The sequence below is a fragment of the Felis catus genome, chromosome D1, assembly GCF_018350175.1.
Source record: "Felis catus isolate Fca126 chromosome D1, F.catus_Fca126_mat1.0, whole genome shotgun sequence".
Taxonomy (NCBI): Eukaryota; Metazoa; Chordata; class Mammalia; order Carnivora; family Felidae; genus Felis; species Felis catus.
The window spans coordinates 114,738,143-114,999,206 of record NC_058377.1 but is presented as its reverse complement, the minus strand read 5'-3'; the positions used below and the strand labels follow the sequence as shown (position 1 = coordinate 114,999,206).

At 61.9% G+C, this 261,064-nt stretch overlaps 21 protein-coding genes, 3 long non-coding RNA genes and 1 other non-coding gene across 65 annotated transcripts; 13 read left to right on the top strand and 12 right to left on the bottom strand.

Annotated features, from left to right (window-relative positions):
• Window positions 1–1,177: 1,177 nt before the first annotated feature.
• On the bottom strand, window positions 1,178–3,618 carry LOC111556765 (translation initiation factor IF-2-like). The gene is made up of 2 exons (XM_045039772.1): window positions 2,679–3,618; window positions 1,178–2,206 (listed from the first exon to the last, which is right to left on the bottom strand). The coding sequence occupies exons 1-2, from the start codon at window positions 3,420–3,422 to the stop codon at window positions 1,955–1,957; spliced, it is 996 nt and encodes a 331-aa protein (XP_044895707.1). The 5' UTR covers window positions 3,423–3,618; the 3' UTR covers window positions 1,178–1,954.
• Window positions 3,619–7,820: 4,202 nt separating this feature from the next.
• On the top strand, window positions 7,821–38,148 carry PHRF1 (PHD and ring finger domains 1). Of its 10 annotated transcripts, none has more exons than XM_045039759.1 (19): window positions 7,834–7,975; window positions 8,367–8,484; window positions 12,698–12,813; window positions 13,203–13,319; window positions 17,239–17,462; window positions 20,244–20,327; window positions 21,837–21,955; window positions 25,291–25,388; window positions 25,580–25,755; window positions 26,623–26,752; window positions 30,187–30,314; window positions 31,353–31,534; window positions 31,891–32,007; window positions 32,481–32,635; window positions 33,294–35,858; window positions 36,127–36,284; window positions 36,430–36,690; window positions 36,781–36,909; window positions 37,422–38,148. In XM_045039759.1, the coding sequence occupies exons 3-19, from the start codon at window positions 12,720–12,722 to the stop codon at window positions 37,563–37,565; spliced, it is 4,881 nt and encodes a 1,626-aa protein (XP_044895694.1). In that variant the 5' UTR covers window positions 7,834–7,975; window positions 8,367–8,484; window positions 12,698–12,719; the 3' UTR covers window positions 37,566–38,148. The 10 variants fall into 10 exon arrangements, with proteins under 10 accessions (XP_044895693.1, XP_023096023.2, XP_044895694.1 ...); XM_045039757.1 differs by having other exon boundaries at window positions 31,888–32,007; XM_045039760.1 differs by having other exon boundaries at window positions 13,200–13,319; window positions 25,586–25,755; window positions 31,888–32,007.
• A 169-nt stretch (window positions 38,149–38,317) lies between these two features.
• On the bottom strand, window positions 38,318–41,455 carry IRF7 (interferon regulatory factor 7). Of its 2 annotated transcripts, none has more exons than XM_011287173.3 (10): window positions 41,363–41,455; window positions 40,799–41,115; window positions 40,553–40,715; window positions 40,251–40,470; window positions 39,960–40,018; window positions 39,662–39,869; window positions 39,388–39,483; window positions 38,801–39,310; window positions 38,592–38,710; window positions 38,318–38,518 (listed from the first exon to the last, which is right to left on the bottom strand). In XM_011287173.3, exons 2-10 carry the CDS (start codon window positions 40,816–40,818, stop codon window positions 38,363–38,365), a joined length of 1,551 nt encoding a protein of 516 aa, XP_011285475.2. In that variant the 5' UTR covers window positions 40,819–41,115; window positions 41,363–41,455; the 3' UTR covers window positions 38,318–38,362. The 2 variants fall into 2 exon arrangements, with proteins under 2 accessions (XP_011285475.2, XP_011285476.2); XM_011287174.3 differs by having other exon boundaries at window positions 39,960–40,015.
• Window positions 41,456–42,549: 1,094 nt separating this feature from the next.
• CDHR5 (cadherin related family member 5) lies at window positions 42,550–49,169 on the bottom strand. The gene is made up of 15 exons (XM_019812879.3): window positions 49,043–49,169; window positions 48,786–48,961; window positions 48,339–48,389; window positions 46,923–47,015; window positions 46,696–46,797; window positions 46,474–46,584; window positions 46,214–46,384; window positions 45,541–45,631; window positions 45,270–45,367; window positions 44,968–45,168; window positions 44,774–44,887; window positions 44,609–44,696; window positions 44,163–44,474; window positions 43,421–43,626; window positions 42,550–43,083 (listed from the first exon to the last, which is right to left on the bottom strand). Exons 1-15 carry the CDS (start codon window positions 49,095–49,097, stop codon window positions 42,646–42,648), a joined length of 2,307 nt encoding a protein of 768 aa, XP_019668438.2. The 5' UTR covers window positions 49,098–49,169; the 3' UTR covers window positions 42,550–42,645.
• A 1,374-nt stretch (window positions 49,170–50,543) lies between these two features.
• On the bottom strand, window positions 50,544–64,879 carry SCT (secretin). 3 transcript variants are annotated; one of them, XM_045039753.1, is made up of 5 exons: window positions 64,776–64,879; window positions 54,495–54,669; window positions 51,342–51,443; window positions 51,065–51,157; window positions 50,544–50,784 (listed from the first exon to the last, which is right to left on the bottom strand). In XM_045039753.1, coding segments are annotated over exons 2-5 (321 nt in total). In that variant the 5' UTR covers window positions 54,497–54,669; window positions 64,776–64,879; the 3' UTR covers window positions 50,544–50,660. The 3 variants fall into 3 exon arrangements, with proteins under 3 accessions (XP_044895688.1, XP_044895689.1, XP_044895687.1); XM_045039754.1 differs by lacking the exon at window positions 64,776–64,879 and adding an exon at window positions 64,049–64,538; XM_045039752.1 differs by lacking the exons at window positions 54,495–54,669; window positions 64,776–64,879 and adding an exon at window positions 51,531–51,718.
• Window positions 54,666–56,328, top strand: LOC123380687. The gene is made up of 5 exons (XR_006586760.1): window positions 54,666–54,888; window positions 55,243–55,339; window positions 55,649–55,811; window positions 55,951–56,029; window positions 56,285–56,328. It is a non-coding gene; the product is annotated as an uncharacterized LOC123380687 (long non-coding RNA).
• A 54-nt stretch (window positions 64,880–64,933) lies between the features above and the next one.
• Window positions 64,934–68,989, top strand: DRD4 (dopamine receptor D4). The gene is made up of 4 exons (XM_023240262.2): window positions 64,934–65,265; window positions 67,851–67,963; window positions 68,039–68,517; window positions 68,646–68,989. The coding sequence occupies exons 1-4, from the start codon at window positions 64,996–64,998 to the stop codon at window positions 68,960–68,962; spliced, it is 1,179 nt and encodes a 392-aa protein (XP_023096030.1). The 5' UTR covers window positions 64,934–64,995; the 3' UTR covers window positions 68,963–68,989.
• Window positions 68,990–72,484: 3,495 nt separating this feature from the next.
• On the bottom strand, window positions 72,485–97,016 carry DEAF1 (DEAF1 transcription factor). 4 transcript variants are annotated; one of them, XM_023240263.2, is made up of 12 exons: window positions 96,373–97,016; window positions 94,057–94,154; window positions 91,869–91,998; window positions 91,455–91,601; window positions 90,786–90,925; window positions 90,207–90,272; window positions 87,298–87,424; window positions 86,185–86,313; window positions 85,599–85,727; window positions 83,861–84,108; window positions 76,683–76,772; window positions 72,485–72,906 (listed from the first exon to the last, which is right to left on the bottom strand). In XM_023240263.2, exons 1-12 carry the CDS (start codon window positions 96,659–96,661, stop codon window positions 72,802–72,804), a joined length of 1,698 nt encoding a protein of 565 aa, XP_023096031.1. In that variant the 5' UTR covers window positions 96,662–97,016; the 3' UTR covers window positions 72,485–72,801. The 4 variants fall into 4 exon arrangements, with proteins under 4 accessions (XP_023096031.1, XP_044895685.1, XP_044895684.1 ...); XM_045039750.1 differs by lacking the exon at window positions 96,373–97,016 and adding an exon at window positions 95,499–95,519; XM_045039749.1 differs by lacking the exon at window positions 76,683–76,772.
• A 231-nt stretch (window positions 97,017–97,247) lies between these two features.
• On the top strand, window positions 97,248–104,007 carry TMEM80 (transmembrane protein 80). Its single transcript, XM_023239765.2, has 6 exons — window positions 97,248–97,463; window positions 100,135–100,154; window positions 100,924–101,017; window positions 101,302–101,394; window positions 102,874–103,190; window positions 103,857–104,007. Exons 1-5 carry the CDS (start codon window positions 97,445–97,447, stop codon window positions 103,077–103,079), a joined length of 432 nt encoding a protein of 143 aa, XP_023095533.2. The 5' UTR covers window positions 97,248–97,444; the 3' UTR covers window positions 103,080–103,190; window positions 103,857–104,007.
• A 1,873-nt stretch (window positions 104,008–105,880) lies between these two features.
• On the top strand, window positions 105,881–128,514 carry EPS8L2 (EPS8 like 2). 6 transcript variants are annotated; one of them, XM_023240267.2, is made up of 22 exons: window positions 105,881–106,035; window positions 108,549–108,655; window positions 108,740–108,795; window positions 109,561–109,625; window positions 116,487–116,648; window positions 117,232–117,381; window positions 117,449–117,528; window positions 117,609–117,751; window positions 117,828–117,898; window positions 118,065–118,191; window positions 118,416–118,504; window positions 119,771–119,845; window positions 120,051–120,199; window positions 120,319–120,451; window positions 120,609–120,721; window positions 121,950–122,055; window positions 122,719–122,832; window positions 123,212–123,284; window positions 123,441–123,621; window positions 123,722–123,854; window positions 124,001–124,107; window positions 126,821–128,514. In XM_023240267.2, exons 2-21 carry the CDS (start codon window positions 108,612–108,614, stop codon window positions 124,082–124,084), a joined length of 2,148 nt encoding a protein of 715 aa, XP_023096035.1. In that variant the 5' UTR covers window positions 105,881–106,035; window positions 108,549–108,611; the 3' UTR covers window positions 124,085–124,107; window positions 126,821–128,514. The 6 variants fall into 6 exon arrangements, with proteins under 6 accessions (XP_023096035.1, XP_023096033.1, XP_023096034.1 ...); XM_023240265.2 differs by lacking the exon at window positions 126,821–128,514 and having other exon boundaries at window positions 124,001–124,961; XM_023240266.2 differs by lacking the exon at window positions 126,821–128,514 and having other exon boundaries at window positions 106,026–106,163; window positions 124,001–124,961.
• Window positions 115,163–116,352, bottom strand: LOC109492258. Its single transcript, XR_002146112.2, has 2 exons — window positions 115,863–116,352; window positions 115,163–115,748 (listed from the first exon to the last, which is right to left on the bottom strand). It is a non-coding gene; the product is annotated as an uncharacterized LOC109492258 (long non-coding RNA).
• Window positions 128,515–129,466: 952 nt separating the features above from the next.
• On the top strand, window positions 129,467–132,078 carry LOC111556770. The gene is made up of 2 exons (XR_002736501.2): window positions 129,467–129,823; window positions 131,170–132,078. It is a non-coding gene; the product is annotated as an uncharacterized LOC111556770 (long non-coding RNA).
• Window positions 132,079–133,854: 1,776 nt separating this feature from the next.
• On the top strand, window positions 133,855–142,509 carry TALDO1 (transaldolase 1). The gene is made up of 8 exons (XM_023240271.2): window positions 133,855–134,011; window positions 136,962–137,085; window positions 138,449–138,556; window positions 138,771–138,902; window positions 141,354–141,529; window positions 141,627–141,824; window positions 141,978–142,123; window positions 142,304–142,509. Exons 1-8 carry the CDS (start codon window positions 133,915–133,917, stop codon window positions 142,334–142,336), a joined length of 1,014 nt encoding a protein of 337 aa, XP_023096039.1. The 5' UTR covers window positions 133,855–133,914; the 3' UTR covers window positions 142,337–142,509.
• Window positions 142,510–144,237: 1,728 nt separating this feature from the next.
• On the bottom strand, window positions 144,238–150,667 carry GATD1 (glutamine amidotransferase class 1 domain containing 1). Of its 2 annotated transcripts, XM_023240272.2 has the most exons (8): window positions 150,517–150,666; window positions 148,755–148,831; window positions 148,143–148,248; window positions 147,875–147,982; window positions 147,105–147,199; window positions 146,169–146,262; window positions 145,915–146,026; window positions 144,238–145,815 (listed from the first exon to the last, which is right to left on the bottom strand). In XM_023240272.2, exons 1-8 carry the CDS (start codon window positions 150,578–150,580, stop codon window positions 145,809–145,811), a joined length of 663 nt encoding a protein of 220 aa, XP_023096040.1. In that variant the 5' UTR covers window positions 150,581–150,666; the 3' UTR covers window positions 144,238–145,808. The 2 variants fall into 2 exon arrangements, with proteins under 2 accessions (XP_023096040.1, XP_023096041.1); XM_023240273.2 differs by lacking the exon at window positions 144,238–145,815 and having other exon boundaries at window positions 145,911–146,026; window positions 150,517–150,667.
• Window positions 150,668–159,543: 8,876 nt separating this feature from the next.
• Window positions 159,544–162,089, bottom strand: CEND1 (cell cycle exit and neuronal differentiation 1). Of its 4 annotated transcripts, none has more exons than XM_003993809.5 (2): window positions 161,953–162,089; window positions 159,544–160,576 (listed from the first exon to the last, which is right to left on the bottom strand). In XM_003993809.5, exon 2 carries the CDS (start codon window positions 160,476–160,478, stop codon window positions 160,029–160,031), a length of 450 nt encoding a protein of 149 aa, XP_003993858.1. In that variant the 5' UTR covers window positions 160,479–160,576; window positions 161,953–162,089; the 3' UTR covers window positions 159,544–160,028. The 4 variants fall into 4 exon arrangements, with proteins under 4 accessions (XP_003993858.1, XP_019668428.1, XP_019668429.1 ...); XM_019812869.2 differs by having other exon boundaries at window positions 161,976–162,073; XM_019812870.3 differs by lacking the exon at window positions 161,953–162,089 and adding an exon at window positions 161,617–161,709.
• Window positions 162,090–162,380: 291 nt separating this feature from the next.
• On the bottom strand, window positions 162,381–170,025 carry SLC25A22 (solute carrier family 25 member 22). 2 transcript variants are annotated; one of them, XM_045039747.1, is made up of 11 exons: window positions 169,913–170,025; window positions 167,800–167,970; window positions 166,618–166,781; window positions 166,391–166,516; window positions 166,144–166,199; window positions 165,426–165,516; window positions 164,817–164,935; window positions 164,534–164,708; window positions 164,276–164,430; window positions 164,091–164,166; window positions 162,381–164,020 (listed from the first exon to the last, which is right to left on the bottom strand). In XM_045039747.1, the coding sequence occupies exons 3-11, from the start codon at window positions 166,635–166,637 to the stop codon at window positions 163,867–163,869; spliced, it is 972 nt and encodes a 323-aa protein (XP_044895682.1). In that variant the 5' UTR covers window positions 166,638–166,781; window positions 167,800–167,970; window positions 169,913–170,025; the 3' UTR covers window positions 162,381–163,866. The 2 variants fall into 2 exon arrangements, with proteins under 2 accessions (XP_044895682.1, XP_044895683.1); XM_045039748.1 differs by lacking the exon at window positions 166,618–166,781.
• A 490-nt stretch (window positions 170,026–170,515) lies between these two features.
• Window positions 170,516–178,147, bottom strand: PIDD1 (p53-induced death domain protein 1). Of its 3 annotated transcripts, none has more exons than XM_023240275.2 (16): window positions 176,121–178,147; window positions 175,041–175,429; window positions 174,351–174,764; window positions 173,823–174,032; window positions 173,678–173,732; window positions 173,305–173,506; window positions 173,094–173,219; window positions 172,810–172,989; window positions 172,585–172,732; window positions 172,304–172,439; window positions 172,072–172,222; window positions 171,858–171,981; window positions 171,656–171,774; window positions 171,464–171,577; window positions 171,137–171,342; window positions 170,516–170,882 (listed from the first exon to the last, which is right to left on the bottom strand). In XM_023240275.2, exons 2-16 carry the CDS (start codon window positions 175,351–175,353, stop codon window positions 170,639–170,641), a joined length of 2,742 nt encoding a protein of 913 aa, XP_023096043.2. In that variant the 5' UTR covers window positions 175,354–175,429; window positions 176,121–178,147; the 3' UTR covers window positions 170,516–170,638. The 3 variants fall into 3 exon arrangements, with proteins under 3 accessions (XP_023096043.2, XP_023096042.2, XP_023096044.2); XM_023240274.2 differs by having other exon boundaries at window positions 175,041–175,392; XM_023240276.2 differs by having other exon boundaries at window positions 171,876–171,981; window positions 175,041–175,392.
• Window positions 178,148–178,304: 157 nt separating this feature from the next.
• On the top strand, window positions 178,305–180,618 carry RPLP2 (ribosomal protein lateral stalk subunit P2). Of its 2 annotated transcripts, none has more exons than XM_019812865.2 (5): window positions 178,305–178,458; window positions 178,601–178,724; window positions 179,290–179,338; window positions 180,323–180,421; window positions 180,508–180,618. In XM_019812865.2, the coding sequence occupies exons 2-5, from the start codon at window positions 178,602–178,604 to the stop codon at window positions 180,579–180,581; spliced, it is 345 nt and encodes a 114-aa protein (XP_019668424.1). In that variant the 5' UTR covers window positions 178,305–178,458; window position 178,601; the 3' UTR covers window positions 180,582–180,618. The 2 variants fall into 2 exon arrangements, with proteins under 2 accessions (XP_019668424.1, XP_003993856.1); XM_003993807.5 differs by having other exon boundaries at window positions 178,310–178,458; window positions 180,505–180,618.
• Window positions 179,371–179,504, top strand: LOC111556850. Its single transcript, XR_002736565.1, has one exon. It is a non-coding gene; the product is annotated as a small nucleolar RNA SNORA52 (small nucleolar RNA).
• A 3,395-nt stretch (window positions 180,619–184,013) lies between the features above and the next one.
• On the top strand, window positions 184,014–189,302 carry PNPLA2 (patatin like phospholipase domain containing 2). Its single transcript, XM_023240283.2, has 9 exons — window positions 184,014–184,331; window positions 186,051–186,283; window positions 186,372–186,437; window positions 186,780–186,989; window positions 187,247–187,307; window positions 187,418–187,594; window positions 187,708–187,840; window positions 188,058–188,180; window positions 188,274–189,302. Exons 1-9 carry the CDS (start codon window positions 184,145–184,147, stop codon window positions 188,542–188,544), a joined length of 1,461 nt encoding a protein of 486 aa, XP_023096051.1. The 5' UTR covers window positions 184,014–184,144; the 3' UTR covers window positions 188,545–189,302.
• Window positions 189,303–189,835: 533 nt separating this feature from the next.
• On the top strand, window positions 189,836–196,211 carry CRACR2B (calcium release activated channel regulator 2B). Of its 4 annotated transcripts, none has more exons than XM_023240281.2 (10): window positions 189,836–189,968; window positions 192,025–192,216; window positions 192,294–192,405; window positions 192,887–193,061; window positions 193,364–193,510; window positions 193,621–193,711; window positions 193,863–193,955; window positions 194,187–194,353; window positions 194,588–194,659; window positions 194,895–195,335. In XM_023240281.2, the coding sequence occupies exons 2-10, from the start codon at window positions 192,031–192,033 to the stop codon at window positions 195,073–195,075; spliced, it is 1,224 nt and encodes a 407-aa protein (XP_023096049.2). In that variant the 5' UTR covers window positions 189,836–189,968; window positions 192,025–192,030; the 3' UTR covers window positions 195,076–195,335. The 4 variants fall into 4 exon arrangements, with proteins under 4 accessions (XP_023096049.2, XP_023096050.2, XP_023096048.2 ...); XM_023240282.2 differs by lacking the exon at window positions 189,836–189,968 and adding an exon at window positions 190,609–190,743; XM_023240280.2 differs by lacking the exons at window positions 189,836–189,968; window positions 194,895–195,335 and adding exons at window positions 190,751–191,199; window positions 195,994–196,211.
• Window positions 196,212–196,460: 249 nt separating this feature from the next.
• CD151 (CD151 molecule) lies at window positions 196,461–201,218 on the top strand. 3 transcript variants are annotated; one of them, XM_045039744.1, is made up of 9 exons: window positions 196,461–196,537; window positions 197,507–197,571; window positions 198,441–198,522; window positions 198,632–198,823; window positions 199,161–199,235; window positions 199,688–199,792; window positions 199,900–200,058; window positions 200,175–200,261; window positions 200,351–201,218. In XM_045039744.1, exons 3-9 carry the CDS (start codon window positions 198,442–198,444, stop codon window positions 200,408–200,410), a joined length of 759 nt encoding a protein of 252 aa, XP_044895679.1. In that variant the 5' UTR covers window positions 196,461–196,537; window positions 197,507–197,571; window position 198,441; the 3' UTR covers window positions 200,411–201,218. The 3 variants fall into 3 exon arrangements, with proteins under 3 accessions (XP_044895679.1, XP_044895678.1, XP_011285478.1); XM_045039743.1 differs by lacking the exon at window positions 196,461–196,537 and adding an exon at window positions 196,898–197,152 and having other exon boundaries at window positions 197,357–197,571; XM_011287176.4 differs by lacking the exon at window positions 196,461–196,537 and having other exon boundaries at window positions 197,185–197,571.
• Window positions 201,219–202,441: 1,223 nt separating this feature from the next.
• POLR2L (RNA polymerase II, I and III subunit L) lies at window positions 202,442–204,062 on the bottom strand. The gene is made up of 2 exons (XM_023240286.2): window positions 203,884–204,062; window positions 202,442–202,720 (listed from the first exon to the last, which is right to left on the bottom strand). The coding sequence occupies exons 1-2, from the start codon at window positions 203,976–203,978 to the stop codon at window positions 202,612–202,614; spliced, it is 204 nt and encodes a 67-aa protein (XP_023096054.1). The 5' UTR covers window positions 203,979–204,062; the 3' UTR covers window positions 202,442–202,611.
• Window positions 204,063–204,176: 114 nt separating this feature from the next.
• On the top strand, window positions 204,177–225,972 carry TSPAN4 (tetraspanin 4). Of its 6 annotated transcripts, none has more exons than XM_023240284.2 (9): window positions 204,186–204,343; window positions 209,356–209,455; window positions 213,119–213,198; window positions 222,416–222,607; window positions 223,798–223,872; window positions 224,789–224,890; window positions 224,985–225,116; window positions 225,214–225,297; window positions 225,831–225,972. In XM_023240284.2, the coding sequence occupies exons 3-9, from the start codon at window positions 213,136–213,138 to the stop codon at window positions 225,897–225,899; spliced, it is 717 nt and encodes a 238-aa protein (XP_023096052.1). In that variant the 5' UTR covers window positions 204,186–204,343; window positions 209,356–209,455; window positions 213,119–213,135; the 3' UTR covers window positions 225,900–225,972. The 6 variants fall into 6 exon arrangements, with proteins under 6 accessions (XP_044895681.1, XP_023096052.1, XP_023096053.1 ...); XM_023240285.2 differs by lacking the exon at window positions 204,186–204,343 and adding an exon at window positions 204,949–205,127; XM_011287178.4 differs by lacking the exon at window positions 204,186–204,343 and adding an exon at window positions 205,676–205,810.
• A 2,683-nt stretch (window positions 225,973–228,655) lies between these two features.
• CHID1 (chitinase domain containing 1) lies at window positions 228,656–254,172 on the bottom strand. 3 transcript variants are annotated; one of them, XM_045039742.1, is made up of 14 exons: window positions 254,019–254,106; window positions 251,335–251,484; window positions 247,832–247,985; window positions 247,153–247,302; window positions 246,761–246,893; window positions 246,000–246,044; window positions 245,428–245,534; window positions 244,984–245,045; window positions 242,127–242,219; window positions 237,839–237,940; window positions 237,126–237,281; window positions 229,309–229,389; window positions 229,023–229,065; window positions 228,656–228,838 (listed from the first exon to the last, which is right to left on the bottom strand). In XM_045039742.1, the coding sequence occupies exons 3-14, from the start codon at window positions 247,940–247,942 to the stop codon at window positions 228,740–228,742; spliced, it is 1,182 nt and encodes a 393-aa protein (XP_044895677.1). In that variant the 5' UTR covers window positions 247,943–247,985; window positions 251,335–251,484; window positions 254,019–254,106; the 3' UTR covers window positions 228,656–228,739. The 3 variants fall into 3 exon arrangements, with proteins under 3 accessions (XP_044895677.1, XP_023096046.1, XP_011285484.1); XM_023240278.2 differs by lacking the exon at window positions 251,335–251,484 and having other exon boundaries at window positions 254,019–254,172; XM_011287182.4 differs by lacking the exons at window positions 251,335–251,484; window positions 254,019–254,106 and having other exon boundaries at window positions 246,712–246,893; window positions 247,832–247,973.
• Between the last annotated feature and the right edge of the window lie 6,892 nt (window positions 254,173–261,064).

Sequence of the window (261,064 nt, the reverse complement as noted above, 5' to 3'; positions counted from 1 at the left end):
TTCCCGAGGGCCCCCCTGCTTCCCAGCTGGATGTGAAGCCTCAGCTGTGTGCCTGCGGCCTCCAAATTAGGGCAGAGTGACGTCCAGGCCGCAGTCCTGGTCCTGGTCCTGCAGTCACACCTCTGAGCACAGTGGCTGAGACTGGAGCTCTTTGTGGTGGTCAGAACCCAGGTGCTCAGTGCAGCCACAGGCATGGGGAACAGGAGAGGGGGGCATCCTAGATGATGGGGGTCTTTGTGCTGAGTTTGGGGGTTGGCAACTGTGGGACAGACTCAGCCTTCTGGAGTGGCCCCTGAGCTGGGCCTGGTGTTCCCCACTTCCTTTGGGGCCGACCACGGGGGACATGAAGTCCTGAGTACCAGGAGCAAGGAAGCCACCAAGAGGCAATGCCACCTTGAGAGCACAGCTTGGGGTAGGGGGTGGGGGGGGGCAACTAGGACTGGGCACTTCCTGCCCAAGGTGGAACAGGATAGGGAGTGAATGGCCAGGCCAGGCAGCAGCAGGGGGCTCCTCACTCTAAAGCCCCCAGCCCTAACCCAGCTCCCACCTGAGCTCACTGCCCACCTCACAGCAGCCCATTCCAGACAGGGCTAAGCGAACAGGCACGTGGGATATAGTCTGGAATGCAAATGCTGACTGTGCTGTGTCCTGGGTGAGAGGGCTGGGGCCACGGGCAATCAGCACCAGGCTCCAGGGGTCTGCTCTCCCTGCCCGCAGCCCTACCTGTGTGCAGAAGGGCTAGGTGTGCCCCAGGGGGCCTGTCCTGAGCCCCAACACAGGGTCATCTCCCAAGCTGAGTGCACTGGCCAGCAGAGGGCAAAGCCAGGTGCCATCTGGAGACGAGGCCACGCCCTCCCAGGGTTATCTGCTCTCCCACCAACCAAAGGACATAGGCCTGGTGCTCACAGAGCTCACCCCACCCCACCCCTCCGCCAGGCTCCTGCGTCTGTTTTCAGGGAACATCTGTTCAGAAGCCGTTTCCAGGGACCTGTCCCTGGTCTGCTGCTGGTTGAGGAAGCTGATGAGCCCTCTTTTGAACCTTGGAGGGGTCCTCAGGTAGCACCTGTGCTCTAGGGTGGGGAAAGGGACAGGACCTTCTTCCTCTAGGTGTTCCAGGAGGACAAAATCCCACGTCCCCAAGAAGTTGCCAGAAGTGCTTCAAATCACTAAGCAAACCTTGGAGTTGCTGAAGTTTACTTTTGAGCTTTAAACTGTACTTTGAAAACAATGATGTGAGTTCTGTTGAGGTAAGAAGAGGCCCAGCTCCCACACACACAAACACACACATCAGTCCATGGCAGGGCAGGTCCAGGCCAGGCCAGCTCCCCAGGCAAGCCTGGTGTGAGTACACAGGCAGCCGTCATCATGAGTCTCTGGAGGGCCAGGCTGTGTTGGGGGCTGGCACTGGAGCCCCTCCTGACCTCAGGGTTCTTGCTCCCCCCCCCCCCCCCCCGTGCAAAAGTGGCCTTTTGGGTTGGCTGAGAACACCGGGGCTCACTGAAGGGTCACCCACAGCAAGTCATTGCCCTGTGGCAGCCAATCAGCTCCACCGGTTCTCAACCCCAAGGCTATGCACGCCTCCCTGTCACCTGCAGAACGCGGCCCTACTAGACCTGCTGGGTGTGACACTCGGTACGCCACGGTGACCTTTAGGACAGGGTCCCTCCAAAAGTGAGCCCAACTCCATGCCAGTCCTCAACTAATCCCGCCTCTCCCTCAGGCTGTTCTGGCAATCACAGACCCAGTTCCAGCTGTCAACCCCCACTGTCCGGGAGAGGACACCAGGCCTGCGGGAAGTGTCCTGGCACCTGCACACCAGCAGACTGCTCTGGGCATGCCCCACAACCAGCAGGTTTTCACAGCGGACTGAGAACCCACGGCAGAGAAAGCAGGCCTGGAAGATGGGCTGGGGGCTCTGCCAGGTACCCCCACCTCCGGGAGAGCATGTTGCTGGTCACCACAAGCAGGTCCTCCGCATCCCAACTCTTTTAGCGGCCTTGTTTAAGAGGCAGAAATGCACAGAAAAGCCAAATTTGGCACCATCTTCCTTAAGAAAGTTCCCAGAGATGGCCCTCAAGAGGCCAGTAGTGGGGGCTCCGGTCCTGAGTGCCAAAGGTCTGACCACAACACCCGTTGCCTGCCCAAGGCTGCCCTCAGCTTGGCAACGTTCAGAAGACCGTCCCGGTAACTCTGCACATCCTGGCACCTGAAACACACAAGGAAAAGAAAGTTCCCTCCTAGGGCGCATCTGGCCCACCTGAGCCCCCTCATAGGGAGGGCAGGGAAGTCCCAAGATGTTTCCCCTTTCCCCCCACCCCCCTGCTGAGCGCAGATACGCAGACCTGGTCCACAGGGGCGCCCTGGCCTCTGCTCGCCTCGGTGCTCACCCTCCCACCTGGTGTGGCTGTCCCCTGCCCGACGGAGCAGGGTCACAGAGGGGCCGGGGCGGTCGCGCTGCCCAGGGACAGATCAGCCGCTGTCACACGCACAGTGGGTCCGGAGCAGCGCAGTGTGCGGTGGGCAGTGGCTGCCCTGCGCCTGGAGGGACCGCCGGGTGGACGGAGGGGGCCGTCCCCCACCCCCGACCCCCCTTCTCCTCCAACTTGTGCGTCCTCGTCCCACCGCACCAGCCCGGCCCGAGCCCGCCGCCCGCCAGTCTGGGACCCCTCGCGCGTCACCTGCAACCCCGACGCAGGACCGTCGCCAGCTCTCTGCCCGAATTCGGCGGCCGCCGCTGGGCCCCGACTCCCCCTCCCGCCCCGCGCGGGGCGCCCGGCCCGCGCCCCGCGCCGGCCCGTATGCAAATATGAGGGTCTCGCAGCCAATGGCCCGCCGGGCAGGTCCCGCCCTACTGCGCCGCAGCCAGTGGGCGCGAGGTGTGGGCGGGACGCCACGCCCACCGCCGCGCGGCCCCTCGCGGGCGCGGCCGGCGCGTTCCTTTCCGCACGTCGGCCTCGGGGCGGGGCCGCCACCTGCCGGGCGGGGCCTGCGGGCGCCGCGCTGCTGCCGTGCGGGGCGGCTCCCCCGCCGGCCGGGGCGGGTGGTACGGCCCGAGGCGCTCCCCCGCCCTCGCGGTGGGCCGGCTGCTCCCGGGAACGCGCGGGGCCCCGGCGCACGTAGCCCGGCCGCGCCCTCGGGACGCACGTGCGGCCCGCGCTGCCCAAGGCCACTGCGGAGCGCTCTGGCTGGCGGGTGGGGGGCTCCGGGTCCCTCCGGCGGGACCCGTCGCCTTGGAAGGCTCGGAGTCTGAGTCCGGAGGGGACACAGAGCGGTGCGCAGGGCCATCGGTGGCCGTGCCCGTCCTGTTTGGGCTTTGAGAAAGTATAAATCATGAGAATGGACTGTTTAAGATCTGAAGTTACTGACTCCTGGGTGGTGCCCCAAGGTGGCCCTGGTCCCCTTCCCTTCATACTCAGCTCCATGCCTCCATGGCCAGGGGATCCCTGCGGCGGAATCACGGGCCATCTGGATCCCTGATGGGGTAGAGAGATGCTTGCTCCCTTTTTGTTCCTGACACAGCAGTCCTCCAAAGTAAGCCAGAGGGGGCCACTTTCCCTCACCTCACTCCAATCAGTCCATGTCTCCCGCACCTGCCTCACACCCAGGCCCTCCCTCCCTGGAGGACTCTACTCACCTGGCTCCAGGCAGCTTCGGAGGAACTCTTTTCTCTTCGGTGCCATTCTGGTCCTTCACCCAGGGGCCGTGCCCCCTCAGCCTCAGCATCGTGGTCCCCTAGTGGCTCTCCTGTGGCCCTCCTGCCCTCTAACTCACCACCTGTTCTTAGTTCCTTTTTCCACATCCCACATGTGCCTGGGCTGGAGCCCATCACCTGTCACAAAACCTGGACGCCCGAACTGCACACTTCCCATCATCAGATCACTTCATTTCTTCCTTCAAAACCACTGCCAGGGGTGCCTGGGTGGCTCAGTTGGTTGAGCATCTGACTCAGGTCATGATCTTACGATTTGTGGGATCAAGCCCCACATTGGGCTCTGTGCTGACAGCGCAGAGCCTGCTTGGGATTCTCCCTCTCTCTCTGCCCCTACTCCACTCGTTCTCTCTCTCAAAATAAATAAATAAATAAATAAATAAATAAATAAATAAATAAATAAGCCTTAAAAAAAAATTGCCTGATTGGCTAAGTGCTGAGGTGCCAGGAAGGCATCTGCCCTGCCTGGGACATCAGGAGCCTAAAGCCTGGGGATAGAAATTCAAGTACATGCTGTGGGTGTGGGTGGGGAAAGAATACAGAGGAGCAAGGAGCTGGCTCAGCTCTATCGGGGGTCAGAAGTGGAAGGGTAGCAAAGTCTGGATCATGTAGTCTTGAAGGAACCCCTAGGAATCTGCAGGATCATTGAGGAGGCCCACACCTTCAGGACAGGGCAGAGGTTTGAAGGAAAGAAGTCTGGGACTCAGGGACAAGGAAAAGCCAGAAGTCAGGGTGACTCTGAGTTCCTGTCTTGCCTTTATTGGTACGACCCCTAGCTGTGCCCTCCAGTCCTACTGCTTCCAAATGCAACTCTTATCACCCTGTGTAGTGGTTGAATAGTGTCCCCACAAGATGTCTGTATCCTAATGCCTAGACACTGTGAATGTTCCTTACCGAGAAAAAGGGTCTGTGCAGCTGTAATTGAGCTAAAGCTCTTGCGATAAAAATCATTCTGGGGCGCCTGGGTGGCTCAGTCTGTTAAACGTCCGACTTCAGCTCAGGTCATGATCTCACGGTTTGTGAGTTCGAGCCCTGTGTCGGGCTCTGTGCTGACAGCTCAGAGCCTGGAGCCTGCTTCCGATTCTGTGTCTCACTCTCTCTCTGCGCCCCCCCCCCCCACTTGCTCACGCTCTGTCTTAAAAAAAAATTTTTTTTTAATTAAAAAAAATGACGATGATGATTGTTTAATAAATTCCTTAAAAAAAAAAACATCCTGGTTTACCTGGGTGGGCCCTAAATCCAATGCCAAATGGACTTATGAGATAGATGAGAGGAGAGATACAGATACACAGGAAGGAAAGCCATGTAAAGACAGAGGCAGAGTTGGGGTGATGTAGCCTGGCCACGCCCTCGGGACGCACGTGCGGGCCTGTACTGCCCAAGGCCACTGCGGAGCACTCTGGCTGGTGGCTGGGGGCTCCGGGTCCCTCTGGCGGGACCCGTCGCCTTGGAAGGCTCGGAGTCTGAGTCCAGAAGGGACACAGAGCGGTGCGCAGGGCCATCGGTGGCCGTGCCCGTCCTGTTTGGGCTTTGGGTACAAGCCAAGCCCGGAGCACCAAAACCCGGAAAAGGCAGAAAGGATTCCCCCTACAGATTTCCAAGGGAGTGCAGCTGCCTCAGAATTTGGACTCGTGATTTCCAGGACTGTGAGATAATAAACTGCTGGTTAAGCTACCCAGTCTGTGGTCACTGCTTAGGGTAGGACCAGGACACTAACACACCCACCTTCCCAAGTCTCCTCTGGTGCTGTGTTTGTGTGTAGGCCTGATGGCAGGGGAGAGGGCTGGCCTGGGCTGGACACAGCCAAGGTGGCTCCCAGCCCAGCTCCACCCTTCTGGCACAAGGCAGAAGTGTACATTTCATGTATGTTCCTGCTTGTGCTTTGGAGGGGAAGGCAGGGTGCAAGCAAGGGCTTCAGAGTGCAAATCTAGAGGGGCATGTGGGCAGGGTGCACACATGTGTCCTTGCTTGGAACTAGCATGTGAGAGGTGGCAGGTGGGTGGCTAGTCATTGTGCACTGTGGTGACAGTACTGATGGGGGTACAGTAGGTGTACCTACTGTGGGGGGGCATCAGTAGGTGGGAGATATAGGTACGTATGTGCCTATGCTCTCAAGAGGTACCACCTATATTCAGTTTGGGCCCAGACCAATGGCTCTGGGCACTTTTCTGAGAGCACGTGTCACATGTGAGCACAGGTTGACATGACTGGGTAGGCTGTGCTCTGCCCAGGGATGCCTGCTGAGTAAGCCTTTTTCCCATTGTGGGTGCATATGTTTATTATGACAAATGTTCAGCAGCCCCTGGGGAACATCTGCACATAAAGGTAGGAAGGACTGCCGCCTCTCCAAAAGGGCTCCAAGTTGGCTATAAGCTGCTGCTTCAACTCTTTCTAGGAGGGTCAGCAGGGTGCCCCTACCATTTGGTAACCTCTGCTGGGTAGCGTCCTCACATCCAATGGTTTTTAGCAGGCAGGCATGTGTATGTAGAAGGGCCAGCACATGCCAAGCTCCAAGCTGAGAAGGAGGGGGCGGGGAAGGTGCCTGATGCAGGGTAGTTGCGATGCTGGACCCCACCTGAAGTGCTATCCCAATACTCATCCATCCAGCTCTCAACCTCCCTGTTTTACAGCCAAGGACACTGAGGCACAGAGAGGTTGAGAAGCTCTCCGAAGGTTACGTGACTGATACGCTGGGAGCCCAAGTGCTCAGGTTCAGGCACCTGGCCTGGGGGACGCCCCAGAGGCACTATACTGTAGCAGCCACCTCTCCAGACCCCGACCCGATGGCCAACAGAGAGGAATCACTCCAGAGTCCCCCACCATCCATTCTTCCTTTCTGCAAAGTCATTTACAGGGTTTGTAAACTAGCCCTTGCTTCTCCAGTTGTAAACATAGAAACAACCCTCCCTTGACTGGCTCCCTCTTGGCCACCCCTGCTCTTCCTTCCTTTTGCAGTGGAACCACTTGCAAGAGTTGCCGCTGCTGCTCTGGTGACCGGTCCCATTCTCTTTAGACTCCCTGCGGCCCTCCCCCCCCCCTCCAACGCTGCTGTCCTCAGGGTCACAGGGCCCCCACCTCACTCACCCAGGCCCCTGCTTGATGGACCTTCCTTTTCCTTCCCTAACTTCCAGAAGCTCCCTGCTCCTGGGTTTACTTTGCACATCCCCCAACACACCGCCTTTCTTCAGAACCTACCAGGAACTTCTTGCTTCCCGCACCTGCGCTGCCCCCACCCGAGCCCGAGCCATGGTGGTCCCTGAACTGCGGTCACCGAAGTGGCCTCCTGACCGGTTCCCTTGGGTCTGCCATCGCCGCCCCACGGAGCCCGTAAGCCAGCACACGTCATCCTGGCCTAAATGCTCCTTCTGGGCCCCTAGCGCCTCTGGCCACTCCCCGCACTGGGCCCAGCCATCCCAGCCTCCTTCCCGAGGTCTGGCGGCTTCTCGGTGCTCTCCCCACAGCGGCCCAGCTCGGCCCCTTTGAGGTCCAACCTCACCACTTAACACTGGCTAGTCCTCCCAGGCTCCTGAGCCCCAGATCCTACCCTGCTTTATCTTTCCTCCTAGCACGAGTCAGCTTCTCCCACACCACACGGTGTAGTGATTTACAGTGCTCGTGGTTTCCTGTGTCCGGGCCGGACGCGACGCGGGGCTGCGGTCTCCTCCGGCTGTGGCCAGCACCCGGAGGAGCCCGCGCACGTAGGACTCCGTCAGTGTTCGGTCGGGACAGCAGGCGCGCGGGGCTGGGGGCGTGGCTAGCAGCGGGGGGGGGGGGCCCGGGCCGCCGCGTGGGGGCGGGGCCACAGGCGTGGGGCGGGGCTAGATCTCAGGGGCGGGGTCTCAGGTGTGCCGGACCGCCGCTTCCATTCGCCCTGGGCCGCGGGCGGGGGCTTGGGCCGTACCAGCTCCCGGCGGGGGAGGGCGGCCAGGAACAGCCTACCGTCGGAGGCCTAGAAACCACAAGTTCCTCCAGACACTGGTCTTCCTTGGCGGTGGTCCAGCATTGAACAGTGTTTCCAAAGTCTCGGGGCCCTCGGCTGCGGCGAGCGGCGCCATCCGCCACCTCAGGCTCTTCTTCCCCTCCCTTGTCCCAGTGGTTCCCGCCAACGGGCGGGGCGGGGCGGGAGGGCCCCGGAAGCCGGCACCGTGCACTTCCGGGTCGGGGAGCGCGCGGCGGTGGCGGCGGCGGCGGCGGCCTAGTCGAGGGTGTCGCTCGGGCGGCGGCCGTGAGCGCCCGGGCGCAGCCGGAGGGGCACGAGGTTCTCGGGTACGTGCGGGGCCCGCGGCGGTCCCGGGGTCCCTGCCGCGCCCCGGCCGCGTGGGCCGTCCTCGAACGCCGCGCGCTTTGTCTGAGGCCTGCCCCGCGGTGCGAGGCCTGCGCCGCGCTGGCCCCGGGCGGGCGGCGGGGAGCTCGGCGCGGGCGGGCGGGCGCGGGGCAGGGAGGCCTCGCGCCGAGCCTGGGCGGCTCCTCGGCCTGCGGGCGGGTTTCCGGGTGGCCCGCCTCAGGTCCCCAGTCGCGGGGAGCGCACCCCGCCCCGTCCGGCGCCCCCCCCCCGCCCCCCCCTCCCGGCGCCCCCCCCGCCCCCCCCTCCCCGCCAACTCTGCGTTATCGCTTTCCCCTCTGAGCGAGGTGTGACCCTTTGCCAACTCGTTTCCAGCTCCCGGTCGTCACTGCTTTCGTCGGCAGCCCGAGTGGTTCGCGGGATGATTTCCTGTTAACTTACGTAGTCTTCACAACAAACCCCGGGAGTAGGGGTCGTCCTTCCTGCTCTACAAGTGAGCCGAGCCGAGCCCCGGAGAGGCTAAGTAACTTGCTAACGGGGCGCACAGGTGCTGAGCGCGCAGCCAGAGCGCCGAGTTAACGCAGCCCGGGACTCTGGGGCGGCGCTCTCTTTAGCGGCGCTCATGTTACCCTGTTGTCAGTTCAGGAGACTGCATGCCGTTCTGGCGTCTGCCTGGCGCGCCGCCTTCTAGCCAGTGGTCATACGGGTAGAACGTGAGGCTGAGGTGAGGTTTGACTTGGCACTTAGCACACCCTCCCTGTCCCAGGACCACCGGCAGGCTTCGTGTTTATGGGAGAATGTGGAGTCCGAATAACAGTAGCTGGCGTCTTCCGGTGCATTCTCTGCACCCGGCCAAGTGGCAAGGCTCTGACGGGGCAGGCTTGGCTTTAGTCCTCTCTGCAGCCCCCCAGCACGGACCCTCCGTGGCCGTCTCAGCCCTGCGAAGACCTCAATGGGCTCTAGCTTTTTCACTTCCGTTGCAGTTTGCAGTACCAAGGTCTCCTGTCCTCTGTGGCAGACGGTGAATGGAGAATGACAGCCCTGGCCCGGTGTGCAGTGTTGGACCTGGCAGCCTTGCCCAGGGCCTGGCGACGGGCACTCTTGCTTCCGATCTTGGCATAGGTGCCAGTTACCATCGAAGCTCTTGCTTCCTTAGTGACGGTTGGAACTGTAGGTGCTTTGGGTTCCTGCATTTGAAGAGAGAAATATTTTCTCTGGCTTAATTATTCCCCCTGGATGCCCCGAGTCTAGAGTTTGAGCAGGAGAACGCCAGAGCACCACCAGCACTGCCGAGGGCGGCCAGCAGCCGGGAGGGGGCCGTGGGCCTTCCTGCCAGACAGCTTCCCAGCCTGTTATCTGGAACACAGGGGCAGAGGTAGGGACGGTGCATCTGGGCTGGTATGTCTGGGCTGGGGCTGCTGGTGGGCCATTAGGTCCTAAGCTGGGGTCCCCATTAACGAAGGGTTCTGATTGCAGTTCTGACAGGGAAAGGGCTGTAGGGATCTCTAGTTGTGGTCTCTACCTTGGTATTTGCACAGGTGTTTGCTCTGGAACGTAATTTCAGGGGCCACCTGGGTTTTTTTTTTCCCAGTGTCCTAAGTGTCGCGTGACGGAACAGGAAGGGACGATGTTCAGCCTCCTAATCGACCCTCTCCTGCCCTGGTAGAGCTTTCCCTCCCCAGCAGTGGTGGGAGTACAAGGCCATGGGACTGAACCCCACAGGGGCAGGGACTCAGGGATTCGACCCCATTCCTGGGCTGGCATTTCTGGCAAGTCCCCGGGTACCAAACCCCATTATGGCCTTGTTGACCTCTTCAGGCAGCCCTCGGAGGCAGGCCTCGCCACTGCCCGTTCTAGGTGGACCTGGGTCGTAGTGCACCAGAGAAGCTAGGGGTTGTTTTTCCTTTTGAGCTGGTGCTTGTGTGACACGTCATCAGGGTAAGGATTTGCACCCGGAAAACTGCCCTCAGCTGTGCTGTGTTGTGTCTTCGGTGGCCTCGGGTTACATTTTCTGGTGTCTAAGGGTTCACTGGAAGGTCTACGTGTGATGGTACAGTCGACCCTTGAACGACACAGGGATTGGGGTACCCGTCCCCATGCAGTCCAAGTGCCACATACAACTTTTGACTCTGAAAACTTTATTGTCAATAGTCTGCTGTTGACTGGAAGCCTTACCGATGACAGAAACCACTGGGTGACACGTGTTTTGTGTATGTCACAGGTCATGTTCTTATAAAGTAAGTTAGAGAAAAAAATGCTGCCAAGGAAATCCTGAGGAAGGAGAGCACATTTGTAGTATGGTACTTATCCAAAACTGTCACGTGTAAATGGCCCGGTGTCCTTCAAACCCGTGTGGTTTGAGGGTGAGCTGTATTCACCCCCTTGTGGGGCAAGAAAGTGTGCTGCACACAGCAGGGGCGGGGTAGGTACTGGAGCAGCTGTCCCAGGATGACTTTGTGGAATCCACGTGTGGGAACGCTCACGACAGTGGCCAGAGCGTTCTAGGCCCTCTTCCCTGAGCCCTGAAGCCATTGTGCCCACAGAAGTGTCATTCTCCTGGAAGGTCTGTGGCATGTCGTGCCCCCATAGTCTGTGTGCCTCTAGCAGGAGTCACAGCCAGGACTTGTAGGACAGGCTGGGTCCCTGCTGTGTTGCTGAGTCACCAAGCACCGAGGGTGCAGACCAGACCCTTTGTTGAGTGGGACTGTGGCCATTTCTTTCTGTTTTTTTTCTTTTAATTTTTTTCTTAACGTTTATATATTTTTGAGAGACAGAGACAGCGACAGAGCACAAGCAGAGGAGGGGCAGAGAGAGAGGGAGACACAGAATCCGAAGCAGGCTCCAGGCTTCGAGCTGTCAGCACACAGCCGGACGCGGGGCTCAAACTCACAAACCCTGAGATCATGACCTGAGCCGAAGTCGGACACTCAACCGACTGAGTATGGCTCATTTTCTTAACCTTAGAGCACTAAGTACGAGAAAGGTGGTAGCTTTAGGGGGGTAATAACTCCACAAAACCATCTCTTAATGCATTATTTTCAGGTGGAAGCAATATAAGGCAGTTGACAGTTTCATCACGTTAACATGCCCTCACTGTTTTAGGAAACGTCATCCTAGAATCTGGGGCTTTGTTTAAAAAATTTTTTTTGAGTTTATTTATTTTTGAGAGAGAGCGAGCATGAACAGAAGAGGAGCAGAGGGAGAGGGAGACACAGAATCCTAAGCAGGCTCCAGGCTGTCAGCACAGAGCCCGACACAGGTCTTGAACTCACAAACCACGAGATCATGACCTGAGCCAAAGTCGAATGCTTAACCGACTGAGCCACCCAGGCGCCCCTAGGATCTGGGGCTTTGTTAGGGAAGCTAGGTAGGCACTCTGGAATCTGAACCTGACCTTAGCCCCACCAGGAGATTGTTCTCTGGGAGCATCTGTACAAAGGTGGTGGTGATAGCCCCTCTCCTGGGTGCCATGGTGCGTGTGAAGCTCTTGGCGGGTGGCCCATGGCCCGTGGGAGAGAAACCTGCACGTGGGATCCGCGAACGAGAACCTTGCCTGGCGCTCGGGCATGCTGGCCTAACCCAGCTTCCTGCTTTGCCCCTCTGCCTTCTGGTCTTTTGGGCGACCCCTTTCCTCTGACCGTGGAGAGTGGACTTGGCCCAAAGCACACTGTGCACGGAGAGGGTTTTCTTCATTACGTCTTAGTTAAGTGTGTCCTCCAAGAGTCATCTGGGAGACGAGGTGAGTGTGTTGTTGAGAAAGGAGCCCTTATTTGGGCTCCAAAGTTGGAGGCCTGGTGAAGGAGGTGGATTGTGTCTTCTGCGTTTGCAAGGTCGTTTGTCTCCGTCTTCTGTGTCATCTTTGCAGCGGTCTTGCAGAGTAGGCAGGACAGGTGTCCCCACTTGGAGATCAAGAGCCCGAGAGCAAGTGGCCATGGTGGCTGAGTGGTGGAGCCCGACCTCCGCACTCCGTGCTGCTCTTGGGCGGTTGCGTCTCGCCAGTGCCCTGTGGATGCTCTCGGGGTGAGGTCAGAGCAGCCCCGGCTGACCCGCAGCCTCCCAGCGGTGGTCTGGTGAGCCGAGGTTGGGCTGGCCAGCTGTGGCTGAGAGTGACATGGCAGGGGATGCAGGGAGGGGGTTTTGTTAGTCACCTAGGCCCTTCTGGCACCTCCCACCCCCCTGCATCAAAAACCCCGCTTTGCCTCAGCTTGTGATAAGCCATTTCATTCGTGCCCGGTGTCAGGATTCTTCAGGAGTGTTAAGGTGTCGTGGGTGCCTGACTGAAGAAAAATGTTGCCAGACTGAGCTAAATTAGGTCCATTATAAATTGAGATTTGACTTTGAACATCACTCTGTAGATGGGAATCGTTATCTTTTTTTATACGTATGCACAGCTTTGTGGTTAGAATTGCTTTGTTTCTTTGTTTTTGTTTTTAATTTGAGAGAGAACCTTAAGCAGAACCTTCATGCCGGGCGTCCCACCACCCTGGGATCATGACCCGAGCGGAAATCGAAATCAAGGGTGGGACGCCCAGGCCACTGAGCACCCCCACGCGCCCCTAGAGTTGTTGTGTTTGTTCTATATCTCACGGCTTGGCCTCGTGTCTTACAGATGAACACGTCACACTGGAGTGACTGTTGGGTTTGCAGATGGGGGGAGTGTTGCATCCTGGGACAGTTAGGAATTACCTGACTTTGGTTAATTTCAGAGCCAAACGCCAATGTCTAGCGATGGATGACGACAGCCTGGATGAGCTTGTGGACCGAAGCCCAGGGCCAGATGGACGCTCGCGACTCAACCCTGCTGTCCTGGCCAGCAGCGCTGGTGAGCAGGTCCCCCACTTCTCCCCCGGAGGTGGGCCAACGGGTGTTGGAGCTGGCGTTGGTGGCTCTGGGAAAAGCTGGAGTTCCCTCTGGAGGGTTGTTTACTGGTGTTAATTTCAACTCTCAGTCTTTGTTAAAAAGTTACTCTTTGCTTTTAAGTTGGTTAGTGATACATTTTATTTGTGTCGGGATAGATGCTAGTGGGGAAGAATGTGCTTTCCCTGCATCTGTCCCCTTCCAGCCCACCTTCCCCAGCCCCACCTGGGCAGCTATGCTTTGGCTGGTGCCTGGAGCACCTCCGTGCAGCTCTGAGCCAGCCCTGGCCTTTTGCTGCCTTGATTGTGTGACACTTCCCCTGGGCTTGTGTCTTCGTCTCTTTCGCCTTAGAAGACAGCGGTGACGGCAGCAGTGGCAGCTCTGAGGATGACACGGCCAGTGAGCGCAGCTACAGCACCGACGGAGAGGACGACGGAGAGGACGAGGAGGGCGGTCTGGAGGACCAGTCCGGTGAGAGCGCTAGCGTCTGAATGGCTTCCTGGTATTTCCTCTTGCAGGGGCAGGGACAACAGTTCACCCAGCGTTGTTAGTGGAGCCCGCTGAGGGCCGTAGAAATTACGAAGAGGCTCCTCGGCCGCTCGTCGGGCCTGGCAGTCCCCTAAGGCGAGCCCTCGCTTTGGTTGTCATCCTCTGCGTCAAGAGTTCAGTTTGACGACACAGCCTCGCAGGCCTCTTCCCTGGTGACGGCAGGAGACTCAAATGTCTAAGAGGGTGGAGCATCACGAAGTGGGGTCTTTCCAGGACGAGCACACGGGGGGGCGGTGCACTTCGTGGCCCCAGCTCCCACACCCGCAGGTACAGGGCAGGGTTAGCCTAGCTGAGGTTCGCTGGCCCGGGGCCACCTGGCCAGGACTCTCAACAGGTCAGTGGCGTCATCTGTGGTTTGTTCTCGTTCTGACCAGAGCCCGAGAGCGCTGGCAAACGCAGGAGATGACTTCATTGAGGAATTCACAGCGCGGGTTTCCTGGTTGGCATTTGTGCCCTTCAGCTGCTGCGCAGGGAACGTTGCTTGAAGCGACTCTGGTTAGGCTGACAGCGCCTCCTTCGCTGTCCCTCCTAGCTGCCCTGGCTGTGCATGGCCTGCAAGGGCCCCAGGCCGGACTACCCTGTCCAAGACCAGCTGTGATCACCTTCCTCTGAGAGAGGGCACGTGTGGCCCTCTGCTGACAGGGTGCTGGACTTTGGAAGTTTGGCTCATGGCTGCTTTCCTTCTGGCATAGTCATGAAGTCAGGAGAGGCATGGTCTTAAAGCAAATACCATGATCTGTGTATTTGACTCTGGCTCCCGTGGTTATCAGTGTTAGAATGTTCCAGAAAGGGAACCTTTCATGTTTGCGACAGTGCTCATGAGGGACCAGGACTGAAGTGGCATGAGCCAGTGTGAGTTTGCAACTTTGTGTGTGTTGGTGACCTATTCTTCCAGGATTAGATTTTTTTTTTTAATTTTTATTTATTTTTGAGACAGAGAGAGACAGAGCATGAACGGGGGAGGGTCAGAGAGAGAGGGAGACACAGAATCTGAAGCAGGCTCCAGGCTCTGAGCTGTCAGCACAGAGCCTGACGTGGGGCTCGAACTCACAAACCATGAGATCATGACCTGAGCCAAAGTCGGACGCTTAACCGACTGAGCCACCCAGGCGCCCCCCAGAGTTAGATTTTTTTAATAAGTTTTATTTTTTTCCGGAGAGAGCAGAGCGCTAGTGGGGGAGGGGCAGAGAGAGGGCGGAGCCCAGACGCAGGACTCAAACACACAAACTGGGAGCGAGATCATGACCTGAGCTGAAATCAAGAGTGGTACACTCAATCGACTGGGCCACCCAGGCGCCCCCAGAGTTAGGTGTTGAATCCTGTACACAGGGATATGAGATCCTGCCCGAGTTTGCAGGTCACGACTACTGCTCTTCTGCATGTTCCCCAAGATTGAGTCGGGGCGTCGGTCTCAGGCACAGACAGTCGGCGCTGGCAGGGCTGAAGCCAGAAGACATCCTCCCTCGAGCAAAGGTCTGAGGGCCTGTTGGATGCCAGAGAATCTGGGCAGGGCCCGAGGGAGCGCAGGAGCCAGCTCGGCTGGGGTCCCTGCTGCTCCTGAGCTCACCACTTAGCAGCAGATACAGTGGCACAAAGAAGTAGTTATAATAAGGGTAATACGTGTCAAGAGTGGGTGTGCAGGGGTGTCGCGGGAAGGGCGCTCTATGGCCCTGGAGAAGCAAGAGACTTCCAGAGAGGCCCCGTCTAAGCTGTGATCTGAAGGACAGGAGAGAAGGAGATGCGGGACCGGAGCCTGCAGGTGGCGAGGAGCCCCAGGAAGGGAGGCCGCGGGGCCCTGGGCGTGGCTGGCGGGCCTGGAAGCGTGATCGTGTGCCCTTCGGTCTTTGAAGCGAAAGAGGTGCCGTGTGGGAAGTGTGGTCAGACCTTGAGAAGGGAGTTTCCTACAAGGGCACTTCCTGCACCCCTTTAGGCCTGGCCCTTCCCAGGGGTGCTTTTTCTACTTGTTGCTTTTCTTGCTCTAGTGTTTGTTCCTGAAAACCGCTTGACTGCTGTCTGCTGAGTTTCCAATTTAAGTATTATCTGCTTAAGTCTTACCATAAAACCTGAGGACTTAGGGCTCTGATCTGCGTGTGGCCTGCCCCCGCTCCCCAGGCTGCGCGCTCACGAGCGCCACAGGGAGCGCTGCAGGGAGCCGTCGTGGACGAGGGAGTGTGAGTCACGGTGGCCGGCTCCGGGCACGGCCCTGGGCCACTCCAGTCTCCTCCAGCGGGGACCATGCCCTTCTCCGGGACCCTGTGTTCCTCAGCACTCGGGTTTTCAGGCCCACTGCCCACTGCCAAGCCAGGCTGGCACCCTCATCTGCACTGTCCTCGGTTTGCCCCCCCCGACTGGTCAGGAGCACCTCCAGCAGCCCCTGAGAAGGGGTGGGCAGAGGTAGATGAGTCGGGGCCTCACGCATCTGCACGAGTGTCCACCCTCATCAGTGCTGGTCACTGTCCCTCAGAGACTTCGGAGGCATTGCTCTGTGAGCCGAGGTGCTGCACAAGGCCCAGGTGGCCCTCAGGTGGACAGTTCTTTGCCTTTCGGAATTCAGTAGGAAGAGCCTGGTCACCTGGCTTTGACCTGCTTCTGCTTCCTTGGCCCTTTCCAGCAAAGCAGGAAAGCAGAGCAAAGTCCCGTGTTCACGCAGCTTTCTGCCTGGCCTTTTCCAAAATTTTGTACGTGCCAATTTCATTAGTTTCTTTTCTTTTTTTTCCTTGCCGTGTAACGAATCGTCACCAACCTGGCAGCTCAGGACAGGGCGCTCACTGTCTCCGTGTTTGCGGGGCCAGCTGTCCAGGTGTGGGTTGCTGGTCCTTCGCGCAGGTCTCACCAGCTGACATCAAGGGGTCACAGGGCCACGATTCCTGTCTGAGGTTCAGGGTCCTCCACTGGGGTCACTGCTTGTTGGCAGGATCCAGATCCTTGCGGGGGTAGGGCTGAGGTCCTGACTGCTGGCCGGCTGCCGGCCGGAGACTGTCCTCACCGTCCGCACGGCACGTCATGTCAGCCGCGGGAGCACATCCCCCTGACTTCTTTCTCTGCAACCATCTGGGGAGCATGGCTGTTAGAGGAGTCACCTGAATAGTTTGAGCCCCCAGGGATTGTTCCCTCCGCCATGCAGAGGGAATTGAGTCACTTGGTCTGTCCACACTTCAGTGGATTGGATGGGGAGGAGTGCTGGGGCTCGTGAGGACCCTGCCTGCCACACCTCTGGTGCAAGTGAATTCGGGTCTCTATTTTAGTGGAATTTGGGAGGGAGAGAAAACTAAACACATGTGTCAACTGCTGTGCTGAACTCAAAGTGTCTCCTTTTCTCCTGGTCAAGTCCCAGCCTTAGAACTTCTCAGAAACTGATCAGAACTGTTGTGGCCAAATTGCCTAGTTAGGGATCTATGTTCCCTACATCCCCAAAGAAAGAAAAACGAGAGCTGTAAGAGAGGTGTCGCCCGGAGACAGATGGCTTGTTAACATCATGTTTTGAGAAGGGTTTTGGGGTCACGTGGCGCCGTCTGGAGGCTGCTGTGCCGAGCAGGGCCACGCAGGGAACCCAGTTGTCAGAAGGGGGTGGCCCCTGGGACCTGCCCTGATCGTGAGGTTCTGATTCTGCCTCCAGGTGGGGGCTAGAGGAGCTGGTATGGCCACTCAGCCAGTGTCACATCCCCTTAGCTTGGACACAGCTTCAGGGTGAGGTGCTCGGGGATGGTTACACTGGGCAGGGCTGCAGGAAAGGGATCTGTCCCTTGAGTGTGGGGTTTGGAAACACACTTTCCTGAGTGCAGTCGTGGGCTGCGTGCTTCCAGTGTCCCGGCTCACAAAGTTGTGCTCCTTCTTTCTCAAGGTTCTGAAGATTCTGAAGAAGAAGGAAGAGAAGGAGGAGGCTTGGAAACGTTAGTGGCCGTGGCGGATACTCAGGGGACGTTGGAAGCCAATGGCGCATTTAATTCTGATGACGATTCCGAGAGCTGCCCGATTTGTCTCAATGCTTTCCGGGACCAGGCCCTGGGGACACCGGAGAACTGTGCCCATTATTTCTGCCTGGACTGTATTGTGGAATGGTCGAAGGTGAGCGAGGCTCTGAGGTTCTTCCTTCAGGATGGCCTCTCTCCGTTGACTTTTTGTTTTCATTAAGTTTATTTATGGGAGAGGAGCAGAGAGGGGGGGAGAGTGAGAGCCCCAGGCAGGCTCTGTGCTGTTAGCACAGCCCACGAACTATGAGATCGTGGTCTGAGCCGACATCGAGAGTCAGGCTCAACCGACCGAACCACCCGGGCACCCCCCTCTGTCCACTTGCAAGTGACCCTGTCAGTTGCTAGCCTTTTGCTGGCGCTTCTCTCTCCCCTACAGTAGAAATTGGGGCCACAGGGTTGGGTCCTAGACCGGTCTTTGCTTTGTTGGTGTGCCGTTGGGGTTGCTGATAAAGCTCACTGTGGGTCATTGGATGAGGAGGATTATTTATGGGTTGGTATCCCTGGGGGACCTGTCTGCAGAAATCCTGAATGACCTGGGCGCAGTGTGTGGCCAGCAGAGTCAGCCTAGTATGCTGTAGTCTCACAAGGTGGGGTCATCTCAAAGAGGCAGAGAAAGCACGCGATTCAGTTTGGCAGTGAGTCATAACCGGCAGTGAAGGGAGCCATCCTTGAAACAGTTGAAGGGAATTTACCAGAAAGACACGGTGTATTTCGTGATGAATTTTAGAAGCAGGAGCCCCCTTGTATTAAACTTTCTACCGTGAGACATTTCAAAGAAGTAGAACGGTACAGGAGGAGCGGTGTGGGCCCCCCACCCCCATCTTCAGGAACCGTTAAGTCTGCTTTCCGTGTTTTGTCTCATCCTCTCCCCCCTCCCCTGTAAGTTCACCAACATGGACGGAGTGTGAGGGTGGCAGAGCTCCATGCCACCACCTCAGCGAGATTAACAGCAGCACCGGAGCCTCTAGCCCCAGCCCTGCTCCCCGTTTTCCCAGAGAGCTCAGAGCGTCTCCAGCGGGAGTTTGTGTGACCCGTCCGCATGGCCACGCGGCTGCTGGCTCCCTGTGGTGTCTGTCGATGGAGGGCTTCCCCGTCCTGATGCCACTAGTTCCTGCTCTGTGGCGCTGGATCCATAGCACACGTCAGATCAAGGTTTAGGTTTTTGTGGCGGGCAGAGCCTTGGAAATGGAGGAACACCACCAGGTGGTGGTTGTCTCCTAGTCGGTGTTGTACTGGAATAGTGTGAGGAGAAAACAAAGGTGTAAGTGTCACGTAGGAGAAATTATCGTTTGCAAGTAGTAAGTTATCGATACAGATATCTTACCGAGGAGCTGCTGTAACGTGGAGTTCGGCAAGATTGCCAGACACAAGATTAATACAGATTAAAAGTTACAGTATACGTAGAAGTAAGTCCTGAAAAGACACGTGAGACCTTTAGAGAGGTTTTCTAAAACCTTTGAGACTGACTGAAGAAAGCACTTTCTGGAAGGGAAATCCCACCTCAGAGAGATGGCAGTCATGTACAAGTTCATTGCCACCCTAACCAGAGCATCAGGGCCTAGCAGGGCCGTGAGATTCATAGAGGAGAGAAAGCAAATGCCAAGAATTGGCAGTCCTTTTGAAAAAGGGCAGTCGCGTGCCGGCTGTTAGGATCTGTACAACTCCGGTGAGTATACCAGGTTGGTCCGGGAATGGAGACCAGGCCCCGGGAGCGTGGCGGGGACTCGTAGGGACAACCACACACGGCAAACAGGTAGCGTCTCACACTGCGGGGAGCGGGGCTCTCCAGGCATGTGGGAGAGATGGAGAGGAAGGGGGCCCGCTCGTGCCCCCCCCCCAGGATTGGAAGTTAGCAAGTGGTGCTCTGAAGCCTTCGTGGGAAAATGCGGGAACTGTCGGGACAGGGAAGGAGGCTTAGCGCAGTGTAGACCAGAGACCCGGGAGGATGGGAGCCTCTGGACCTCCCAGAGTGGAGGTGGTGTAACGTGTCCAGCCACGTGGCTCATGCACCGTTGCCCTGTGAGCTGGCGAGAGGATGGGAGTCCGTCTGCGCAGACCCTGCTCGGGTGGGTGGGCGGCTTGTCTTTACCCGCCGCGTGGGACACGGCACGGGAACCGGCGACCACCGGCGACCGTTCGGACGCACCTGCTGGTGAAGAGTGGGCGTGTGCTGCTGGAGTCCCGGTCCTGAGGGCAGGCATCTGGAGCCCCAGGGGACGGAGCAGGGGTGGGTGGGAGGGGCTGGAGGGCTTGGGTGCTGACCACACAGATGTCAATTTGTCAGGTTTCGAGTGCATGTTGTTGGGTATGATCTGCACGATAGAGGTATTTTAAAACAAACTTCTACGTGTCCAAACCGTATTAGCAAAGAAGAAACATTTGTCACATTTGATGGGCAGCCGGCCACACTATGTGAAGAAATACCAGCATTTACTAAGAAACAGATGTTGAGCAACCTCGTGCACGCGGAGAACCGCGGCCCAGGGGGTAGGGGACGCAGAAATGGCCAGCATCCTGGCTGGCCTGGCTGGAGGCCAGCCCAGGAAGGCCCCCATCCCGCTTTGTGCCTAGCATTTAGCACGTGCGTGCCACGCGTGCGCGTGTGTGCGCATACGTGCGTGCATGTTACGTGTGCGCTCACAGCTAGCCTGCCTTCCCTCCTCCCCAGGAGGAGAGCAGCCCTGCACGGTGGAGGTTTGTCTTTTGGCTTCGCTGCTGTGCTCCCAGCCACTCGGCACGGGGCACGTGGACCGTAGAAAGTAGATTTTCAGTGTAAGACGAAGTTCTCGCTTCTAAGGGAATGTTTTATTTTGAATGTGGTATTAATCGTGAAAACGATCCTATAGGATCCCGATGCAATTTTTATTTCTTACAGAATGCCAATTCCTGTCCAGTCGATCGAACTATATTTAAATGTATCTGTATTCGAGCTCGGTTTGGCGGTAAAATCTTGAAGAAGGTAAGTGCAGATGCTGTGCTAGAGGGCCCCTCCCCACACCTTATCATGTTGGTCCCTGTCTAATGGGAGAACGTGCGCTCACAAGCTGATTTGCTTTCCTGAAGTGAGTAAATACTGGTTAAGTGCTTTTGAGAAACCCGCAGAAGTGTCTAGAGCGCGAGCAGCGGCCAGAGGGGTGTGCTGTCTTGTCGACGGGCCCGCGTGCTGTGGGCGGTGCAGCTGGCGTGTCCCTCGCACTTCCTCTCCCCCGCTCCCACAAGCCTTCTCTACAGCTCACAGCTTCTCTTCGGCCACGACAGCCACGGGGGAGGCCAGACCTGGGAGAGGACGCCTGCTGTCTCGGGACCACGCATCTGCTGGTGCTGGGCCGGGGCGGGGCCGTGTGCCAGGGGGCTGGGGACAGGAAGTGGTTCTCCTTTGTTCTTTGGCTCGTCTGCTCGTGAGAGGCTTGAAGGGCCTGTTAACGTCTTCTGTTGCTGAGGAGAAACGTTACAGAGACTCGAGGACCCGCCTTCGACGTGTGTCGTGCAGCTAGCCATAGACCTGCCGTTTTATTTACGTGGCGCACAAAGCCATAGATGCGCGGGGACTTGGCTCTTCGTGTGCAGATTTCTCGTGGGCACAGTGCTGGGCTGGAGGTGGCGGCTCTGCTTCTGCTCGTTCGGGCCCCCGTCACCTGTCCCAGACACTGTCCTCCTTCCCTGGAACCGGGGCCTCCGTTTCCGTGTAGCCGGTCCTCACCTACCTGGAGCATCTGCCACCCAAGTGCATGTCCCCAAGCCCTTCCTGTGTGTGTGGGGACCTGGGGGGTGGGGAGTCCGGGGGGCACACCGGCTAGTGCAGTTGGGGAAGATCGGAGAGTGACTCCAAGTCCAGTGCAGACGATGCCGGAGGCTGGGGAGGCCCCCGAGTCCCATCCTGGCCCCGAAGTAAAGGGCAAGTGAGCGGTGGGGTGTGTGACCTGGGGGTGCTGACGCGGACGGACGGAGAGAAGCGCGGAGGCCGTGTTGTTCCGGGGCGCGGGGAGACGGGCAGGGGAAGGAAGCGTCAGAACACCCTGTGCGTCTCAGGCCCTGGATCACGGAGTCTTGGTGGTCGCGCCTCCTCGCCTGCCCGTAGTGGGCTGTTCTCCATGCGCAGCTGTGACCACCGCTGCCACGGCGCAGCAGCGCACTTGACCGCCACAGCCACGGTTCTCGAGAGAATGAAGGCCTCCGGCTTTTATTCTCTTCCCTCTTCATGTCTCCAGCGCCGCTGCCCTGGGTGTCCCCACCTGCTTGGTCTGCGGGACCTTTCCATGGGTCGTCCTTTGTTTTCCGTTGGGTTCGCTGTTTCTCTTGGCTAACTGCCTGCACGTGGTTGCCGTGTGCACTTTGCCCCAGAGCCTCCGGGCCCACGGAGCCTGCGTGCGTGTCGCGAGGCGGCTCAGTGTGCTCTGCACCGGCCCGGCAGCCGCGCCTCGGATTTGGGCTCCGCTTGTCGCTGACCAGCGGGGCTTCTCTGTTTCAGATTCCTGTGGAAAACGCCAGAGCCGGCCGGGATGAGGAGGAAGACCCCACCTTTTGTGAAGTGTGTGGCAGGAGCGACCGGGAGGACCGGCTGCTTCTCTGCGACGGCTGTGACGCAGGGTGAGCACGGCGGCTTCCGAGGCAGACGAGGCCTTCGTGCCCCGGTCCCTGCCGAGCCCAGCCTCTGAGACTGGAGTGTTAATGTGTTAGAGGGAAGTCCTGCAGGGCTGCTTCTGTGCTTCGTACCCACAGATCTTCTCTGTGATGCTCAGGGGGACCACGCCCCCCGGTATTCAGAACGCTGAATCCCAGGCCGCTGGTGGGTAACCAGCAGGTCTCCCAGGCTCTTTTATTCCCGCTATATTTATATCCTCTACCCGTTCCCCCAAGATATTCTAAGGAGACTCACAAAGATGCACGTGACGCATCGAGACTGCGAAAAGGTGAGGGGCATGTGAGAGATTGGGGCTGGCGGCCCAGGGAAGGGCTTGTGCAGGAGCCCTGTTTTCTGTGAGGGCAGGTGACCCTGTGTCCAGCAGGCCCTGGCTCCTGGGAGCCTTTCTTGGGCCTCCTTCCAGCACAGGAGGCATTGCTGGGTGTCTAAGGGATTTTTCTGCCACCAGGCTGTGGTGAGAGGGCTACAGAAACTTCTCCTTTGGGGCACGAGTGGCAGAGAATCCCGTGAGGCTGGCAGGTTTGGAACTTTCTCTTGGGTAACAGGTAGCTCCTTTGAGGCCTGGACTGAGAAGCAGCAGGAGGTAGGAAGTGTCAAGCCCTGGTGGGCCCAGAGCTGGCTCTGGAGGCGCAGAGTTTATTCCCTTTGACCGCTGACCGGAGCCCACCTTCCGGGTGCCTTCCTCCCCCAGACAGATGCCATGTGCTGTGCGTTTTGTCTTCCTGAGGCACCTCCCAGGGGCCTCCCTCTCCAGTCCCACCTGCTAGGCTCAGATACGCGCGGTCTGGTCTCCCTTCTTGCGAGGCTCTGCCTGTGCGCGTGCTGGGTCAGTGCTCCAGCGTGGGGTCTCTGGGAGTCGCCTGGTCTGACGGCCCCCGCTCACTGGTGGCTGTGAGTCTGGCAGACAGGAGAGTGCTGCCTTGGGTGACAGAGCCAGCGCCCTGCTCTTGCTGTCCCTGTGCTAATTTACTGATGGGACTGAGTGCAAGCAGGAAGCTGAAGAAATGTGGTTTCGTAGGGACCTGGGGCCAAGAGGGTAGCTTAGCCCTCAGAACTCTGCTCACACCTAAAACAGATCCTTTCCCGGTGTGTTCGTGGCCATTCTGGGCATGTGAAGGAAGGGCCTAGGACAGCTGGATGCTGCAGGAGAGGCCATTCGAGGTGGGAAGAAGGCCTGCCCGTGGCCCTTGTCGCTAGCCCTGCCTCTGCAGCCCACGGCCCCCCGGCCGAGTGCTAAACTTGGGTGTCTTCTGCTGGCCTTGCGGACAGCACTCTACAAAAAGATGCTGATGGAGCTAAACGTTACGGCTCTTTAAGTGTAGGTCTTACGTGTCCAAACGTTCTCAGGCTGTTAATATTTGCAGTCTGCTCAATTTGTTTTTTTAATGTTTTTTTTTTTTTTATTTTTGAGAGAGAGAGAGAGAGAGAGTGGGAGAGGGACAGAGAGGGAGAGACAGAATCCGAAGCAGGCTCCAGGCTCTGAGCTGTCAGCACAGAGCCTGATGTGGAGCTCGAACCCATGAGCCGAGAGATCTTGACCTGAGCCCAAGTCAGATGCTTCGGTGACTGAGCCCCACAGGCACCCCTGCAGTCTGCTCAGTTTTCGTTAACGGTTGTTTTTTAACTTAAAAATCAAGTCTGAAATTACTATTCTTCTGAAAATAGAGTCGTAAGGTTTTCTGTAGATAACAGGAACATGCCACATCCTTTCGTTGTTACAGGAAGTAAGACAGAGAGGACCTCTGATTTTTTAAACTTCTCTGTTTAACATAGAGGGGCAGTCACTAGGGAGACAGTTGACATCACCGCATCACGTAGCCACAGCTGTCCTTGCTGGGTAGGCGGTCCATTCTCGGGGGCTGTGACTGCTGGGCAGAGCAGCATGCCTGGCACGGGAGCTATGCCCCCATCCTCGTGGGCATCTTGTGGCCCTCACTGGGTGTGAGTCTACCCCGTGGGGTGACTGTGCTGGACGTAGGCTGGCCGGGTTGGGCACCCGTCACACGCACCAGTGGCCTCTGCTTGAGGCCCTGGAGCTTGTGTGAGGAGAACGTAGGGTGGCCCGTGTTGGATCCTTGGAATGCTTTGTGAGATTTTGTTCCCGAGACCACATAGGGGAGGATCTTCTGAGGCTGGAATCCACTTGGGGTTTTGGGGTGCTCCCTAGGACTTGACGCTGGGCTGAGTTACACTCTAGGAGGAGCCCCCTCACCCCCATCCCTGCGGTTCTCATGTGAGGTCCTGGCGAGGGGTTCATGGAGTGAGGGCTTCCACCTGGAATTCTGTGTCCCTGGCTGCTCGTGTGCCAGCACCGTGAGCAGTACGTGGTCTGTAAGCGGAGTTGAGTCTGCCCTCGTGTCTTTGGGGCAGGGTGTCCGCGTGGGGTTTTGCCTGGCTCGGGGCTGTGTGGGGTCTTGGGATGAAGTTTGGAGCAGGCTGGCGCAGGTGGCCCATGCCAGCGGTGACTCCTCCCAAACTGCTTTCCATGAAGACTGGATTGAAGCACCTGGAAAACCACGGTTAGGCTACATTTCCATTTGCTTTCAGCAGACAGAACCTTTCTTTTTCCCTGAGCTTCTCAGACTGGAGTATGAAGTGTAAGGTGTCAACGTTTGAAACTCTCGGGGCTGCTGAGTGACAGCCGGGTTGGGGGAGGGCAAGCTGATGTCTGCTAACCGGAGATGAGCCTCCAGCCACAGGCAGGCGCCAGATCCCTGCCACGGTCAGTGGCAGAGCCCCCACAGGACGCAGTGGCCCGGGTCAGGTGGCCACTTTCTTAGCTCGGTCCGTCCACGTAGCGTGCCTCCCCTGCAGGGTTCAGGGGCTGTCAGGGCCCCTTTTGGTGAGCAGAGATCCCCGGCATGCCCCCGGGAAGGACTGCGGGAGTATCACCAGCCTGCTGTCTCCCTTCTGAGCACACCTCTGGGTGGGCTCCAGGTGCCTCAGGGTCAGGCTCTGGGGAGGCGACCCAGGCTGCCAGCAGCACCTTCTTGCTGTGTGCTTGTGGTGTCCCCTCTGCTGGGGAGAGGGAGCTCGGGGTCCCTCTCTTTCCTAAGGACCTGGGTCCACGGTGCCCACCCTCATGACCTCATTTAATTCCCCCCTTCCCCAGAGGCCCCATCTCCAAATATGGTCACACTGAGTGTTTGCTTTCAGGGGACACAGTCCAGTCTATAGCAGGGTGCACGGCGGCCTTGGGCACATTTGGATGACTGTTGTGTGGCTCACTCAGTTACGGCAGGGAGACTGACGCTTGTCTGCCACCCTTGTGTTCCGGTAGGTACCACATGGAATGTTTGGACCCTCCTCTCCAGGAGGTACCAGTGGACGAGTGGTTCTGTCCCGAATGTGCTGCCCCTGGAGCTGCTCCCACCGCTGGTAATGTTTCCTTCTCAGGCAGGGCGTGCTGAGGGGGGCGGGGGGGCTTCTCGTCTTGTGGGAGAACTTGCAGGGCTCTCCGGCAGGGCAGCCCAGGCTCCAGGGGGATGCCCCCCGCCTCCCACTCAGTCCCCCTGCCAGGATGGGGGCGTGGCAGCCCCACATCAGTCCAGGGTTTTCTTTCTTCCCAGATGCAGGTCCCGTGAGTGAGGAGGAGGTCTCCCTGATCTTGGCTGACGTGGTGCCCACCACCAGCCGGCTTCGGCCTCACGTGGGGAGGACCCGTGCCATTGCCAGGACACGACAGAGCGAGAGAGTCCGAGAGACCGTGAACCGGAATCGGATCTCCACCGCCAGAAGAATCCAGGTGGGTGCGCACGACGCTGTGGCTGCGAGGCTGCTCCTGGTTCAGCCCCTCTGGGTGCTGCCCGCCCCCGTCTTGGTGCACCTTGGCTGCCCAAATGCTCTGGGTGGTGGGCACAGCAGAGGGGTGCGGACGGCAGGGTGGGGCCTGCGAGGGCAGCAGCGTGCACCTGCAGGCGTGTCCTGGCTGCCGTGCGGGGAACCGAGCCCGGCAGGCCCAAGGGAGCAGGAGCAGAGAGCTGGTCTCTTCCAGTCCACAGTCCTGCAGGGAGGGCCCCATGCCGACCCTTCCAGCCTCCCTCCGGGTGTGCGCCCCGTCTGTAGCAGCACCAACCAGGGGCAGCAGTGCCTGTCACAGGTCGGCGTGCTCACCCAAGGGGGCATCAGCCGATGGGGAGGGGCGGAGGACTTTGTGGGGGCTGGTGCCCCACGCCATCACCCGCTCCTGTGTCCACCTGGTGCCCTGCATCTGGCTGCTCTTTCCTCTCTGTCCCTCGATCTCTTCTCTCCGGTCCCCAGACTGTGCCGGCTGGCTCTGCACCGGCACGGTGTGCTGACTCGTTGGCACTGGCTGTGCCGTTGGCTCCTTGCAGCCTGCCTGGCCCTCACTCTTTATTCTCACCCTGAACTTGCTTCTCAGGAGCACACCCCCCCCCCCCCCCCCCCGCCCCGCCCCGGCCCGGCCCCGTAGTGCCCACAGGAAGCTCTTGGTGGCCGTCTGGCTTTTGCGGTTAGCCTGGCGGGGGCGTGTGTAGGGTTGACCCTCGAGGGCTCCCCGGCAGGGCTGCCCAGAGTCCTCACGGGACACAGCGGGCGGTATGAACAGCCTGAGGGCAGTCGCCTTGCTGACGGCACCCTCCTTCTCGTGTAGCATGTCCCGCGGTACCTCATGTCTTCTCTGCTGGATGAGACCATTGAGGCTGTCGCTGCCGGTCTGAGCACTGCCGTGTACCAGCGCCCCGTGGAGCCCCGAGCCCCCGCAAAACGCAGGAGGAGAGCAGGTAAGCCCGGGTGTGCTGGCTCGGCGAGGGCCGCACGCTCGCCCCACAGGGCCTTCCCCTGGAGTCCCTCCTGCCGCCGTCACCTGGGTTTTCAAGTAGCAGAAGTGGCACACGGACGTCTTGTGGGCCAGCTGGGTCTGGTCCGCGTCATCCTTGCGAACGCCCACTGTGGGCGGTGAGGTCCCTGCGGCCGTGCTCTCTGCGTGCGTGTCGGGGCTGCTTGGCCTTCGTGTCGTTGGTTAGGAAGCTTCTGGAGAATTTGGCAGAATTGCCTTTTCTTTTCCCTAAATGCCACAGTAGATCAGGAAGACCCCGGTCCTGGACTTTGCTGTGTGGGAGCAATTACAATGATTAATTCATTGCTTTCTTGCCACGTGTCTCCAAGCTGTGCGTTCTTCAGTCAGCACTGTGCTCCCAGGGGCCCCTTTCCTTCTCTCCATCACGTGTGACCAGTGCGGCCTCACGGACACCTGTCTTATTCACGGCTTATGATCCGAGGTCTTTAAAGTCCACTTCATCGAGATAAGAATGTGGTGTGTCCGCTCCGTGTGGTTCCAGGTTTGATAGACGTAACGTCCAGCTGGCTTGGCCCTGCCCGTCCCAGCCCCTCCAGCCAGGTCCCAGCCCCGCCAGCCGGGTCCCGTCCTAGGCGGGTCCCGTCCCAGCCGGTTCCCGTCCCAGCCCCGCCAGCCAGGTCCCGTCCCAGGCAGGTCCCGTCCCAGCCCCGCCAGGCAGCCCTGCTGTCCTCCTCAGCACTGGGTGTCAGTTTGGTGTGTTTTCAGACTTCACGTAACGAGACCTTTGTGAGGTGCTGAATGTGCTCCAGCTTAGCGTGTGTGGTTGTGGGTGCCAGTGGCTGGCTGGCTTCTGCTTGTTGAGGGAGCCCCCCCCCCAAGTCTGCCCCCCCATACACGGAAAGGCCGCACTTTGTCCCGTTTGCTGTCCAGGGTCGACTTTGTGTTGTGATCACGGCCGTGGAGGACAAAGGCGCGAAGTCCTGCCCGTTCGAGTACCCGTCTCCTGTGGGCAGGGTTTCATTTCGGGTCAGCGCAGGACCCGGCTGCCGGCTCATTGGGTAGATGTGCGTCCCAGGTCGCGTAGCACTTTGTACCCTGTCGGCAGTCTGTGAACCAGAGTGCTGCGCGTCCTCGCCCACGCAGGGACCGGGCGGCGTGTGTCCTCGCCATGCCAGTGAGCTTTCTTGTGACTCGGTGTGTGTTGGACGTGCCCTGTGTCCCCCACCGTCAGGGCGGAGACCCGGTGCTGTCCCAGCTTCCTGCTTGGGGCTGTGCTGGAGTGGCCACCTGTGTCTGCGTGCCTCGTGTGGCCTCTCCCCTTTTTCGGGGATGCTCTCTCCTGTCCGCCGGAGCAGGACTCACAATAGCAAACTGAGCTCCATGCGAGTTCTCTGCCAGGGGTCGGTCATCGCTCCCGGCTATTGGAGCTGGGGAATCCACACCACGGTCATACCGTCCCTGAGGTGTTCCTCGTGTCTCCCGTCTGTGTCTCCTTGTGTTAGAAACTCGACTCCTCAGGGCCAGCACCGCGCTTGCTCGCTGATTCTCCATTAGACAGTGGCCTCAGGGTCCCGGCTGGGTCGTGCCAGCGCCGAGCAGGCAGGACTGACTGCAGGGGTTCTCCTCCGTCCCTCGCATGCACACCACCGAGCCCCTGGCGTGCACTCTACCTGTGTGCGGGCAGCTGCGTAGATCTGTGCTGCGCTGGTCCTTTTTGCCGTTTGGGTTTTCTTTTGTTGGCTTTGCTAGTGAGTTTTTTAATGCTTTTTATAGACTTCTGCCAAAGTGGTGGAAACATTGGGACGAACGAGTGGAGTCCCCACGGAGCCAGCCTGGCCTGGCCTCCCTCTCCCTCACTCACCTGCTCCCTCCCAGGAGCCCTGGAAGCACGGCCTTTGTGTCTTGTCTTTTCCTTCCTTCCTTCCTTCTTTTCTTTTCTTTCTCCTTTCGTTTTTAAAAAAAAATTTTTTTTAATGTTTATTTGCTTTTGAGACAGCGCGAGCAGGGTAGGGACAGAGAGGAGGTCACAGAATCCAAAGCAGATTCCAGTCTCTGAGTTGTCAGCACAGAGCCTGACGTGGGGCTTGAACTCACGAACCGTGAGATCATGACCTGAGCCGAAGTTGGACGCTTAATTGACCGAGCCACCCAGGTGCCCCATGTCTTTTTTTTAAGTTAAGCACAGTATCACTGTTGCACCTGAGGAGGAGAACAGTAATTCCTTAACCCCATTAATCTGTTAGTATTGAAGGTTCTAATTGTATCGTAAGTGAGGTAGAATTTTTAAAAATAGTATATTTGAATCCAGAGCCAAACAAGATCCACGTTGCACCAGCAGCTGTGCCTGGTAAGTGTCCCTGTGTCGTCTTGTTAGTGGGGTTGCCCGTACGCGCTGCTCCCCGGCGGGCAGAGACCGCGGGCCGCTGGTGGAGCTGTGCGTCCTTAGCTCTTTGCTTTTGTGTTTGCCAGCTGCCCGGGGAGGGGGCGGGGGGGTGGGCAGCAGTGACTGCTGGGCTCCCTGGCTGCGGTCTCTGCGCTCCGCGCTCTGCTCAGACCCGCGCTCGCACCGAGGAAGGTGCAGAGAGCCTTTGCTCCTGGCACTGGCTGCCTCCCACTCCTGCGGTTTTTGTGGGCAAAGCACTTAAGGCGTTGGCTTGTTTCCTTTATTGACCAGTTCTCAGAACCACCGCATGACTAGTAGCCTCCTCAGCAGCGATCACGATCGCTTAGGATTTTTAGCCCCATCGTGAACTTAGGGAGCTAGATACATTTGATGCGTATTAAAACGTACGTACGCCATGAGGGCCGATCCCTCTGTCTCCTTAGAATCCCCTCCTTCCAGGCTGAGGTCCCTGCGGTTTTCCAGGGGGTGTTGGAGTGTCCTAGAATTAGGGTCCCCCAAGCCCGTGGTGGCACCCCTGAGGAGACGGACTCACCTGAAGCCTGGGTGTTCGTGCACTTTAATCTCTAGGATGTGTTACTGGAAATACGTGGCGGTTTTTAAGTCTGTTGGAAGGAGTCCTCTGGGCAGATCAAGCAGACACAGATCTTTCGTTGCATTTTACTAACTTGGTTGTCAGGGGGTTTTTTGTTTTTTGTTTTCCCCCCATTTAATTTTGTTTCATAATGATGTAAAATATTTACTGGTGACAAAAGTCAGATTTACAGATCAGAGCAAACTCCAGAGTCACACTCTGTCCTTGCTGTGCGCTGCGTTCCCTCTCTTGCTCCTTTGTGAGGAAGCACTGTTTTTTCATGATTTCTCCATTTACAAACCTGAAGCCACTACGTATAGTTGTCTGCGTGCCGGGTCCTGGCAGTGCACGCACGTCCGTGGAGGGGGACACGTGGGGTGGGGTGGGGTGGGGGCCTGAGGGCACACAGTTAAAGCACAGACTCTCAACGTCCTCTTTGTAGGAAGACGGAAGAAGGTGTCGGGAAGAAGGAAGACCCAGTCCAGGTCGTCTGTGAAGAGCAGGGGCTCCGGGACGAGGTCTAAGAAACGCCAGGGTCGTGCTAAGAAGAGAAAAGGGAAGAGGTCGAAGGTAGCCCCTCGGGTAGCGGGGTGGGACTCGGACGAGGCCTCCTTTCTGTGTTTACTTAGAGTCGCTGATAAACATGACCCTTTTCTGCAGCAGAGAGTACAGGTGGGGCTGGGACAAGAGTTTTGCCAGGACCCTTTGGAGCTGGGCATCCTGAGGGAGGGGTCGTGTGCAGCTCCGGGCACCCCAGAGGTGGGCCCTGCGGGGTGCGGAGGGGCAGACAGGCCAGAGGGTGGGGAGCGGACGCCGTCCCAGGCTGTTCCTTACCCTCGTTCGCGTGTCTGCCGCGGGCCTTCTGAGTGTGTGCGCGCCTCCCCCGGTGAGCGCCCGCCTGTGCTGTGCGTCCTGCTCCGTGGTGTCTGTCCTCACCCCAGCTCCCGGGCTGGACGGTTAAAGCACACCAGTACATAAAACATAAAAAGCTCAGTTGCAGCCAAGCGTTTGCCGCGTCCGTGTGTGAATTCCTGCTCAAGGTCGTCGCCTTTGCCCGGTTAACACACACGCACGTGGTATACGCTCACATAGACGTTTCTGTTAGTTTTCGGCGGGGCATTCGAGCACCTGCTGTGGTGCTTCGTCCAGACGGAACTCCTGGAGGGACGGGAAGCCGAAGCTGCGGCCGCACGTGGGTGCTGGCACGCCTGCTTCCCGCCGCGCAGACGTCAGCCCTCTGGCTCACTGCCCTTCACGCCCCGAACAGAGCCGACCGCGTGTGTCAGCGTCTCCCTGCCAGGGTGCCCCAGGGGCTGCTGCCCGCACGTGCTTGGGGTGGGAGCACCCCCCCCCCCCCCCCCCCAGCCCTCGTCCTCGGGTGGATGGACATCACCGGACGGTGGTTTTGCGTTGCGGGGGTCGGGGCTGTTGGGATGTAGTCCTCAACTCTGGGGCAAAACCTCTGAAACGCTATTGTTCCCCCAGCGGAAGCCGTCAGCTGTGGTTTAGCGCTTACTCAGTCTGGTGTGTGTTGTGCAGACTAGTCCTTGCACTGGTGTTTCTAGAGCCTCACTCACCCTTCCTGGTTTTTTTGTGACTTCGGTTCAGAATGAAGCCACAGCTCGGTCCCGCATTGCACGGACGCTGGGCCTCCGGGGTCCCGTCCGCGGGGCCTGCACCCCGTCAGTGCACAAGCCTGCGGACCCCTCTCTGGGGCTGATGCGTGCAGACATCGGGGTGGCCACTCTGTCGCTCTTCGGAGACCCCTATGAGCTGGACCCCTTTGACAGGTAACCGCAGGGAGGGGCTTCCCCCTCTTTTCGTGGACAGTGGGCCCCAGATCCCACGTTTGTAAAGAGAGGGTAACGGTTCCTGAGTCTCCCACCCTCGTCGGACCCCCCCAGGTGGTGCCCAGAAGGGACACCGTAGGTCCTCAGCCACTAACAGGGAGAAAGGTGTTCTGCGTGTCGGTCCCTGCTGCCCTGGGCCCGCCCAGAGGTGCATGCAGCTGCTGACACGAAGCTGCTACGTGGGTCCCGTGTTCGGGTTTGGGGCACAGGTGCCGCCATGTGTGTGGTTGACAAGGGGTCTCCTGGGCCTTCCGTGGGGGTCACCGCTCCTGTGGCCCGTGTGCTCTCTCCAGCAGCGAGGAGCAGTCTGCGGACCCTGCTTCCCCTTTGAGCGCCAAGAGGAGGGTTCTGTCCCAGTCGGCACTGCGCTCTCACCGGCCCGTGGCCAGGCCCGTGTCCGTGGGGCTCTCCAGGTGTGTGCCAACAGGGACAGTGGTCGGGGGGGGGGGCTGGCGCACCTCCTCTCCCAGGGCCCCTCCCTTGACCGTTTGTCGAGGACGTGCCACCGTAAAGGGCACGAGGAGCAGGAGGAAGGCTGCAGGTGCTTGAGGCTGCTTCTGCCCGCCCACCTCTGTCACGGGACTGCTATCCAGGGCGGCCACCCCTGGCTGGGTGCTTTCCTTCTATTTCACTCCTGATTTAAAAAAAAAAAACAAAAAACGAAACAAAAAAAACAACGAAACCAGTAAATAGCCTGCCTGTTGGTAGCAGTTGGGGCCAGAAGCACCAGAGGATTTCACCTCCAGGCAGCCTGCTTGCTTGTCTTTTGTCAGAGCTGCTGGGGGCAGGGGTGTCTCATGCCCTCCCCACACCGAGGTCTGGCAGGGCTGGGACCTGGGGGGCGGCAGGGGGGCACGGGGAGGCAGCAACGGGTCTGTACCTGCAGGAGGAGTGTTCCTGCTGCGGCGCCCGAGCCAGAGGTGGACGAGGCCCCCGTCCCAGACCTAGTGGGGAGCATCCTGTCGGGCCAGAGCCTCCTGATGATGAACGGTGCAGACATCACCATCCACCGGGACGGCTCCCTCAGTGCCAAGAAGGCAGGTGAGGAGGCCTCTGCATGACACCCAGTGGAGCCTGCGGGGGCGCCCTCTCTGCCTCGATGCTCGGGGCGGTTGAGAGGGGCATGTGAGCCACGGGTCCTGACGAGACCGTTGAACTAAAATAGGTTTCTGTTCAGAACGTACCTAAAAGCAGTTTTCTGCGTGAGGTCATGCTTCCGTTAAGTCAGCATCGCTTTCTGAACAGGGTTTGCAGGCTGAGTTTAGATGATGGTGGGGTCTCCGGGCAGCCCACAGACCCTGCGTGGCTGGCATGTGGCTGGCATGTGTTCTCTCAGAGCCCACGGAACCAGCTGCTGTGGAGCCCTCCCCTGCACATCCGGGCCCTAGAGGGTGTTCGGGGTTGGGGGTGCCCAGCCATGGGGGGCAGGGCAGTGCAGAGCCGGGTGGCCCCTCCTGGGCCTCCCTGTGTAACAGGCACAGGCGCTTCCAGCGGCCAGTGAGCACTGCTCGTGGGTGTGGCCGGGGGCCTCTCACCCCGTGCCCCCAGGAGCACAGGACTCTAGCCCAAGGAGTGAGTAGGGATAGGAATTTAAAAGCCCAGCTTCTAAGAGAAAGTCATCTCGATCTGGACCAACAAAATGACCGCTTTTTAAAGGAGGCAGTGGAAACTGATGGCCACTCACTCTCGTGTCTTTCAGCACCCGTTTCCTTTCCGAGAAGCTCAGGCGCTCCACCCCGAGGGGGCAGAGGCCCCGGGGCCTGCCTGCTGCCCGGAGCGCCACGCTCAGGCAGCGGGCTCCAGAGTGCGGGGCTGCGCTGCCACGGCGGTCCCACCCCCTCCTGCGTCCCCGCTCTCACCCCAGCGGCAGCCGTGAGACTGGACTCCTCCGTGACCCCTCCGTCAGGTCAGGCTCAGAACCTGTCAAACGTAAGCAGACCTGGCTTAAAGCACAGTGACGCCCCTGGATGTGATGGCGACAGCAGGCACGCTCGGCCCCTTAGTTCTATGTCCTCTAAGACCTCGGGCAGCTGCTCTCACTTGCCGCGTGCCAGTGCGCTGCAGGGACAGGCCGTGAAGCCAGCTCCCAGGAGGCCCAGCATCTCAGAGCTACCCAGGATACCGAAGGTCAGAAGGGAGGACGGTGGCGGCCGGCGGGCGGATGCGGCCCCTGCCAGCGAGCAGCGCGTTGAGATCCCCAGCTCCTGCATCAGCCGGCTCACGGGCAGGGAGGGCCCCGGGCAGCCCAGCCACGGCGCCCGTGCAGAGGGCGAGCCCAGCAGCAGGGGCCCACAAGAGCCTGGCACACACTCAGGGGGTGGATCCCAGTCCCCCGCCACGCTGGGACCCTCAAAGGGGAAGGGTGTCAGCTCGACCTTCGAGAGCTTCAGGATCAATATTCCCGGGAACACGGCACATTCCGGCAGACTCTCTAACCCCGGCTTTTGTAACACGTTCCGGCCTGTCGACAATAAGGTGCAGAGGAAAGAGAACCCCGCTCCCCTCTTCTCCATCAGGAAGGCCAAGCAGCTCAAGAGCGAGATCTACGACCCCTTCGACCCCACAGGCTCGGACTCTGGTTCCGCCGGCAGCAGCCCCGAGCGCCTGGGCTCTGGCCTCCTGCCCTCTGAGATCACGCGCACCATCTCCATCAACAGCCCAAAGGCGCCGGCGTTGCAGACCGTGCGCTGCGTCACCTCCTACACGGTGGAAAAGGTCTTTGGGACGGAGCCTGAGTCCCCTCGCGGGTCCTCCGCCAGCGCGCTCGAGCTCCGGGGCGAGGGGGCTGCCGAGGGTTCCTCCGACCTGGAGCGCGAGGGCCAGGGCGTGGCCTCCAGGGCGCAGAGGCCATCCCCCCCAGAGCCGTGGGAGGACAGGGACCAGCTGCCCTGCAGTACCTTCTTTGGCTCCGAGGAGCGGACGGTGACCTGCGTGACCGATGTAGAGCCGGGGGCACCACCCAGCCCGGGCGCCCCGCAGACAACTACCCACAGGGTTGTGGAGCTGAGGCCCCCATCCTGCTCCCGCTCCACATCCAGCTCCCGTGGCAGGAAGAAGGCCAAGAGGAAGCGGGCTGAGGCCAGGGAGCACAGGAGGACCCGCTCCGGCTCCCGCTCTGGGGAGAGGAGCTCACGGTCGGTGTCTCCACCGGTGGCTGAAGGGCACCTAAAGAGGCAGCAGCCCAAGGCCCGGGGCCGCAGGTCCTCCAGTGACCACTCCAGCAGCCACGAGCGAGCCAAGCGGAAGAAGGTGAAGGATGAGGGCAGGAGGAGGAGGAGGGACTCTTGGGGACGCGGCCGGCGGCGGTCACGGTCCCGGTCCCGCTCAGGCAGCCCCGGCAGCTCCTCCCATGAACGCAGGGAGAGCAGGAGGAGGAAGCGGAGGCGGTCGGGGTCCAGGTCTCGGGGGAGGGAGTGCTCCCCCCCCAGCAGCCTGGAGAGGGCCCGGAGGCACCGGCACACAAGGGAGCGGAGCCCCCGGGAGAGGAGCCCTCGGGAGCGCCCCCGCGTCAGGTGGAGCTCCCGGGAGCGGAGGAAGCGCAAGTCCGGGTCTCCACGGTCGCCGAGCACGGAGCACAGGTCCCGGGAGCATCAGCGGCCTCGTTCCCATGAGAAGCGGCCGAGGCCTCGCTCTCCTGAGAGGAAGTTGGTGCCCCCTCCCCAGGAGGAGCAGAAGCCCGACAGGGAGCAGCCGGCCAAGCCACTGGTCTCCGTGGGAGCAGACGCCTCTCCAGCAGGGGCCGAGGCCCACAAGGAGGCCCCGGATGTGCCCGCGGAGTGTCCACCCGAGGACCTTGATTACGGGGACTCTGTCGAGGCCGGGCACGTCTTTGAGGAGTTTTCAAGTGACGCTTTCTTCCTGCAGCTTGATGACATGAGCTCTCCGCCCTCCCCAGAGAGCACAGATTCCTCCCCAGAGCGAGACTTCCCACCCAATCCTGTGGTGCCCCCAGCCAGCCAGCAGCAGGACCCTGCCCTGGTGGCTGTCATCAGACGCGAGGTGGCACTGATCCACGATGATGAGGCTGCGCAGCCCCTGCCCCAGGCACAGGGCCCCCAAGAGAAACCCTTGCTCCAGCAGGATGCTGCTGGGGCTGCCACGGCGCCCGGCACCCTGGGAAGCCAGGCTGGGGTTGGGGTGCCTGCGGGGAAGGAGGAAGGCGCCTCTCAGACCCCCTTGCTGCGGGCGAAAGCCCTGGTGAAGAGAGTCACCTGGAACCTGCAGGAAGCAGAGACTGGTGTCCCTGCCGAGGAGCGAGGCCTGCGTGAGTAGGGTGGCAGGGTGGCCAGGGCAGCGTGTGAGGATGGGGGTGGCCCGGAGCGGCCACCAGTATGTGGGGGCGGTCTTCTCTCCCTGGGTGGTACGTGGACCTCTTTGGTCACTTCAGTAGCGTAGGCCATGGGGCAGGGAGATGGCTGCAGCCTGGCCCGTGGTCCTTGCTGCTGGGATGCTTTTCTGGAATTTCCCAGCCAGGAAGCAGCCTGTGGCCCAGGGGTAACCACAGAGCACCCACCTCCCGTGTTGGTCCTCAGGAACGCCGCTCCACAGGCCTCAGAAGCCCCGAGAGGGGGCCTGGGAAACAGAAGACGTGGGGCCCTCGGTGGTGTTCCAGCAGGCATCCTTCTCTGAGCCGCCTGCCCCTGGCTATGCACATGCAGAGTCTGGCTTCCCGGACGCCGAGCCCTCTCAGGTAGGTGCCTGGGCCGGAGGGACGCGGTCGTGTGCCGGGGCCACACAGGCTGTGCCGGGCTGAGGCTGAGGGACTTCCCCCTCTGCCGGGGATCTTCCTGCCGGGAGCCTGAGATCTGTGCTGAGTGATCTGCATTTTTGCCCAGGTTTATACCCCCAACCTGCCCACCGCCCCAGCTCTCCCTTTGAGTCTCCCGCCCTACGTGCCAGCCAGCCAGCCCACGGTCCAGTTCATCCTGCAGGGGAGCCTCCCGCTGGCGAGCGGTGGGGTTGCACAGAGCCCAGCCCCGGCGCCCACTGCCCCGACCACGGCTTCAGAGCCAGCCGGCCACGCCACTGTCGCTGGCAACTCTGAGGAGAGAGCAGCTGCTCCCAGGCCTGCCGCGGAGAAGGCCAAAACCGAGGAGGTGAGTGTCCGTCCTCCTTCCTCAGGGGCGGGCTCCTCTCCTTAAAGGGTGCCCCCGGGGCCGGGTGGTCACAGGTGTCCTTGTTCTCAGTACATGAAGAAGCTGCACACGCAGGAGCGGGCGGTGGAGGAGGTGAAGCTGGCCATCAAGCCCTTCTATCAGAAGAGGGAGGTGACAAAGGACGAGTATAAGGACATTCTCCGCAAGGCAGTGCAGAAGGTGGGTGTGGGCGCTGCACCCTGGTCAGGTGTCCCCGGGGGCGGGTCTGTGCTGTCTCCCGCTGATGCGGGCTCCGGAAGGTGCTCCAGCCCGGGGTTGTGCAGCCAGGCCTGGGGCAATATTGGTGTGACCTGGCCACCAGGGGCCGGTTGTGTCCCATCACCCTAGCTCATAGGTGCTCAGGAAGAGTAGACAGTGTGTGTGAGGGGACGGAACAGCATCCTTGTCACTCGTTAAATAGGCTGAGTGGCAGAGGGTAGTTAGCACACCGAGCTTGCAGCCGGGAGGAAGACAGGACCCCGGGAGGTGGGCAGTTCTCAGGCCCAGGGTGTCAGGTTCAGATCTGGAGCCCACTGGCTGCACCACTCGGGCTTGGAGACGGACCCTCAGCAGTCGTGGGAGGCAGGTGGGCAGGTTGTGCCCTGTCCCTTGTGATGTGGACTCTGAGGGCCCATGACCACTATGGGGACATCTGAGTAAACTGTGCCTCCCCACCACCCCCTGCCCCCCAGATATGCCACAGCAAGAGCGGGGAGATCAACCCCGTGAAGGTGGCCAACCTGGTCAAGGCCTACGTGGACAAGTACAGGCACATGCGCAGACACAGGAGGGCTGAGGCCGGCGAGGAGGCACCCCCCCAGGGCACCGAGAGCTGAGCCGGGCACAGAGCAAGGGGGCACCAGTCCCCATCCCCGAGCCACTCTGTTGGGAGAGGCAGGAGCAGACAACTCTGGAGACAGCCATCACTCCTGTGTTCAGGGTTCCTGTGACCACACGTGGTCTGTGCCCCTGTCTTGCTCACGGTTCAAAACTGGACTTTTTTATATGTATATTATAGATACACACTGTTTCCATGGTGTTCTAATTTATCAAAAATGGATTATCTTTAGAAACTTCTTGATTGACTCAGTATTTGAAAGGTGAAGCCTTTGGGATCAGGAGGGGCCAGGGGAATGCAGGGGGGCTCCCCGACCCAGCTCACAGATGGCCTCATTTTATTTTCTATCCTATTAAGGGAAGGCCCTTCCCACGTTTTCTGTTTGATGTTCTGTAAATGACGCGGTTTGCTCCCTCCCATGGGGCAGAGCACAGCGTTGGTGGATCTGGAAGGCAGGAGAGCCCTGCACACGGCATAGAGTCGGCCATTCACGCGTCCCCCTCCCCAGCACACCTGGCAGGAGCAAACACCTGCTGTCCCCAGAGCATTTTGTATTCTGAGTAGAGTTTGTTGGCTCTGAAGCGTGTGGCCTGTTTCTTCATTACGAAGACAGAAAAGGACGGGTGTGTGGGCGGGTGAGGGGTGGTCACCTCCCTTCCGGGGCATGCGCGGGGAGCCTCGAAGTCTGGGGGGCCCCTTCTTGAGTTCCGGCCCCACCCCTCAGCCCGCCCCTGCTCAGGACACCAGCGCTGGTTTCGTGGTTTGCTTTTATTGGACTGCAGAGGGCTCTGGCGCTTAGGCGGGCTGTTCCACCTCCATGAGGAAGTGCTCCAGGGCCTCGTAGAGGCTGTTGCAGCTGGACAGGCAGAGGCCGAGGCTGCTGCTGTCCAGGGAGGACACGCCTTCTCGCTGCACGTACTCCAGGTGCGCCCGGCACAGCCACGGCTCCAGCTGCAGGGAGGATGTCGTCAGGCCAGACGGGCTGGGCTGCCTGCGGCCCTGCCCACGGGACCCCGTGCCTCACCTTCACCAGGACCAGGCTCTTCTCCTTGGGCCTCCCAGCCGACAGGTCCTGCCCAAAGCCCAGGTAGATGGTGTAGTGCGGGGAGCGCCGACGCCGGCAAGCCCGGAACTCTACCAGCTCTGTAGGGCAGGGCTGTGGTGAGCAGGACGAGGGCAGGAGAGGGGCCGGGGAGGGCAGCGGCCCCCGCCCCTGCCGGGTGCATCACTGACCTCGGAAGAAGGCGCTGAAGTCGAAGATGGGGGTGTCCTGGTTCCTTTGCAGCAGGCACGGGGGCGTGGAGGGGCTGGCGGAGCCCAGGGGCCCGCCCACCTCCCAGTAGACCTTGCATTTGCCCAGGCGCCGCGCCCACAGCCTGGGCCCCCGGAGCTCCAGCTGCAGGCCGGGGGCCACGTGCTGCAAGAGCTTCTCTGTGTAGTGAAGCTGCTTCTGGTCCGGGAGCTCCGCCGGGCTCGGGAAGGCCACGTGCTGGGGCTCTGCGGCCTCGGCGGCTGGGCTGGGGGACCCATACAGAAACACGAAGCTCGGACGCCTCACCGTCTCCTGCAGCACTGTGCGGCCCTTGTACATGATGGTCACCTCCAGGGCCCCCGGGCTGGGCTCTGCCTGTGACCCGATCTGTGAGCGGCCGGGCCCGGCCACGACCTCACCTGCCGTCCGGATGCCAGGCGCCGCCTCCCGTGGGGGCTGCCAGGGCTCCAGGGCTGGGGCCGGGCCTGCGTCTGGGGAGGAAGGCGGAAGCTGGCACCGGGTCCCCCAGCCCCTCCCTCTTTCACGCCCTGCGCCCGACTCCTCTCACCTGTCACCTGGGCCTGCTGCAGGGCCTGCAGCCTGGGGCTGGGGGCTGTCTCCACTGCCCTAGGCAGGTATGGCACCATGTTGGGGAGCGCTGGGCCTGAGGAGGGTGACCGAGGAAGCAGCTGTACTGGCCCAGCTGTGGCTGGCACTGTCTCTACTGGTTACCCGCCCCTCCCCTTCCCCTTTCTCTACAATGACTCTGCGGTCCTGCCTGCTCCTCCCCCTGGCACGGGGCCCTGCAAGGTAGAGCACTCCCACCCAACCCAGCGTCTCACCAGGGACCTCCGGGGGGATAGGGTCCAACCCCCATGCAGCTTCCAGCAGATGGTCCTCCAGGCAGCTCTGCTCCAGAGCCTGGAGCAAGAGGTCCCCAGCATTGCCAGCAGGGCCCAAAGGGGAGCTGGGGGCACAGGGCTCAGAGCTCAGCCTGGGCCCCTCCCTCTCAGCAGCAGCTCCCGCCGGGCACGGCCTAGGGAGCCCACCCTGCAGGAGAAGGGCCAGCGTAAGCATCTCCTGGCTCCATCGAGGAGTGGAGACCCCCACCTGGGAGCCGGGAGGCCAGAGCAACCTTACCATCAAGGGTCGGGCGTCTTCCGGGGCCTTCTCGTCCCCCTGGTTAGTGCCTGGGCCTTCTGAGGGAGAACTGGGATGAGACTCGGAAATTGGGACACTGGGTGTGGATGCCCCCGACCCCGTCCCCTGCTAGTGCCAGCAGGCCACATAAGCTTTCCCCGCCCTCCCCAACCGGGCTCCAGCCTCTTCCAGGCCAGTTTCAGAAACCACAGATCTGCCCAGTGCAAAGTCCCAACGGGTCCTGGCACCGTGGCTCCGCCCTGGACGACCTGCCTCCCGCGGGCTCCTCACCTCTCCACCCCGGTGCGGAGCTGAGCGCGGAGCTGAGCGCGTACACCTTATGCGGGTCGGTGGGGTCCCCCGAGTTGTCTTGCAGCATCACAAAGCGCTGGGTGCTGTGCAGCGCACAGCGGAAGTTGGTTTTCCAGCTGGCGCGGAGCGGGCCTTCGGAAGCCAGCTGGTCACTTCCGCTGTTGCTGGGCGGCCACCTGCCGCGGGCCACGGCCCAGGCCTGGGGTCAGGGGGAAGAAGGTGTGAGCTTGGGGGCGCGGGCCGGGGCCTGGGCCGGCCCTCCCTTCTGGCTGGAGGCCCACCTTGAAGATGCGCGCGTCGGCCTCGCCCAGGTCCTTCCGCGCGAAGTGCTTCCAAGGCACGCGGAAGCGCGTGCGGGCCGCGTCCAGCCACCGCAGGCCTTCGTAGCGGCCGCTGCCGACCTCCCCCAGAAGCCAGTCCGCGAACCGCGGGCGCGGGGGCCCCCTGCGGGCGGAGGACCGGCGGGGTCAGGGCGCGGCGGGCCGGGTGGCGTGGCCGCGCACCCTGGCGGTGGGACAGGCGCTCACCTTTCGGGAGCCGCGGCCATGACTCCCTCCGAAGCCCTGGGCGGAGGGGGCGGGGGGCGGTGCTGGGAGGGCTGGGCACGGGTGACAGGGGCTCCCCGCGTGTCACCGAAGATGTCGCAGGCGTGGCCCCGTTGTCAAGGTGTTGGGACCACAGACGCGGGGGGAGGGCTGATGGCCACGACGTCGCCAAGGAGTGGGATTCTTGCCGGCGGCGGCCGTGCTGTGATCACAAATGTGCGGGATCCGAGCGGCCGCACGCATGAAGTCACAGGTGTGGAGCCAGAGCCCAGACGCGGCGCCAGGGCTCTGGCGGGACCCTGCGGAGACACGACGGGACGGCCGCTCGCGGGGGGCGGGGAGGGGGGCGCGCCCGGGACGCCAGGAAAGCGAAACCTCCGGCGGCGGGAAAGCGAAACCGCGGGCGGCGGGAAAGCGAAACCTAAACCTTCGTGGGGCGGGAGGGGGGAGGCCTCCGCCGGCAGCGCCCCTACCTCTCAGTCCCGACCCGACTCCCCCGGCCGGACCCTCCCCGTCGCCGCGCCGCGCCGCTCGCCCCACACGTACCTGGGCGCCGGGTCACCGGGGCGGGCGGTTCGTCTTCCCGGGAGGCCGGGAACCAGCGCTTTTATGGAGGCGAGGCGGGGGCGGGCCGGGGGCGGGTCCGGCGGGGGGCGGGGGGGAGGGGGCTGCAGGTGCAGCCGAGGAAGTCACGTGCTCCGGACGACGGTGCCCCAGGCCCCTCGCGCCAGCTCCTGGGTGCGGGCGGGCGTCGCGGAGGGGCGGCGGGAGGGGCCGGCCCTGCGGGGTCCAGTCACTCCTCTCCCTCAAGGCGCCTCCCGCACATGCCGCCGGCCGGGGGCCCCTGGCGACTAGCGGAGGGGCTGGGGGGAGGCGCTGGGGAACCTCGCACGAAACCCGGCGCTTCTTTTCTCAAGGAAAAGTGGGCAAAGGGAGACAGCGTGGGGCATGTGGCAGCTGTACGGCTTGGAGTCTTGATGGGAACTGTTCAGACAAGAGCACTCGAGTGCCCTTGAGAAGACATTTGCAAAGAGATTCGTGATGACTTTTCATTAGGAAAAACACTGACGATCCAGAGAGACAGTGTGTGGTGGCCTTCAGAGAGGAAGTCCTGCCGGCGGTCCTCCCCTGGGGAGGCCAGTAGAGGGGGCTCTGTCCCTTACTCCGTGGTTCTGGTTCCCCTCGGCCTCTGATTGTAGCCGACCGGCCCCACCTGCCATGCTGGCCCACGGCCTGGGCCTGCTGCCCACTCCCAGCTCCTGTCACCCCAGGCAAGCCTCTGCTCAGAGCCACAGGTCACAGCCCAGACGCCAGGGCCAAGTGCCTCAGAGCACGGTGCTTGCTTTCTGCACCGAACCTCACCGAAACACTGGCTGTGACCCCCTGGAAGGTCCCCAGGGACCTTGCTCTCCAAACTGAGTTCCTGAGGGCGGCTCCTCAGTTTCCCCAAGGCCAAGAATCTGCATGTCGTGTCGGGAGGGGGGATCCACAGCGCAGGGTGCCCCCCCTCCAGCGCGGTTAGACCAGGAGAGGAACTGGGCCACCAGCTGGCACCGGCCTGGGAAGCCCCTTGGCTGGCAGGCACAGCAGGTGGTTTACGGGAAGCGGCCTCGCCCGGCAGGCAGGGGCCGGGGACGTACCAGCATATGGGCCGCGCTGTCACCTCCCACCGGCGGCAGCTCCAGGGGGACCCTGCGCGCCCCGGCCGCCCATCGACTTTGGCGCAGCCGAGCTTGGAAATCGTCGCTTTATTGTGCATGGTGCAGTGGGGGTGGGCGAGCAGCCCAGCCGACCTCAGGGTGGGCCAGCGAGGGACGCAGGGAGCCCAGCTACACGTAGGTGGAGCTGGCGTCGTCGCGGGAACCCCCGCCCGGGCCCTCGGCCTCGGCCTCGGCCTCGTCACTGCTGTCCTCGCTGCCAGAGTCGGCAGCGCCGGCCGCGTCCGAGGCGGGCGTGTTGAGGACCACCACGTCGGCCTCGGCCCCGATGTCCTCGCCAAACCACACGGCCTTGTAGCCGCCCTCGGGCCGCCGCTCCTTGGTCAGGATGGACCTCACAGCCGCGGGGCCGCCCCCATCCCGGGCCACCTCGGGGGACTCGGAGGCAGGGTCCAGGGACTGGAGGCTGGGGGGCTCCAGGGGCGCAGGCTCCGGGGCCACAGCCGGGGTGGGGGCAGGTGAGGGGCTGGGAGCCGGTGCCCAGTTGGACTCTTGGGGAGCATGGAAGGCCTGGTTGTCAAAGCCCAAGAGCTGGGGGTGCTGGTGCTCCTGGGGAGGGGAGGGGCAGCCAGGACATCAACCAGGACCCCAGGCCTGGGCTGGGCCCCACCCCTGGTGCCCTCCCCAGAGACAAGGATCCAGGCTCTCGTCCTTCCTTTCTCTGCCTCTTTCGGCCTCCTCCCCGTTCCGTGGGCTACGGTGTCTGCACCCCGTGTCTCCTCGCCTCCCTCTCCTGCCCCTTTTCCGTCTTCCTCTGTCCCCCTCTCCATCTTTCTGTGGCTCGGTCCTCACCTGCACAGCCCTGTCTCCTTGTCTTTCTCTGTCCCTGTCTCTCTCTTCCCCTGTCCCTGTCCTGCCTGCTCCCCCCCGGGCCCCGGGGCCTCACCTGAGCTTTACCAGAGCAGCACTTGAACCGGTGGCCGTAATGCTTATGGACGAGGATCAGGAGGGCGATCAGAGTCAGAACCAGCAGCGCGCCCAGCACCCCGCCCAGGGCCGCCATCTCCATGGTGGAGAAGCGCTGGTCCTCAGTGTGGCCGACACCTGGCTTGCTGTCCCCTGCCGTGCTGCCTCCTCCAGGCTCTGGCGTCCCTGCGGCACCGACAGCCACTTACCGTTGGCGCCTCTGGCTCTTCCCAGCCTGCACCAGGCTCTGGACGCCTCGAGCGCGAGCCGGGCTTGGCGTCCTCCCAGAGCTGCGGTTCTGGGGAGTGGGTGCTACTGACACCCCAACTAAGGGGCTGTGTGTTCCCAGGGGCCCTGGGGGGGGGCAGGCTGCTGAAGGGAGGCAAGGGAGCTGGGGATCCGTGCCCCCTGGCTCCAAGGGGAAGGCAGGGGCCTAGCACCCTAGGAAGGCGGTTGAAGGCAGTGCTGGGGCCTGGAATTGTGGGGCTCCTCGATCCCAAATCTGGCTTCTGCCCCACCCTCCACACACCTTCCCAGTTTACCTTGTTGGGGCCCCCGAACCCGTCTCTGCCCGGACCAGAGCGGACTCCCTTGCGGCCTACGGTCGGCGTGGTCCTGCCAGGCCAACCTGGGGTGGAGCCTCCCTGCTGTTATTCCCAGGACCACTCACGGTATGAGTCAGGGGGCATCCGGGTGACTCTAGGGCAACCGGGAGGTGCTACCTGAGGGCTGGGGGGCCCCGCTGGGCCCAGGGGACATCGGCTGAGAGGTTCCTGGCTTCAGCGTCTGTGTTGAGCCCCCGCTGGGTGAGGCTGGTGGGAGGGAGGTGCCGGTTCCCACACTGGGGGGCCTCCCAGGCGTAGATGAGGCAGGTGGCCTCAGAGTTGTGCCCGAGGGAGGGTGCGGGCCGGTGCTCCACCCAGAACGGGTCGTGGAGGACCCCTGAGAGGGCCCCGGGGGCCTGGAGGCTTCCGCAGTGGTGGCTCTGCTCGATGTTCCTCCAGCCTCTGGGGATGTGGGGGGCTCTGGGGGACCTGGGGGCCAGGGGCAGGATGCGGGCTTGCCTCTGCCCCCAGCGTGCCTGCCTCAGGGAAGGCACCGCCCTGGCTGTGGCAGAAAGCCCCCCCTCCCGCCGCTGAGCCGTCCCCCGGGTCCCCCGGAGGCTCACCTGTGGGGGTGGGCGCCTCCCCTTCTAGGACCTGAATTTCCGCCACTGTGGTTGCTCCACTTGCGGTCACTGTGTTCGTGGCCTCGACCTGGGGCAGAGAGGGGGCTTGTCCCTCGAAGGCCCCGCCTTAATCCCTGCCCCTCGGAGAAGTCCCCCTGCCCTCACCTCTGCATAGAAGACCCCCTCGTCTGCCAGCAGGGCAGCGGTCACCACGGTCTCGCCGTCCATCCGGAAGTTGGTGTTATTGGTGATACGATAGGTGGTGGCGGAGTCCAAGTCCTGGACACTGTCCCAGTGAGTCCTGGGCCCGGACTGCCCCCACTGCCCCCCAGCCCGCCCACAGAGGGGCCGCTGCCTACCGGGAACTCAGGGTCCCAGGCCCAGATCCTCAGAGGCTGGGAGGGGGAGGCCGCGTCCCTGACCGGGACGCCCGCGCCAGAGCCGAGCGCCACGGTGCCGCGGTACCGGCTCTCGGGGAACTGGAGCAGGCTCCCGTTGGCATTCCGGGCCTCGATCGTGACCCGGGTCACCGAGTAGCGGGCGTGGTCGGCCTGCTCGCCCTAGGGGTGGGGGAGGCCGCGGTGACCAGCAGGTTCTGGAGGGGCGGGCGCCGCAGCCCGGAGCTCGGGAGGGGCGCTTGGAGGCCTGGCCGGGGGCCCACCTTGACCAGCAGAGTGAAGGTCTTTGGGCTGCGGACGACCCCGGTCATGGTGAGGTTGCCCGAGTCAGCGTCTATGGCAAACGTGCCGTCGTCTCGTTCTGTGAGGGTGGTGGCAGCGTCTGGCCTCTCGGTCCCTCTGGAGGCCTGAGGCCTAGAGTCCCAGCTGGCTCTGCCCACCCGGCAGGTGCCCCTGGGGCTTCCTCCGCCCATGGTGGGGATGGGGTCCCGGACGTCGCGTGGGGACAGAAGCAGGGCTGTGGCGCACACTCACCACTCACGATGCTATAGAGGATGCGCTGGTTGATGCCCCAGTCCCCGTCCACGGCATAGATGGGCCCAGGACGCAGGGTGAGGGGGCCTTGCTGTGGGAACGGGGACAGGAGGAGGCACCATGGGGCTGGTGTGACGGCCCTAGCTCGCCCCCTCCCGCTCCCCTCAAGGGGGCAGCTGGCCGTCTCTCACGACTGCTGACCACATCCTCTGGGACCCGGCCAGTTCTGATCGGATTGATCCGAACAGCTCGAGTTTGGAGAGGCAGCACAGGCGCGGGACAGGAAGAGGTCACACAGGGTCTGGGCTCAGGGATCCTCCGTACGGCGGGAGGCCCTGGAGCCCGCGTCCAGGCCCCGCTGCCCTCCGCTGCCTCAAGGTGACTCTCGGGGCCCAGAGGGGACAGTCAACCGGTCAGAGAGGCGGCTGCCCCCTGGAGCACCGCCGTGGCCCCTCCAAGCCACCACCCTCTGGGTCTCCAGGGGCTGTCTGGCTCCACCCCAGGACAGCTGAGCCTGCGCCCTCCCTCCAAGGTCAGAGAGGCTGTTCACGTCTCCCCATCCCGGGTTGGGTGCGACTGGCTTTCGAAGGGATGTCCACATAAAAACGACAACCAAACTTGGCACCCAGGCCACTCCCCCGGTGCCCATTCTGCCCCTCCCTGCCCCCAGTACCAGCGTGTGCCCTGTGGGGACAGCCCCGTGGTACTCGGCTTGGATGCAGACGTAAGTGTCTGAATAGGCACAGGGCAGGAACCAGGGGGGCCGAAGGTCAGCAGGCTGCACCTCCAGGATCACGGTGGCCGTGGCCGTGTGGCTGGGTGCCACGTTCTGCTCCTCTGTGTCCTGCAACAGCCGAACCCGGCCGGGTCAGGCCCGGGAGCCCCGGGCTGGGGGCGGCTCAGGTGGGGGCTTGAGTGCCCAGGCCTGCTTACCCACACCAGCAGCTGAAAGGTCATGTTCTGACACCGGTAGAAGTCCAGGGACCGGTCCAGCCGCAGGGCGGGGAGGTTGGTGCCCACCAAGGAGAAGAAGTTACTGGCGCCCTGGGGAGGTGGGAGGGGGATGGGGCTCAGCCTGAGACCCTGGGAGGACCCGGGGCGGGGCGGGGGCCGAAGGGAGGGTCGGGGGCTGGTGCGGAGGCGGGGGACACTGACCGGGGTCACCTCCTGGAGGGTATAGAACAAGATGTCACTCTTGTCGGGATCGTGGGCCTCCAGCTTGGTCTCAGGGACGACGATGGTGTTCACTTTAGTGTCCTGGGGGCACGGAGGGGGAGTGGTCCAGCTGTACCCCTGCCCCCCCATGGACTGATCTCTGAGGCCAAGCCACGGCCACTAGCTCTCTGCTGTCCGGCCCCTCGCCCCTGGCTCCCCTCACTCACCTCAGAGACATTCTCAACCTTGGTCACAAAGGGGAACACGGGTGCGTTGTCATTGATGTCCAACACCAACACAAACACCCTCAGCAGGGTCACCTAGGGGGACAGGGTGGCGGTCAGCTTCCTCCCCGCAGGTCCCCACCCCAGCGGAGGGCCGCTCCGATGGCCTGGGGTACAGTTCACAGGGACTGCGGACGGACAGCAGGAAGCGACTACTGAGCACAGGAGGTGGTGAGTACCCTGGAGAAAAGTAACCGGGCACGGGTGGGCGGGGCAGGAGGGTGGCCAGCGAAATCCCGACTGAGAGCGATGGTGAAGCAGTCGAGTTGCCTCGAGAATAATTCTCAAAGGAAAAGGAAAACAGAAAGGAGAACACACAGGTTGAAAGCGGCCTAAGAGGGAGCGCGCGACTCTTCATCTCGGGGCCGTGAGTTCGAGCCCCACGTTGGGCATAGAGACTACTTAAATAAATAAACTTTAACAAGAAAGAAAGAGGGAGGGAGGGAAGAAGGGAGGAAAGAGGCTTGAGACACAGAGCGGCCAGTCTCATTAGGTGGCCACCCTGGGGTCTTGACTCAACAGACTGGGAAAGACCTCCACTGCGGGGAGAGGCGGACATCGGGGGTCTTGTGATGCCGAGAAGTTTCTTTTTCCAGGTGACAACAATGTGACGGTCGTGTCTAAGAAGGGTCCTTGTCTTTCAGAGACTCGTCCCGAGATACTTGTGGGCGGTGTGCCATGATGTCTGTGGGGGACACCCACAGGCCTCGAGGACAGGGAGAGTGGACAGTGGTTCCTGTGAGCTGACAGGTGCATGGGGCTGGGGTTGCAGCTTGGAATAGACTGGTCAAGAGATGGTGAGAGAGGCAGGCAGGTGCACATCCGGGGAGAGGGCACAGGGCCAGCTGGAGCGGGGTCGGGGTCCATGCACCCAGCCTTGCCCACCGCACAACGCACTTGGCCTTGGCTCTAAGTGAGAAAGCAGCCGGGGGCGTCCAGGGCAGGGATGGGCCGCTTGCTTGATCACATCGTCCTGCCACGATGAGACTGGACTGGGGTGGCCAAGGCCGAGAGGGGAGCGAGCAGACCAGTTGTCAGTTTCTAGAAAGGAGATGCTGGTGGCCAAGGGTCTGGTCAGCTTAGAGTCCAGCTTGAGGCAGAGCGACCAGATTTGCTGCTAGACGTGAGGGGGCAGTGGGGGGCGAAGGAACCAGAAGGGTGACGCTCCTCCCGTGTTGGGGGGGGGGTCTGGAGCCCAGGGCAGCGTCTGGGCTGGAGGAAGTGTGGGCGCCAAGCCGGGAGGGACTCTTGAAAACACGCCACAGGGTGAGGTCACCAGGGAGTGGCCCTGGACCAGGCAGAGTGCTCTGATGTCACAGGGTCAGGGTGGCAGCACAGGCTGGGATGGGGGGGACTCACCACGGTGTCACCTCTTCTGCACTCCAGCTGTGCCTGCAGCGTCGTGTGCTTCTGGGGGGGTGGGGGACAGACAGGCGTCAGAGATCACCTGCCCCACCGATCGCAGCGCGCTGGCCCCGCTTCACAAGCGAGGAGACAGGCTGAGAGGGTCAGGCGCTCACCCGGGGGCCCCGGCATCAGTGCTAAGCCCAGAGGTCACTCGGCGCCCCCAAGGGCCCCACGCCCCCTGGGGTCTGTGCTCCACGAAGCCTTGAGGCCCAAGAGGGCTGGGTCATTGCCGGGCGGGCACAGAACCGTCAGGACCCCTGGACAGACTGAAACCCAAAGACCCTGGAAAAGCCGTTCTCCGGGGGGGGGGGGGAGTGTGGGTGCCCGCACAGGTCCTGTGGAGGGAGAGCCCCCCAGCTGCCCCAACGGGGGTGCCCCGCCTAGGCCCGCCATCCACACCTCGTAGTCGGGAGTCACATTGAGGAACAGCTGAGTCCCCTGGATCCGAAACGCCAAGGGGGTGGATGAGGGTCCGAGGGTCACCTGCTGGCCTTCAGGGGCATAGATGTCAGCCAGGGGCTCGCTCTGATTCGCGTTCTCCGGGACTTCGAAGTAGGTGTTGCTCACAGAGCAGACTGGAGAGTGGGAGAGGAGGGGTCAGTGCCCTCCCGCCACCCGCCTGCTGCCCAGCTCCACCGCCACCGCCCCGCAGGTACCCTGGGCCTGGGCCGTGGCCACGAGCAGCGGCAGCAGCAGGGCCCAAGCCCCCATCTCGGCGGCCGTCCGCCAGCGGGACCCTCTGAGCCGCTGGTGCTGGTGCCTTCTCAGGCTGGGCGACCTTCGCCCCTGCCGGGCACCGCCCCACGTTATGATCCTTTACAAGCCACCGGCCTCCACCAAGGGGGCTCTCGCCGGCCGCCTGGCCAGGCCCTGCCCGTGGCCAGGAGGGGAGACCTGGTGGTTGCCCAGCTGGGCCACATGTGGGGGCCCACGGGGGCTCAACTCACAGACGCCAAAGCGGGAGGCGGAAGTCGCTCAGAGAGCTGATCAGGGCACCGTGGGCCTGGCTGGGGGAGGGGGGTGGGGGGGGTGGCTGGGGGTATGCCTGGGGGGGGCAGAAGCTGGGGCAGGGCGTTAGAGCCTGGAGGAGCGGGGACTGGGGCGGGGCCTCAGCCCTGGCTCCTGTGTCTGCTGTGCCCACCCCCCAGGCCTGCTGCCCCTCTGCTGGACGCTTCTGCCCGAATCATCTGGGAGCCAGCTTCAGGGCCCAGGTGCTCCCGGCAGGACCACCCTCTTCCCACACCAACCACCTAGGTCCGGAAAGAAAAGGTTGTTTGTGTCCGGGGTTACCCCTGCCTGTCTTGGAAACAAGCCATTCTCCTCCAAGGGGGGCTGGGCAGGGCCACCATGATGGGGATGGCATCAGGCAGCTGCAGGCTCCTGGGGGGGCAACCCAGCTCCCCATGGGCTCTGGAGCTTGACAAAGAGGGGGTCCTGGCAAGGCTCCCGGGCCCAGGCACCCGACTGCCCTACCCCCAAGGGCCCCCCCAAGCTCTCAGCAGCTGGGGAGAGGCCACTGGATGGGGACAGGAGAGGGGCTGCCGTGACCGTGGCGGTCGTGGGCCTTCGGGTCTCTAGGCCTTTGCTCTGCTGCTGCTGCTGCTGCACTGGGGGCTCCTGGCGCCTCTGCCTGCGCTGGGAGGGCCTCCATGGCTTCCAGCGACCCCAGCACCACTTGGAGTGTCATCACCGTCCCCATTCCACAGACTCAGAGTGGTCAAGCCACTTGTCTGAGGCCACAGAGCTCGGACCAGGAGCCAAGACATACGCTTGGGTCTCTCTCTGTCTCTCTGGAGTGGACTCCTGAGCCCCTAGGTGACAGTCCTGTCGCTCTCCGTGCCCCCTCAGACTGCCTCCACCACCTGCCCGGCACACTGACTGCAGGGCCCTGGGGCCGGGGCTGGAAGACATCCTGTGCCCCCCACCCACCCAGGGCCCCTGAGTGCGGAGTAGATGACAGGGGTGCAGACTGTCTCTGGGGAGCTCGGCCAACGGGACAGGAGAGATAAGGAAGGTGAGGCGCCCTGCTGGCTTCCCAGGTTTAAAGGGCAGCTGGGTGTGGCTGCAGCCCCAGAACCTGTGGACAGGGTCCTTCCGCCCTGCAGGGCTGCCTTGATCGCACAGAGATGGCGCACTGAGTGAGCTCATGGGGCCGGTGTCTGAATTCCTCCTTTATTGGTGACAGGTGCAACCCCTCCTCCTCCCGCTCCACCCCTCCCTGGCCTGGACTCCACGGTGCTCCCCTTGCAGACAGTGGGGGAGGCTCCTTCTTCCTCAGGGCCTCATCCTTGACATCTCAGCAGGAGGCATGGCCGGCTGTGAAAATGCGGCCCCAGACCCGGGTCCAGGAGGCAGCTGGGGAGACCAGGCCTCATCCAGGGGGTCCCTCAGGGGCATCCTGTGGAGACAGCCAGGTTAGGGGCTGGACGCTGCCACCCATCTGGCCAAACTGTGCCTCCTCTGGTCACCAGCTCTTTTTCCTTCCCAGGCCCCCCCACCCTCGCCCCTGCCTGTCCAGTTCCTGCCATGGATCTAGGGTGCCACAGGGGACCAGGGGGAGGGGCTGGGGCAGAAGCTTGTGGGTGGGTGGGGGGGGACGGGCTGGTGGTGGCGGCTGGGGCCAGGACGGGGCTGGGGTGGGGAGGTGGGGGGGGCTGGTGGGGGCTGGTGGCGCTCACCAGGCCTGCAGGGCAGGCGAGTGGGGCCACTGCAGGCAGAAGCGGCCCTCAGACGACTTGGTCCAGCTCGTGCTGTTCTCTGTGTCCAGCTCGCTGCCCCCCACGCCAAGTCGGAATTAGTCCTGGAGCTGGGGGGCGCCGCCCCCGCGCCCCTCCCTCGGCCCCGGCCCCTCACCTGCGCCCCCCCACCCCGCGGCCCCCCCTCCCCGCGGCCCCGGCCCCTCACCTGCCCCCCCCCACCCCGCGGCCCCCCCTCCCCGCGGCCCCGGCCCCTCACCTGCGCTTCCCCACCAGGCCCTGCAGCAGTCGCTGCAGACGCGCGCTCTCCCGCAGGCGGCTGAGCTCGCTGGTGAAGGTCCCATCCGAGTGGCGCGGTGCCCTGGGGAGGGACGGCGGGGCCGCGGGCCAGGTCAGGGCCGGCGGGGGCGGGGCGGGGGCCGAGGGGCGGGCGCGGGCGCGGGCTCACCTGGGGGGCGCGGGGCGCGCGGCGGAGCCCGGCAGCAGCAGCGGCGGCAGCAGCAGCAGCAGCAGCAGCGGGGGCCGCATGGCCGTGGTGGGCGCGCAGGGGGTGCTGAGCGCTGCCGCCGCCGCCCGGGCCCCGGCCGCCCCTTTATATTGTCCGTGAGGGGCGGGCCGGGGGCGCTCGGCACCGCCCCGGCTCCGCGCAGCCCGGCCGCGCCCCCATCGATCGCGCGGGAAGGTCAGGGCCGCCCCCCCAGCTGTCGCCCCGGCTGGCCCGCCCGCCCTCAGCGCCGCGTCGGCGCCCCTCGGCCGGCTGGGGATGGGGGGGGGGCGGGCCTGCACGAGGAACGGCAGGAGCAAAGCCTCAGAGCCTCGCCCCGACGCGCTTCCGAGGCGCGGCGGGGGGCCGGGCACCACCCTCGGGGCGCAGAGGGGCGCGGGGTGGGGGGCGGCACGAGGGCGGAGGCCGGGACCAGGGGGCGTCCACCCGAAGCGCGGACTCCGCTGGAGAGGCCCAGGCCGGCTGCAGGCCGAGCCGGGGTCGAGCCCCCCGGGGCGCCCAGCATTTGAACTTTCCGAGGACGGACAGGAGGTGGAGGTGCGGAGAGGGGACAGAAGAAAGACGGCAGCTGGGTGACTCCCGCTCCCTCGTTTCGGGTTTAGGTCAGGTTCGGCTTCTAGAACCAGGACTGCTGACATCCGTGAACATAAATTAGGAGTCCAGTAAACGGACTTATAGTAAACTAGGAGTTCTTGTGTTAGACTTTACATTATTTTTTTTTCTTAAGATTTTATTTTTAAGTAATCTCCACACCAAGGTGGGGCTCGAACTCACAACCCTGAGATCAAGAGTGGTGCGCCACCAAGGGAGCCCGCCCAGCTTCACATTCATTTAAAAATAGTTAGTAGAGGGGCGCCTGGGGGGCTCAGTCCATTAAGCGACCGACTTAGGCTCAGGTCATGATCTCAAGGTCCATGAGTTCCAGCCCCACGTCTGGCTCCGTGCTGACAGCTCAGAGCCTGGAACCTGCTTCGGATTCTGTGTTTCCCTCTCTCTCGGCCCCTCCCCTGCTCACACTCTCTCTCTCTCTCTCTCTCTCTCTCAAAAATAAACATTAAAAATTTTAAGAAAAATAATTAGTAGACTTTTTAAAAGAGCAGTTCGAGGGTCACAGAAAAACTGAGCAGGAAGTATGGAGTAGACCCAGGCCCAGCCCCCCTGCCCCTAACATCCTGCGGGACAACTGATGAGCGTCCCGGTCCAAACATTAGCTCTGATGGCCTGTCACATAATTTACTTTAGCGCTCATCCCAGTGTGTAAACGAGGGTTTTCGCAGATGCACGATGAGTGCATCCAACTCTGGCCTGTCCTGGCTTCAGTGCCCCTAATTCCTTGTGCCCCAGCTGCTCGTCCTTCAGTCCCCAGTCCCTGAACTTTGCACCGACCGCACTGTCCTATTCCCTGGTGTGGACGCACCACAGCTAACCCACCCACCTACCAAAGGACACCTTGGTCACTCCCAAGGGTTGGCAGTTATGAACAAAACTGTGATAACCGTGTGCAGGCTTTTGTGTGGACATCAATTTCCAGCTCTTTGGGATAAATACAAAGCGCGTGATTGTTGGATGGGACAGTCACTTTTGTAAGAAACTGCCAGACTTACCCAACGCACCGATCCGCGCTCCTCCCGGCCCCGAACGAGACGCACATCCTTGGTGCGGCGTTTGGGTTTTGGGCCATTGTAACAGGCGTGTAGTGATAGGCTGCTTTCTTTACACGTGTTTTGAAGCAGCTGCTGTGGCTTATTCCTGCACGCAGTCGGCAGATTAAAACGCCCTATGCTTTCACACCGTTCACAGGTCGGTCACGTCCACGGGAACACGCCCACTCCCGACACTGGTGTCAGACTTCTCAGCACCTCAAACACTCAAGCCCCCGGGGAATAGCTTCCCAAGAAAAATATTCCCGTTTATCAAAAGGACACTAAAATTGAAGTTTACAAAATCTACAGCAAAATTAACGTGCAGTAAAAAAATGAATTTTGGCACAAGTCTTGGCTCGTGTAACCACCACCACAGTCGGGACACAACACCTGCACTCCGTCACCCCAGAGGCTTCCCTCCCGCTGCACCTCTGGGGTCACAGCCTCGGCCCTGAGCGCCTCTGGTCACAGCTTCATGAAATCACAAGCAGTCACTGGCTCAGAGGGACAGACGGAGGGTGCGGCCAGGGAGAGGCCTCCTGTCACAGGATATTTGTTTCTACCGCCTTCTCTGCTGCCCAGGGTTTCTCCAGGGACGGCCCCTCCCTGTGCCCTCCCACACATGCTGTGCGGCGGTTTGTCCCTCGTGGGGGGAGACTCGCCTCCCGAGACACCCCTGCCTATGCCACCGCGCCGGGAATCAGGAAGGAGGACGCCTAAGAAACGTGGCGCTGCCTCAAGCTTCGCTTCCCATTCTGTGCTCTACTTTGAAACAAACAACATGGGGTACAGGCCACGACTGCAAAATGCCACCTTTATAAAAGATTTTAAAAAGTTCTTTTTAATTTTTATTTTACATTGATTTATTTTTTGAGAGACATAGAGAGACAGAGTACAAGTTGGGAGGGGCAGAGAGACAAGGAGACACAGAATCTGAAGCAGGATCCAGGCTCCGAGCCGGCAGCACAGAGCCCGACGCGGGGCTCGAACCCACGAACCGTGAGATCATGACCTGAGCCAAAGTCGGACGCTCAACCGACTGAGCCACCCAGGCACCCCAGTATTTTTAAAAATTTTAAGCCATCTCCATCCCCAACGTGGGGGCTCAAGCTCACAACCCCAAGATCAAGTGTTGCACCAGCCAGGTGCCCTGCAAAGTGCCACTCCCAACCCACAGGTTTCAGGGAGCACCCCCCCAGCCCGGGTCCCCAGCATTTCACTCTCAGCTGAGTCCTTGTTACAAACGCACAAAGATATCGCTTACATGAACAGCCATTCAAAGCCCCGGATCGGACATCACTCTGTGCAGAGATCCTCATAATGGTCAAGTTCAGGGTCCAGGATTCGCAGGGAGAGGAAGCTTCATTTTCCCGGGGTTAGTGTAGGAAGTGGTGCGTTCCGAGCTGGAAACGTAGCTCAGTGTGACGCCGTTTCATGCCCTGAATAAGCAAAGAGCAGAAAGCAAGCTCGACTCCTTTTTGGGGGGTTTTGTTTCGACCAAGATTTAAATGTCAATTTCAAGTTAATTGTATCTACTGTTGGTTCTCATTAGGGGCGTTGTAGGAAAGCACTGAAGAGAATCCTCTCTCAAACCTACACTCCTCTACTCTTCCCTGCCTTCGCTCGGCCACACAACTGCACCATGGAACCTGATTCAGGTGCTGGCTTCATACTTTCAGGCTATCAGCCTGGCGCTCACAGCGATATCACGTAACCTTATTTTAGTCTTAATGAACATACCCTCTTAAGGACTGGGGGAAAAACAACTTGCTTTTATTATTACAGAGAATTAAAACCACACAAAAGTAGACAGAATAGTATAATGAACTCTTATGCACCATTGCTCAGCGTCGATCATTTATGACCAATCTTACCTACCCCTACTTTCTCTGTTGTTCTCAAATGAATTTTGGAGCCGAATTTGTATCATTCTCAGAAACCGCATCGTTCATCTGTAAGGATTTCAGTATATATCTCAAAAAGATAAGGACTGCGGTCTGCTCTCCCCACAGATCACCCAGGAAACCTGCTGGTCAGACAGAGCTGAGTTATCGAGCGCCTGGCAAGGACGGACATTAGCTGACAGTCTTAGTAATGATTCTAAAGGAGGTATGAAAGGGAAGTGGTTATGGGGATTCGGGATAAGGGCTCAATTGCTTTAAAACGGGTCTTTCAAAGCAGGGATCTGGTGGGGACCACAAAAGGGTCGTGAATGGTTTAGGGTGGGTGAACACAGGGAGGCAACAGTCCTAATATTAATGAGGTGGAACTTAGAGTATTTTGTTACATTTTCATCTCCTGTGCAAGATAAGACACTTCCCATATATCACCTCCCAAAGCTTCGTTATTTCAAGTCCCAAACGAGACCTGGAATTTATGTTGTGTGTGACGTGAGGTAGTAATTTCACTTTTGTCTAGATGGCTGTCCAGTTGCCCAGCGTCAGTTATTACAAAGGCCATCCTTTCTCCACTGCCCTTCGATGCGTTTTATTTGTAAGTCGCCCGTCTGCGTACGCTCAGGTCTACTTCTGGGCTCTCTGCCACGTGCCAGCGGCCGAATCTCACTCCTGCGGCGTCTCAGGTGCGATGCCTTAATTATTCACCGTCTGAATCACAGTAACCGTTTAAGTCTTACTGTCTAATACATCAAATGCTGTCCCTGTTTTGCTTCAAGGACGTCTGAGCTATTGTGACCGTTTGTATTTCCATTTAAACTTCAGGGCAACTTGTCAGGTTCTACAAGAAGATACTGCCAGGGGGTTGATCGGAACTGCATCACACTTAGATCAACTTTAGGAGGTAATCAAACTGTGGTTTTGGGTCACATCTCCTCAATTACTAATAATGTTGAGCATCATTTCATGTGCTCCTTGGCCATTTATGTACCTTCCTTGGAGAAATGTCCGTTAAGTCCTTTGCTGATTTTAAAATTGGGCTGTGATTTTGCTACTGAGTTCTAAGAGTTCTTTATATATTCTGGATACTAGGCTCATCAGCTATGTGATTTGTGGATATTTTCTCCCATTCTGAGTTTCCTTTTCACTCTCTTGACAGTGTCCTTTGATGCACAAAAGATGTTAAGTTTAGGGGCGCCTGGGTGGCTCAGTCGGTTGGGCATCCGACTTTGGCTCAGGTCATGATCTCACAGTTCATGAGTTCGAGCCCCGTGTCGGGCTCTGTGCTGACAGCTCAGAGCCTGGAGCCTGCTTCGGATTCTGTGTCTCCCTGTCTCTCTGCCTCATTTCCACTCATGCTCTCTGTCTTAAAAATAAATAAAACATTAAAAAAAAAGATGTTAAGTTTATGAAATCCAATGGTCTACTTGTTTTCTTTGTGCTTTTGGTGTTAGGATTAAGAAACCATTGCCAAATTCAAAGTCATGAAGATTTGCCCCTATATTTGCTTCTAACAGTTCTATAGTTTTAGATCATATATTTAAATCTTTGATCCATTTTGAGTTATTTTGTGTGTGTGGTGTAAGGTAGGGGTTCAACTCCACTGTTTTGCATGTGGGCGGCCAGTTGTCCCAACACCATGTGGAAGAAACTCTTCTTCCCCCAGTGAACAATCTTACACCCTTGTTGGAAACAAATTGATTATAAATGTGGGGGTCTACATCTCAATTCTCAACCCTATTCCATTGATCTATAAGAAATCAAAACCGTACTGGTTTGATTCTTGTAGCTTTGTAGTAAGTTTTGAAATCAGGAGCAGTTGAGTCCTACAACTTTGCTTTTCTTTCTCAAGATTGTCTTGGTTATTTGTGGTTCCTTACATACAATTGCATATGAATTTAGGAGTGACTTTTCCATTTCTGTAAAAAGGGGGCCCTTGGGGTTTTGATAGGGAGCATACCAAATCTGTATGTTGGTTTGGAGAGAAAAGCCATCTTAACGACATGGAGTCTACCAAGCCACGCGCATTGGATTTACTCATTCTTGTCTTTAATCTCCACCCCCCCCCCCCCACACACACACACACCGGCAATGTTTTGTAGCTTTCGGTGAACACAGCTTTCACCTTCGTGGTTAAATTTCTTTCTAAGTATTTTCTTCTTTGCGATGCTGTTGCAAGTGAATTATTTTCTTCATTTCATTTTTGGATTGTTTGTTGCTAGTGTATAGAAATATAACTGGTTTTTATATGTCGACATCATATCCCACAACTTTGCTGGATTTGTTAGTCGTAACAGGCTGAGGCTGAGGGTGAGGGTGAGGGTTTTGTTTTGTTAGATTTTCTATACATTAGATCATGTCATCGGCACAGAGAAATCGTTTACTTTTTCCTTTCCAATCTTGGATACCTTTTCTTTCTTTTTCTCGCCTAATTGTTCTGGTAGAACTTCCAGAACATGATACAGAGAAGCAGCAGAAGTGGGTGTCCTTGTCTTATTCTTGATCCTAGGGAAAACGCTTTCCGTCTCTCACTACTGAGTCCGATGTTCGTTGTGGGTTTTTCAAAGATGTCCTTTATCATTTCGGGAGGTTTCTTTCTATTCGTAGTTTATGGAGTCTTTTTGTCATAAAAGGGTATTTGGGTTTCATCAAATGCTTTTTCTACATCAGTTGAGATTACTAAATGGATTTCCACCCTCCGTTCTATTAATGTGATATATTACATTGAGTTTTGTCTGTTGAATCACCCTTGCGTTCCTGGAGCAAATCCCCACTTGGTCATAGTGCACAATCCTTTAAAAAATGCTGTTAGATTTGGTTTGCTCATATTTTGTGGAAGAGTTTTGTATACACATATTTATAAGGGTTGTTTATCTGGAGTTTTCTTTCTTGTGATGTCATTGCTGAGCCCTGAGAGTTCTTTATATATGTTGTATAGAAACCGCTTGCTGAAAATAGGATTTGCTGATATTTTCTTACATTCTATGAGTGGAAATTTCAAATTTTAATGAAGTCCAGCTTATTTTTGCTTTAATTTGTAGACCATGCTTTTGGTGTCATGTCTACAAACTCTTTGCGAGGGGTGTCTGGCTGGTTCAGTCAGAAGAGCATGTGATTCTTGATCTTGGGGTTGTGAGTTTGAGCCCCATGTTAGGTGTAGAAATTACTTAAATGAATAAATAAAAACTTGAAAAAAATTCTTTGCCAATTCCCTGGTCACAAATATGTCCCCCATATTTCCAAAATTTTTATAGCCTTACATTTTACATTTACATCTATGATTCATTCTGAGTTAGTTTTTACGTAGTGTTAGCATTAGATCAAGGGGCTGGGGGGGGGGGGTGCATGTGAACATCCGATTGTCTCAGTGCCCCTTACTGAAAAGACTGTCCTTTCATTTGTGCACAAGACATATCTCCCAATTTATTTAGGTTTTCTTTTATTTATTTTACCAATATTTAGTAGTTTTCAGCATATGGATCCTGTACATGTTTTTAGATTTAAACATATTTCATGTATTTTTATAGCTGTTGTAAACAGTAATGTGTTTTTACTTTTTAATTTTGGCTTCCAATTGTTTACTGCTGGTAGACCAAGATATAACTGATCCTTGCGTGTTGACTTTGCATCCTGCTATCCGGTTAAACTGACTTATGAGTTCCAAGAGCTTTTGTAGATTCCCTGGGGGTTTGCTTAGACAGTTGTGTCATCGGTACACAGGGACATCCTTTCCAATCTGGATGTCTTTTATTTACATTTTTATTGCCTGACTGCACTAGCTAGAGTGGCAGCACCATATTGAACAAAAGGTGAGAGTTGGGCGCCTGGTTGGCTCAGTTAAGTGTCAGAACCTTGATTTCAGCTCAGGTCACGATCTCATCATCATGAGATCGAGCCCCGTGTGGGGTTCTGTGCTGACAGCACAGAGCCTGCCTGGGATTCTCTCCCTCTCTCTCTGCCCCTCTCCTCGCATCAAAATAAATGAGTAAACCTTTTTAAAAAGGTGGGAGTGGACATTCTTGCTTCTGAGTTTAGCTGGAAGGCACTCGGCCTTGCACCACAAAGTGTCATGCTGGCGATACGGTTTGAAGGTGCCTTTGTTGGGTTGAGGGAGTTCCTTCCATTTCCAGATCACTAAGCACTTTTATCGTGAATGCAGGTTGAATTTTGTCAAATGTCTTTTCTGCATCAGTCAATACGATCATGTGGTTTTTCTTCTTTGGATTGCTAACTGGTATTTTACATTAATTTGAGTCTGTCCTTTTCAAATTAAGCAGCTAATGCTATGAATTTTCCTCTGAGCATTGTTTTGGCTCTATCCTATAAACTTTGATATGATGTATCTTCACTTTCCTTAGTTCCGAATATTTTATAATTTCTCATTTGACCCACGGATTACTTAGAATTGTGTTAATTCCAAAATTTTGGGGGATTTCCCTGTTATCTTTCTGTTGATTTCTAGTTTAATTCCTTTGTGGTCAGAGAACATACTTTTTATGATTCTCATTCTTTAAAAAATGTCTTAAGCTTCTTTTTTCGATGCAGAATGTGGTCTACCTTGGTGAAGTTCCATGTGTACTTGAAGAGAATACGTATTTCTCTGCCGTTGGATGGACTGTTCCACGATGTCAAATATGTCTGCTTGGTTGGTGGTTGTCCAGATTCTTCCATAGCTTTGCTGATATTCTGTCTGCTTGTTCTATTAATTAGGAAGAGATTCTTAAACTTTTGAACAACTCTTGCGAGCTGAATAAACATTATCGTGAATGTCTTCAGCGTCCCATAAAACTCTGTGGCGAATGATTACAAAACTGGCCCCGAGACCTGCTCAAGTGTCACCACCAGGGTGACGGCTCCAGCTTCTGTCCTATCCTAGAGGGTCATAGACCTACTCCTCAGTCCCGGGAGGATGGAGTGGCCTCTCAGGACCCATCCAGCCTTAGAGGTGGCACATCACAGCTTCACTGGCCAGAGGCTCTGGACAGAATTAGGACCTCCTCCTCTCAGGCTGCGCTGCCCAGCCCCGTACATTTTATTGAGCCTCACCAAAGTTGGTCTGCAAACCTGGGGTCACAGACTTTTTGTGAAGTTCGTTATTTATGGCTAATTTTTTTTTAAAGGAGGCTTCACACCCAGTGCAGAGCCCAACGTGAGGCCTGAACTTATGACCCTGAGATCAAGACCTGAGTGGAGGTTAAAAGTCAATGCTTAACCACCTGGGTCGCCCAGGCGCCCCTATGGCTAGTCTTTGTGGGTGTATGGTTCTGTGAGTTTTGAAAGATGTATTTGGACACCTGGCTGGTTCAGTCCAAGGAGCATGCAACTCTTGATCTCGGGGTCATGGGTTCAAGGCCCATATTAGGTGTAGAGATTACTAGAGAAAAAAAAAACTAAGCTTTAGGGGTACCTGGATGGCTCAATCAGTTAAGCGTCTGACTCTTGATCTCAGCTCAGGTCTTGATCTCAGGGTCATGAGTTTGGGCCCCATGTTGGGCTCCACGCTGGGCATGAGCCTGCTTTAAAAAAAGAAGAAGAGGGGCGCCTGGGTGGCGCAGTCGGTTAAGCGTCCGACTTCAGCCAGGTCACGATCTCGCTGTCCGTGAGTTCCAGCCCCGCGTCAGGCTCTGGGCTGATGGCTCAGAACCTGGAGCCTGTTTCGGATTCTGTGTCTCCCTCTCTCTCTGCCCCTCCCCCGTTCATGCTCTGTCTCTCTCTGTCCCAAAAATAAATAAACGTTGAAAAAAAATTTTTTTTTAAAAATAAAAAAAGAAGAAGAAGAAGAAAAAGGCTTTAAAAATAAATAAATAAATAAATAAATAAGTATTAGCTTTGTAGGCACCACCTAGTCCCATCACCTCCCAAACTCTCATTCTTTGTGAGCCCTAGGCGCCACTTTTCTTCTTCTTTTTTTAATGTTTTTGGGAGAGAGAGAGACACACAGCATGAGCAGGGGAGGGGCAGAGAGAGGGAGACACAGAATCCGAAGCAGGCTCCAGGCTCCGAGCTGTCAGCACAGAGCCCGACGCGGGGCTCGAACTCATGAACCACAAGATCGTGACCTGAGCTCAGATGCTCAACTGACCGAGCCCCCCAGGCATGGTGGTCACTCCTCTAAATGCATACGCCCCTTACAAGAAGTCTTCAAAGAACACGCGCTGGAGCCGAAGGGAGAAATCGAAAATCCCACCAACTGTCCATGGAGGCTCTAACACCTCTCTCAGTAATTAACAGAACAGACCGGAAAGGAGCCAGGACACAGAAATCCGAAGAGCAGCGTCCTGATCCGACTGACGCACACGTCCACCTCATCACAGCAGAACACACTTCCTTCCAAGCAGAACATCTGCGGTGACAGATCATGTTCTGGGCCATAAACTAGACCGTAGCAAGTGTAAAGGAGCCGAGGTCCTCCGCAGCACCTTTTTCTCACTGGGATGGAACAAACAAAAGGCAAACGACAGGAAGTCGACAAGGAAATCTACCAACATTTGGAAACAAAACATCCCAGTTCTACGTGACCGTGGTCACAGAAGAGAATTTTGAGCTGAACGTGATTGGGGGTGCCTGGGGGGCTCCGTCGGTGAAGTGTCCGACTTGGGCTCAGGTCATGATCTCGCGGTTCATGAGTTCGAGCCCCGTGTCGGGCTCTGTGCTGACAGCTCCGAGCCTGGAGCCCGCTTCTGGTTCTGTGTCTCCCTCTCTCTCTGCCCCTCCCCTGCTCATGCTCTCTCTCTCTCTCTCTCTCAAAAATAAATAAAAACAGGGGCGCCTGGGTGGCGCAGTCGGTTAAGCGTCCGACTTCAGCCAGGTCACGATCTCGCGGTCTGTGAGTTCCAGCCCCGCGTCGGGCTCTGGGCTGATGGCTCAGAGCCTGGAGCCTGTTTCCGATTCTGTGTCTCCCTCTCTCTCTGCCCCTCCCCCGTTCATGCTCTGTCTCTCTCTGTCCCAAAAATAAATAAAAACGTTGAAAAAAAAATAAATAAAAACATTTAAATTAAAAAAAAACAAGATAATTATCTATGCAGAAATTCTGAAGAAAACTAAAGAAAAAAACCCTTGCATTAATAGGGTTTCGCACAAGGGAAACACAAAACTTGTATTTCTACGCGTTAGCAATGAACAGCTGGAAATGACAGTTTTAAGCAGAACCACTTACCAAATACGCCAGAAGCCATGAAATACTTAGTTGTGAATCTTACAAAATATGTGCTGAAAACAAGATACTGATGAAAGACTTCCAAGAATATCCAAATAAGTGGAGAGATACACCTACGTTCATAGACCAAAGACTTAACCTCATGAAGATGTCCATTTGCCCTAAATCATCGTATGGATTCTGCACGATCCCGATCACATTCCCAGCAGGATTATTTTTGTAGATACAGACAAGCTGACTTTAAAATCCATACATACAGACAGAACCGGAGAAGCCAAAACACTGTTGTGAAGGAACAAAGTTCAAGGGCTCACAGAGCCCGATTTCGTGACTTGCCGTAAAGCCAAAGTGGCTGAGGCTGTGTGTTGGCGCTGGAAGGAAAGACAGACAAAGAAAAGGCGCTCAAGTGATTTTTTGACAAAAGGTCAAAAGCAAGCCAGTGGTGAAAGGATGGTCTTTTCAACAACGGGAGCGGGTTGTTGTTGAACAACCACAGGCGAGAAAAAAAGAACCTCAGCTTGTGCCTTCCACAGAAGAATCACCTCAAATGCGCAGTTGGGAGAAGGAAGCGTCAGGCTGCAGTCCGGGAGAGTATTTTCACATCATACGTCTGGCTTTTTTTCCCCCTGCCATTCTAGTGTGCGACGGCACGTCCTTGTGATTTTTATTGTCATATCCACGGTGGCCAATGACACCGAGCACTTTCTCACAAGCTTACTGACCGTGAGAGTTCTCTGTTTGTAACGTGCCTCCTCCAGACCTTTCCCCTCGTTAAAACTGGACTGTCTTTTCTCGTTGACTTGACGGGGCTCTTCGTATATTCTGGATCTGCACCCTGTATCAGAGACCCACACTGTACGCGCCCTTTCCCGGTCCAGACTGCCTTTTCACCCGTAATGCTGGCAGACATCTGGGGACCAGGAGGAAACGCCAGGCAGATCAGACGCTAAAGACCCGCTACTTGGCATCCAACCCAAGATCACAAAGCCACCCCCGTCTTGGGACTTGTGTCCTGTGAGAGAATGACCTTCCTACTGCTCCAGTCACTAGGACGGTGAGTTCTCTTGCTTGAAGCTTCAGAGAGGAAGAAAGCCTTCCTCCCTCTACTAATGTGCATGAAAGGGATCGAGCTCAGCAAGGTGGCCACTCTGTTCCCTGCTGTCTTTGAAATCAGGATCCCGGATTCCTGGCAACAACTCTGTGCTCCAGACCCATCCTGAGTGTCCCAGCCTCCCGGGGCAGGGGGCAGCCAGAAAGGGAAACTGAGGGGTCCCATGTGCATCACATGATCCCACAGAGGGATGCAGGCAGAGCACCCACTTCACGGCCCCTTTAGTGACACTAAAGGTAGGTGTCACTCTGATTTTAGTAAGTCCATAATGGAAATTCTGGCTGAGGGGCGCCCGGGGTGGGGGGCTCCTCGGTTGAGTGCCCGGCTTCGGCTCAGGTAGTGATCTCGCAGCTCGTGGGTTCGAGCCCCACATTGGGCTCTGTGCTGCCAGCTCGGAGCCCGGAGCCCGCTTCGGATTCTGCGTCTCCCTCTCTCTCTGCCCCTCCCCCACTCACACTCTGTCTCTTGTCTCCTTCAAAAATAAATAAACATCAAAAAAATTTTTTAAAGAAAATTCTGGCTGAAATACATTTTCCATCTACGTTCTTTCCGTGCACATTTGTGGCCCGATAGAGGACAGTCCAGGCCGACTGTCATGTACAGCTGTCTCTGGCTGACTCTGAGTGTCCCACGCATCTGCTCTGTGATAGTCTTACCTTCGTGGACCTGGGGACACTGTCCCAGGATCCTCCCATGCTCTCACAGTCCTGGGGTGGCAGGTGGGGTGATGGACCCGGGACGGCCTCAGTGCTCCAGGGAGGAGGGCCCAGGATCTAGTGATTGTGGGCTTGGTGGGTGCAGGTGAGAGGGTTCTCATTTGGGGCTTTTTCTTCTCTGTGAAGGAGGTGACTCCTTGGAGAGTGCCTTCCTCCTGTTACGTCATTTAATGCTGAGCAGTAAGCACCAGGCAGTGGCCGTGGTGGGGAGTAACTGGGCGTGGTTTCGGTCAGGGACGAGAGGATGGGGTGCAGGGCCCTAGACCGGCGTCTGCAATCATTTCGGGGGGATGTCCTGGGGCACGTGAGGTTGGGTCGGATGAACGAGGGAAGCCTCATCAGGGGGCCCACGGGGCCGCCGGCGAGGAGTTCGGGTCTCCCGGTGCCGGATGAGCAGCGGCCCCGCCTCCGCCCGGAGGCGCCTCCCGGAGTCCCCCCCTAGCCCTCCCCCCGCCCCGGGGAGCACACAGCCCTCCGGCGCATGCGGGACGCGGGGTGTCTGGGGCCCGGCGGGACGGCGCTGGCGTCGGGTGCCCGCACTCCCCCAGGGGTGGTCCGGCCGACCTTCCACCCCCGGCGTCTCCGGGCGCAGACCCGCGCGGACCTCCCCCGACCCTGCGCCGCGCGGCGGGACGCTGGGCCCGCGCGTGCCAGTCTTAACGCCTACCTCGTGGGCGCCTGCATTTGTCCGCCCGCCCGCCTCCCGGGGCGCACAAGTCCGAGACGGGGCGCACCTCCGAGCGCCCGGGGGCCGGCCGCGCGGGGCGGATCGGGGCGGGACTCCGGCCGGGCTCGGGGCGGGCCCGGGGGGCGGGGCTCCGGGGTTCGCGACCCGGGCTCTGTCCGCGGTGCTGAGCGCCCGCCCGGGCGCATGGGGCAGGTGCGCCATGGGGAACCGCAGCGCCGCGGACGCGGATGGGCTGCTGCAGGGGCGCGGGCCGGGAGCGGGCGGCGGCGCGGGGACCCCCGGGGCGGCGGCGGCGCTGGCGGGGGGCGTGCTGCTCATCGGCGCGGTGCTCGCGGGGAACGCGCTCGTGTGCGTGAGCGTGGCGGCCGAGCGCGCCCTGCAGACGCCCACCAACTACTTCATCGTGAGCCTGGCAGCCGCCGACCTGCTGCTCGCCCTGCTAGTGCTGCCGCTCTTCGTCTACTCCGAGGTGAGCCCGCGGTCCCGCCGCACGCGCGCGCTCCTCCCCTGCGCCTTCGTCCCCTGTCCCCGTCCGCACAGGGGACCCGAGCGACCCGGCCGCTCGGCTTCTCGGGAACCTCGAGAACCTGTGCAGGCCCCAGGACCACTGGAGCCTCGGTCCCCTGACACTCGTCCCCCCCCCCCCGCCCCCGCCATCTCGGTGTCCGTTAGCCCGCTCGGCTGGGCGACTGTCCGCCCTCCCTCCGCTGTACCTGTACCTCGTCCCCCTGTTTTGGCGTCTGCTCCCCAAGAGATGTCTTTGTCCTTCAAGCCAGGGAGGGACCTCAGAAACAGGTGACTTTGGCAGTCCAGCCACCCACCACCCCCTCAGCTGGGTTCCATTCCCCAGGGGAGCCAGATGGAAAGGCAGATTCATGCTCAGTCCCCCTGGCTCTCCCTGGGGCGCAGAGACACATACACATCACTGCACAAACCACAGCCGTGTGTGACCAGGCACACGCACACAAGAGCACCCAAGGGAAGGAGACCCTCGCTCACAAACATGCTCTGCCCATAGCGGGCGGGGGGTGGGGGTGGGGGTGGGGGGAGGGGGCACTCAGCTGCTAGGAGCTGAGGGGGAGTGAGCGGGGCTGCAGGAGGGGAGGCCCTGACCCCTGACAGTGGAAGCAAGGGCAGGGGCTTCTGTGAGCTCCAGAGCCCCCGTCAAGAACCAGGGCCCAGAAGCTCCATCCCCAGACCAGGTCTGGCCCTTGGGTGGGTCCCGCTAGGTGCCAGCCCTGTCTGCTTTGCCGTTTGGGCAGAGAAAAGCTGCTTAGGGCTGGGCTGGGAACTCGGCGTCAGGGGCCGTGGGGGGAAGGGAGGCTCCAATTTTCTAAGGGCGGACATGGTGAGTCCCGGCCAGGCTGGGGCAGAGCTGGACAAGGACACCCATGACCTGCCCCTCCCCCAGAGCCACAGACAGACGTCACTGACTGAGGGCTCCTAAGCTCCTAATCGTCCCAAATCAGCGGGAGGGGATTTAGAGGGGGGGGGGTGGCTGTAGAGGGGGGTTGGCAGTAGAGTGGGGGGGGGCTGTAGGGGGGGTGGCTGTCTGCTCCTTTGCCTTTGGTGGGGGCACTGGGCACAGTGAGGAGCCTTTATATCTTTTAAAAAAAAATTTAATGTCTATTTTTGAGAGCGACAGAGACAGACAGAGTGTGAGCAGGGGAGGGGCAGAGAGAGAGAGGAAGACACACAATCTGAAGCAGGATTCAGGCTCTGAGCTCTCAGCACAGAGCCTGACGTGGGGCTCGAACTCAGGAGCTGTGAGATCAAGACCTGAGCCCCGACCCCCCAGGCGCACCGCAGAGACTTTATATCTTTTAGGTGATTTATCCTCAGGGCAATTCCGTGGATGCTGTCTTCACCCCTCCTCTACAGATGTGAGGTGATAATCTCGAGTCCCAGAGCAGTGACAGTTTAACCAGACAGGTGGACTCTTAGCCATCCTGTGGGGAGGAAATGGGGGCAGGGGCTTCACGCTCCAGGGCAGCAGAATCCCTGGGACCACCCCTACCCTGGGATCCTCTCGCCAGAGATCCGGCTTTCAAGCATTGACCTCACCTACAGAGTCTCCCCCAGGCCTTTCTCAGTTTTAACCGGTGGGGGTGGGGGTGGGGGTGGGGGGGAGGGTTGGGGGGTGAGGAGAGGTGTGAGGGGGATTGGAGAGGGGGGAGGGGGTGGGGTGGGGGAGGGGGTTGTGGGGGGGGAGGGTTGGAGCGGTGTGGGAGGGGGAGGGAGTGTGTGGGGGTGGGGAGGGTGGTGGGGGGAGGATTGGAGGGGTAGGGAGGGAGTGTGAGGGGAGTGGGGAGGGATGGGGGAGGGTTAGAGGGGTGCGGGTGGGGGAGGGGGTTATGTGTGGGGAGGGTTGGAGGGGTAGGGAGGGAGTGTGAGGGGTGTGGGGAGGGGTGGGAGGAGGGTCAGAGGGATGGGGTGGGGGAGGGAGTGTGGGGGGTGGGGAGGGATGGGGGAGGGTTAGAGGGGTGCGGGTGGGGGAGGGGGTTGTGTGTGGGGAGGGTTGGAGGGGTAGGGAGGGAGTGTGAGGGATGTGGGGAGGGGTGGGAGGAGGGTTGGAGGGATGGGGTGGGGGAGGGAGTGTGGGGGGTGGGGAGGGGGTGGGGGAGGATTGGAGGAGTAGGTAGGGAGTATGAGGGGAGTGGGGAGGGGTGGGGGGAGTGGTGGGGGATGGATGGGGGAGGGGTGGGGAGGGTTGCAGTGGTGTGGGAGGGGGAGGGAGTGTGTCGGGGGTGGGGAGGGGTGGGGGGGAGGATTGGAGGGGTACAGACGGGGTGTGAGGGGTGTGACGACGGGTGGGGGGAGGGTGGGGATGGGAGTTGGGGGGACCCTGGGACCCTCGCCCAGCTCAATGTGAAGACTGCTCGGCCTGTGGACCTCTGGCCTCTTCCCGCTCCCCGCTGATATTCAGTACCCGCTCCCCCTAAAAGGAGGGGGGTCGGAAAGCGCCGGCGCCGGGTTCCTGGCCCCGGGGCCACTGCGGGAAGACAGTCAGCGGGTCTTGTGTCTGTTGCCCCCTCCCCCCCTCCCCGGGCGCAGGTCCAGGGTGGCGTGTGGCTGTTCAGTCCCGGCCTCTGCGACGCGCTCATGGCGATGGACGTCATGCTCTGCACCGCCTCCATCTTCAACCTGTGCGCCATCAGCGTGGACAGGTGAGTCCCCGCCGCCCGGCCGCGCGCGCGCGCCCCCTGCCCCGTGCCGCCCGCCCTCACCGCGCCCCCCTGCAGGTTCGTGGCGGTGGCCGTGCCGCTGAGCTACAACCGCCAGGGCGCCGGGGGGCGTCAGCTGCTGCTCATCGGCGCCACGTGGCTGCTGTCGGCGGCGGTGGCGGCGCCCGTGCTGTGCGGCCTCAACGACCCGCGCGGCCGCGACCCCGCCGTGTGCCGCCTGGAGAACCGCGACTACGTGGTCTACTCGTCCGTGTGCTCCTTCTTCCTGCCCTGCCCGCTCATGCTGCTGCTCTACTGGGCCACGTTCCGGGGCCTGCGGCGCTGGGAGGCGGCTCGCCAGGCCAAGCTGCACTGCCGGGCGCCTCGTCGGCCCAGCGGCCCCGGCCCACCGCCCCCCGAGGTCGGCGAGCCCCCCGACGCCGTCGCGCCCCCCGACGCCGTCCCAGCCGAGCCGCCGCGGCAGGCACCCAGGAGGAGGCGCGCCAAGATCACCGGCCGGGAGCGCAAGGCCATGAGGGTCCTGCCGGTGGTGGTCGGTGGGTACCTGCCCTGGGGTCGGTGGGCGGAGCGGAAGGTGGCAGTGCCCCCGGTGGGAGGAGGCGCCCAGGGCGGGCTGGGCGCCGCGGGGACCCGGGTTCACCGCGCCCTCCGGCCCCGCCCCCAGGGGCCTTCCTGGTGTGCTGGACTCCCTTCTTTGTGGTGCACATCACCCGGGGACTGTGTCCTACCTGCGCCGTGCCCCCGCGGTTGGTCAGCGCGGTCACCTGGCTGGGCTACGTCAACAGCGCCCTCAACCCCGTCATCTACACCGTCTTCAACGCCGAGTTCCGCACCGTCTTCCGCAAGGCCCTGCGCCTCTGCTGCTGGGCGGATCCCTCCGCGTGCGCCCACTGCGTCCTCTGCGAGGACCTGGGCCCGGGAGGACCCGGCCATGCCTCCGGGGGCAGGACCCCAGTAAGGGAGGGGGTTTTGTACGACTAAGATTAAACAAATTCCTTCCTAAACGCCTGCTGGGGAGGCTGTGGGCTGGGGGAGTGGGCTGGGGGGTGTGGGGAGGAGCGGGAGGAGGGGCCTCTGCCCCACCTGGAGCCCAGACCCCCCCCCCCACCCCGCCAGGCCAGTGAACCCCTCCTTCCTTCTGAGGAAGCCCAGAGAACAGACCCCACCAAACTGGCTCCTGGCTCAGGGTCAGGTGGGAGGGATGCCAGTTCTGCCCCTAGGCTGGGCAGGGAGGCTCCAGAAAGGCCCATTCAGCCTCGCCCATGGAGAAGCTTCCAGAACCAGACCAGCTCTTGCCTAAGAAGGTTTGGGCTCTGCTTGTGGGGCTGTCCACGGGCTCACCCATGGTGACTCACACCCTCCTCCGAACGGTTCCCTCCCTGACACACCGTGGCACCAGCTGCACCCCCACCCCCAGCTGTTGCCCCTCTTTCAGTGGAGAGTGTAAGACAGCTGTCCTGCAGGGAGGGGGCAGTTTCCTGAGACTTCCCCAGTGGGAAGGCAGCCACCGTAGGCCATCAGCAGCCGGGCCCCCTGCTTCTGCAAGGACCAGCCAAGCGTCCACTCCACTGTCCTTACAGACTCAGCAGAGCCGGGCCCAGGTCAGAGCACGGCTCCCGGCCAGCTCCCGGCTTTGGTGATGTCCCAGGCCCCAAGGAGATGGGGCCGGGGGGCCGGGTGGGTGGGCCCACCAAGGCAGCCTCCTCGATCCTCTGCCTTGAGGCTGCCCGTGGGGTGGCGAGGCCCAGAACAGGGGAGCCAGGAGGAGGTGCCCGGCCCGAAGCAGGGCAGAGCCACCAAGCTGCCCCGTGTGCTGTGGCTGACTGGCCCCCCTGCTCACAGTAAGGCTCCTGTTCCTAGGGAGGAGGGGGCAGCTCTGAGCCCCTCCGACCAGGGACAGCTCAACCTGGACTTCATCTGGGCCCTCCCGGTCCTGGGGCCCCAGGGTTACTATTCCCGTGTCGGGGACGCTGTCTGTGGTTCGAGGCGCGAAGTTTTCTTGCGAACCTGAGAAATGACGGGCTGTGAGGCTGGGTGATACCTCAGCATGTTAAACTCTTCTGTGGACAGAGGGGGGCCGCCCCTTCCCTCCTGCTCAGGGTCTCAGTGGGAGTGGGGAGAGGGGCACCCAGTGGACCCTGGCTCTGGCGGCTGCTTGAGTTTCTGGCACCTTCTTGCCCATGAAGCGTGAGGGCAGCTGCAGCAGACACCCTGAGTCTCCCCACAGGGAGCAGCCCCGATATTCAGACAGGAGCCCCGGATGGCTGTCCCAGGCACAGACACCTGCTCCGAGCTGGGTCTACGGTCCCTCCCGGGGGTTTCAGACTTGGAAGTAAAGGGCAGGGACAGGGCCACTGGGGCCCTCAGGCTGAGGGCAGGGTCAGATTCGGGGCCCCACGTGCCCCCGATGCTCCCTTCACGTGTGCCCGTGGAGCCGCGCCATCGGGACGCGGCCAGCAGCTCCCCTGCCAGCCAGCTGTGGGCCCCTCCCCACCGGTCTGTGGGCTGACCGACCTCGTGAGCTGCACCCGCCCTCGCCCTCGGCGACAGAGCTGAGAATGGGCTGGGAGCTGCTGGGGACCCCACCCCCTCCCCGCTGGCCCTCTGGACAGAATCTGCAGCTCCCAACAGAGGGGGACAAGGTGGGCGAGGGGGACGGGGTGGAGCAAAAGGTACATGGGAGCCACAGAGGGCCCGGCGGACCGGGAGGCCCCCGGAGGCGCCTCGGCCATCAGGCTCACTCAGCCGCGCCCGATGATGCCAAGGGTCACCCCAGCCTGCGGCGCCCTGAACGGCCCAGCCTGTGCTGACCGCCGGCTGACAGAGGCCGGCCCCTCGCCTGTCCCTGGAGGCTGGAGATGCCCTCAGAAGCCCTGACGTGGAACTCTGTGGACCAGCCTCGAAGCCTGGGCCCCCGAGGGCAATTTCCAGAAGCCTTCCCCCAGCCAGGGCTAAGAACACTTCACAGGCCTAGAAACGATACCCTTTGAAGGCGCTGCCCCCACAACGTGCATTCCGGAGGGTCCTGTTTTAAGGAGTTGGCCGCCAGAGGGAGGCAGTGGCTCTGGGGCCCGCACGTGAAGTCTTTCCGGGCAGGCGGGTGGCCGACGTCTTCAAGTTGGGGGGGGGGTGCTCCCAGATCCCTTCTGCTGAGGCTGACGTGCCCCCCGGTCCCCTTTCCTGCCACCTCTACGCTGAGCAAACCCAGGGAAGCAGGGGGGTGGCCAGGGCTGAGATGTGCCCCTCCCCCCACATTGTCTGCAGCACTGCACCTCTGAAGATTGTGCCCAGTGGGGGGCGGGCAGTCTGGGGGGCATCGAGGTCAAATCTCGGCGCTCACCACGGCCTCAGCTTGGGGCACGTGCCCAGATTCCTCAGCCTTTATCTCCCTGAGAGGTGCTGGCAAAGGCAGGAAGGTGAAATTCGGTGACTCCAGTACGTGCTAAACTCAGTAAAAGAAAATCCAAGCTTAGTCTGCAGAGGTCATGAGGGCAGAGGCAGCAGCTTCTGGGGAGCAGGGCCCACGACGGGCTCCCTGAGAGCAGCCGACTGGGGTCTGTGGCGAGGCCAGGCCAGGCCCACGGACCCCAGGGCGCCTCTGGGAGCCAGGCTCGGCTCGGGAGATAGAGCAGCATCGCCGGGACCCCCATGCTCACACCCCTTCCTATCAGGACTTTGGCCACCCCCTCAGCTCGTTCTGGAGCCAGCGTCCCCAGAGCCAAGTCTCTAGGGTGCTACAGACTTGGGAGAACTTTCTGGAAGTAGGAGCCCAGGAAGGGTCAGGGCCGGGGGAATTCTCCCCCTCCCACAGGGGTGTGAACATGCACAGTTCGCAGAACCGGCAGGTGAGCGGGAGAATCCAGGGAGGCGTGCCACCGTGCCAGCGCCCAGGGGCCGTGCCGGCTGCACACACAGGGCGTGTCTCCGGCTGGGGTGGGCCTTCACCTCCCCCCCACCCGCGGAACAATGGAGCTCCCGAGCCTCACGAGTGCAGAGAAAACAGGGCGACGGCAGGCCAAGGGCTCGGAGGCCACGAGGGCACTTCTGGAAACCCGCAGAAGCTTCCAGAACATGGGCAACTTCCTCAGGCACCACCCTTGGTCAGCAGAGGAGGCAGGTCTCGTTTCCAGAGCCAGCCAAGTACTCCAGGCGTCGATCCCTCTCTGGCCCCCTGTGCCCTCTGCCCCTCAGTGCAGGTGGAAAGACGCAGGGCTGGCCTGGCCTCTGGGTGGTCGGGGTTCTCGGGGTATAACCTCATGCTAGAGAGAAGGAAGGCCGTGTGGCGGCGGCCATCAGGCAGCGAGTCTGGGCCGTATCACCTCAGAGACGGGGCCTGCGGCTCCCAGCAGGCGGGTAGCCAACGGCCGCCGGGGACAGTGCCACCACCCACTCGCTGGTCCACACACTTGGGAGTTGTGGCCTCCGGGCTGCGCGTCAGGAAACACAAAGCTGAGGCCCCCCCCACCTCCGGGGCATCTGGGAAGTTGGAGCTGGAGTCACCCGTCCGGTGGGGCAGAGACGTCCGCTTTATTGACAGACACGTTATGTACACGCGTGTTACGGCACACGACACACCCGTGGGGAAGACCAGGGGATAAAAAGAGCACCGAGAGAAGGCGCCAAGGGCCCGGGGCCGGCGTCCAGCCGCTGCCCCGACCTCCCTCAGGGCTTCTGGGCAGCAGGGGCTCATTTCCAAGGGCGCAGGTCACTTAGAGTCTGTTAACAACTTGACCAGCAAGCGTTTTCACCTCCTCAGCATCCTCCGGAGTCCCCGACCTGCGGCAGCCCGGCGGCACCGTGGAGAGGGGACCCAGGGACCCTTACACGGTGACTTTCTCCATCACGCTGTCAGTGACGTGGACTTCGTCCGCCTGGACGGTGACAGCCGCCGACTGGCCACACACGTGCTGGTGGTCCTTCCAGTCCTGAAAGGAAGGGCACGCCCCACGTGACCTGAGTGTGACCTGGGGAGCAGGGCCCGAAGCCCACCCCCACGTGGGAGGCGCCGGCTCAGATGGCAAACAACCGGGGTGAGCCCCGAGGACACCGACACCGTGAGGCCCACCTGCACTCTGATCCCTCTGTCGCCTGAGATACAGAGAAAAGAAAGTCATACCTGCAAAGAAATATTTGTACCCGGTGCCGTCGCCCACGGTGTTATTTATACCGGCAAAAACGAAAAAACAAAGCTGGGGCCGGCCTCATGTCCACAGAAGGGTTCAGTGGCTGTGGCCCACGAGAAGACGGGGGACAGGGCAGGTGTGCTGAGCAAGATACCACCTCCTCGTGAGGGGGAGCCCACCAAGTCCCCGGTCAGGGCAGATGCTGTCGGGCTGTTGGCAGGGGGAGAGGGGGCTGAGCTCAGGCAAGGCTGGAGCCCGTCTGCAGGCAGTGAGAAGCCACCTCTCAGCCCAGACTGGGGCTCTGGACGAGGATCCGGGGGCTGGACAAATGAGGGCCGTGTTAGTCGAAACAGACGTAACCCTCGACTGGAGGTGAGCCTAGGGCTTGGTCAAGAAATGACGTGATGGGGTGGGGGGTGCCTGGGTGGCTCACGCGGTTAAGCGTCTGACTTCGGCTCAGGTCACGATCTCACATTTCGCGAGTTCGAGCCCCGTGTCGGGCTCTATGCTGACGGCTCGGAGCCTGGACCCTGCTTCGGATTCTGTGTGTCTCTCTTTCTCTGCCCCTCTCCCGCTCGTGCCCCACCCCCTCAGAAATAAAGAAACATTAAAAAAAGAAAGAAAGAAAAGAAACGACGCGATAGGAACAAACACAAACACGCTGGGCAAAAGCAAGTACGAGTGGGGTGCTGCCCAGGACGGCAGGGTTCCGGCTGGTCGTCTCCGTGCTGTCCTACGTTTCCTAGGTTTTCTACAACAAGCCTGCCCTGTTCTCGCAGTAAAATAATTATATCCCAAGAACAGAAGCCTCCCCGGGAATCACCCACAAACTGTGGGAACGCACAAAATGTGTACAACTGCACGGGCCGGCCCGGGCCATGGCATCACACCGCACGTGACTGTGAGCTCGAAAGGCGGCGTGGTGCAAACACGACAGTGTTTTAGGGGAAAACAGGAGGCCGGCACAAGTTCTGAGACACAACACCCACAGTGTGATCTCCATGAAAAACTTTTTTGATACACTGGACTTCACCAACATTAGAAACTTTTGCCCTGCAAACCTGCTACTAGGAAATTAAACAGACAAGTCACAGGCTGGAAATCCTGGCAAATCACGTATCTGATGGAGGCCCGTGTCCAGAGCGTGCACAGAACCCTCTATACTCTTACTGAAATGACCCAATTCAAACGGGGGCAAAAGGTCTGAACAGACGTTTCCCCAAAAGAGACACACGACTACCCGCTAAGTGAATGCGAAGGTGCCCAAATGACTGGTCGTTACAGGAATGCCAGTTAGCACCTGGTGGACAGCTGGTGGACAGCTGCGGCTGCTGGACCACGCCACGTGCTGGCGGGGGAGGGGTAGCCCCCGCAGCCACTTGGAAAAGCGGTCTGGAACTTTCTCGGCAAAGCCAAACACAAACTGCCTGCACGACCCCGCGAGCCCACGCCGAGGTCCCAGCCCGGGCAGGGGAGGACACGCCCACCTAGGAAGGGGCGCGAACTCACAAACTCGGAGAGAGCGGCACTCCTGGTGATGGCCAGAGGGAACAGGAGAAAAGGGGCAAAGCCCGGGCTCATGCCTTGGAGCGGAAGCCGCGAAAATGCGCCAGCGCGAGGAGCCAGGTGCCCGAGACCACACATCACAGCACTCGCCACGTGACGTGCCCAGAGGAGGCAAACACACGAGGACAGGAAGTAGACTCGTGCTTCTCAGAGGCTGGGGAGGGGCCCACGGGGTCCTTCAGGGGTGGTGGACCGTTCCACGACCGAACTGGGATGTTGGCGCTACAAGTACTAACGATCACCAGGTCGTACCCTGAAAACGGGCCCATGTCGTGGAGTCCGTGCACACACGGCAGACGAGATGCGGAACGGAGACCACATCTGCGAGTTAAAACCTACCAGGTCATGGCCCTTGTCACCCCGCAGTGCTGACCTCCCGCCCACGTGTTCGCAGGAGGGATCGAGGGAGCCGTTCCGGACGGGGGACTGCTGGCCGTCACATCAGCTTTTCCCGGTCACCACGAGGAGCCCAGGCCTCTGTCTTCACACCCCCCACCCGCTGTTCATTTTGGGTCCAACATGAGAACTACGGATTTTGAGATTCATTTTGTATCAATTTACAGAAATAAAACCAAAGCATGTCTTTATCAATAAGACACATCAAAGGAGAACAAAGTTAACACAATCCAGGGAAAAAGGGAGTCTTCGTCCACAAAATTATACCTAAAGTTTAGCCTGCCTGCTTCACAAGCACACAGCCCCAGGCTGCAGTTCAGACAAAATCTCATCTGAAGCGATTCCATCGGGAAGCAAACCCACGAACCGTCCGTGTGATCGTTCCGGTTCAAGGAAGATGCAGAAAGCGAGGCCCAAGGTTGGCCACATGGCAGCACCAGCCTGGGGCCCGCCACCGGCCGTGGCCACCCCACGTGCCCGCTCCTGCCCGCTCCTCCTCCGCAGCCCCGGGCACAGGCTGCTGCCCCGAGGATCTAACAAGCCCGATGCCCCCTCCTCGGTGCTGACACCTACAGGGGAAGTGCAGACTTCCGGTCCCCAAAACTCTACCAATTGCGGGTGGAGGGACCGACGGGCTCCGGGCTACCAGCACGCGTGGGAGGCAGGTCCTGCCCACAGACACACCTACAGGCCACCTAGCACTTGACTGCAAGATGCTCTCGCGCACTCTCCCGGGGCCGCGGGATGTGCGCACATGCCCTTCCCCCCATGGCACTGTGGGGAGCGCTCAGGCATCTGCAGACCCGCTGGAACTCGATGTGCACTCGGCCCTGACCATTGTCCCCACCCACCTCCGTCTGCCATCTGCTATTCCTGCTCCAGAAATGCTGGCGACAGAGGCTCCAGAAAGCCACCTGGCGGGGACAGTGGTGTCGGCAGGCACACAGCTACCTCTTAAGGCAGCACGGGGGCCACGCTAAGAGCTCCATTAGCCACTATTTATCCATGAAATACACTGCCCTTCTTAACTCTGCTAAGTTTCAAATCAACACCAAGAAGAGACAGTGACAGCCTTGCTGAGTGTGGGTGGGAGAAATTAAGGACACCTGAACCAGCTAGCACCAGCGACTCCAGAAAACAGCGGCCGACAGGGGAGACACACACACACACACACACACACACACACACACACACGGGAACAGCTGCTTGCCCAGGCCGCAAATGCCTGACCATGAAGGCCTCGGGCCACTGCACTCAAGGTGTGTGGCTTCTTCAGGGCTTTGGTCCTGCGGACACTTGCAGGAGACTGAGGCCGGGCAGACAGGACTAATGGGCGGACTGTGCTGCGGTGGGCGAGGGAGGGAGCCAGTGCAGCTGCCTCTCCTAGCGGGTAGGCGGTGGCAGTGCAGAGGGCATGTGCATGGGGCGGCAGGGGGGCACGTGCGTGGGGACAGTGTGGCGGGGGGGCACATGCGCGGGGACTGGGAGGCAGGTGGTGCACACTTGGGGACCGGACAGCAGTGGGGGGGCGGGGGCGTGCTAGGGGATGGGGCAGCAGGGGGCATGCGCATGAGATCAGGACGGCAGGGGGCACCCAGGCGGGATTAGGCACGCACCTTGCGCTGGCAGAAGGTCGAGCAGTAGTTGACTTTGTGGCAGCCGGTGCACTCGCTCAGGGCCTCGCGGCCACAGTTCACACAAGACTGCTGCAAGAAGGGACACGGGCGTCAGTGTCGCGGGGACGCCTCCCAGTCACCCCAAGAACCAGCTCCCTGTCTTCACCTAAAAGGGTCTGCGCTCACCCGGGGAGAGGAGCGGCCGCGGGGGCACAGGAATGTCTCCAGAGGCTGGGAAGGCTCGTCTCTGCCAAGGAAGCAGCCAAGTCCGAACCCGGGAATGACCAGCCTCTTCCTGAGCCACCCGGACCACGTCACCGGCTGCTGCGTGTCCACAGCCCGCACCCCAGCCACCAGCCCAGCCGGTCTCTGTGGCTTCACAGAAGTGCACACTTTGTGCCCCTTCCCCCGAAATTCCACAAGTACAGCTCTTCCCTGAACTCGCTGAGAATGGCTCACGGTAAGAGACCCGCCCGTTGCAATGCGGGCACCGGGCAGCTGTGACCACCAACCACCCCCACCCCCGCCAAAGCAGGGGGCTACGCCAGGCACAGGGTGTAGCACGGGGTCTGTGCCGGCCAGATGGCAGGGGGTCTGTGCAGGCCTGACCGCGGCGAGGGCCTGCGAGGAAGGGTCAGCGGGCCAGGGTGGAACCACACGCAGTTAAGTCGGACTCTTTACGGAAGAGTCCGGGCTCTGCGAGGATGCGCACAACCTGGCGAGCCGCGTCTGGGTCCTATTTGAACTTCTGCTTCCTTCCTTGCTGGACATTATTACATCTGGCACTCTCACGTTTTCCCACTCATAAGCCCCCCGGAGTGTGCTCGGTCACTGCCAGGAATAGGAGCGCCAGCTGGAATCCGAGGCGCTCACTTGGCGCCCCTGCCTCTGCTTTACGAGACCCGATGCTTAGACACGAGACAGTCTGTGGCCTCATACAGAAATTAGCCTGGAGAGAGGGAAGGCTTCACGCCGAGAGGAAGCGGAGCAGTTGGGGGGGGGGGGGGAAGGCGGCGCTGGAACCCCACAGACAAGAGGCTGTGGTGCACGGGGCTCACCAGGATGGTGCCTGCACGCACCGGGCTCCTGTGCTGGGTGAGCCTTCCTCACCACCCTCGCCCTCGGGGCTGTACGCCGGAGGAGGAAGCAGGGGTCTGAATCCTCTCCTGGGACATCTGGCCCTGAGGGCCAGACAGCACGCGCTCACCTGGGCTTCCCGTATTTGCGCTCCCAGCACCCAGCAGTGTTGATGGGGTGCAGTGACCCTGTGACCTGAATCAAAACGTCAGAACGAAGAGACCGAATGGGGTGGTTCCTCTACCACGTGTACGTGCCTTTGGTTCCTGGGCCTTCCCAGGGCACTCTGGGAAACATTGTTTTAAGTTTATTTATTTATTTTAAGAGAGAGACAGAGAGAGCGAGCACATGAGCCAGGGGAAGGGCAGAGAGAGAGAGTCCTAAGCAGGCTCCGTGCTATCAGTGCAGAGCCCAATGTGGGGCTTGATCCCACAAACTGTGAGATCACGATCTGAGCCAAAATCCAGAGTCAGACGCTTAACCCACTGAGCTACCCAGGCACCCCCGAGAAAATTATTTTTTTTACCAAAAGTAACTCTGTGGTCTGGACGAGAGTGAGACACGCCAGCATGAACCGGTGTCCGCTCAAGGTCCGGATACCGACAGACAGGTGCAGAAACCCGAGAGCCGTCTGTACACACGGGTCATTTGCACACGTGGCTCCGACTGTCGGCCGAGAGGCCCAGAGTGACAAGGAGCACGCCAGCCCCAGAACGTGGCTCCCAGGACCATCCTCCAGGGAAGGAGCCGTGGCTCCCGGAGAAACGGCTGGTCCCGGGCCCAGGGCAGGAGATGCCAGGAAGGAACGAAGTGCCCACCAGCAAGTGCACTGAGGGGAGGCCGCCAGAGGGACACAGGAGCCAGAGGCGAGCTCCCAAGGGGCAGAGGTGCCCACATGAGAGCAAAGTAAGGCCTAGAGTATAACCTGGAGTGTGAAACATGTGGAAACACACCCATCCCAAGTCAGACAAACGGATAAAAGACAAATCCCCAAAGCAGAATTCCAAAAACACACCCAGACTCCCCACGCCCCCATGCAGGAGGAGGACAGCCCCACCCCCACCCCAGGGTGGACAAGCTCGGTGACTCAGTGTGCAAAGGGAAAAGACACTTTTACAGAGAACAAACCTCTCAGTCTGCACCCTGCCTGTGACATGCCCCCAAAATGCGCACGCTGAGCGTCTGGGCGTTGGGGCCTCTAGGTTCACATCAGGTTGCGGGGGTGGGGCCCCTATCATGGGGTTAGTGCCCTACAAAGACAGACACCAGAGAGCACCCTGGGCCCATGTGGGGTCCGAAGTCAGGAAGAGGCCCCACGGACCAGACCCTGTGACCTTGCCCCACCCTGACTCCAGCCCCTGGCCAGCTGACGACCACACCCCAGGCGTTCCACTTCCGCTGGTGCACTTGGATGCCAGGTTACACGCACCTCTTGACTAAGCACAGAAGAGCAGTGGGGAGGCCACCGCTGGCCGGGAGGAGCCCCCGTGGCGCCCCCAGCCAGATGCCGGACACCGTGCCCTGGGTGAGGGAGACAGGATGCTGTGCCCTGGGCAGGGAAGGGCATCCGCTCTTGGCCCAGGTTAACCTCTGGCGAGCTAAGTACACACAAACGCAAACGGCTCATGATGACAACTGGAAAAACACCCTGAATGGTCTCAGCCGGCCTAGACTTGATCTTCTGTTTAAATTCCAAATAAAACGTCCACGCGGGGAAGTGCGAGGCCTCCTCCCTCTGCTGCAAACACCTGGCTTCTCCTCACTTGCAGAGATCACGAGGCCAGCGGACCCACCTCTTCCTGACTCCCATGGCCTTCCCAGGTCGCATTTTGTCCCCCTGGTCCCCCTAGCACTCGGGGGACACGCTGGGACGGTGCTACCAGCATCCGCCTCTGCGGTGGCGAATGGGTCCCCACACTGCAATCAAACAGGAGGACCGCTTGCAAATAACAAACCTTTGAGGGCACAGAAACTTCTCCTGCTCTCCGCAGGGAGGGGCTCTGCAAAGGGAAATGGGCTTTCACCCCGGCTGATGCCAAACGTGCCCGCCACACCAAGTCCCAAGACAGAAAGCCCCCCCTCAATGGGGCTCTGCCCCGAGGGGACGCCGCACCCCCTGGCCCCGAGGGCCGCTTCCCGAGGCTGGGAGTGCTCTGGGTCTCCTCACACGCTGCTCGAGTGGGGGCCTTCCCGCCCTTCTAACCCCTCCCGACCCTGTGAAGTCCCCGGAGAGAGGGCCCTCCACAGTTCAGGCAGATGTGAGGGCCCCTCATTTCGAAATCCAAGGGCCCAGAGTCCAGCTGTGGCCATCAGAGAGCCACACAAGCCAGACCCGTCGTCCCCGTGTGGAGCCCGGGTCTGCCAGTGCACGTGACCTCACCAGGCTACCCAGGGAGCAGGGCTCCACTGTCAGGAGCGCAAAGCTGAGCTTTCTGCCCAGCTGGCCCTTCTGTCTGATGGGAGCCCTGCGTTCACAGGGCAGGACACGGGGGGAGAGCTGCACAGGGCACAGGCGGAGCACGACGGGGTCCCCAGGCTCCGAAGCGCAGAGCCGCCCTCTGCCAGCCACTAGGGCTGGGGCCCCCACCAGGTCCCTGGCTGAGAACCCACAATTCGGCCATCATCTAGGTAAGAACACAAACTGCTGTTTTCCAGTTTATGCTTCTGCATCCGATCTGAACCAGCAAGACGCAGACATTCCTTCCTTTTCGTTCCTTAGATGCTCCAGGACAGCTGTGCAGAGACAGGCTTCCTCCCCAGAGGGACGCTGCTGGACAGAAGGACGGACAAGCCCACAGCTGGCGGCTTCCCGGCACAGGGCCTGGGCCACGGGACATGGTGGGGGCGGTCCCCACAGCCTCCCTTCACCCCTCAGATCCCTCTTAATTCTGGGGGGAAGGTATCGGCAACACCCGTTCAGTGACTCAAACGGAACCTGCCACTGAACAGGCGACCGGCGAACAACCTTAACTTGTGCGACAACAGGGGTTTTTTTAAAGTGCTTTTTCTAAGGAAACACAAATCACCAAATTGACAACAGACAAAAAGGGCGCCTGGGTGGCTCAGTCAGTTGACTGTCCGACTCTTGATTTCGGCTCCGGTCATGATCCTAGGGTCACGGGATCGAGCCCCGTGTCTCAGCGTGGAACCCTCTTTAAGATTCTCTATGTCCCTCTTTCTGCCCCTCCTCGCGAGTGTGTGTGCACTCACGCTCTCTCTCTCAAAAAAAGGTAAATAAATAAAAATAAAAACAAAAAAAATGGGCAAACGGTCTGAGGAGACACTGCCCCAAAGCAGACACACGAGTGTCCAGCAGCCCCTGGCACGGAGCTCGGCGGCGTCGGTCAGGGAGGAAAAGCGAATCCGAGCCACGTGAGACCCCACTTCACACCGACCGGTGTGGCCAGAGTCTCACGACCTACACGCCACGCCAAGCAGTCAACGTACACATGTAACTGGAAGGGAGCAGACAAAGAGACCGGGCATTAAAAACAGTTCTAGAAACAGTGACTGAATCAAACTGAATCAAAACCAAGGTTCGAGCTAATCCTGCCCTCTCGTATACGGTGTCCTGTTGCCCTGACCGGTCTGGCCTGGGGCCTTGCTGATGCGGGAGGTCCGCCCCTCGCAGGGTGAGCCCGTCCCTGGAGACACTGAACCGTGTCTTCCCGAGGCCACACCCCCACGCCCTCCTCCGTGGTCTCCCACACCCCACCCTGCACCTGCCCAGGTCACCCGAGGTCAGGCCCCAACAACCAGGCACAGCGGGCTCACCCTGCTGTGTGCGTTCCTTCCCGCAGAAGCCACTGTCCACACCCGCCCCCCATCTCCCGACCCACCCACATGCTTCCCCCCGTGGCCCAGTCTGCTGCCGCGTGGCACGCGTGTGTCCTGTGCGTCCTGTTTCCACGGAGCTGTGAGCCCTCACTTCTTCCTTGAGAGAGTCATCCAGCCTCCGCGTGCCTTCGCGCACCCCGGCGCCCTGACATCATCAGCAATCCCACCAAATTTAAATACAACGACAACCACACTCAGGTGCATCACAGCCAAACTGCCAAACACCAAAGGCAGAGACAGAACAGTCCTCGACACAGCCAGAGAGAAACGCAGGGCGTGTAAGAGATCGAGAATCCCGGCGGCACAACGCACGACGAGGACGGGCTAGCATCAAGGTGCTGGTGACCACCAGAAGACGAGGTCACTCAGGATGTGCTTCCGAAAGGAAAGGTGACACACGGGCGTCTCCACAAAAACAAAGGACAGAAAATGCGGCACCGGAGGCGCAAGCGGGGCTGAGGAGCACGGCCAAGGCCAGCCAGCACGGGTGAGCGCACCAGCACCGCGCACGCGGGGGTGGGACACCAGCCTGTGACATCAGCCCGCGCACGCGGGGGTGGGACATCAGTCTCAGAGACTGAAGCTACAGATCCTGTCACGGAAACAAGACTCTGTCAGAATCCAGTGATGCCAAGAAACCTAGAATTCTCAAACACTGGAGAACCCAGCAAGCATTATCTTTGGGTAAAGAGATTAAGACCTTTTTTTCTGCTTTTCTCTTTCCTATAAAATTCATCACTGATTATGTATTAGTTTGGAACTCTAGCTTTTAAAAAAGGTTTTTTAGGGGCGCCTGGGTGGCGCAGTCGGTTAAGCGTCCGACTTCAGCCAGGTCACGATCTCGCGGTCCGTGAGTTCGAGCCCCGCGTCGGGCTCTGGGCTGATGGCTCAGAGCCTGGAGCCTGTTTCCGATTCTGTGTCTCCCTCTCTCTCTGCCCCTCCCCCGTTCATGCTCTGTCTCTCTCTGTCCCAAAAATAAATAAATAAACGTTGAAAAAAAAATTCTTTAAAAAAGGTTTTTTAATTTATCTCCTTCTTCAGAAGAAGCAACATTTTTCTTCCTTGGAAAAACGTTAATCACACGTTAAGTCGTATAGAAAATTGAGAACCTGCAAAGCTCTTCTTCCCTCTGATTTATAAAAAATGGGAATAAACTAACAGAAATGTTCATATTATAGATATGATAGGGAAAAAAACCAATCTGACTTTTGTTTACAAGCCACAGTCCACATTTACTGTAACGGAGAAAGCTCCCGTTAAGAACACATCGCTGGTGTGCCCCCCACCCCCACCTCCCGCAGGACGCCTCCGAGTGCACCACGCCTGCCGCGCACACGCCTCGGCTGGTGCTGCTCCGACCCTGGTGACCCTGGTGGCCTGCGCCCACCGACACCTGGGAGACTGGCCCTAAGCAACCTCCAGGCCGCGCACAAAAAGCCGCAGGGGCTGCAGTGACGAACTGAGAGAATGTCCCCCGGCTGTGCTCCGTGAACCCGGACGCCCGGGATCCTCCTTCGGAAGAACCTGCCGGAAGCTGGAAGTGAAACAACACGGAGGCGGCCTCCATCAGGCATGGAGGTGCAGGTGGAGGAGCTCAGACGTGGAAGCTTCCAGCTGGTAATGGGGGAGACGCACGCCTGCCAAACACCCCAAGGGACGCATCTCCAAACTCAACAGAACACAAGGCACGTTTTCACCACGTGACAATAATCTGAAAGTATAAATAATGCCCGTGACAGGTGAGTGTCCAAAAACTATGGCTGGTGTGTAGAACATTTTGTCCCTTTTGAAATAAGCTGATTTTATTTATTAAAGCACAGGGGCGCCTGGGGGGCTCAGTCGGTTAAGCTTCTGACTTCAGCTCAGGTCATGATCTGTAGTTCATGAGTTTGAGCCCCACGTCGGGCTCTGTGCTGACAGCTCAGAGCCTGGAGCCTGCTTCGGATTCTGTGTCTCCCTCTCTCTCTGCCCCTCCCCCCTTGTGCTCTCTCTCAAAAATAAATAAACTTAAAAAAAATTAAAAACAAAAGCACAAATATCTTCCCACCAACAGCATTCAGTTATCTGTGAGAAAGGCTTCATTTGTAAACGATTCTCTAGCGGTGGTCTTCCAGGAAGGTAGGGGACGGCCGCCCCCGGAGCCAGCGGAAGGCGGGGGGGCAGGTGGCCGCAGACCCCGGCATCTGCCTGCACCGGCATCACCTCCCCCGGCATCTGCGTGCACCAACGTCACCTCCCCCAGCATCTGCCTGCGCCAACGTTACCTCCTTGCGATCTGCGTCCGCCTGGACTCTGGCCTGGGCCGCGGCGGCTTCTCTGTAGGAGCTGGCCTGCTTGGCTTGTTCGAACAGTGTCTTCAGTTGCTGGGCCGTGCTGAGCAGGGAGTTGACCATCTCTTCCAGGTACAGCCAGTTCCGAGGCTCCGACATCTCCAGCCCGCTGACCACCGAGGGGGAGACGGCTTTGGTGGGGGTGGAGGGTGGGACGGCCAAGGCCGGCAGGGAGGTCAACACTAGAATATTCGGAATGCAAATAAAACAAGAAATTAATGTGTCTCCTCCCTTCAAAGCGGTCTCTGTTAAAACTTCTAATCCAATGTTGGAAAGTGGAGGCGCCTGGGTGGCTTGGTTGGTTGGGCATCTGGCTCTCGGTTTTGGCTCAGGTCATGACTCAGGGTTCACAGGATCAAGCCCCACATCAGGTTCTGCGCTGAGAGACAACCTGCTTGGGACTCTCTTTCTCCTTCCCTCTCCCTGCTTGCATTCTCTCTAAAATTTACCAAAAAAAAAAAGAGAAAAGAAGGAAAGAAAGAAAGAAAGAAAGAAAGAAAGAAAGAAAGAAAGAAAGAAAGAAAGAAACAGAAATAATGAACGAACGAACTGCTTAAAAAAAAAAACTCGGAAAGCGTGGGGGCAAGGGACAGACATAAATACCACACACCACACGGCCTCCCTGTAAACTGCCCCAGAAGATGGGGAGACATTCTTCCAGTCACAGCACCACACTTGAAAGCCCCCAGTGCCAGCACCAGAAAGCACACACGAAGGCCCAACCACGGACGTACAGGGCTGAAAGCCAGGCGCTCACGGATGACCCGGACCACAACAAAATGTGCCCCGTGCAGGGGGGCCACCCGGACAGCAAGGGGACAAGGACAGCCTGAGGCAGCGGCTCCGACCGCGACGCATCCCGTCAAGTCCTCCCCGGCCATCCACGGCCACACACGGGGTCCTAATTAAGGGTCACGGAACTCAGGTGTCACAGGGGGAGGACAGCGTTACAAAGGTGGAGAGGAGGAAACCAGGAGGGACCCTGTGGTCCCTGTGGTCTGGACGGGGCCAGAGCGGAACACACGTGCGTGGACGTCCCCGCCTCTGTGCGCCGCGCGGCCCGCGGGCAGGGACACCCGAGTGCGGCGAGCATGCCCCTGGCTGAGCGCTAACGGTCTCGCATCCAGCCTCCCGGGACAGACGCCCCGACGGGCCCGTGCAGGGGGTGGGGAGGGGGAGGCACACATGGTGAGCAAGCCTGCGAGAACGGAAGGAGGGTGGCGCGTCTATAAAACTACACGTTTCTGTCGCCGCGTCATCTAGAACGGCAGAAACGAGAAACGCACAAACGCCCGCCAGCTGGTTTCGGAAGCTCCCTTTCAACGAAGCGTACTGACGGGGACGTGCCCCGGCTGTGTGATTAAGTGAAGGACCAAAGCCGCCAAGCGTATGCGGTGCGAGGCCGTCCCGTGTCAGACCGGGAGCGAGGCAAACACCTGCACTTCCGCTTCCGCCCGTACCGAGCCCCGCGCCGCCCCAGGGAACACGCCAGAACTCACAGCCTCCCTCTGCAAGGGCCTGGCGTCGTCTCAGGTCCGTGCGGACCACCCAAGTGCGTTCACAAACGCAGGCCCCGATCCGGCGCAGCGACGGGAAAGAACCCACACGAAACCTACTCCGTCAGAAACCCCAAGGCCAGAGTCGGCGGGTGCCGGACGTCTCTCGCACCCACCTATTTTGGGATGAGACGTTGGCAGTGCTGCTTCCGGGAAGGGTGCGATCTGGCAGCTGTCCTGATACCCTGGGTAGTGCGGCTCCGGGTGGCCGACTCTGCACGGGGGCTGCACGCCTGCCTCTTGCACTGTCGGGGACGAGAGGGACAAGACAGCCTTGGGACCCGGCTGGGGCCTGGCTGGGGCTGCACAGATTTTAAATCTCGACGTGTCTCCAGCTGCACCGTCCAAGGAGGTAGCTTCTGAGCCCCAGAAACGCGATGAATTGTTTGAATTGCTAGTATCCGGGATCTACCGGGTGAAGTACGATGTTAAACGTTAATCTCCACTTTCTTTCCGCTTTCTGGACGTGGCTAGTGGAACATCTACAGGCACACGTGGCCTCAGGAGTCTCCGCCTCGCAGCCGGTCCACGGCAGGAGTCGGCAAACCATGGGCATTTTCTGCCGCAACTGATAGACCCGCACGCCTGCCCGGCGCCCGCCCGCACACGCCAACCCGACGCCCCTGCTCCAGGCTGCTCCAAGCCCCAGGTTAACAGGGGTGACGCGCGTGGCCCACAGGGCAGGTGCCAAGGACAACTCACCCGTGGCTCCCGCGAAGACATCGCCCCGGGCCGGGCTCTCTGAGATGACGGCGGTGGCCTCCACGGTGGACGCCCGGTCAAAGGTCAGTGCGCCCGAGGTAGTGATCTGTCCTGAGGGGGTCACGGTGACTAGAAAAGCAGAAATGCTTTTCACCACCGGCTTGACCACGGCGCAGGCCAAAGCCTGGACACGGCACGTGCCCCAGGCGCCTCTGCAGGGGCTGGAGAAGACCAGGGACCCTGCACCTCTGATGGGAACCAGGGCCAAGGCGGCGGGCTCTCTAGGACACCCTGCTCACATCTGAACCGGCAACAGAGGCACGAGCTGCCTTGTTGGAAAACAAAACATAAAGTCGGAAGTAACCGCGAGACTCCTTTGTGGCTGGAATTAAGAAAGACGTTCCCAGAGGTTGGGGCACCCGGCTGGCTCAGTCAGTTGAGCGTCTGACTTCGGCTCAGGTCGCGATCTCACGGTTCACGAGTGTGACCCCACGTCAGGCTGTGTGCTGACAGCTCAGAGCCTGGAGCCTGCTTCGGATTCTGTGTCTCCCTCTCTATCCCTCCCCCACTTGCACTCTGTCTCTCTCAAAAATAAATGTTAAAAAAAAAATTAAAATAAAAAAAGATTCCCAGAGGTTGAAGACGAGAGCAGACTTGTCCCCACAGCCCTTCTGCTGTCCCATCCCCTTGGCCGCAGGAACCACAAAGAGAGAGCGCGGGGGTGGGAGGGCAGGGGCGGGGGCGAGGGGTGGGGGGACCGCTCTCTGTAGATGCTTGTTCACAGCCTCGGGCAGAGGCGCTGGCTGCAGACACCTGTCTCGTCCCTGCCTCGCCCCACTCTGGTTCACACACAGCCAGGGTTTCCCTCCGTCCACCTGGTCCCCGCTCCGAGACAACCGTGTGAGGCGTCTGGACATGGGGGCTGAGCAAAGGTGTTCCTGCGGATGCCCCCTCCCAGAAGGCACGGCTCCTGGTTAGTTCCATTAGGAAACACCTGCCGGGGGCACGACAGGGAGTCCACGGAGATGAGGAAAACCCCCCCAGGGCGGCCCCCACAGAACAAGGGAGCCCCAGGGGTTGGAGGGGCCGTGCCTCCACCTCGTTCAAACTCACAGGCGGTGGCGGCGGTGGCGGGAAGCAGCGTGATGTTCTTGGGGGGCTCCTTCTTCACGGGGGTCGCAGGCGGCTCATTCTCCTTCTTGCGCCTTTTGTAGGGGACGAAGAGCCTGACTGGGCCGCTCTGCGGGGAGAGGCGCAGTGAGACGGGGCCAGCGCTGTCCCCGCGCCCATCTCTGCCCACACGGAGGGGAGGGGACACAGCAGGACCGCGGGCGGGAAGCTGCAGAGGCCCGACCTCTCTGCAGGCCCGAAGGTCCCTGAGGGACAGAAAAGATTCTTTCTAAAAAAATACACGAAGAGCAGCGTTTAAAAACAAGATAATGGGGGCGCCTGGGTGGCGCAGTCGGTTAAGCGTCCGACTTCAGCCAGGTCACGATCTCGCAGTCCGTGGGTTCGAGCCCCGCGTCGGGCTCTGGGCTGATGGCTCGGAGCCTGGAGCCTGCTTCCGATTCTGTGTCTCCCTCTCTCTCTGCCCCTCCCCCGTTCATGCTCTGTCTCTCTCTGTCCCAAAAATAAATAAACGTTGAAAAAAAAAAAAAAAAACAAAAAAAAAACCAAGATAACGTTCGTCAACACACAGGATTCCCAGGGACTGCTAGAAGACAGAAAACAGAGAAGGACCCGGTAAAGGAGAGTCTCTGCCCCATGGGACAGAACATTCCAGCAGGACTGAAGAGGCTTTGGGAACAAACGAGAGGAGTAGCAACGGCAGAAGCCAGCCCTGCACCTGCCACCTGGCTGTCCAGCCTCAGGCAGGAGGGGAGGCCAGTCTCTGGGGTCGCAGCCCTGCCCCGGCTGCGGTCCCCCGAGGCCACCCGAGCACATGGCGCCCTCCGCTCTGTGAGCATAAAGGGGGTCCTCGGAAGCCCTGGGTCGTGCCTGCCGGCCATTTTCTTCTGTGTGGCTCTCGCGTCCCGTTTCTTTGCAAGTCTTACAACGTTTTGTCGAAAGACGGACGCTTTAGTGATGTACTGTAGCAACACTGAGACGGACTCCTTCTCTCCAGGGTTCCTGCTGCTGATCAGGTCAGCAACCTGGCTGTCCCCAGGCAGCAGGGAGGGTGTCACACCCAGCAGGGGCTGCGCTGTCCCCCAGCAGACTGCTCACGGCTCCGAGGCCTGGGGGCAGATCCAACTGCATTAGGGCACCTTCACGGGGAGTTCTTGAGGCAAATCTTTGAGGTCTGTTCTTATCCCAGACGGATGCTTCTTAGCTGCCACCTTCCCTGCTTCTCCGGTTTAGCGGGTTGCTCTCACTGCCGACCAGCCACCTCTCCAGGGCTCGAGTCCACGTGGCGAGGCTCTAGAGCTGGGGGGAGGACGCTGGTGGCACTTTCTTCCTGCCCTGCCACTCCTGGGGGTGGCCTCTGCCCTCAGAGAGGAGGCTGGTGAGGGAAGGAGCCCCCAGTCTCTTGGCCACACCTGCCCAGAATTTAGTTTCTGCGACTCAGAACCAGGGCTGGAGATGTCCCAGTAGGCGGAGGGAGCCCTAGGCCACGAAGTTCTCCCCTGTGTTTTCTTCCCAAAACGTGGGTTTTGTGTTTTGGACAAATTTGGATCTGTGATCCATTTTGAATTCATCTGCACATGAAATGCCAGGTTGGGGCCGAGAAGCATTTCTACGCCGAGTGCAGCTGTCCCCACCGCCACGCAGCCGACACCCTCGTGTGCAAGCGCACCCGCGGCCCCGCCGACCCCTCGCCCTGCCGACGCGCACGTCTCCGTCACAACAGCAGTGGGAAAGGTCCTCAAGGGCCGGGACCCCTCCGACTTCAGTCTTTTCCTCCAAATTGCTCTGGCCGTCCTGCTTCTTTGCTTTCTTACCGACTATAAAACCAGCTTGTTTAAAGCTCCACAGAGCCCCGCAGGGATTCCGAGGAACCATGTGGAGCCTGCAGACCGTGAGGGCAGCGCCCGAGCCCTCCCTGGGCCTCCAACCCCGGCCACGCCGCCTCGGCTCAGGGCTTCCCGCGTTTCTTTCCACAGCCAGGTCTAGGTGGGTCGCACACGCATCCCGCACGTGTCCTGTTTACACCTGTCTCCACGTTCTGCGGCAACTGCAAAGAGTGCTCGCAAGTTTTCTAAACTCCCTAACGGGACGATTCCCTCCTACTCTCTTCCCCCTACGAGATCTCGGAGTGCTCTCCCCGGTAGTTTCTCCAAGTGAACTTTAAAGCTACTTCATTTTCACAAAAATATCCCATTGTTCACTCCACAAGAATATTTAATCCATACACGAACTAGACGATTTTAGGATATTTCATTTTCCACCCAAGACTGTGACAGGTCTCTCCAATTACATCTCCTTTCAAATCTTCTAAAAATTAACCAGATAGCTCATCGAAATAAAACCGGGATATCTCGTTAAACAGCTTTCTAGTTCACTTGAAAACATCTGAAAATAGAACTTAACAGTAAGGAAGGCTGAAACCAAACGAAGACATTCAGACACTACACGTTACTCTCACGTTTTTGAAAGCTACACGGCCACAAAGGTTAAAATCAATGAAAACGTTCGTTCTTTTTGAAACTGTCAGTTGAGAACATAGAAATGTTTCAAAAGACCTTAAAAGCCCCTCATGATTTCAACGTAGTACTTTCAGGACATAACGTTAAAAAACACAGGATAGAAGACCGCACACACGTACTCCCCACGACCGTAAAGAACACTGTGGGCTCAGTTTTGGGGTTAAGATGGTGATACTGGAGCAAGTTCCCCGCCTGCGCCACCTGCAGCATCAGAGCGACGCCAGAGACGCAGAGTTTGAGAGAGAAACGTGACAGCCCCTGGATCGGCCGCAGGGGCGCCAGAGCCGTGTGCAAAGCAGGGCGTGGGGTCATCGCGGCGGCCCTGCCCGCCCACGCGCACCCCGGCCCCACCAGGTGACCCCCCCGGCCGCTCACCAGGGTCATGTCGTCACAGCAGGCGGCACAGGTGCATGAGGCAGCGTGAGGATTTAAGATCCCGTCCTGAAATTCAGAGAAGACACGGTACGTGAGAAAGTCGCCTTTTGGCAGCTCTACGGCGTGTCTGTCGCTCATAAACACAAAACCCCGTCGCTTCCAGAAACGCCTCTTCCTCGCACTTCCCTGTCGTACAAGGCGGTTATCGGCGGCAGGGTCCACCGAGTCCCTTCTGGGAGGTGGAGACTCTACGAGCGTTATTTCTTGACCAACACGCAAAGCGCTACCTGCAAACAGCAGTGAGAAGCCCGCCCCTCTCACGACGGGTAAACCGGGGTGGGGGGGGTGGTCAGCGTCTGGGAAAGGTCACGCGCCTCCAGGGGAAGCTACGGTGTTGCCTCGGGCACTCCTGGCAAGCACCGTAGGCACCGAATGCGTGAAACACCAGGACACCAGGCGAGGTCGCCTGCCCGGGACCACACGGCCAGGCGGCCTCTGTCTGACCGCACATGCCGGCCACGCCCCGGGGCCGCCGTGGGGACCCCCCGCCGTAGCTGCGGGGGGACGGCGCGCACACACCTGAATGAGGCACTGAAGCGGCCTGCCCGCGTAGCGGATGCTCCTCTTCCAGTCCTTACTGCTGGCTCTTCCGGCCATGGCTTCGAACTCAGTCGGGCTGTACCAGTTCTCCCCCTGCTTGATGCATCGGCCCCGGCCGCCTGAAGTGACACGAAGGACCAGCAAGTGGCCGTACCGCCCGCCCCCAGTGGCCTCGGCCGGCTCTTCCTCAGATGGGCCGCAAACGCCACAGCCCCCCTGCTGGGCCTGCGTGAGCCCCCCCCCCCCCCCGCCCCCACGGTCGGCCCGCAGCAGGCAAGCCCCCGCCACGAATCCACACTCGCAGGCCCACCGCACCTCCCCGCCCCACTGTCCACGGCCACCGCAAGCTCACCCTGGTCTCACGATGACCTCCTGCCACCTGCCCTACCCTGGGAACTTTCCCTGTGGGAACTCCTCTTCCCCCGCTTTCCCCCCTCCATGGGTTGCTGCGTCTTCTCACTGAGCCCCCACCACGCCCCAAACCTCTCCACGGCCCCAGCTCTAGTGCCCGGGGCTGTGAGCCACGTCCACCCCGGCACGGTCCACACGTGTGTGGGGCCGCAAGGGGACGGGCGCTGTGGGGCCGCGAGGGGACAGGCCTGGCCCACACGTGTGCGCTGTGGGGCCGCGAGGGGACGGGCGCCTCACCTGAGCCGAGCCTGCTCTTGAACAGCGTGCCGCTGATGTTCCGGCAGCGCACGGGCAGCTCGCTGTCGTACACCGAGGGGTCCCAGTTATATTTGGTTCCGCCTCGCTCCTGGCCGGGAGCTGCAGGAGTCGGAGGGCACTGAGGGCCTTGGGCAAAGGAAGCGTTTTGCGAGTAAGAGACGCCGGACGCACCCAAGATAACCAGGCAAGTACAACCACACCGACTGGCTTATAACGGCGGGTCGTCCGGCTGCCCACAGACCACCCCGACTTAGCAGCACCAGGCAGCTCTTTCTCGGCTCGTAAAACCCCACTTTCTCTACTTAAACAGGAACATTTATATTACAAATTCACCACAAAAATAAACAGGTTGCCCCCAGCATGAACTCCACAAGCGCCCAGGTGTGCTGGCACCTGGAGTGAGAGGTGCAGCTGGCCCCTTCAGCCCCGCCGTCTCCACGATGCTCCCATCCGTGTGCACAACAATCAGCGTGGCCTTCTCTGTATTCAGGCTGTCCCCGATCTGCAGGGCTGTCCTGCCAGACTGGAGGAAAGAACGTTCTGTGAGTCTCCCAGACAAACAGCTGCAGGGCCTGCCACTCGGTGCGACGGGACATGGGCCTCGCTGACCGTCACCGACAAGGGCGCCGACCGTGCCTCCGTGGACTCTTTCAAGATGCCAGTAAAAGACCTAAACACGGGCGCCCGGGTGGCTCAGTCGGTTAGGCGTCTGACTTCGGCTCAGGTCATGATCTCCCAGTTCATGGGTTCAAGCCCCACATCGGGCTCTGCGCTACAGCTCAGAGCCTGGAGCCTGCTTCAGATTGTGTCCTCCCCACCCCGTCTCTCAAAAATAAACATTAAAAAAATTAGAAAATAAAAAAAAGACTTAGACACAGAGCCAAGAACAAGAAGAGACACTGCCATGTCTGGGTGGCTCTGAACAAATGCTCAGTCACTTACCAAAGTTAAAAAAAACAAATGTGTCCCACACACAAGGCCTGGAAACAGAAAGAGCCCTCACGTCCACCTGAGCAGCTCCTGCAAGTTCACAGGTCTTGAGGGAGGGTTCTGAGGGACCAAGTCCACAGGCACAGCCAAGGTCTGGGGCAGGACTCTCTTCTCATGCTCATGTCCCACACACAGCTCTACTGATGGCCACCAGACGCCAGGGCCTCCCCAACCGCACTGCTCACACACCTGTCCACAGTGGCCGGGTGCTATCGTGACAGCACCTACTTCCTCTGGGGCAGCCTGGCCCTGCCCTTCAAGCAGCCCTACCCCCCCACCCTCCTCCCCCATCCCTGCGTGAGCCAGACGCCCTTCCCTGTCCTTGCTGGAGGAGAGACCGACCCCGCTGTCCCTGGGTGCACATCGCTCAGGTCTCTGGCAAACTCAAGGCCTTGCCCAGAGAGTCCTGGGGTGGACGACACTCTAAGCAGCCTGCTCACACCCACCATTCTGAGACGTTCTAACACTTGCATGGTCAGAGCATGGAAGCAATGAAGGCAAAGTGAGAAGACATTTCCTAAAATCTGAAAATCCATCAGGGGGGTGAGTACACCTCCTTGTGGAGCTGAGGGACCCCCACCCATGAGCATGCGCACACCTGCACACGCACCCAGAGCCGGGGCTCATCACCCAGAGGGTCAGGGCCTCAGTAAGGGTGTTGCACTGCTCGTGTCTGAATCACTAAAGACACGCAACTCTCTACTGAAAAGAGGGAATGTTCTGTGTTGATTTACGAATCACAAAGTATTTTCCTTATTATTTTTTAAATGTTTGTTCATTTTTGAGAGAGAGAGAGAGAGAGAGAGAGAGAGAGAGAGAAACTGAGCAGGGGAGGGGCAGAGAGAGAGGGAGACACAAAATCGGAAGCAGGCTCCAGGCTCTAAGCTGTCAGCACAGAGCCCGACATGGGGCTCAAACCCATGAACCGTGAGACCATGACCTGAGCGGAAGTTGGACACATAACCAACTGAGCCACCCAGATGCCCCAAAGTATTTTCCTTATTAAAGCCAATGGAATACACATATATTTGAGCCCCCCCCCCCTTGTCAGTTTCGTCTCCGGGCCTCCCTGTCCTCAGAGCCCGCTGCAAGGACCATGTCCAAGAGGCACGGTCCAGGCTGTGCCCTGGTTCCCTGACCCTCTGGCTCCAGCCCCTTCTAGAAAAGAGGACAAGCCAGAATCTGCTTCTGGGAAGGAGAGATCCGTTGGAGGCATGAAATTGTCGGCTGGCTATCAGCTTGTACGCATGCTGACACCCTAAGAAATAAAGCAAGTTTCTCAGGTCTGTACTCTGCTACTAAAATTAAGAGGGTGAGTCTGCTGTTTGCTGCCATTCCAATGATAGCAGCTTTGCTTGCAGGTGTGTAGAGTCCTAGGTGTGTGACTGAGGCTAAAATAAAGAGAAACGGTAACTGACAGTTCTGGCAAAGCTCCAGGAGAGCCCCCCGTTCTGTGGTTGTCGGGCAAGGATGGGAGATCACAGCACACTCCTCCTGGCGCCCACACAGCCCTGGGCAGGGCCTCTGGGGGAACCGGGGTCAAGGAGGTCACACTCTGGGGTCTGGGAAAAGCGCTCGCGGAGCGGCTTACCAGGACGTGTCCCGAGAGTGAGGCGGCATTTGCCACCGACGTGGTGAAGACGTTGTCTGCAGAGGCGCCCACGTTGGCCACGGTCACAGTGGTCACCTCTGCAACACAGAAGCCTGATTCAGCACACCATCAGAGCCAAGGGCCTCCCACCAGGGCCCCAAAACAGCATTTCCCAAACAGGTATCTGCACTTCCAACCACGGGACTCCCAACATTCTTACACAAAGTGCTCACTCCACATTTCTGGACCACAGTCTAAGCAATCTGGGCCTTAGAAAAAGAAAAGAAAGAGGCAGCTCTCCAGCCCACTAGAGCCTTTTATTCACAGTGAAAACCCGCCCCCGCCACGCTCCCACTGAGCTGGCGGCAGGCTCTGCCAAACTGCCCCTGGGCTTCTGGTTCCCTTTAGCATAAAACCATACACCAAGTTTCCAGGAGTCCAGTGACCATCCTGTGGCCAGGCTCAGGCAGTGTCACCTACAGAGCTCCCTCCCTTGCTGGCACCCTCTCGAAGGTCAGCACAGGCCAGGGCTCAGGTCTCTCCTGCCTCCTCCTGGACCCCTCTCTCATTCACTGCCCACGGAGAGGCTTTCCTGCCAGCTCCTTGGCTGGGCAGGCGGTCCCCTCTGTCACACAGCATTCTAGAATGGCCCATGAATAGGGCAGTCTCTGACTTGGGAAATGCTCACAAAATACTGGTGGAAAGAGTCCTGCATATTCCACTAACCCAGCGCCCACCAAACTGCACTGAAAATAGCTGTTCCCCTTGTCTGCTCCTCCAGCAGACCACAGCCTACGTCCCTGTCTGAACGCACGCTCAGGCCAAGCAGCTATCAGGCCCGAGAAGAGTGAGCCCCAGAGAGGAGACACAACCTGCCGAGTTACCTGCACCCGGAAGGTATCTAACCTCAGCAACTTAAAAAAGTTTTAATGCTTCCATGTATGCAAAAACACAACTATCAAATTCTGCAGATAAAAACATGCAACGCCAATACATTTCTCTGATGCCGTGACGAACTATATCATGTTTCTTTTCTGCATCCAGAAAACATAGGCAAAAAGAAAAAAAAAAAAAAAAAAAAAAACAACTGAAGAAAACTGCATGGTCCAAAGTCCCAACATCAAAGCAGAGTTTAGCGATGAGAACCGAATACTCTAATAGCCACAAAGCCTTCTTCCTTCTTTTGTGAGGACCCCAGACAGACCACACACAGGCCAGCAGCTCTGGGGCAGCAGGCCAAGTCCCCCCGCCTACAGCTGCTTAGGGCTGGATAAACACCGGAGTGACAAGACCACCAGGACACAGGCTGCTGGCTCCTTAGGGGAAAGTGCCTGACAACACGTGCCGTGCCGGCAGTAACTCAAGGATGCACTTCTGGGTCCCCACACTCAGCTAGGGAGCTCCCAGCTGGGAAGGGATACAACACTTGGGAAAGTCTCTACCTTCTTTGGGATGGCGATCTGGGAAGGCACTACTCCTAAAGGAGGCTTTGGGGCACAGTCTGAGGCTCCACGGGTCATGACACTTGAGAACGAGAATGTTCTGTGTGGCAAGAAACAAAACCATGGGCCAGTTTTCCCCTGGGAAAGGAGCTTGCCGGGAATGGTAGGGGGAAGGGAGGATCCATAAAGGAGATGGGATGTGGGGGGCCAGGGACGGACCAGGAGGGGAATCTAAGGAGTCAAAGCATGATGCCGACCTCTGCTCCCAAAGGCTGCAGGGCCTCCCAAGCTGGGTGAGCACTGCCTTGCTCCCCAGCTCTCAGGTCACCCCTGAACTGGACCTTAGGATTCCAAGTGACCAGACACACCCAACCTCAGGCTGCTCCAGGGCAGGATCCATGTCTGATCCCCACTCCCCTAATCTTCCCAGCCCCCTTGTCACCAGCACCAGGGACAGACAGAGAAGACAAGCAGGGCAAGAGGCAGGTGCTGAGAAGGTTCTGGAAGAAGCGCAGGGTGCTCTGCAGGAAGGAACGGGGCTTGCACAAGGTAAACGGGTTCGGGAAGCATGTTCAGGGAAGTGTGCACACTGGGCAGGGTCAGGCTGGTCACATGGGGCAGGGCGTGCAGGAATGGCAGGGCACACGAGGTAGGTGTGAGGCGTGCGAGAGGCATATGCTCGGAGAGAAGGGGGCAGGATGGTCCCCAGGGCGCGTGCAGCGGGCGGTGGGCGCGGGGCTGGCGTGGGCTGCTTGTGTGCGGTGTGTGCGGGGCAGGTGCACACAGGTGCACGGGTTTGTGTCTGGGGCCGGCGCGCGTGGGTCAGGTGCGGACAGGTGCATGGGCTGCGTGTGCGCGGGCGGGCGGCACTTGCCTGCGAAGGCTGCGGCCGCGGCGGCCTCGTCGGGACCCGGCAGGGCCTCGGCACCCATGTCCATGTGCCCGGACTCGGCGGCCATCACCGCCACGGCCGTCACCCGCCGAGTCTCGCGCTCTGCCTCCGAGTCCCCGTCCTCCTCCGAGTCCTCGTCCCTGCTGAGCACCGGCTCCTCCGCCTCGCCTCCTGCCGCGGCCGCGGCCGCCGCCGCAACAGCGGCCGCGGCCGCCACCGCCGCTGCCTCGGCCAGGCCCAGCTGCTTGGCGGCCGAGTCCGAGTCCTCCATCCGGACTCCGCCGAGCCCGCCCGAAGGCGCCAGCCGGGGCCGCCCGAAGGCCGGGACGGAGCCCGAAGCGCGCAGCGCGAGGAGGGCCGCCCGAGCCGGGCCGAGCCGAGCCGAGCCGGGCCGAGGCCGCCCGAAGCTGCCAGCCGAGCCGAGCCGAGCCTGCCCGAAGCCTCTTGCGCCGCCGAGCCGAGGCTGCCCGAACAGGGGCCGAACCGGCACGAAGCGGCCCAGTCGAGCTCCGCCGACGGCCGAGAGTCCGGAACCGAGGAGGGCCGAAGCGGCCCGAAGTGCGGAGCCGAGGCTGCCCGAACTGGTCCGAGGCTGTACGAGGGCTTCCGAACGGCTCTGCGCTAACCCCTCCTCAGCGCCTGGGAGGCCGCGCCACCCTTCGTCCCCCGCAACAGGGTCGCCGACTGTGGGGCAGAATCTCGCCGGCCTCCGACGCAGCGCGGCCGGGCCAGGAGAACCTTTCGTCGCAGGCTCCGCCCACCCCCGCCTCGAGCGGGAGCCGAGTCCGTCCGAGGTGAAGCCGAACAGAGCCGAGCGTTGCCGAGCCCCGATACTCCGAGCCTCGGCTCTCCGCCTCCGCCTGTACGAAAGTGCCCGAGCGCTGCCGGACGGGTTGATCGGGCCTCGGCCGCGGATCGGAATCAACTCCCGAAGCGCGGCGAGGTCGGGCCTCTTCGGGAGCAGAAGCGAAAATGGCCGAAGGGACGCGAAGAGCGCGGAGCCGAGAGACTGCCGGGATCGCGGCGGACTGGGCGGGCGGGGCCGGGCGGCAAGATGGCGGCCGCGCGGCGAGGTGAGGGCGTGGGGTGGGCGGCTTGGGGGCGTCAGGGGGCCGCGAGGGTCTCGGGACTGCGTGGCGCCCGTCGGCCGGAGGCTGGGGCTGGGACTCCGGGCGGCGGGGGCAGAGATCATGCCGGGAAGGGGGCCGTTCGTTTTGGTTCTTTCTGGTGTCGGATAGGCCGACCAGTCTGGGGTACCTCGTGGTGGTTGCGATTCCGCGGTTTTGAGTAGATTCGCGAGGTGAGGCCCCGGGCCCGTTGAGAGCCTCTTCCCCTCCCTGGCCTCACGTCGCGTGTCCTGCTACCACCTTTCCGTGGCCAGCCCCCGGTTTTGCGCAATGCGCGCGGTGGCGGCAGGGGACAAGGGCCAGGGCAGGGGACGGGGGCACAGGGACAGGGCCAAGGGGCTGGCAGCAGGGGCAGGGGACCGGCGGCCGAGGGCAGGGGCAGGGGCAGGCAGCAGGGGCGTAGGCGTGGGCCCGGGCTGGCTGCAGTGTGACCCGTGAACTGCCACACTGCCCTGCGCAGCGGCTGCGCGCTCTCCAGAGAGCGAGGGCGGCCCGTGTGCCGCGAGGCCCAGGCGCCCAGGGAGCTGGCGGGGGCCCCGCAGGTCGGGAAGCACCCCGTCCCATTGCCAGCAGCTTTGTGTCCGAGACAGAATGCTGGGCGATGCGGCAACCCCCCGGAAAGCTCGTCCCCGCCAGCGTGTGCTTCAGTCGTACAGATCCCCACACCCCCCCCCCCCAAGCGTTGACTCCTGGAAGTCCAGTGAGTTGTTAATTCTCGCTGTGCAACACCCCCAGCTGGCAGACAGGTGGGCATAGCTTTTCTTGGTCCGCGTCCTGCCCAGGTCGCCAGGGTCTGGGCCCATGAGTGTGCCATTTACGGTGCTGACCACTCAGTCCACATAGCAGCTGATGTGTGCACTGCTTGGGTAAGAAAAGTGCGGGATGGGATGGGGGCTGTGCTACTCTGGGTTGGGGTTGTCTTTGTGGTAGCGATCGCTCAGATAAAAAAGCCCCCTTTGCACACCCCAGCTGTCAGGAATTACTGGCGGGGAAGACAGAGACGAGGGAGTGCGCTGGGCAGCAAGCGGGACGTCCTGCAAAGAGGTGGTCTCCGTTGTCCGTGTGCTTAAGGCAGAGCAGAGCCCTCTCGTCAGACCTTTGTGAACGGCCGCCGCTAGCGAGACGTGTTTCCATTTGGTGAGAAACTAGGTTTACGCCGGGGCAGGATCCCCGTGCACACCTTGTCTGTCACCTCGGGGACACTTTCGTTCTCCGCACCTCCACGTGTACTCCTGACACCCCTGTTCAGAGACACACTGTCACTACCGTAAATCACTTACCAAAAAAATGTTAGGTCCTGAAAACCACTGCTGTATTTAGTCACAATGAGCCTTTATGGGTCTGAAACCCTTAGAGCCGCCAATCTGATTACAGCTGCCTTTAACGTTAATTATGTAAAATCCTGTGTCACGTAAGGTTTTTGTGCAGCCTTTGTTCCTGAGCTGCCACGGTTCTGATCCATCACAGTGGCCGGCCGGCAAGTAGAGCTGAAGTGTCTGAAGCCGGCCTTCAAGAGAAGAATCAAAAGGGAGGAAACCCCCAGTTCACATGAAATCCACCCGATGCCGACAAGTATCTAGGTGGCGGAGTTTAGCTAGAGCCTGGAAAAGAACAGGCCGGGTTTCAGGAGCACGCCGCCTGTAACGTGATGCAAGCTTATAAATGACCCGTGCTCCACTGGCCCTCCCCTGGCTGCCGCTCCTCGAGGCTGAGTTCTGATCTGTGTCCCTGATTCCCTGGGCTGACCCATTTAGGACCCCTGCCCAAGTGAGGCACCACAGAAAGCCCAGATCTACTCACCAGATCACCGGGGCTGGAGAGAAGACCGGCCGGGCTGGTTCCCATCGCTGGTCCGCTTGCCGCCGGCAGTATAGCTCAGGCCTCCCAGAGGGTCCATTTGGCAAATTTTCAGTCATTGCTGATGTTTCTGCGTGTCACAAACGTGCCACTGGTGTGAGCCTCTTCACACGGGAAATCTGCCCCAGGACACATTCGATGGGAGGATTAGAGACACTCAACACCTGTGATGCCAAGACCACTTCACGGGGAGAGAGGCTGTCAGCCTAGGAGGAGGGAGACCTGTGGCTGCCGCGGGCGGGAAAGGGCCCAGGAGCCACAACAGTGCGAGAACTTGGGTTGCCGCTTCAGGAAATGCATATCTGAGGGATATTTGGGGCCGTGTGTGAAATTCCAGAGGAAAGCAGGGTCTCTCATCAACCACACACGCAAAAAGGATTCGTACCCTGAATCGGAAAAGGTTTTCCTCTAGTTCTACCCACGTGGTAAATGTACAGAAATCTCAGAAGATGAGAAGAGCTGTCCTCTGTCTGTGTCCAGGGCGCAGTCCTTCCCTGTCCCGGCTGGGCTCAGCTCGGCCACAGACAGAGCCTTCTCCTCTCCACCTCTGAGCTCCCAAGTACACACTCCGGCCCAGCCTCAGCTTTCGAAAAGCCAACGGGTCAGATCCTCGGATGGACAACCGCAGGCCCAGATAAACGTGGCTTCTTTCTGTAAATATGGGATCGCAGAATGGAGCTGGGGTCCTGGGAGCTGGCATGGCCCAGGAAAGCATCCGGGTTGGACCTGGGGCCTCTCTGACGGATACTTTCTTTTCTAGGGAGAGCTTCATCCGCGGTGGTATCCTTCTGCTGTGCCCACGTGTCCCCTGGAGGGCCTCCACAGCACGGTTCCTGAGGGCTGGTTTGCCGGACTCTTGAAGTCAGCTCTGAGTTTCTGCTTTCTGCCCCCACCTTTTCTATAAGTTCTGAGTAGAAATTCCACGTTTCAGTGGGAGGGACGGTCACTGACAGATGCAGAGAGTTCTAGGACTTCCTCCAGTGGAGCGTGCTGGCTCCATCACCCTCCTTCTAGGCCCTGCACCTTGAGTGGGTGGCTGCCTGCCTCCCCCAGGCCCATCTGGAGCAGAAGAGCAAAGACCCCTCAGTTTGAACACTTACAGAGTCCTTTTACGTAAGCAAACAGGAAGTGTACAGAGCTCGGGAAAGTTAGTGGACATTTAACTGCCCCCCCCCCTCAAAGAGAATACATTTTCTTTGAAGGAAATGAAAAGAATTCATTATTTTCAATCTCGTAACCTGGGCCCGGATCAGGGTGGTGCCCGCAAGGAAGCCTGGCCATCCTGCCCGCAGTTACCAGGGACACGCCCAGCCCTCTGGTTCCAGGATAGGACATCTGTGACAGGGGAGGAGTGTGGGCAGAAGCCTCCGCAGGCAGGGAGCCGGTGGCCGGGTCTCATGGCCACCCGCAGGTGCCTACACGGGGCCTGCCTGTGTCGGGCCCCTGGGAAGACGGGGCGGAGCTGGCCCCCTGGGGTGGACGCACTGCGAGGCTCTCTGGGTCTGCCTGGGACTGGGAGTCCTTAACCGAGTCCTTAACCACTGGCCAGCTCTCATCCGTCTCCCTGCAAGTGCTGCTCTACCTGAGTGGGGGGTATTATGCCCTGTATTTCCTGGCTACGCTCCTAATGATCATATATAAAAGTGAGTCTTTTTTAATGTTTGCTCTTGAGAGAGTGGGGGAGGGGCAGAGAGAGGGAGGCACAGAATCCCAAACGGGCTCCAGGCTCCCCAGCTGTTAGCACAGAGCCCGACGTGGGGCTCGAACTCACAAACCGTGAGATCGTGACCTGAGCTGAAGTCGGCCCCTTCGCCGACTGAGCCACCGGGCACCCCATAAAAGTGAGCCTTAATTACAGAGGCACATGGGAGGCGCCCCTGCCACTGCCCCCCATAACTGGAGTTCTGCTCTGTTGCCTGTTCTCCAGGTCAGGTTTTCAGTTATCCTTGTCCTTACCTGGCTCTCGACCTGACTCTGCTGTTTCTGATGGGAATTCTGGAAGCAGTTCGGTTGTACCTGGGTGAGTCGACTGAAGACCGTGTGGTACTTAGGGTCACAGAATTACTAGCTTACGCTCTGGGAGCCTTCAAACATCTATCCCTTTATAACGTGGTTCTTAGAGACACTTTTGATGTCAACCGCTTAACCACTTGCTTTGCAAGCTCGCCTTACGACGCCATTAAGTATTAATTAGTTTATTCAGAAGCTTTACTCAAGAGACAAGTAATACTGGGAGCAGCACCCTTGGGAGAGGCGCTTCTGTTTGGGAGTCCTGCACAAGCCACAAGGTGACCCGACAGCACTGAGATTGGAACCCAGCTCGGCCAGTTGACTCGGGGGCCCCCAAATCTCCACCTCACCTCCTGCCTTCTCCTGTTGGCCTCAGCAGTCTGGAGGAGGAGGATCTGAAGTGTTCTCCAGGCGACGGAGCCTGGAAGGGGAGGAGGGCCCCCGGAGCCTGCTCAGTCCAGGCCACTGCAGGGGCCCTCAGCCAGCTCCCCATTTATATTCTCCCAACAGCGTGAGCTCTGCCGTCTATCGCACCCCACCCTGCCCCGGCCAGGGCTCGCCACACAGGGTGCACACGGCTTCCAGCCCCATCTCGTCCCTGCTGCCTTCACGGCCACAGGCACACACGTGCCAGCACGTCTGTGTTCTAAAACAAGCTCACACCGTGCGTGTTCTGCTGATGGGTGTAGGAAATGCTCCCTCTGTTGGAATAGCAGAGGGAGCCGATGGCAGCTGACATCCAGGTCAGGCACATAGCACGTTCTGCCTGCACGTGTACGCCAGGGTGCCCCATCACCAGTGGGGACACAGGCACATGCCATGGTCATCAGACCCTCCGGACTCTGGTGGACAGAAGCAGGTCTCCTGGGCCGTCACGGACGAGCCCACAGACCTGGGAGGGGGACAGAAGGTGCTGGGATTGCGGGGCGCCTGTCCTGCCTGTCCCTGCCCAGGCGCCTCGGACACCTGCAGTCAGGGATCAGCGTTTCCTGTGACTGCCTATTTGTAAAATGCCGTGCTGGTTTGTTTGTTTGTTTGTTTACAAGTGTGCATGAGACCTTCCAGAACTGATCTTAGCCCACAGTAAAATATTTTTGGAAATTTTAAACAAAATCTCCTCAATCCACTTGGAATTAGGGAAAGATGTCAGAATGCAATTGGGATCATTCTTAGAAAACCAAGTTCCCTCTCCCACCCCGACAACTGACCCAGAGACTGAGGTTCAAAAATTACAACTGCACTTGGTTTTATCCTCACTGGGGAGAGCACGCCCCTCGGCAGCATTTTTGCTTTGTGACATTTCCTGAGTGATGTGGTGGCCACCATAGATCCTTTCCCTGGGAGCCGTCAGCCCTATGTCCAGGGGGATGTGCGGGCGATGAGCTCGCGTCTGGCCTCCCTGCAGCCTCGGGGCCGTCCTGGGTGCACGTGGGTCCGAGTAGGCGTCCCGGAGCCCGGCACCCACTCGTCCGTTTGTCCCCCTCTCCAGGCACCAAGGGCAACCTGATGGAGGCCGAGGTGCCGCTGGCCGTCAGCCTGGTCCTTACAGCGGGTGGCGCCCTGCTGTCCACCTACTTCCTGCTCTGGCAGACGCTGGTGCTGCGGGCCGACTCCACCCTCGGCGCCGCGCTCCTCGCGCTCCACGGCCTGGAGGCCGTCCTGCAGCTGGTGGCCATCGCTGCCTTTGTCAGCTAGGCGGGCAGCACCCGGCTTTGCCGGGCAGGACAGCTCTGCACAGAAGCCCCCGCCTGGGAGCTCGGCCGTCTCCTCCCCCAGTGCTGGACGGAAGGGCACCGGTGTGGACGGGTAGGACGGTTTGGAGTGGTTTACGAATTTTGGGTGGTGGGGTGGCCAGGAACCCAGGGCAGAGCAGAGAGCCGGGGGAGTTGCCGGGAACAGCCGCACGAAGGGTGGGGAAGGGAGACCGCGGGAACATCTGCTCAGGCCCCGCTTTTGGCTGGTGAGGATCTCCCTCCGGCAGCTGCCCTGACCCCCGACCCAGAAGGGAACAGGCCCTTGGGAAAGGAGGTGGCCGAGCTGTGGCCACAAACCACCGTTCCCTGCCGGAAGGAGCAGCCTGGCCGTGTCTTGCCGGTTCCCCCGTGGCTGTGAGGGCGCAGGCCGGGGCGGTGCGTGTTCCATACCCACCGTGCTGCTGCTCTGCCGGGGGCTCCAGGGGCAGCACGGGAAGCGGGCAGCCGGGCCCCGGGCTGCTTAGGAACCGTGGGCCCTGGTGTCCGGGGGGATGTTGGCAGCTGCAGCTCCTCTCCCCTGGGGGCTCCTGAAGGAAGGACGGGCCGAGACCCTGGCACTGACGGGAGGAAGGCAGGGAGTGGGCCAGCGGCGAACGGCCCTCCACTGCCCCAGCCCGGTGCCTCAGTGCCCCCACGTCCAAGCCTCGGTCGTTAAAACGCCAGGGACGTTTGCACTGTGCTCCTCGCATTCTGTTTGTGCCTTCTTCCCCCTTCGCAGATCGCAATGGCTCCCGGGAAGACACCGAGCTCCTGCTCTCCAAGACCTTTACCTGTTCACGCTGCGCACCGTCCACGTCTGGAACAAAACGTTGGGTATCTGGACGTTTTCTCTACCGTTTTGTGGAAATAAATGTTTATACCTCCCTGAATTCCTCCTGAGGCCGCCCACCTCTTCCATACCCAAGAGCACACACCCCATCCAGGCCTCCCCCAGCAGCCCCAGGAGGAGGGCTTCCCCCGGAGGACAGCCAAGCCAGGCCTCAGGGCCAGTCCGGGACCTCCACGGGGACTGGCTTCCTCGAGGGGCCGCAGTGGCGCCCCCCATGGCCTCTGTCCCGGCAGGGGCAAGTGGGAGCAGGACCTCTCTGCGCTGCCCACTCTGGCTCTGGACCAGCAGGCGTCCTCCCGCCTCCCCGCTGCCTTCCCTGCTGCTGGCGCCGGGCGGACTCGGGAAGGACGGGACGGGTGCGCTTGCCTCTGGGAGCGCCCAGCCAGTTCCCCTGTAGACTCTGGCAGCCGGACACCTGTGGCCTTCAGGGTTCGTGATCTCCTGCCCCGAGCTGGGCTCCGGACACCCCTATCACTTTGTTTACATGCAAGTGGCGGTCAGCTGCCACGGAGGGCACCACAGCTCCACGTGGCCACCAGCCAGCCTGGGACTCCAGGCTCTCTGCTGCCTCCTGATCAGGGTCAGTCCTGGTCTGGGGACAGTGACTTTCATTTCAGAAGTGCTAGTCCCCACCTCAGCTGCTCCCTTGTGTGCCGGCCTTCCCACTTTTTGCCCGTCCAGGCTCCGTCTCCAGGAAGGACGAGGGCGGGCCCGGGCCTTCCTCTCCCAGTGCTCAGCAGAGTAGGAGAGAGAACCAGGAAGCCAGGTCCTGCCAGGGCTCGGGGGCAGGGCTGGGCCCAAGGAGAAGGCCACTTCCTGCCCCACCTGGGAGAGCTCACCTGTGATGCTTCAGACAGCAGGCAGGGAGACCCGCCCCCGGGGTCCTGGTGACCCGTGAAAAGGCAGTGCCACTGACCGTCCAGGACCCAGTGTGCCTCCCTTCCCCAGGCGGTTCCCCAGGAAGCGCTCCACGTCAGTGCCAGGCAAACAAGGCCAACTGCCCTGGGCCCCTGCCTCCTGACACACCCGTTTCCACCCCCACACCACCCCAGGAATCATAGCCAGAGCCCTTGGGTCCTTGCACGTGCCTGGGGGTGCCCACCGCTGCCCGGACCTGCCCTCTGCCCCTTCACTTCCTCCCAGCCAGCTGGCTGAGCAGGGGCATCCTGGGAGTCCATTCAGGACACCTGCCCTACGCTGAGGGCAGAGGGTGGGGCCTGGGCCTAAGGAGGGGGGCACTGCCAGGAGTGCCCTCCCCCACCTGTTCTGGTCCCTGGCACCAGTGAACAGTCTGGGCCACAGGATCCCCACCCTCCCGTCTGACACCCACATCCCTCTGGGGATGCCCATGTTGGTTGAGGCTATGCGAAAAGACTATAGGATCTCCTGAATTGTGGAGGGGAGGGCCCCTCCCCGGCCTGGGAGGCTCAGCGCGCAGAGCCCTGGGGTCTCTGGCCTCCGATCATAACTTTGACACCCACTTGCAGACTAAAGCCTGGTCCTAGCACTCCCCCCATCCCTCTAGAGCAGAGGGGCCAGCTGAAGGGGAGGGGAGTCTGTCCCGGGGCCCCAGAGAGAGCCCCTCTGCCGCGGCAGCTGAGGCTGGGGGTACCTGGCATCTGCTAGGACTCATCCAGGCCTGCCTCGCGAAGATCTCAGAGCCTCGCCCTGCTCGGTCACACCGGCGCATCTCCGGGGTGAGGGGCTCCAGATCCGCCTATCCGTCCGCGGGCGCCCCGGCTCTGGGGGTGGGTGGGGTCTGCAGGTCCAGGGGGTCCACGGGGGTGGGTGTGGGGGGCCGAGCGCGGGGAGCCCCGGGGGGCGGGGCCGAGCCGGAGAGGCGGGGCGTCCTCGTCCTGTCCCCACCCCTCCCCCCGCACCCGCCGGCTCCCGGGTCTCTAACCTGCCGCTCGGGTTCCTCCTCGCGGCCCCGCCCCGGCCCGGCCCAGCCGCGCGTCCCTCCCGCTGCCCGAGCCTGGGCGCCGAGGCGAGGAGACGACAGACGTGCGGACGGACGCGCGGACCAGGGCACCCACCGGCGGCGCGGGCACGGGGCCGGGAGCAGCAGGTTAGCGCCCCCACGGTTTCCCACCCAGCGCACCCCGACCTGCCGGGCAGCCGCCCGCGCTTTGGCCAAGGAGCGACCCAGGAGCCCCGCGAACGGACGGCGGTCCGGCTGGGCCTCAGTTTCCCCAGGTAGCCAGGAAACTGGAGGCTCTGGCCTGAGTCCTTGGGCCGGGCCGGGGCGCCAGGGGCAACGGGGTGCGAGAGCGCTGAGCCGAACGAGCGGCCAAGGAGCCCGGTGCCGTTGCGGCCTGGTCTGCCCCGCCTGGTCCTGGGGCGGCGGCGGTGACCTGAGTCAGCCGGCCCCCTCCTAGCCCTGGGCTTGGGGGGGGGGAACCCCTTCCTCCCCAAGCCCCCCCCTTCCCCTTCCACGGGACAGGCTGGGCCTCCTTGGCGGCCAGACACCAGACAGGTGAGCCAGTGGCTCTCTGTTTGTCAGCTCAGGAGGCACTTCCTGGGTGTCTGAGCGAGAAGGAAACATCAGGCTAGGGTCAGGCTCTGGGTCAAGGGGTGTGGGAGTTTCAGGGAGGAGGAGGCTGGGTGCTGTGTTGCAGGGGCCTGCCGGTGCCCCGCCTGAGGCTACCCTGGGTCCCTCCTCCCTGGGCCAGGCTGGCCTGGGGTGGTCCCTGTGCGTGAAGGTGTCCCTGGGGGCAGGGGAGGAGGGTAGGCAGGCTTGAGGTGCTTCTCAGGCGCACCCACAAACCACCTCTGCCCCCACTCCAGGTGGAGGTGGCCCCAGCAGCGCTGGGAGCCGGGGCCCAGCTGGTGACGTCTCTCCTTCCCCACCTCTGCACTCTCCCCCCACCCCCACCAGGGCCCTGCCCAGGCCTCTCCTGATGCCTGCCTAGAACGGGGCCTCAGTGGCTCGTCACTCCCCTGGCCCTGTCTGTTGGGTCCTCTGTGCCTGCCTCCCCAGTGAGCCTTAAGCCCACTCCTCCCCCACTCAGGCTTCCCAGGCCTGTCCCTGCTTACCAACCTGGTTGGGCCCTCCCCAGCCTGTAGCTCCCAGACCCCAGCACGGCCAGCGCCTGGGGGGTCCCCCGTTCCAGGGCTCCGCCCAGCTTCCTCTGGGCTTTAAGCGGACTCCTCCCCAAGGTCACTGGGCCTGCCTGCGCGAGCTGGAATTTGAACTTGGGGCTGGTGCCTCCACCCTCCCTGCCCTGCTCGGGCCTCCTCCACGGCCCAGCCAGGCACCCTGCTTGGCCTTCCCTTTGCACCCGGAAAATGGCCGCAGTAAAACCAAAGTGCAGCCTGGGCCCCAGGTGTTGTCCGGTTCCTTGGGGTTGCCCAGCTCCCCTGCCCCGGTCAGCTGACTGGAATGGGCCCGTAGGCGGCCCCTCCCCCAGCTGCTCCCCAACCCAGATGCCAGCTCCTGGACTCAGCTCTTTGGCTGGCCCTGCCGAGGCCCCCCGCCGCCCTGCTCCAGGGAGGTGAAGGCCACAGTGTTCCCAGCCTAGGCTCCCCAAGGAGAAGGGCCATGTGTCAACCTGTGCTTGTCTGTGTGTGCCCAGAGGCCTGGATTTTGCCCAGGTGTGTGTGTACCTGGACACACGTGCCCAGTGCCCTTGGCTCAGCCCATCAGGAATCCCATTAAGCAAACACTTGGCTCACTCACTGAGGTCATGAGCATTCCGGACATTCTCCACGGGCAGATGGTCAGAGGAATCTGACCAAGCCCCTACTCCCACCCATCCTGAGAGAGCCAGGACCCTCAGTGGCACATGGGAAGGGGTGACCCGAAGCCCCCAGACCCCTCACACCTCTTGGAAGCCCTCCTCGTAGGTGGGACCTGATCAAACCAGAAAGTCCTAGGGTGCTCCCCACCCCCAGGTACCAGCACTCCTGGCCTATGAGTACCCACTCCAACAGACCCCCAATACCGAACCCCCCACAGAGGGACAGTCTTGTCAGAGGTCCCCATGGGGCACAGACACCATAGGACATGTTAGCCTGGCCCGGGGATACCAGGCTCTGCTCACCCCCCTGAGGGTGGGCTCCCTCTGGACTGGGTTCTGGGTCCTCAGGGCCACACCTTCCCCCCAACCCCATCCCAGACTCAGTCTCATCCTGTGCTGCTGTCCTCTCATGTTGGCTCCCACCTGATTCAGGGCCTTTGAACATGCATTCCCTCTGCTTGGAAGGTGGTTCCTCCCCCAGTCCCATCTCAGAATCACCAGGACACTGTCCTTGCAGCCCCACGCCAGATAGCCTCGGGAGTGGGACCCCTCTACTGGCCCGCCCTGGGGCTCCCTGTGGAGGACCAAGGGTCTGGAGTGAGATAGGGGCACACGTCTGACAGCTGGGACATGGGCTGGGAGGTCCTGCCACATCCAGGAGGCAGGGCTCCGCTCCCTGAGGACACCCCGCCCAAGCACACTGGGGAATCTGGCCAGGACGCCAGGGCTGCAGCCTCTGGACCTGCGGTGGGTGGAGCAGGAGACCAAGCCGCGCCCTGGGAGCCCTGAAGCCACTGACCAGGCCCCAGTGAGGTGTCAGCTCGGCTACCCTGTCCACTAGGCCTTGGACCCAGGCCGCACAGGCCTCCATCACCCCCCATCGCCAGCCACGACCGAGGACGCCATGAGCCAGCTGGGGTCCGTGAGCTGCTGCCCCGGTGCTGCCAAGTGAGTCCCCACCCCCACCTGCGGAGCAGTCCCCAGGGAGGGGCGCGGTGTGGGCCTCGCCCTCACGGCGCCCCTCCCCTGCAGCGGCAGCCTGGGCCGGTCGGACGGTGTGGCCAAGATGAGTGCCAAGGACCTGTTTGGTGAGTGAGTCTCCTGGACGGACGTGGCCGTGGGGTCTCGCCCACTCCCCCTCCCCCCAGGCTGTGCTGGGGCTGGGGCACCATGGGAGAGGCACGTGAGCCCTGGGTGCCCGAAGGAGGCCCCCGGACCCTAATTAAGCAACAGCTAGCTGCTCAGGCCCCTCCCTCCCTCACCGTAAGGAGAGAGGCCTTTACTAATAATTCAGGAACCATCAATATTGATTCGGCTGCCCTCCTCGCTGCAACCAGATAGCCCAGGGGGGCGGGGTTCGGGCTGGGTGGAGCGCCAGGTGTCTGCTCCGCGGGGGCGGGGCCTGGCCAGCCAGGACCTCCCCCGACTCTGCCCCTCCCCGCAGACACACACTTGTGCCTTTGGACTCGGTGCCCTGTCTGGAAAGTCAGGAGCGCCAGGGAGGGGCCGGGAGATGTTGGCAGGCAGCTCTGGGAGTTGGGGGAAGCCCTGGATTGGACCCCTTCCCAGGAAGGTTGGCAAGGGGCCTCCATGGGAGGAGTTGTTGAGACTCCTGCACCCCTCAAGGACAGACCCCTATCACTGCTCTGAGCTGGGGATCCTTTCCTAAGCAGGGACCATCCTGGGGGGGGGGGGGCTCACTCACATCTCATACCCTTGAGTCCTTTCTGGTGGCAGCACCCCTCGCCTCCATTTGGCCCTCCCTGTGGCCCAACCTGGGAGTCCAGTCCCACCTGAACTAGGGGCTGTGGGTCTTGCCCTCTGGGGTGAGTGACCGGTGGCTCCCTGCTCAGAACAGAGGAAGAAGTACTCCAACTCCAACATCATCATGCATGAGACCTCCCAGTACCATGTCCAGGTGAGGCCAGCCCCTGAGGAGCACTCCGGTCCCTGGGCAGGTGTGGGAACTGAGGCACAGAGGGAAGGGGTCAGCCCAGCTTCTGACACCCACAGCGGGCAGCCAGAGCCAAGGACTGCCCCACACCTGTCCTCCAGTCCTGGGAAGGTGACAGTCTGGGGGACACAGGAGCCCTGGAGCTATGTCAGGGGATGGGAGATGCCAGTGGCCAATACAGGCCAGGCAGGGACAACCCTCGGGTGCTGTTCGGCAACGCTCGGATGGGAAAACCTGCTGGAGGGAAACTGGCCATCCTGGCCCCCAAACAAGGAACTAGATTAGGAGGCGTTAGGTGAGACAAAGACACACTTCCTGAGCTTCTGCAGAGAAAGCCTGGCATGGCCAGTTCTGATGGGCTCAGCGAGAGTCCAGACTGGTTAACTGAACTTAAGACCAGCTGCCAGCTCAGGAGGGTTTTTACTCTAGGTCAGTTTTGAGTCACACTTAGAACTCCGGAAATATGTTTTTTAAGTGACCTTCCTGGTTCTTAGCCACTGTCCAAACCTGTAGGACAACAGGGCTGAGAATGGCTGAGAAGGGAGGAAGGGGGGGGGGGCTTGGACCAGGAAGGGGGGGCTGGACCAGGAAGCAGGGCTTGGATCAGGAAGGGGGGCCCTGGACCAGGAAGGAAGAGCTTGGACCAGGAAGGGGGGCCCTGGACCAGCAAGATGAAGACCCCCACACGCACATAGAACCCCCTCACACCCACAGAAGCCGGACGTGTCACTACTTTCTGAGCCTCAGGTTCCTGGTCTATACAATGGGTCTGCAGAGACGTTGGGAGTCCCTAGGTTCTTGAATTGGGCTGTGTTGAGGGAGCAGCCCTCCCTGCCAGGCTGGTGGCTGCTGCTGGCTCAGGGCCCAAGGGCAGAGTACCTAGTGAGGACAGGTCAGCGCGTCCCCTTCCTTCCCAGGCAGCTCAGCCGCCTCTCTCGGGGTCGTGGGGACTTTGCCGTCCTTGGTGAGCAATCATCTATGCCACTGGGGACTCCCAGCCCTTCTGGACTTTGGTCCAAGCTAGCCTGTGGAAAGACCCCAGCCCAGGGGCACCCCTCCTGCCCACTCAGCAGTCAGCAAGGCTGGGGAAGTGAGTGGTCTGGCCTGGCCCTCCCAGACGAGAACGCCAAGGCACAGAGAGAGGGTGGGAGGTGGGGGCAAGATCAGACCCACCCTGGCAGTGGGGGGCTGCTCAAGCCTCTAAGTTAGCGTACAGTGACGCTGAGGGGGGCGGGGGGCGGTTCTGTTGCAGTCAGTGCCACCGTGGCCGGGACCCAACAGCTCCATTACCCCAAAGCTCAGTCATGCTGACCCCGGTGGTCAGTCTTCCCCACTGTCAACAACACTGCTCTCCTACATCCCTGAAGGTTTACTTTTTGGAGAATCCCTCCCTTCCCATAACTGAATTCATATAGCTTATAACACTTTGTTCTGCTCAGTAAACTTATTTCAAGAAAGCGCACGTGTAGAACAAGTCTGTGCCGTAGGCTGCAGTGGCGGGCGGGGGGGGGGCATCTCCACCAGCCGTGCCCCACCCCTGGGGACCCTTCCTACGGTCCGTTCTGTCCACCTGAGTGTACACATCTGCCTTCTGGACCGCGAGGAGGCGTTTGCGCACATCGTCAGGTGTGTGGATGAGAAATATTTTCTCCCAGTCTGGCTTGTGGATTTGACCTGTCTTTCGAGGAGCGGAAGTGTTTAATTTTGATGATATCCAACCATATCCACTTTTTCTTATGGTCAGGGCTGTTTTCTTGGGTTTTTGTTTATTTTTTTTGGAGGGTGGGGAGTGGTCATTGCCTGACCCAAGGCTCTGAAGATCTCTTCCTGTGTTTTCTTCTAGAAACTCCAGAGTTGAGGCTTTTACACTCAGGTCTATGATCCATTTGAAATTCGTTTTTGGGTATGAGACTTAAGGCTAAGTTTTTCCCTGTAGCAAATGTGCAGCCATACTGAGAAGACTGTCCTCCTCCCAGAGGTTGACTTGCTTGGCGCCCTTGTCAAGAAGTGTTTAGCTGAATGTGGACACATCTGTCCACGGACCCCTTTGCCTCACGGTCTCTCACTTGCAGCAGCAGCTGTATTAACAATCTTGAAATCAGGCAACGTGAGCCCTCCAACTTTATCTTTTCCTCAGGATGTTCTCGACTTTTCCAAGATCTTTGTGCTTGCTTTTAACTTTTAGAATCAAACTGTCCATTTCAATCCCCCGCCCGCTGAAAAGCCCGCTAGAGTTTTCACCGGCATTGAGCCAAACCTCTGGATCCACGTAGCGTGAATTGACATCTAAATGATCCCGAGTCTTTCCCGCCTGTGGACGCGGGATCTCGTCCCGTATCAGTGGCTTGTCCGACTTCTCTCGGAGCGTTTGTCGTTTCCACCGCCGAGGACTTGCGTGTCTTTTGTTAAAACACTCCTCGGGTATTTGGCTTGTCGACACTGTTGTAAATGGTACTGGTTTTTCTTTTAAAGCATTTTCCAATTGGCTGTGGCTAGCGCACGGAGGAACCTTTGAACTTGTGTGCAGGGACTGAGTGTGCTGAGACGCTGAATTCACTTACTTGTTTGAGTGATTTGCTTGTAGATCCTTCGAGTTTACTCTGTATACAATCAGGTGGTCTGAAATACAGCGCCTAATACCTTATTCGGAGCCACGTTACTTTTCGTACCTCGTTGCCCCGGCCAGGATCACCAGCACAGGACCGAGTAAAACAGCAGAGTGGACTTCTTTGCCCTGCGTCCAATTTTAGAAGAAAAGACCCAGGATTTCCCCACTGTATATGCTATATTTTTGTAGATACGTCTTATTACCGAGGAAGCTCTTTTCCATTCTTCGTTTGCTGAGAACTTTCATCGTGGAAGGTGTTGAACTTTGTCAAATGCTGTCTCTGAATCTACAGAGACGTATTCACTACTGTTAACGTAAGTCAGTCACACTGATAGGATTTTTTCGAATGTTGAACCGACCTCGCGTTTCCGGGACAGACTTCATGTGTGCGTGTGTGTTATTCTTTTTTATGTGTTGATGCACGAATTCGCTAATATTTTGTTTTCGCATTAATGTTTTGTTAGAGAGGTTGGTCTGTAATTTTTCTTTTACTGCAAAGCCTTGACAGGTTTTGGTGTTAGAATTATGGTGGCCTTAGAAAAGTGAGTGAGAAAGTGTTCCCTCCTCCTTGGTTTTCGGGAAGAATTTGTGAAAGATTGTTTTTATCTCATGCTTAAGTATTTGATAGGATTCACTTATGAGGCCCTCGAAATGCAAGGTTTTCTTTGTGGGAAAGAAAGGTTATATATATGAATATATTTTTTAAAGAGCATGAGAGTACATGCATATATTATTTTTTTTTTCTGGAGTGCACACATATCTCTAGACAGATTTTTAAAAAATTTTTAAATCTTTATTTATTTTTGAGAGAGAGACAGAGTGAGAGCAGGGGAGGAACAGAGAGAGAGGGAGACACAGAATCCGAAGCAGGCTCCAGGCTCCAAGCTGTCAGCACAGAGCCCGACGCGGGGCTTGAACTCACAGACTGTGAGAGCATGACCTGAGCCAAAGTCGGATGCTTAACCGACTGAGCCACTCAGGTGCCCCAGATTTTTTTTTTTTTTTTCTTTTACAGAGTGAGAGAGTTCGAACATGAGAGCAGGGGAGGGGCAGAGAGAGAGAGGGAGAGAAAGAATCCCAAGCAGGCTCCAAGATGTCAGTGAAGAGGCCAGTGCAGGGCTCGATCCTATGACCTTGGGATCATGACCTGAGCCAAAATCAAGAGTTGGACACTTAACTGAACCACACAGACGCTCCTTTTTTTTTTTTTTTTTTTTGGTTATTGATAATTTGTGTTTTCTTTTCCCCCGCCCCTGGATCAATCTTGCTAGGGTTTATCACTTTCATTAATCTTTTCAGAACCAAGTTTGGGCTTTGTTGATTTTTCTCTATTGTTTGTTTACTACTTTGTTGGTTTCTGCTCTTAATTTCCTTCCTTCCACTTACTCTGGGTTTTATTTGTCTTTTTCTAGTTTCTTAAAGGAAATGCTTATATCACTGATATTAAATATTTCTTCTTTTTGAACGTTTATTTATTTATTTTAATGTTTATTTATTTTTGAGAGAGGGAGAAAGAGCACAAGCTAGGGAAGGACAGAGAGAGAGGGAGACACAGAATCCAAAGCAGGCTCCAGGCTCTAAGCCATCAGCACAGAGCCTGACATGGGGCTCGAACCCACGGAGCACGAGATCATAACCTGAGCTGAAGTCAAACACTTAACTGAGCCACCCAGGCGCCCAATGTTTATTTATTTTTGAGAGAGAGAGAGAGAGAGCATAGGCAAGGCGGAGGAGGGACAGAGAGAGAGGGGGCGAGGGCAGAGGGTCCGAAGCAGGCTCCGTGCTGACGGCAGCCAGCCCGACTCGGGGATCGAACTGACAAACTGTGAGATCACGACCTGAGCCGAGGTCAGACGCTCAACCAACCGAGCCCTCCAGGTGCCCCAGACATCCCTTCTTTTCTAATATTCATTTACAGCTGTACGTCCCCCTCCATGAACTCCTTTAGCGAAATCCTGCAAGTCTGATGCCCATGCCTTTATTGTCATTCAGTTCGGAACATCTTCTGCCTGTCCCTGGGGACCGTGTGAGCATTTGCAGCTCCAAACGCCTCCGCCCGCTGCTCGTGCTGCGTCTCTACGTTGTGCTGTGCCGTGTTTTCGTTTTCGTTTGTCTCTCGAGTATTTTCTTATTTCTCTCGTGCCTTCGTTCACCCATCGGTTGTTATGTGGGAGCGTGTTGCTGAATTTCCAATTATTTGAGGGTTTTCTAGTTATCAAATGGCACTGATTTTTTATTTCACCGCCACGATGGTCAGAGAGCGCACTGCGCGGGGTTTCCATCAAAATGCTAGACTTGTTTTGCGGCCGCGTGCGTGGCTTCATTTGGTTTGGTTGTGCGGGTTTTGCTAACAACGTGTGCTTTGGGGGCTCACCCTGCCTCGCGCGGACGCCCGGCCTTGTGTCCCGCTGCCCACTGATCCCTCTGACTGCTGATGCTCACGTAGGTTGGGACCACCCTTTCTTGTCACACCCAGTGCTGCAGGGAGCAGCCTGGTGCCCGTGCCACGTTGCACACGTGTTCAGGTTATCTGAGTTGTGACAAGGGGGTGCGTTCGCCTTTCCAGGTGTCCTGGGCTTCCCCCCAGAGCACCTGGCGCATGCAGGGTGGGGATCCCACTTCTGCACGGTTAACCTGCGCATGTGACCCGCAAGGACCCGTCAGTGCTGGGCAATAGAAGAGGTAAAACAGTGCACCTGGGGGCTCAGTCGGTCACGCGTCCGACTCTCGATTTTGGCTCAGGTCATGATCTGATGGTCTGTGAGTTCGAGCCTCACGTCCAGCTCTGCTTGGGGTTTCTCTCTTCTCTCCCTCTCTCAAAATAGATAAACTTGAAGAAAAAAAAAGTAAAACGTTCAGCAGTCGATTCATTTCAGAAGTAGTAGTGTCAGACTTGCACTCACGATTATTTTATTGAGATTATATGCAGTCTCCTATATTAAAAAGTTAGTTATGTTGGTTTTTCCTGGAGACTCTCGGTTCGTGTCTTTTGCCAATTTTTCTACCGGGGTGTTACTATTTTACTTAGTCACAGATCTTTTTCATTCGTGTATTCATTTACCATCGGTATTCTTAATAACTTTGCTTAACAAAGTAGAGCCTTGAACAAGTAAGAGCTGTCACTGTAATGCATAGTGGTCTTTATAAATATTAAGAAAACTAGCCTTCACTATATCTATTACATCTGTTTTTCCCCATTTTTTTTTACTTCGTATATGGTTGTTTGTTTGTTTGTTTGTTTGTTTGTTTTTCCCAAGCAGATTAAGTCACATTTTTCGGTCTTCTGGGCATCTGGATTTTCTTCCTTGCTTAGGGAAGTCCCTCTGTGAAGAAGGCCTTTCTGAGATCTTCAGGAATCATCCAGTATTTTCTTCTAGCACTTTTGTAGCTGGGTCTTGACTGCCTAGAATTTCATATAGTGTTTCACCGACTGTCGAAGCATTGTTGACTGACTTCAGCGGTGGGACACATGGGGGAGTCTGGAGGGAGGAGGAGCCTGGGTCAGTCTTGGAGACAGAGAAAGGAGGAGGGTCCCTGGAAAGGGAGGGCTTGGCTGGCCAAGAGTCCCCAAGACCCACCCCACATGAGCTCACCACATGGCCATTCCAGCATATTCACTGAGGGCCCACTGTGTGCCAGCCACTGTCCCTGGCACTGGGGAGATAGCAGTGAACCCAGCAGCCAGAAAAGAAACAAAGGAGCACATCATGTTCAGCATAATGTCGGATCGTGGTCAATAAAAACAAGGCAGGCCAGGAGCTGGAGTGATGCCGTGGCCAGGCAGGAACAGCAGGTCTGAGCAGAGCCCTGAAGGAAAAGAGAGCTGGAGAAGAGCAGGGGAGGCGAGGTGGGGACAGACCATGCAAAGGCCCTGCGGCGACCCTGAACCAGGTCTTCTGGGGAGCAGGGAGGCTAGCGTTCCTGGAGCCCAGCCACAGGAGACGGGGAAGGGTGAGGGATCGTCTGTGTAGGACTCCCAAGGGTTTTATCAGGGCATGTCCGCGGCCCCCACGGACATCCACGAAGGCAGAGCAGAGACCTCCCCTTAAGGTAGGGCTGTGTCTCTTCAGACCCCCCAGGGCAGGGGATGTCCGCCCCCCCACCCCAGGCTCCCAGGGTTGGGCACGACCCCTCAGGCCCCCGGGGTGCAACCCCTCGGCCCTGGTTCTGGGCACTAGGAGGGCTCTCCCCAGAGTGACTCCCCCGCCCGTCCCCAGCACCTGGCCACGTTCATCATGGACAAGAGTGAGGCCATCGCGTCTGTGGAGGACGCCATCCGGAAACTGGTGCAGCTGAGCTCCAAGGAGAAGGTCTGGACACAGGAGATGCTGCTGCAGGTCAACGACCAGTCACTGCGGCTGCTGGACGTGGAGTCTCAGGTGCGGTGGCGGCAGGGCCGCAGGGACACGGCCCAGCCCCTCAGCGGGGCCTCCGGGCGGGGCGCGGGGTGGGGGTGGGGGGTGGGGGCTCCATCTGGGGGCGGAGCCTCCAGCGGGGCGGGGCCTGCACTGGGGGGCGGGGCTCCTGCGGGGGCGGGGCAGGCTGAGTAGGGCGCGGGGCAGCAGGCAGGGCAGGGAGACCTGGGCGGGGCTGAGCATCCGGGGGAGCCGTGTCCCGACAGCGGCGCCTCGTCCACCCCTGGCAAGAGCCCGTCCACCCGCCGTACCAACACAGGGCCTGGCTACGTCCGGGGGTCGGCGTGCCACGGCTGTGGCCACGGCCTGGCAGAGTCCGTGCCTGGGTCTGCGTCGGCGCCACGCCCCTCCTGTGTGCGTCTGTGTCCGCGGGCGCCCCCCGCGGGCCGGGCTCGCCACTCACGCCCACGCCCCGGGCACCGCGCCCCCGCACCGCGCCCCCGGGGCTGGGAGCGCGCGTCCGCGGCGGTGCCCGCGCTCGAGTCACGAGTGGGGGTCGCGACCCTGAGGCACCGCTGAGCCCACACCCGAGCCCCCTGCCTCCCAGGAAGAGCTGGAGAACTTCCCGCTGCCCACCGTGCGGCACAGCCAGACGGTGCTGGACCAGCTGCGGTACCCGTCCGTGCTGCTGCTCGTGTGCCAGGACTCGGAGCAGAGCAAGCCCGACATCCACTTCTTCTACTGCGACGAGGTGGAGGTGAGGAGGGGGCGGCGGCCGGGGCGGGGGCGGGGTCCCGAGCCGGCCTGACGCCCCGTCCCGCCAGGCGGAGCTCGTGCACGAGGACATCGAGAGCGCGCTGGCCGACTGCCGTCTGGGGAAGAAGATGCGGCCGCAGACCCTGAAGTAGGTGGGGGAGCGCGGCGGCGGGGAGGGCCGGGTGTGCGGCGGGGCCGGGCTGAGCGGGCCTCTGCCCCCCACTGCAGGGGCCACCGGGAGAAGATCCGGCAGCGGCAGTCGGTCCTGCCCGCCCCCAAGGGCCCAGCCCCCATCCCCTTCCAGCGCCACGGCGGTGACTCTCCGTCCAGCAAGAACCGAGTGGGCCCGCCCGTGCCCCTCAGCGAGCCGAGTACGCGGAGGGAGCCGGAGGGAGCGGGAGGGGGCGGCCGCCGTCGGTGGCACCTGACTCTGCCTCCCGCATCCAGGCTTCCGCCGTCGGGAGTCGCAGGACGAGGAGCCGCGGGCTGTGCTGGCCCAGAAGATAGAGAAGGAAACGGTGGGTCTCGCGGCCCGAGCCCCCATCAGGCGTGGGCCCCTCCGGCCAGCCCCCAGCCAGCAGCCACCTCCTCCCCCAGGCCAGGGACCAAGAGACAGTGCGTGGGACTGTCCCTGCAGCTGGTGGGGGCGCCTCAGACTGACCCCTGCCTCCGCTCTGACCCCAGCAAATCCTCAACTGCGCCCTGGACGACATCGAGTGGTTCGTGGCTCGGCTGCAGAAGGCGGCCGAGGCTTTCAAACAGCTGAACCAGCGCAAGAGGGGGAAGAAGAAGGGGAAGAAGGGGCCGGCAGGTGCGGAGGGGGTGGGGTGGAGGCCGGAGGGGACAGCGGCTGGGGTTGGGGGGATGCCTGAGAGGATGGAGAGACCGCGGTGCAGCTGAGGCGGATGGATAGTGGTCACGGGGACGGGTGGCTCCTGGGCTGCAAGAGGTCCAGTCTGAGCAGGTGGCTGCCGGGTGGCTGCTGGGGGCAGTGACTGGGCCAGCCAGGTTCATAGGCCCTGCCCCACATTCCAGAGGGCGTCCTTACGCTCCGGGCACGGCCCCCCTCGGAGGCCGAGTTTGTTGACTGTTTCCAGAAAATCAAGCTGGCTATCAACCTGCTTGTGAGTACACTAACTCTTTCCCACCCTCTGTGCCGACATCGGGGGGTCCCGGGTCCTTGCCACCCCTTATCCCCAACGCCATCCCCCCGTCTGTCTGCCCCCACGTCCTGTTCCTCTGTGCCGACATTGGGGGGGGCCCGGGTCCTTGCCCGCCTTATCCCCAACGCCATCCCCCCGTCTGTCTGCCCCCACGTCCTGTTCCTCTGTGCCGACATTGGGGGGGGCCCGGGTCCTTGCCCGCCTTATCCCCAACGCCATCCCCCCGTCTGTCTGCCCCCACGTCCTGTTCCTCTGTGCCGACATTGGGGGGGGCCCGGGTCCTTGCCCGCCTTATCCCCAACGCCATCCCCCCGTCTGTCTGCCCCCACGTCCTGTTCCTCTGTGCTGACATTGGGGGGGGGCCCAGGTCCTTGCCACCCCTTATCCCCAACGCCATCCCCCCGTCTGTCTGCCCCCACGTCCTGTTCCTCTGTGCCGACATTGGGGGGGGCCCGGGTCCTTGCCACCCCTTATCCCCAGCGCCATCCCCCCGTCTGTCTGCCCCCACGTCCTGTTCCTCTGTGCTGACATTGGGGGGGGCCCGGGTCCTTGCCACCCCTTATCCCCAGCGCCATCCCCCCGTCTGTCTGCCCCCACGTCCTGTTCCTCTGTGCTGACATTGGGGGGGGGGCCCGGGTCCTTGCCCGCCTTATCCCCAACGCCATCCCCCCGTCTGTCTGCCCCCACGTCCTGTTCCTCTGTGCTGACATTGGGGGGTCCCGGGTCCTTGCCACCCCTTATCCCCAACGCCATCCCCCCGTCTGTCTGCCCCCACGTCCTGTTCCTCTGTGCCGACATTGGGGGGGGCCCGGGTCCTTGCCCGCCTTATCCCCAACGCCATCCCCCCGTCTGTCTGCCCCCACGTCCTGTTCCTCTGTGCTGACATTGGGGGGGGCCCGGGTCCTTGCCACCCCTTATCCCCAACGCCATCCCCCCGTCTGTCTGCCCCCACGTCCTGTTCCTCTGTGCCGACATTGGGGGGGGCCCGGGTCCTTGCCCGCCTTATCCCCAACGCCATCCCCCCGTCTGTCTGCCCCCACGTCCTGTTCCTCTGTGCTGACATTGGGGGGGGCCCGGGTCCTTGCCACCCCTTATCCCCAACGCCATCCCCCCGTCTGTCTGCCCCCACGTCCTGTTCCTCTGTGCCGACATTGGGGGGGGCCCGGGTCCTTGCCCGCCTTATCCCCAACGCCATCCCCCCGCCCATCTGTGTGCCCCCCGCCCCAGGCCAAGCTGCAGAAGCACATCCAGAACCCCAGCGCTGCGGAACTGGTGCACTTCCTCTTTGGACCGCTAGACCTGGTGCCTGGGGCTGGGGGGGTGGGGAGCAGGGCCCCGGGGTGGTTTGCCCCTGGCTGAAGGTGGGGGGACGCAAGCGCCCACCTCGGGCAGGCAGCTGGGGCCACGCGTCCACGCTGCGAGCGTGCTGGCCTGTGGTGCTGCAAGTGAGCGAGCTGGGGCTGGGGGCCGGTGGGCAGGGCCCTCTCTGAACCCCGCTGTGCCCCAGATCGTCAGCACCTGTGGGGGCCCAGACATCGCATGCTCCGTCACCAGCCCCATGTTCTCCCGCGACGCCGTGGGCTTCCTGCGAGGCCACCTAGTCCCCAAGGAGACGACGCTGTGGGAGTCACTGGGGGAGACGTGGACGCGCCCCCGGTGCGTCAGCAGGCAGGGAGGGCGGGGAGGGGTGATGCAGGGCGTGGGGTGCGAACTTGGCGGGTGGGGTGGGCTCCAGTGGGTGGGCGTAGCTCACCCCCAGGACCTCCCACCCCCAGCTCTGAGTGGCCACGGGAGCCGCAGGTACCCCTCTACGTGCCCAAGTTCCACAGCGGCTGGGAGCCACCCCTGGATGTGCTGCAGGAGGCTCCCTGGGAAGTGGAGGGGCTGGCGTCTGCCCCAGATGACGAGGTCAGAGCACCCACAGCCCCCCACCCAGCGCCGCTGGCCATCTGCGTCCTCCACCAGTGCTCACCTCTTCAGCCCACCTCTGTCCACTGCCCTCACCACGCCTCCCTACCCTGGCCCTCACCCCATGCCAAGCCCAGGTGGTCCTTCTTCCCCACAGCCGACTCCAGTGAGCCGACTATCCTTTCGAAACTCCCCAAAACACAGCCTCGTACCTGAGCCCACACCTCCGGGGGACGTCCTCCCACCAGTCAGCTCCCCGCATGCTCACAGGTAAGTTCCTCTTAAAAACGAGAGTGTGGCACTCGCTCCTAGAAATGCGGAGATTCTGACGTGAGTATGCTGCCACCAGGTGGCGGCAAATGTTTTGTTCGTGATGTTCAAAATAGCGTTTTTCCAAACTAGAACCAGGTTTTCCTTCTAACTTTAGAACATATCCCAAACTAGCCATAAACTCATCAGCCTGATCCATCATCCTTTTCTGCGTCTTCTCACGTGTGTTTCAGAATTACCGTTAGAAGTTTACTAAGGCGCCTAACTTAAGTGAGGTCACCAATCCCTGTCACCTCGTTGGCACTGATTTAGGCTTAACCTCAGAGCCAGAGAGGAGACTGAAGGTCTGAGCTACGGACAGTCGTTCTCCCCGCCCCCCCCCCCCCACACCTTTCAACAGACTCAGGGCCTGGGGGACTCCCCTCCCTTCCTCCCCCACCTCCTCCTTTCTGTTCCCACTCCTGGCCCCAGATCTGTCTGCGATGCTCGTCACCCTGCCAGATCCCAGGATTCAGTTTCAGGAGGGGAGGTGGCCGAAACCTGTACCTTAAACAAGCACGCCCCTCTCTGCTGCACACCGGCAGCTTGATGTCCTTGGTGCCCCGCCCAGGGCCACACTAGAAGACACATTTTCATCCTCTGATCTCCAGTCCGGCCAGTCCTGGCTCAGGAGCCACGTCAGCCTCGGCCCCCTCTCCTGCATGGTGTCCCGAGGCCCACAGCTGTGTGAGGAGGAGGCTGCCCAGACTGACCAGGGGGGACAGCCCGGCCCAGGGGCAGCCACAGGCCAGCTCCTTGCTGTGGCCGGAACACCCTCGGTCAGGGCAGCCCCTCACCCCACGCCCCTGCAGCTCGTGGGCAGTCCTCTGTGCCGTACCGACTGCCCCCCTCAGTGATCACCTGCTTCCAGGCGTGGCAGTGCCCTGTCATTTCTCGGGTACAGGTCTGGCTCTGGTTCCCCTGGGAGGCCGGGCCCGGAGACCCCTGAGATGGGCTGGGCCGGGGCAGGCCTTGTCGTGCCCACAGGCCCCGGCGTCCCACCCCGCTGCACGGCCCCCACCTCCGCGTGGGGCCCCAGGCGCTCTGGGGCTGTCACAGTTTCTGTTCCCGGCTGATGCGCCTCAGCCTGTCTCCTCTGCGACCTCAGAGAGCTGAACGGGAGCAGCACGCACCTGCGAAGCTGCTCCCCGGGCCCAGCCCTGGGCCTCAGCCCTCCTGTTCCACGCAGGGGCTACGAACCTGCACCGACCATGGCCAAGTACGTCAGGATCCTCTATGATTTCACGGCCCGGAATGCCAACGAGCTGTCAGTGCTCAAGGACGAGGTCCTGGAGGTGAGCAGGGGCCTGGGCTGGGGGAGGTGGGGGCGGGGGGGACCGCAGGCAGCAGCCAGGCTGCCTGATGCCGGCCCGTGGCACGTCTGTCCAACCCCGTCCCCGGGACCCCGACCCCCAGACTCCAGTCTGGGTCCACAGCCTGCCCGCCCCCCCCCCCCCAAACAGCTTGGCTGAAAGGCTTCCCGGTCTTGGGTCTCTCAGAGGGGGCCCAGGGGCCCCTGTGCTCGGCTAGGCTGGGCTCATGCTGGAGGATGGGCCTTCCCTGTGCCCATCTGGGGGACCCTCCAACTCAGCCAGGGTTCGTCATTCACACCCAGCCCTGGAGCCCCCTTGAGGCCCCATCCATCTGGTGCCAGTCCTGAATCCAGGCCATCCAGTGGGGGACAGAAAGTGGAGCGGGCTTGGGGGGTGGGTGATCTACATGCACAAGGCTAGAGGCACCTTGCAGGAGGCCGCTGCAGCAGGGTGGGGAGAGGTAGCTGTGTGGGTGGGATGGAAGGCTGGGCAGGGCGGGGGCTTCTAGGGGTGGCTCATGGCAGCCCCATAGGACTGGGGGGAGGCTGAGCTTAGAGATGCCGAGAACTCTCTCTGGCGCACCTGTAAAGAGGGGTTCCCGCACCCTGTGCTGGTGCCCGTGACGAGAGGAAGGGGTGCCCACAGGTGCTGGAAGATGGCCACCAGTGGTGGAAGCTTCGGAATCGCAGTGGCCAGGCCGGCTACGTGCCCTGCAGCATCCTGGACGAGACTCGGCTGGAGGACGTCCCCCCAGAGCAGGTGAGCGGGAGGAGGGGGACCTTGCTGTCGTGGAGGAGCGGGTGCAGCCACATCTCAGGAGAGACGCCCCCTCCCCCATCCCACCCCCAACCCCTCCCCACAAAACACCCCCGCCCCCTACCCCCACCACCCCCCACCCCACACACCCCAGAAAACACCCCCCAGAAAACACTCCCACGCCCCCCACCCTGCACCCCCACATCCTTCACCCCCCCACCCCCATACCCCCCACAAAACACCTCCCCACCGCCCCCCCAAACACCCCACCCCCCCCCCTGCTCTGAGTCCTGGAGTCCTCCCTGCTGGCCAGGCCCTGGGAAGGGGGGAGCTGAAGCTGGTGGCACCCCCACCCGCTCGCCTCTTTCCCCCACCCTTGCAGGCCAGTCTGAAATACTGGGGTCCTGCCAGCCCCACCCACAAGCTGCCCCCAAGCTTCGCAGGGAACAAAGAAGGTGAGAGGCGCTCTGCTGGGGGGTGAGGGTCGGCGGACGGGTGCGGGTCCGGGGCCCGGGGTGCCCTGGGGGAGGCAGGGGGAGGAGGGTCCCCGTCCAGCGTGGGGAGCCCTGGATCGGCTCGGGTGGGGCCTGAGTGCAGGGCGCCCCCCGCAGAGCTGATCCACCACATGGACGAGGTCAACGATGAGCTCATCAAGAAGATTAGCAACATCAAAACGCAGCCGCAGCGGCACTTCCGCGTGGAGCGCAGCCAGCCCGTGGGCCTGCCGCTCACCTACGAGTCCGACCCCCACGAGGTCCGCGCCTGGCTGGAAGCCAAGGCCTTCAGCCCGCGGTGAGCGGGGCGCGCAGGCGGGGCGGCGCGGGGGCGCGAGAGGCCTTCACCTGGGGGGGGGCCGCCCTGACGCCCACCCCCCTCCCGCCCCCGGCCCCAGGATCGTGGAGAACCTGGGCATTCTGACCGGAGCCCAGCTCTTCTCGCTCAACAAAGAGGAACTGAAGAAGGTGTGTGGGGAGGAGGGCATCCGCGTGTACAGCCAGCTCACCGTGCAGAAGGCGGTCCTGGAGGTGAGTGGGTGTCCCACGCCGCCCCGCGCCTCGCTCCCCGCCACCGCCCCCCTACCCGCGCTCCTAGATCGCCTGCCGAGGGGGAGGCCGTGGGGCCCTGGCCTGCGGGGCCCTAGGCTGAGGCTGCCGCACCCCTCCCTCCCCAGAAGCAGCAAGGTGGCTCGGAGCTGGAGGAACTCATGAGCAGGTTTCATTCCAAGACCCAGAGGAGAGTGGAGGAGGACAGCTAGAGCCGGCGGCAGGGCCCACCCCAGTGCGTGGAGGGTTATTTTTGGATGTGTGTATGTTTCGTATCATGGACGTGGAGTGGGGGGGCGGCTGGGGGCGCCTCACCTGCCTCGTGGCACGTGGCCTGTCCTCAGGCTCCCCAGCGCCTCGACCCCCCCCCCCCAGGCTGCCTGCCCCAAGGCCCTGTTCCGCCAAACTAGCCGCCTGGAGATGCCAGCCCCTCACGCACCTGCCCCTGAAGCCAGAGCCGTGGCCTTTCCAGCCCCGCCCCGCCCCCTTCCGGGCTTTCAGACCCACCCCTTCCCTGAGGCCACAGGACCCCCACGCGGCGGCCGCTGGGACTTATCCTTTGTTTTCCCCCCCCGCCCCCCCCCCCCCCCCCCCCGTTCACCTGGGGGCTCCTCCTGGCGCTTGTGACCCTGGCCCCAACCTCGTGCCCCTGGCTGCTGCTTCTCACGTGCCTGTGGATGGGCTGTGGGCCAGAAGGGCAGGAGGCCTCAGCCACCCTGGGCGCCGAGCGGGGCCTCGCCCCCAGGTATCGCCCACAGCACCCACCCAGCGCATCGCTCCCCAAAGGTGGCCGGGGGGGGGGTGGCTCCAGGCTCCACTGGGGCAGGGTGCGTGCTCCACCTTTCAGGGAGCGGGGAGCCAGGTTGGACTGGGTATGCTCTCACCCAAGCATGGCCTGCGACGCCCCCATCCCAACGCCGCTCCCGCCCCCAAGGCAGAGCCCCAGAAAGGAACTTTCTCTGACCGGGTCTCAGGCCAGGCTCACCCTGCGTGCTGTGTGGGTGGTGGGTGAGTCTTGGAGCCCTGAACTCTGCAGAGATGACAGGTGACCAAGGTTCAAAGGCCATGTCATTAAACCAGTTAAGTATGCTCGCAGCCAGTCTGTCTCCTGCGGGGGGGTGGGGGGGGGGATGGGGTCACTGTGGGCCTGGAGCTCCCCCCTGCAATGGCACCCTTTGTAAGAGCCACTGGGCAGAGGGCAGGCCGTGGACATCCCAAGTGAGGCCACTTACCCCTGACTCCAGGGGGTGCGCCCAGGAGCCCCTCGCCTGCACACGTGTCCGAGCGGGCCTGGGGGATGTTTCTGGGAGGTGAGGGCCTGAGGGGGGCCCTGCCCATTCTGCTGGCCGTGACCCCCGACTCAGGCCAGGGGTCCAGAAGGCCCAAGCTCGGCCCCAAGCTGAGTGAGGGAGGCACCCTAGGGGAGGGCGTGGATGGACGGACATGGGACTGGGTTGGCCATCAGCTGTGATGGCGTCAGTGCAGGAGTGGAGGGGTCCCTGAGCACACAGTGGGCTGCCAGTGCCCACCTGAGCTCACATGGGCCCCACCCTCGGAGGAGGCCTCTGGCGCCCTCTGCTGGCAGCTCTGAGTGCTGTGGTGCTTGGCGTCCAGGGGGCACCCTAGTACCTGGCGGGATGGGGGGCATCTCCACCCGTGTTTCCCCCAAGCAGCTGGTGGACCAGTCCTGGGGTCTCTATGTGGCGGGCAGGACAACCGCAGGGGGCTCGGAGGCAGAGGTTGTACCTGTGGGGTTGGGGGACGGAGAGGGCTGTCGTCCGGTCTGGCGCTGAGCCCGGCCCCGCCCTCAGGCCTCAGAAGCCCCAACTCTCAGCTGGGACAGGCCATGTGGGGCCGGGTCTAGGCAGCAGGGCTGGGTCAGCGGGAGCTGGGACTGCCGTGCCCTCTGGACCACCACCCAGCCTTGACCACTGGGGCCTCCTCACCCCAGGAGAGGAAGGTCCTCCCCCAGACCCGAGGCTGGGAGAGGAAGGTCGATCCTCCCAGGCAGAACCTGGGAGACAGGGAAATAGTACGCAGAAGGGAAAGGGATCAGATGGGGTGTTGGCTCTCCTTCCAGAAACCCACGGCTACCTTCAGTCCGGAGCCACCGGGAGGGATAGGCCTCTGACTGGACGCCCCCCCCCACAGCCTTATTTGGCTGAACCCCTCCTTTGGAGCAGTGGTGGGGACCCCGGCTCCCCCTGCTCCCAGTCCCCCCACTCGCCCGCCCCCTGCCCCCACCCAGCAGGGTTCTGCCTTCACCAGGATGGTACGGGCTTTGGGGGCACTGCCTTCGCGCTGGGGAGCGCAGTGATGGGCCCAGAGTCCCATGGCCATCAGGACAGCTGTGAGGAGTCACTGTGCTCTCTGCTCTGAGGGCATTGCTGTCCAGGGCTCCCAGACCGGGGATGTCCGAGCTCCGCCCTCCCTGGCCCCCTGGTGACCTCAGTGTCTGTGAAGTAGGCAAGGCTGAAGAACAAGGCACTGAGGGGCCAGGCCACTTGCCTAGGGCCCCAGAGCAGGGGAGGAGTGGGACTCCAAGGCGGTTTGGCCTGATTTGTGTCCCTAACCTCTCACCTCCTCGCCTCCCACACCGGACTGGCCAAGCAGGGAAGAGGAGGGTCTGGAGGGGTGGTGGGGACCACAGAGCGTCTGACCATGGGCGGAGCCAGGAGCGGCACACTGGGCAAGGGGGGTGGGCTGCCGTCCGGCATCCGCCCTGTGCCCGGCTACGCTGGAGCGAACGTCTCCTTAGACAACGCCCGTCTCTGTCTCGGGGACAGGCGCGTCTTTGTGGCCCTCCCGCGACCGGCGTGGCTCCCCTCTCCCCCTCCCCCGACAGCTGATCTCACATCCCATGGCTGAGCCCGCACGGGGCGGCCAGGGGGTGGGGAGGCTTCCCTGCCGTTTGAAAAGAGGCTTTTCCTTTTCCTTCCTGCATGAAGCCCGGCGTCCAGATCTGCACAACACACGTCGATGCCCCTCCTCTCGCCATGTTGTTCGAAGAGGACCTGTTTTGCGCTGAAAGGCGCTCGTTGTGCGTCGAGTGCTGGCTCCCCAAGATACCACCATGTGACTGTGGCTCGATCTCGAGCTACAGGGGCTCGCCTGCCTGTCGACGCTTAGCGGGGTCTGAGGGGTGAGCGGGCGAGGTGGGGTACTGTGAGGTTTCAGGGTCTGGATTAAGCCAGGGTTTTCAGACGCTTGACGAGGACTGGGCAAACGCGAGACCTGTTCCTTCAAGACTGGCGGGCGCGTAGAGGGTTGGAAGTGACCGGGGGATCCACGCACCTGCTTGAGCCGCGGCTACCTCCGGGCCCCGGGGCCACAGCCTCAGGAAGCCCCCAAAACAACATCTTCCCAGTGTTTCCTGCCTCGTGCCGCTGACGAGCTGTGTGCTGTGGGTGGTTCGGCGCCTGGTCTATCGGTGCTGTTGCTGAAGGAAGGATAAGCGCGTGCCTTTCCATTTTCGTAGTTGTATTTTCTGCTATAGTAAACATCGATAGAGGTAACCTACGTAAACAAAACTTCCCCGGGACCCTCGATGATTTTTGACTGTGTGAAAGGGTCCCGAGGCCCCGGTTTGAGACCATTGACGTGGACTCCACAGGTGCACCCCTGCCGAGAAACAGGAGCCCGCACTCGCGGTGGGAAATGGCCGAGCTGTGCGTGGGCAGCGGTGAGGGAGCCGCAAGTTCCCTCCCCCCCCCACCCCGCCACCCCGGAGCAGGTGCTCGAAGTGAGCCTGCGGAGAAAGGCAGAGGGAAGCGGCAAACGCAGGAAGCTGGCCAATGGCCAAGGTTGACGGGCGCGTGGACGGCCCCCGGGGTCTGCGTGTCCCCTGGAGCGCCCCCCCCCCCCCGGACCCTCCGTGGCGGGCACATGGGGGAGGGGCGAGGGCCCCCTGCGGGTGTGGGGAGCAGGGGAGCCGCGTGTGGGTGCCACAGCAGGGCCAGGCAGGGGGAGAAACTGAATGCAGGTGCATGTGGGAGAGGGTGCTCAGTGAGGAAATGAGAGGGTGACCGTCACACCGTGCGAACGAAGCACGCGGATGAAAAGGGAAGAATCGAGATTCAGAAACGATACACCTCTTGCAAGAAGGCGAGTAAACCGAGTAAGCCTAGGCGCTGGAAGCGCTCCTTAGTGGCGGGAAACGGATCTGAAAGGGAAACAACGTATAAATTAAAAAGAGCAGGAACAGATTCAGACGACCAAATACTCGCCCTCCCGCCCATGACCTTGAGTCTGGCGGCCGGACCGCCAGAGTAACCGCTGTCCTGACAGGCGTGGGTCCTTCCGACCAGCGCGTTTCTGTCCTCACAACCTGCGTGCGTTGCCCCGAATGCCGTTCGTGGTCGCCGCTCGCGTCTTTAAGCAGGAAGTTTAAAAAGTGCAAGAGAGTTTTTAAGGCAAGCCTCACCTGCCCCAGCCCAAGGTCGCCAACAAGGACAAGCCAGCCGTGGGGAGGCACCCGTGGCTGCAAGCAGGGGCCTCCCGCCATGGCCACGAGGGTGGGACGGGGTGCAGTGGCTCCGTCTACACCCGCGGGTGACACAGCCTGGGCAGAGCCACCCAGCTAGGCCGCTCCCAGATTCTTTTTATTTGTAATTGTGATAAAATACACACAACATAGAAAGTACCGTCTTCACCGACTCTTAAGCGTGCAGCTCAGGGGCGCTAAGCACCTTCACGCCATTGTGCGCCCATCCCCACCCTCCGTCTCCAGAACTTTCCATCTTCCCAAACGGAAGCTCCATCCCCGTGAAACACGGACCCCCGGCCCCTCCCCCAGCCCCGGCGCCCACCGTCCGCTCTCCGTCTCCGGGAATCTGGAGACTCCAGGGACCTCGTGTGAGTGGATCACACGTGAGCATCACGTTCCCCGGGTCCATCCACGCTCCCCCCAGCGATGCTCCCACACCCAGTGCCTCTCCAGGCTAACCCCAGACCTGAGCTCTAGACCTCTAACCCTCCTGCTGCTCCCCTCACACCTAAACCAGAGGGTGCCCCTGCCCCCCCACCCTTGACCTGCCCGCCCCCTCCCCCCACCTTCCCGCACAGCCAGCTCTACCAGCAGAGCTCTGCTTGCGGCCTCACCCACTGTCCCTGCCCCTGGGAAAAGCGGTGCCCCCCCCCCCCACCCAGCGTCAGTCTGATATGACACAGGGCCCGGAGAGATCCTGTATTTTTTTTTTGACATTTATTTATTGATTTTTGAGACAGAGCTGGAGCACCAGCAGGGGAGGGGCAGAGAGAGAGGGAGGCAGAGGATCCGAAGCAGCTCTGAGCTGTCAGGAGAGAGCCCGACGCGGGGCTGGAACCCACAGCCGGGAGATCATGACCTGAGCCAAGTCAGACTCTCAACCGACTGAGCCACCCAGGAGCCCCTAGACAGATCCTTTAAAACCTAAGTCCTGGGGCGCCTGACTGGTTCAGTCGGTGGAGCATGTGACTCTTGATCTTGGGGTCGTGAGTTTGAGCCCCACCTGGGGTGTAGAGATTACCTAAATAAATAAAACTCCAAAATAAATAAAAAGATAAAACCTAAGTCCTACCCCATCCCCCCCCCCTCCCCCCCGCTGCCAATGCCCCGTGCTCCAAGCCCTCCGGGCTCTGACCCAGGTCCCTGTGGAGGGCGGGATGGTCTGCGATGCCCTGCTTGGCTCTCCTCCAGGCCCTGGAGCCTTTGCTCTGAGGCCAGCTTCTCAGCAAGGCCTCCTTGCTGCCTGTCCCCGCTCTGCACAGACCAATGGCCTCTGCCCTACGGGCTTCCTGGTCCCCACACCCAGTCGGCCCGCGCGGCAGTCCGCCGTGCTCCCGCTCAGCGCCCAGAGCGAGCTCAGCTCTTGCTGAAAGAGAGGACTCGGGACACTCTGCGTGAGGCGCCGTTTCACACGCACAGAGGCCTATTCTGAAGCCGCCGTGGGCAGCCCGGCCCGCGGCTCCTGGTATGTGGCTGCACAGCGTCGGCATCCATTCAGCCGCCCCTCCTTTCCTGCCACGGGCCCTGGGGCTGTCCTGGTCTGGACGCAGTCCTGGGGCCCCTCCCACGAATGTCGGGCTGTGTGGGCCGTCCACGGCTTCCAAGGCCTGCGGTGAGGCTGGACCTCCCAGGCCGGCCCCCCGCCCACTGACCCCGCCTGATCTGTCCCCAGGGCTCCGTACACCAGGCACCTGGGTAGAGGTGCCAGCGAGGCTCCTGGGGGTCCCCTGCAGCCCGAGCGAGACGGCCCTGGGTGTCATCCCTGTCTTCTGCTGCACAGGCCTGCTGGATCAGGGCTTCGGGGTATGCTGGGGAGGGCTGAGCCAGGGCGGGCTGAGGCACAGGGGCCAGGCCCCTGGCCCCCACCCTAGCCCTCCTGGATGGGGCCAGAGCTGGCCAGCAGGCCTCCAGATGTTCCCCCAGACCCCCCAAGCTCCCCTCCTCACCCTCTGCTTCTATAACTCTGAGGCTTTGGCTTCACCCCTTCACCCCCCTCCCCCCCTCCGCCAAAACTTACATTTCAAACTCTGGCCCTTTAAGGCTACTGTCTGGGCTTCTGTCAGAACATCCGTGTGGCAATATAGTGACTTATGGGTCCCTCTGGGTTCTAGCCGCCACCCCCCCCCCCTTCCTGAAGCACACACACACTGGGATCATGGAGTTGGCAGCAAGGGAGCAAATACACCTTCACCGCCACTGTCCTTGCTCTTGGCCTCCCGCCAGGGGCACCATTGACTTTTCTGGGGCAGGGATCCAGCCGTCGAGGCCCAGCATCGTCTGCCTTTCCGGGGGGATGGCTGGCCCAGAGAGCGGCCCAATTATCTGTGGGAAGGGAGGCCTGAGGTGCCCCTGGGAAGGCATCCCCTGATGATTGTAAATGTCGGGTGATGATTCCAGGTTTTTAATTGCACAGTGGGATGACCATATTGAGGACAAAGGTTTACAGACCTACCTTCCTAAATGCGGGCGTGGGGTGAACACAGCAGCAAGGGGTGAGGCCCCCCGGGGCTTCCGGAAGGCTGAGGGACGGGCACAGCCCCTTCCGTGCAAGGCTGGAGGAAATGGTCCCGGCCTTCCCTGAGTCAGTGCGATTAGCAGGTGCAAAGTCCACGGACCCTTCCCTCCTCTGCCCTGGCAGTCAGGCAGCCTCTGAGAGTGACTGAGGGCTAGGCCCCTCGGGATGTCCTCCTCTCTTGCTGACCCAGCGCCTCCTTCTGCATCTGCAAAAAGGGCCCGCGAGAGCTCCCGCCTCCGGGGAATCGCACCAGGGGTTGGACCCGCACGCACACCCATCTCGTTCTCACCCCGCAGGCAGTAAACCGTGCCCAGCGTCTTGCTGGCCTCGGCCAAGGGAGGGCGAGCGCCAGCACAAGGACAGCCAGGGCGAGGTCCCCACAGGCGAACCAGCCGGTCCTTCCCCCGCAGCCGCAGCTCGCCTTCGCCGCCGGGCTTCCGTCTCCCAGGCCACAACGCGGGGCACGGGCCCTACACCGCTGCCACACCTTACTGACGCGGCACCCGTTTTTCTGCATCTGCGAGACTGTCCCCTCTAGGCCGTCGCTTTCAGAACCAGCAGGCAGCTGCCAAACAGGGGCTGTTTCTGATGGTTCGTATTTTGTTTTGTTTTGCTGTAATTGTCTTTTTTTTTTTTTCTTTTTGGGTCTCACTTGATACAGTGAAGTGTACATTTCAAAGTGTTTTGACAAATGTCTCCACTGAGTGTCCGCTGCCCCTTAAAGATCCAGGGCTGAGGTTTTCAGACGCTCACATGCCGGGAAAGCGTCCTCGCTGCCCCACGGCTCCTGGCTCGGTGGGTCTGGGCGGGGAGAGAACGCACGTGTCGAGAGTTCCTGGGACCTGTTGCTACTCACCTGCCCACACTCCTAAGCATCTGGGGCGAGTATTTCTATCGCACCAGAAAGCTCCCCTTTGGCCCTTCTGGTCAGCTCCAGCCTCCCCCAGAGGCAGCCCGCCTGTCCGTGAACTTCACACGCCGGAATCCTTGGCATGCGTCCTTCGGTGTCTGGCTCCTTTCAGGCAGCACAGTGCTCCTGAGGGTCGTGCAGGGCACTGCCGGGCTCACTAGCCCTTCCTGTCGTCACAGGGTGGCATTTCCCTGCATGGGGCCACCAGCCTGTCCCCTTCTCCTGCTGATGGATGTTGGGTTGTTTCCAGTTTGGGGCTGGAATAAAACTTCTATGATTATCTGCGTGCAGCCTGTCCCCTGGACGTGTTTTTATCTGAGGAGCAGAAGGGCTGGTTCACGTGGTCAGTAGGTGCTGAATTTCATATGAGAAACCACGAAACTCTTCTCCCAACAGTTCATTCGCACCGTGGTACATTCCAGAGTTCCACTCCTCCACGGCCTCCCCCGCGCTGGGGATTGCTGGCCTTTGGGTATTTTTGCCATTTGAGTAAGAGATTGGAGATATTTCCCTGTGGTTTTAATTTAATCAGCTTCTTCTGTGGCGTGTCTTTCCTATTTTTGTATTTCCATGACGAGTGGAAGGTTCTTTCAACAAAGATTGACCAAGTAGAGAAAAATGACCCCTGACCTCTACCTCATAACATGCACAAAATCAATCCGAGATTCATCAAAGACTAACACGAAAGCCAGGGGCTCCTGGGTGGCTCATTCAGTTGAGCGTGACTTCAGCTCGGGTCACGATCTTGCAGTTTGCGGGTTCAAGCCCTGCGCTGTTCTCTGCCCCGACAGTGTGGAGCCTGCTTGGGATTTTATCTTTCTCCCTCTCTCTCTGCCCTCCCCTGCTCATGCTCTCTCTCTCTCTAAAAATAAATAAATAAACGTAAAAAAAAAACCAAACTAATATGAAAGTCAAACTAAAACATCTCTAAAAGAAACCATCGGAAAGTGTTTTTGTCACTTGGAAGTAAGCAAAGATATTTTTAGAGAAGATACAAAAAAGCACTTACCATAAAATTAAAAATTGTTATGTTGTATTTCATTAAAATTTAAAATTTCTCATTAAAAATACCGTGAAGAAAATGAAAAGATAAGCCACGGACTTGGAGGAAACACCTACAATACATACACATCTGACAAAAAACTTGGTCCAGAATGAAGAACCACATAGCAATTAAGAGAAAGAGAAGGGCGCCTGGGTGGCTCAGTCGGTTAGGCATCTGACTTGGGCGCTGGTCATGATCTCATGGTTCGTGAGGTCGAAACCCGCGTCGGGCTCTGTGCTGACAGCTTAGAGCCTGGAACCTGCTTCGGATTCTGTGTCTCCCTCTCTCTCTGCCCCTCCCCCACTCACACCCTGTCTCTCTTTCCTTCAAAAATAAATAAACATTAAGAAAAAGAGAGAGAGATGGGGCGCCTGGGTGGCTCGGTCGGTTAAGCGGCCGACTTCGGTTCAGGTCATGATCTCGCGGTCCGTGAGTTCAAGCCCCGCGTCGGGCTCTGTGCTGACAGCTCAGAGCTTGGAGCCTGCTTCAGATTCTGTGTCTCCCTCTCTCTGACCCTGCCCTGTTCATGCTCTGTCTCTCCCTGTCTCAAAAATAAATAAACGTTAATTTTAAAAAAAGAAAAAAAAGAAAGAGAGAGAAACAACCTATATAAAACCAGCAGTTATATGCTTCCTGCGACAGATTTCATGGACAGTGCCTTTGGGACACTTTCTGAACTTCATGTTCCTTATCTGGGACAGATTCCCAGAACCAAAGGCAAGGAAGGGCTCTGGATCTGTGCAGGAGAGAATGAATCCACAGGGCCCTAGTCTCCAGCCGGCTCCTTCCCAGGCAATGAGCACGTCTGTCTTGGGAGTGAGGGCCTGGAGGGGGCGCCGGGCCAGGCTGAGGGCGGGAGGTGCATCCCGGACGCCTGCAGCCCCACGAAGACTGGGGGACAGGGACACAGGCCCACTCTAACCGGGGCGGGGCTTCGTCGCCGGGGCGGGGCTTCGTCGCCGGGGCGGGGCTTCGCCCTGCGGCGGAGGCGCCCTCGGCCCCGCCTTCCCGCGCCGCTCTCCGATTGGCCGGCGCGGAGGGGCCCCCGGGGCATTGTGGGCCGCCGCGCTCCGCCGCCGCTTCGCCATGTCGGGCTCCCCCGTAAAGCGGCAGAGGATGGAGAGCGCGCTGGAGCAGCTCAAGCAGTTCACCACCGTGGTGGCCGACACGGGCGACTTCCACGGTGAGGCGCGCTGACTGGCCGTGCTGGGGGCGGGTGTTCGTGGACGCGGAGAGCCGGCGGGGCCCGGGGTGGGAGGGCGGGGGGGGGCGAGGCGGCCGGGGAATCGGGGTCCTGAGGAAGGCGCGGGCCCGGGATCGGGGGTCCCGAAGCGGGGAGGGCCGGTGCGGGTAGGGGAGGAGGGAGCGCAGGGGCTGAGGGGAGCGGGTGAAGAGCGCAGCAGGCTGGGGTGGGCAGGGGGCCCCCTCCGAGCTGTTGGGAACCCCGGGAGGGCTTTCCGAGGCTTTATGCTGAGGAAGAAATTCAAGGAGGACCTGGAACTGGTTTCCACCTGGACCCCTTGCCCACGAGGGGCAGGTTTATTCGGCACAGGTTGACCTACTGAGCAGGAACTTGAGTCAGTTCTGGGCCCAGAAAGACCAGCTTTTGCAATCTCCTGTTGCACACCTTCCCACCCCGCCGGGGACAGCCGTAGCCGCAGGTGACTGTCAGTGGCAGGGTGTCCCCCTGGGTGGACATCCACAGCCTGGGGCCGCGGCACTGCGTGGGTAAAGCTCAGTGCTCCTAGGAAAGCAAAGGTTGTCCTGCTGTTGAAATTTAGATTTTCCGGAGTTAGACTTGTGCTCACCGGGGAGAACCAGGGAAACACAGACGGGCGGAGGGACGGGCGATACCGTTAATCCCTAGCGCTCCGTGCCCAGCCTAACAAACAAGATTTTCAGGAAAATTGTGAAACGCTCATGGGATGAGTGTTGTGGGGCACACAATACAGAGTGACTTCCTTTCTTTTCTGCTTTCTCATGGTGGCTTGACAAACAGGCCTTAATTCCTCTTTGGCAACTCTGAGTAAGAGGGTTGTTTATCTAGGAGAGTGAACGTGCACATTTGGCTGCCTTTTTTTTTTTTTTTAATGTTTATTTATTTATTTTTGAGAAAGAGAGAGAATGTGGAGGAGAGGCAGAGAGAGTGAGTGACACAAAATCCGAAGCAGGCTCCACAGTGTCAGCCCAGAGCCTGACACGGGGCTGGAACTCATGAACCGTGATATCACCACCTGAGCCGAAATCAAGATTTGGGCACTTACTGAATGAACCTGCGTGGAATTCTCTGTCTCCTCAAGAATAATAAAAAAAGAAAGAAAGAAATATCTAGGGGTGCCTGGGTGGTTCAGGCAGTTAAGTGTCCAACTTTGGCTCAGGTCATGATCCTGCAGTTTGTGAGTTCGAGCCCCGCGTCGGGCTCTCTGCTGACGGGTTGGAGCCTGCTCGGGATTCTGGGTCTCCCTCTCTCTCTGCCCCTCCCCTGCTCATGCTCTGTCTCTCTCAAAAGTGAATAAACATTAACAATTAAAACAAAATCTAAACCCAAGTGTTGACATTTTTTTAATGTTTATTTATTTTTGAGAGAGAGCGAGCGCAAGTAGGGGAAGGGCAGAGAGAGAGGGAGACACAGAATCCAAAGGAGGCCCCAGGCTCCACGCTGTTAGCACAGAGCCTGATGCGGGGCTCGAACCCACGAACTGTGAGATCATGACCTGAGCTGAAGTCAGATGCTTAACCACTGAGCCACCCAAGTGCCCATCATTTTTTATCTTTAACAAATGTGCATTAGTTAATAACGTATCTCCGTAAACATTACATAGTTGTAAATTGAGTATCCGGTTTTGTGGTCATTTTGTGAAGTGACCTTGGCAGGAGTTGGGGGTGGGGTGGGTCATACACCTCTTTGAAAATACAATCAAAGCCATGGGTGCTCTTTACTGAACGATGCCCCTACCCCCCAGTTTCACATTCGGTTTAAGTTCCCTGGACCCTGAAGCCCACATGTTGACTCAAGATAAGTATTGGTTTTGTTCTTAAGTTTCCTGAAAGTCAGCCTTATCAAGACCTAATTTTATGTAACAAAAGGCACCATTTCAGTGCACTCCTCCGTGAATTTTGACACACCTGCAAAAACACCACCCCAGAGCACTTCTTATTATTTTGAAATACAGACTCCCAGGAAGTTGTGAAATTAGCCCATAGGATCCCACGTATGCTCGCCTGCTGTCCGCCAGAGGTGACATTATATGTGACCGTGGTGTGCTGTTAGAAGCAGGAACTTGGTGCCAGCACGGTGGCAGGCGTGGCTCAGTGGTCACCAGCTTGAAACCTGAAAGGGGTGGGGAGCAGCATTGCCCACAGTGAGTGATAGCACGCGTAGACTCTTGTGCCCCCGGACAGTTAGAACACAGACGTCCCTTGGGCCCCTGAGAGCTGCCCCCCTTCCCCGTTCCTGGAAGCCCCCAATCTGTTCTCCGCCTCTGTACTCTTGTCATCAAAGGGCACTTTGAAAATGCTACTTTTCAGTCACGCAGTCAGTTTACCGCCCCAGCCAACCCTCCAGAGGTGAGCAGCGTGATGCAGGGGGCGGGGTGGGGGTGGGGGGTGGGCGGTGAGGGTGGTGGCTGTCGGCCGGCCCTGCTCGTCCACACTCTGCCCTGACAGCGTCGGGTCAGTGAGGCTCTGGGTTCAGCCTCCTTGGTCTCTCCTCATTCCTGGCTTGGTTACTAAGAACAAGCTAGGGTGAAAAAAGAAAGGAGAGTGGAACGAAGGCAAGTGGTCGTTGAATGTGACCGCGTGCTGTCACTCGCTGACTTGCCCGCGTGCCTGCTGGCCCCGGTGTGGCAGCAGGGAGTGCCTTTCCAGCTTCTTCCAGCGCCTCCCGGCCTCCCTTGCGCCTCAGCGGTGAACCAGCCCTCACAGGAGCACATTTCTATTTGATCTCTGGCCTTAATCTTGGTTGTTGTTTTGTTATTGTGCAAGCCGCCGCCCCTTGCCCAGCCTTCTGGGACAGGGAAGGAATGTGTGCGAAGTGCGACTCTGTGTCCGTGTCTGGGGGACTCGTGGAGGACTGGGGGGGCGGGGAGCGAGCACCCCTCCGACTCTCCTGCTCTCCTTGATCTCTTCCCTAGCCATCGATGAGTACAAGCCCCAGGACGCCACCACCAACCCCTCCCTGATCCTGGCCGCGGCACAGATGCCCGCCTACGAGGGGCTGCTGGACGAGGCCATCGCCTACGGCAAGAAGCTGGGCGGGTGAGCTCAGGGCCGCAACCGCATTTTAGTTCTTGAGCCTCTTAGACTCTGGAAGCTGGGTTTTTTATGTTTGTTTTTATCAACTTTCTCAGAGTGTCATTTACATGGAGGAAACTGCAGCCATAGGACGTGTCCGGTTCAATGAATGTCGTTTACCGGAGCGTGTACCCTCTGTAAACTCCCCAGTTAAGGTGCAGCACCCCGAAAGTCCCTCCCTCCCCTCTTGTGGCGAGTCTCCCGGCCCCGGCGATCACCGACCTGCCTTCTGTCATTTTATTATCTCTTAACAGCTTTACTAGAGTAAGACTCGCCAAGCGCACAGCTCCGTGTGTTCTGATAAATGTATTCAGTGGTGCAGCCGTCCCCACAATCCGGTCCTGGATATGTGAACCTCCTAGAACGTTCCCTGGTGCCCATCTACCATCTGTCCCTGCTCCCCCCCCTCCACGTACCCCTTCCTGATGTCACTTTAAGTTTTCATCAGGGAGACAGTGCACAGCCGAGGGAGTACCTGGGGGATGCGCGGGTCGGGGCGGCGTGCGGGCGTGATGTGTGCCCTGCCCTCCACCAGGGACGGCCCCCGCCTCAGCCAGCTGCCTGTCCCTTCTCATGCTCTTTCACCTCGTTGTGTCCCCAAGGCCTCGGTGCTTCTGGCATTGGGTGACCAGGTGGTGCTCTTAGCGATCCCTGTGTCCAGCCACCCCCCAAGGGTCCTCGCCAAAATGCACAGGGTGGAGATTTTCCCGTGTGCACTGGGCTGGCGAGGACCCCCGGACGGGGCGCCGTTTTGGAAACCACTGCGCTCCGCACTCGCCTGCCCAGGCCACTGCAAGGGGACGGAGGAGGTTATTTTTGTCAAGTGCCACAAGGTGCAGGGATTCAGTTTGGAACGATGGAAGTTCCGCAGGCAGACGGTAGCGTTGGCATGCCCGAGCTGAGCTCTTAGACACCGTCACGGTGGTGACTGTTATGCTGTGTGTGTTTTACCATAGTTCAGGGGGAAAAGTGTGTGTTTTGTTTTCTTGGGGTTTTCTTGTTTGTTTAAGAAAAGGAAGACGAGGGGCGCCTGGCGGGGGGGGGTTTAGTCGGTTAAGCATCCGACTCCTGATTTCAGCTCAGGTGGTGATCTCATGGTTCCTGAGATCAAGCCCCGCGTAGGGCTCTGTGCTGACAGTGCGGAGCCTGCTTGAGATTCTCTCTGTGCCCCTCCCCCCGTTCCTGCTCTCTCTCTTTCTCTCTCTCAAAATACATAAATAAACATTAGAAAAAGGGGGGGAAGTTGAGGGAAAGGAATTTGTTTTGTAGAACCCCGTGCCCTTAAAACTAACAAGCTTTTGACCTAATTTTTTCCCTTGAATTTTAGGTCACAGGAGGAACAGATTAAAAATGCTATGGATAAGCTTTTTGTGTTGTTTGGAGCAGAAATATTGAAGAAGGTTCCGGGCCGTGTGTCCACAGAAGTGGATGCCAGGTGAGGACTCGGGTGGACGGGCTCGGGGGTCCGTAGGCCCGCGTCGTGCCGCAGCCTCGCTCAGTGAGGAGCGCGGGCCGGTGCCCCCCGTTCGGCGACTGGTGTCCAGCCTGTGTCCTGCGTGGGCCCCTGGAGGGGTGTGAGGGTGAGCCGGGCTCCAGGCTGGTCCTTCTCGGTGGGTGTCGTGAGGCGAGGCCGCTCCTTGTTGTCCTAGGTTGTCCTTCGACAAGGACGCCATGGTGGCCCGTGCCAGGCGCCTCATCGAGCTCTACCAGGAGGCCGGGATCAGCAAGGACCAGGTCCTTATAAAGCTGTCGTCCACCTGGGAAGGGATTCAGGCCGGAAAGTAAGTACCCCTGCGAGGGGAATTCTGCAGGAGGTTCCGGGGTGGGCGCCGCATGGGGGGCCCTCCTCCCGGTGGCGGGGTGCGGGGTGGCCGCGTCCAGAGAGGCGCGAGGCCTCCGTGAGGCCCCAGGCTCCCGTCCTCCCGCCGGCACCACCTGTAAAGAGCCGACTGGTTGTCGTCCCAGGTGTGCTGAGCTGCCCCGAGCGGTCCCTGCCCGGAGGCCACCGACACCTGAGCCTCCGTGCCAGCGAGGGCGTCTCTCGCACGATGGGGCGTGGGTGTTCTGGGCCCCTTAACACCTGCGGCCACTCACCCGCTTTCTCTCTCTCTGGCTTTGCCTGTTCCGCGTGTCTCACGTCAACAGAATCACAGAACACGTGACCTTTTGTGTCTGGCTTCCCTCACGTGGCAGGTGTTCGAGGTTCACCCAAGTGGCAGCGTGTGTCCGGGCTGTGTCCCTGTTAAGGCTAATGCTCCCTTGTATCTACACCGCATTTTGTGTGTCCTCCTTTGGGGCCGTCACGGGTGATGCTGCCTTGAACGTCCGTGTCCAGGTTTGGGCACGTGGCGTACGTCTTGGGGACACGCTCATGGGGGTAGGGTTGCCACGTCGTGCCGCCCCTCAGCACGGTCCCGGCCGTGTCCCACTGGCTGTGCCGTCTGCGGCCATAGTTTTTTCTCCTTTACTTTGACGCTTGTCATTTCTGTCGGCAGTGTTTGGAAAATCTTTTGGGGACCCTAGAAATTATTCTCGACCCCGAGTCAGCTGGTCCCGCTCACCACATCCCTTTCCCGAGCCCTCCGCGGCTCGTTGCTCCCGCAAGTGTCCCGAGTCCTTGGGCAGCACGGCCAGGCCGCAAAGAAAGTGCCATTAACACGGACACGTACAGGCAGCTGCACATCCCGGGGTCCTGGGCACCGCCTCCGACACTCACTCGTGCAGACAGACTGAGATCCGGGTCGGGATGGGGCTGAGATGTGTCCCAGCCACTTCTGTTTTGTTTTGTTTTAATGTTTTTATTTATTCTTGAGACAGAGACAGAGCACAAGCGGGGGAGGGGCAGAGGGAGAGAGAGAGGGAGACACAGAATCCGAAGCAGGCTCCAGGCTGTCAGCATAGAGCCCGACGTGGGGCTCGAACCCACAAACCACGAGATCATCACCTGGGCCAGTCAGACCCGGAACCGACTGAGCTAGCGAGGTGCCCCGTGTCCGAGCCGCTTCTGAGGCCACATCCACATGGTGCCACGAGGCTGCAAACCTCCCCGAGCAGCATGGTCAGCACGTGGGCGCCTGGGCTAAGTAAGCAGAGCCCGGGGCCGTGCCCGATGGCACGCGGCGCGCCGCACGCAAGGCTGGGCGGCGCCCATGCGCAGTCCTCGTGGTCGCTGGAAACTTGCTGTGCAGACGGAGCCCCGTCCAGATCAGACCAGAGTCCTCTTGAGGATTAGCTGCGTCGACTGTGTCCTTCGCTGCCAAATCTGGCTTGTTTCTTCTGCACTCTGTCTTTCACCATCTCCGTGTTAGATGGAACAGAGTCCTGTCCTTCGTGAGTCCTCTGCTCAGGGACTGTTTCCCCACAGTGTCTGTCTCCCGTCTCACACTTTGATAAAGCCACCTTCCCAGAGCGCCCCACCGGCCGCTTCCGAAAACGCCTCCACTTAGCCAGTCAGGTCGGACCCGCGCAGCTGCCGGGGTCATCGAGGTGGTGGTCATAGGAGGGCCTGGCCTCGAGTGCGGCACCTCCCGTGGGCCGGCCTGAGCTGCGGGTGCCCACGCCGGGAACACGTATGGCTGTGCCATGCACGAGACGTGGTAGAGGCTGGCCGCCAACCGCCGCCCAGTCCTCGCTCTCTGCAGCCATACTTCTCGAACGCTGCCATGGAGGCCACTTGGAAGCTGTCCCTTGGGGTAGAAATGTGCCTAGAGGGGCCTGAGCACAGGCTCGGCCGTCCCAGCTCACTCTGCAGCGTGTGGCAGAGTGGGCATTGCCCTATCTCGGGTCAACCCCAGCATGTCCTGGTGGGTGGTGATGCAGGGAGGCTGCAGGATGTGGGGAGGGGGTGGGGGACAGAGGGCGGGACGGTACCGTGGTCAGGTGAGTCCGCGGTGTCCGGCCCCGGCCAGCTCTGGGAGGTGGCGTGGGACTGGGGTCCCAGGTGCAGATGTGCGTGTCTGGGCCGGAGAGGCCCACTGTGGCTCCCAGGGGGCCTGTCTTGCCTTTTCTCTCTGTTTTGAAATGTGGGTTTGACGAAAATCCCAGTCACCCATCACCCACTGGCCAGGGAGAGCCCGGGTGACCGTGGCAGATGTGGGTGCCGTGGGGGGGAGGGGGGGCCACCCCGATTCCGCCTGTCCCGAGTGAATCGCGAGCCTCTTTCCAGGTCACACGGGGTCCCGCGCGGGTTCCCGGGGCCCCCCGGCCTGGCTCACCCCGCCCTGTCCCCTCAGGGAGCTGGAAGAGCAGCACGGCATCCACTGCAACATGACGCTGCTCTTCTCCTTTGCCCAGGCCGTGGCCTGCGCCGAGGCGGGGGTGACGCTCATCTCCCCCTTCGTGGGGCGCATCCTCGACTGGCACGTGGCCAACACAGACAAGAAGGCCTACGAGCCCCTGGAGGACCCCGGTGAGGGGCGCGGCGGGGCGCAGGGTCGGGGGGTGGCGGCTCTGGGCGGCGCTGTCGGCGGGGAGGCCACTCAGGAACCCGGCGTGTGCCACCGCAGGAGTGAAGAGCGTCACCAAGATCTACAACTACTACAAGAAGTTTGGCTACAAGACCATCGTCATGGGCGCCTCCTTCCGCAACACCGGCGAGATCAAGGCGCTGGCGGGCTGTGACTTCCTCACCATCTCGCCCAAGCTGCTGGGGGAGCTGCTCAAGGACAACAGCAAGTTGGCACCCATGCTGTCGGCCAAGGCGGGTAAGGCCGTCTCACCCTGGTCACCGCGGGGCGGGTGCAGCCCAGGGGCGGGGACCGCGTCCCCCCTGTGTCTGGAGCCCAAGGGCCTGGGGCCTGGAGGGGCACGGGGTGGGGGGCGGTGCAGAAGGCCCTGGGTGATGCCCGTGCTCCCAGCCCAGGCGAGCGACCTGGAGAAGGTGCACCTGGATGAGAAGGCCTTCCGCTGGCTGCACAACGAGGACCAGATGGCCGTGGAGAAGCTCTCGGACGGCATCCGCAAGTTTGCTGCCGACGCCGTGAAGCTGGAGCGGGTGCTGATGGTGAGCGCCCCAGGGCTCGAGTCGGGCAGGGCTGGGACCTCCCCTGGGGACTCGGGGGTGTCGGCTCCTCCGGCAGCCTGGGCAGGCGGACTCTGGCGCAGCCCCGGCAGAGGGGCCGCTTCCTTCCCGTCCCGAAGGCCTTTCCTGGCACCTGTCACACTTTTCCCTCTCCCTCCCTAGGAACGCATGTTCGGCGCAGAGAACGGAAAGTAGCCCGGTGCCTGAGGCTGGAGGTGCCTGAGGCCGGAGCACGGATCTGCACCACCTGAGGGGGCGAGTGATAGGCCTGGCGATGAATTGTGCATTTTTTACTGGTTGGAGCCCGGATGGATCCTAGATTCTGTGTAAAATTTTGCCTGACTCATTAAAGCAATCACTTTCTTGTGCTCCGTTCCTGACTCGCCGCAGCCCCTCCCCCCAGCACCACTGCCCCCGCCTTTGGCTACAACCGGAGTCCAGCTGGGGTGATGCAGTTACAGGCCCTCACCTGGGCCTGGAGCCTGTGCTGAGTGCGGCTGGAGCCAGGGGGCGGGAGCACCCAGGGGCATCCCTGCTGCTTTGGATCCCATGTGGGTGCCACCCGGGGGGACGGTTGGGTATGTGCTGGCTGTTACCTCCAAGCCCTGAGTGCCCAGTGTGGCGTGGCCTCGAATGGACACGTCCACTGACGCACCACCTACTACACCCGGAAGGGCTTGTTGGGGGCAGTGACGGGGGCCCCCGGGGTAGCCCCTCTGTCCCACCAGAAGAGGCACGGGAGGCTGGGCGAGGCTGCCCAGAAGAGGTCACGTCAGGGTCACAGGCTACCCATCTGCCCTCCAGGTAGGGAGGGTTCCGGCTGACCATTCCGGGTCTGTGCAGGTGAAGACAGGGGTCAGGGACAGCCCTGAGACACAGCCCTGGGTCCCACTAAGGGCCAGCAGGGAGGCCAGTGCCCCCTTCTCCCTGGGAGCGCCACCAAGTGCACAAAGCTGTCCCCCACAGCTTTCTAGAGATGCCCAGGGCCCCCCAACTTTCTGCTGGGGCCAGAGCATCAGGGCGTGGTGTTGGTTCCAGAATGGCCACCTTGCCAAGGGTGGGGTTCTGGGCACAGGGCCCACGGTGGGCTGCATCACCTCAGGTACACGAGCCTGGCCCCAGCTGGCCCAGCCTCTGCTGAGAACCACCTTAGGGTGTGCAGGGAGCAGGCAGGTCACAGCAGGGGGTGATGCTGGGTGTCTGACTGGCGGCTTTGTACCTGAGGCTCATCGAGGTCTCGGCTGACAGGCAGGCTGGGGCTAGGCCTTCCCCTCCAAGCTGGTCAACAGGCTGCACCCTAGGACTTGGAATCTGCCCCCAATCCCGACCCCGGGCCTCGGGTCTGTGTGACTGGGCACGATCAACATGCATCGAGCGCACCTACTCACCCACATGTACGGGCTGGTGACATTAGTACTTAGACCCTGCAGACCACGGAGCTCCGAAACGCTGCCCCCACCCTGAAAGGTTTCCTGTTCCTTCGCCCCAGCCTCCCACCCACAAACAACGGTACTTTGGGTTTTCTAGGTAGTTTGGGTAATAGGCTCGCACACATGGCCCTTGACATCTGGCTCCTTTGCATGATGTTCTCAGGGTCCAGTCTGGAGGATGTTATCAGAGCTTCGTTGCTCTACCACCTGGACGTTATTATCGTCTGGTAGTGAGAATGCTCGGGTTGGGGCGCCTGGGGAGCTCTGTTGGTTAAGCATCCAACTCTTGGTTTCCGCCCAGATCATGATCCCACGGTCCATGGGTTCAAGCCCCGTGCCAGGTGCTGTGCTGATGGCATGGAACCTGCTTAGAGCCTGTCTCCCTCTTTCTCTGCACCTTCCCCATTCGCACTCACTCTCAAAATAAAAAAAAGGGGCGCCTGGGTGGCGCAGTCGGTTAAGCGTCCGACTTCAGCCAGGTCACGATCTCGCGGTCCGTGAGTTCGAGCCCCGCATCAGGCTCTGGGCTGATGGCTCGGAGCCTGGACCCTGTTTCCGATTCTGTGTCTCCCTCTCTCTCTGCCCCTCCCCCATTCATGCTCTGTCTCTCTCTCTCCCAAGAATAAATTAAAAAAATAAATAAACAAAAAAAAAATACACAGGTCGTGGAAACCACAATTTGTTTTACGTTTGTTATTGTGACTAATGCTGCTACAGACGCTTACACGTTGTTCCCGTAGGTCATTTCCTGCAGGCGGACGTCAGGGTCTGTTTTAAAGCCCTAGGCATGTGGGGGCATCCCAGAGCAGCAGACCGCCCACACCCACACCCTGCCCCTTCCGGGGGGGCCCGCATTTCTCGAAGCCTGGAGGCACCCCAGCCCCACACCCTGACCTGGCAAAGCCAGGGCCGAGCCACAGCGGCTGCCCAGGAAGCGGCTGTGTGGGGCGCTCGGCAGGGCCCGCCGGCACCTTGATCTGACACTCAGAAGCAGAACCATCACCAGCTCTCTGTAGATGGTACAGATGACACCCACGAGGCGTGATCTTTAAGAAACCTGCGGTGATCCGTGCAGGCAGAGTAGGACCAAGGCCCCTGGGTGCGGGTGGCCAGCCCGCAGTGGGCACAGAGCAGGGCGACAGCGGTGTCAGGAGCTCCTGGTACAGTGCTCCCAGCAAACACCCGAAGCGGAGGGGGCGTGGGAGCATCTCAGAGTGGTCTGCGGCACTGGAAGGAGCGGCCTGAGACCCAGGGATGCCTTGCTTCCTTGCTCCTCCTTTGTTCCAAGGGGCTGGGTGCAGAGCTGGGCCCAGACGGGGAGGGGCCGGCGGAAGGTGGGACCCACAAGAAGGCCCGGGCGGCTCCTGGAGGTCCCACCATGGGCCACAGCCTGGGCCAGGCACCCCGAGGAGACCACAGGGTGATCCGGACGCACCGGGAAGGGGCCTCCCCAGCAAAGGCCTGCGGGGTCCTGGATGGTGCGGACCGACCGCTGCCCCAGACCCAGGCCGGCCACACGCAAGGCCTCCTGCCCGGTAGGGCCTGTGCCACTTTCACTTCTACTTCACAATCAGAGGTGCGGCCGCAAGCCTGGAGGCCACCCGGCAGCAGCGCTGCGGGCCAGCAGCACCGCTCTGAAGACACACGAGCACATTTCCCTCAGGAGCATTCTGACACCTGCCCCTGGGTCCACCCTGGCCTGGCGCGGTGCCGCCATCACAAGGCGAAACCACATACCAGGCAAGGACTACAATTAGGGCGGCTCCTTCAGCACCCGCCGGTCCGAGGGCGTTCTGGGGGCCGGGAGCTAGCACAGCCCCCCCACACCCACAGCGGTGGGGGCAGCAGCCCAGGCACCGTCACCACACAAAATGGGATCCCGGTGCCCTGGCGAGGCTCAGCCTGGGCGGACAGGGACAGGCAAGGGCGAGAGACCCAGCGCCCAAGAAGACCAGGGGGCGCCGAGACCCCACACCGGGACCCCCGCGGCTGACTCAGACCCGCTCTGCGCGTTACGCTCACTTGGAATTCTCAGAGACCACCTCTCGGCCCTCAGCTCTCCCTCTGCTCCAAAGAAAACGCCCCTCAGGGCTCAGTCCCGGAGGCCCCCAACAACGCCACAGGGTCAGGCAGGGGCCGGGAAGGTCGCTCTCAGGGGCGGTCGCGAAGGCAGGGTCCCCGGAGGCCTGAGGTGGCAGCGTCCACCGGCAGGCCGGCTGGCTCCGCGGGAAGCCATGTCACTTCCTGCAGAACGGGTCAGGCCAGGGGTCAGGCTCCGGCAAAGGGCCTGCGAGGAGCCAGGAGCCCGCACCCCCCCCCCCCCCCTGCCCCACGGCCCCTCACCGGCTGCCACACAGGAAGAGCAGATTCTGCACAGCCGGGACGGTGGAGCTGGCGTTCTGGCCCGTGACGAGGTGGCGGTCCAGCACCACGTGCACAGCGTCAGGCTCGCTGGCTGCAGGGGCCCCAAGAGCGTGGGCCTCAGGCAGTGCCCGCGCCAGGCTCGCCCCCCTCTCCCCTCGCGGGGGCCTGGGGAGGACTCGGCCTGGGCCTCCCCCAGGGCTCAGCCGCAGTTGCGGCCCCCCCACCCAGCTCACCGCTGAAGTTGGCGCCCGCGTCCTTCACGAAGTCCTCCACGATGAGGGGCAGGCGGGCAAAGCCAGGCGCCCTGACGAGCTCGTACACAGAGGGCTGCGGGGGGAGGGGGGAGGGGGTTCCCACCCCGGGGTCAGGAAGGTCCAAATCAAGCAGGGACACCGCGCGGCTGGGGCTGTGCGCCACTGCTCCAGGGGGTCCGCCCTCCCGCCGCAGGTGCTCAGACAACAAAACCATCGGGCACCCCTCCACGGCCCCAGGGCGCATGAGCCAGTGAAGGAGCTGGGCTGGGCGAGCAGCCTCAGGGCTGAGCCCCTCGGTAGCAACGGGCAGAGTCCAGGGACACGGTGGTGGGTACAGCCGCCCCAGGGCCGCAGGGGCACACAGTGAGATGCCCCTGCGGCTCTCCCCCCTCCCAACCCCGGCCGCACCACTGGCCAGGCCGGTCCCATGCAGACCCAAGTGGTCGGGCCGCAGTCCTCAAGGTCTGGACCCTCCCTCCAGCCTCCTGTCTGACCAGGCCCTCTCCCTCACTCCTGGACACGAAAGGTGCCGTGCACTTGACAAGGACAAAAGCAAGGTCTTGACCTGACCCCTGCTCCTTCCCCGGCATCCCAAAGTCACCCCCCCACCACACACACACACACACACACACACACACACACACACACACACACAAAGAGCCCCACCCTGTGCTCCCCTCCCCTGTCCAGAGCCTGTGCCTGTGCCCTGGGGCCATCCTGGAGGGGCAGCAGGGGAGGGGTGAGGAGGGGCAAGCAAGCAGCACCACTGCCTGGGGCTGGAAACCCATGATCCTGGGCTGGGCACATGACTGTCACCCTTGCCAGAGGACAGTCCCCGTGCCTCCAAGCACGTATGCGGGCCTCTGAAGCCTTCTACGGCTTGGGACCTGGGACCCTCCCTTGCACCGCACTCACCCCCGTGACGCTGTAGCCCTGGAACACCCACGACCGGTCCTCGTTGGTGGCGCAGCAGAGAGCGGCGACGCCGTGACCAACAGCACAGATGGGCTCTGGAAGCAGGGGCGGGGCCTGAGGCCGACACCCGCCGGGGCCCCTGCTCCTCTCCCCACACCTCCCAGCTCAGAGCTCCCTCCACCGATGGGGCGCGACGGGCCCAGTGACCAAACTGCAGGGGGGGGAGCTGGAGCGCATTCCCACGGTGGCAGCGGCGGCCGGGAATGACCACTCTCTGTCCAGACCACACTGGACACAGGCGGCCCTGTTCCCACTGACAAAGGTCGCTGTGTGGAGCCCTGGGTTTCTGTCTGTTGGTCCCTAATGAGCATCCTGTCCCCATCCCTGTCAGGTCTGGGCAGCGTGCCACATCTCCACAGAACAGCCTTTCTCCTGGCCCTGCTGGCCTCCAGCCCTGAACCCCGTGACGAACAAAGCCGGCAGGTCGCCCACCCGCCTCAGAGCGAGTTGGGGGAAACAGCCACCAGCCCCCACGGAGGCCAGGAAGAGGTCACACACAGGGGGAGCGACCGAGGGGCACATGGTGGGGGGCACAGAGAGGGGCGCCCCACCGCGTGTGTGTGCACCTGTACGTGCAAGCACGTGCGTCCTTGATGGTCAGTCAGAGGCTCTCTGCGTCTGCCCTGTCTGCCCCCCCAAACCATCCCCACTGGCCTCTCCCGGCCGTTGGTGCCGCCCCACGCACATCCCCAGTCCCAGGGGTCACTTACTGCTCTCTGAGCGGAAGTGCTGGAGGATGCGGGCCAGGGACCCACTGCTGGCCAGGTCGGCCAGGGCCCCGGGACAGCTGGGAATCAGGAGGGCGTGGTACCGGGCACCTGGGGGGAGACCACGGCAGTTCGGTCACAGACAGCGAGGACGCGGGCGGCTCGGTCACGGCGCTCCGCGGCAAGTGCGTCAGAAACAGAAGCAAGGGAGCGCTCTGGAGGCCACGAACCCCCCCGGGATCCCACACCTCGAGCCCCCAAGGCCCCTCACCATCAATGGACTCCAGCTTGGCGGGGCTCGCGTAGGCCTTGAGGCGGAAATCCTGCACCCAGCGGGCGTTGCTCTCGTTAACGTCCACGAAGTCTATGGTCCTCCCCTGCAGGAGCACCGAGAGGCAGACACCCCACTGTCGGTTCACAGGGACTTCAGAGGCTGACGAGAGCTCGGGGACAAAGGCACCGACAGCCCAGCCCCTCACCCCTCCTCGCCGCACCCCCCAGCCACCCCTTGCTGGCCCTCGTCTCCCACCTATAAGGTGGCAGCAACTGTCCCACTGGGGACGACAACAGAAACATGCCAAGTGACAGACACTCGAGGCATCGCTGTGACCCCTAAAGCCCACGCCAGAGAAAACTGGAGAACTGGTGAAGGTCCATACCACCCTCGCGCACGTGCACAGGCGCTGACCTACGACAAAAGGTCTCCTGCACCACAGTGGGGCCAGAGCTTGACGATGCCACCAAGGTCCGAGTCCTCAGCCCGGCCACCTCTCTCGGGGTCACGTCAACCTGAGGCTCCCTGCTCCTCCCTGAGACCAACAGCACTCCCCCGGCCTCACCCCCAAAAAGGTAGGAGCCCGTCCGTGCGTCTGGCTGGACTCACCCCAGGGGTGGCCACCTGCAGGTTGAAGGCGGCGCCAGCCAACGTGAAGCAGTGCAGGAAGGACTGGGCGGACACACCTGCAAGGTGAACACGGCTCTAAAAAGGCCACGAGGCTCTGGGGGCAGCACGAGGGGCAGCAGGGCACACACTCCCAGCTCCAGCCTGGAGTCTTCTCCTGGTCCCCCACCCCAATGGAGGACCCCCTCTCACAGCCCCAGCCCACAGGCCCCGCCCCCAAAGGACAGGCTCTCTCCCTGGCCTGGCTACTAAAGGCCTTTCCAGAAGGCAAACCCAAGTGCAAACCCAAGGGCATCGACTGAGCCCACGCCCCACTCCCCCTACATTCAGCCAGGGAGAGGCAACACTGAGCAAGCCCTATGTCCTGGGGGGTGGGCAAGGGTCAGCAGGACCCTCTTCACTCCCCTCGGGCAGGCCTCGCCCTCACTGAAGGACACGTGGCCTCTGCTCACCAGGCTCCCGGACCCTGCCCCCATCCCCAGTGCTGCTCACAGCCCTCTTCTGTCCACGTCTGGCCCACAAGATTCCTGGCTGCTGGGGCTGGAGCTATCTGCTTCTAGACGGGATTGGTGTGCACCCTTCCACCTTTACCCCAATCCCCGACCCCACCCCTAAACCTCTTCTCTATCTTTATTCGTCCTTTTGTACTAATACGTATCGAGTAGAGTGCACGCGCTGAGCAAAGACAGTACCCACAAATCATCCCCCAGACTTTGCCTGATGGTGCTCTTAGTTCCTTGAACACTGCTTCACCCCAGGGCCTCCTCAAGGGACTCTGGCGGGAACCTCATCCTGCCTACAGTGCCTGGTGGCCTGGTCAGAGCTGTGCCCCCACCCCCCGTCCTCAACAGCCCTTCCGCACCGCACAGCCAAGCTGGCCCAACGCCTCCTCACCCTCATCCACTCCGCAGCCACCTTTGGTTGTACCCCCCAACCTGCCTCTCCAGGACCGACCCCTTCCCCGTGTCTCCTCCCACCCTCAGTGTGGGCACAGCGCTCAGGGCCCCTGGGGCTCAGCACACAGTGACTCCACGACCTGCAATCCTCTCCCTCACCCTCTTGCGCCTCTAGAATACAAGGAGACCAGGCTCCAGAGCCAGACCCCAGGTCCCAACCCTGGGTCGCCACCTCCCCCACCACGTGACCAAGGGCTCATCACTTCCCTCCGACAAAGGAAGCACAGATGCTCAGGACAGTCAGCTGCCTCCCCGCCCGTCGGTTCGTTCCTTCCCTGCTGGCCCTGAGCGAGAATCTGCACGGAATCGCAGACCCACCAGCCCCGCTGTCCTGCTCGAGCCCCACGCCGGCCCCTCCTGGTGCCTTCACCACCTGGCGGGTCTGAGGGTTCTCTGCCCCCGCACATTTCCGGCCCCCAGAACCAAACTTCTCCAACCCCTCACCCTCCTGGGTGTGCGCAGGGCCAGCCAGCAGACAGGTGGGCACAGGCTCATGACCCACCTGCTCCGAAAGGCCCCGGCCCCCGGGCCTGCCGCCCCCCCACCCGGCCCCTCACAAACCCCCCGCTCCTCCCCACACTGAGGCCTGCCCGCCCCCGAGGCGGCACCTGCGGGCGCCAGCCCGGGACCCGCTCTCTTCCCACAGAAACGCCGGGGCGCGGGGCCCCCCTGCGGTCAGCCAGCGCCCCCGCGCCCGGGACACTGGCGACGCTCCCTCTCCACGGCGGGGCTTCCACCTGCCTCTCCGCCGGCGCCGCTGGGCGCCCGCCCGCCCTCGCGAGCCTCACCCTCGGCGGCGCCGCTGGCCACCAGCAGGCAGGCGGGCCGGCTCTGCAGCCGCTCGGACGCCATGGGTTCGGCCGGGGCCGGGGCGGCCTGCGCGTGCGTGAAGTGTACGTGCGTGTGCGCGCGCGGGCCGGGATCGCCGGTCACGTGTCGCGGCGCTTCGCTGCGGGGCCAATGCGGCGCCAGGCTCACGCGCCGTGCCTCCTCCCTCCCGGCCCCGCCCCCCAGCGCGCGTCAGGGGCGGAGTCCGCCCCGTGCGACTGCGCCTTGGGCCCGAGACCGCTCCAGCTCCGTGAGCTGGGCGGAGGGCGTCCGGGGGGCTCAGACCTTGGCCCCAGAGCGCGGGCTCTCTTCCCGGCGGGACCCCTCAGCGGCCCTGAGCACACCCCTGGCCCGGCCCCTGGACACAGTCAGGAACACGGTGCCTCCCTCGTCCCTTGGGGCAGGAGCGGGAACCGGGAAAGAAGACCCCTGCCCGTGGACGGAGGTCTGCGCCCCGTGGACGTGGGTCCCTCCCTGTGGACGAAGACCCCTCCCTGTACATCACGGTCTCTCCTCGTTGATGGAGGTCCCTCCCTGTAGGCGAAGGTTCCCCCCCCCCCCCCCAGCGGACCAGGGTCCCTTCCCGTGGATGATGGTCGCTGCCTCGTGGATTTGGACATTTAATACTTGATCACTGAGACTGAAGACATAACGTGGAATGCCAGGGGCAAAGCGCCCTGCCCAGTGGGGCTCATGTCTTGGGGGTGAGGGCTGGGATATGGATTCATAGAAGGTGACATTCGTTTGTTAGTGAGAAGAGCAGTGGAGTGGGCAGGCTAACAGGGAGAGGGGGTGGGGGCTGGGGTGGGAGCTCAGATGGGTAATAGGGGGGCACATCTGAGGAGCTGGATGAACCACTCACCTGGGGCACGGAGGGTGGGCCTGCAGTGGTGGGTCCTGGTGAGGGCAGGGTGGGAGTCTGGAGGCCAGGGAGGGGTGTGCAGGTGTCCATGGAAGCGGGGGCAGGATGGATGGGTTCTGCCTCACCAGGATGGTTGTGGGGAGACAGAGGTATCCAGGGTCACTGGGGCTCAATGAGTCCCTGGAGGAATGTGGGTATCACTTCCTGAGATGCTTCAGGGTGCTGAGTTTGGTGAGGAAATCTAGGATGTTGTTTGGCCAAGCTGCATTTGGAGCAGTGTTTCCATAGATTGTCTAGGAGGCAGTCGGATGGGCCATCAGCAGATTCCTGGGTGTTCTCTAAGGCCTGGGCTGGAGAGCAGGGAGGGGCTTGGGCGCAAGCTGATAGTTAAGAAAAGCAGCTTCACCCTTTGGCCCCACAGGCCACCTCCAGGACCCCCTGCTTCCAGGGTGGAGGGGCGGGCAGCAGGGTTCCCCCAAGGTCCTGCCTGCCTCTGCCCTGAGTAGGGAAACCTTGGTCATGGGTAAGAAATGCCAGAGTGGGTGAGTCTAGGCCAAGGTGCATCTCCTGGGCACCCCTCCTCCACCACCCCTGGCTCTGTCCTCTGCCTGGCTAAGCCCCACACTCCCAGGAGTCCTGACTAGCAGCGACACAGGACCTCAACCCCTGCAGGACCCTCCCTCCCGAGTGAGGCAGGAGCTAGGGCCTCCTGGCGCTGGCAGGGCCTCAGGACAGGGGACAAGGGACAGGAGCCGTGTTGGGTGGGTGAGGGACTTTGGATGGAAACCAACAGGCCTAAGGTCAGACCACAAGCTGGGCCTAGCCACATGAAGAGCTTCCCCGCCATGCACATTCGTGGGACCCAGGGGCTGGAGATGCCAGGCTGCAGCAGGGACCATGGGATCCTCCTGCTGGCACTGTCCCCCCCCACCCCCCACCCCCACCCCAGGGCAGCCCTAGCACCCACCTCCTCCTGCATCACAGGCTCATTAAGCCACTTTGGTCGTCTCCGTCGCTAAGAGGATGGAAAAGGAAGCCTGGCTGTGACACCGTGCAGCAAGGCTGTTGTATGCATGTGTGTGCACCAGCGTGCGCCCCACTGCACACCCCGGCCCTTGCACGATGGCTGCCGGCTGGACCCACCCACCCCAGCAGGCGGAGCACACCTAGTCCACGTCCCCCGTATGTGCGCTCTTGCTCTCGCACGTGTGCACGACCGTGACCCCAGTCCAGGGCGGCGTGCTTGGGCCCCTCAGCGGCTCCCAGCACAGGCACCTGTAAGGGTCTGGGTCCCCTGTGGCATGTGGAGTTGGGGTGGGCAGCCTGCATAGGGACAGGTGTGCTGATATGGGGCCTTGCCAACCAGGAGCCTCATTCCGGGTCTGGCAGCAGCCTGCCACTCGGTGTGTATCCCTGTGGACAGTAAGGACCTGGACAGAATGACGCCTGAGGCCCCGTCATGGTGGCTGGGGTGAGCCCGAGGTGGGGGTGCCCCCCAGGTGGGCTTGTGGTCTCTTGCCCTCTGCACACACCCAGCTGTGCTGGCTCATCTGCCTACTTCCTGAGTGGGTTCCCATTCCAGTGGGTCAGCCCCCCTGCCCCTTAGACCCCCTCACCTCCAGCAGGCGAGGAGAGGGTGCTACTCAGGTCCTGCTTTGGGCGTGATTGGGGCTGCTGCAGAGGGAAAGACTGGCAGGTAACCCTCCCAGGAGTGGAGCACAGGAGGGCCTCGGCTGACCAGACGGGTCTGCAGCCAGTGGCCCACATCTGGATGACTGTCTCCTAGGAAGGATCCAGGCCCAAGGGGAAGGGCCGCCCCCTCTAGGGCCCCGTGGAGGGGGCACCTCCCATTTCCATCCTGCTGAGCCTCTTCCCTAGGCCTTATGCCCAGACATAAGATCTCGGGGTGTGGGGCTTGTGGGCGTGGAGTTCTGTGGCATCATCTACAAGCTGTTTGGGAACCTCATCCTCCAATAGTGACTGCTCAGGTGGGGCAGGTAAGGTTGGAGGGGTGCTTGGGGACTGAGCACAGAGGCTCTGCTGGAGGTGTAGGGATGCCCTTGAACCCGGGGTTTTGCTTTTTGTTCAGGGATCCTGAAACACAAGGTGCAGGGATCACATGACCTGTCATCACGCACCAGGAAAACATTTTGTCGTTTCGTTCCTGTCCGTGGAAATTGCCCCAGATGGAGGAAGGGTGGGTGCGTGAGGAGCCATTCCTGGAGGACCTTCCAGCAGGCGGGCTGACCGATGCCTCAGGACCTCCAGTCTCCCCTCCTTCCTTCCTTGGCAACTTCCTCATTCTCAGAGCATGTCTGAGCCTTGTCCTGGGTGCCTTTGCACCGGCTAGGCCTCCCTTTGAAATGCTGGAGTTCCTCTTTGTCTGTCAGACTCCTAACTGTCCCTCAAAGCCCATGGGCACCAGATGCACCGTTTGCCCAGCACTCCCCTCCTGAGAACACCCTCCAAACTTACAAGCCCCCCTCGCCCCCCACCCTCATTAGCTCAGCCCAACCACTGGGTGGATCTCAGGAGACTTGGGACTGGCCTCTCTCTCAGGGCGGGTGTGTCATGGGCAGCCCTGCCGGCCAGGCCGCCCACCAGGTGACTCATGTCTCTGGCCCCAGATGCACCCCTCTTCCCAGCTGGGCTCGGACCCCTCAGCTCCTGGTTTTTCTTTGGCTGAGGCTGGGCCGGGTGGGGTCTGGAGACTTAGACCCCAGGCACTTGTGAGTCCTGCAGGCCCTGAACCAGACAGCAGGGGGTGGCAAATGGCAGCCCCTAGGGCACGGGGAGCTGCTGAGGCCAGGGCAGTGGGCTGGGAGCACAGGATCCCTTCACCTAGTGTAGAGCTCAGTGGTGCTGTTGACAGGGTGGGAGTAGCTGGTTCCCCACCCACCCCGGGGCCGGCAGAGTGTGGCTGGAAGATGTCAGACAAGTGGGCAGTTTGGTGGCCTGGAGTGGGGTGATGTGACAGGCAGGCTGCGTGTCCTGCCCAGGACATTAGGACAGGGATCAGCGGGTGGATGGGAGGACCCAGCGGAGAGTCTGAATGGGGGTCCCCTCAAACACCTCCAGGTACCACCGAAGTGGGGGGAGGCAGCTGCCGGCTTACACTCATCCTTTGTTCCCAGATGGGTCCCAGGGACATCACCCGAGCGTTCTCTGCAGCAGCCCGAGGGGAAGCTGCTCTCCTGGCGACAGTCCCCCGCTGTGCTGCAGCCACCAGGCAGGCGGCACAGCCCCTCACCCTGCGCGGCAATCCTGACAGCCCTCGCCAGCCCTGCCTTGGCCAAAACACCAGACAGAAATGTGCAGGCGCACTGGGACCCAGGAGCCTCTGCCAGTGTGGCCCTGGGACCAAGTGTGAGGTCAGGGGCCGCTGGGCCAGGGCAGGCCCCGAAGACCAAGCCCCAGAAGTCAGGGAGGACTGACCCCGGCGACTCGGGGGCAGTGAGATTGCCACCGTGCCTGGTCAGTCTGCCCCAACCAAGGAAGAGAGGATCTACAGGACCCCACTTGGCCCCTTGCCTATATCTGGGGAGGGCAGGGTCCTGAGACAGTGACCAGCTCTACCCCCTGGTCACACCAAGAACACCTGCCAGGATGGGAGTTCCCCAAAGAGGAGTTTCCCGCTCTTGGGGGAGGAAGGGGTGCTAGAGGGGAAAACAAAGTGGACACACACGCACGTCGCCTGCGTCCTCACAACCTGCTCACACGTGCCCTGCGAAGCCCACACGTGACACCACGCGGCATGGCCGTAGGGAGACCTTAGCTGCGGCAGAAAAGGCTCAGCAAACGGGCTGAGACTCTAGGTCTCCGGGGAGCCCCTGTGGCGCGGGGAGGGGGGCAGGGTCTCCGTCTGGCAGCATCCAGCCAGTGGACGCCTCTGTCCAGGAGACGATGCTCGCACCTGAGTTTTTCTAATGTCCTTGTAAGTGTGACTTAGATTTAGAGCATGTACATTTTTAAAGTTTTTATTTTTTACGTGGTCTCTACAACCCAATGTGGGGCTCAAACTCACAACCCCTGGATCAAGAGTCTCATGCTTTACTGACTGAGCCAGCCAGCCGCCCCTGGTGTATGTACTTTTTTTATATGTGAATATATATATTTAAAATACTTATTTGTGAGAGAGAGCATGAGTGGGGGAGAAGCAGAGAGGGGCACAGGTGAGCTGATGCAGGCTCCATGCCGTCAGCACAGAGCCCGACTCGGGGCTCAAACTCACGAACCACGGGATCATGACCTGAGCGGAAGTCAGACGTTCAAGCGCCTGAGCCACCCAGGCGCCCCTGTGTGTACTTTTTCATACACGGTACTTCTTTTAGACCTTAAAAGTAGTTCTGTAGTAACAATAATTTCAGCCAGCCCTGATTATCCCTCAGAGTTTGCCTCATTTTGGAAAGGTCCCTACATTGCTGAGTTGCGGACGCAACAAGACAGAAACTGGGCGTCAGAACCCCACATGGGGCCCGCCGGACCTCGGCTAACTTATTCTAACATTCCCAGGGAAGCGACTCCAGTAACAGAGCATGTGGGGAAATCAGAAATAAAGAAACAGGAGATTATTACCGAGTGATGTCACAAAGCTACACCAACAGGTAGCGGGCAGGCATTGGCTGAGCCAGGCTCGGAACAGGCCTTGACTGTGCTGACCGGTGACAGCCAGAGGTGGTGTCATTGACGTGACAGGGACCACCCTGTGCTCCGTCGGATCTGCTGATGGAAGGGAAGTAACTGGATTTCCAGCTGACTCCACACACAAAACCCGAGGTCCAGGCAGATTAAAACATGACACTTTTGAAAACATTTATTCATATCTGAGAGAGAGGGAGACACAGAATCCAAAGCAGGATCCAGGCTCTGAGCTGTCAGCACAGAGCGGACGGACATGGGGCTCAAACCCACGAACCGTGAGACCATGACCTGAGCCGAAGTCATACCCTTCACTGGCTGAGCCACCCAGGCGCCCCGAGAAATGGCATTTACTAAACACCAGCAAATGCCGAGAATATTAGCGGGCGATAAGCAAGTGTCCTTCCTCCTGACCGAGATCCGCGAGCACATGCGCTGAAGGGAACAGTGGTTACGAGGGATCGACTCAGGCTGCAGAAGCTCTGCACTCAGGAGACCCAGCCAGAGGTAAGCCGGCCGCCGAGTAAAGACGTTTGCAGTGTGGCACAGGCTTCGTCCGCAACACACCTACAGAAGTCCCCCAGGCAGATGAGAGGAAGGCGTTCCATGGACCAGAAAAACGGGCCAACGGCGCCAACAGGAAAAATCACACAAGGGGAGACCCAAGTGGCCAAGGACTTTGTGACGAGGAGTACGTCAGATCAGTGCCGATAGAAGCCACCAGAAGAGGGCAGTTTGCCTCATTTGGGCTGGAGCGTTTCACCCCACCCCCGGTCGCGGTGGACAGGGGAGCAGTGCTGTCACGGCCGGCCCCCAGTCACCAGACGGAGCGGCGGGGTTCAAGACGCACCCCGCCCCCCTCCCCCGTGACCCAGCGGTCCCGCTGCCGCCTCGCATCCAAGACAAGAGGCTGCGGGGCCTTGCAGAGGTCTGTGCGCGGCCACATTCAGAGCAGCGTTAACTCACGGCAGCGAGAAGGTGGAAGCGACGCCGCGTCCACCGACGGCGAATGGCTGGACGCGGTCCGTCGGCACCCAGGACTGTCGCTCGGCCCTGACGAGGACGGAGGCTCTGCCACCTGCCACCACGTGGATGGACCCGGGGGGACGTGATGCTCACGTGTGATCCCCTCACACGAGGCCCCTGGAGTCTCCAGATTCCCGGAGACGGAGAGCGGATGGTGGGCGCCCAGGCTGGGGGAGGGGCCGGGGTCCGTGTTTCACGGGGACGGAGCTTCCGTTTGGGAAGATGGAAAGTTCTGGAGATGGAGGGTGGGGACGGCCGCACAACAGCATGAACGTGCTCAGTGCCCCTGATCTGCGTGCTTGGAGTCGATGAAGACGGTACTTTTTAGGGGCACCTGGGTGGCTCAGTCGGTGAAGCGATGACTCTTGGTTTCAGCTCAGGTCATGATCTCACGGTTCGTGGGTTCGAGCCCCTGAGTCGGGCTCTGCCCTGACAGTGCGGAGCCTGCCTGGGATTCTCTCTCTCCCTCTGTCTCTGCCCCTTCTCCTGCTGTCGCGCTCTCTCAAGGTAGACACTTAAACAAAAGAGTTGGTACCTTTTATGTTACGTGAATCACACACACGTCCCACCCCAGGACACATGGGACAAGGGGAGTTACAAGGATTTTCGTCTCTGCTGTGTCTGAAGTCGCCAACGTTTGGAAACCACCTGAGCGTGCTGTGAACCGGCGAATCCGATGGGCAGCCTCGGGGGGATATGTGTGTCAAAGGCCAAGCCCTGGACTCCGGACTCGTCCCCACGGTCGCCTCTGCTCGTTGCAAAAATCCTCTAAAATATCAGAGGGGTTTGTCTGTTTTTAAGGAGCAAGCCACAGAGTGGAGAAAATGGCAGCGGGGACTGGACGGCAGACGGGTGGCGGGTGTCCCCGCGTGGCCGGAGGGCAGCCAGGGCGCCCTCGGGCCGCCGGGCAGGAGGCCGGACCTCTGGGCAGTGTCCACCCCGCAGGCGCCCCCATGTGGCCGGGTAGCCGGAGCAGCCAGGTCAGAAGGAGGTTCCTGGACCCGGAGGGGGCGTGTCCGGGCGAGGCCGTCAGGTCTGTTTTGGATGTTTTCACTCCGAGGAAGCTTTCAGGGCCTGTCTGGGCCTGAGGAGCAGACACCCAGATGGGGTGCGCACCCTGGGAGGGCGGGCATGCCAGCTCCACGAGGCTGGGGGCAGGAGGGGCCCAAGGTGGCAGACCCCCGGGAGCACTTCTGGGGCCCGTGACACCTAGCTCCCTCAGCCCACGCGCCTGCAGCCTTGCCCACAGCCGGGGTCAGTCCAGTGGGACGTCTGGCCAGAGTGGGCTCAGGGAGCTGTGGGCAGCGGGGCTGTAAGAAGGGGAAAGCCCACCTCCACGGTGTCCTCTGTGCCCCCCGCAGACGGGGAGCTCACTGCAGAGAGTGGCGGAGAAAGCACCCCCCACCGGCCCCGTTGGCCAGAGGGTCAGCCTGGGGAGCAAGGTCCCCCTGCCGCATCCCGTGTCCTCGCTGTTCCAGTCGCAGCCCTGCCCTGTGCACCGTGGCTGGCAGCCCAGGCCTGCGGGCAGGAGCCCATCTAGGGTCAGGGCGGGCAGCGAGGCCTGGCTGTGTGTGCCCGAGGTGGGGCAGGGCCCAGGATCAGAGGCATAGGGGTGGCAGGAGGGGCCGGGGAGGGCCACCTGAAGCTCCCCATTCCTCCCTGGAAAGCCTGCTGGTGTGGATGTGACCACCCCCCACCCCGGACCGGAAGCCTTCCCCGGCCCCATGTAGGTGAGGACACCAGCCCAGCCATTGAACAATACAGTTTATTTCAGACTTGGCCTCCACTCAGGCCCGGGGTTCCTGTGGTTGGCTGGCCAGGCAAGGACACGTCGGGCTCCCGCAGTGCCCAGGGCCACCCTCCAGAGCCTGCCCACTGTCCCCGTGCCAGGGGCCAAGCTGGGACCAGATGTGCTAAGGAGGGGCTGCACAGCAGTGTCCCTGCAGGCACAGAGGGGCGATGGACGTGGGTGCTGATCACCCACCAAGCAGCTCTATTCTACCTGTGTTATTGCATGTATACGCTTGTTAGAATCAAAGGGTGCTGGGAGAGGCGGGAGGGACCCCTCCATGCGCCCCCATCCCCGTCCTCCCCGCCAGGCTCCCAGCTGGCCCCAGGACAAGGAGGAGGCTCAGGGCAGGAAGTGAGGCGGTCCCAGCCTCGGGGGCTCCCCTGGAGCACAAGCCGGGTGAAGTATGGGAGCCCCCCTCCCCAGACCGGCCTTTGGGCTGTGTGTCCACCCAGCCAGGGTTCAGGTGATGGGCAGGGGTGGCATAGAAGGTCTGCCCCTGTGACTACTTGACTCAGGGCAGCCCCACTACTCCGGCCCTGCCCAGGTGGAACCCCCCCCCCCCCAACCCTGCCCAGCTACAAAGGGCAGAAATGGGCTCCCACTGCACCGGCTCCGCCCAGATGGACCTCCCCCAACCTTGTCCAGCTACAAACAAAGAGCAGAAATGGGGAGAGTGAAACAGCCGTACCCTTTAATGTCTCCACACGGGCTGGGCCCTTGCCAGGGCCCGTCCCAGACCCCTACCCGGCCCTGGGGCCTCTCGGCACAAGCTGGCGCACATGAGTGGGTCCGCTGTGGACGCACCTGCCCAGAGGCGGTGGGCCACACTCACAGTCCACTCTTTCCACTGCCCCCGGCCAAGACCCCTGCCCCAAGCTGGAGCTCTGTCTTGTGTTCCTCAGTAAACTCTGGAGCCTGGGCTCCTTCCGCCCCAGAGATGGGGAAGGGAAAGTGCTGGGGGGCCGGTGAGGGGGCCTGGTTTCCATTGCTCGCCTGTCCAGCTCTCTCCCTCTGCGTGTATGTGGGGGTAAACGCGTATATATATGTATATCACGTATGTACGTATGTATACGTAGCTGTGTGTGAGCTCGGCATGCACTACATTCCTGAGGTCTGTACAGGAAGTGGCTGGGCCCCCACCTGGGCACCAGCCATCATTTTTTCCGGGCCAGGAAGGCCACGCCAAGAATTAGGGCTGCGGCTGCCACAGCCACACCCCCAGCCACCAGGAACGGGGTCAAGTTCTCAAAGGGGCAAGGGCCTCGGCCCCCTGAGCCCCCGCTGGGGGCTTCGTCCTCCTCAGCGCCGTCCCCGGGGCCCTTGGGCTCGGGGGTTGCATCCGGGCTGCTGGGGGCTGCAGGGGCCGGCTTCAGGTTGCTGTGGTTATTGAGAAGCGTAGGGTCTGCCTTGGCAGGGGTCTTCTTGGCAGTCGGTGGTGTGGGGGCCGCTGGAGGCTCCTGCTTCTCTGCCTGAGCCTCCTTCTTCCCAGGTTTAGCCGAGGGAGCTTTGCCATCCACAGCTGGCGGGGCCCTGGCCTCAGCAGCGGCCTGGGGAGCCTTGGTGTCGGGCTTGGGGCTACTGGTCGACTTCCCTCTGGACTCCATGGCGGGTGGTGCTGGCAGGCTTCGTGGGGTGTGCGCGAACAGGCAGGTAGCTGGACCACAGCGGCTCAGGACAGCTCGCTCCTGGGCATTATCTAGGCCTGGAGAGAGAGACAATGAGGCTGTGGCCAGAGACTCAGCCCTCCCGTTCAGCCCCCACCACCTTGCCCCCCTAGAGACCCTGTCCAGTTCTCCGGACCAACCCCCAGCTCTGGATGCTTGCTCTCCATCTCCCCCCGACCACTCCCTGAGAAGCCCCTCCAACCACACAGGCAGAGCCTCTGGGCCCTGAACAGGCTGGGGGTGCCGGAGGAGACCGGCCAGAGACCTCAGTTTCCTCCTTTGCAAAATGGTCCTGCCCATACACGTGCTGTTTCCATCTGACGCCAGGGTAGGGAGGCCCTTGATGGGGAAGTGAGACCCCGCCCGGCCCCGAGGAGGGTATGTGGTCAAAGTAGGGCATGGCAGCTAGGGTGCGCCTGGGGCAGAACCAACCAGATACCGTCTCAGGAAGACTGGGTCCAAGTAGAGAGGGGGCAGGGCAGGAATCCAGAGTCTGGGCTCTCTGGTGCCAGCAGGGTGGGTGTGGGCCCAAGGCTGCCACAGCAGGGATGCAACACACCTGAGGTGTCTCCCCAGGAGGCTGGAGAAGCCAGTCAGACAGGCAGTGACAGGCCTGTGCCTCCTGGAAGGCATCCGCCCCTCCCCAGCCCCTGGTACCCACCCCAAGGACAGCTTCGCCTGCTCCAGTTCAAGGGCAGGGAGTCCTTCCCGAGTCTGAGGCTGTGCCTGCCTCTAGGGCAAGGGGGGCGGTTTCCTGGTGTGAGCCTGGAGTGGACAGACCACGTCAGTCAGTCCCAGCGCCCTCAAATCTGGGCCAGGGCAGAGCATCGGGGCTCGGGGCTGTAGGAGAGGCCTGGCCCAGACCCTCAGTGTTTGAGTTGGGGGTACCGGGGACACTGGGCTGGGCCCGAGTCCGCTCTCCCCAAAGACCCGGACACCAGCCGTCTGCCTCTCCTCCGTGAGGATTAGAACCCCCCAGCCCCTCCTCCCGCCTCCACCCCCACCTGCACGGGGAGAGGGCGCCCACTGGGAAGCAGCAGCCCAGGTTTTCCACCCAGGCCAGGCACACTAACCACACCTGAAGGTCACCTGTAGGTCACAGCATGATGGGGGTGTCCCGAGAGCAGCCCAGCTGCTGGCCCACTTCCCAGGGAGCTCCAGCGGCCCCGCAAGCCCTGCTGTTCTGGATGGGCATCCAGCTGCTAGGCGCCAAGTTTGCAAAGGGCAGGTGGTCTGCCTCCCCCCCACACCCCGTTATTTTTGTCTCACACTGACGTCACCCCCCTCCCCCTCCCAGGAGCCGCCGGGCTGGAGCGAGCCAGGGGGCCCGCACGCGCCCCCAGTGACCTTCAAGGCGAGAGCCCGCGATCCACCCCGCGGGGCCGCCCCGGCCCCAGAGACCCCAGTGCCTTACGCTGCTGCTCCCGGTGCTCCCACCTCGGCGCTGCGCGCTCTCCGCGGGACCAGGGCTGGCGGCGGGCGGGCGGCGGCTGCGGCTGCGGCTGCGGGGACTGGGAGTTTCCCACAATGCACTGCTCTCAGCGCAGCGAGCCGAGGGGGCGGGGGCTACCTCGCCGCCGGCTCCACCCGCCCGCAGCCACCCGGGGGCCCCCAAACCCAGCTCCGCCTTTGATCCCTAAGGCGGCTTGCAGTCAGGAAAGCAAGGGGTGGACGCTGCCCTTCCCGCACCCCCGACCCAGCCAGAGCAGGAGTCCGGTGATTAGCCCAGGCCCGGTGCCGGTCAGCGGGTGGGCGGACGGAAGGTCTGCAGAAGGGAGGCCAGTCCCAAAGAGAAGGCTGCCCTCCCCCAGTCGGTTCCAACAGATCTCAGAGAAGAGGGTATCTACTTAGAATATTTATTTATCTTCTTACAGGACAAGACACAAAAAGTTACAACTTCTTAAATCTCTTCAAAAGAAAAAAATATAATTCTGTAAGCAGCAGCAGCAGCTTCCAAGGTACAGATGTGGTGGGAGAGGGCAGCTCCCAGGAACAACCGTGAACTCGGTGGGGGGGGCCCAGGCCTGAGCCCCAGGTAGTGTCACTGGGAAGGGGCCTCCGGGGAGGGAGCCCGGGTGGGGGTACACAGCACCAGCACATCAGGATCAATCACCAACACAATCACGTGGCCTGGGGTGGGGCGGAGCAGGGGTGGGGGGCAGGCCGGCTTCAATTCACAACATCAATGAAAGAGGGGGGTCTCGGGAGGGCAGAAGTTCTGGAGTGTGGTCAGGGGCCTTAAGAAGAGGCCCAGAGAGTAGGGTGGGCCCTGGGAGGGCTGAGGGGGCATGTACTGCCCCCAGAAATAAAGTGGGTACCCCCAGGCTCCTACTGGTCCTCATGCCTGCCCTCCCCACTGGCCAATCCCAGACCCAGGGTGGGGGGCAGGGGGGTGTCTCTGAAGAGGGGTCTGCTGAGAGGCAACAAGAACCAGGCTGGAAAAATAAATGCCTGGATGGGGTCAGAGGGGAGCCTAGAGCACACGGCACAAACACGCACACATTGCCTGGCCACGTGGGTAAGGCCGGCGGCCCTGCCACAGCCCCGTCTCTGAGAGGCCAGGCCGGTTGAGGGCTGGTGGACACGATCTGCCCCCCAGAACATTCTCACATGCACACAGACCTTATACACCATGGGTCCCCAGCCTGGGGTGGGGGTAGAGAGGCCCCACCGGGAGGGATGCTGGGTCCCACGGTAGAGTAGGGGGGCTTGCCCTGGGAGTCAGAACCCAGTGACCCCCCTGCACCTGGGACTCCTGGCTCAATATGGGGGGCAGGAGACCTCCTGCAAGGCTGGCTGGGGGGCAATGTGGAGTCCGGGCTGAGGCGAGAAGGGCGACGGCAAGGGGAGGCTGGACGGACGGACACAAGGATGGACAGAGCACTTGTGCTCAGCAAGTTAATAAATAGGTTTGTGCGGGGTCCCCTTTGTAGACTAGGGGCCAAGCCTCGGGGACGAGAGCTGGTAGACTGGAGGGTAGGGTCCCGCTTGCCCAGCCCAGGCCTGGGGGCCCCAGCCCAGAGACCAGCTCTGTCCCTGGGGGTGTTCAGGCCGGGGCGGAGCTGTGGCGGGGGCTGGCTCCAGGAATGTAAAGATTTCTGCGCTTTCTACATAAATACGACGTTGATCCCAATGGTCGTGCAGGCAGGACCCCTCGGGGGCCCCTGTGTGCACCACCCACGTGGACCCTGTGCCCCTCCTCTGCTTCCCCCCCATCCATGTGCGGAGAGGCAGACGGAGACTTCCTCTCGCTCAGTCCTGGGCAGGCCACCCGGCTCCGGCCCCGCTCTGGTCCCACGCGGCTGGAGGGCATGGGTGGCCTCCGGGCTCAGTGCTGGGGTGGCTGCAGCAGCCCCAGCAGGGTCTCGGCGATGCCCAGGAAGTAGACTACTTGAGCGATGCCGAACAGCGGGGCGATGACCAGGGCACGGCAGTAGGCACCCTTCAGGAAGGCCGAGGGGCCCTCGTGCCTCAGGATCTTCCTGTGGGGGACAGGGCGGTCAGGGCTGGGGCCGGCCCACCCCCTACCCCACCCCCACGGGGCCTTCCCACCTGGCACAGTCCAGGAACCCAGTGTAGGTGTCCTCGTTGACTCCGCGCTGCAGGGACTGGAGTCTGGTCTTCACCACTGCGGGGCGGGCGGGGGGAGAGGCGGGTCGTGCGGATCAGCGTGGGGCCCTGCCCACCACCCACCCCGCCCCTGGGCCTGCATCCCCAGCTGTGGCCCCGGCACTGACCGTCACAGGGGTTGACAGCCACGGCAGCCGTGCTCCCAGCCACACAGCCAGCCAGGAAGGACACGTAGAAAGGAGACTTCTCCGCGGACGCCGGACGGCCCAGCTGGTTCAGGTTGGCAAAGAGGGGGAAGTAGACGATGGAGAAGGGGACGTCCCTGTGGGGGGGGGGGGAGGGAGGGACGCTGGTGACCTGCGGGTGTGCGGTGGCCAGGCCTCCCTCCTTCCTCCCCTGACCCTCACCGTCCCCCCACCACCGACCTGAGCAGTGTGGCCCCCAGTCCCTTGTAGAGGCCGGCGATGCCCCGGCTCCGAAGCAGGTCCCGGGTCAGCTGGGTGGCTGTGGGCCGGGGGGTGGCCGTGGCCTCCACGGAGGGCTGGGCGCCCCCTTGGGCCGACAGCTGGGCCTGGGCAGCCAGTATCTTCTTCTGGGCGGCTGGGGAGAGAAGGGATGGGCCTGCTTGCGAGGGGGGGTGGGGCGCCGGGAGCGGGGCCCTGGCTGTTGCCCCCGTCCCAGCTCTGCGTCCCCGCCCTGCACCCTCACCGAGGCGGCCGGCGTCCTGAAGCTGGATCTTCAGCATCTCCATGGGGGTGGTCACAATCACCTGGCAGGTGCCAGCTCCACAGCCCGCCAGCATCTCCTTAAACAGGGTCAGCTTCTGCCTGCAGGGAAGGAGTAAGGCCCACGGCGCAGAAGCTGAAGCCCCTGCCTCCCTGGGGGTGAAGGGTACAGGGAGTGGGAGAGGCGGACGCAGTCCCGTGGGGGTACAGCGCCCTCCAGCCCTGGCACCGAGCCCAACAGACAGATGGCCCCACGAGCAGGGCCTGGGGAGGCGGGAGGACCGTTCTCACGCACGCAGCCCTGGGAAAGCTGGGGGTCTCAAGTACCCAACGGGCCACCCTTTCGGTCCCACCCTTGGGTGACAGGGGAGCTGGTCAGCACCTCCCAAATCCCACCCCGCAAGGGGCAGTTCATAGTGGCCGGGGGCCAAGACCACTGGGGCCTAAGCACCACTGACTCAGCATCCGCTTCCCTCCCTGGGCAGGAGGCGGAGAGGGAGTCAAGGTGAGGGGTACAGGAGGGCAGAGCTTTTGTCCTTTGTCAGGAGACACACACCCCTCCCCCTCACAACCTTGGCCCCCAGCCCCTCACCCGTCCTTGGAGAGCTGATATCGAAAGAAGTCGTTGGCGGCCAGCTTGATGGCCTTCTCCGGGGTGACGAGGGTCAGGTTCACGGCGGCTCCTGTGGGGTTGGGGAGGCTCTCAGCCAGCACTAGCCTCCCAGCTGGCAGAGCCCTGCCCCCGTCACTCCTTGGCCCGTTTCTCCTGCCCTCTCACCCACATTGGTGCCAGGCGGGGCAGGACCGGGCAGGGACAGGGGCAGTGCCTCCTCCAGGCTCTCTTCTCCCCCTCCCAGAGGAGCACCTCCCCTGGAGGACGGGGTGCTCACGCTGCCGGGGCCAGGGCTGCTGGGGAGGCAGCGGCGAGCCCCTTGAACGGCGTCTGGGCAGATCCAGGCCTGAGGATTGTCTCCTAATCGGCTTTGCAGCAGCACCCCCACCCCCTCCCGTCTCCCGGCACAGATGGAGCCCCACCTGCCCAGAAGACGAGGGACAAGGCTGCAGCCACCATGGTAGAGACACCGTGTCCTGCCATGCTGGCAGGCAGTGGGGGTGGGGGCGATGCCACAGAGGACTGCCCTCCCCGCGGGTCCCACCCTGTGTCGTTGGCCCAGCACCCAGACCCCCGTGGGTCACGTCCACACCCACACACCTGGCCCAAGCGTGCCGCCCTGCCTGGTGCTGCCACCTGCCTCCCAGCTCCTACAGCCGGGCCCCTCTACCCACGCCTGCCCCACCCCCGGCCTCACCTCGGTACATGCCAAAGTAGCCCTCCGAGCGGACGGTCTTGATGAGGCAGTCAGACCTGCGGCCAAGGGGAGGGGGTGAGCTGGGGACCAGCAACAGAGCTCCCCAGGCCTGCCCTGCCCTCAGTTTCCCCTTTTGTGGAACAGGGTGAGGGAGGCAGGAGCGGGGCTTAGGAGTCTGAGCCTCACCGCACTGCCCCCCCCCCCCCGCCCCCGCAGCCTCACGAACCCCCCCCCCCCGCACACTCACATGCTGCTGTACACGCGCTGGCCATTCTGCTGGTTCTGCAGCCTGGTCTTGGCCAGGTCGATGGGGAACACGCAGGTGACCCCGATCAGCCCGGCGATGCCGCCATTGATGAGCTTGGCTGGCAGACTGAGAACAGAGGGAGCGTCAGGAGAGTGGCCTCCCCGGCCATAGGTCAGGACACACGGGGTAGGGTGGAGCCAAGACCAAAGGCAGGGTCGCGTTCTGACCTGATCTGCTTATCAGCCATTTAACTGAGCGCGCCCAGGTAGGAGCCGGAGAGGTGGACGGTGGAAGACGGATGGACGAGGTAGAGGCGGCAGAGGGTGGGCGGGACAGAGGGGGAGGGGCGGTCCTCCACTTTCTGGGGAATTTCAAAACCACCACTTCTCTTCTAGAAGAGGGTGAGGAATCAGCAGAGGGAGGAACAGACCACACAGAGGCACATCAGGGAAGTAAGCTTCCCCCCCAGGCGCCCTCCCCAGCTCTCGTGCCGGGTCACCAAGCCCCTCACCCACCCGTGGCCCCATCTCTAGGGCCACCTGCTCTCCCCGCAGCCACCCCCCTGCCTGTGAGTCCTCCCAGCTGGCCTCGCTCACGCTCACACACACTCACGTGCACACTGAACACACACGTGAGCGCACTCTGCCTTTAAAGGGCCAGGCGCCTCTCCGGGAGTCAATTTCCCGGCCGGCCGGGCGTCTCAGCCCTGGACTGCGGGTGACCCCCTCATCCTTGAGCAGCGGCGGCTGGTGCCTGCCCTCTTCGGGATGGGGCTGGAGGCGCCGAGGAGCCCCCCAGCCCGAGCTCAGCTCACAGCTACCCAGGTAGATGACACCACGCCAGGAGCCGGCTCCACTGCCGTGGCTCCTCTAGGACAGACCCCTCCCCGCGGACAAGCACCATGCTCACCCACCCCAGCCCTGCACCCACCCTCCTGTCCACCCTTCCCAGGAATCTCTCTCCCAGACACACGGACGGACACACACACACACACACACACACACACACACACACAGACCGGGGCTTCGGAAGCTTCAGGGGTGTTTGGGGCACAGGCTAGGGGGCAGCTGGGAGGGGATGGCTGGCTCTCTGAGGCTCGATGTGGTTGGTTCCCCCATCCACCCTAGGGGTTGGAGGAGACAGGGCCCCTCTCACTAGGCGCAGGGCAGGAAAGCCAGAGCCGAGCTCAGGAGCCTCCTGTCGGGGGCCCCCCAGAGTCCTGGGGCCGGCCCCGCTGCCTCTGCCGGGGGCCCCCACCCGCAGCACTGCCGCCCAGGGTCACAAGGCTGGCTCACACCCGTGGTCCCTCTGAGGACTGGTGACCTTCACCTCGGCTTTCCCAGGCCAGCCATCCCCCGTGTCCCCGACCCTCCAGCCCCATCACCTCCGAAGCCCCCAGTCCCGCTCACCCCGAGGACGGCACTCAGCTCCTCCAGGACTCCAGCCCGCGGGGCTCACAGAGGAGATCCAGTGGCCGAGGGAGGTGCCGGCGGCACGGATTGGCCGCTGGGCGGGGCGGGGCCGGCCTTGGGGGGGCGACTTTCTCTTTCACTTTGGGCGCGCCTAGGCTCCCCGCAGCCCTGGGAGAAGGGATGGGAAGGGGTGTGACGGCTTCGGAGAGGCAGGGCCAGCCTCAGAGATTTGATCGGCCCAAGGGGCGGTGGGCCTGACTCAGGCCGACCCGGCCAAGCCAAGCCAGCTGCCCATGGCTGCCGCGACCCCAGCTGCCCAGTGGCTTTCCGTCTGCAGCCCACAGGCTGGATTTGTCTAGGACTCCGGGACCCAGAGAATGGGGCGCTCTCTGGGCCCAGGCACCCTGGGCACAGATATGGAGAATATCTGGTCCCTAGGGGGGTGGGGGGAGGACTCTGTGCCCACTCCTCTTTGTGAAACTTGTGTGTATGTTGGATGAAGACACGTTTCGTGGAAACCTCACCCTAGGGCACAGGAAGACGAACCTGTTTACTAAAAACACCAGAGAAGGGGTGGCTAGGTCTCCAGAGGCCACTGGCTGCCGCCCATAGGACCACTCACCTGCCAGGTCCAGAGGGCATGAGGACTGGCACTCCCAGAGCCCTCTGCCCTGCTAAGGGCCCCCGACGCACACGCCCAGGGCCTCAGTCCTCAGGACCTGCTTCCCCAGGCCCTATCCTACAGATAAGGGTGTGACCTCTGAACTTCAGCCTGACCTTTCCCTCCCCACCCCCACCCCACCCCGCCACGTATAGGCTGGCCACAGCCAGCTCTCTGCCGCCCTAGGCTGTCAGGGGCAGGGTCCGGGTTCTCCCTCTGGTCTCCCAGAGGTCTACCCCTGCCCTCTGGGGAACTGAGTGAGCCCTGCCTCCTGGAGCATCACCAGATCCCACCTCCCATCCAAGGGAAGGGACACCTGGGTGACGGGGGTCCCGAAGTCAGACAGACCGTCAAGATGAGGAGGGGAGCAACGAGGCAGGCCCAGAGATCCCAAGCCTGAGAAGAGAGTGAGTCCTGGGGCCCCACATCATAAGCCACAGGCTGCAGAATGGAACAGGGAAGACGGTCGCTGGACCGACAGCCGTGACATGGAGGGGCTCTGCCTGGGGAGACTGGCCAGGGGTCCAGTGGACCCGAAACCCCCTCTGTCCGTCCTCACTCCGTGGTTCCCACCCCTGCTTATGAGACAGCTGCGGAAGGCCTTCCCTCTGCCCCTCTTGTTGCCACAGAAACCCGGCCTCCAGAGCCAGGCCTGAGGCCCAGGGCTGTCCGTCCTCACTGTCCCCTTCTCCACTTGTGCGGCCAGGTAAACTAAGGACCTGAGCAGGCTGGGGCCGGTGCTGCCCACAGAGACCATTCACGGGATGATTCCGCTACTTCCAGACCCACCCGGGGAGAAAATCTCCCACCAGGGAAGCCGCGGAGCTCCCCTACCCCCACGAAAGGCGATGGGGGTGATGCTCAGTCTGGCATTGGCCGCAGGCTCCCCATTCAACCACCCCCCCCCCAGTCCCGTCCCCGTTGGAGGGGGCGCTTTCTATCCTGTCAGAGGGGCCCCAATCCGCAGACAAAGGAGGCTTGGGTTGGGGGCTGCGGACTCCAGCTCAGAGACCGGCTCAGGCCCCCCTGTCCCTTCCTCTGGAGGGTATGCAGACCGGCCCGGGCGGTCACGCTGCCCCCACCAGGCGATGGCGACTCCAGCCACGCACGTGTCCACACAAGTCCGGCGGGGGTCCCACGTGTGTGCCCCCCCCCCCCCCGCGGCCTGGCCTCTACTGCTTGGGCAGTAGCCCCAGCTGTACCCACCCCGTGGGGACACGTGTGCGCGGGGAGCGCGCCCGGCACCGCCCGGGGTCGCGCACGGCCTCCCACACCCGGGCGGCAGCTGGTCGGAGCATCCGCCGGCCCGGGACACCCCACCCCCCAACCCCGGAGGCGCCTTGTCGGGGCAGCTGTCACCTACCCCGGCCACCTCGGCGCCCCTCGCCCCCGCAGCCGGGCCGCACTCGGGTGGACGCCGCGGAAGGGATAGGCCGGGCGGGCACTCACCGCGCGCTCTGCCGCCGCCGCCGCCGCCGCCGCGCTCGCCTCCCCGCCGTGCCGCGCGCCCGGCTGCTCCGAGGCGCGGAGACGCGTCCGCTCGGCGCTGCGCGCTCCGCCCCCTGCCCCCGGCCCTCGGCAAGCGGGCTCCGGCTCCCCCTCCCGGCCGCCGCGGCCACTGCGCCCGCCCGGCCGCGGCCCGGAGGCCCCAAAAGGCCCTTCCTTCCTCTCTGGGCCTCGCGCCCCCGCAAGGGCCAGGGACCCAGTGATTAGTCCTGCCGGGCCAGCAGGTGGCAGAGAATGCTGCGACGGGGGTGTCCTAGGGCAGGGTGGTGTCCCGGGCCTCGCAGTAGGTGCTTGGAGAGATGGGAGCTGGCCCGGCACCTGCCCGCCAACAGGGCTGACGCACCACCCGGCACACAGGTGACCCTACCCACCGGTGCCTCGCCGTTACTTTGCAGCTGTAGCCCCTCTCCCTCCCGGGCACATGGGAGCAGCAGGCCAGCAGGTAGTGAAGTCTTCACACAGGGCCCCATCCCAGCTGAGCCCAGGCCTCTGATCTCAGGCCAGCCGCCTTCCACCCAACAAATAAACTGAGCTCTGAGAAGCCGCCAGAACAGCACATATGTGTTACGCGCGGTAGAGGAGAGGGTAACAGGGAGTCACTGTGCCCACGCACAGGGAAGGCACCCACTGGCCAGGGTGCATCAGGGGCCAGCCCGAAGTCAGTGGGGTCTAGGCCTGGGCAGACTCTGGGGACGGTGATGCTGAAGGGTCCAGTGGGGCCAGGCCCGTGCGCTGGATGCTGTCCTCATACTTCTGGCGGCCGAGCTCCAACACCGCCCTCACCTCTTCGGCTACGTCCAGCCGGTCACTCTGCTCCAAGGCCTGGACGAGGCGCCCCACGGCCCCCGGCTGCCCGGCCTGGCGCTCAGCCCAGGAGAAGAGCATGTGACGGATCTGGCCGTCCAGGTCGTCCCTGGGGGGGGGCAGGGGGAGTGGTGACCCAGAGGCCCAGCCACCACACCCAACGTTCTGCTCGCCCTCCTAGGGCGGGTTCCCTGCTCCCTAGGTGGGAGGTGGCCAGACCCTCCCTCTCCTGCCCGTTGGCCCTGTCCCCACCCACCTGGGGCAGAACTTCAGCCAGCCTCAGGGAAGGTCCTCCTGGCGGCTGCCAGGACCCAGGCCCGAGGCTGGTCCAAAGCCAGCGTTAGCAGGCCCAGAGGAACTCACCGGAACTCATGCCTGATGCGCTGCAGCTCACGGTAGGGCATGCCGAGGTGCAGGGCCACAGCTGGCCAGTCAGGGCCCAAGCGTCCGGCCACATTCAGCAGGTTGCTCTGGGTCAGGAAGCCGGTCTCAGCATCACCCAGGTTCAAAGGTGCCAGGGAGAGGCTAGTCCCCTGCCCCTGCCCTGGCGCCTTGGACCCCCGCAGTCTCTGTGAGGAGGAAGGGGTGCAGTGAGCCCTGCCCTCTGCCCCCCACCCCGGCCTCCCCGCTCCCGGCCTCTGTGCCACCCCTGCCCCCTTCACACACACTGCCCCCCACCCCAGGCCACACCGGCAGCTTGATGGGCAGAGTGGCCATCCACGGGCTGTCTGTGCCCTTCCGGTGCCGGGCCGCCTCGGCCTCCTCGGGCACGTCCTCGGGCACTGCTCCCCGGTAGAAGGACACCTGGGGATGGGATGAGGTGGGGCTCAGCGTTCTAGCCTCTGCCCAGGCAGCCTGGGGCTCCCTGCCCACTTGACCCACCTGGCCCCTCACAGCCTGAGCCTGTCGGTCCAGGGTTGTGGTCACATACACCTCCTTCACGTTCTTCAGGTGTGAGTAAAAGACAAAACAGACCCTGCCCTGCACGCAGTCTGGGCGGTCTGGGGGCGGGGATGGGTTCAGCGGGGAGCCTGGGGAACAGACCCCAGCGTCCACCCACCGCCCCCAAGGAGGGGGGGCATACCAGCATCCACGTCAATACCCTTCTCGAAGGCAGCGAAGAATTTTTCGCCCTCGAACATCTCCACCGTGTCAGAGGGCTCGGGGCCTCGGTACCGCTCCAGCAGCCGCCGCAGGGTGGCATCCACCTGGGGGGGGGGGGGGCGCCCGCTGGCTCGGAGCTCCGCGCCCGCACCCCCGCACCCGGACCTCACCCCTCGGCCCTGGCAGACGCCTACCTTGCTGAGGGGCAGACACTGCAGCAGCACCTGCTCGGGGTCGCGGCGTCGCTGCAGCGCGATGAGGCTCACGCGGTGCAGCCGCAGCCGCTCCCAGGCCTTGCGAGCCAGGCCCTCCACGCGGGTCTTGGCGGTGTACCAGAGCCAGTACCTGCGGGGCTGCGCGTGAGTGCGGCCGGGACGAGAGTCCTGCGGGGAGGGGCCGAGGGAGCGGGGGTGGGGGGGCACTGACCAGGAGAAGTGCGTGACCCGGAAGCGAGCATACAGGTGGGTGAGCTCCAGGGCCACCTGAGTGGTGATGTCATCCCACGTGGCTTCTGGAGGGGTCCGGTACAGCAGGTGAAGGCACGAGCGATCCAGACTGAGGCCTAGGGACGCGAGGGGGTGGGAGGCTGAGGCCACCCGCGCAGGGGCTCCCCGTCTGAGCGCTGCCCCCTCAACCCAGCGGCCAGGAATTCAGGTGGGCCGGACGGACGGACAGGTGGGCCGGACGGACGGACAGCCGCCTCTCACCTGTGACGCCGGGGGGCAGAGGCAGCTGCACTGTGACCGGCTGGAGGAAGCTGGGGGGGCCGCTCTGGGAGAGGCAGAGCAGGGGGCTGGCCGCCGCCCCGGGCTCCTCCAGCAGGGCCCGAAGCTCCCCGCTGGCCACGCGCACCACCTGGGGCAAAGAGGCCACCTGAAGGCTCACCTTTGTCTTGAGGCGGCCCCCACCGCCCGCCCTGGCCCTGCCTGTACCTGCATATAGACCTGCCGAGGCTCGTCAGTGGCCCCAGGGGGGAATGTGACCTTGACCCCAGGATGTCCCGAGGAGTACAGCAACGTCCCCTCTGGTGGCACCAGGCAGGCATTGGACACAGGACGCGAAACCACGAGGAACCATGAGAAGTGGGGCACCTGGCAGTGGGCCCAGAGCCGCTGGGCACGGGGGACGGGAGTCAGAGGGAACAGGGTCAGAGCGGGGACGGGGTCTGGGCAGAGCCGTCGGGCGGGGTGGGGGGGAGGGCCACAGTGGCTCTCACCTTGGGTGTCTCTTCTTCCAGATGAGTCTCCAGGTCACTCCAGCTGTCATCATTCAGGGTCCTGACCACCACCTCACGGCAACGCCGGGCCCGCGGGGGCACAAAGAGCAGCCACAGGCCCACCTCCTGCCAGGCAAGGGTGGCGTGAGCGCTGGGCCCAGGCCTGGGCCCTCATCACCTGCACCCCACCCCTGACTTGTTCTGGGCGTGCCTGCTGGAAGGCCACCCCGTGGGGCTGCAGCTCCAGGACGTGGCTGAGCAGAGAGTCGTGGGGACCCAAGGGGACGAGTCGCGGCTCCGGCAGCCGTAGTCGATAGCGGATGCTGACAGGGGTGGCAGTGGCCCCAGCAGGGAACTGCAGGCGGACGCCACAGGCCAAGGTCACCGAGCAGCCTTGGGGGGTCACGAGGAAGCTGCATGACAGGGCGGACATCCAGTCAGACACAGAAGGCATGTGTACATCTGAGTTGGGCACCCCTAGGAAACCGTGGGAGACCCCGGAGGCATGAGCAAGGTGTCCATCAGGGACAGGGTGACAGGGCCAGGACATGCTTGTCTGGCCCCATCTCTCCTCCCCAACACACCTGTCCAAATCTGAGTTCAGGAACAGTCTGGGCATTTCTGGGATCGTCGGTGTCCCTATGGAGGGACAGGAAAGCTGTTAGAACAGCCATGGCACCTGCCCCCTCGGCCTGTCTGTGGCCTGACCTCCCCCAGCAACAGGCCTACCTGGGGGACTGGGGAGGGCAGGCGGGGCCTCGCCCAGGGGGTTCCCCCGAAGGCGCACAAAGGGGGCGTCCAGTAGCTCAGGGGGCACGTCCCGGAGCTGGTTGTCCCTCAGATCCAGTCGGGTGAGCAGCGGGAGGTGGGCCAGGCTGGTGGGCACCGAGGTCAGGAGGTTGCTGTGCAAAACAAGCAGCCGCAAGGACCGCAGCCCCGCTGCGGGCAGGTGCCAGCTCAGGGCCAGCAGAGGGCCGCGCAGGGCCACCCCAGCCCTGGCCAGGACGGGACACTCGCACTAGTCCTGTCTCTGACCGCTCCGGCCAGACTCAGGGGGCTTGGGAAGTCTGTGCAGGGGCCTCCACAGCTGGGGAAGGGAAGGCAGGCAACGGTCACCTAGGGGGGTGGAGGCTCTGAGGTGGGCCAAGCCTGTGTGTGCAGGGGCCCCTGTGGAGGACAAGGGGGCCCACGTGAGAGTGGAGGCCAGGCACTCCCCATCAGGCCCAGGGAGCCAAGAGGGCCACGGCTCCTACTCACCAAGGGAGGCTGGGAGGCTCTGCAGCCGGTTGGAGGCCAGGTTGAGCTCGGTGAGGCTGCTCAGGCCTCCAATCTCAGGGGGCAGAGTGTCCAGAAGGTTCTGTGAGAGATCGAGGCACTGCAGGGTGGACAGGGCTCCCAGCGCTTTGGGCAGCGTTCGCAGGCAGTTGTGGGTCACATAGAGGAAGGTGAGGGCGGGAAGGGCGCCCAGAGCCTCAGGGAGCTCTGAGAGGTGGTTGTGGGAGAGCAGGAGGGTGCTCAGACCATGCATCTGGGGGATGCAGCCCGGCAGCGTCTCCAGGCTGTTGAAGCTCAGGTCTAGGTGGGCCAAGTGGGTCAGGCCACTCAGGCCAGCAGGCAGTGTGGTCAGGGAGCCCCGGAGGCAGGCACCCAGCACATCCCGCTGTTGCCCACCTGGAAAGGGGAAAGGGGAAAGGGGGAAGGCAGATGTGGCCCTCAGAGCCAGAGTCAGGTCCCCGCTCAGAGGCGCAGACTTCTAACCCCACCCACACAGGGACAGACTGAGACGCCAGCAGACGGACACTGCAGGCTCGTCTGGCCTGATAGCCATCACCCACGACCTGCCCCAGGAAAGACAGCCACGCTAGGGTCGGCTGGGAGCTGCGGTGTCCAGGAGCGCGGGCGCAGCCAGCTGCACCCTGTGAGGGGGTGGGACCAGGTGGGGCTCACCTCTGAGGACCAGGGAGCGAAGATGCCGCAGGCTGCACGGCACCTGGGCCAGGGTGGTCTCTAGCAGCCGAGGGTCCTCGTGGCTGCTCAGTTGCATGAACTGCACCTCCAGCAGCTGCGGGGACTGCCGGGCACACAGGTGTCGCAGCCGCTGGCAGCCCCCAGGGTACAGGTCCAGGCTCAGCCGGCTCCCAACCAGGAGAGGGGGGTCCCCGGGTTCTGCGTCCACAGCACCCACAGCATCTACAGCATCTTGTGCATCATCTTCTGTAGCAGCTGCCTCGGGCTCCAGCCCCTCCGCCACCGCAGCCATCGCCCACCGGCCGTCCTCGGGGGCCAGACATGTCCCAGCCTGCCAAGCAGGCCTGCTCAGGCAGGGCCTGGGAAGGCTGCAGAGTCAGGGGGAGGAGTGGGAGGGAGTGGGACTGGGCCCTCCTCCTGCTCAGGGGAATGGAGACTCGGGCTGGAGGGGAGTCCTTGAGCCAGGCCAGCCGACCCACAGAGCCCAGGGCCTCGGCTGCACAGATCTTTGCTGGAATAGGGCTGGGAAATGAGCGCCCTAGAGCTAGGAGGGCAGCACGCAGGGAGACCTGTGTGCGGAGGAGCCTGGGAAACCTGCTGGGGCGGGGGTAGTGGGAGAGGAGGGAGAAGTGAGGCTTCACATCCCGATTCTGGACATTGGCACAAGGGACTCCTAGAGCTGTCAGCTCATCCTGGCTGTCTCCCTTCCCCGCCCCTTTCAGAGTTCTGGGTCCAGCCCCACCTCCAGCCTTCACACCCAGGAGCTTCGACCAGAGGTCAAGGACTCTTATCTGCCGCGTGGAGGCAGTGGCCCAGACGTGGAACAGGGTGATTGTGCCCGCATGTGTCAGAGAAGTGAATGTGTGTGTGTGGGGTGATGGGACCCCACTTCGTGACCGCTGGAGGAGGGTTCTCCCACGCTTCCCGTTCGCATCTCGGTCGGAAGATGAAGGCAGTGGTCTGCACACTCAGAGCTCCGACCGCCTGGGGGCTGGTCCTGGCCCCGAGAGCACCCCCGACCCCCACCGTCCCCACCGCCCGCCAGCGCCCCGCGCGTACCTGCCTTCCAGGCTGTGCGCGGTCCCCGGTGCGCGTCTGGCGCCAGGTTTCCGCCGGTGAGTTCCCGGAGCGGGCCGGGACTCCCGGTCCCGCCCAGTCAGGACACCCCTAGCTCTGTGGTGGGACCGCAGGCAACGGCCTCGGGGTCCCTCCCCGCCCCGCCTGCCCTCTGCCAGCCTGCAGCCCTGGAGACGCGGCCGCGGACCCCAACCGGCAGCCGCCAGCCCAGCTGCACTCGGCTTCCTGTTAGTCCGTCTCAGTCCAGCCTCTCCCGCCGCGAGGGCCCGCGTAGCGGCTGGGAAACCCGCCCTTTCAGAGGTTCCTGGCCCTCAGGCCCGCCCTGCTCCGGAGCTGGGCATTCTGGGCCCCTGTCAGAGTGAGCTGGTGCAAATCTCGGCACGGAGGAAGGCTTTGGGGGCCGATCGCAGCTGCTGCCAGAAGCCAGAGCTCTAAATGGGCCACTTCCCAGCCAGCCTCAGGGGCCTCCTTCTCCCCGGAGCCTTCCTGGGGCTCCTCTAGAGACCTTGTCCCAGCTCCTGTGATCCTATTAACTGGCAATCGCTCTGGGCCAAGTGACCCAGCAGTGGGCTTCCCCGCACGCACGTTGCCTTTTTCAATCTTTGCACCTCGAAGGAAAGGAAATGGAGGCCATGACAGATTAGATCTTGCCTAAGGACTCATAGCCGGTAAGTGCCAAAGCCAAGAACTTCAAACTAGGTCTGACTCTCAGAGCCTGCCGTCCCTGTGTTCATTTGCCCACACTGCCGCTCCCTCTTTCCTCCGATTCCCTAGCTATCACCGCCCCTTCCCCCAGGATGGGCAGTTCTGCCAGGCCCCCACTTTCCTGGCTCCTGTCCCCCACTCAGTTTCTACATAGCTGCCGGAAGTCTTAAATAAATCACAGGAATACTATTCAGCTTTAAAAGGGAACAAAATTGGGATACGCGCACACACACATTACAACGTGCATGAACCTTCAGAAGATCGTTAAACGAAATGTCAGATCCAGAAGGGCAAACGCTGTGTGCTTTCTCTAATACAAGGTCCCCAGAGTAGCCAAATTCAGAGACAAAAAATTTAAATGGTGGGAGCCAGGAACTGGAAGAGAGAATAGGGAGTTACTGTCTAATCCAACTTGGGAAGATGAAAAACAGTCTGGTGATGGATGACGGTGACAGTTGTGTAATGTGAATGGACCCAATACGACTGAATTGGGTGATTAAAATGGTAGGTCTCATGTATTATTTTATCTCTAAAAATAAAAATCACAACCGGCTACTTCCCTAGGTATTGCAGAAGTCCCCTCCTTGCAAGGAGTTTCCCCACTTTACCCCAACTGTGAGACCTTGAACAAGAAAACCTTTCTGCGCCAGACAGCGAGGCCGCCCACAGGAACCGTGTGGTTTGCATGAACACACCCGTGCTTGATGCACTACACCCGAAGGTTGGCCTCGCTGTGACAGCCCCCCACGGGCTGGGCTGGCTCCTGCTTCTGGACCCATCCCCAGCCACGGTGAGGCCTTTGCACCTGACCCTTCTGCCTGGCGCTCGCCCCAGTTCTCAGGGCCACCTCATCCCTTCGAGCTTATCTCGGTCTGGATCGACTCGTTTATTTACTCTGTGTGTTCGCGCGCTCTAAACTTAGGTTCCGGAGAAGCAGGGCCAGGCCTGCTCCCTCTCGCCACGCCAACCGGCGGCGGGGTCCCGGATACCGTGCAGTGAACAAGTGGCACGTGGACACAGAGGTGAGTTCGGAGTCCACACGACCCCGTAGGGGCGCAGCCACCAGGCCCAGGCCGCTCGGCTCCGCAGTATGAGTGCGGGCCGGACTCGCCCACCTCACTGGCCTGGGTGCGCGGGAATACCGCGGGTCCCCACAGTCCCCGCGGCCAGGAACCAACCGGCAGCCGGCCGGCCGCGTGCGTCGGCACAGAAAGCGCGCCCGCACTTCCGGTAGTGGTGCACCATGGGACTTGGAGTCCTCCCACGGCGACGGCCACGTCTGCCGCACAGAGATGTGTGGCGGGAGTCGCGGCCGCGCTGCAAGCTCGCTCGCTCCGCCATCCCAAGAAGGTCGGGGGACCCTCGTCCCGCGTGGTACAGGAAGGCGGCCCTGGAGCTGCCCTTCGCCTTTGCTGCCGCGGGACTGTACAAAGCGAGGCCTCTTCGCCTCCGCCGCCTGGGCGCCGTGTGACGTCACTCGGAGGCGCCCTCGCGGCGCGGCACGCGGATCCCGGGGGCTTCTGGGTAGCGGATTACCCCCGCCCCCCGCGCCTGCGACTTCCTTTCCGTCCCTGACGCCGCCGAGGTCGCACGCGTGAGGCTAGTCTGCCGCCGAGTGAGTGGGCGGCGGGGCCGGGGCGCGGGCAGTGGGGGCCGTGGGGGTCCCGGGGAGGGGCGGGCAGGCGCCGGCCGGGTCTTGGAGGGGGCCGGGGCGGACGGCCTCCGAGTCACGCCGCCGCCGTCTCCTCCCGCCTCAGGATGCGCTACGTCGCCTCCTATCTGCTGGCCGCCCTCGGGGGCAATGCCTCCCCCAGTGCCAAGGACATCAAGAAGATTCTGGACAGCGTGGGCATCGAGGCGGACGACGACCGGCTCAACAAGGTAGCCGCCCCGCAGGCCCCGCAGCCCCTGGATGGCCCGACGCTGTGCATTTGGAGGCCTGTGGCCTCGGCGGCGCGGGTTTCACCCTTGAGAAAGCGCGGCTTGGTGTGCTCGGGGCGGGCGTGGGGCTGCTGCGACCCCAAAGAAGGGACAGTGAGGCGGGGGGGGGGGCGTGAGGCGGACTCCAGCCTGGTTCCGGGGACCCGAGATGGAAGTTACAGCGCAGTTTAAAACGTCCAAGTGACTTTGTGTTAGAGAAGTGGAAAGGGCAGGGCGCGTTTTAATGACGTTGTCTTTCATCCGCCTCACTAACAACGTTCGGGCGTGTGGCTAGGATAAACCGAGATGCTGTCCGATTCTTGCTCGGGAAATGCCGGGAGTGGTCCGGTTCCCGCTAGCGACAGGCTTAGATTAGAGAACGCACGTGCGGGCCATAAGGGTTGGGCTGGACAGGACAGGGCTCGAGGCTCGGGGGCGTTTTCTCTGTGCAGCTTGGTTCCAGGAGGTGAAGTTAGGGTGTGGGGCGCAGTAGTGAGCCTCTGGTAACTGCTGGTTGTGGTTCTAGGTCATCAGTGAGCTGAACGGAAAAAACATCGAAGACGTCATTGCCCAGGGTGAGATTGTGTGCTGGGGGGTTTCGTTCTCGTGGTCCATCCTAATCCCTGCCGGTCAGCCTGTGGCCTGCCAGGTTTCGCTTGTGGACCAGAGCACTCGAGAAGCCTCACCCAGAGAAGTGAGCAGGCTTCAGTGGGCTTGTGCCGGGGATGCTTCTAGACATTCTTCGTGGGAGGGCAGCAGAGGGTGCTGGTGCTGTCACCCGGCCGGCTGCCCACCCCACCTGCAGGGTTCGGAACTGGGTATTATTTCCATCTTTAAATATATTTTTTAATGTTTGCTTATTTTTTAAGAGAACGTGTGCGTGAGAGGGAGAGGGAGACAGAGGATCTGTGCGCTGTCGGCACAGAGCCCGATGTGTCACGAACTGTAAAATCATGACCTGAGCCGAAGCCGGATTAACTGACTAAGCCACCCAGACAGCCGGGAATTAGGGTTTTATGAACAGATCTCACCATGTGTTCTCGGGGGGTTGGGAGCACCGACTGGGTGTGGGAGAGACCACAGGTCCCTGCCCCTCTTTGCCGGGCAGATGGTTTTCTGGTGGCATGGGGGTGCAGCTGATGGAATTGTTTGCAAGTGGTGCTGTTGGGACGGTGGTTCTATCCCTGTGTGTGTACTTCATGGGGCACAGCCAGCTCGGCAAACAGCTGGGGATGAGGATCTGGACCCAGGTAGCTGACTTAGTCCTGTCCCGGATGTAAATGCATTTGTCCAGCTTCCTTTGGGGTGGGTGCGGTCACCCAGGGGTGTTTTTGGGGGGGGGGCAGGGAGGGATTCCTAGACAGTTTCCAGACAGGACATTGGAGGGGGCTGGGGTGCGTGTATGTGGCAGAGGCAGAGCCGCCTGTGTGGGAGGACAGAGAAGCTTGTGACGCTGGCACTTGGTGATGTGTCCCTATATCGGGCAGACCGTCTTGTCCACCCCCAAGGGGCCTTCAGGCGAGCACCTGCTCTGATCTCCTCTCCCCTGACTTCCATAGGTATTGGCAAGCTGGCCAGTGTGCCTGCTGGTGGGGCGGTGGCCGTCTCTGCTGCCCCAGGATCTGCAGCTCCCGCTGCTGGTTCCACCCCAGCTGCAGGTAAGTGGAGGCTGGGGCAGGGTCTCTGCTGGGAATCTGGCATGCGCTGTGGGCCTTGCTCACTGTGCCCTTCCTCCCCACAGCAGAGGAGAAGAAAGACGAGAAGAAGGAAGAATCAGAGGAGTCGGATGATGACATGGGATTTGGCTTGTTTGATTAGAGTCCTGCTCTCCTGCAAATAAAACCCTTTTTACGTATTTTTTGAGCCACCTGTGAGTGTTTTGTAAGAGTGCGGCCTTGGCACAGGGCAGGTGTGGGGGAAGAGGGGGTCCCACCGTGGGTGGGCAGGCCTTCATTCCAGGAGAAACCCAAGCCCTTCCTGGTGACGTGAGGAACTGGGGATCTGGTGCAGAGATGGGTACCTGGGATGGGGGGGGCACCTCCTATGGATCTAGGGTGCGCCAATCCTTGAGTAGGCTCTGGAGGGGACGTAAGCCTTCTTGGGCACAGTCCTGACTCCTGAGGACTGCCGGGGCCTCCCCAGGAACTGAAGCTTTCAGGAGACACACAGGAACACTTCAAAGGCAGTGGGTGGTCTGCAGTGCTCACAGGAGGCTCTGGCTGGTGGAGGCCAGCAGTTGCCCCAAGACTGGTAGCATTTTTCAGTTACACACGAGAAAGAGGTGTGGTGGTGCGTGTGCGATCTGTAGGTTTTCCTGTGGGGTCTGGGCTCCAGTTCATGTTCAAGCTCCACTATCTATCTATCTATCTATCTATCTATCTATTTATTTATTTATTATCAACATTTATTTTTATTTTTGGGACAGAGAGAGACAGAGCATGAACGGGGGAGGGGCAGAGAGAGAGGGAGACACAGAATCAGAAACAGGCTCCAGGCTCCGAGCCATCAGCCCAGAGCCTGACGCGGGGCTCGAACTCACGGACCGCGAGATCGTGACCTGGCTGAAGTCGGACACTTAACCGACTGCGCCACCCAGGCGCCCCTCAAGCTCCATTTTTAATCTCAGCAACGGGGCAGTCACGTTCCTGCTCTGAGGCTTGGTTACCACAGCTATCTGACCGTCTGGCCAGATGAGGAAGGGGCTCGTAGTCAGTGATGTTGGGCCATGTGCCCCCTAAGTCCAGGGGCAGGCCTGCCCGTGCCCATCCAGCCACCATCCTGGCCCTGCAGTGGTTTATAGTCTTCTGGGCCTCAGGTCCTCTGCCCACCCATGCCAGACCACTCAGTAGACACTCTGATGGCTCTGGGTCAGCACCGGGCTGTACTGTATGTGCATCTCGTGCCAGGCTACAGCTCTGACGTCCTTGTGGGTTGTTCTGCAGGGAACAGGTAAGGAAGGAGCATAAAAGGAACGTCTGGGGGTGGAGGGCCTCTCAGGGAGGGAGGATGAGGCCTGTGGGACAGGAGTGTGTATGGGATGGATGTAAGAAAGAAGGCCTGAGGCCCTCCTGGTTACCCAGAGGAGTGGGGACTAGCGTGGGACTCGGGTTTGGGGGAGGAGGTAGAACCCGCTCCTGTGGTCGGTGGGACACGGGCCACGAGGCGTCACCGCACGTGTTCCAGCAGCATGTGCTGTAAGGGGCAAGGAGGGTGGCGTTGTGGATGCCCCAGGTTCCCTGGAGGAGGGGGCCTAAAGTCCGTGGGCAGACCTTAGACCGGGAAGAGAAGGGTCCTGTGTGGGATTGGAAGCATGACACCCGCCTGGCAGAATGATTACACAGCTGGTCAGTACTTACATGCTCGGGTCCCGTACCTCTGCTTGAGTAAAACCACCTTTTAGGGGCACCTGGGTGGCTCAGATGGTTGAGGGTCCTATTGATTTCAGCTCTGATATAGATCTCACAGTTCCTGGGATCCAGCCCCACATCTTGGGATTCTTCCCCTGCCTTCTTCCCCACGTGCTCACATGTGCCCTCTTTCAAAATATTTTTTTTATGTGATTACACAGCAAACACCAGGGTTTTCATCCACACTGGGAGGGAGGGGGGCCACCTCCCACCCCCAGCCAGGGTTCCTGGAAGTGCTGCTATGTTCCTGGCTCCAGAGCAGATAGTCCCAGGGGCCTGGAGAGAGGGATGTGTATCCAAAACAGTGCAGCTCTGATGTGGAAATGGGGGCAGAGGTCTCCCGGCACTGGGGCAGGGCCACCCTTCAAGGCCCCACAGTCCCTCAGAAGCAGGAAGGGCCTGGACCCTGGCTTGTCCTTGGAGCAGGTCCCTGGCTCAGCCTGCACCTCTTGGTGGTCACCCTGGTGAACCCCTGAGCTTTCCAGGCCAGCTTTGGGGTGTGCTTCATCCCCACTGTACCATACCTCCTGCCCCCTGCCGCTTCCAGCAGCTTCCCCAAGGTCTCAGTCAGAAGGCGCCTTGATCATCCTGATGGGGCCATAGTCTCTGCACTGTACATCCATCCAAGGCACTTGGGGGTTAGGGTCCCCATGTGCAAGAGAAGGTCAATTGGTCTAAGTCAAATTCAGTTAAATATCTCCTGTTGTCCTCTCTCCCAATACCCGGGTCTGGGCTCCCCTCCCCACCCCTTTGTGCGTGCTGTCCTGCAGCCTAGGCAGTCCTGTGCCCTCCGCCCCCGGTCCCCCATCAGTCCTCATTTTGAGCTTATGTAAACAATGTCTCCCCCCACCCCTCAAATAGGGCTGGGTCTGGACTGACCCCGCTCCACTGCTCTATCCTGTGCAGTCCCTCTGTCAGACACACCATTGGTGCCAAGTATGGGTGGCTGAGAGCACAGAGGCTGAGGGATGGACAGCATGACCCAGATGGTCCCGTCCTGGGGAAGCCCTGCTCTGGCTTCTCAGCCTGGGCCTGAAGGGGGTGGAGGGTGCAGTCCTGAGCCGCAGCCCAGACCTCCACAGCCCTGGCACCGGCTTCTGCCTAGGGTGTGGGTGTTCCTGAGAAGGCAGAGGCATCCCACCACCCCAGCACAGACCAGCCCCTTGTCTGGAAGGTGGGGTGAGGTGCAGGGCTGGCTCCTGGCTCCAAGCCAGACTATGCCTGCCCTACACTCCAGGAGAAAAATGCGGAAGGGTGTGAGGGTGACATCACAGGAGTGCTCCACCTGCTGGGGCAATTAGCAGGGGGGGGGGGGGGGTAGGGGAGGGCCTGACTCTTACCCACGTAGAACCCTGGTTAGCTCCTAGCTATGGAGGGGCCGCCCCCGCGGGCGGCTAGGGCCTGGGCGTCAGGTTGGGGTCTATAGCACTAGTGTTAGCTCTGGGAGTTGTGTGTGATTCGCCTCCAGCCCTAGATACTTATGAGTCAGTCTGTGGATGAGTCCTGGGGTCCTTGCCCTGGGGCGAGCTCCTCAGTGTCCTGAGTGGGTGTTGTAGGTGGGCCCCTCAGGAGCGAGGCGGTGACTGCCCCTCGCAAGTCTCCGGATTTGTACGAGGCTCTCGGGTCCCCAGACTCCGCGCGCCCCAGGCCTGCGCTCCCCCTCCCTACACCCCTGGGCCACTGTGTGTTCCCTCCAGCTTTCCGGCGGCCGGGCACTGGGTCTCGGGCCCGGGGGCGGGGCCCCAAGGCCCCCGGAGGGCGCGGCCGTTCCCCGCGCGCTCCGATTGGGCGGCGCGTGCTGGCCCCGCCCCCGCCCGCCCCCACTAAAAACACCGCCTCCGCCACTGCCAGGCACAGCGTCTCCGCCTCCGCAGGCGGGGACCCGAGCTAAGGCGACCGCGGGCCCGGCCCGGCCCCGGAACGAGCGGGAGCGCGCGGCGCGCAGCGAGCCCCGGAGCCCGGAGGGCCGCAGCGATGTTCCCCAAGGAGGCGACGTGGAACATCTCGTTCGCGGGCTGCGGCTTCCTGGGCGTCTACCACATCGGCGTGGCCTCCTGCCTCCGCGAGCACGCGCCCTTCCTGGTGGCCAACGCCACGCACATCTACGGCGCCTCGGCCGGGGCGCTCACCGCCACGGCGCTGGTCACCGGCGCCTGCCTGGGTGAGGGGGCGGGGCGGGGATCCGGCGCGGGGTCCTGCCTGGGCGAGGGGGCGGGACAGGGGGCCTGCCTGAACGAGGGGGCCGGACAGGGGTCCTGCCAGGTAAGCGGACGGGACAGGGGGCCTGCCTGGGTGAGGGGACGCGGCCGGGATCCGGCAGGGGTCCTGCCGGGGTGAGCGGAGGCCGGGCGGATGTTCTTCCAGAGGGTAGAGCGTCCCCCGCCCCGCCCCGTCCGCTCTGGGAAGCTGGCAGGGGCGCGGGTCGGGTGGGGAGGGGTCTTTTGCCCGCGCCCAGGACCCGGGTGGAAGGTCCGAGCCCGGGCGCCGGCCCGGGGGCGGGGCCTGGTTTGTTTTGCATCGAGGTGCCCAGGGATTGGGGTGGGGCCACGCGCGCCTCTGGGGCCGAGGCTCTGGCCTTTCAGGGCGCAAAGGCTGGAGGAAGGACAGGTGCAGCAAAAGGTATTTCATTGGAAAGAGAAAGTAACTCGTGGGCGGGACCGTGAGAGTCGGGGGAGGGGCCCCGGTAGCCCGGCAGTGGCCCAGGTCACTGTGTCCTGGGGCTATGCTGTTCCTGGGGCCCTGTATGGGGTGGCCTCTGAAGAGTATTTGGGTACCGTAGCCTGGTGCCTCCCAGGGCATCTGGAGGAGGAACTTGGCCGGTAGGGCCTGGACAAGGCAAACTCTTCCCCACCCTCTCCCTCGTTGCCCACCGCCCACTGTGGGCCTGGGTTCCCAGGTGTGGCCAACCCACTCTCCTGGGGTGAGGGGTGCTTCCGGGCCCTCCAGCCTCTCCAGCGGTAGTGCAGAGGTGGGTGTGCACCGGGATGGCCTCCTCTACTCACAGGCACTTCAGGCAGGCGCGTCAAGTGCTGTTTACAGCACACTGAGTACTTCAGGAGTCCTGGGAAAGGTGCCCAGCCCCCAGCTACTAGGGCAGCCAGGGTGACAGAAGGGTCAACAGGTCCTTGAATGCCCTGCCCAGCAGGAGCCTGTCTGTGGTTCTCTACTGCCCCCTTCCAGTGACCTTTGCCCTGAGGGGCTGGGGTAGAAGGAGCACAGCTCCGCATCCTTGGGACCTGGGGGCCCTGCCCCTCCCTCTCTGGAAGCCGTCCAGCCAGTGTCTGTCATACCTGCGTGCTGGCCTCAGGCCACACCTGACTTACTGCTGTGGAGGTGGCTCCCAGGACACCCCCTCTTACCCCCAAGGAGCCTCTTTTTCAGGAGCGGTCTTGGGCAGCTACAGTCTCCACAGCATGGCGGGCTCTGTCCAAGAAGAGTGTCGGGGGTGCTTTCTCAGGGGCAGTGGGACCCCACTCTTTCCAATCCCATGCCCACAGGCCTGTGCTGGACTCCCTGGGTCTGGCCAAGTGTGTGAAGGCTAAGGCTGGTCAGGGTTGAACCTCTGCCTCCCCCCCACCCCCCCTTCACAGGCTGGGGGCCACGCCAGGTCAGGCCCAGTGACTCATGGATCAGGGCAAGCAGTTGGGAAATACTGGGCAGAGGGAAGGCCTTGGCCCCAGCTGTCTGCCCTCCAGGGGTGGTAGCCTACCTCTGTCTCTCTGGGGGCAGGAAGCAAGAGTCCCCATCATGGGCCAGGCCTCGTGATGGATACTGGGAGTTCTCCAGGGTAGATGGCGGTGCCGTGGCTGTGCGTGCTGTGGCTCTGGGCACGGAACCATGGGGTGGTGGCAAGCCCTGACTGTTGGCCCTGCTCACCCAGGCGAGGCAGGTGCCAACATCATCGAGGTGTCTAAGGAGGCCCGGAAGCGGTTCCTGGGTCCACTGCACCCCTCCTTCAACCTGGTAAAGACCATCCGTGGCTGCCTGCTGAAGACCCTGCCTGCTGACAGCCATGAGCGCGCCAGCGGGCGTCTGGGCATCTCCCTGACCCGCGTCTCTGATGGCGAGAACGTCATTATATCCCACTTCGGCTCCAAGGACGAGCTCATCCAGGTGGGCCGTGGTGGGCCGCATCCCGCATCGGGCACCGTAGGAGCTCAGGGTCCCTGCTCACCACGCCCTCTCTGTCCCTGCCCCACAGGCCAACGTCTGCAGTACCTTCATCCCTGTGTACTGCGGCCTCATCCCTCCGGCCCTCCAGGGCGTAGTGAGTATCCCCGGGGCACCTTTCCTGGGCGACCAGAGTTGTTCCCTGGGCAGGCGGTGGGACGAGGCAGTGGGGAGGAGGAAGGGCAGCGGTGCCTCCCCCCCCCCCCCCCCAGCCTGTTGCCTCACTTCCACGTTACTCAAGAGCCAGGCGGGCCCCCTGGAGATGCATACTTCCTGTGGCTGTCTCTGCCCCTCCCCAAGGTCTGGCCATCTGTTCGGCAGCCCGTGGCCAGTGCCCAGTGGGTGAAAGGAAATAGCCACGGGGTGGGGCCCGAGGTGGCCCAGTGGGTTAGCCAGCTCAGTCCTCAGGCCTCTCCCTGTGTGGCCGTGTGTCCCGCAGCGCTATGTTGATGGCGGCATCTCAGACAACCTGCCACTCTACGAGCTCAAGAACACCATCACCGTGTCCCCCTTTTCGGGAGAGAGTGACATCTGCCCACAGGACAGCTCCACCAACATCCACGAGCTCCGGTTCACCAACACCAGCATCCAGTTCAACCTGCGCAATCTCTACCGCCTGTCCAAGGCCCTGTTCCCGCCCGAGCCCACGGTGAGCCCTTCGCCAGGGGCCCCGCTGAGCCTGTCCCGGCCCAGTGCCAGGGGAGCGAGCTGCCGGAAGGCCTCTCCTGAGGGACCAGGCAGAGGTGGGCGCTGCACAGACTCTCCATTGAGGCCCCCCGTCCAGCAGCCCGGATCCCTGTCACCTTGGCGGAAGGAAGGGGCTGTGGGGGCTCCAGAGGGCGGAGCAGGGCACCCCGGCTCTCTCCTGGTGCCTCCCCGCTCCTATTCATCGTCCCCCTGCCTTAGGTGCTGCGGGAGATGTGCAAGCAGGGTTACAGGGACGGGCTGCGTTTTCTGAGGCGCAACGGTGCGTGGGTGCCCCCTGGAGCAGGCGTGGGTGCGGTGGGCGGGCGTGGTGGCTCCTCGCCCTTGCCCCTGCTCCCGTGCTGATCACCTGTCTGGGGGGTCCCCACCCAGGCCTCCTGAACAGGCCCAACCCCCTGCTGGCGCTGCCCCCGGCCCGCCCCCGTGCCCCCGAGGATGAGGATGTGGAGGAGGCCCAGGGGGCCACAGAGAGGGCCCTAGCGGAGGGCCCCTTGCAGCCACCCCTGGAGGACCACATCCTGGAACATCTGCCTGCGAGGCTCAATGAGGGTGTGTGCAGCTGGCGTGGGGGATGGGGGTCCCTGGCTGGTGGGGAGCAGAGGAGCGGGGAGGGCCTGGCTTCCCCGGCTGCTGGTCAGCGTCCCTCCTGCGCCCACCCCCAGCCCTGCTGGAGGCCTGCATAGAGCCCAAGGACCTGCTGACCGCCTTCTCCAACATGCTGCCTGTGCGTCTGGCCACAGCCATGATGGTGCCCTACACTCTGCCGCTCGAGAGCGCTGTGTCCTTCACCATCCGGTGAGGGGAGTAGGGGGCTTGGGCGGGGACCGTGGGGGACCAGACTTCGTCATCCGTGAGTGGTGGACACCGTGGGGAGAAGGCCGCTGGCGGGGGGGATGCGGCAGAGATGCCGGGTCGGGGGTCCCAGAAGCTGGGGCGCAGGCCGGGGTGGGGTGGGCGTGGGGGCGGGGGAGGAGCCATGGGCCCTGAGGCCACGCCTCCCGTCCCCGCCCAGCTTGCTGGAGTGGCTGCCTGACGTCCCTGAGGACATCCGGTGGATGAGGGAGCAGACCGGCAGCATCTGCCAGTACCTGGTGATGCGTGCCAAGAGGAAGCTGGGAAGCCACCTGCCGTCCAGGTGAGCCCCCCTCACTGTTGTGTCTCCCCCAGGCCTGAAGCCCCAGGGGCCGCCTCTAAAGCCCTCCCGCCCTCCATCCCTCCCCACCTGCAGGCTGTCGGAGCAGGTGGAGCTGCGCCGCGCCCAGTCACTGCCGTCTGTGCAGCTGTCCTGTGCCACCTACAGCGAGGCACTGCCCAGCTGGATGCGCACCAGCCTCTCGCTAGGGGACGCGCTGGCCAAGTGGGAGGAGTGCCAGCGCCAGCTGCTCCTGGGCCTTTTCTGCACAAACGTGGCCTTCCCACCCGATGCCCTGCGCATGCGCGCCCCCGCCAGTCCTGCCCCTGCGCCCCCACAGCTCCCACCCGGCTCGCCCCCTTGCTGAGTGTTCCCCCCACCCCACCCTGCTCCGCCCTTCCCCAGCCCCCTGGGGTCCCGGTGCTGAGGGCTGGGTCCCCCAGCTTCCCTGCCCCGTGAGGTGGGGGCCCTGGGGCGGGCTGAGATCCCCCCTCCTGGGCCTCTCTCCATGACCACCGCAGGAGTCAGGACAAGGGGCCCCTCACAGCTGCTAGAAGGGGACTTGCCGTCGACCCCTCCACCGACCACTCTGTTGCTGCGCTGAAGAAAGAGGGGTACCCCTCCCCTCACCTGTGCCTTTATCTCCCCCTCAGGCCCTGCCCCAGGGCTGGGGAGGAGGGCTGGGCTGCACCCCACCCCCCGCCCCCCCCAGCCCAGCCCAGCCCAGCGTCCCCCAGTCCGAGCAGTATTACTCCCTAGAGCTTTGCACCTGCGCCTCCCTCATTCGGCAAGTTTTGCCAGAGAAGAACGTTTGTGAAGAATTATTTATTTTCGCCAAAGCAGATATAATAAATGCCACAGCTCGGCCCCGCCTCTCTCACTGCGTGTGACTCCCGGGCCACAGGGGCCCTACTGTCCTCCAGCCTGGCATTCCGGGCCTGAGGCCTTCCCCTAAAGGCCCTGGTGGGCCCAGGTTCTAGCCCACTTCTCCGCCTGGGACTGCTGTGTTTGCCTCACTTTGCCCGGAGGTGTGCTGCCCGACCCTTGGGCACAGCTTTCCAAGGGCCGGCGGAAATGCCGGGACCAAGATCCTCACTAAATAAAAACTGAGAAATGCTTACCAAAGGTGGTGTCCGCATCTCCACTCCATGGTGACACAGGTGGTGTGGGGCTGACCTCAGGCTGGGAGGGCGGTGGAGGGCGAGGTTCCCAAGCTGAGGCCTGGGGACCTGGGAGCCACGGGGCCTGCCCCACTGTGGGCATGTGGCACAAGGCTCTTCGCAGGGCGCTGGGCCTCCCCTTATCAAGGCAAACCTCACCGGCCAGTGCACACACATTCTCCATCGCGTGTCCCCCTCCCACCACACCCCTATGACCCCTGCAGATACGTAGGTCGGGTCTGGAACGTCAGGCAGGGTGAGGTCTGACCCAGAGGAGGCTGGACCTTGTTCTGTGGGACATGGTTTCCTGAAGGCGTCCTCTGCCCTGGCCAGTCTGAGGGGGTGCAGCCAGCCCTTCCTGGTGACCAAAAAGGGCCCATGGGGGAGGGGCACTGGAGCAGAGCCGGGTGGTTGGCTGGCTGTCCGGAGCTCTTGGGCGCTGGCAGGCCCCGGCCAACAATAACGGTAGGGACTGCACGACTGGGAGAGCCGGCCGGGCAGGTCCCCGGTGCCGGGAGCCGCCCCCCGCTCGCTCTCCAGTTCCCGTCCCGTAGGCCCAACCTGTTCTAGTTCAGCAGGATCCCAGGCCCCTGCAGGAGCAGAGGCCTCCAGACCCCCGACCACCTCCCAGGTGGGTTCAGGGGCTGGGCTGGGGCTGGGGCTGGGGCTGGGGCGGGGGGGCCTTCCGCAAGAGAATGGGGTCTCTCCCCCGGCAGGAAGGTCACGTGCGAGTCCCGCCCAGCTCCCTCTCCCAGCTCGCCCGCAAGGGGAACCGGAGTCAAGGCTGTGCCCCAAAAGGACAGCTTGGGGGCAGGCCACCATGGGCGGGGGTGGGGGCTCCTTTGCGCCCCCACCCCACTTGTACACGCCTTACGCCGAGGCAGCGGATGCACGCACCATTTTGTAATATATTCCCTGCTAACTGTTGAACCACGGGAAAGACCACAACTGGGGAAGCATAGGCAGAGTGCCCGCCCCCACTCCTGGCGATGACCGTTGAAAATACCTTGCTCTGCCTCCTGCCCGGCTTGGTCCTGCACACACTTTTTTGGCGCCTTAAATCGGGATCCTCGGGACAGCCCCACCCTACTCGCCTCGGCCCTGCTCAGGAGGGGTTCCCAAGCCACCGGGGTCATCTCCGCCCCGACGTGAACTCAGCTCTGCCGGGACAGACGCGGGGGGCGGCTGGGGGCCGCACGCGGGGGCCGGGCAAGGAGTAGGAGGCCGGGGCCGCGCGGAGAGGCGGAGACACGGCGACAGTGGCGGCGGCGGCTCCGCCCGGGGCCGCCCACGCCGGGGTCTCCGTTTCCCGCGGGGCAGCAGCAGCCGCTCCGCGCCCGCGCCCCCCGCCGCCTTCCCGGAGGAGCCGCGGGGCCTCGCGGCAGGTGCGGCGGCGCAGCTCGCAGGTAGGCGCCTCGCGGGTCCCGCCGCCGCGCCCCACCCTGCGGTCGCCGAGGGACGCGCCGACCCTCCGGTGCCCGGGAGGGGCCGAGCGGCGGTGGGCGCGGCGGTTGGCGGGACCCGGCCGGCCAGTGGGCCCCGCTCCCCCGGCCCGGCGCCGCGCAGCTTCCGGCTGGGATGGACCTCTGGCCCCGGGGAGCCCGCGGGCCGCCGGTGGGGGTGGCGCTCCCGCAGGGGTGAGGCGACGGCGTGCGGGGGGAGACGACTCCGGTCCCCCGACCGCCTCCTCCCGCCCTTCCTCACACCTGCCCTCTTTGGACACTGCGCCCTCCTGCCGCTCCTGGAGTATGGGCGCGGAGGGAAAATTAGGGTCCCGGACGGAGGGGAGAGGATCCCAGAATCCCCCAGGCTGGGGGTTAGCTTTGGGAAATCCGGGGCCTGGGCGCCCGGGGGGACCACAGGTGGGTCTGATTAGGGGGCGGAGCGCCATGCGGGGTGGGAGGTGGGGGGGCTGAGGAGGTTGCAGCGACCCGGAGGGGGCAGAGGGGCCTCGTGCCAGGGGGAGGGCCATCAAGCCTAGAATCTGGCGCGTTCCCGGCAAGGCCAGTGGAAGTCACCGGTGCTCCAGGCTGAGACCCTGCACCCGCACCCCTTGGGGCCCGGGGCCCGGAGGGAGGGGCGGCGGCAGAAGGGCAGGAGCAGACACCGCCTGCCGGCCGCCCGGCGGCCGAGGGCGCTGAGGCCCAGACTCGGGGGCTAGGACCCGGCCGGGACTGTCTGAACGCTCCAGCTGGCCCGGCCCGGTCAGCCAGGTCTCCAGGTGCCCACCTTCAGGGCCTGCTCAGCTCCTCCCCTCGCTGGCCAGTCCGTCACCCAAGCTCTCTCCCCTCAGCGGCCCCGGAGCCCCTACCTCCTTATTTTGCATCACAAGTTTCTCCTGTAGCTGCCTCCCCACCCTCACCACTCCCCGCCACCCCACTGCGGGTTGCCCCTCCCCCAGGTCCTCTCCTGAACCGGCTCCCCTCCCCCCCACGCAGCCTCCACAGGCCGTGAGCCTGCCCCACCCCACCCACGACACCCCTGTCTGCAGCACGGTTCTGCCCCCAGCTACCTTCCTCTCTGGACCTCTGTGGAGCCTTCTCCCGCCTTCCCGCCTGGTGGAAGGAGGCCCCGCTGCTCACTCCGGGACCCCAGCACCCCAGCCTAGCCCTCACCCACAGCCTCTCTGCCTTCCCTTCTCCCTTCTCGTTTCTGCTTAGGCCCTGACTCTTCCTTGGCTTTTGCAGCACGTGATGGCCGAGACCCCCACTCCCAAGGCCAGGCCCCGGAAGCCCGGGGCCGGGGAGGACCGGCAGGAGGAGGGAGAGGAAGAAGGGGGCTCCGGGAGGCCACGGGCAGAGACGCTGGAGCAGGCCCAGGAGCTGTTTCTGCTGTGTGACAAAGACGCCAAGGGCTTCCTCACACGGCATGACCTGCAGGTGAATCCCCAGTCCCAAGAGGCTGCCCAGCCGGGGGCGACCTTGGCTACTCAGCCCTGCCACCCTTGCCTGGCTAGGGCCTGCAGAACGACGTGCCCCTCACACCGGAGCAGCTAGAGGCTGTGTTCGAGAGCCTGGATCAGGCCGGCACCGGCTTCCTCACGGCTTGGGAGTTCTGCCTCGGCCTGGGTGAGCGGAGCCCCCCTCCCCCGCCCCACCCCGTTGCCCAGAGACCCTCCGGTGGCACATGTGGCTCTGGAGTCCACAGCAGACACAGATGGCGGCCTGTGACTCTCCGTCGTGTCCCTGCGGAACACACACTAGTGTCAGTGCACACAGGCCCCTGAGGAAGCCCCCCCCACCGCCAGGCGATGTATGGAGCTGCCCCTCCTGCTACCCGACCCCCTCCCATCCGTGCCAAACCCAGGTGGGGCCGGGTGCCAGGCTTGCCCCGTTCTGGCCCGGCTGTCACCTCCCATTCCTAAGCCACGAGTCTGACCAGGATAAGGAAAGAAAAACAGGAAACTGGGCTCAGAATAAGGACAGGATGTGTGTGTGTGTGTGTGTGTGTGTGTGTGTGTGTGTGTGTGTGTGGTGGGGGGTGGTGAGTGGCGGCTGAGCCAGGGTGCTAACCTACAGCTTTGATAATCTTACCTTCCCATGCCCACAGGGAAGTTTGTGGGGGTGGAGTCAGCCCAGAGCACACCGCCCTCCCAGGCTCCAGAGGAAACCTTCGAGTCGGGCTGGTCAGATGTGCAGGGCACTGGGGGCTCCCTGGAAGAAGAGGAGGAGGAGAGATTCCGGGAAGCGCTGGAGCAGCTGGGGGTGGCCCCAGTCCTGGGCGAGTGAGTTGGCGCTGACTCGGCCCCCAGTTCCCTCCTCTGCTGCCTCCCCCTCTGCATGCTGCCTGTCCACACTGCCCCGCGTGTCTGTTCCAGCCGGGGTCCCTAGGCTGGGACGGGCCCAGTCGTTCTCCGTCAGCTGTGACACCTGGGAGGGGCTGAGCGTGATTTCCCGCAAAATTTGCATTTCAGGAGGCGAACGCGGCTGGTCTATCCAGGGCTGCAGGTGTCTCCAGACGGCTTACCCTTAGGGATGGGGTCAGGGAGCCCCCGCTTCAGCCTCAGCCCCTGTCCTCCCCCTGCAGGCAGCGAGCGGTGCGGACATTCTGGACCCGATTGCAGCGCGAGCGACCCGAGCTGCTGGGCTCCTTCGAGGACGTTCTGGTGCGCGCGTCGGCCTGCCTGGAGGAGGCAGCCCGAGAGCGGGACGGCCTGGAGCAGGCGCTGCGGCGGTGAGGAATGGGGCCTGGGCGGCTGGGCTCGGGAGGCGGTAGAGGCGAGACTGGGGTCTGTGGTGCCGGCGGGCTCAAACAGCAGTCCCCGCCCCACTCCGTCCTCGAAGGCGGGAAAGCGAGCACCAGAGGGAGGTGCGGTGTCTGTACGAGGAGACGGAGCAGCAGCTTCGCGAGCAGCGCCAGCGTCTCCGGAGTCAGGTGGGCCCCAAGCCCCGCCCCCGCCCCGGCCCAATCCCAGACGCGCTTGTCTCATGGCCCCGCCCCCTCAAAATTGGCTCCACCCGGCCCCTCTCCCGGCGCGTGCCCCTCCCCCGCCCGCCTGGGCTCAGGAGCTCCCCGCACATCCCAGGACCTCCCCCGGGAGGAGCGCACAGGCCTCCTGGAGCTGGAGCTGCAGGACCGCGAGCAGGAGCTGGAGCGGGCAGGCCTGCGGCAGCGGGAGGTGAGTGGCCCCCCACCCGCCCCTGCAGGGTTGGGGTGCTGACAGACCCAGCGCGGGGCCCTATCCCCGCCGTCACCCGTGCACTCTCTGGTACACTTGAGGTCCCGGTGCCTCAGTGTCCCCGACCCCGGAATTACTGGGAGTCAGGGGCAAGCGCAGCACCCCGAAGAAGAGGTGGAGGGGTCCTCCCCAGCTTGCACTGCCCCCCCACCCCCCGCCCACATCCCGCAGCTGGAACAGCAGCTGCAGGCCCGGGCCAGCGAGCAGCTGGAGGTGCAGGCGCAGAACGCCCAGCTGTGGCTAGCCAACGAGGCGCTACGAACGCAGCTGGAGGGGACGCAGGAGCAGCTCCACAGGCTGGAGGGCGACTTGCGGAGCCGCCAGGAGCAAGCCCTACGGTGCCTGGGAAGCGGGGGGTGGGGGGGGGAGGCGGACCATCAGGGGCGGGCCCGGGGAGGGGCTGCGGCCGGCGGGTGAGGCGGGGCGGGGCGGGAATAGCTTTGGGGGCTCGGTCCGGGCCACTCCCATCCCCATCCCCCGTCCCGGCCCAGCCCTCAGGGTCTGCGTGGGTCAGGGTCGTGGGGCGCGCCGAGGAGCCTCCCGGCACCCAGGTCATCACCTCTCTCTTGCAGAGATGTGGTCGCTGTGTCGAGGAACATGCAAAAGGAGAAGCTCAGCCTCCTGCGGCAACTGGGACTCCTCAGGTGCGGTCAGGCGCAGGCCGGAGGGGAGGGGCCCCACACAGTTTGGGGTATCCTAGCTCTCAAACGTTCCCGACCACGGCCTCATCCTGTTGGGAGGCAGTCCGTCCTCATGTCTGTCCCCCATCCCTCGGGGGCATCCACAGCCAGGCACCCCGTCTGAGGGACAGCAGAGCCCGCATTCCCCCCTTGCCCCAGGAATGCTGCCTCTCAGAGCCCTTGGACTCCCCTTCCCCAGGGAGCTGAATGCGAGGCTACGGGATGAGAGGGATGCTTGTGAGGCCAAGCGGTTAGCCAGCGGTCGAAGGAAAGCTCTGGCCATGGCTCGCATGCCGGGCCCCACGTGCTGCTGTTGCTGCTGCTGCAGCTGGGCTCGCCCCCCAAGATGTGGTTCTGGCCACCTTCCCAGTGCCCGCTGACCATCCCCCAGAGACTCACTGGGCATCCCTCGGAGAGGCCACCCCTCGAAGGCGAGGCGTCATGGCCCATCCAGCATTCGGGCTCTGCTCAGGGCACTGCAGGCCTGCCTGCATGCAGACATGAAGGAACTACCCAGGGAGTGGTGGGGCGGTCGGAGTCTCACGTGCCCCCCTGCGGGGCCTCATCCTGTCCCATCCCATCAAATCCATCTCTGACCAGCAGAAAAACTCCCTCCTCCTAATAAAGTCCATTGACTGCACCGTGACCTTCTCAGCCTGTGTGTCTGTGCGTCACAGCATTTCCCTGGTACGCACATGAGGTATCCATGGTACTCTCAAGGCAACTGGACAGTACACGTGTGGCACATGTCCTGAGGTGCTGGGGTTGTGGATGTTCCTGCCTGTCTCTGGTCATGCCTTCAAGCCCTCACTGTCCATTCAAGCTGAAGCCCTGTGGGGCCCTCTGTGGGAACCAGGGGACCGAGGCCCATTGTCTGGGCCCGCTCCCGGCCCCAGTTGACAATCCCCTCCCCATACCCGTCCTCACACAGCCCCAGGTGGACCAGCTCAGCCCACTGGAGTTGAGCCAGTCCTGAGTGGGACCTCCTGGGGCAGTCCTGCGGCCGCTTCCCATGCCCGTCCCTCCTCCACCCCCTCCCATCACCCCACCCCGCCCTGCCACCTCCCTGGAAGTGGGGAGCTGCTGGCCAGACCGTGAACCATGGGCAAGGAGCTGGGGACCACTATCCATGGAGAGCTTCCGAATGACTGCAGAATCTGACCCACCCTGCCTGGGTCTGGGAATGAGCCTGGTGGGTTGGGAGTCGCCTCGCCTTCCTTACTCCCACTGCGGGTGTCCCAACCCAGCAGGTCAGAAGGCTCGGCCCTGTCTACCCCACCCCTTTCCACCCCTCCCAGGACCAATGCCTTCCAGACTGGACTGCTCCTGGCAGGGACCCCAGGCCTCCACTCCAGGCTGTCCTCCATACTGCACCTAGAGCAACCGCACTCCTGCATCTGACCGCACCCCCAGACCCTACCCCACCAAGCCAGCATCTGTTCCGCCGGCCCTGCAAGCCTCCGGGTGGCCCTGCGTTGTGGGGAGAGAACGGGCCTGGGCCTGGAGGAGGGCCTGCTGGCCTGGCCGCCGCCTCCACCGCCCCCAGCCCAGCTCCTCGGCCTCCCGAGGGCGTGAGCCCCGGCTGGGCTGCGGGCGCCCCCGGGTGCAGCACGCCCGCCTCCGCAGTCGCGGGCGGACCCCAGCGCCCGCACCGGCGGGCGTCCCCGCCGCCCGCCCTCTCGGAGCACTGCCGAGACCTGCCCTGTGTCTGCCGCCGGGGGCGGGGCCTGCAGGCCGGGGGCGGGGCGCGTCTCACTCCCGGGCCCGCGACCCGCCGCGCAGTCTCCGCGTTCCGAGCAGCCGCCCCCACCCCCCCCGCGCCCGGACTCCGACGCGTGGCCGGTGAGTGCGCCGCCTGGCTGGGCGGGCCGGGAGGGGCCGAGTGTCCCGGGACCCTGCGCGGCCCGGCCCCGGAGGCCCGGCTGCGGGCGCCGGGAGGCCTGGTCCCGCCGGCCGGCAGCAGTCCCCTCCCGGCCCTTTCCGGAGCGGGACGGAGTCGGCGCCCGGGGCCGGGCGCCTCCTGGGCCTTCGCACAGGCCTGGCGGCCCCTACGACCCCACCCGAGCATCCTAGTCATTGTCTCTGGACACCGGTGCCCGTCCCTCCGCCGGGGTGCGGGTGGGCGCGCCGCGGGCTCGCCCGGGCGGGGACTCCTCCTCGGGCCTGGCTGGCGCCGAGTGCGGGGCTGCCCTGCTTGGGGCGTGGGCCGCGGGCCGCGGGCCGCGGGCCGCGGCGGGCCCGGCTGAGTTGCAGGGGCCAGGGCGGGGCGGCTCGGTCCCGGGCCGCGGGAACTATTTCTGGCCGGCGCCTTCCCAGGGGGCTCACATCCGCCAGGCACTCCCGGAAAGAGGGGCCCCTCCTCCGCCCGCCGCCCGCGCGTGCGGGAGAATCAGCCTCCTCAGAAGGCTGGGACCTCACCACGGGCCCAGGAGCAGCCTGCGGGCACGTGAGGCCCCCGTAAGCCCAGCTCCAACCAAGGGGTCTGCGTCTGGTTTTTTGTTTTTCCCTTCCGAGGCCGAAGGAACCGCTGCTTGGTGGGCTAAGGGACGGTGGCGGGTCTGGCAGGAAGGCCCCGGGGCGGGGTGCTTGGAGAAGGCGGGTGGTCCCTCCCCGGATCACACTATGCAGAAATGTTTTCCGCCCTGCCCCGCCCAAGCACAGACCAAAATACCGGGCCTGGCCTCTCCCCTCCCTGCCTGCTCTGGAAACCCAGCTGGTCAGAGCCACTGCCAGGGGCGGCTGCAAGGACGGGTGACAGGCCCTTGCTGATCCAGCGTGGGCCAGACCGGTGACCTGTCCCTGCCCTCCCAGTGGTGCCTCCTAGGGAACTTCCGTCCACCTGTCTCAGAGAGGATCCGTCCTCACTAGCCAACCAGGTGAGCGCGGGGTGGGGCAGGTGAAAGTTCGGCTCTGAGTGGTGCTGTGTAGTCTGGAAACGTAGCCTGGGGCACTCAGCTGCCATCTGTGCCCCAGGGCCCTCTCCCCCCACCCCAGTGCGGACACCCCACAGGAGAGCAGGGAAGGGGTCCCTGGGGTGCCACTCGGGAGCTCCTGTAGCTTCACATCTTGCTGGGGCTGGTGGGACCGCCCCCTTTCCAGCAGAGAGGACCAGCAGAGGAAGTACCCCCAGGTCTGGGGGATGGGTTTCTGCGGGCTCCGCATGCCCAGAACCGCCTGTTCTCACCCTGGTGGGGAGGAAGGCAGGCCTGGCTTTTAACAGACACCTGAGGGGCTTCCCTGAGGCCATGGGGCTGGTAAGGGGCAGGTCCGTCCATCTGTGAGTGGCCTCCTCCTCCCCCCAGCAGCCGGTAGGTGCCTGCCAGCCTGCCGGCCTGTGATGTGGAGCCCCGGGAATGCTGTGTGTGTGTGTGGGGAGGCGGGTGGGGCCTGCATGAGCTCACCCTGAGGTACCTGCTGGGGCTTCTGACCCCGGCTGCCAGCAGGGGTGAGTCAGCCGGTGACGGTTGGAATCCTTCACGGCCCCCTGGTGCCCTGGGCTCTGGTCAGGGGAGCCAGGCCCTTCGGCCTTCAGCTTGGCTGTGGGCACTAGACATCCGCCCTGGCTGCGGTGGGGGGTGAGGGGTGGGGAGGGGCTCCCGAACTGCCCCTCAGGAAGCGTCCAGGTTCTCACGGATGCGTTGCCAGGACCTTCACTCGGGGCCAGTGGTGGGCTTGGCTTCAGCCAGGGGCTGGCCTGGGTGCCTGTGTCCCCTCCTACTGACCTCCCCTGGCCTCTCGGCCCCAGGATGGGGGAGTTCAACGAGAAGACCACGTGTGGCACCGTCTGCCTCAAGTACCTGCTCTTCGTCTTCAACTGCTGCTTCTGGGTGAGGAGTGGGCACCCCCTCCCGCTGGCCTCCGCCGCTCCCATTCCTGGTCCTTAAGGGGAACCCTGGCCTGGGGGCGGGCGTGCCGACCAGTGTGCGCTGCCCACAGCTGGCTGGTCTGGCCGTCATGGCGGTGGGCATCTGGACGCTGGCCCTCAAGAGTGACTACATCAGCTTGCTGGCCTCGGGCACCTACCTGGCCACAGCCTACATCCTGGTGGTGGCTGGCGTTGTTGTCATGGTGACCGGCGTTCTGGGCTGCTGCGCTACCTTCAAGGAACGGCGGAACCTGCTGCGCCTGGTTAGCAGGGCACCGGGCTGCTGCTGGGGGGGGTGGGGGGCGGGCTCTGGGGCCCCGGTGAAAAAGGGAATGGTGGGGGTCGAGTGTGACGCCGCAGGACAGCCTCTGCGGTGCTCACCTGTGCCAGGGGCGGGGGGCATCCCTGCATCCCAGCTCGGCCAGCCGAGGGGAACTGTCAGGGAGTGCCAGCACCCACCCACTGCCATGAGCCCTCTGTGGCCACTTGGGATCTGAGGTTGGGGGCTCTGCTCTGTCGTGTCTGGGCGCCAGGAGTCCTCACGGGACAGGGGTGTCTGCGTCCAACCCAGCTAACCGTCCCCGCCCCCCCACCCCCCAGTACTTCATCCTTCTCCTCCTCATCTTTCTGCTGGAGGTCATCGCTGGCATCCTGGCCTACATCTACTACCAGCAGGTGAGGGGCCTAGACAGGCCACGCGGGGACGCACACACGCGGGGACACAGACACACACGCGGAAACGTGCCCGTGCAAGGGCACAGATGGGCACGTGAGACAGGCACACACGCTTGGAAGGACACACGCTCCCCCTCCCCCATGTTCCAGAGGCCCCTGGGGGGTAGGGGCTCACAGTGCGGACGGACAACTTGCCTGTAGCGCCCAACAGGCCCACTTGGGGCTCATGCAGGGAGGAAGGTGTCCATGGGACCTGGAGCTCCCTCCCTGTCCTCAACCCTGTCCACGGCCACCCGGGACACTTGTCCAGCCCAGCCCCTCCCCAGCCAGCATCTGGCCCTAGCTCTGCTTGGAGACCCTCCCCCCACCTGCCCCCGGTCTGTCCCTGCCTCCACGTGCCCCAGCTTGGAGGGTCTTGGATTGTTCTGCTGAAGCTGTCCCCTCACCCCCAGCTGAACACAGAGCTCAAGGAACACCTGAAGGACACCATGACCAAGCGGTACCACCAGCCAGGACACGAGGGTGTGACCAGTGCAGTGGACAAGCTGCAGCAGGAGGTACGTGGGCACCACGGGGGTGGGTGTGCACACCCCTGCGGGCCCCCCTGGGCCCCTGAGGGAGTCCCTGCCCCAGGGGCTCAGCCCAGGCCGCGTTGCCGCTGCAGTTCCGCTGCTGTGGCAGCAACAACTCCCATGACTGGAGGGACAGCGAGTGGATCCGCTCCGGCCAGGCGGGTGGCCGCGTGGTTCCCGACAGCTGCTGCAAGACTGTGGTGACCGGCTGCGGGCAGCGGGACCACGCCTCCAACATCTACAAGGTGGAGGTAGGTGCCTGGGCTCCCCGGTGAAGGGCTGAGGAGCCGCGGCAGCCCCGGGTGCCGGGGGCCCACCCGAGGGGCCGGACTCGCCCACCTTTGGCACCTTACCCCTCCCCCGCCAGGGTGGCTGCATCACCAAGCTGGAGACCTTCATCCAGGAGCACCTGAGGATCATCGGGGCAGTGGGCGTTGGCATCGCCTGTGTGCAGGTTCAGGGGGGGGCGGGCAGGCCCCCACGGGTGCAGGGGACACGGGCGGCTGGTGGCCGTGCCCTGCTCACCCCGGCTCTGTGCCGCAGCTCTTCGGCATGATCTTCACGTGCTGCCTGTACAAGAGCCTGAAGCTGGAACACTACTGACCCTGCCGGGCGCCCCGCGAGTGCCGCAGCTTTGCCGCCTGACTACTGAGCTGACACTACTGACGGCCCCAGGGCCAGAGTCCCAGGACGCTGCTCCGTACCCTCTCCCCGCTCTGCCAGGGAGGTGGCGTTCTCACGTGTGCACCCCCGTGCTGCCACCGTGACCTCTGGGGACCCCCTCCCTCAGAGGGAGCTTCAAGTGCCTTTCTCTCCAGACCAGAGGACTGAGGCGGGGCCCTCCAGCTGCGGGGAGGGAGGAATACTCTGCCCGGAGTGGGGACACTGGGTTCTGACAGTCAAGTCCCTCTCTGCTTCTCCTGTGGGGCTGGGGCCCTGGGAGGGGGGGCCACCCCCCATGCCTGTGCTCCGCCAGAGGGGCTGGTTTGGGGTGAACTGGGCAGAAAGGGGCTGGCCCCCCTAGGGTGCTCCTAGACCCCTGGGCACACCTCTGCATGGTGGTCAGGGCATTGCCGGGTGGGGACAGCCGCAGGCAAAGAGTCCCAGATGCACCTGCCGCTGGGTTGCCTACCGCCACCCCTCCCACCCCCCAGCCCCGCTCAGGAAAGCCAAGCGAGCCCGGTCCTGTCCTGCAGGTCCTGTATCTGCCCTCCCAGTCAGGCCTCTGCTGCCCGAGCCCCTGCTTGGATTCCCCACCACTCCCCCCACTGAAAGGCCACAAGCTCACTTGTTCACGATCACCTCCCCTTGGCAGAAGCAGGGGGTTGTGGGTTCACTCACTGCTGTATCACAAATGCCTAGAACTGCTGCTGCCATGTGACAGGCACTCAATAAAAGTTTGTGGACTGAGTGGGCTTACTCCGTGAGCGACAGACCTGGTTCTGGTCCTCAGGGCCTTCTCTCCAACAAGGGGGACAGAACCCAGTCCCACAAGGGGCCAGGAGGGCGCATCCTGGTGGTCCCAGGCAGCCACGTGGGAGCCAAGGACTGATGGGACTCCAGGGCCGAGAGGCCAATGGCAGACAGCTGAGCACAGGCTGCTTGCAGAGCCTTGCCGGTTCTGGGACGGAAGAACGGTGGTGTGGCCAGAGCCTCATAGAGGCAACAGAGGCCTCGAACGCTGGTTTCTAAACCCCCTTCTGGCTCACGTAGGGATTAGGAAAGGGGGTGTGGGCTCAGGAATGAGGAAGGAGGCCTGAGCTTTGGCAGGACGTGAACTGGCAACAGAAGCCAAGGCTTAGGCCGTCTCCCCTGGGCAGACCCTACCTTCCTGCCACAGGTGTGTTTACTGGTTCTCAGAGGACCCCATGTCAGACATCTGGGCAGTGGGGCTGGCCCTGAAGAAGGTGCCAGAGAAAGTTGCCTCTGTTTCTCTTAACCATAGGCTCCTGCCTTCCGCCTGCCGGAGGGCACCAGGGTTTGCCGACTCCCGTCCAGGGTGATGGCTGCGGGCTCGAAGCCTCAGCCTGAGCTGGAACAGGACGGAAGTCCCCGGAAGACAGCTGTTCGGTGGGGCCACAGGATTAAATGCTAGTGCCCAGGGCCCTGGGAGCTTGACCGGCTCTGACACCCAGCAGAGCCTCCTAGGCCCACCCTAAAGCTGCTGTGAGGGTCTCAAGGGTGGCAGTGGAGGCTGGGCCCTCCCCCTGCAGGAACATGGCCAAGGGAAGGAGCCTGCTGGGCTTGGCTGGTGCCTAGAAGCTTCTGGCAGCAAGACCCTCTGGATGGGCAACTGAGACACAGCAGGCACTCTATTCAGGGCCCAGGAAATCTGGTTGTTGAGATCCTGGGAGGGGTTTGGGGGAATTTCTGTGCTAGGTCTAAGGAGCACCCAGAACATGGGGGCGGGGATGCCAGTGTCCCCTGGCCCCCTAACCCAAGTGCTGTTGGCCGTCTGTGACTTTGTTGGGCTGTGAGAGCCCGCACTCCAGGAACCCCCCACCCCCAGGCTGAATGGCTGTCATCTGAATGGCTCTTCCTCCCCCTGGGCAGTGAGGGCCATGTCCAGCCCTAAGCAGCTTCAGGCATGAGACAAGGGAGTCCCACAGAACCAGGCCAACCGTTAGGACCTTCTTGTTGTTCTGCAAAGACCTTTACTGGACGGTTCCTTCCAGACTGGAAGACACACACCCGCAGGCAATGCACGGGCATGCTCCAGGCTATCCACACCTCACAGGGAGGAACTCTGGGCAAGACTCTGCCGGCCCCTGGTGAGCACAGCGGGCGGGTGGGCTCCAGCGCCCTCACTTCTCCAGAGGTGCATAATTGAGCAGCTTCTCGATCAGGTCCACGTGGGCCAGCAGCATGCGACGGCAGCAGTAGCGCTTCAGGCCAAGTGCATCCAGAGCGTCCCTGTGGGCAAGGACAGCAGGCCGTGCTCCGTTCATCCAGGCTCTTCCGGGCAGATGGAGGGCCCTGCCCAGGCTCGGGCAAGCCACACTCGGCTGCCGTGGGATGGTTCCAGCTCGGCTCCACAAGTCAGGGAGGGAGACTCCAGGAGCACCGCCCCACCCCCCGTCTCTGTCTCATTTGTCAAGCCAGTTAGAGTTGTCAGTTTTGCCAGGGACTGAGCCCCAGCCACCCTGAACACTGCTCCGGAGGTGACAGGTTGGGACAGAGCAGGCCAGGTTGGGAGGTCCCTGACGGTGGTGTGCTTGCAAGGGGGTCCTGTGCAGGCTACCAGCCACTCACTCACACTCTGGACATTGGAACAGACTCATTAGTACCCGGCATGAGCACTCAGCCCATCCCGGGCCTCCACATTCATCCAAAACATTCGAACCCCAGGCCCCAGGGGGTTTGATGTGGTCAGGACAGGGGACTGTCCACACAGGAGCCAAGAGTCAGACTATAGTGGCAACAGGGATTCAGACAATATTGTGGTGGTAACTGCAGTGTTAAGGAGCAAAGCCAGAAAAGAGCCCCCGCCGCCCAGCACAGCGTGATACACATGGCTATGTGGCCAGGAAGCTTGTTCTATATCCCCAAGGGGCAAATGGTTTTGCCAAGACACGGGGGTGGGTCTAATGGCAGAGAGAGGAGAGAGAGCAGGAGGACAGGGAGGAAGCTGACGACTTAGGTGCCATGACTTGCCAGGGGATACCTAGAAGTCCCCAAGATACCGGCGGCTTGATACTCAACTCCCCTCCTCTCCCCGAACTGCAAGGAGGGGGTGGGGGTGGGGGCGGTGGCAAGGCTCCAGTGAGAACACATCAGTGGAGCAGGGTTGGGAGAGAGCCTAGAGAATGAAAGCTCCCGAAGAGTCACCTATGTTGAACAAATGCCCGCTCCCACCCCGCCAGGACCCGGGACCCCGTCCCGCCGTTCCCTCGCCCCCGCGCCTAGCAGCAGCCCACCCGCAGACCGGGACCCCTGACCTCGTCCTCCGCCCCTTGTCCGCACGCGTCACGATCGGGACCCCTAGACCCCAGAGCCCCACCCCCCGCCCTTCAGTCCCGCAGGCCGGGACCCCTCGACCCCCGTTCCCCACGCCCCCACCCGGCCCGGCGCCTCACCCCTCGGTGTACTCGGCCTGCAGCAGCCCCAGGTAGGCCTCCCACTTGTTGCCGACGATCTTTCCGCAGGTGAAGCAGCGCACGGGTATGATCATGGCGGCGGCAGCTCAGCGCTCGCTCGGTCTGATCTCGCCGCGCTTCCGCCGCGGAGCCAGCCCCGCTTAGGGCGCGTCCATCGCCCGGGGGGAGCCCAGCCCCGCCCCCAGCCGCCCCCCAGCCCGCCCCTCCGGCCCCGGTGCCGTCGGCGTCCGCTTCCCCCCGTGCCGAGTTCCATTCGCGTGGACCGGGGGTTCCGGGGCCCGCGCGGCCGCGGCAGGAGCAGGCGGACCCCCCCCGGCCTTCTCTTTGGTACATCCCGACCTACGGCGTCCCTAGAGGGCCCGAAAGGCCCCGACGGCGGCCGTTCGCCTTCCTCGTGTCCGCATGACTGACAGCTGCGCGGCGGGCGGACCGCGCGCAGGTACGGAGTCCGCGCGCGGGGGATGAGGCCAGGGTCCCGCCCCCCGTAGCCCCCCAGCCGGGTCCGGGAGCCGAGTTGAGCTGAACCCGCGCGGAGTTGGAGCCCCGAGCCTAGCCGCAGCAACAAGTGGCGGGGCCGGGGGCGCGGCGACCCGCGCGGCGGGGGTGGGGTGGGGTGGGACACGGGGGGCAGAAAGGAGCCGGCCGGTGGCCGGCGGGGACCTGCCGCGGCGGGCGGACACGTACGGGCTTTCCCGCCGCCCCTCCCCGCCTGGAGCCGCTGCCCGCGCGCGCCCGGGGGTCTCTGTGGCAGAGTTTGGCGGTCCCATCCTCAGCCGTGGCCTGGCCCGCTCGCCCGCACCGTGTCGGTCCCGGCCCGGCAGTAGCCTGTAGCCCCGACGGCGGGAGGGCGCGGCGGGCTCAGCGGCAGCGCCTCTCCCCCCAGCGATGCAGCGATCCGCTTCGGGACGCGTCCCCCCTCCCTTCCTCCCGAAGAAGGGTCTGGGGGTGGGGTGCGGAATGGGTCTGCACCCAACTTGGGCCAGGCAGTGCTGGGTAGCCTCTGATCTGGGGACGTCGGGCCTCTGAGGACTCGGGAGAGGGGGGAGGCTGGAGAAGGGTGGGTGGTCTGGGAGGGCGTCGTGGAAGAGGTGCCTTTTGAGCTGAACTCGAAGATTTCACGGGGGTGAGCCTGAGTGTGTGTAAGGGAGTGGACTGATCCTGGCAAAGGGAACCCTTGGACGGAGGCCTGGAGGCTATACCTGCGCGACAGCTCAAGGCCACAGGTTTGTGCTAGGGCCAGAGGTGGAGCTAGGGGTGAAGGGGCAGGAGCCACAGAGGATTTAGAGGAAGGTCTAGCTGTGTCTCTGGAAATGGGGTGGGTGACGTGAGCTCCTTGATCTTGGTGTGGGAGATGGGGAAGAGCAGTGTACGGTGAGAGGCAGGGAAGGCTCCCTGGAGGAGGTAAACTTTTGGGCTGTGGGGGATGGATGTGTTACAGAATGGCACCTGTGACGTAGGTATGTGTGTGTATGGGGAGGGGCTTGTCAGGGTCCCTGGCCTGGGGCCTCTGGATCTCCGGTAGGGGTGAGTAGGGCCTGTGCTGAGTCCTGGGCATCAGTTAACTGTCCTCTCACGGGTGGATGATGGATTCTGGTCTTAGCTGAGGGGCAGGGAGACGCAGGGTCCCCTGAGGCCTGGGTGGGGCTGGCCAGAGCTGCTGCCTGCCTGGCGTCTGTGCCCCCACCTTTGCCTGGGTCCTGGATATTCTGCCCAGTGCATTTGTCATCCCGCACGCGGCCACGTGCGGAGCCACGAGTGAGGCCACTTCCCTTCCCAGCTGCCCCCCCCCCCCGCTACTGGACGCACATCCTGTCCCTGGACAGAGGGGCAGGATTGGGGACCTTGAGTCACAGTGGCCTGGGGGCAGACCCAGGCTCAGCTGCAGAGGCTGCTGGCAACTGTGGAGGTGAGGGACACAGGGGAGGGGATCCAGGCTTCAACTGGGTGGACCTTGGGGAGCTGGTGGGGGTGGAAGGCTTCCTGGAGGAGGAGCCCAGGGCCTGCCCCACCCATGCTCCTACCCGGATCAGTTGTTTACTCTGAAAGAGTGAGGGGAATGAGCCTCCCGCCCTGATCCTGGCTGGAGCCAAGTTGACATTCCTGGAATTCTGAGAGCTGTGTGTAGTTTTGGGGGCGGTGGTGGCCTCCTCTTCCCGGGCTCCTCCCTCCAGCTCTCTGACTTCCGAGGAGAGGAGAGGCCACGGGGAGCATCATGGCTGCCCCACCTTAGCCTGTGTGCCCTCAACATAGGTGTTCACAGAGGCCCCTTCGGGCGTTTGATCCTGTCGTCTGTCTCTACTCTGCCTTGGCTCAGCCCTGACCAGGGGACACTGGGGAGCCTCAGAGGTCAGCCCTGCCCCCTGTCCCCTGCCTCTGTCGTGGGTGACCACGTTCCTCTGTGTGTGTGTGCCATGGGCCAGGCTCTCTTCAGAGAGGGCAGGAGGGAGCCATGGGGGCCTAGGGCGCTGGTGGGAGGTGGGGGGACCTCGCTTCTCCTCTCGGTGTGCAGTGTCAGCACAGATGTGGCCCAGGCCTCCGGCCAGAGAGAGGACCAATTTCTTGAGAATGGGGCATCCTATCCCCAGTGGTGGGAGGCATAGGGAGGGAGGAAGGGAGGGCTGTGCTCACATGTGGTTGGGAACCCGTGAGCCACATTTCCTGCTAGAAGAGGGTCACTGCAGGGCACGCAGGGGACAAGGAGAGATCAGCGGCTGAAGTTTTTGCTGCTGAGAGGCTCTGGCCCGGAGCATTGCCCTGTCAACAGGCCAGCCGCAGGGCCAGCTTGGCCTGGGAGTCAGCTGGTCCTGAAATCAGTTTCTCCATCTGTAAAGTGGGTGGAACCAGAAGCTGCCCAGCTGGAGGGTCAAAATCCTGACCTTGCAGGCCTGGCCCCTGGCCCCTCTTGTTTGGGTGGATGTGTGCTCATACAGGGGTGCGCAGGGCGGGGTGGGGTCCGTGAACATACATGCTCCGATGCCTCCCCAGGGCCAGGCTGGTCGCTTGCCTGCTGTACCCACACTAGCCCTTGGCCCTGGGGTCGCAGGGGTCGTGAGTGGTGCCATTTGCAGGTGTGCTTGAGGCTGGATTGGCCTTAAGCTGACGACCGCCCCCTCTGGATGAGCCTGTCTGCCAGCTGGGCTGCCTGGGCCCGACTGGGGCTCCCCGAGGGTCCTGCTCCGTCTGGGTCTTGGTGGCTGGGAGCAGGGGTGGGCACACACTTGGTTACCAGAGGCAGGAGGCCCCCAGCGCCTGTGGGAGGTGGAAAGGTGCCCCCCGCCCTGGGTCCTAATTGTGTCCCCTCCACCACCACCTCCAGCAGACCTGAGGGTCAGGGGGAGGGGGAGAGGAGCAGAGGTGTGGGGGGAAGACCTGAGGTTGGGGTTGGCCTTGCTGGGCCCAGGAGAGCCTGGAGGCCCCTTGGTGGCCTCTTCACAGGGACCCCTCCCCCGGAGCGGGTGTCTCCGAGCCCCGGAGGCGGCTGCGGTTGGGGGGTTGGGGGGGTGGCCTTGCCTGGGCTCCGTGTGGGGAGGGTGTGCAGGGTGGGGGCCCGGGTGGGCGTCGGGCCTGCCGGGCTGGGTCAGCAGCTGGAAGGCTGCCAGCACAGGACTGTTTGTGTTGGCCTCCGGGCTCCTCCAAGCTGCCTCCGAGCCTGCTCGGCCGGGGGGCCCCGGGCAGGCCTCGGCTCTGCTCTCCCCGCCGATCTGCCTCTGCTGGGTCTCTGCTGCCCGGCCAGGCCCCTGCTGCCTCTCAGCTTCTGGGGCTCAGGGTGGGCCACGCTACTGGTCCTCCCCACCCCCCACCCCCCACCCCCCATCTCTGTTTCGGCTTTCGGGCTCGTTCCTCTTTGAGTGCGACTTTGGTCTGGCCAGGTAGGTGCCCACGGCCTTCTCATGGCTTAGGTTCCCTTGGGGTCCCTCACTTGCCTGCAGAGTCGAGAAGACCCAGCCCAGGATCACCGGTGTGTTTGTCTTGGGGCTCTCCCTCCGCCCTGTCCCTGCTGCGGGTTCCGCTCTGGGGGATGTGGGCGTGCAGACCCTGCATGCAAAGGAAGCCCAGAGCAGGGAATGGGGAGGGAGGCTTCCTGGAGGAGGAGGCTGGGCCTGCAGAGAGACGGAGACAGCTCCGGTCCTGGTCCTGTTCAACCCCTGTGCCCTGCCCCAACCACAGGGTTCTGTCTAGGCTGCCCTAGGTGGGAGCGGGGGGCTCTGGACTCATGGAGGACACTGTGGGGGCCAGAAGGGCTAGAGGTCATTCATGGAGGGTCCCGGGCTGCCTTGGGGGCGAGGGCTGGAAGTGTGGCTGCGCAGTGGTCTCATCCAGCCTCAGCTTTGTGTTGGCCGTGGGACTTCCTCACGTAGGGGCCCCAGGAGGGTTGGGGGGGCGCTGGTGGATCTGCCCTTTAGGCCCTGCCCAGGAGGCCCTTCTGTACGCGCCCCCCTGCCCCTCCCGGTTCCCAGGTCTTGGGGTGGGGGCATGGTAGGGTATGATACATGGGTTTTAGCTTCTAGAATGTTGCTGTGGGCTTTGGGCCCCACAGCCCCTGGGTGGGGGGGGCTCATCAAGGAAAGTGGATGAGGTGTGCCCCCCCCCCCCCATCGCCCTTGCTGCTTCACCGGGCCTGAAACCCCTCTGTAGACGCTTCATTCCTGGGCACGGGGACTGCTGAGGGGCTGGGAATTGGTCTGCTCGTCGGCCCCGGGCACAGGTCTGGTGGACTGGCGGGCAGTGGGTGGCCCACGGAGGATGGGCGTGAGGGAGTGGGTGGCCGCCATGGTGCCGTCCCCCCTTGGGCTGCCGAGAGGACCACCTGCCCCACCCCCAGGCTGCAAGGAGCACCTGGTCTGAGGGGGGAGAATTGGGGGGCCTGGCTGGGATGCCCTCAGAACCACCCCTCCCCACCCCATGTGACCTTGGAGTCTCCTTCTCAAAACCCTGGCTGGTGGGGGAGGACAGGACCCTCCCGTGAGTGCCGATGGCAGATGAGCGGGCCTGGTGAGTCACCCCCAGCTGGCTCTGTGGGGAGAGAGTGAGGCTGGTGGCTCAGGGAAGAAACGGGCGGGGTGCAGAGCGTCTCGGGGGAAGCGGACCCCGAAGGCTGACCTCAAGGGGGTGGGACAGCACGACGTGGCCCGTGTTGTGCTTGAGTTCCTGCTTCTGAACACGTGTGTTCTCCGTGTGCGTGGCCCCCGCACGTGCTGTGTGTGTGTGCAAGCCTGCGTCTCAGGACGAGCGACCCAAGGTCGGGAGCAAAGCCCTATTTGACACCCACCCCCGGCTGGTCCCCTGAGTCTGGCAGTGCGCCCCCGCCCCCTAGCTGCTCTCGCCTGCCCCTGCAGGGACCTGGTCCTGAGTGGAGGGTTGCTCTTAACCCCCCAGGAGCCTGTCCAGTCTCGGGGAGCCCCCACGGAGGGCGCGGTGTGGCCTCCATCGTGCCCACCTTTCTTTCCACAGGGCTCCCGCCCGCCTTGGCTGTATTGACCGCTGGCCGACCTGCCGGCTCGCTTTCAGGAGAATCAAGCACCACCCGGCTTCTTCTCTGTGGCAAGCTCAGGTATGTCACAGCCCGGCCGAGCAGTAGGGGTGCGGCCCTGGGCTGCCTCGTGGTTTCACCCACTCCTGGCCCGGGGGCCTGGCCAGCAGGATGCTCTCCGGGTCCTTAGAGTCTGAGCCAGCCAGATGCCGTCTCCTGAATGTGTCTCATTGGGGCCCCACCTGCTGGAGGAAGGGGACTCCTATTGGGGAGAGGCTGGACTTCGGGGACAGGGTCCCCCCTACCTGGCTTCAGCCCTGATGCATGCGTGTCCTCATTCCAACTGGCCCCAAGACCCTTGGCTGAGTTTTCCAATGTCGTTTCAGACGGACTCTCGTCACTTGGAGGGGAGTGGGTGTAGGGTTTTGTAGATGGGATGTTGTGGGGGACGTTGGGACTGTGACAGCTGAGTGAGATAGTGAGATAGAGCTGGGTGCTGGGGCCCAGTGGGGGAACCCAGGCTGTCCCCCATCTGCCCCCTGCCCTGCCCTGCTCCAGCGTGATGGGGAGGTGGTAGAGAGGGGAGCCCAGGGCTCCATGGGGAGTCCCCCCCCCCCCCAGCTATGGCCAAGGCCACTTCCGCATCCTTGGAAGCCTGGCCCAGGGAGCCAGGCTGAAGGAAGGCTCCGGCCCTCAGGCCCTGTCCCCACACATCTCCGGCCCCAGCCTCCTTGGGGACAAAGCTGACAAGCTGGCAGCAGATTTATTTCGGCCCCTGGAGGTCTGACTTGCTTCCCTGAGTTGTCTGGCCGTGGCGTGCATGGGTGATGCATGGGTGGGGGGAGGTGGTATCTGTGTGGGGCATGTGGCGTGAGGTGGAGTCACGCCCGGGTCCTCCCTTGGCCCACCTGCACCCACAAGTGCACTCTGAACACCCAGTCTCACACGTGGGCCTCCCTGAGTGCCCACCCTCGGCCTGGGCTGTGGAGCTGGCTGACGTGGGCCAAGGGGGCACGGGGGTCTCCAGGCTCATCGGCTGCCACTTGTTCCCTGGTTTCTGTAGGGCCTGGGGCCCTCCACCACCTGCTTCTCCACTGGGACCCTGGCACGTCACTGCTGTGTCCCTTTCGTGGGGCCCAGACGTGCCAAAGAACTCTGGGAAAAGAAAAGGGTAGAGGGGCCATGGGAAACCCTGGGTGGGCCAGCAGCGTGAGACAGGCAGAGACTCTGGGACTGTCCTGTCCCCACTCCCTGCCAGCGCCAGCTCTGCTCTGGGGGCAGAGCTGCGGTTCTCGGAAGAGTCGTCAGGGGGCAGCAGAGGGTTCATGCTTGGGGGCCTCAGGGCCCAGCAGGGCTGCCAGAGGGCACTCAGCCTGCAGCCCTCCAGACAGTCCTGCTCTGGCTGCTGCACAGCCCCCCAGACCCGCTGTCTCCCGCACCACTCAGTCTCTAATTTGTCACCTTGTCAGTGTCACTCCCCACCCCCCTCCCCTGCACCCTTGCTCCTACTTTCCCCTTCCCTTCTCTCCTGACTCCTCCTCCTTCCCCTGTCTCTCCCACCCCCTCCTCTCTCTCCCCTCTGCTACTTGACTCTCAGGGACCTTGAGCCAGCCCTTCCCTCTTTGGACTTCAGAGTCTGGGACCGTCCCGTTGGGGGGACACTGCCAGTGGACTCCCATGGCGACCTGGTAGGCCTTGACTGCAGTCCTGAGCCCAAGGTGTAGGACCCACATCCCCCAGGCCCAGAGCCTTGAGAGGAGGGGGCTCAGCTCTCCTTTGGCCTCTGGGGTGCAGGCCCAGGGTCAGATAGGGAGGAGGCATCGGGCTTACATGCTGATGCGTCCCCCCCCAAACACCAGGGGGCCCCAGAGACCATGCTGCCCCCACCAGTGGGGTGAGCTGTGGGGGTGCAGCTGGGGGGGACAACTGTCCCCATCTGCCATTGGGGGCGTGTGTATGCACCTGTAGACAGTTCCTGGTACGCGTGTCTGTACACGAGCACGTGGCACATCCAGAGTGACAGGCTAGTGTGCACACCAGCAGTGCAAGGGGCACTAGTGCACGTTCCAGCGTGTGTATGTAAGTCACCCAGGGAATCTGTGAGCTTGGCTCGGGCCCACGTCTGCGTGCGAGTGTGGATGTGTCCGGGAGGTGCAGGGTCTGACTTCCAGGCCAGGCTGGTGCACGATGAGCTGTGAGGCCCCTTCAAAAATGACCAGTAATGCCAAGACAGTGGCGCCAGGGCATCAAAGCAGTGAGGGGCTCTATGTGGCTGCGTGTGACCTACGGCAGGAAAGCCAAGGGCCAGGGCAGGGGGTCTGCCCTCAGCAGCCCTGCCAGCACACCCTGGCTGAGTTGAAGGAGCAAAGGGCCGCGGGAGTGGGGATCCGCGCCTGTTTTCAGGTGCCCGGTGATCACCCACACCCTCTGTGTGTTCCCGCCCCTCTCTGTAAGTCTGAAAGCCTCCCCACGGGTCTGGCCGAGTAACCTGCCCTCCTGGGCACCCTCCCCACTTGCCCTCCCTCGTCCCAGCCCCTCTGAGGGGCTCGTCCTTTAAGCTGCAGTCCTGCCTCCTGCCCCAGCAAGATTCCCTCCCTCCCCCCCCCCCCCCCCGCCCAGGTTAGGTACCCCAGGCTGATTCCGGTGCCCACAGACGCCTCTCCCCATCCAGGCTGTGAGCCGCCCGGGTCTTGGGGTCCCCGCGCGGCCGTCACCAGCCCGGGCTGGAGGTGAGGGATGCTGCTTGGAGAAAGCGCACCCCAGGGCGTGCTCGAGGCTACATTGTAAGGCGCTCTCTCGCTGTGGGAATCAAAGGAATCAAAGTCGAAGCCGCCCCAGGTCACCACCAGAAAGCAACTGGGCCATCCCTTCATTTGCATAGCGCTGTGGTATCTCGAGCGCGGTCGGGGGGGGTCTCCAGGCCCGGCGTGGGGGGGGGGGGAGGGGAGGAGCAGAGCGGTCGCGGCGGAAGGCTGGGGGCCTCGTTCCCGGGGCTGAGCGCTGCCTGGGCCGTGGCCTTCGGCCCCCTCCAAGGCTGCCCCTGCCCTACGAGAGCATCTTCCTCCCGAGCCCGGGGACCCGGAGAGCCAGGGGCGCCGGCGCGGGCGGAGCGGCCGGGGCCGGGGGCGGGGCGGGGTCGTCGCCCCGGGAATGCGATTGGCGGGCGCCCGCGGAGCAGTAGGATTGGCGGGGCGGGGCGGCCTGGAGGGGGGCGGAGGGGAGCGAGGGGAGGGGTCCGCGGGGCGGGGCGGCGAGGGGGGGAGGGGGGCGCGGGCGAGGCGGGCCGGCGGGGAGGGGAGGGGTCCTCGGGGGGGCGGGGCCGGCGGGGATTGGCGGGGCGCGGGGCGCGGGGCGGGGGCCGGGGCTGCGGCGCGCGGACCGGGCAGGTGTCCGGGGCCGCCGCCGGGGCGGAGAGGAGCTGCGCGCCCGGCTGCCGGGGCGGGGGGCCGGGGCGGGGGGCGCGGGGCGCTGAGCCCGGCGGCGGCCCTGGCGCCATGCGCCGCTCGAGCACGGACGAGTCCACCTACCGGCGCAGCCCGTCGCCGGAGGGCAAGGAGCCGGGCTTCGCGCGCGGCGGCCCCTTCCGGCGCTACAGCAGCCTGTGCGGGCACGGCGGGGACGGCGGCCCCTTCTTCGGCCTGCACGCCAACCCCGGCCCCAGGGCGGCCCCGGCGCGCTGCGCGTCGCCCAAGGGCAGCAAGTACGTGTTCTTCTACCTGGACCTCTCCTTCGTCTTCCTCCTAGAGCTGAAGCGTTGCAGCATGGCGCGCGGCTGCCTCCAGGGCGTCAAGTTCCTCATGTTCGCCTTCAACCTGCTCTTCTGGGTGAGTGGCGGCGGGCCCGGGGCGCCCGGGGCTGCGGCGCCGGCCCGGCCCGACTCTCAGCACGGTCCAGAGTCGCTGCTCCGGCAGGGATGGGGGGCGAGGCTCCAGGACGCAGACGGGCGGGGCGGGGTGGTGGCGGTGGCGGTGGCGTGCCCGGGGTCGCTGCTCCAGCGGGGGGCCCGGTGGACCGGCCCTTGGGGCGCGCTTCCGGTACCGCGGGGCTGTGGCCGAGGCTCTGCCCGCGTCCTCTCCCCCTCTTTCTGGGGCCGGACGTGTCCCGCACCTGCGCCCGCCTGCGCCGGGGTTCGCGTGCTGGTCGTGGCCGGCAGTGCGCTGGAGCTCCGGCGCTCCCCCTCCCTCCCCTCCCCTTCTCTCCCTCCGCGCCGCCAGCCGGCGTCCTTTCTTCGACCCCCCTCGCCCTCCCAGTGGAGTAACCCACCAGGCCTAAGGACTGTGGTCGCCGAGGGGCTGTTGGGGGCCCGGTGGTCCCCCCCAAGTCTCTGCAGGTGCTGTGGGAAGGGAGAGGGGGTGTGTGCGCATGGGTGAGTTCCCTGGCTGGGGCTGACACTGAACAGGATGCTGGGCCACCCACCGTGAGTGCTGGGGAGGTGTCTGGCCTCCCTGCTGGCTCTTCCTCCTACGCGGTGTGCATGTGTGTGGGCTGGTGCCCAGAACTTTTGCTGAATGGGTTGGGTTTGCTCAGACGGGATGTGTGGGCCCAGGGTCAGAGGCGATGGTGCCACAGGGTGGCCCCTTCCTCCTCCAGAGGAGAGTAGGCACGATGACGGAGTTGACAAAATTGCCACCCGGCCCCAGCCCCATAATGGTTGGGAGCATGGTGGGTTCTGGCTGTGACAGGTGTCCCACCCGACCAGGCTGGGGTCCCCTGGCTGGGCTACCCGAGGCTTGGTGGAGGGAGGATGCCAAGGTCACTCTCTGCTCCATGGTGAATTCTTGAGCCAGCCCTCCTTCCCACAGCTAGGAGGAAGGGGGTGTGGCGTTAGCTGCAGCCTGGACCCCACGAGGCGAGGCGGCTGTCCTGCACACGCTCATTTGCATGCATTTGAATCCCGGGTCCGTCTTTCTTCACCTCCCTTCCATCCTGGGCTGTAGTTTTCTCTTCCCAGCTTGTGGAAGGGGGGCATCAGGGGTCGCTGGGAGGCAGGGGCAGCCAGCCCGGGCTGCATTCGGGGTGAGACCCAAGGCTCCGGGCCCAGATGCCCGCTTCGAGGTGGCCGCCCCGAGGGCTCGCTCTCTCTCTACAAGGGGATCCTGGGAGGGATGAGGCCCAGGTCTGGGGTGAAGTACCCCTGAGGCCAGCAGCCAGGAAGGGGGTGTTGGCGGTGGGAGCTCGGCCCCAGGCGTGTGGAGGGGCGAACATCTTGGTGCGGGATGTTGACCAGCTGCAGCGGGCGCCCGTGTGGAGTGGCTGGCAGGGTGGGCACGTCCAGGGCAACCTGATGGGAGATACCGCAGGTGACCAGATCCGACCGTGGTGACCGTGTAGTTGGTGGACTGACTGGAGGGAGCGGCGGTGGGGGGTGGGATGGGGGACAGAGATAGTCTGGTCCCGGGAGGTGGGCAAGACTTGGCTTTGTCCCTGGTCTGCCATTCTCGGTGGTCTGAGAGCTGCCCACCCTAACGGGTCCCCAGGCAGAGCTGTGTCTGCCCTGTGAACCCTAAAGGAGGGACCGTACTGGCTGCAGGACAGACATGCTTCGCCAGTCCCTGCCATGGATGACGTCCTCAACCTGGAAACGAGTAAATCAGAAACCCCTTTGGGACCCCCTCCTGGGCTGGAAAATCCAATTCCCTTTTATTATACAATTATACCTCCCTGCCCGGCAAACTGGGCCCCTGCTGCTGGCATGTGCCCCTCCCTGTGCCAGCGTGGTGCCCAGACAGGGTCTGAGACCAGTGGGTCAGGAAGGGCATCCGGGCCTGCCCACAGTGCACAGGAAGCACCCAAGGTGAGGTGTGGTGAGAAGTCAGGAGTCTGGGTCCCTGTGAAGGTGCCACGTAAGTGCAGGTGGCCAGAGGCTACAGCACCGCTTTCCCGGGACCCCAGCCCCTTGGCTACCTGGGGGGTGCTGGCCCCTCGGCCCATTTCCCACGGTCACTGGGAGACCAGGGGACGGACCACACCGGCACCCACTGGAGCTCACTGTAAGATCAGGGCCCAGGTAGTGGGAGGGGCATCCCCGGGGCAGGACCTCAAGATGCTCACCTGTGCCAGTCCTGACCTCACCCTGCAGAGCCCCGCCAGTGCTCTGAGGATGGGGAAGGGGCTGGCTCGGGAGACGCTTGACCTAAGCGTTTTACTTAAGACTTAAGACCCTTTTTTACTTAAGACTCTTGCTCATGTGCCGGGTTTGAGGGTGCTCCTTCGGGTCTGGGCGGGCAGGACTGAGGCCTCCAGCCTTGGGTCCTTCCAGGGCAGGAAAGAGTCACCGCTTGTCTTTCCTGGTCCTGTGTAGCCTGCCTGGGTCATTGGCTTGTCTCAGGGAAGGAAACAGGCCTGCTTAATTGTCACCAGTGCCTGGAGCTGGGGTGCCCTGGGACGGGGGGGCTGGGAAGGCACAGGTGACACTCGCAGGGGAGGAACAGAGGTGCAGGGGGTGGCGGCTCCCATCCTGCCTCCCCGCGGCAGATGAGGCCTTCCTAGGGCACAGGGAGCTCTTCTGAGATGTGCAGAGTCCCTAAAATGGGGCCAGGGAGCAGGTGGGGTGTGCAGCCCCTACGCGGCCCCTGGGGAGTTCAGGCCTCCACCATGACAGAGGTAGAGGTGGAGGCCGCAGGGGGTGGGAGAGAGGAAAGCGGTTCTTGGCTCTTCCCTGCCTGGGTCAGAGTGCTCAGGGCTACCCCCAGGGGGCAGTCCCTGTGGCCCAGGTGGTCCTGGGGGTGGACCTGGGGGGAGGTAGGGCTGAGCTCAGCAAGGTAAGGTTGCTTCTGTGTCCCCCCACAGCCAGGGCCCGTGCCCGGGCCTCAGCCTTGTGGCCTAACTCCTCCCCAGTTTGGATCAGCCAAGCTGAGGGCCCCTGCTCTCCACACCTCCCCTACTTCTGAGCTGCTCCCTGCTCTCCTCTCCCTGCACTTGTGCTCAGGGGCCCTCTGCGTGGCTGGGGTGGGGGTCGGAGCCCTGCCTGCCGTCTCCTGCTGCCCAGGATGCACTTTGTCCACCGGCACCACGTGTGGGCCCCTGAGTTTTCCTCTCTGATGAGCCGCGGGTGACGTCCAAGTGGGTGGCGCGGTCTGCTGTCACTGGCCTTTGGGCAAGGCCCCTGAGACTGCTGGAGGAGGGGACCCATGGTGGCAAGGGCTCTGCAGAGCTGGGGGCCGTGACCTTCCCCCAGTCCTCCCTACAGCTGGGGAACAGGCATGCCGCGGGGACCTGCTTGAGGTCACAGTCCTCAGACCCTGTGCCTCCTCTTGGCTCCGGCCTCCTGGTGGTGCTGGGGGCATCCTCGTATCCTGGCTTCTGTTTCTTTCTGCGACAGGGCTGGGCAGGGGTGTCCTGCTGCCTGCGGGCTGCAAGTAGGGGTAGGTGGGCAGTCTTGTGATGGGCGGAGGGAGGGCAGGTAGATTCTGGGATGGGAGCAGGTGCTGGGGGTGGGGGTGCTTGACTGCCCTGGTCAAGTCAAGGGTCAGGACGCTCTCATCCTTCAGGCCAGATGCTGGCTGATGGGACAGACCGGGACCCTGGGGCCCGGCAGGTGCCAGTTCTCTGGGCCCAGCCCCCTAGACCAAGCCCTCGCTCCCACGGTGGGGACAGTAGGCACGCGCTCTAAGCGGCAGCAATCCGTTTCTGAACAGAGGCCCTGACGCTGGAGGCCCCGTGTGCCTGTTGGGGAGCTGGCGGCTCCCCTGATAGCTTTGGGGGACCTGGGAGGGTCCTGCCTGCCCCGCCGGGGGGTCCAGGCAGCTGCAGCTCTGTGCTGGGTGCTTGTTGGGCCCGTCCACCCAAGTGACCCGGACGGGCTCTGTGAGTGTCCCTGGAGTCCAGCTGCTGGGAGGGAGGGCCAGGGACAGAACCTTCTACGTGCAGGGCAGGGGTGGAGTGGGCTCTGTCTGGGGCAGAGATGTGGCCTCAGCCATTAAGGGCTGGGGCGGGTCTTGGAGGTCAGGGGGCCCATGCAGCAGCCAGGGGGGCTGTGTCCCTGTTGCACCGGCCATCTGCAGCTCTGGTCCCGTCTTTCTACCTGCGGTGGGGCGCCTCCCACCCCCCCAGCCCCGTCCCCGCTGCCCCAGGTACCTGGCAAGGGCCTCTCCCTCCCCTCCCCGCCCCGCAAGCAGTGTTGCTGTGGTTCTTTTTTTTTTAATTGAACTTTATTAATATATTTTTAAAATTTTATTTAATTATTTTTGAGAGAGAAACAGAGACAGCGTGAGCAGGGGAGGGGCAGAGAGAAAGAATCCTCAGCAGGCTCCGTGCTGTCAGCACAGAGCCGGACTCAGGGCCTGAACCCGTGAAACCCCGAGGTTGTGACCTGAGCCAAAACCAAGAGTCGGACGCCTAACTGCCTGGGCCACCCAGGCGCCCCTTAATTTGTTTTCTAAAGATTCTTTTTAAACAATTTATCTATTTTGAGAGAGAGAGAGGGAGAGAGAGAGAGAATCCCAAGCAGGATCCACACTGCCAGCACAGAGCCCGACCTGGGGCTTGAACTCAACAGTGAGATCGTGACCTGAGCCGAAATCGAGAGTCAGGACGCTTAACCGGCGGAGCCGTCCAGGCGCCCCCTAAATTTATTTTTAAGTAATCTCTACACCCCACGTGGGGCTCGAAGTCACAACCCCGAGGTCAAGAGTCCCACGCTCCACCGACCGAGGCCACCGGGCGCCCCCCCCCCCCCCGCCCCCGGCTGCTGTGGTTCTTACCTGGCCCCTGGAGACCCTTTTGAGGTCCAGTGAGCAACTCCTCACCTTGGACCTCGCCGAAGCCTCCGGCCAGGGCTGTTCTGCTCCCCGGTCCAACCCCTCCTCTTTGGACAGTGGCTTCAGGGGGTCCCCGGGCGGTGGGGCTGTCCCCTGATGGGCTGGGGCGGGGGGCTGCCACGGCTGGGGGTGAGCCAACGAGGCTGGTGATGGCACCGGGAGCTTGCCGGCGGTTAAGAAAATTAACTGCAGGCAATTGTGTAGATTTTAAGCGAGCGGCCTGCTGAGTTTTCACCCAGATAACAATCTCCAGCCAAGGTAGGGAGCGCGTCTGTGAGCCCGGAAGGTACCCCAGGCCACGTCACCCAGTGTCCCTGACCCCCGGCCTTGGGCAGCTGCAGACCTGGTCTCCGGCACGGCAGACAAAGGTTGCCATTCCTGAACTTCGTGCAGACGGGGTCCCCTCCTGGCGGCTCTTGGCCCGGAGTGGTAGAACACCTCGCCGTGCCCAGGCCCCCCCAAGGCCATGCCGGCTGCCAGGCGAGGGGCTTCCAGGCACAGCGTGGCCCCTGTGGGCGCCCAGCCCTCCGCTGTGTTCCGAGGACGTGGCCAGCTGTCCTGCCATCTGCTGGCCGGAGGGGCAGTGGCAGAGGGCCTCCTGACACCTGCCCCTTCATGGGCCTGGAGGGGGCGGCATCGCTGACCATGCGGTCCCTGTGCCCCAGCCCTGGGCCAACCTGAAAAATGCAGACGAGGGAGGGGACCACAGGACGAGGGAGGGGACCACAGGACGGGGAGCGTAAGCCAGGGACCGGGCTGGGGCCGGTGACAGGTGAGGACACGAGGCAAGGCATGTGCTCGGGGTGCATGGGAGGCAGTCGGGGAGGCCACGGCTGACCGTGGGGCTGGGCTCCTGCTTCAGGCCTCGTGGGCTCTGCTCCCGGGACCCAGCTGGGCTGGGGAGGAGGGTCCAGCCAGTGCCCCGGGCAGTGAGCGCGGCTGGACATCTGCAGGGTCGCGGTGGGGTCCTGGCCTCCCGGCGACCGCAGCCCCACTTACCCCGTGTTTGATGTTCTGCGTCTGAGTCTAACAGGGGCTTGTTTCTTCCTGCACTCGGAGGCTGTAATTTTCCTGCCAAAATGTTTTAAAAGCTGCGTATGCAGAAACATTTTCAAAATTACAGATAATTTTATTAACTACGTGTATGCGTTCTGTTAGTGTGTGCGTCTGAGTTTTTGGTGACTGGTCTGCATGAACACGGAGGGCCTTGGAGCTTATGGGGTTGACAGGTCGTAGGGCAGCACGTCTGTGAGATGAGCCTGTGTGGCGGTGATGGTGAGGGTATCTGTGTGTGTGACAGTGACGGTGAGGGGTGACTGTGACGGTGATGTGTGACAGTGACGGTGAGGGTGTCTGTGTGTGTGACAGTGACGGCGAGGGTGTCTGTGACAATGTGGGGTGACATGGTGACAGTGTGGGCTGTGTGTGTCACCGTGTGGATCTCCCCTGCCATCTCAGGGTGGACAGCTGGGGACGTTTTGTGGTGTTGATTAAGGAAATCTGTTTCCAGCAGGGTTGGGGGTGGGGACTCCGGGGACCCGGACCGCCCCTCCCTCAGAGGCGCCTGCCCGCGATGTCCTCCCCACGCCCTTCCACGTGTCCCCATGGGGCGAGGGCGCTCAGATGGGCTCATTTTCCTGCTGACGGAGCCGTCCGCCGATGTCCTTGAAGGCAGACAGTCGGGCTGTGAAGCACAGGGAACGGTTCTGTCCTCTGCCCGGGGACCTGCCGCACGGGACTGCCCACCGTCCTGGGGGCTCAGCTCAGAGATGTGACTCCCCCAAAGTGGGGGACAAGCTGGTGTGAGGCCTGGAGATGGCAGCCGTCACTGTGTCCCCCTCCAGGGTGAGGTGGCCCGCCCTCACGCCCTCCCTGACCCGGGCCCCTCCCCAGTCACCTTACTCCGTGGCCCCAGCTTCAACCCTTCCCTGGGGCTTTGGGGATCCCAGAGGCCGTGGCGACGAGGTGTTGGCTGTCCCAACAGGCATGGGGGAGGGGCTTGGCTCCGCTTCTCACCTGTAGGTGGGGCGGGAGGCGGGCCAGGGCCTGTCCGGCTGCTTCTGTGCCCCATGGCGCCGAGTGGTGCCCGTCGCAGGTGGGCGTGGGGTGCCCAGAGGCGCTGGGTGTCCCCTCTGCGGCCCCGCCTGAGGCCAGCACCATGGCTGGGGACCTGTCTGCATCCCGCATGGAAGTCACACCCATCCTGCAGGTGTGGGCACACATGTGTCCCCATAGAGCCAGTGGACCCTGTCCTGCTCTGGAGCTGTGCCCCCCCCCCCCCCCCCCAGGCAGCTGGGTCCTCACATGGGGCACACATCCAGGCCTAGGGAGCCCCTCCTCTGGGCGGGTCCCCCGGCTGCCCTCCCACCTCTGAGCCTCCCCTGACCCCCTGGCCTCTGGCACCTGGTCATGGCCCCGGGTTTGGTTACGGCACAGAGGTGGCCTCCCAGGTGCAAACCCTGGCCATAGGCAGAGGTCACCGTCCATGGTGGGCAGGTCAGCCCCTGCACCAGGGTCCCCCGAACCTGGTAGGTACCCGGCAGCACAGCCCCCCCCCCCGCCCCCAGCGCACCTTGCCTGAGCTGCAGACCCCCACCCTTACTCTGGGAGGGGCTCAAACAAGCAGGATGACCTCAGACCAGAAGCAGGAGCCCCAGCTTCCTGGATGCTGTCCCGAGCCAGCAGCATTCAGAGCAGGTGTCGTTTACAATTTCTAGACAGGAGTTCTCGCTTCTGTCGAAGGTGCCAAGAGGGGCGGGGAGGGGGTGGTGCAGAACCCCGCGTGTTCACCCTGTGCTGACTGGTTCCCCACCCTGATGGTGGTGGCCATTTCAGCTGGGGGGCTGTCCTGCCCCACTCGGCCCGAGGTGAGGCCCAGAGGGATCCCCCCCATAATCACAGTCTCCCGCCAGCTTGGCTTACTGCATGGTGTGCGCAGTCCCCAGGGAGTCGTGGAGACCCTGGGGCAGGCTGACCTGCTGGTGGGGGAAGGGGCGAGCCAGCGCACTTGGGGTTAGGCCTCTCGGGCAGGGGCCTCAGAGCCCGTGGGGTCTGCTGTGTCACGGGGTCCCGGCGAGGCTCGGGGAGGCGCTGTGTGCGGGTAGTCCCGGCTCCCCTTGGCTCTGCCTCTGACCGACGGGGCAGGTGGCTCATTTCCCAGCCTCAGTTTACTTGTCTGGGAAATGGGGTGGAATCTGGCCATCTGGGCTCAGGAAGCTCGTGCGGGGTGTGCAGGGCTTGTGGTAGCCCTGGGTGGATGCCGTATACCCTGGGGTCTGCGACCCAGCCTGTCCTGGGCATTTAGGGTGATTTTAGAGGGACGTCATGCCCAGGAGTGTGCTGGGGGCTGAGGCCGTGTGGGCCCGGCCAGATGGTGAGGAGGCTGGCCTTTCCCAGAGCCTGGGAAAGCCTTGGGTCCCCAAGCGGTCTCACTGAAGCCCAGGTTTTGGGGTCTAGGTGCTGGTCAGTGTTAGTGGGGCTAACCACCTCCAGCCCGCACCCTGGAACACATTCTCCCGTCCCGTTCTGAGACCACCCAGGGCCCTAGCCCCAGCGTCTGAGGGGTGGGGGCCGGAGCCCGGGGCCCCCTAGCCAGCCCTGGCCCACCTTGCTCTCCTGTCACCACGCGAGGCCGAGGGCCCTCTCCCGACTCTTCACTCTGCCTTCTGCTCCTCCTTCCTGTGGTTTTGTTTTTGTAATAAGAGCAATGATGACATTCAGTAAAAGCTCCAGTGGTTGAGAGGGGCGGCCAGGGTCGGGATCGGGCTCCCTGCTGCACTCTGGTGCTGGCCTCCACGTGGGGGCCCGAGGGGTGCTTTGGCGCTCACACTTAGAAGGGACAGCTGGGGACACCAGAGGGGCCCGTGGGGAGGTGGTTTTAGGACCAGGGGAGCGTGGGGTCCGGCAGGGTCTGCAGGGATGGTCTCCCTGACTATCCAGGTCCAGAGAGGCTGTGGGGGCAGAGGGGGGTGCCTCCTGGAGGGGTGGTGTTCGGGGGAGCCCTGGGGCCCCCTGCCCAGGCTGCCTCACCAGGGTCATTGGGACAGAGTATCCCCAGCGCCACAGGTGGGGGACCTTGGGGTCCGTATCACTGATGCCGTGGGTTGGGCGTGTGTTGAGGGGGGAACGGCTGGGTGCTGGGATGACACCGGGAGGGGTGGCTGGTCCTGGGAGGTCAGCAGGGTGGGCGAGGGTGTGCAGGGCCCCTCGGGTGTCACTCTGGGTGGTGTGGGGCACACAGACGTCGGCCTCACCGCCCTCTCCCCTGTTCCGGCGGTGCCAGCTGGGGGGCTGCGGCATCCTCGGGGTTGGCATCTGGCTGGCTGCCACGCAGGGGAACTTTGCTACCCTGTCCTCCTCCTTCCCGTCCCTGTCGGCTGCCAACCTGCTCATCGTGACCGGCACCTTCGTCATGGCCATCGGCTTCGTGGGCTGCATCGGGGCCATCAAGGAGAACAAGTGCCTGCTGCTCACCGTGAGTGCCCCTGACACCGTGGCAGCCCCTTGACAAGATAGACGCACGCGGGTGCAGCCTGTACCGGGCCTGTTGCCTCTGAGAACACCCTTCCTGGGACTCCCTGCCCCCGCACCCTCAGCTGAGAGGCTCGCGGTCCCCACCTCCGCCTCGGAGGCCCATTTACAGGCAGGCTGCGTCTCCCCTCCGTCGTCGGGAACATTAATCACAGATAACGGAGGCGGAGAAGGATCCCCCGGCCAGGCTCCTCACCTATTAATATGTCTGGCCGAGGCCTCGGGCAGCTCCAAGTCCTAAATCACACGCTCATCGATCTTGTCTGAGGAGCCCTCGCCCAGGGTGGGGCCTCAGAGGGCGCAGCTCCCCCGGGTGTTCAGTGTGTCCAGATGCTCCCATCAAGGCTTGGGGCCCCTCTGGTCCCTTGGAGCGGCAGGTGGGGGTGTGGCTGCGTCCCCAGCTGCCCTGGGGCAGGAAGCCGTGGTGTGTGTGGGGCCCTGACCTCAGCCTTCCCCACAGGGTGACTTGGGAGTTCAGGGCCTGAGGCCTTCTGGGGGCAGGGTGGGCCCGGAGTCCTGAGCCCACACCGAGGGGAGGCCAGATCGGGGACCCCAGGAGAGGACAGGGCCTGCTCCGCATGGTCCCACCTCCTGGCCCCGTCCCTGTCTGCAGGAAAGGCACGGCGGACAAAGGATGCCTCTGCTGCTCGGCTGGCCTGGGGCCTCTGTGGCCAAGGTCAGGGCTGTGCCTCAGGGGGTGCTTCAGTGGGGGACTGCCACCCAGTGGGCAAGCTTTGTGCAGTCAGGTGGGGCCGCTTCTTGAGAAGCGTGACCCTGGGCTCAGGGCCATTGCATTCGGACACCCCCTCCCCAGGGCCCCCCTAGGCATCGCCCCAGCCACCCGCCCACCACAGGGACACAGGCACGTGGCACAGGTGCCTGCTTGCAGGTGTGAGGTTGTGCTCCCGAGCAAGACCAGAGGCCCCCCCCCCCCTCCCCAGCCGGAGGGGAGGGTTCTGAGGCGGGTGTGGCAGCATCAGGGGACGTGCTGGTCTCCGGGAGCCGACACCCGGCTGGGGCTCCCCCCAGCACTGGGGCATCTGAGGTTCGCAGCCCCACCTCGGAAGGCTCCAGGGGCCGGGGCGCAGCCAGGGGCCGAGGGGGCCAAGTCGCTGGGGCCTGTCTCCCCCGCAGTTCTTTGTGCTGCTGCTGCTGGTGTTCCTGCTGGAGGCCACCATCACCATCCTCTTCTTCGCCTACACTGACAAGGTCGGCCACCTCCTCCCTCCCTCTGTCCTCACCACCCAGCAAGGGCCATGGCACCGTGGGTGACGGGTACAGGCGGGGCTGACAATGGCAGTCACAAGCCCCGTGCCCGGCGCGGACGCTCTGTATGGACAGGCAGCGGTCCCGGGCATCCCACCCACTGGGGACTCAGCTTTAAGCACAGCTGCCAGAGGCCAGGCCTGGAGGGGACTCCAGGACTCCCTGGAGGCTCCGGGAGTGGGTGGCAGGGGAGCTGTGATGAGCTCCTACTGTCCTCAGCGCTGTGCTTGTTGGGTGGGAAAATCTCCTGCCTCCATTTACTTGATCATTTATTTACGTTACTGAGGGCTCTTTTGCGTGTTTCACACTCCAGGTTATACTCTAGGCCTTACTTTGCTCTCATGTGGGCACCTCTGCCCCTTGGGAGCTCGCCTCTGGCTCCTGTGTCCCTCTGGCGGTCTCCCCTCAGTGCACTTGCTGGTGGGCACTTCGTTCCTTCCTGGCATCTCCTGCCCCGGGCCCGGGACCAGCCGTTTCTCCGGGAGCCACAGCTCCTTCCCTGGAGGATGGTCCTGGGAGCCACATTCTGGGGCTGGCGTGCTCCTTGTCACTCTGGGCCTCTCAGCCGACAGTCGGAGCCACGTGTGCAAACAACCCGTGTGTACAGACGGCTCTCGGGTTTCTGCACTTGTCTGTCGGTATCCTTGAGCGGACACCGGTTCATGCTGGCCTATCTCACTCTGGCCCAGACCAGAGTTCACCCCAGGGGGCAGGGGCAAAGTCTCCGGCACAGGGACGGGGCTTCTGGCAGGAGAGGACTCCAAGGAGGGGGGGGGGGGCACAGGGCACCTGCAGGGTCTGGATGAGGGAGGCGGGGCTGGCCGTGGGGGTGGCCCTGCTGACCCCGCTGCACCTGCAGATTGACAGGTACGCCCAGCGAGACCTTAAGAAGGGTCTGCACCTGTATGGCACCCCAGGAAACGTGGGCCTCACTAATGCCTGGAGCATCATCCAGACCGATGTGAGTCTGGGGAGTGGGTGGGGTGGGCCAGGTCAGGTGAGGGGGACAGGGACCACCTGCCTCCCCAGCCCTCCTAGCGCCTGCCCCTCTGCAGTTCCGCTGCTGTGGGGTCTCCAACTACACCGACTGGTTCGAGGTCTATAATGCCACCCGTGTGCCCGACTCCTGCTGCCTGGAGTTCAGTGACAGCTGTGGACTCCACGCACCTGGCACCTGGTGGAAGGCGGTGAGTGCCTGCATCGCCCCTCCCTCCAGTCCTGGCCCCGGGACCTGGGGGTGGAGGGCTGATCTCGAAGCCCCTGTGACACCCTCTCTTCCTCCAGCCGTGTTACGAGACCGTGAAGATGTGGCTCCAGGAGAACCTCCTGGCTGTGGGTATCTTCGGGCTGTGCACGGCACTGGTACAGGTACGCTGGGTGCCCAGACCCACCCTGGCCTCCAACCTAGCACCCCAGCTCGTCAGCACCCGGGTTCAGGCTCCCTGAGCCCACACGGCTGATGGGGGATGCTCAGGGACCAGTCCCTGGGGAGGTGACCTTTGACATCTCAGGCACAGGCAGGCCGGCCTTGTTCTGTGGTCCTAGGCCTGCCCGGTGGCTGTGGTGGGTGGGAGTCATGGGACTGCCCAGTGCAGAGTGAGGGTGGTCTTCCTGGCCCCCGGGGAAGTCCTGAGTGAAATGGACGTGAAAAAGCCACCAGCGGAACCCACGGGAGCCAAGCTGAGGGAGAGGCAGGTCCCGGGGCCGAGCCCCAGGAAGCCCCGTCTGCCTGTGGTGGGCGGGCCCTGCGATGGCTCGCGAATGTGGCCGGGACGGGCCTGACTGCCAGGGCTGGGGGGCACCCCCAGAGAAGTGGGGTGCAGGCCATCCGGGAAGCTGGGGGATAGGTCCGTGCTTCTGGCTTCCTGGAGTCCTGCCCAGCCCCCCTTCATGTCCCGCAGATCCTGGGTCTGACCTTCGCCATGACCATGTACTGCCAGGTGGTGAAGGCTGATACCTACTGTGCGTAGGCTCCGCTCCTGCCACCCCCGCCCCCCACCTCGCTGCCGAAGGATGTAGCCCACCTGCCTCTCCCTGCTGCAGGACTCAGCACCATCCTAGGCACAGGGAAGGGGACCCTCAGCTAGCCCCGTGAGCACCGCGCTGCAGCAGGGCAGCAGGCGCGGGGCTGGGGGTGGGAGGGGCTTCTGGCGCTTCTCGGATCCGTGTGTCCTGCAGAGCAGTGTTTTCCCCCAGGGCTGGGGCCATTCGCGGGGGGGGGGGGGGGGGGGGGTGAAGGGCCGCCCGCTGGTCCTGGTGCTCTTGGCGGACAGCCCCGCCAACCACATTCCACAGCGGAGCCAGGGCGGGCTCTGGGATGTCTTAATAAAGCGCGTGGACAGCAGCCGCCCCCGTGTCTGTTGCCGCCGTGACCCCTGGAGGGGGTGCTGTGCCCAGACAGACCCTGCACGGCCGTGGCCCCCCACCAAGTTTCCGGAGTGCAGTTCCCGGACGTGCGCGGGTGCAGCCACCAAACTCCACGAGATCAGATGCACAAAGTGGCACAGTGGCGCCTCGGAACGGCCCTGTGCCTCCCTGACCCACTCTCGGCTCTTCCAGTCCTATCCAGTCCTATCCCCTGCCACGGGGAGGCCCCTCCATCTAGCCCCAGGGCCTTGCCTGCCCCCCGGGGGTCTGATGCTGTGAACTTTGCCCCTTAACTGTTATCTGTATGGGGGCCATCAGGAGCCGGGCAAGGATCCCTGGGCCCAGTCAGAGGGGCAGCTGGTCTCCTGGAGGAGCCCCTGAATCTGTTTCCAGCCCCCACTCCTGCTGGCTCCAGGGTGCTGCCCTCTGCCTGCTCCTCCCAGGGACGCCCCCGAGTGTCACTGTTCTTGTGTGGTGGACACACTGCTGACGCGCAGCCAAACGCTGACCACGGCCACAGACACAACCCAGACTGCCGAGTCCTCCCTCCCCCCATCTCCCAACCTGTCCTCACTCCACAGAAACCACCGGTGAACCTACCACCAGAACCAACACGAGCCCGTCATCTCTGGGCACACGGTTAACCCACCGGCAGCAAACTCCCGGAGTGCCAACAGAAACAGTCCACGTCCAGCAGGGCGGTCCCCATCTGACCCCGTGTTCCCAGGAGCCCTCGAGCTGTTCCCCGAGCTTGCCCCCGCCCCCCGTCCAAGTATGTGACCAGACACACCTGTCCCACCGCCAGGTGGCTCCTACGGACAGACCCGCGTGCAAGCTCCTCGCTGGACCGACAGAGGAGGCTTGTCCCTCGCTCGCAGCCCACGTGAGCCCTCAGGCTCCAGCCCGCACCCCACTTCCCCCGGGGCCCGCAAACTGCCTTGGCAGCCATGCTCCCCAGGGTCCCCACCCTCCGGCCAAACCCCACCTGCTGCCTGTACTTGGTCTCCAGATTCACTTTTCTCACTGTGGGCACCCCGGGGGTCTGACCTCAGGGCCCCTCTCCTGGCTCCCACCCCCCTTCACAGGTCCCGTCTTCCGAAGCCCCACTGAGGAGCTCCCCCCACGCACACCCAGTGTCTTGTCACCTGCCTGGCTCCACGCCCACTGATCCTGACATCCCGTGAGCCCAACTCCGGAGCGGACTTCCAGACACCCTACAACCCAGCACCCCAGCCCTGGTGGGGGGAGGGGACTGGCCTGTGCCTACAGCTCCGTCCAGTGCTCCTGCCTGTTGCCAGGGTGTCTGTGTGGGGCCCTATGGGCCGGTCAGCGTCCCCGTCCCACAAGCAGACAGGCACACGTGTGAACACGTGCACACAGGCACATACGCACCTGTGGAAGCCGGGCACATGGACTTCTGGTACAACACTTCCCCCACCAGTCCTCTTATTCAGGCCCCACCCTGTGAGCAGGTCTGAGGGTCAGGAGTGGGGTAGCTGGCAGAGCCCGTCCCCCTGGAGACGGGGTTCCTCCCTAGGGCGGCTGCGGGAGGAGAGGGTGGCTCCAGCAAGGAACTGGAAGACCCAAGGCCCTGCCCCTCCTAACACACAACCTCCCCCTTGGGGCCCTTCTGGCTTCTCGTCCACCCCACGACCCCCAGCTTGGAGCTCTAAGCCCAAGGGTGTGAGGGAAACCAGAGCCGTGGGGCGGCCGCACACTCACACACGGCGTCTGGCCGGTTGGTCTGGGCGGGCAGGGCTCTGGCTCCGGGACCTGGACTGTCATGGTTCCCAAGGGGTTCTGCTGCTTGGAGCCCACGAAGGTTAATTACTGGGGAGGAGGCGTGACCAGCCCTTCTGGCTGGGGGGCCGGGGGGCAGAGTCTCTGGCTACCGGCAATCCCAGCATTTCTCCTGATGTTTCATACTGGGAGCCAGGTTACCCTGTGGGTGGAAACTGATCACACGGCCCATGGGTGCCAGAGGGCTCCCAGGGGTCCTTCTGTTGCCCCCGTGGGGTCCAGGGCCTCCGGGGACAGGAAGAACCTTTCTGAGCCCAGCTTTCTACAGCGACGCCTACACCCTTGCCGTGTGCAGCCTGGTAAGCGGACTGAGCCAGCACGGGCGGTGAGAGGCCAAGGCCCCTCTGGGCTGACACTAGGTCCTACCAGGGGCCTGGGGTCCACACGTGAGAGGGCCTCCTGGTCCTGCCCCAACCTGGCCAACGACTGGCAGCAGTGAGGGCTGGGTGGGAGGGGCCTGGGTTCTCAGGCACCGCCCCCCCGACTACCCCTCCCACATCGCTCACGAGGCCTGGGTCCCGGGCCCCCTCTACCACCGCTCGAGGACCACAGCAGAAACTGAACAGAAAAGAAGAGTCTGTATTTTGCTTATCAACTGGTCACTCCACTGCTCAGGAAAGCACACGTCCGCTTGGAGCCAGGCCTAGAGCAGGTCGTAGAAGTAATCCAGGCCCTGGCCCAGCTCCCACATGGACACTCCGACGCCCAGCTCCCTGGCCAGCTCCAGCCGCACCTGCACAGACTGCAGGCCCCGAGAAGCATCAGCCCCACCTCTCACCCCGACAGCCCCCCACCCCGGCCGCCAGGGAGTAGCAGGTCAGGCCCTGAGCTGACCTCCGCTGCTCACCGAGGGTAAGGGTCACTGTGGGGGGAGGGGTGTGGTACCTGCGCCCCCACCCCCAGCACACAGGCGGGCCCGTGAGTACCTTCAGAGTCGGGTAGAAGACGATGTGCCTCCCTCCGCGGCTTCTGCAAAAGGATGAGCCTTCTGCCTCTGCCCACCTCAGCTTCTCCCAACCCCACCCAACGTGGAAGTGCGGGGCGCTCCTCCCTGTCAGCAGAAGCCTCAGGTCCTGCTGGAAACACCGCCCCACGGGTCCGCTCCTTGGGCCGGATCAGCCCTCGGGGGCAGGGGTCGAGTGCAAGGCCCTGGGGCCCTTGGCCAGCCTGGGCATGCACAGCCCCCACCTAGGGACTCCTCCGGACACTCACTTCTTGTACTCGAAGAAGTGTTCTGCTGCCTGGCTGTCCCACATGATCCGGGGCCTGTGGTCCTTCAGCATCTGGATGTACCTGCAGGGAACCGGGCACAGGTGTGGGAGTCCTCGAGACAGCCTGACACCGGGAAGGTCACGGTGGCTGAGGCTGTCACAGTCGGGCGAGGACCACACGTGTGCCCCAGACACAAGTACAGGAACACAGGATGGGGCACGGGACACTGCCCCCCGTGAATGTGCACTAAAGGTGGGGGACGGTCAGAGACGCGACAGATGGCTCCGATCTCAGGAGCCTGTGAGCTCACTGCTCTGGGCTGTGCAGGTGGGAGAGAGACTGCACCAAGGGGCTGGGTGTCTGACCAGGCCTCTTGCTGTGACATCTGCACCATGAGTGTCCAAGTGGACAGAGTGAGGGCACCTGCACTCAGGGTGTGGCCTCTGTAAGGTACATGGAGCAGACCAGGCACGCGACTGCCCTGAGCGCCACAGGAAGTGTGCGGGGCATTCAGGTCAAACCACAGGCCTCTGAGGAAGAGCGGGCGTGGGGACAGTCCCCGGAGGTCCCCAGCCCAGCTCTCTGGGGCCAGCAGGCAGGGGCAGTGGTTTCCGTGCCCTTCTGGAGGCCAGGCTGCCCCAGCGTTGCCTTTCTTGCTGTGGACAGGGCTGCCTCACACCCACAGCAGTCCTTTCTGACTACCAGGAGCCAGGGGCTTGAGACTGTGCCCCCCGGCCCCCTAGACACATGCAGAGGACAGGTGATTTCCCAAGGTGCCATGGGGCCAGGAGGGCCGGGCCTCCCAGTAGCGGGTTCATGAGTGCCCCCTGGCAGACAAGTGCCGGACAGGAGGGGACGGGTACCTGCTGGCAAGGGGGGCGCCCTGCAAGTCCAACCACCCAACATTAGCGGATTACCCTTAATTAAAACAAGGTTCTCGGTTCGCTCACATTATTTGCAATTTTTGGTCTGAGGTCTCTGTGAGAATCCAGGACGTGCAGGGCAGAGCATGCAGGGTCAGACGGGAGGGTGTGTGTGTGGGGGTAAAGGACAGGGCATTTGACCCAGGCTGCCCCTGAGTCCCCAGGGTCCCAAGCCAGGGTAGTGGACAGATGCTGCAGGATGGGCCCTGGCTGGGGGGTGGAGGGCACGGAGGCTGGGGTCGCTCCCCTCTAGGTGACATGATTGGGGGCACACAGGACCCCGTGCTCACCTTAGTGCAGCCCCAGGGACACAGAGAGGCCAGTGGGGAGCAAACCCTGGGGAGGGCACAGTTGGGCACAGACCAGAGCTGGGAAGGGAGGGTCTGAGAGGGAGAGGAGGCAAACGAGGAGGTGGGAGCCAGAGAGAGAAGCAAGCGGGGAAATACTTCAAAAGTGAGGGCGGCAGCATTTCCCCAAACTGACCCAAGTGAGCCCTCAGCCGCACACCGCACGGCTCTGGTTGCAAGAACCGCCCAGACCGGGCGAGCCCGCAGACAGAACGCAGACTGGGGTCGCTGGGGTGGGGGTGGGGGGTACTGCCAAGAGGGCCCAAGGGTGCTTTTTGGGGGAGGAAAGCGTGGAATTTGAGGTGCTGGCTGCACAATTTTGAGACAAACGCCCCAGCACCCACCCTCTGAAACGGCAAGTTTATGGAGTGTGGAAACCCCCCCCCCCAAAAAAAAGGTACAAGACCTAGCCTGAGGGTTCCAGGAACGTCAGGGAGAGAACATTCCTCACCAGGATGAGGACATTCCTGGGCCTTATGGGGGAGCGGGGCGGGGGGGGGGGGGGGACAGGGACACCCATGGAGACCAACCAGCAGTGGCTCAGAGAAAGGGTCCGACGGAAATGGCAATGAGGGTGCACGTGTGTGGGACCACCACAGAGGGAGGGGGGTGCCTCCCACCCCAAAGGAAACTGGCATGTGGCTTCTCACCTTCACTGGTGGGACCTGAGGTCTCCCTGCACTCAGTGCAAGAGCCCTGCCCCACGAGACCAGAGGCACAGGACGGGCTGGACCGAGTCTAAGCCACCCACTCGTGCCGGACCCACCCACACCCCAGCCTCGGGAGGGGTCCCTGCCAGCCCAGACCCGACCTCCCATTGGCAAGGGGGCCTGATAAACACGCAGAGGGGGACCCACGTGCCCAGTGGCCTCTCCTTGTTACTGTTCCCACTGCCCACTGCCACCAGAGTCCCCCGAGCTGCCCCCGCCCCCACTGCCCCGGCAGCTATGTCACTGGGGCTGGGCCCTTGCTGCGTCTTCTCGGGCTAGATGTGGACGGGGTAGGGTCTCCCTGACGCAGGCCTGTGCCATGAGCCGCTCCTCTGTGGGTGACACGAGGACCCTCGCCTGCAGGCCCCACCCACAGGCAGCAGGGCTCTTCCCCAACTGCCTTTCATGGGCTAGGCCTGGAGGAAAACCTCCAAAGTGAGACAGGCCCACAGCAGAAGACCCCTGGGGAGCCGAGCAGGGACAAAGGCAACTCTAAAGCCAAGCAGGGCACACAAGGAGGCCAGGGCTGAGACACAAGACCAGGGTGCCCGGAGGCAGGACCTAGCAGAAGGAAAGGAAGACACAGACCAAGGCGCGAAGACAGAGAGAAGACACAGAGCCACAGGAAGGCGGCCGTGAGAAGCCACCCAGGGAGGCCGCCGAAGGGAGACCGGGCACAGGACAGCGACACCCACAGAGCAGGCATCCCCACGAGGTTCCCCGACAGCTCCCTGCCCATGGGGCCTCACACAGACCTGCTGTCCTCAACTGGGGGGAGCTGGGTGCCCAGCACCATCGTCTGGGGCTGGCAGGTCACAGGGACTGGCCTCACTGGGAAGCATCCTTCCCCGAGCCCCTGGCACCCTGGCTCTCAAGGAGACTTCCAAGCATGACCCGCCCTTTCCGGACCCAGCTGGCTGTGCTCCAGCTGGGGATCCCCAGGCAGGGGCAGGAGATGGCCCAGCAGGGTGGGGATTGCTGGCCCGGAAGGTACATAACAGGGGCCCATGTGGATTGGTGCCGGGTATCTTGTGGGGCCAGGCTGGGCCTGCCAAGGAAGCAGGACAGCCTCTCAGGAGGGGGGCTTTGCAGGCACGGGGACCCGCAGATGAGCACCTAGACTCGTGCTACCTCCTGGGGCGTTTCACAGCTGCCCAAACTCCCTGAAGTTAGGGAGTGAGCAGGCCATACGGAGGAGCCTGGACACGGTCAGGACAAGGCCCATGTGTGTCCCAAGGATGGCCAACAGAGACTAGTGAGTTGGGAGGGAGGGAAACTCAGGATGTGAAGCAATAGCCACTGCAGACTGGGGCCCCCTGAGGTCCCTGTGGTGGGCACAGAACACTAGCCTGGCTGGCAGAGGCCGGGAGACCACACGCCAGGCCTGAGGGGGCTGGCCTCCTGCCCCACCACGGGGTCCTGGCTCTGTCTGAGGCCGAGCAGATGGTGAGGCGGCCGATCCCCCACTGCCCTGGAAGAGGCGGAGGACACCTGCCACAAAGGGCCAGGTCTCCGTGCCGGAGCGGCCAAGACAGGGAGGGCACATAATCCCAGAGCAGGCTGCAGGGGCTTCCGTCAGCGCCAAAGCTGGAGAGAGCCTGAGTGACCGTGGGGCTCACCGGCGGCCTACACCTGGCCCGATGTCACCTGCATGGGGAGCAGGGCCTGCCGCAGCAGGTTTCGCAGGGGAGCGGGGGCGGGGGGGGAACTGGCCAGGGTGGCATCCTGGTGAACTGCATTTCTAGGGTGCTGCTCCTGAGCCCTCCCCTCCCCCTGCAAACAAAGGCATCAGTGTAGAGCCAGCTGAGCTCTTCCGTCTGGCTCACTGGATCAGAGAGACGTGGCCCTGAGAGGGGCATGTGTGTCAGGCCTTCCTTCCCTGAAGGCCAGGAGGACTGCCCGCAAGAGTCAGGCTGTGGGCAGAGGACCCCCACGGGGGCCCAAGGGGTGCTTTGCTGTTGGCGTCCCTGTTGGTGTTGCAGGGGTCAGGGGCACTCGGGGGCAGGGGGCCCTCTGCCGGGTGTGGGGAGAAGGCTCACACCACATGGGGGCCAGTGTCCATCGCCCCATCTGGGTGTGTCCTCCGTTTGCACCAGGAGCTGCTGTCACTCTACGACTTCCTTCCTGGACTGCAGTTCTCACCCTGGGACTGGCCTGTAGGGGAGGTGACCCCTCTCCAGGCTGGGCTCCCCTCTCCTGGAGGGGGTGCCCCTCCTGATCCCCCTCAGCCCTGCAAGTCCTCCACGGGGCCAGCTCCCTGTGACGTGAACCCCAGGGAAGGTACTGCACCGGGAATCGCGCTCCGCTTGAGACCCCGCTTTGGCAGAGGTCCCCCATCGCTGAGTCTGGCCGCCTTGGGGGGCCTGTGGGGAGTGGCCTCGTGAGGGCTGCGTGCCTGCCCCTCCCCCACCTTGTCTGGGGCCGAGGCTCCCTCCTTAGAACAGCAGCTCTCTCTGCCCTGGGGAGCCTGTGCCCTGAGGCCCTTTGACCCGCAGCCTGAGGTGGCCCGGGGGATAAGGAGAGTCCCAGGAGCCACCATCAGGATGGCAGAGTCTCTTGCCGGGTCTCAGGGCACCAAGCCAGGCCCCATTCTACAGCTCGGCAGGAAGGGGCCTGGGGTGGAGAAGAACAAAGCCGGTCCGTGCAGGGGACCCTGGGGCAGCCCTCCACTATGGCCCTCCCCGGAAGCAGCCTCGACCCCTCCTCTGCTCCAAGTCCCCAGGTGAGGCAGCGCCTGGTGCCCGGAGGCTGTGGCACTGACCCTCCCTGCTTGCCACAGGCCTCTCACTTCTGTGAGGCCCCTTAGCCCCTCTCTGTGGGGCAAACCCACCAGGTAGGGCCTGTGAGGTGTGTAAGCCGTGGCCCTGCTGAGCGGAAGCTGGGGGCTGGAGCTGCTGTCTGCTGGCGGGATCCTGGGAGGCGAGGCGGGGGAGGGGGGTGAGCACTCACACCCCTGGGCCGTGTATGCGGGGTTAACAAGCCTGACACTCCACCTGCTATCCTGCTGCAGGGCCGAAGTTTAGTGAATAAACAGTAACTCTCCACCCTTCAGGTGGGGACAGAGATGAACCGTGTCCCCCAGATTCCTATGTTGGGGTCCTGACCCCCAGCACCCCAGAATATGACTGTACATGAAGATGGAGACTTTACGTAGGTGACTGAGGTAATACGGGGTCATCGGGGTGGGCCCTGATGCCAGGTGACGGGGATCTTTAGGAGAAGTGGGGATCAGGACACAGACACGAGCAGAGGTTTGACCCCGTGAGGACACTGGGAGAGGACAGCCATCCACACCCAAGGAGAGAGGCCTCTGGAGGCCCCGGCCTGGCCCACGCCTGGACCTGGGGCTCCGGCCTCCAGGACTGGGGGACGGTGACCATCTGAGGTTCAAGCCCCACGTGCGGTGTGCGCACGGCAGCACAGGTGGCTGAGCGGCACCGCAAGGCTAAGTCCCCTGCCCCCTACAGGCCTGGGCCAGCGGAGCCCGAGGCTGGAGCAGAGGCGGGTGGGGGCGTGGGGGCCCTGCATGACGCCTCCCTCAGCAGCAGGGGGGTTCATCCTCCTACCCCTGGCTGACCGGTCGGCAGCTCCCTGGAATCCTGGGGCCCGGTGCTGGGAGCCCGAGCTCTGGATGGGGCTCTGCCCACTGCCTCCTTGGGCCAGGCACCCGGTCAAGGCTGTGGGGAAGAGCGGAGACACCAGCAAAGCTTCTGGAATTTTCTCAGCAATCCCATGTCAGAGAAGTGCATTAGGGGACCCGACCAGAAGGACAGATAGACAGGAAGGGGGAGCTCTCAGGGAGGGGTGGCCGGGTGCCGAGAAGCCCACTCTGCTGTTGGGAGATGGGGCAACGCCCCAGCGATTGGCCAGGCGCCACAGCAGCCCTCCCGGAGCCGGGGAGCTGCTCTTCGGCCTTCTCTCCCCAGCTCCTGCCATTCATGCCACATCCACGCCGTGTCCATGCCACTTCCCAAGGCCCTTCTCAGCAGAGAGGGGCAGATCCAGGTTTAGGGACACAGAATGTGCCCAATGCCAGGGGCCAGGACAGGGGTGGGCAGCACAGACCCCAGCACCAGCTGTGTACCCAGAGGACACGGTCCTGGCAGGGTGACCACTTCCGAGCGTGGCCGATCTCGGGGTTTGTGGAGGGGCCGTGGAGGGACAGCTGAGGTGAGGGGTGGCTTTGGGCCCTCATGGGCACTGTTCCTTGTCCTGGAGGCCCAGCCCACAGAGCAGGAGGGGCCTAGAGGAAACAGAAGCCCCCCAGCCCGCTGGGCAAGTGACTGGGAGCAGCCCCTTCAAACCCACGAGTGCAGTCAAGGGCCAACCAGGCAGCCCCCGTCCCTCCACCGAGGCACAGCGACGGGAGCAGCCACGGACGGCAGCCCACCCCCCGCCCCCCGCACCCGCTTGGCTGACATGCCGTGTGCCTGATGGTGTCAGCCCAACTGGTGACCCACAGAGACCCCCCCTGCAAGGACAGCAGGCTGCAACAGGCGTGCACCCAGGTCACAGTGTCTGGACCCGCTCTCCATGGCCGGCTCACACGGTTCCCAGGCACCCGAACAAAGACTGAGAAGATTCAGCGCCAAGGCGCCCAGCGCCCAACAAGGCAAAATTCACAATGTCTGGCATCCCACCTAGGGGCCCCAGTCTGCAGAGCTCGGGCCAGTCGGGAGCCTGGGAAGGAGAGCCACCAGCTGAGCAGACCCAGGACGGGCCCACCTCGGAGTGCGACTGTCACAGCCCAGCCCACACGTGCGAAGTGCAGGACACGCGGAAGAGAAAACCCAGTGTGAACTTCAGGATGTGACGGGGAAGCACAGGCTGCAACACCATGGAAGGCGCGACAGAGACACCAGTCAGCGCCCCTGACAAGGCCGACAAACATCCCACAAAAGGGAAAACAAAACGAGTATCGGGGGCAGGAGACAAATCAAGTGACCTCACACATGCTTGAGGGCCCGAAAAAGAAGACAAAGGGACAGAAAAAAAGTTTGAAGAAACCAGCCAAAAATTTTCCAAATTTCACGAAAAGTACAAATACACAGGTCCCAAAAGCTCAAAGAAAACCAAGTGCAAAACACACAAAACCCCAGGAAGGCGCGTGATAATCAAATCCCACCGGGCTTGGTGGGGGGGGGGGGGGCGGTCTGGCTGGACAGGACAGCTTAGAACCACACCCCTAGCAACAGTATCTTCCAGAAAACCAACGCAAAACAAAGCTGAAAAGAATTCGATACCAGCCAGGGCACCTGGGTGACAGTCAGTTAAGCATCTGACTCTTAATTTCGGCTCAGGTTATGGGTTGGAGCCCTCCGTCGGGCTCTGTGCTGACACCGCGGGGCCTGCTTGGGACTCTTTCTCTACCCCTCCCCTGCTCACGCCCTCTCTTTCTCTCAAAATAAATAAAGTTAAAAAGAAAAACAAAAAAATACCATTAAGGAAAACAACTTTGATACCAACGGACTCGAAAGGCAAGAGACCTCGGGGGCTGTCGGGCAGGAGACGATGCCAAGTGCAAGTGCGGATGTGCACGAGCGCCTCTCAGGCCAGGCCCACGTGCCCCTCGCTGTCGGGAGGTGGTCTGCGTGCCCACGGACGGGGGGTGATCTCAAGGTGGGGGTCCCAGCTGCGGTGCTGGGATGGGGCCCCCAAACCAACAGGCTCAGAGGCTCCGCCTACAGGCACCAGGCGTGTGGGGTCAGACTGCCCCAGGCCTTCTCCCTTGCTCTAAGCCACCACCTCCAGGAGACACACAGACCCACTGGAATGAGGGCCAGGGGCGCAGGACAGCACCGGAGGTCACCCACATAATGGGGGAGCCCTGGGCTCACCTGGTTCCGACGACAGGCTCACGGGCATCCCTGGAGGCTGCATAGTCCATGCCGTAGAGGTTGAGCCCCAGGAGGATCTTGCTCCGCCACTTGGACTTGGGGTCCAGGACCTGGACGCAGGCTCGAACCCAAGACAATGGTGCATTGGGACCGGGCCTGCAGGGGTGACAGGGGAGTGGGATTCAGCAGCAGGCAGAGGTGTCAGGCAGGGGCAGGATGGGAAGGAGGGTAGCAGACAGCAGGCCTCCCACAGTGGCTTCCAGCTGGACCCGTGCCGGCATTTGCTACGCCCGGGGCCTCCACGGGGGACAGAAACGGCAGTGGGCAGCACCGCGACATGTCTGCACCCGAGGCTCCCTTCGAGGCAGTGACCCCTGCCCACGGGAGCAACTTCTTGGCGATAAGGCGGGTCCGGTGCCAGCGGCCACTGTGCTGGCAGAGGTGGACAACCCAGGACGGTGGTCCCGTGAGGGCTGCCCACTGCCCTCTCTCACAGGCCCCCAAAACGTGAAGGCTGCCCAATGCAGGGGCAATCGTGGGCTTCGGGTCCTCTGTGACCCTGGAGCCAAGAGCTGACAGCGGCACGGCCCCAAGCACGCCGGCAGGAAGCCAGGCCTTGTCCCTCTGAGTGTCCAGCGTCCAGGCCCCAGAGGAGGCAAGCACCTCTGCGCCAAGCCATGGAGCTCACGGGGTCCCTTGGTGCCCACACTCACTGCTGCGCTGTGGGGTAGTCATAGGTCATAAGGCTGAAGCCATCCAGCACGGGGGCCAGCTGCTCGAACTCCTTGTGAGTGAACATGCCCAGCTGGTCAGTCCTGCAGAGAGAAGCATGGCTGCCACTGCCCACCTCTCACAGCCCCGCTGACACCTGAGTCCAAGTGAGGACAGAGCCAGCTGCCGTGGGGGGGGGGGGGGGGGGGGAAGGGAGAGCTCCCAGACCATGCTGCTTCCACCCTATGCCCTGGGAGGGGGGCAGTCACTTTCCCTGCAAGGTAACTTGTCACTCAGTTATAGGACAGCGCCCAAAGCGGTCAGGGCCACATTCCCAGAGCAGGGGTGGGCCGGGAAGGTCAGCAGGTCGAGCCCAATGTCGAAGGTCAAGCAAAGGCTCATTTCTCTCTCTGTCCCCGCCCTCCATGCCACGCATCCAAGGGCGCCACGAGATCAGCCCAGCTCCGGGACAGCCCCATTCCCACCGGTGGGCGTGGGTGCCCCAGGTAAGCCGAGAGCCCAGGTGGTCCATCGTCTAGCCCACGGCTGTGCCCGCAGCAATGCTGGAGACTGCAGCATCCCCAGGAGGACTCTCCACCTGAGACAGGACCCCCCTTCTCAGCCTGCACCCCCAAAACCCCGGTCAAGCGTGTCTGCAGGGACCTCAGTGATGGTCATCCCTTCCACAGGACCCTGTCTCAAGGCCGCCCCACTCCAGCCCAGAGCAAAGCTTCTCCAGCTGCCTTTGGGGGGAGCAGCTAGGACGCCAGGCCCAGGCCCCCCAGAGACACGGGCACCTGCAGGACCTGAAGAGAAGCAGAGCCAGCGGACGATGGCCTCACAGTCCCGACTCTGATGAGCACCAGACACAAAGAGGCACCCTGGGATGCACCTGGAGGCAAATACTTTGCTGGGCAACAACAGCCATGCTCCCCAACGGCCACACTTGGGACAGGCCCCCGAAGTGGACCAGAAGATGCCAGGTTCCAGCAAAAAGAAGACAGGCCACATGTGAATATATTGTGTACCCTTCGGGCCTTGGCCTGGAGCACCACAAGAACAGTGGGCGCATCAGCTTTAGGAAAACGCTTCCCATTTCGAAGGCTCACCTGTCTCGAGGTAGGACATTCACTTAAGGACCCATGGACACCTAGGTCCTGCCATTTCTGGATTCAGTGGCTCAGGAGGGAAAGCAGGGCTGTGGGCTGCTGTAGCATGGTCCAGCAGGGGGTGCACCCCTTAGGCCCATGTCTCAGTTGCTGCAGTACCCAAGGGGCTTCTGGGGGGCCTGGCACCTTCCCTGCTCCACTGGGAGAGGGGACCCACCCAGGTGTGCAGGGAAGGCCAGCTTGCGGCAGGACCCAGGCGGGCATGAGGCCCAGAGAAATGAGCTGGGAGAAGGCCCTACCAGACCCGCTTTCGTGCCCGCCACTGCTTGGAGCAGACACTCCTGATGACAAGCCACTGGGGACAGGGAGCTATGGGTTTTCAATACTCTGTCCCGAGAAGCGCACAGTTTAGGGAGGACTGCTGAGGTCTAGAGCAGACATGACTCCTTGAGCCTCTCCTCCTTTGCTAATTCCAGTGGCTGCCCTGTGAGGGGTGGTTTCTAGAAGCTTCATGGAGTCCATCCCACAGTCTGCCCTCCCCTGTGCCCACCATACCCTTCCTGGGTTATCTAGCTCTTCCGGGCTGGTCCTCCATACGGTCGCCTGCCACAAGCTGGACTCCCACACCCTCCTGGGACGGCCCTGGTCTGCAGACGCTTGTTCCCAAATCACTTTCTTCCCAGCGTGGGCATTCCTCCTTTCTGGAAGGCTGAGACCCCACAGCTGCCAGCAACGAGGCAGGAGGGCACTGCAGATGAGGGGTGGGCCCAGCAAACCTCGTGCGGCCCTGGCCTCCCTCTCCAGGCTGCCAGATGGTGGACATGCAGTGCGCCTCTAGACAGTTTCTCCTGGACGCTGACATCACTGGCCTGGATGGGGGGTGGCCCACTGTCCCACCTGGGGGTCTATCTTCTGCTCAACCTTCTTCCTGGCAGCTCCCTTCTGTGTGCCTCCAGGGCCTTGTCCCTCCCCCAGGACTCCCAACCCTCTGTCCCTCATTCCCTCCCGCTTCACCCCCATGTGGTGGACACCTCCCTCCTTCATCACCCTGACTGGCTGCCATGTCGGGGGCTGAGCCCCATTGCTGCAGTCACCCCCACCTCTCATGTGGCCAACTGGTCTCTTCTCCAGAAAGGGTCCTGTCCTATCTCCCCAGTTCTCAAACCCCCCATGGCCCTGCGCAAGTAGCTTGACCCTCCACCTCCCTCCCCTGCTGGTATCTTGCCCCAGACACCACAAATCAGCCACCTACCAGGGGTCAACCTCAAGTCCTCCCCCTGACCAGCCCTCCCCAGGCCGACCCTCCCTGGGGTCGGTGCAGGCTCTGTGAATGGCCACTGGCTCCCGCCACCAGCCACGCTGCCCAGCCCCTGAACACCAGCCGCAGAGCTGCCCCCATAGTAGCCCTGATGGGGCACCTAACTGGTGACGTGTGGAAGGCGGGGTCACCGTCCACATTCTTGCTGTTGGAGCACGCACGCCTGCCCCCCCACGGGCCCGGTCACCCAGCCCCTGCCTGCCTCTCGCCTACTCAGCCCTGTGGCTCCTCCTCCACCCGGAGCTGGTGTCTCCACCTGCACATGAGGCTGACGAAAAGTTCCAGAGTACCAGGTCTGCTGGAGGCAAGGCTGTGACCTTGAGGGCAGGGCTCAAGGTCAACGTAGCTACCTGAGCCAACAGTCCCAGACATGGCCCACAGCAGGAAAAAGGCACCGCAGACTCCCTCCGGGAGCTGCCGTTCTGTGGGCTGCAGCCAGTCCTCTGCCGAGAATGCCAAGAGGCACTGGGCTTGTCCGTTAGGGCGGCCATCTGCGAGCGTGTGGGGTAAACGCCAACAAGATGGACGAGCTCCTGTGGGGCACCGCCAGCCGGAGCCTCGGGGGGAAAAGGCTGGGCTGGCTCACAGCTGGGACAGCACAGCCCGTGAGCCCATCAACGCCCAGAACCCCCACCCTCAGTGCTGACCACACTGGCCACGGTCCCTCCCTCTGGGCAGCCCCCCTCAGCCGCCACTGTCCTCTCACGGTGGCTGCAGGATGAGGGGCCGGTCACGCACTTTCTGCCTAGGTGCCAGGAGCCCACCCCGGGGCCGCCCCATGACACACGTGCACCCCCCACATATTCACAAACATGCACACACACTCTGCGTGTGGGGGGAAGGACAGACAGGTGGGGCTCTGGCTGGGCTCCCTCCTGGGCTGAGCACTACCCTCCCTGCTCCGTGAGGGAGATGTCGGCCTGTGGGACCGTCCCCACCCACAGTGGGGCCTGGGGACACAGGTGTGAATCCCACTCCCACTGCAGCCCACCCTGATGGACCAAGGACCCTGAAAGTGTCGGGGGGAAACTCAGATGGCAGGCTGACGCCCAGGAGATGCAAAGGGCATGGGGTACCACAGCCCTAAACCACGTGCCCAGGCCTCGGGTGGCATGCGCTGGCTGCCAGGGGGCATGAAGGCCAGGCAGGCCTGCCCCCAGGGAACATCTGTCTCAGTTGCTGGAGTGACCTGCAGACTCCGGATGAGCGTCAACTGGCACTTCTATGAGCCCGTCAGCCTGTGAACCACAGCGGGACGTCACAGGCCCCAGAGGCCCACCCGTGCTGCTCCCGCTCAACAGCTGGGTGGGCCAGCTGCTTCCTTCCAGGGCAGCAGGTGGGAGCCCAGTGGGTACCTGTGGGCTGAAGGGCTGGGCTGGCAAAGGCCAGACAGAGGCCCCTGTTGGTCCCGCCTGGGCCTTTGTGGTCCCCTCCCCAACTAGGCCCTGCCATTTGACCCTGGGTCTGCCCTCAGTCCTCACCATAGATCTGGAGCCTCTCTGGTGCCCAGCACTGGGTAATACCCTGGGCAGAGGGGCCATGGTCCCAACAACTAGGGCCTGGGCGGCTCCACCTCCCTGTTCCCTAGGTTCCAGAAGGGTTGCCCTATTGGGCTGGGAAGGGGGAACAGTCAGGCTTTGGGAAGGTGCTGTGACCACAGCACTGACCTCCCAAGGGCACAGCAGGTGTGGACTCGTCCTAAAGCTCTACACTGTGGCAAGACTACACCTGACAATGGGAGTATCTATAAGATGCAGTCCCTCAAATTCAGGAACTTCCAGCACCTTCCAACATTTGGGGAAAGGGTAGCGCATGCCCAGGGGGTTGACCTGGGTCCCCGGCCACAGCGAGCATGGCACTTACCCGGGAGTGACGGCCGGCGGGATGACCAGGATGGCCAGCAGCCGGGCCTGGTGCAGGGCTTCAGCCAGGTGGGTGAGCATGTGGATGAGGCCCCTGCAAAGAACCAGGAGATCAAGAACAGGAAGTCAACGGGTTTGACCCAGACCTGCTACAGGGCAGGAGCCCCGTCATGGGCACCTTCTGCCCTGGAGGTATGGGCTCCAGAGGCCCTGTGCACTTCACACACTCGAGCACCAGGGCAGCCCAGCAGGCCCCGTGGGGGTCACCTTCCACCCGAAGCGGGCTGATCCCTGGCCTTCCCTGCCCAGGATCACCCTGAGAATGACATGGGGAACAAAGGGCTGTCTGGGCAGCACCCCATCACATCTCCCAGACACACCATCTGGCCAGGGGGTGACCTGCTGGTGGCTGGGTCAGCCCAGGCCATCAAACACTCAGGACCGGAACACTGAGGGCAGCTCCACCAACCAGGTCTTGTGCTGAGGGGGGAGCCCAGCCCCCTCACGTGGCCACCCTCAGCCTGGAAGACACAGCCGTCTGTCCCAGGCAGGGATGCACCTCCAGTCCTGGGACACACAGGAGGAGCACCTGTGGGTAGGTGTCATGTGGCACTCTCCACTTGTGCCTGGACATGTCTCAGCAGGGAGTGGGCCACCAGATGGGGGACAGGGAGGGAGGCGGTGCCATGGGCTCCTCCGGCCCCTAGAGTCACAGCAGGGATGCCCAGTGGAACGGAGACTAGCGCAGCTCCAAGCATCACCTGGAAGCGTCTGTCAGGCACCCCAGTCCCCCTCATGCCACCGACAGGTTGTGGGATGGCCCCATGCTCTGGGCGTTCACTCTGGCCTGGCCCTGCCAACACTGTGAGAGCACAGCGAGCCCTCCCCCCAGAGGGTCCGGGGCACTCTCACTTTCACCGGCCCCCCGTGTGGCCAGGGCATGGCGCCACCAGGCCCCACCAGCATGGCCCTGGTAGTCTTGACGGGAACGGGTGGTCACTGACCGCCAGATCGGGCTCAGTGGGGGTGATCCCTGCTACCATGGTGACTCTCCCAGAAGGAGGCAACTTGGGCTGTGGTCAGGCTCACCCCTGGAGAGCACATGCTTCCATCAGCTCTGCCAACAGCTGTCACATTGAAGCACAATCGCTGTCACTTGCTCTCCTGGTTTTCTGGATGGCCCCGGGGCTGCATCTTTGTGGGACGGAAAGGGTGGTCTCGTGCCTCTGGGGCAGCACCCACCAACTGGGAACCTACGGTCACCCCTGTGCCGGGGAACAGGCCTGCCACACCCTGGGTATGCATGGAGGGGACCTGGCCACTCGCTAGGTCTGGGCATCATCCCTGCCTGCTCTACTGGCTCAGGTCACTTGCTCCTCCCCACAGGACTTCCATGGGACACGGGTGTCACGGAGCTGCTCTGCCACTGTCCCCATCATACACAAACCATGTGCCCCAGAGCATCTGCCACGATGGCCTTTCCAGGCTGACCTTTGCAGAAGGAAACAGTGCCCTCGGACGCCTAGTCAGAAGCCCCAACGAGGGTGGCAGGTGGGGACGGCCTCGTGAAATGTTCCCATCATGCCTCGCCACAGCCAGGCCCATTCCATCCCGGGAGACGGCTCCCAGGTAGCAACGTGCCCACAGCCATCTGCCAGACTGGCTCCTCTCTGCCCTACTCCACCTGGCCCCCTGCCTGCCCTGCCAACCGCCCCCTCATCACATGCCTGCTACATCCTGGCTGTGGCTCAGGTAAACCCCCGCCCCGTGCTGCGAGCCCAGGCAGAATGCAGCTGTCTGGTGAGAAGCTGAATCAGAAGGTGATGGAAGGTCACCTTGGTAGGGCCTCCGCCCTGCAAAGATCACAACAGATCCTTGGGAGGAGAGGTGTGTGTTGGGGGGGGGGGGGGGCGTCTGCCAACAGCCAGAGCCCCTGATACGCTGGCCCTGTGCCAGCTCCCGATAAACACAGCAAGTCACTCGACTCAGCTCTTGTCGTCTCCATGCGCCGTCCTGCACGAACTGGGCCTCAGGGCCCTCCCAGGGCTAGGGGCTTGCACCCAAGTGGGGTGGGAGTCACAGCTGCCCGGACAGGCCCGCCGCTGCAAAGCTGGGCAGGGAGCCCCAGACACAGGCCAGAGCCAACAACACGCCCTCCCCCTGCACGTGGAGACCAGAGACCGGCTTGGGGACACCATCTGAGTGGGCAGAGAAGGGACTGCGGCCGCAGGACAGGAGGGGGGACGCCTTGTGGGGAGCCCTAGCCCAGTGTTCGCTGCTGGGGAAGCAAGGGCGGGGGGGCTCAGGCTTTGAGCTGGGACTCCTTCAGGCGGGGAAGTGGGGGGAGGCCGCTTTCGGAACTGCCGGTGGCCGGATGCCAGCCTCTGCCGCCCCCAGCACCACGCAGGCCTCCCCACCGCTCTGCCCCTACATCCCCGACAGAGGCAGGCAGTGGCTGCCACAGGAGACACTGCACCACTCCCCGGTCACTCAGGTGCCCCTGTGAGGCGCACAGGCAGTGTCTGTGGGCCTGGGCGGCCGGCTTTCCTCCCAGATGACTCCGCCGCCCGGCTGACCGCTTTTCCTTGTCCCCAGGAAGGCTTTGTGGGGCTCAGCAGAGGCGTCTGGGCTGGCGTCACCGCCCAGGCCCCCATTTTCCCATAGGGTACTCTTGGGTGACGTCGATCACGTGGCCTTTACCACCCACACAGGCGTCAGGGCCCTCAGAGCAGCACGGTCAGAGCCAGATGCTGGCCCCTGGCTGTTCTTGAGGTGCTGTCCCTGTCCCCCTATGATGGCCCTCCCTCAGTCCTCCCTCCAGGACACTTGGGGGCCAGGAGAGCACAGAGCCCACTCACGTGTGCTTTTGGCTCAGCAGCTGGCTCCAGACCTCCACCACGAAGCCGTCAAAGTGCTGGCTCTGAAAAGGCACAGGGCAGGTGAATGCGGGTCCGATGACGCTGGTGGGGATGGGTGGGAAGGCAACGCGGAGCCAGCCACCAGCACCCATGCAGTGAGGTCACGGCAGGCCCAGAAGCCCCTCTTAGAAGGAGGCAATGTGGGGGTCCCCAAAGGAGCCGGGAGCAGAGGGGCCAGGTGCTCACGTGTCTTGTCCCCTCACACGCCTCCTCCCCAACCCCAACCCTGGGGACCTGAAGAACCAGCAGGGCGGGCGCCCTCCCAGGAGGGCAGCTGGCCGTCACCCGAGGGAAGCCTTCCTGGCCCAGGCGAAGACCAGGGCAGCAGGCCTCACCCCAGGGGACGTCTGTGGTCAAGGCGAAGACCAGGGCAGCCGGCCTCACCTTGGCCACCTGGACGATGGTCTTGCCCAGCTCCTCCACCTCGTCCTCGCTGTCCAAGACACTCCCAAAGTCCTCGTGAGTCCAGTCCTCGAATAGGAGTCGGGGCACTTGGGGGACAGACCCGCACACAGATGGTGACCCTTCTGTGCTTGGCCCTGCCCCCAGAGCGACCCTCGGCCATCAGAGCAGAGTGAGCACACAGCTAGGCACCCACAAGGCCTGGTGGGGGGGAGGGGGGGCGGTAGGTGGTACTGACCTCTTCCCCCTCACACCCCACGTCTCCGAGTGCCCGGACCCCCAGCTCCTTCAGCAACTCGCTGCCTGGCTCGCTGCCTGCCTCCCCACCGGCACCCCCCCACCCCTGCCATGGCTCCTCCTGCTCGGCCATCACCTGCTCCTTTGCTCCAATCCCCACACCCTGCTAGTCCCATCTGCACTCTGGGAACACCCTGGCCAGCTGCGTGCTCCAGGACGGGTGGGGCTGATGTCATTCTGTCTAGTCCTGCCAGGGACACACACGGTGTGTGGCTGAAGGGCCGGGAGCCCCGCCAACCCAGGCCCACCAGACTTACCTATACGTAAGCCCTTGGCCTGTTTCCTGACTGCCCGCATCCACCCTGTGGGACGGGGAGAGGACAGTCGGTGCAGGGACACAGCCCCTTGTCCGCATGAAGACCCAGCCCACCCCCAAGGAAGAAAACGCCGGGCCCCATGCGACGGGGGTGCAGAAAGGCAGAACCAGGAGAGAATCTGCGGGTCCAGCCCCCTCCTCCTCCCACTCCTGACCCCCTTCCCCCCCCCTCCCTATGCAGAGCAGTCAGGACGGGTCAGACCCCTGGGCCAGTAGGGGGGACATCGTGGCATCGGCCCCATCTGGGGAAAAGTGGCCTCCAAGGGGGCTGGGACTGTTTCTCGGAGCTGAGGGGGGCCCGAGGCCCCAGTCCCAGTGCTACCCAGTGTGTCCTCGGGCACTGCCCTCCCAGCATCGAAGAGCGGCTTCGGGGCTCAGACCTCCACAAGTAGCTAACGCACCCTCTCTCCAAACCCGAAAGGGGGACAGTTAAGGGAATTCGGGTGCATGCTCACGGAAGCGGCTGCCGTGGCTGTCGAGACAGCCACGCCCTCCCAGACACCTCCTCCCTGGACCGGTGTACAAACTGCCGAGGGGAGCAAGGTTGTGGCCGATGCCAGACAGTTGTCACACTGACACACACTCAGCTCCACACGCACTTCCAGACACGCAGAATCACATCCTCGTGCTCGCACACACGGACGGGCACTCACACCCTTCTGGGCCCTCAGGACGAGCACAGATGGGCAGCAACGTGAGAACCTTGGTCCACGTCGTGAAGGCCTGTGACTTCGAACATCTCCCGACCGCGCCGCTTAAGCTGCAGCCACACGGGCGAGATCTGCGTGAATTTGCCCCCGAAGACCTTTGCAACATCATAGCCGTGGCTGTTCCACTGGCAGAAAATGGAGAACAGGTGAACAGGCTTGCAGCTGGGGACAGAGGGCCCTTGAGACACCTCTGCAATGGGACACCACAGAACCGCCTGTGCTGTGCAGGACAAGTCCCAGAAAACCCTCGGCATGACTCTCACTTCTTCGGGAGGCCTCTCTCCCGCTGCACCTGCACGGCGGTAGCCCGGGGAGGTGAGGACAAAGACCCCAGTGGCCGCCTCGCCCTCGGGACCTCCCCATCCACCCCAGGGCCTGGCTTACTGGAGTGACGTAGCCCAGGACGTCCCCAGCAAAGTGCCTCTCCCGGGCCTTAGGTGAGCAGTAGCTACGATGCTCCAGAACCACATCCTCAGCCCTAAGGTCCGTCACCACCAGACCCCGGTCTTGGACCGGCTTCTCTGAAAACTGGGTCTGAAACAAAAGCAACAGGAGAAGGGGGTCAGGGTCTGTCGTCAGGCAGGACACGGGGCCCTGAGCAGCAGCAGCGGTCTTCTCCCGAGCCAGGCACCACGTCCTGGGGTCAACATGGTGCCGCTGACCAGAGCCCACCGGACAGGCCCACCCTTGGAGGCTCCCTCTCCCATCCCAGAAAAATGGCGCAAGGGCACAGTGCATCTCATGTCCGATCCGTTCGACCGCTGTGAACATCACAGAACTGCGCCAGGCAAGACGAGAGAGCGCAGGCATGGGAAAAAGCAGAGGACGGGTGAGGGCTGAAATTTGGGCCGGTGGGGGAGGTGGGCACACCCTCAGCCCCAGCACCAGAAGCCGCTCGCTCCCTCCCAGGCCATCCGGCCAGAGCCCCTGGCAGCGCTGGCCAGCTGCCAAGAAGGCCAAGGCCCCAGCATCCTGGCTCACAGACCGCCGCATCACAGGCCTTGGCGCATGGCTCCCGTGGGCAGGAAGAAGGCACGGAGGGCCAGCCCCTAACCACGCTTACCTTCTCCAGCAGTGTCTTCGAGGCGGCCTTCTTGGCATCTGACTTGGACAGAGTAGTATGAACAGAGCTGCAGGCCAGAGCGAGCCAGAGTGTGCTGAGGAGAGCCCTCATGGTGGCAGTGTCACAGTGCAGTCCGATCTCGGGGCCCAGGGGGCTGCAGAGAGAGCAGACCACATGACCACCAGCAGTGGGGTGCCCCCTCTGTCAAATGGAGCATCCAACGGGGCCTGGGTCCTCGTGGCACTGGGCCAGGCACTGGCCTCAGGGCAGAGCCCTACCCTGGGGCAGCCCCAGTGGCCTACCCAGCTTCCAGCACTGCTGCGCCCCTCGTTCCTCTCAGGTGCCCCAGAAAGGGGCCTCCCTACTGCTAGTCAGCCTTCCCCATCGCCTCAGCCATCTAGGAAAATGGTGACTGCCCTCCACCAACCCAAAGAAATTGGGCTACTGGAAGGTTTAAGCGTAAAAAGAACCACAGAAAGGACTAGGAGAAAATATGTAACTCGGGGCAGAGAAGGCTTTTCCAAGTGTATCCGCAATGATGGAGGTTAGGAAAGAAAATGCCAACAGAATTCATTACGTCAAAATGTGACACTTTCAGAGCACCTGGGTGACTCAGTCAGTTGGGCGTCTGATTCTTGATCTCAGTTCAGGTCATGATCTCACAGTCAGTTTGTGAGTTCAAGCCCTGCATCAGGCTCTGTGCCGACAGTGTGGAGCCTGCTTGGAATTCTGTCTCTCCTTCTCTCTGCCCCTTCCCCCACTTGCACTCTCTCTTTTTTCAAAATAAATGGATGCATTTTAAGGAAAAAAAATGTGACACTTTCATTTAGGAAACAAAAAAGAAATTTAAGGCAATAAACCAGAAAAAAAAATTAGAATATACTTCACAACACATCTCTACCCATTATCTACCCGTAACAAAGAGCTCTTATAAGTCAACGACACTCCAATAAACACCCCATTATAAAAGAAAAATGAAGAGATACATTCGTATGTCCTAGTGCACAAAAACCCCTAACTCTATAATACGCAGGTACCTCATACATACGTCCTATCGTAAAGACACCCTGTAAAAAGGAATACCCCAGAATAGAAATACTCTAATACAGATATCCTGTAATAAAAATCCCATACTATAGAAGTACCCCATATTATACATACCCCAAAATACAAAAATACCCTGTACTACAGAGATGCCTTATAATAGACAAGACACCCCGCAACACCCAGAGATGCCCTGTAGTAAGTACACTAAATACTCTGTAATACGCAGAGGTGCCCTGTAATACAGAGATACCCTGACAGATCCAGAGGTGCCCTGTAATATATGGAGATACTCTGCAATACCCAGAGATACTTTGTAATACCCAGAGGTGCCCTGTAATACCCAGAGATACCTTGTAATTCTCAGAGATGCCCTGTAATACCTAGAGGTGCCCGGTAATATGCAGAGGTGTTCTGTAATACCCAGAGGTGCCTTGTAATACTGAGGTACCCTGTAATACACAGAGGTGCCCTGTAATACCCAGAGATACCTTGTAATTCTCAGAGGTGCCCTGTAATACAGAGATACCCTGACAGATCCAGAGGTGCCCTGTAATATACGGAGATACTCTGCAATACCCAGAGATACTTTGTAATACCCAGAGGTCCCCTGTAATACCCAGAGATACCTTGTAATTCTCAGAGATGCCCTGTAATACCTAGAGGTGCCCGGTAATATGCAGAGGTGCCCTGTAATACCCAGAGGTGCCTTGTAATACCGAGGTACCCTGTAATACACAGAGGTGCCCTGTAATACCCAGAGATACCTTGTAATTCTCAGAGGTGCCCTGTAATACAGAGATACCCTGACAGATCCAGAGGTGCCCTATAATATACGGAGATACTCTGCAATACCCAGAGATACTTTGTAATACCCAGAGGTCCCCTGTAATACCCAGAGATACCTTGTAATTCTCAGAGATGCCCTGTAATACCTAGAGGTGCCCGGTAATATGCAGAGGTGCCCTGTAATACCCAGAGGTGCCTTGTAATACCGAGGTACCCTGTAATACACAGAGGTACCCTGTAATACCCAGAGATACCTTGTAATTCTCAGAGGTGCCCTGTAATACAGAGATACCCTGACAGATCCAGAGGTGCCCTGTAATATACGGAGATACTCTGTAATACCCAGAGATACTTTGTAACACCCAGAGGTGCCCTGTAATACCCAGAGATATCCTGTAATACCCAGAGATGCCCTGTAGTACCTAGAGATGCCCTGCAATACGCAGAGATACCCTGTAATACAGAGGTGCCCTAAGCCTGAGAAACAGCACCTCAGCTTCACAAGCAATCAAGGGAACAGACACTCAGTGTCGGGGAGGCCTAAAGAGAATGAAGCTAATGGCGTAACCTGGGCAGCAGCAATTCTCCCAAGCTCTTCCTGGGAATTCAAGTTGCAAAAATCTTTTTGGATGACAATCTGGTTGTAAATACACTTTCCAACATGTGTTTCCTGTTACAAATTACACTTTGAGGGACTTCCCCACTTATGTGAAAAATGCACGAGAAGGTTCACTGCCACTCTGTTTAAATGGTAACACACATTTCCCTACATGAGAATACCGACAGACGACAGACGCTGTGAGGCTTGCAATGCACTGTTGGTGCAAATGCTACAAAATGTAAACACACACACACACACACACACCCCACAATCCCATCTTTACTGAAAAATTCCTGTGTATCGGGTGCCTGGGTGGCTCAGCCCATTAAGCATCTGACAATTTTGGCTCAGGTCATGATCTCATGGCACTGGGATCGAGTTCCACATCGGGCTCTGCACCTCTCTCAAAAATAAGGTTACGTACACACCATACAGAAAGTACGAAAGGGGACGCTAGAAAGTAAGTGAGCAGGCTATTCGGACTGCTGATCATTCTGATATTGGCGTCAGCTGCTACTTTTTGGCTTTCCTGCACTGGACTTTCAGGAGCTGTGCAGTTCATTTTTGGGTTCTGCCCCCACTCCCAGCCCCCCGCAATTCTACTTCATGGCAGCGGAGTACCAGGCGGGCCCAGACTGGCTGGGGTCTTTCCCGAGGCTTTAAGGTGTGCAGGTGTTAAGTGTGCTGGTTGAGAGACAGCCCCTTCCAGACCAGCTAAGGAGCCACTTGGTGGCAGAGCCAGAGGAGACCCAGCAGGTCCTGGGGAACCAGCCCAGCTTCCTCCCCAGCAGGCAGGCACGTGGCCTCTCCCTCTGACTATGGGCATCCCTGGGGTCACCAGAGCTCTAGCCAGGCAGGGCATGCCCTGTCAGGAGCTGGCAAAGTCAGGCCCTCTGCAGCACTCACCCCTTGATCCCCTCCACCCCGTTGACCTCCTGGCCAGGAGCCTGTTTCTACCCCTCCAAAGCCCTCCTCCCTGCTTCACAGAGCAGCACAGCAGCACAACTTTGGGCTGTCACTTCCCTGGGCAGGTTTCTACACTGCGGCACCTGATACACCTACAGCATACCTGCGTGGGGCCACCTGGGGTGGCCTGGGGTGAGGAGCCCTGGAGGTCCCTCCCCACGAGGCAGGGAGGCACAGACAGCTGGCCCAAGGGCTTCGCAGGACAGAAGGGACAAAGCCGTGCAGAGGTGCAACAGGGGCAGCTCTGAAGGGGCTATGGGGAGGGAGACAAAGACCAGGTCAGACTGCCATCCTCTGCCCCCTCCCCACCCCTCCCCAGCAGCCCCTCTGCTGGGTGACTTTGTGGTGTCAGAATCATCAAGGACAACAGCTCCTGCCGCCCTCCCTTCTGGTGACAACAGCTCGGACTTGGGCTCCCTCAGTCACAGCAGGGGCGGGTGGACAATACTGATCCGGTCAGGCTGAGACTACGGCCGCCAAGCTAGGAGGGGCTGGGGCTAGGAAGCCCAGCCACCATGAGGCCAGAAAGGCACCTGAACCAATGTGCTTCCAGAACACAGGCCTTGCACAAGGGGCTGCAGAGCTGGGGTGGGTTCTACGCATGCAGGGACGCCTGTACCTGCTGGCTGAGCCACAGGGAGTGGGGGGGAGGCCCCCCATTTTTGACCCCAGCCCCTCTGGGTCTGCTCCATGACCTCAGGCTCCTTCTCAGCTCCAGGATAGAGGTCTGGGTCGCTGAGGATGGAAGGGGATGAGAAACCAAGCGGGAGGGTGGTCCTCAAGCAATCCACAGTGGCCCAGGGTGTGCCCCAGCGGCCTTCTCGCCCTCTGTCCACGGCCTGCCACCCCGCCTGCTGCCCACCCACCCAGAGACCCTTCGGCCAGTGACTTGCCCGGCCCCTGACCTGAGGAAAGGGTGGAGATGGGGCCAGTCTGGGGAAGGACGACGGACCCCGCCAGCCTCTGTGCACAGCGGAGGGGAAAGTGGAAGGGGAGCCACACTGAGCTCAAGGCCTGAACTGGCACTGCCACACCATCCTGGCGGCAACACGAGCAGGCTGCTCACGAGCGCTGAGGACACAGCGTGAGCTACCGTGACACGCGGGGGGCTCAAGCGGCAGCAACGCCCGGCCCCCTGCTGTGCAGCGTAGGCCCGGCCACCCTACCCCACGCCTGCGCCCCCTCGCGTCAGTGTTTCTTCTACACACACCAATGATCTCTTGGAGGTGCGGGTCCCGCAGGGTACGGTGCGTAGCGACCCCTTCATGTCTGGGTCGCCCACAGGGCCCTTGGGAGGCAGGGGTCTCAGATCTGCGCTAACAACCGACAGCCCCACTCTTCCAGGGGCTTCGAGCTCTGGGAGGACTGTCAGCAGCGTGTTGACCAAAGGACGGCGAGTCACAGCAGTGACTTTCAGGTGGTTTTTGAGACCCAGGGTAAGAGTCGGCCGCGGCCCGGTGCACGTGTGCACCAGGGGGAAGCCGCTCATCAGAGCTAACCCTGCTCCGTGGTGCACGCACAATCCCTCTATTTCATTTTTAAGAAACGGAGATTTAGGGGCGCCTGGGTGGCTCAGTCAGTCACGTGTCCGACACTTGATCTCGGCTCACGTCATGGTCTCAGGATTCATGAGATCGAGCCCCACGTCGAGCTCTGCGCTGACAGCGTGGAACGTGGTTGGGATTCTCTCTCTGCCCCTCCCCCTGCTTGTGCTCGGTCTCTCTCAGAATAAACAAACATGAAAAAAAAAATTGATTTTACCATCAAGTTGCTCTCACTATTCAGTGGTGTGCAGTTTGAGAACCGCGGACTGGTGGCGCCCCGGGGGGCGTGATCTACACGTGGCCGGACCAGGAGCCAACTTGCTGGCTTACAGAGTGCTGCTGTTCCCCGGGGCAGGTCACGGCCACACCAGCCGTGGAGCCAACCGCATTCCTTGTCGAGGGCGAGGGCGAGGGCAAGCACGCTCTGGGGAGCGAAGGCCGCGGTGGGACGACCACAGCCCTGGTGACATCTATTGACATCTATGGACCACGTGCTCCGCGTCGGGGTCTCGGACACAGGAACTGGGGTTCATGGCGCTCAGAGATGAAGAGTACGTGGCGCGTGGCCACCGAGCCACCCTAACTCAACAGAGCTACGGACACAGGACCCCACCCGTGGCTCGAGGTCCAGTTCTGCCACCAGCCCACCCTCGCCGGCTCTGTGGGAAGCGAGGGGCCACCAGCCACCTCCTGCGTGGAAAGTCTACAGCTTTCAAGACACCGGGCTGAGCGAAGAGGGGTCCAGCCAAGTGCGCCCCAACCCAACCCTCACAGGGACACCTGGCCCGCGCTCCGGGGACGGGGCGGCCGCCACCCTCGGTGTCCCCCGCCTCAGCCACACCGAGCGTGCTGGTCACACTCGCTGCCTCCAACTCGGGCCCTTACTCTCACGCCCTCGTGCCCAAATCTCACACCTCCACTCGCTCACACACCCGCTCACACCTGCCGTCTCACTCCCGGCCCACACTCACGCCCCCCCACCCGCTCACACCTGCTCTCACCCCCCCACACCCACCCCTCACACTCGCACCCGCTCTCACACCCATCCACACGCTCACTCCCGCCCCTCACACCTATCCCCCCACACCCACTCTCTCACACCCGCGCTCCCCCGCGCCCCCTGCCCGCACGCGCCCCCGGCGCGCCCACTTCGCGGCGCGGAACTGAGGCCGTGCGAGGAGGAGGAGCGGGCGCCGAGACGCGGGGCGCGGACGCCACCCCAGCCGGCCGCCGCGGGGCTCACCTTCATGTCCCGGAGGCCGCCGGACCACCCTCGCGCGCGGACGGAAATCGCTCGCAGGCGCCGCCGGAAGTCCCGCCCCAGGACGCTGGCGCGACGCCGCCGCGCACGGCACGCTGGGCCGGGGGCGGGGCCGAAGCCGGAGTGGGGGGTGGTCAAGGTAGGGGACTGGGGTACGGGCGGCTGCTGGGGCCGGGGACCCGGGACCCGCGGTCGGGGCAGGGGGCGGGGTGGGGGTAAGGGCCGGGGCCGAGGGCAGGAGTAGGGCCGGGGCCCGGGTAGCGGCCAAAGCAGGGGGTCGAGGTAGGGGATGGGGCCCGGGCCGGGGCAGGAGCCGTGGCGGGGACAGGGGTCGGGGTAGGGGCCGGGGCAGTGAGGGGGCAGGGGGAGGGACCGAGGCTGGCGCTTCTGGGGAGGGCGGCACCCCGGCGATGCCGCGAGGCGGCCACGCAAGGACCGTCGGGAATCGCCTGACCCGGCGCCCCTCCTTCCCCACTGGTGGCCGCCCTCCAGCCTGTCCGTCCCCGACATCCCCCACATGTCCCTGAGTGAGCTCGGCCCAGTCCCCTGTCCGTGGGCCGGTGGTGCCCTAGGCCTCTGGATGGCCCCTGGATATCGAAAAGCCCGCAAAGCCAACACCCAGCGCTCTCTGTCCTGCCTCCAGGATCTGTGGCACCACCTTACAGTTCTCACAAGCTGGAGCCGCCCACCCCCCCACCCCCCTCCCGGCCCCAGAGGCAAACAGAACCCCTCCGTCTCAGCCCGGGGCCGCAACGTGGCCAGCAGTTTTCATCACAAGGCATTTTACACTTGATACAAGCTGACAAATGCCCCCCTCCCCGCCCCCCCCCATCCCTAGCTGTTCCCAGCAGTTTCCTGCAGAAAACCACACAGCCGTCCCCACCCTGGCTCTGCACCAGCCCCAGGACGCACTGCCTGGCTTGTTTCCCCATTTCTGCTGCTTAGGAGGCTTCTTCCTGAACTGAACTTTGTTCTCTTTCTTCCTAGTCATGTTTCCTTCTTTCTCTTCCCCATATTTCCTGCCAGCTGACCGCCCCCCCCCCCAACTCCAGTCTTCCCAGAAGGGCCTGGGGGCTGCTGTGTGTGCTGAGGCATGTGCCAGCTGCTGCTGGGCAGCTCTGTTCCTGGCACCCAGCTCAGCCCTGAGGCCTGACCTTTGGCGTAGTGACCCCAAGTCAGGCAGAGCTGTGGAGAGGACCCCAGTAAGCTCTGCTGGAGATGCACGGGTGGTTGTTCAGTCCCAGGAATGCTGAGACCCCAGCAGGGTCACGGGTGTAGTGAGAAAGGCCTATAGTCATCACACAGTGGCTGCCTGAGCTCCTATAGAATTCAGAGGTCTTCGGAGCCCAAGTACTACAAAGTTCGCTCAGGGCTCACTCTCAGCCAGCATTGCCCTACACCAAAGAGCAAGCAGGAAGGAGGGACAGCGCCAGCCCCTTCGGCAGAGCCCCCACTGGGCAGGGTTCTGGGGGCCCTAGAACCTGGGTTGAAAACTGACTTCTTTAAGTGGGAACACATCTTTCAGCCACAGTAAGATTTAGAAGGACACATAGAACGTTTTAAGAGAATCAGAACTAAAGTGTTCATTCTTACATGGTAAGTTAAACCTCAACACAGTTGGTATTTCAAGTTTCTGAACCATTGAGACAACTTGGGGTTCACCACGTTCAAAATTTTAATCTATTGGGTGTATGAGTTCTTGGCACACCCAAGATTGTGTTGTCAATTCAGACAAGCTACAGCACTTTAAAAGGAATTAAAAGGGGCGCCTGGGTGGCGCAGTCGGTTAAGCGTCCAACTTCAGCCAGGTCACGATCTCGCGGTCTGTGAGTTCGAGCCCCGCGTCAGGCTCTGGGCTGATGGCTCAGAACCTGGAGCCTGTTTCCGATTCTGTGTCTCCCTCTCTCTCTGCCCCTCCCCCGTTCATGCTCTGTCTCTCTCTGTCCCAAAAATAAATAAACGTTGGAAAAAAAAATTTTAAAGGAATTAAAAGATACTGAATGTATAAATTCAGTTTAAAATGTTAGGAATGTGGGGCGCCTGGGTGGCTTAGTCGGTGAAACATCCGACTTATGCTCAGGTCATGATCTCACGGTTCGTGGGTTCCAGCCCCGCATCGGGCTCTGTGCTGACAGCTCAGAGCCTGGAGCCTGCTTCAGATTGTGTCTCCCTCTCTCTCTTGCCCCTCCCCTGCTCTCTCTCAAAATAAATACACATTAAAAAAAATAATAATACATTTAATATTAGAAATGCTTAATTCACTGGGTTTGTAGAGGAGTCCAAACATTTTGACAGACCCCTGAAAAATGACTATAAATCTTCGAGGCTTATAAAGGAAATGACAGGGTTTGTGAAATTGAACTTAACAGGTTAAAAACTTAAGTTTTGATCAACAATAGCCAAAGTATGGAAAGAGCCCAAATGTCCATCAACTGATGGATGAATAGATAAAGAAGATGTGGTATATATACACAATGGAGTATTAGTCGGCAAGCAAAAAGAATGAAATCTTGTCATTTGCAACTATGTGGATGGAACTGGAGGGTATTATGCTAAGCGAAATTAGTCAGAGAAAGACAAGTATCATATGACTTCACTCATATGAGGACTTGAAGACACAGAACAGATGAACATAAGGGAAGGGAAACAAAGGGAGGGGGACAAAACATAAGAGACTCTTAAACGTGGAGAACAAACAGAGGGTTACTGGAGGGGTGCTGAGAGCGGGGATGGGCTAAATGGGTCAAGAGCACTAAGGAATCTACTCCTGAAATCACTGTTGCACTAGATGCTACCTAACTTGGATGTGTACTAAAAAAATAAGTTTAAAAAACCCCTAAAACTAAAGTTTTGAATTTATAGCTTCAATAAGTCAAATCCTAATTATTTTAATTTGATGTAAATCTGAGCATATAACCCCCTTGCCCGGTCCCTAAACCCAGTCCTCAGCCCCAAATTCTGGCCATCTTGCCTGTGAGGCAGCCCACACCACCAGGGCTGGGTGTGGGGTACCCAGGCAGAGGTTCTAGCTCTGAGTTTCAAGCCCAGGTCTGGCCCATTGTCACACTGTCCTCCTCCTTGTCCCCTACTTGTTTGCACTGGGGGACAGAGGAGGGCAGACACATGCTGACATGCAGCAATGGGGTCTGCAGAGACAGGCCTTCCTGTTGCCCACTGAACCCCCTCGCCCGCAAGCTCTGGGGACGCCCTCAGAGCCAGAGCTCCCCACCCAGATGCACTTGGCAAGCTGGGGGTCCCTAACCTGAGGCTGCCTCTCTGGGATGGCTTCAAAAGTGTCCCTAAGTGAGGCACTTGGCTGGCTCAGTCGGCAGAGCATGTGACTCTATCTCAGGGTCATGAGTTCAAGCCCCAGGTTGGGCATAGAGATTACTTAAAAAAAGAAAAAAAAAAGAAAAAAAGTAACCCTAAGTAACTACGGGGAGCTCGTTATACATCCCAAGAGCACTTGCACCTGGCTGTTGGATGTGCCTGGCAGCTGTTGGGCTGCTGGGGGCTAGGCTTGTGTGTTCCTGGGGTGGGGTGAGGGTGGGGTGCCCTCATCTCACAAGTAGCCCCGGGCCTCTCCTCATTTGCCGAGTCAGCACAAGGCAAGGCTCTTCCCAGCAGTGGCAACCCGTGACTTGTCCTGTTTTAATGGGGAAGGCCTAAGCCAGGGGTTGCCCTGAGGGCAGGGCCCAGGCCACCATCAGTCCGCACACTATCACTCCTGAACCTCAAAACATTCCAGTTTTGAGGCCGGAAGCCCAGGAAGAGGGACACACACCAGGATATCCTGCTGCCGAGCCCTCCCTCTGCTCATGGATGGGGACATCCTCCCTGGGTGCTGGGATAAGCAAAGTCCAGAGCAAGAAGGAAGGAGTGGGGCACACTCACGTGCAGTGGAAGCTTTCAGATTTAGCTCCAGAGCCAGCACAGCAGGTTTTTTGTCCGTGTCTCCCATGTGAGACCCTGCCACCCTGGCTTTGGCCAGGGTGATGGCTGTGACCTGGGTATCATGGGCTGTCTGGTGTATTGGTATCCACTCAGAGGTCAGGCAGGTGTCAGGTCCTAAGGCAGGTGCCTGTGATGGGTGGGTGGCCCTGCAGAAGGCTGTGCGCTTTGTGGCATCAGTGCCAGGTTTTATGCTTCTCATCGTCCCACGACCAACCTTAAAATACCCCGATGCCAAAGGGAGGGGCAGTTTGTGTGTGATGAGGCCAACGGGGCAGGATTTCTTAGTGTTGTACCAGGGCAAATGGTGGACCCCAGAAGGTGACCCCTGTCCCAAACCCCAGTGCCTGGGAAGGTGACCTTATTTGGAAATAGGGTCTCTGCAGATGTGATTAAGGATCTCAGGATGAGATCATCTTGGATTTAGGGCGAGCCCCAAATCCAGTGACAGGGATCTTCGTAAGAGAAAAGAGGGAGATTTGAGACACACAGATACAGGGGAGGAGACCCCTTCTCCATGACACAGGCAGAGATTGGGGTTACGCAGCCTCAGGCCAAGGGTGCCGGCGGCCTTCAGCGACTGGAAGAAAGGTAAAGACAGTCTCCCTCGGAGGCTCCAGGGGAACCCTCTGCTGACACCTTGATCTTGGAATTCTGGCCTCTAGGACTGCAAGAGGATCAGTTTCTCTTGTTTGGGGTCATTTGTCACGGCTGCCCCAGGACACTGAGGCAACGCGGTGGTGTGGAAAGGCCCGAACCGGTGTCTGTAGGCGTGTTTTCTTTCCTAACGCTGTTTTTCCTAGGCCGCTCTTGAAAGTGACATATATTCCGTCGGCTCTCACGGCTGGGTGGACACTGGCCTGGGATGGATGCCTTGCCACAAAACACCCAACGCCGTGCAGTGCTGGACAGCCGGCCGGCTGTTGGCATGGTTGGTCTGGCCTTTGAAGTCAAAGGGTGTAGTTTTCGACAGGTCACTTAGGGAAACTGGAGCGTATGGATCCCTACTCTGGGAGTGAACGGAGTGCCTGCTCTGGCAGCATCCTGTGGGGACAGCTGCATTTTCCTGGCTGCCTCCTTCACCCCTCCCCTGGCTGCTGTCACCAGCTGCATCGCTCCTGTGGCCATTTACTGATGATTGACAATGTTCGTTGAGCCCCTGTGAGCTCCCCCGGGGGGTGGATGTGAGGTGGTCTTAAAGACAAGCGGCCGGACGAGATGGGGATGGGGGGGGGGCAGCATGACATGCCCGTACAGCCCTGGGGACTCAATGACACAGAACTCTCAGGCATGGGAATAGGTGTTAATTAGGATCCAGCTGGGGAGTAACAGAGCCCCCAGTCATGGTGGCAGGGGCGTGAACACAGGAGGTTTGAGGGCTGGTGGGGGGGGGGGGGGCGGGGATCATCGCCATCTGAGACAGAGTTCCAGCCAGCAAAACCATGTTCCAAGTAATCAGGATGGAAAAGGGGACACTGACTCAAAATCCTGCCCCTATGTGCTCACATCATGCTCTGTTATGGGAAGGATCATGTCCCCTAAAAGTTCACATGTTGGAGTCCCTCAGAATGTGGCATTATTGGGGCGCCTGGGGGGCTCACTCGGTTCAGCGTCAGACTTTTGATTTCGGCTCACAAACTGAGATCGAGCCCCGCGTCCAGCTCTGCCTGGAGCCTCCTTGGGAGACTCTCTCTCTCTCTCTCTCTCTCTCTCTCTCTCTCCCCCTCTCTGCCCCTCCCCCACCCTCTCAAAATAAATAAATCAACATTAAAAAAAAGACTGTGGCCTTATTTGGGTCACTGCAGATGTAATTAATTGAGTTCATACTGGGTAGGGCAGATCCCCTATCCGGTGTGACTGGTGTCCTTGTGAAAAGGGGAAATTTGGGCAGGGAGATGATCACAGAGGGGAGGCAGCATGAGCTGACGCTGGGAGCAGACAGCCATCTGCCAGCGGAGAGAAGCCTGGGCCAGATCCTCAGCCACAGCCTCAGCAGGAACCAGCCCTGCCCACCTGGGACTTCCAGCTCCTAGAAGCGGGGGGAAAAGAAATCTCTGAGTTCCCTTCTCTGCATTATATTCAGAAATTTCTGGCATCTCGACCCTAGTTTAGCATAGGCCACCCGAGTCCACTTCCACGCTGCCGGCTGCTCGAGCTGCCCCTGCTGCCCCAGATGGGGGGGTGCCCCGTGGGACAGGTGTGCTCGCTCAGGTTTCATCCTGCACACACTCCGAAGAGCTCTGCCGGCATAAACTCAGCTTCTTGTGTTCTCTTGGTGGCTAAGCCTTTCCCACCGGAGTGTGACTTTTTGTGACCCCATCCTGGTTCTCTGGACCCTGCCCGTGCCACACTAGTGCTCCAGCTTTTCCATGAGACATCTGGGGAGGCAGTAGAGTCAACTTCTGTGGTTATTTTGCAATAACCCAAATCCAGCTGTGTGGCTCTGGGCTCAGTTTGATGGCTGCAAAAAACAGGGTCCACGGACACGGGTGGCCTCCTGTCAGGAGTTGGAGCTCCTTGCTCCCCTTCCCTAGGTGGTCCGTTTCATTCAAAACACCGCCCACCACCGAGTTCTCGAACCCCTTAAGCTCAGCACGCCATCCAAGGCAGGGGACACGCTCGGTTCCCAGAGTGCGGCCTTCCCCAAGCGGGTCGCTCCTGGTGACCGCATGCCTGGTGCGACCAGGTACCAAGGGTTGCCACACCTCTGTCCCTGGACCCACATGGGTGCGCAGGCCTCTAGCCACATCTGGACCAGGCCACCGACCCCGGTTATCTGGAAGGGTCATTGTCTGCAACCCACTCCAGAGACCGTGGGAAGCAACTCTTGTCAACCTGACAGGAGGCCTGAGCCAGGACAGCCAGCGAATGGTGCCGGATGCCCCTGGGCACCGTGGCCATGCTGCAGGCTCTGGGCTCCCCAGCCTTTGTTTCCTCCTTCACGATGCCAGTGTTGGGCTTGTGTCTGCGGGGGCCCTTGCCTCTCAGTGGCCGGGGGTGCTGGAAAGAGACTCTCAGCTCCACCCTTGCCCTTGGAAACAGAGTTGAGACCACAAGTAGCTAAAATGTGACAGGTG

Coding starts and splice junctions, on each gene's coding strand:
- SCT (XM_045039752.1), bottom strand. CDS start 51,610: ATGCGGCCCCCGCTGCTGCTGCTGCTGCTGCTGCCGCCGCTGCTGCTG. Junction 51,444..51,530: donor GCGCGCCCCGCGCCCCCCAG/GTGAGCCCGCGC, acceptor GTCCCTCCCCAG/GGCACCGCGCCACTCGGATG. Junction 51,158..51,341: donor GGCCTGGTGGGGAAGCGCAG/GTGAGGGGCCGG, acceptor CGTGGGGGGCAG/CGAGCTGGACACAGAGAACA.
- SLC25A22 (XM_045039747.1), bottom strand. CDS start 166,637: ATGGCTGATAAGCAGATCAG. Junction 166,200..166,390: donor CAGCGCGTGTACAGCAGCAT/GTGAGTGTGCGG, acceptor CCTTGGCCGCAG/GTCTGACTGCCTCATCAAGA. Junction 164,709..164,816: donor TCAGGACGCCGGCCGCCTCG/GTGAGGGTGCAG, acceptor TTCTCTCCCCAG/CCGCCCAGAAGAAGATACTG.
- CDHR5 (XM_019812879.3), bottom strand. CDS start 49,097: ATGGGGGCTTGGGCCCTGCTGCTGCCGCTGCTCGTGGCCACGGCCCAG. Junction 48,962..49,042: donor GGCCACGGCCCAGGCCCAGG/GTACCTGCGGGG, acceptor CCCACTCTCCAG/TCTGCTCTGTGAGCAACACC. Junction 44,697..44,773: donor AGGGGGTCTTCTATGCAGAG/GTGAGGGCAGGG, acceptor TCTCTGCCCCAG/GTCGAGGCCACGAACACAGT.
- LOC111556765 (XM_045039772.1), bottom strand. CDS start 3,422: ATGGAGCTGAGTATGAAGGGAAGGGGACCAGGGCCACCTTGGGGCACC. Junction 2,207..2,678: donor GTCCTGCGTCGGGGTTGCAG/GTGACGCGCGAG, acceptor TGTGTGTTTCAG/GTGCCAGGATGTGCAGAGTT.
- IRF7 (XM_011287173.3), bottom strand. CDS start 40,818: ATGGCCGCGGCTCCCGAAAG. Junction 40,019..40,250: donor CTCCGCACCGGGGTGGAGAG/GTGAGGAGCCCG, acceptor GTTCTCCCTCAG/AAGGCCCAGGCACTAACCAG. Junction 39,484..39,661: donor TATCCCCCCGGAGGTCCCTG/GTGAGACGCTGG, acceptor CACCCTCCTCAG/GCCCAGCGCTCCCCAACATG.
- EPS8L2 (XM_023240267.2), top strand. CDS start 108,612: ATGAGCCAGCTGGGGTCCGTGAGCTGCTGCCCCGGTGCTGCCAA. Junction 118,505..119,770: donor AGCTGGCTATCAACCTGCTT/GTGAGTACACTA, acceptor CCCCCGCCCCAG/GCCAAGCTGCAGAAGCACAT. Junction 119,846..120,050: donor TCTTTGGACCGCTAGACCTG/GTGCCTGGGGCT, acceptor GCTGTGCCCCAG/ATCGTCAGCACCTGTGGGGG.
- TMEM80 (XM_023239765.2), top strand. Junction 100,155..100,923: donor GGAGAGCTTCATCCGCGGTG/GTATCCTTCTGC, acceptor ACCACTGGCCAG/CTCTCATCCGTCTCCCTGCA. Junction 101,395..102,873: donor AGCAGTTCGGTTGTACCTGG/GTGAGTCGACTG, acceptor CCCCCTCTCCAG/GCACCAAGGGCAACCTGATG.
- GATD1 (XM_023240272.2), bottom strand. CDS start 150,580: ATGGCGTCCGAGCGGCTGCAGAGCCGGCCCGCCTGCCTGCTGGTGGCC. Junction 148,249..148,754: donor TGCAGGTGGCCACCCCTGGG/GTGAGTCCAGCC, acceptor GTGCTCCTGCAG/GGGAGGACCATAGACTTCGT. Junction 146,263..147,104: donor AGGGCTACAGCGTCACGGGG/GTGAGTGCGGTG, acceptor CTCCCCCCGCAG/CCCTCTGTGTACGAGCTCGT.
- RPLP2 (XM_003993807.5), top strand. CDS start 178,602: ATGCGCTACGTCGCCTCCTATCTGCTGGCCGCCCTCGGGGGCAATGCC. Junction 178,725..179,289: donor ACGACGACCGGCTCAACAAG/GTAGCCGCCCCG, acceptor TTGTGGTTCTAG/GTCATCAGTGAGCTGAACGG. Junction 180,422..180,504: donor TGGTTCCACCCCAGCTGCAG/GTAAGTGGAGGC, acceptor TCCTCCCCACAG/CAGAGGAGAAGAAAGACGAG.
- DRD4 (XM_023240262.2), top strand. CDS start 64,996: ATGGGGAACCGCAGCGCCGCGGACGCGGATGGGCTGCTGCAGGGGCGC. Junction 65,266..67,850: donor CGCTCTTCGTCTACTCCGAG/GTGAGCCCGCGG, acceptor CCCCGGGCGCAG/GTCCAGGGTGGCGTGTGGCT. Junction 68,518..68,645: donor GGTCCTGCCGGTGGTGGTCG/GTGGGTACCTGC, acceptor CCCCGCCCCCAG/GGGCCTTCCTGGTGTGCTGG.
- CEND1 (XM_003993809.5), bottom strand. CDS start 160,478: ATGGAGTCCAGAGGGAAGTCGACCAGTAGCCCCAAGCCCGACACCAAG.
- DEAF1 (XM_023240263.2), bottom strand. CDS start 96,661: ATGGAGGACTCGGACTCGGCCGCCAAGCAGCTGGGCCTGGCCGAGGCA. Junction 94,155..96,372: donor CGCGGCCGCAGCCTTCGCAG/GCAAGTGCCGCC, acceptor TCTGTGTTGCAG/AGGTGACCACTGTGACCGTG. Junction 90,273..90,785: donor CGCTTCAGTGCCTCATTCAG/GTGTGTGCGCGC, acceptor TCTGAATTTCAG/GACGGGATCTTAAATCCTCA.
- PNPLA2 (XM_023240283.2), top strand. CDS start 184,145: ATGTTCCCCAAGGAGGCGACGTGGAACATCTCGTTCGCGGGCTGCGGC. Junction 186,990..187,246: donor TGTTCCCGCCCGAGCCCACG/GTGAGCCCTTCG, acceptor CCCCTGCCTTAG/GTGCTGCGGGAGATGTGCAA. Junction 187,841..188,057: donor GCTGTGTCCTTCACCATCCG/GTGAGGGGAGTA, acceptor GTCCCCGCCCAG/CTTGCTGGAGTGGCTGCCTG.
- TSPAN4 (XM_023240284.2), top strand. CDS start 213,136: ATGGCGCGCGGCTGCCTCCAGGGCGTCAAGTTCCTCATGTTCGCCTTC. Junction 222,608..223,797: donor ACAAGTGCCTGCTGCTCACC/GTGAGTGCCCCT, acceptor TCTCCCCCGCAG/TTCTTTGTGCTGCTGCTGCT. Junction 225,298..225,830: donor TGTGCACGGCACTGGTACAG/GTACGCTGGGTG, acceptor CATGTCCCGCAG/ATCCTGGGTCTGACCTTCGC.
- TALDO1 (XM_023240271.2), top strand. CDS start 133,915: ATGTCGGGCTCCCCCGTAAAGCGGCAGAGGATGGAGAGCGCGCTGGAG. Junction 134,012..136,961: donor CGACACGGGCGACTTCCACG/GTGAGGCGCGCT, acceptor TCTCTTCCCTAG/CCATCGATGAGTACAAGCCC. Junction 137,086..138,448: donor TACGGCAAGAAGCTGGGCGG/GTGAGCTCAGGG, acceptor CTTGAATTTTAG/GTCACAGGAGGAACAGATTA.
- PHRF1 (XM_023240255.2), top strand. CDS start 12,720: ATGGATGACGACAGCCTGGATGAGCTTGTGGACCGAAGCCCAGGGCCA. Junction 17,463..20,243: donor GTATTGTGGAATGGTCGAAG/GTGAGCGAGGCT, acceptor TATTTCTTACAG/AATGCCAATTCCTGTCCAGT. Junction 32,636..33,293: donor CCTCAGTGCCAAGAAGGCAG/GTGAGGAGGCCT, acceptor CGTGTCTTTCAG/CACCCGTTTCCTTTCCGAGA.
- POLR2L (XM_023240286.2), bottom strand. CDS start 203,978: ATGATCATACCCGTGCGCTGCTTCACCTGCGGAAAGATCGTCGGCAAC. Junction 202,721..203,883: donor CAGGCCGAGTACACCGAGGG/GTGAGGCGCCGG, acceptor CCTTGCCCACAG/GGACGCTCTGGATGCACTTG.
- CRACR2B (XM_023240279.2), top strand. CDS start 191,086: ATGGGCGCGGAGGGAAAATTAGGGTCCCGGACGGAGGGGAGAGGATCC. Junction 193,712..193,862: donor GCCAGCGTCTCCGGAGTCAG/GTGGGCCCCAAG, acceptor CGCACATCCCAG/GACCTCCCCCGGGAGGAGCG. Junction 194,660..194,894: donor CGGCAACTGGGACTCCTCAG/GTGCGGTCAGGC, acceptor CCCCTTCCCCAG/GGAGCTGAATGCGAGGCTAC.
- CHID1 (XM_023240278.2), bottom strand. CDS start 247,942: ATGAGGGCTCTCCTCAGCACACTCTGGCTCGCTCTGGCCTGCAGCTCT. Junction 242,220..244,983: donor CTGCTGAGCCAAAAGCACAC/GTGAGTGGGCTC, acceptor GGTTCTTTGCAG/GGGCCTCATCCACATGCTCA. Junction 229,066..229,308: donor CACTTCTTCGAGTACAAGAA/GTGAGTGTCCGG, acceptor ATCCTTTTGCAG/AAGCCGCGGAGGGAGGCACA.
- CD151 (XM_045039744.1), top strand. CDS start 198,442: ATGGGGGAGTTCAACGAGAAGACCACGTGTGGCACCGTCTGCCTCAAG. Junction 198,824..199,160: donor GGCGGAACCTGCTGCGCCTG/GTTAGCAGGGCA, acceptor CCCACCCCCCAG/TACTTCATCCTTCTCCTCCT. Junction 199,793..199,899: donor TGGACAAGCTGCAGCAGGAG/GTACGTGGGCAC, acceptor TTGCCGCTGCAG/TTCCGCTGCTGTGGCAGCAA.
- PIDD1 (XM_023240275.2), bottom strand. CDS start 175,353: ATGGCTGCGGTGGCGGAGGGGCTGGAGCCCGAGGCAGCTGCTACAGAA. Junction 174,765..175,040: donor TCGCTCCCTGGTCCTCAGAG/GTGAGCCCCACC, acceptor TCCCCTTTCCAG/GTGGGCAACAGCGGGATGTG. Junction 174,033..174,350: donor GAGCCTCCCAGCCTCCCTTG/GTGAGTAGGAGC, acceptor ACCTGCCCGCAG/CGGGGCTGCGGTCCTTGCGG.